Below are 233,814 nucleotides of genomic sequence, written 5' to 3' on the forward strand. Positions count from 1 at the left end.
GCCAGGCTGAGCGGCAAAGAGGATCTCATGACTGGGCGCGGGACTTTCGACGGGTCAGGTAAGTAAAACGGGGGCTCGGGGGCGGCATCATCAGATGTTTTTTCACCTTAATGCATAAATTCCTTTACAACTCCTTTAAGTAATTTTTATTATTGTTTTATTTTTATTTATGTAGTAAAGTCCCAGGCCTCTTTTAGTCTAATGAAAACCTCCAGAGCCAAGGACAGCTGGCATCCTTCTGTATAGAGTAGGTGTAGTTTAAAGCGGAGCTCCCCCTTAAAGTGGAACTCACGCTGATCGGAACCCTCCCCCCCTCCGGTGTCACATTTGACACCTTTCAGGGGGGAGGGGGGTGCAGATACCTGTCTAAAGACAGGTATTTGCACCCATTTCCGGGCCACACAGTTTTGGGCGTGACGTCACCTCCCATCCTCCCCCCTTTGTGCTCTGGGAACACTCTGCTCCCAGAGCACAGCGGGAGCCAATCAGCGGTGCAGCGCAACTCGCGAATGAGCCGTAGGGAACCGGGTAGTGAAGCCGGAGCGTTTCACTTCCTGGTTCCCTCACCGAGGATGGCGGGGGGAGGGGGGAAGCAGAGTGACGAGCGATTGAGTGTTGCACATAAAAAGTCGGTTGATGTGATGGGGAGTCATCCCCTCAGACAAAGCCAGGAAGTGACGAAACGCGTAAGGGCGGGGCTCCTCATCGACTAAACCGGAAGTGACACATGCACTCCACGGACCTACAACCAGGAAGACGTTGGAGGAACTAAGAAACAGCCGTCTTTAGGGTAAAGTTAGTTTGAGCGATCACACTCATATTTATTGCCTGAGATTTTACAATTTTGGGTACACATATATGTAAAGGGGGTACTATGGGGTTTCATTAAACTTTTTAAATGGTACTGCTCTATGTAGATATTCATTTCCCTCACATGTGATTGCGGAACCTTACATCAAGTAAAACCTATGGTGGAGAGTACAAACGCTGGAAGTGGATGGTGATTGAATGCTCATTTGGATCTTACATTTGGTGAGTGCATCCCCATAAGGGGAATAAAATCCCCCCACGTGGTGAACATCCCTTGGTGAAAGGAGCACTTGTGCTAGGACTATTGACCAATCACAGCCATCCTCTCCTGCTTCACTAACTGTTATCTATATGAACTTTACATAGAAGTCTTTCAAACGAGGGTTTGATTGTAGTGCTGCTACAGTGTTATTGTGGACTTTTTTATTCTGAGTTTTAAAGGAGTTGTAAATAATAAAAAAAAAAATTGCTGAAAAGAGAGACATAATAGTTAACTGATTCCTTTTAAAAACGATTACAAATAGATAAAAATGTACCTGTAGTTTCTAGTTTCATTTTTGCATGTTGTTTCCTGCCTCTCTGCTGTACAGAGCCAATACAGGGCAGTGATGGTTTGGAAAACGAAACTGATTGGTGCTGAGGGGTTTTAGACACACAGTAATCACACCTCCATGATTAGTGACCACAGAGAGAAGGCTCCCAGTTCTGTGGTTATCAGGAAACAGACAACCAGGAAGTGTGGAGATCAGAGAAGAATTACAGCAACTTGAGAGCAACAACGAACAATGAGGACATGAAAACAGCACTGCATTAAGGTAAAGGAAGCTATTAAGATAAAGAAAAAAAATCCTTTACAAACCCTTTAAGCATTGGGGAAGATGTCCTGTTATATAATGCAAGATGACATGTTATTACCACTTTAAACAATCAAGGAAGCCATGATGGTCCCTGAAAACCTGAATATTTCTGTCTATCCAATTCTAATGCCGCGTACACACGACCGTTTTTCGGGTTCTAAAAAGGAAGCTATTAGGATAAAAAAAAAAATCCTTTACAAAACCTTTAATATTTCTGTTTATGCAAGTATAATAGATAAGTTGAGTGTAAATACAAGAATAAGAAGGTTCAATAAAGATTTATTGAGGTTTTTAGACAGTGTAAAAGAAATAGAACATGGTGCGGTCGAGGGCCCGACACAGGGCGGCCCAGGTCCGAAAACATAAAACGTGTAACATATTTAATCCTTATTACATAAGGCATGAAACAAAACCGGCAGTCATTGCAGTAGAATACATGCATCGCAAATTTCACTACGTAAAGGGTGTGGCCCCAGTCTATGTAAGACCTCCCTCCGGCCTGGGCGCCCCCATGGGATCCATCTGCGTCCAGGCCCAGGGGGGGTGGGAAGGTTCAAATCGACCAACGTAGTGAAGTGGCCAGAACTGCCAAATACAATGATACAAAACTCGAGCAATGCGAGAATGCTAGAGTACAAGTAAATGACCGTGTGCATCAGTAGGATTGTGCTAAGGTGTCACCATGAGGTAGCTGAAGAGTCAGCCAGAAAAAGAAACAAAAGAAAGGAAAGAAGTAAAAAGAAAAGGAAGGGGAGATGGGGAAGGGGTGTGGGAAGCGATGTGCTCGGCCTCCAGCAGGAGTACGACAATATGTCCCTGACCGACTCTCCTGGTAGATGTCCAGGGAAGAGTGTAAAGCCTATTACCTAAGTTGGAAGGGAGCCCCCCGTGTTGTTTCCATAGCTAGCCCTTGGTCCTCAGGTGGACCCTACAGGGGCGACCCTGTCTTTGAGTTTATTCGAGGTGGAGTATTGTCTCCAGACACTCCAAGTAAAAGAAAATTTAGCATATCTATCCAGAGACCTAGCCTGCATTTCCTCCATAAGCATGATACCGTTCATTTCGTTTATCCATTCTATGATGGAGGGGGAGGAGGACGACCTCCAGTGCCTGGAAATCAGCTGTCTCCCAGCGCTCAAACAAAACCTCAGGAGGGAGTTTTTCTGGAACTTGATGGTACCCGGTAGAATGGAGAGAAGGGCTATGAACGGGGAGGGAGCAAGCGGTTTTCCATAAAGGTCCGAGTAGATTGAGAAAATTTGGGCCCAAAACGGGCGTATCTTATCGCATTCCCACCAAATGTGGCTGTACGTACCTTTGGCTGCAGTGCATCTCCAGCACGAGTCCGGGGTTGAGGGAAACATGATCCTGAGGGTGGTCGGGACCCGGTACCATCGTGAAAGTACTTTGTAATTTTTTTCCTGCGCATAACTCGATATGGATGACTTATGCGTGAAAAAGAAGGCCTTACGCCACTCTGCCTCACTAATGACTCTCCCCAGCTCCTCCGACCAAGCCAACGTGAATGAAGGGGGGGCACTGTGTGTGTGACCTAGCACCAATTTGTAGATCAAAGAGAGGGTATGTCTCTGTGGGGAGGAACAGGAGCAAAGTTGTTCAAATTCTGTCAGTGGTCTGTGGGCTTGTCTCGACCTGTGAAGTGTCTTGCAATAGGCCGTCAGGTGTAGTTGGGTGAGCCAAGTCGTTCTCGGGGAAGCTGACGTCGGGGTCGACACAAGGGAACCTGTGGCAGGGTTAACGAAGCTTCGTGCCGTGGGCCAGTCTTGCCTGCGGTGGCCAGCGAGGGAGTGGAGGCCTCCGGTAGGTCTGGATTATCAAAAATAGGGGTCAATGGGCTAGGGTCCGTAGAAAGGGCATATGTTTCCCTCCTGCGGTACCATAAAGCCAGGGCATCCCTAGTTAGGGGGGATATCCCCGCCAAGGCTCGGTGGGACGAGGCATGGCCCCAAAGAAGGGCTCTCAGGTCCGACGAGGACATATCCTGTTCCACACGCACTGCCACCTTACCCAGCGGGTGAGGGAACCACTCAAGAATCCGGGAGAGTACCGCTGAAGCGTGATAGAGTTCAAAATCTGGAAGACCTGCTCCCCCGTTCAACATTGGGCAGCACAGGAGTTTATGTTTCAGCCTAGGTCGGCTACGTCTCCATGCAAACTGAATGGCCATGGATCGTACCGTACGAAAAAAAGTTGAAGGGAGGGCTATTGGAAGGGCCTGGAACAGATACAGAAGTTTGGGCAATATATCCATCTTAAGCGTACTCATACGTCCAAACCACGACACCGGCAGATCCATACGGGCCTCCATGAGGCGTCGAAGTTTGGCGAGGAGCGGGCTGTAGTTTAGGGCAAAGATGTCTGATAATTGGTGCGGGACTGCCGTCCCGAGATAAGAAATTGATTTCTCCTTCCAATGGAAGGAGAAATTGGGTTTGAGGGTGGCTAAAGTGGAAGGCGGGAGGGAGAGGTTCAGTGCCTCTGTTTTGGACAGGTTCAATTTGTAGTTACTCAGCGCGCCAAACCTTTCAATTTCAGCCAAAATTGAGGGGATGCTGGTGTGGGGTTGGGTGACATACAGGAGTAAATCATCTGCATATAGAGAGAGCTTACAGTGGGAAGAGGGCGTTTGGATCCCTTGGATTTTCGGGTTTGCTCTAATTGCCTGAGCTAAATGCTCAATCACAAGGGCAAAGAGAAGGGGGGAAAGGGGGCAACCTTGCCTGGTGCCGTTTTTGATGGATAGCGTATTGGATTGTATTCCATTGACCAAGACGGTGGCAGTGGGGGAGGAGTACAAGGATTTGATGCGGGCCAGCATCTTAGGGCCTAGACCTATTTGAGCCAGGGTGGAATACAAGAACTGCCAACTGACCCGATCGAATGCCTTCTCGGCATCACAGGAAAGGAGGCACGCAGGGATTTTATGGTTTTGGGCATAAGCTATGAGGTGTATCGTTTTGGTGGTGTTGTCCCTGGCCTCGCGGCCAGGGACAAACCCCACTTGGTCTCCATGGATGATATCTGGGAGCAACGGAGATATTCGGTCGGCCAATAGTTTAGCGAAAAGTTTCAGGTCTACGTTTAGGAGGGATATGGGCCTGTAATTTGCGCAAGAGGATGGGTCTTTACCGGGTTTGGGCAGGACTGCTATTTGGGCCAGAAGGAGGGCAGGAGAAGGGGAAGCGCCATCATCTATGGCGTTGAAGGCTTTCGTCATGAGGGGGGCCAGTTGAGGTGCAAACGTTTTGTAGAAACGTGGGGTGAACCCATCGGGGCCAGGGCTTTTACCGTTTTTGAGCTTTTTAATTGCTGAAAGGAAGTCCTCCACCAAAATAGGGGATTCCAGTTCCTCAGCGGAAGAGTCGGGGACCGTCGGGAGGGCCGTTTCTGTAATATATGTGAGCAAGTCGCTCGGGGCGTCAGGGGGGTGCGCAGAAGGCATGGGCGTTGAAGAGGGAAGGTCATAAAGGGCTGCGTAGAACTGTCGAAATTCTTCGGCAATAGCTGTGTTAGTCTGCAGTTTGCCTTTGTCGGGAGAAACAATCAGGGGGATATGTTTTCTGCTTAGGCGTGGTTGCAGGGTGTTCGCTAGCAGCCGTCCACATTTGTTTGCCTGGGAGTAATGGGTAAAGCGCCCCTTATCCCTGGCCACCAAAGAGCGTTCAGCAAAAATCTGCAACAGATCTCGCCTGGCGTTAGCCAGATCAACCAACATGGTCGGATCCGGGGAGCGCTTGTGTGAGTCCTCGAGGGACGTGATAGTAGTGAGGAGACGGGTAATGTCCGCCGACCTAGCTTTTTTTAGCCTAGACCCGTGTTGTATGAACTTGCCCCGGAGGACACATTTAAGGGCCTCCCATTTCGTCAGTTGGTTCGTATCGTCCCGGGCATGGTCAGAAACAAAATGCGAGATGGTCTGAATAATGTCCTCAGTGCACGCCAGGTCCGAAAGTAGGTTGTCGTTAAGCCGCCAGGAGGATCTAGGTTTTAGCGTGGGGGTCTTACCTAGTGCGACATGCACAGGTGCATGATCTGACCAAAGAGTGAGACCTATAGACGCACTAGGGGAGAGGTCCAGTAGGGATTGAGAAATGAGGATATAGTCCAGTCTGCTATAGGAGGAGTGTGCAGGGGAGTAGTATGTGTAGTCCCTATCTGTGGGATGCAAGACCCTCCATACATCAACAAGGGAGAGATCTGTAAAGATAGAACGTAGCTTGGTCAGACTAGCTAAGGAGTGTGAGGACTTACCGGTTGACGAGTCCAAACGAGGCAGCAGGGCAACGTTGAAGTCACCGCCCAGGATCATGTTAGTCGTGCCGAACCTTCTGAGACGGGAGGTCATGGAGGAGAAGAACTGCAGTTGGTCCTGATTAGGAGAATAAACGTTAGCAACTGTGTAAATCACATTCTTATAAGACAGTTTGAGAAAAATAAATCTCCCGGCTGGGTCCACATAGGAGTCCACAACATTTGGTGTAAAGGAGGCATGGAATGCAATAGAGACCCCCCTCGATTTTGCCGATGGGTTAGTACTATGGTACCATATAGGGTAATGTTTATGGGAAAGCTGTGGGATAGAATCAGACCTAAAATGGGTCTCCTGAAGGAGGAGGATTTGGGTACGGAGCTTATGGAAATGAAATACAATCTGTCTCCTCTTTTCAGGTGTATTAAACCCCCTACAGTTCAGGGACGAAACCGTCAAGCAATCAGAGTTAGCCATTAGGGTAGCGCAGCAAAAGGGGACAAGTACCTACCAGTGGGGAGCACACCGCTTCCGGAGGAGGGGGGTGGGAGAGAGAGGGTTGTGGGAAGGGGGGGACAGGGGAAAGAGGAGAGAGAAAGAGAGCAGAAGAAAAGACGGGCCAAACTGGCCACACTAATAGCGTTGCAAGCAACGGTTCAGCCATCGCCGTAAAGGCAGCTGAAAGGCCTAGGTTAGGGGTCGTGGGTAGTTCACGGGGAGAGCCCCGCGCACAACACACCAATACAATACACATCAAGAAAATAACGGCAAAATAAACAATCATTACATGTCGTGGTGGGACCCCATGGGACTATGAAGTCATACATTCGTTCGTGCAAAGCGGGGAAGTAGTCCACCACCGAGCACTACATAGGTCAGCATCCCACAGCGTCCCAGCCACGACGGGTGGACACACCAGAACATAACAGTCGGCGATTTAAACAAAAAAGAGAAAATAAAACAGTTGAATAACTTGGTCAACCATCATAGGGAGAACAAACCCAAAGAAAGATGTGCAGAACGGGGAGGCCTGGACGGGACGCCCGTCGGGTGGGTGGGTGTATGTTGGATCTACGCACCACCTGTGGGTGCTGAACAAACAGAAAAAAAAAGAAAATGGCCACCTTGATGAGGGGAGCCCCAGGCGGCAACCAGGGGAAAAAAAAAGTGCACATGTAGAAATAATAGAATTGAGATGTACGGGGAATCCCAGATCCCTGGAACATAGGGTGTCCAGACCTCCCCAATGCACCCTCCCCATTAATAGTTCACAGCATAGCGTCCCCTCATACCCGAATCTCCCAACATGGGAGAACGTCCACGGGCCCAGACCCATAAACAAGAGAAAAAAGAAAGGGCAATTTGGTAGTGGTCAGGCCTGGTCCCATCAGCCCGCTGAGGTGGTCGCAGAGGCCTCCGATCTGGAGCGTTTAGGTTTAGGTTTCTTGCTCTGCCTCTTCCAACCGGCGGAGGGTTGGAATCCAGGGGTAGCCGCCTGTAATGGCCAGTCGGGTAGAGATGTCATCGGGAGTTCGAAAGTCCCCAGAAATTTTGGGAGGTCACCCAGGGTGCGAAATACTGCGGATTTACCATCATGTGAGGCCGACAGCTGGAAAGGGAAGCCCCAGTGGTATTTGATCTGTTTGGCCTGGAGTGCCCCCGTGAGGGGCTTCAGGGCCCGGCGGAGATCTAGCGTGAGCTTGGAGACATCAGGCAACAGTTGTATGCGGGTCTCCTCAAAAAGGATGGGGTCCTGGGTGCGTGCTGCTTGCATTATAGCGTCCTTGACGGCGTAAAAATGGACCCTGCATATCACATCTCTGGGGTAGTTCGCGTTGGGGTTTCTGGGGCCCAGGGCTCTGTGGACCCGATCCAGTTCTATTGCCTCCTCTTTGTCTTTCTGGAGGAGACCATTAAAGATGGCAATGACCACCGAGGCCAGGTCTTTCGTTTCCACCGCTTCAGGTAGGCCGCGGACACGAATATTATTTCGTCTGGCCCTATTCTCCTGTTCGTCCTGGGATAGCATGAGTTTTTGGATTTGTATAGTGTGGTCATTCAGTATGGCATCATGGGCTTGTAAAGTGGAAACATTTTCCTCCACGCTGCGTTCCACCTCCTCCAGCCTGGTTGTGACATCCCTGCGCAGCTCTGAGATCTCCTGTTTGTATGAGCGTTCCATTCGCTGAACGCAGGCCTCAAAATCATGCCTGGTGGGCAAGGCCTTGATGTAGGCCTCTAAGTCCCAGCTAACGTAGGAGCGGCGGGAGTCAGGTGAGCGGCTGCCAGAGTGGACCGAGCCTGCATCCGATTCCGGGGGAGAGACTGCCCTTTGTCTGGTCCTCATGGCAGAGGAAGAGCGCTGGGATGGGGTTCCCATCGGGGCCTCGTGTGTCCCCGCTGAGCGGGCCGCCGCCATCTTGGAGGAAGGGGTGCCGCGCTGTCCCGGGAGCAACTTGGGGAAGAAGCGGTCGATTTCCCCGTCCCTGCTCGGGTCGGTGTGGTGGTGGCTGTCTCCCCCTCCCTTGCGACCCATCACCGACCTGTCTGGTGTGTCCGTGCGGTGATTCTAGCCGTTAGTTAGGCAGAGTGTGCGGGAGCTCTCTGCACACACGTCCTACTCCTCCATGCGCTAGGCCACGCCCCCCACAAGAATAAGAAGGATGACATACTTGATACACGTTGTATTTGACACTCAGCACTGGTTTGGATGATAACTTTTTTTTTTATAATTTTTTTTTGGAATGATAGTTATATCAATAATATTATTTATAATAACAAGAAAATAAATACAGGCATACCCCACTTTAAGTACACTCACTTTACGTACACTCATGAGTAAGGACATACCCCTGAGTGTATGTAAAGTGCCTTACAAGTACTGTACAGACATTTTGCAGCCGCCGTAGAAGGAGCTTAAGTTCCGAGAGCCTAGCCCGCCCTGTTCTAGTGTGCCCCTGACACCTCCACTACAGCCCCTGAGACCCCCACTACAGTCCCCGACCCCCCATTACACCCTAGAAGTGAAAAAAGGTATTGTTTCACTTTAAGTACATTTTCGTTTTACATACATGCTCTGGTCCCATTGTGTACTTAAAAGTGGGGTATGCCTGTACTCTCAATGAAAATAAAATTGTTTGCCCACACTTTAACTTGTCAGTGGAGAAGTTCCTTTTTTTTTTGGTTGTCATTGGGAAAAAGGCTACTTTATAGTGGTGGCTAGAGAGAGAAGGGCCCCATTACATTGATGGCAAGAAGAATGTTCCCTGGAAAAAAGAAATGTTCCTGGACTGCCGCACTCTGAGGCCCCGTACACACGACCAAACATGTATGCTGAAACTGGTCCGCGGGCCAGTTTCAGCATACATGTTCGGTCGTGTGTGGGCGCGAGCGGGCCGAATTCCAGCAAACATTTGCCCGCCGGGCCTTTTCCCAGCGGGCAAATATTCCTGGACGTGTTTTAAAACCGTCCGCTGGAATCCTGCCCGCTCGGACATGTACGGTCGTCAGTACAGACCTACCGTACATGTCCAGGCGCCCGCCGTCCCTCGCATGCGTCGAATGACTTTGACGCATGCGTGGAAGCCTTTAAATGGCAGGCCCGCCCACGTCTCCGCGTCATCGCCGCGTCATCGTCGCGGCGACGACGCGGACACGCCCCGCGTATTGTTTACGCGCGGACTTCTGTACAACCATCGTACAGAAGCCCTCTGGCAGACATGTACGGTGAAAACGGTCCGACGGACCGCTTTCACCATACATGTTTGTTCGTGTGTACCCGGCCTGATAGGCGATTTATTGAAACAAAATGAACAAAGGATGAACAAAGGATAAAATCCAAAGCTGTATAACATCCAAAGAATCATGCAACACTGCAATCAATAGTAAAAAGTGGACATAGGGGACAAAAAAGCTAACATGTTTCACATCATGGATAGATGCTTAGTCATAAAAGAATGTTCCCCTCGCAGATAGGTAAAAAGATTGTTGGTGTCATTGGTTACTTATCGGAAAGTCAGAACTTGCTCAAGAAACCCCTAGCATCCTCTGGAACAACCTAGTGGTCCGAAGATTCTTTTTTAAGATTGGCTGGTCTAACAGATATAGTGCCAGATCCACAAATATCGGGCGTAACTTAACTTTTCCCATTTAAGTTACACTGCCGCAAATTGGCCAAGTTAGTGCCCGATCCACAAAGCACTTACCTTGAAATTTGCGGCGGTGTAACTTAAATGTGTCCGGCGCAAGGCGTGCCGAATCTAATGGGGCGAGTCCCATTTAAATTAGGCGCGCTCCCGCGCCGGACGTTCTGCGCATGCTCCGTCGGGTAACTTACCGGACGTGCATTGCGCTAACAGACGTCGCTCCGACGTCATTTTCTTAGACGGTAACGTAAATGGCGTCCAGCGCCATTCACGGACGTCTTACGTAAACGACGTAGAGTTTGAATTTTCGACGCGGGAACGACGGCCATACTTAATAGGGCTTAGTCAAATAGGACGGCGTAACTCGACGTAAACTACGTAGATTTAGAGCGACGGGCCCGTCGGAGCGTTCGTGGATCGCCGTAAGTGTTCATTTGCATATTCTACGCCGGCCGCAATGGCCTCGCCATCTAGTGGCCGGCCTAGAATTGCATCCTTAAGATCCGACAGTGTAATTCAATTACACATGTCGGATCTTCTGTCTATCTCTTGGAAACTGATTCTGTGGATCAGTTCCAAAGATAGAAACAGGGATACGACGGCGTATCAGTAGATACGCCGTCGTATCTCTTTTGTGAATCTGGCCCATAATTTCCAGACAGAAGGGGAATACAAGATGAGCAGAATGATGACCTCATCAATGTGGTGATGGTCCTTCAACTTGTAAGCAGGTTGGGGTTCGACCGATGACCAAATTATGTTTCTTGAGATCAAAAAGAGAGGGCAGTAACCTGGCATGGTGTTTGGCAGGAGTACCTCGATAACTCCATCTGGATCTCTGCTCAAATAGCAATTTTTGTTGGCAGGTAAAATAGTTTGTACATACGTAAGAAATAGTAAACCTATAATTTATTTACTAAAAATATTTCTTAAGCAGCTGTGCAGCATATCAGGGCAGCATTAATGTAAAGTTCAGGAATGCTCATTAACAGTCATATGCAATGTTCTGGCACATAATTAATTGCTAGCTATCTCCCCAGTGATCCTGTTACCTTGAGCTACCTAACGTGTAAAGTAATATGTGCCTGTAGAATGGATTCACTAGGGTTCACTTGTCAAAGCGGTGCTCCGCTCTCAGTCTGCAGTGCTCTTAGAGCCAGTAGGTGCAGTGAAAGCACCATACACAAATCCATCACATATCACCATTCCGAGCTGTCAGGCTGATCAGCTAGGTTGCAGATATTCCTTAGGTGTTGCAAACTCCAGCAACTGTGGATCTGAATATAGAAACGTTATTAAGATGCATGTAATTGAACTTCATGAAATATGTATGGATGTCTAATATATTTCTTTCCCTAGATATTCCTAAATATGGCTTGATGTTATTTGTACTGGCTGATGAAAAACAAAGAGAATATAAAAAAAACCATCAAAATCGGATACCTAATGCTGAGAAGGAAAGAAAGAAAGATAGATATATATAAATATAGATCTATAAATAGATAGATAGATTATATATTTATATACATACATATATATATATATATATATATATATATATATATATATATATATATATATATATATATATATATATATATATATATATATATATGTGTGTATATATATATATCTATATATATGTACACATGTATATATATATATATATATATATATATATATATATATATATATAAATATATATATATATATATATATATATATATATATATATATATATATACACACATATATATATATATATATATATATATATATATATATATATATATATATATATATATATCTATCTATATATATATATATACATACACACATATATATATAAAGATATATAGATATCTATATATATATAGATATATATATTGTATAAATATATACATATACAGCGCTCAACATAAATGAGTACACCCCTTTTGAAAAGTACGATTTTAATCAACATCTCAATGAACACAAGATCAATTTTTGGTTTGCTTAGCTCATTACATGAAAGTAAGGTTAATAATATTATTTAGATTACAAATTCTTCAGTTTTACTCAAATTAGTAGATGTAAAAATAAATACAACCCACAACAAAAACGACCCCATCTAGTATTTTGTATGACCTCAATGCAGTGCCGATCCCGACCTCCCTGGGGCCCTAAGCAAAATGACATGGCACATTAAAAATGAGAATCGGAGGGCGCTGACGACAGTGACATGTCACATTAACCACTTAAGCCCCGGACCTTTAGGCAGCTAAATGCCCAGGCCAGGTTTTGCGATTCGGCACTGCGTCGCTTTAACAGACAATTGCGCGGTCGTGCGACGTGGCTCCCAAACAAAATTGGCGTCTTTTTTTCCCCACAACTAGAGCTTTCTTTTTAGCGCCAATTTTTTAAAAGATGCAATATTTTTTACTTTTTGCTATAATAAATATCCCCCATTTAAATTGCATTGTTTATTGTGAAAATGACAGTTGCAGTTTGAGAGTTAACCACAGGGGGCGCTGAAGGAGTTATGCTTCACCTAGTGTGTGTTTACAACTGTAGGGGGGTGTGGCTGTAGGTCTGACGTCATCGATCGTGTCTCCCTATAAAAGGGATGACACGATCGATGCAGCCGCCACAGTGAAGCACAGGGAAGCCGTGTTTACATACGGCTCTCCCCGTTCTTCAGCTCAGGGGAGCGTTCGCGAGGGGGTGGCTAGAAACGAATAGCCGCGCCCTCGTCCAGGATTGCTCCCTGAGACTTACCGACCGCCGCATATACCAGGGGGGTCCCGATCGGACCCCCGACCTGCGGAAAGGCAGCGACGTGCGGGCACGTCGTTCTGCCTGCCTGTGCCATTTTGCCGACGTACATGCGGCGGTCGTTAAGCGGTTAAAGAAAGATGAGAAGCGGGGGGAGGGGGTGTTCTGCTGTCGGAAATGACATCTTACATTAAATTGAGAAGCAGGGGGTGCTGACTTCTTACCTCTTCTCCCATGCAGCCAGCGAGTTGAGAAGCGGGGTGAGGGGGCGAAAATGACTTCTCACCAGGCGGGGCCCCTAGTAATTTGGGGGGCCCTTCGCAGCTTTGCGGGGCCCTAAGTGGCTTGCATAGTGAGCTTATAGGGCGGATCGGCCCTGCCTCCATGATTTGTAAGGACAGCAGCAAGTCTTCTAGGCATGGAATGAGCAAGTTGGTGACATATTTCAACATCTATCCTTTTCCATTATTTTACGCGACCTCTTTTAGAGCCTGGATGCTGGATGGAGAGTGATGCTTGTCTCTTCAGTATTCCCCATAGGTGTTGGATTGGGTTCAGATCAGGAGACATACTTGGCCACCAAATCACTTTCACCCTGTTCTTCTTCAGAAATGCAACAGTGGCCTGAGACGTGTGTTTTGGATTATTGTCATGCTGGAAAAGTGCACGATGACCAAGGGTACGGAGTGATGGTAGCGTCTTCTCTTTCAATATATGGCAAAATACATCTGTGAATTCATAATACCGTCAATGAAACGCAGCTCCCCGACACCAGCAGCACTCATGCAGCCCCACAGAAGGACACGGCCACCACCATGTTCCAGTGTAGGCACCATGCTTTTTTCTTTGTACTCCTCACCTTTTCTACGCCATACAGTTTTGAAGCCATCAGTTCCAAAAAACATTTATCTTAGAGTACTAGAGTACAGAGGGGCTCTAGGATGCTTGTTTTTCTTAGTTTTCATCTGTGGTTGCTAAAAATTTCGGTTTGGGACCCAGAGCCTGGAGATTTCGTAGTGATCTGTATGGGATGAAATCTCCAATACTGGGACCAGGGTTTGGGAACCGCCAGCACCCTGAATTAGTAGGTGTGCATGGGTCTTTTTGTAGAGACAGGACCAGGGTTCTGGGCTCCACCCTCCCAAAGAGTCCAGATATGTGCAAGGGAGAAGCCAGAGTAGAGCACTTGTGCACTGCAATAGACAGAGACCCAAGCTTGGGGAAAAGCAGAAAGTGGCTGCTAGCTACCGCGTTTCCCCAAAAATAAGATCTACCCCGAAAATAAGACCTAGCGTTATTTTCCAGAAGGGCTGCAATATAAGCCCTACCCCGAAAATAAGCCCTAGTTTAAAATGTTTGTAACATCCTATAATCCACTCTATTACAGTAGTATATAACGTACAATGTGTGTGTTTATGTAATATAATTGCAGGGAAGAGAGCTCCGGCGGGTCACAGAAACGCCGAATGGCGCTATAACGAAGGTATTTGGCACAATTATATTACAGAAACACACACATTGTACTTTATATACTACTGTAATAGATTGGATTATAGGATTTTACAAGCATTTTAACTCAGTTTACACTGGGGATTTCTGTCAGGCAGGGAGAGAGAGGGGGAGAGAAGACAGCACATTACGTGGTAAGACGAGGGCCGATCCGCCCTATATGCTCACTTTGCAAGCCGCTTAGGGCCCCGCAAAGCTGCGAAGGGCCCCCCAAATTACTAGAGGCCCCGCCTGGTGAGAAGTCATTTTCGCCCCCTTACCCCGCTTCTCAACTTGCTGGCTGCATGGGAGAAGAGGTAAGAAGTCAGCGCCCCCCGCTTCTCATTTTTAATGTGCCATGTCATTTTGCTTAGGGCCCCAGGGAGGTCAGGATCGGCACTGGGTAAGACCTACCCCGAAAATAAGCCCTACTGTGTCTTTTGTTGCCAAAAAGAATATAAGACCCAGTCTTATTTTCGTGGGAAACACGGTAGGTAAACGGTGTCAGTAGAAAAGGATCTGTGGGAGGCAGACGAGGGCTTGAAATGGAAGGCCTGAGCAGAACTGCTGTATGTGTAAGCCAGGAGGCTAAATACAGATTTCTGTGCTGAAGTGAGCCAGGAGGCTGGATATTTAAGTTCTGTGTTAATGGTGGAAACCCCCTGCCCAGGAAACCTACATTGTATGGACTTTTTCTTTCTCTGTAAGAAAAGTTGGCCAACAAGCTTTTAAACGGCAGAACTGGCGTGGACTCTACCCACTGGTGAGCTCTACAATAAAATTAATGACCCCCAAACATTACAATATACAGTGCCTTGAAAAAGTTTTCATACCCTTTGAAATGTTCTACATTTTGTCATGTTACAAACATCAATGTATTTTTATGTGATAGACCAACACAGAGTGGTACATAATTGTGAAGTGGAAGGTTAATGATAGATGGTTTTCAATAAAAAAAAAAAAAGTGTGGCGTGAATTTGTATTTAGCCCCTTTTACGCTGATAGCCATACCTAAAATCTAGAGGAACCAATTTCCTAATTAGTAAATAGAGTCTACCTGTGTGTAATTTAATATCAATATAAATACATCTGTTCTTTGAAGCCCTCAGAGGTTTGTTAGAGAACCTTAGTGAACAAACAGGATAATGAAGGCCAAGGAACACACCAGACAGGTCAGGGATAAAGTTGTGGAGAAGTTTAAAGCAGGGCTAGGTTTTTTTTAAATATCCCAAGCTTTGAACATCTCACAAACTCATCATCCGAAAATGGAAACTACAAACCTACCAAGACATGGCCGTCCACCTAAACTGACACCCTGGGCAAGAAGAGTAGACATGTGCACAGAATTTTTTTTCGTTTTTTTTTTGTTCTGTTTCGTATTGTTCCGTAGGTTCGTTCCCGTTCGTTTTTCGTAAAACGCCCGTTTTCCTGTTCGTTCCCGTTCGTTTTTCGTACGACGCGATTTTTTCGTATTCCGATCGTTTCTTATTTTGGTTACCGTTTTATTTTCGTACATGCGGGATGGTTTGTTATTCTGTTTAATTCATGTTCGTTACTTGTTAGACAATAATTTTCGTGAATTATCATCATTTTGTACTTTCGTAAATATATTGCGGGATTCGCGGCACTTTCAACACGCGGCTCATCCATATTAACTATTGTTAAGCCCCATACACTTGGTCAGACTTTTTTAACAACAAACATAAAAACAATCGTTTTACCGAACGTTCGTTCGTTTTTAAACTCCATCAGAAAACCATTTTTGGGTTCCAGGTTCAAATGTCTAGCCAACTGATCTCCCTTCAGACGAAAATCCACAGAAAAGTTTATTTGGCTTTACAGCACAAAAGAGAAGCTGCTTCACTAACTAACTACACTCACTGTCCATTCAAAAAAACGAAAATGACATCTTATAACAAAAGATTTGCATTCTGTATTTTGAAACCAAATTATGAACCGAAAGAAGGAATTCAGAATACAGAATACAAATCTTTTGTTATAAGATGTCATATGAACATACAAACAGAAAAAGGATTCAAACAAAATACAGAATGAAAATCTTTTGTTAGATGTCATATGAACATACGACTGAAAATCAAAATACGAACAGAACAAGGATTCAAACAAAATAAAGAATGCAAGTCTTTTGTTATAGATGTCATATTCGTTCTTTTGCCGTTTTCGTTTTGTCGTATTTTCGTCGGATCGTTCGTTCGTATTTGTGGTTGTTCGTTATGCGGCTCATTCGTAATCCTGTTGTTTTCGTATTTTGGTGCTTCAATTTTTTCGTATGTACACATTATTCTGCGGGTACGAAAATGAACATTTTCGTACGAAAATAACATTCGTACGAACGGGAATGCACATATCTAAAGAAGAGCATTATACAGAAAAGCAGCCAAGAGGCCCATGGTAACTCTGGAGGAGCTGTAGAGATCCACAGCTCAGGTGGTAGAATCTGTCCACAGGACAACTATTAAGCCCTGTACACACGATCGGTTCGTCTGATGAAAACGAACCGATGGATTTTTTCATCAGATATCCAATGAAGCTGACTTTCATCAGTCTTGCCTACACACCATCGGTTAAAAATCCGACCGTGTCCAACGCGGTGACGTAAAACACAACAACGTGCAGAGAAAAATGAAGTTCAATGCTTCTGAGCATGCGTCGACTTGATTCTGAGCATGCGTTGATTTTTGACCGATGAATTTTCCCACAGATGATCGTTTTTTTCTATCGGTTTTTTAACTATACGAAAATTTTAAAACAGGTTCTATTTTTTTTCACCGATGGGAAAAAAACTGATGGGGCCCACACACGTTCGGTTCATCCGAAGGAAACGGTCCATCGGTCCGTTTTCATCAGACGAACCGATCGCGTGTACAGAAGAAAGCCATTGTTAAAAGAAAGCCATAAGAAGTCCCATTTTCAGTTTGCGAAAAACCATGTCGGGGACACAGCAAACATGTGGACGTTGCTCTGGTCAGATGAGACCAAAACTTTGCTTTTTGGCCTAAAAGCAAAACGCTATGTGTGACGGAAAACTAATGCCGTGTACACACGGTTAGTTAACCATCGGTTAAAAAAAAGGCAACTTGTTTTAAAATTAACCAATGGATTCCTAACCGATATGACAAAACTGATCGTTAGTAGGCACGACCATCGGTTAAAAATCCACGCATGCTCAGAATCAAGTCGACGCATGCTTGGAAGCATTGAACTTAATTTTTTTCAGCACGTCGTTGTGTTTTACGTCACCGCGTTCTGACTCGATCGTTTTTTTTACCGATGGTGTGTAGGCGCGACGGACCATCAGTCAGCTTCATCGGTTAACCGATGAAAACGGTCCATTCTCATCGGATGGACTGATCGTGTGTATGCGGCATAACACTGCACATCACCCGAACACACCATCCCCACCGTGAAAAAAGGTGGTAGCAGCATCATGTTGTGGGGTATTTTTGTTTATAGCGCAAAAAATAAAAACCGCAGAGGTGATCAAATACCACCAAAAGAAAGCTCTATTTGTGGGGAAAAAAGGACGCCAATTTTGTTTGGGAGCCACGTCGCACGACCGTGCAATTGTCAGTTAAAGCGACGCAGTGCCGAAACGCAAAAAGGGGCCTGGTCTTTTACCTGCATTTTGGTCCGGGCCTTAAGTGGTTAAGAGGGAAATTTCAGGAAAAATATAACATTTTAATTAGAGAACTGTGAAGTAAAATAAGGGTCAGTGCATATCAATGCAGTCTAATCTGTGCTTATCTGCATCCAAACCATTGCCATGAATGCAGCCTTACCATTGCCATGAATGCAGCCTCACCATTGGCATCAGTGCAGCCTGATCCATGCCCATTTGCAGCCTCGGAGGGGACAGGGAGGGGGACGAGATGAGCGCCAAAAGATTACATACAGGAGAATCTCCTGTTTACACGGCGTCCTTTTTAATACAAAGTCCCACCTCCTATGATGGACTGAACAGTCGTCCAAGGCCAGCCCAGGAGACGGGACTTCCTATTACAGAGGCCGCCGAGTAAACAGAAGATTCTCCTGTATGTAATCTAATGGCCCCCTCCCTGTCTCCGAGGCTGCAAGAATGATAACTATGGTATATATCTTTTGTGGCCCCCCAACGATTCGTTGAGGGGCACAAAAGCTATATATATCCAAATTACCAGTGGGGCCGCATTAAAACGAAACGTGGGCCGCAATTGGCCCCCGGGCCGGACTTTGGACATGCCTGATGTATGCAATAAGCAAATATGACTGCCTCCATGTATATATTTAATTTCAAGTTATAGTTAGAAAAAGTATTTTTTTTTTTAAAACATCAGCACTATAATTAATTTTACATTAATTTTTGGAAAAAAAATGTAAAATCCGATGCATTCCCTTTAAGCCAGCTTGATTTTTTTTTAACTTTTTAAGCAGTTACTGAATCACCAATAAATAGGGTAGTTTATACTGAGAAGAGTGATGGTAGGCGAGCTGTCACTCTCTATTAGAACGCTCATTTAAGAAGGCCATATTTCTTCTTTGGGAGCTGCGAAGGGACATTAAAGGTTATAGCTGGACAGTTATTAAGGAAACCTCAGCAAGTTTAAGGTACTTGTGTGTCGGAGGGCTTCGTTAGAACTGGAAGTGTGAGATCGCAGCGCCGAGCTGGAGTTATAGACTCATTTTATGGCGGCCTACATTTAGAAGAGAACTATTTTCAGCCAGTTGCATGCTGTGTGCTTCAGAAAGCGACTGCGGGAAATGCAGCACTGCTGCTACAAGATGTAAAAGTAACACTTAAACAGATTGAACAAACTTACTGCAATATACATATAAAAGGCCAACATCTTGAAAATCTGACGAGCCTTAAAGTATTACCCCCCACCCCACCCGATAATGGAAAAAAAAAAAAATCCCCCCCCCCCCTTTATGACCAGGCCATTTTTAGTGATACGGCACTGCGTTATTTTACCCACTTTTGCCCCGGAAGAATTGGCTGCCTATTGAACGGGCCATTTTTTGCAATACGGCACTGCATCGCTTTAACTGAAAATTGCGCGGTTGTGCGACGCTGTACCCAAACAAAATTGACATCCTTTTTTTTCTCACAAATAGAGATTTCTTTTGGTGGTATTTTATCATCTCTGCGATTTTTATTTTTTGCCATATAAACAAAAAAAGAGCGTCAATTTTGAAAAAAAAAACACAGGACCAGATTCACAGACGAAGTACGGCGGCGTATCTACTGATACGCCGGTGTACTTTCAAATTTCCCGCGTCGTATCTTTGTTTTGAATCCTCAAAACAAGATACGACGGCTTCTGGGTTAGATCCGACAGGTGTACGTGTTCGTACGCCTTCGGATCTAAGATGCAATACTTCGGCGTCCGCTGGGTGGCGTTTTCCGTGTCGGGTATGCAAATTAGCGATTTACGACGATCCACGAACGTACGCGCGGCCGTCACATTTTCTAACGTCGTCTGTAGTCGGCTTTTTCCGGCGTATAGTTAAAGCTGGTATTTTGGGGCGTATAGAAAGAATTGCCATGTTAAGTATGGCAGTCGTTCCCGACTTTTTTTTTTTTTTTGCGTAAGTCGTCTGTGAATAGGGATAGACGTAACTCACGTCTAAGTTAAAAAAATGACGTCCTAGCAACGTCATTTAGCGCAATGCACGGCGGGAAATTTTGGGACAACGCATGCGCAGTTCATTCGGCACGGGGACGTGCTTCATTTAAATGAAACCCGCCCCCAACCCGCCCAATTTCAAATCCGCCGCCAGAAATACACTACGCCGCCGTAACTTAAGGCGCGAACTCGCTGAGGATTCGAATATACGCCAGGTAAGGTACAGCGGCGTAGTGTATCTCTGATGCTCTACGCCGATGCAATTGTATGTGGATCTGGCCCACAATATTTTGTACTTTTTGCTATAATAAATATCACCATTTTTTTTTTTAAAAGCAATTTTTTTCTCAGTTTAGGCTGATATGTATTCTTCTACATTATTTTGATAATAAAAATTGCAATAAGCGTATATTGAATACGCTGAATACGAAAATAGGGGATAGATTTATAGCATTTTTATTATTATTTCTTTTTTTTTACTAGTAATGGTGTCAATCTGCAATTTTCATCGGGACTGCGACACTTTTGATAGGTTAATTTCCCTAATGTGTGTTCTAACTGTAGGGGGATGGGACCGACCTTGAGGAAATTACAGATCGTGGCTCCTAGCTATTAGGAACTCACGATCATTCTTTCCTCAGCTCACAGAACAGGGATCGCTCGAGGCAGGCGGTCATCGGCACTCCCCCCCCCCCTGATGCAGCAGGCGCCTGCTAGCCCGCTTAAAACGGACGAACTACAGCTACGACGGTTCGCGCAGCGGAGCCAACCTGCCGCAGTTTAACTGCGGTGGCTAGTCCGTAAGTGGTTAACTGACAATTGAGCGGTAGTGTGGCGCTGTCCTTTTTTTCCCCCCACAAATAGATCTTTCTTTTGATGGTATTTGATCACCTGTTTTTTATTTTTTTTTGCGCTATAAACAAAAAACGAGCAACAATTAAAAACAAAAACAATTTTTTTTATTTTCTGCTGTAAAACATATGCAATAACAAAATGTAAAACAATCAAATTTCTTCATCAGTTTAGGCCAATATGTATTCTGCTACTTATTTTTTTGTCAACAAAAATCACAATAAGCGTCTATTGATTGGTTTGCACAAAAGTTATAGGGCCAGATTCAGGAATAATTACGGCGGCGTAACGTATCCCCTTTACTTTACGCCGCCGCAAGTTTTCGGCGTAAGTGCCTGATTCGCAAAGCACTTGCCTGTAAACTTGCGGCGGTGTAACGTAAATCTGTCCGGCGCAAGCCCGCCTAATTCAAATGGGGCGTGTGTCATTTAAATTAGGCGCGCTCCCGCGCCGAACGTTCTGCGCATGCTCCGTGTGAAAATTTCCCGCCGTGCTTTGCACGAAATTACGGCGCCCCGACGAGTGTTTTGAATGGCGATGTGCGTAACGTACTTTCGTATTCCCGGACGTCTTACGCAAAAAAATAAAAAAATTTAATTCAACGCGGGAACGACGGCCATACTTTAACATGGATGGTGTAATTTTACATCATCTAAATAGCACTCTTAACTTTACGACGCAAAAAAAACGACGTAAGAGATTGCGACGAACGCGCGTACCTTCGTGGTTTGCCGTAAACAGCTAATTTGCATACCCGACGCTGGAAAACGACGCAAACTCCACCCAGCGGCCGCCGGAAAATTACACCTAAGATCCGAAGCCAAAAGCCGTCGTATCTTTGTTTGTGAATTACAAATAAAGATACGACGCGGCAAATTTGAAAGTACGCCGGAGTATCAGCAGATACTCCGGCGTACTTTTTCTGTGAATCTGGCCCATAGCGTCTACAAACTATGGGATATATTTATGGAATTTTTATTTTTTTACTAGTAATGGCGGCGTTCAGCGATATTGAGGCGGACAAGGTGGACACTAACTGACACTTTTTTGGGGACCATTGATACTAATACAGTGATCAGTGCTAAAATTATGCACTGTACTAATGACACTGGCTGGGAAGGAGTTAACATCAGGGGCCTTGTTTACATAGGCAGATCGCCATTCAGCCTGTGTACTGGACAACCAACGGGTGTGGGCTGGCATCAGCTCCCGCTCGCCGGATACCCGGAAGTGCAGGATCACGTATATCATCATATTTGATCCTGCGCAGCACGGCCGCCATCATCAGCCATTGTATTTCCTTGTTGCCCTGTTTATAGATGTGATCCCATCAGTCTCATATAATGAATATCCAGTCTATGATTCTCTTGAAGCATGTCCCTAGTCTCCAACAAATCCTATTTCACGTTTGTCATCTATTGCATAATGCCCCTTGCCTCTGACCATTTTTGTATCACGCCCACAGCCTGTGACCATCTCTTGTATTGTGCCCACAGTGTGTGGCCATCTATTGTATCATGCCCACAGTCTGTGGCCATCTCTTGTATCATGCCCATAGTCTGTGACCATCTCTTGTATCATGCCCATAGTCTGTGACCATCTCTTGTATTGTGCCCACAGTCTGTGACCATCTCTTGTATTGTGCCCACAGTCTGTGACCATCTCTTGTATTGTGCCCACAGTCTGTGACCATCTCTTGTATTGTGCTCACAGTCTGTGACCATCTCTTGTATTGTGCCCACAGTCTGTGACCATCTCTTGTATCGTGCCCACAGTCTGTGACCATCTCTTGTATAGTGCCCGCAGTCTGTGACCATCTCTTGTAATGTCTCAACATTCTGTGTCCATCTCTTGTATCGTACCAACAGTCTGTGACCATCTCTTGTATCGTGCCCACAGTCTGTGACTATCTCTTGTATCGTGCCCACTGTCTGTGACCATCTCTTGTTTTGTCTCCACATTCTGTCTCCATCTCTTGTATCATGCCCACAGTCTGTGACCATCTCTTGTATTGTCTCCACATTCTGTGTCCATCTCTTGTATCGTGCCCACAGTCTGTGACCATCTCTTGTATCGTGCCCACAGTCTGTGACCATCTATTGTATCGTGCCCACAGCCTGTGATTATCATTTGCATCGTGCCCACAGTCCGTGACCATCTCTTGTATCGTGGCCACAGTCTGTGACCATCTCCTGTATTGTGCCCACAGTCTGTAACCATCTCTTGTATCTTGCCCACAGTCTGTGACCATCTCTTGTATTGTGCCCACAGTCTGTAACCATCTCTTGTATTGTGCCCACAGTCTGTAACCATCTCTTGTATCTTGCCCACAGTCTCTGATCATCTCTTGTATCATTCCCATAGTCTCTACCCATATTCTGTTTCGGTTCTGCCATCTAAACCGAATGTTCACGTAAGTTTATATGTGGCCCCCATATCAATAAAGTTGACCACAACTACTCTACATCATTGAGGACCTTCTAACAGAAGGAAGAGCAGGACCACCCCACATGTCATGTAACTGGACCAAAATAAAAAAGAGGAATGCATACAAAATTAAAGATTACGGTAAGTGAGAGGAATGGGGGTCTTCTAAAGTGGGGAGGGGGGTATATGATAAGAGGAGTATAGACAACTATAAAAACAACCTTTATAAAGGGGCCAAATACAGATATGAACAGAACACACTAGAAAAAGTGGCAAATCACAACAAAACAACCTTACTCAACCCTTTACAAATAGGTCCCTTTATCTTAGATATTCTTAGCATGCAATTTCTATTTTCCTCCCACTCCATACATTCTCAACAATATGGAAATGATCGGAGCCAAAGAAGCAATGATATTGCTTTTATCAGTGTCCAGGGACATTTCTCCTTTGTAAGTCGCTCTTTGATGGTTGCATTTCTCCAGTAAATGCTGAAGCAAAAGACCAGCGTCTCTTTTCATCTCAGCTATTATTCACATTCACTAGGTTAAACAGTTTCATATCTTGCAGCTTATGTGCAAAGATAAAAATCCCAAAGAAACTGCAAATATACAATATGTGTAACTGAAATGTATTTTTTAAATATTCACAGACAAGGGCATAAACAAAGGTACCCAACAGTACACTGCTGATTTCAGGATGAGATCAGACCTCAGTAAACACCTCGGAGGACAGATCTCGCAGATATTTTGCCCAACGGTACTGTTGCTATCCCAAAGACAAAAAGGGGTTATAGCAGTGTTGCCAACCTACCAGATTGAAATTTACTGACACAACACCCAAAACTTACTGGCACAGCTAAATTTTTACTGGCATTTCCAAAAGTTACAAAATTACAGTTTTAAGAGTAAATTAGAGTATTTAAGCTACAAACAAATACAATATACAATTAGCAATATGATTTAAAGTGGAGTTCCACCCATAAATATAACATTACATCAGTAGTTTTAAAAAAATGTCATTAGTTCTTTACGAAAAAAAATATTTTTTTTAGATGCCTTCAAAGTGTTGTTGCTAGGCAGAATAGTTAATCTTCCCACTTCCTGCACCTAGGTGCTTAATGCTTCCTAACCTACACCGCACAGACTCCTGGGAATGTAGTGGGTGTAACTTTCCAGGAGTCTGTGCACCCCCCAGTCTCAAAGAATCATGTGACTTGGACAGCACAGGTGCTGAAACCTGATCTGATACTGCTTGTGCAGCACTGAGCATGTGCGAGATTTGCAAGGCTGAAATCCAGGAAGTCATACAGTCTGGCTTCATGATACCCACACTTAAGATGGCCCCAGTCAATTTCTATTTTATAAAGTGTCTAAATGCTGTAACAACCTAACAAAACAGACCTTAGTTTACAGACTAACTTTACTAGAATACATTAAGCTTGTGTATTACAGGGGTATTTATATTTAAAAAGTGAAATTGTGGCCGGAACTCTGCTTTAAGGTAGATAATAAGGCAAAAAACATATTTCTTATTTTATTTTTGATATAGTAAGTAAGTAGATCAGGGACTGGCCTCAGGAGGATAAGAAATTAGAATGGGCGGTACACACACATAAAATTGACTCGCACAGTGACATGACAACAGTGCACAGCAGCACAGATTATGATGAGACCCCACCGACACGACATGTCCCCTCCTGAGTCACAGTGACAGTCTCTCTTCAAGCCAAGTGGTCCCTCCAGTCTAAACAGCACTGACGGTCCTGGTCCCAGCCTGCCTTGCTCCCATACCGCCGACCTGCACACAAGGCTCTGGCCACTCTGCTTGGCTCCATTGCACCATGACATCACACGACATGCTCAGGCACCGACTCCGCCAGAGCCTCCCGATCACACTGTAGCAAGCACTCGGATGGTCTGGACCAAGCCGAGCGTCACAGCCATATTTTTTACTGGCAAGCTTTTACTGACATTTACTGGCAGGAGAAAATTGCCTGTTTTTTAATGGCTGCCAGTAAAAATACTGACGCTTGGCAACACTGGCTGATAGCTTATAAGCTGAATTCTGGGAAAATTAAAAGTAATTTCTTGCAGTGAGGCTGCAAAGGGTGTCTGCTTATTTATGTCTAGGAAGTCTGGGTACAGAAGTTTTTCACACCTGATCTTCTGGCAATGTAGGCTCCACCATGCTGCTAGACCCGCCCCTGCAGCCCCTTCTCCCCTATTTTTAATGGCTGAAGGTCTTGTAGCACAAGGAGCCGCTGGATGTGTTGGGTCCACTGTTCCTGTGCCCACAACTTAAAAAACAATAGCATCACACACCTGGCTGGGTCGGGGATATTTATTGCTGATGTACTGTATATGCAGTGCCCTGATAGGTAAAAAACAAAAGCAATGACACTGCAAACATTTAAACTATTCAAGAAATATATATTGCAAATAGGATGAAATGTAGAAAGGAATATACAGAAAATAACAATCAACGGGTGCAGAAATCTCTTCCCAAACCCTACACTGGGCAATCTGAACTAAAGAGAGCTATACCATCCTAACAGTTCAACAGTCTGTAGTATACTCTCTTCTGCTGGCCAGCTTATTGGGGCCCAACTGTTATGTTGGAGCACCTAGAATGATCTCCCTTTAAGCACTGATGATGGTACTGACTCTGTGATATTCACAGGCAACACTGTTCCTCTTTTGTGAAAGTGTAATGTGGATTTGGCCAGTGTCCTCTCATGAACTTTTTGTGTTAGCAGATATACTCTCTCTGTATACTGGTTGAAAATCCAGTCATTGTCTGTAGTGTCCTTCTTCTGGATCAGGCAGCAGGCTCTATCTGCATCCATGGTGCTCTACTACTGTATGTCCCCGAAAGCCTGTTGCTGTGCCTCTCCCCCTCTCAGATGCAGTGGTGTGCTAGCAGTCTTATATAGGCAGGTGCAGTTAGCTACTTTACCACTAGGTGGCTGTGTACCAGAATAGTGTCTGGTTACAGTAAGTAAGGTCATCAGGTGCTAGGCCCTTTTTAGGTAAAACCCCCCTGCGGTGATGTCATGGGTGAGTCAGCGCCCTGTTATAAGTCAGGTTGGGAGGAGCCAAACACTACACACCAGCACAGATATAATCACTACATGTAGGCCCTGGACAAGGCAGGAGGCTGGGAGAAGTGGGCCTGTAATTAGGGGGAGCAGGCTGCAGTCTTTCTTTCCCTTATGGAGGTCGGGTTAGGGCAGATTGCAAAAGGCCCTTTAAAACAAGCCATGAGATCCCTGTGTAAGGCTGCTTCTCTGGAGGGTCCTGGGAAAAGTGTATCTAGTGAGATGGTGACTACAGAGAGCACAGTTCTGTGAGTAATGGGTACCCCAGGTGAAAGAGAGACTGTTAGAGAGTTATGGCTGCTGAAGTGCTGTATATGCTTTCACATGTGACTACTGTGGACCATCCCCTAAATGTGGATGACTGTGAAATGTCAGTGACCCCAGAATGTATTTGATTGTTGCCTTGCTCCTCTGCAGCCTTCCGGAGACATATACTGCTCTTAGTGACACTTTAGAAACCAGACCCGAGCAGGAGCTGACACTGGAATATGTCAAAAGCAAATTAATTGATGAATATTACAGAAGGAAAGAAAATATGCATTGTGATGACAAAGCTCTTAAGATGTACACAGTCATAAAGCACAACAAAGAAAGCAGAGTCTGTTTTCACTGTAAAAGGACTGGTCATTTAAAAAAGGACTGTTCTATCTGGAAAGCCGAAAAGCAAAAGCGAAAGCTATCCACAAAAGAAAGAGTCAAACCAATCACATCATCAGAGTTTAGTGACATGTTTAAGACCTCTTTTATGACTACACACCACCAGCATCCTCTACAACCGCAGTGGCACCCCTCAATATCCCACAATGGGCCCATCTGTGCCTCTTATTTGCTCGCAGGACTATTATGTCCCACTGGATTTTACCAACACCACCCATGCTAGAGGCAGTGAAAAGAACTATGCTATCGCTCTTCTATTTGGAGAGGCTGGACACGATTACGCTGAACTTTTGCTCTACCTCACGTTTTTTCACGAGATGGCATACTTATATTGAGGCCACATTAACCAAGAAAGTCTTGCAAGAAGTCATGCAACCATTTTGTTATACCGACTGGTATTTGAAAAGGGATCTCACCAACTCGCTGGGCCACCTCAAGGTCTCTGATCTATCCGACCCCTCTACCCTTCAGCCACCGTAGAACGACCATAGGTCCCTGGAGCTCTTTAACTTCCGTGACTCTACTATACTTACAGCTAATGAACCCCGTTGCTATACTGGTTATGGCTACGGCTAGGCCACTGTATGAGACAACCAATCTTTACTTTTTGTACCATGTTTCTGCTCCTGGGGGTATTACTATTTTTGTTACTAGAGTACAAGTCATTACTTTCGATCTGTTAAATCCAATTGTTTTGTTATAATGCATTTTTACAACTGCTCTGGGGTTGTTTTTACCCTATTTGATTGTACTGTGAAAATCCAAATAAAAATATAAAAAAAAAAAAAGACCTCTGTTATTTCCTCCAGAGACCGGGTTATTCAGGGTCTTCTACCAATCTCGCATCCTTGACTGAAAATGAAAGGGGGGTTTAGTTCCGCTTTAAGTCAATTTTATAATAAATTTCCTTGGAGTCATTGCAGGTGAACTTTAAGATGAACAGTGCCATGCAATTGGAGATCTTGCCAGTATATAATTATTGAATAAGAAGTCTAAATTTCATACATTCGTACAAAAGTTTTTTCATCAGTACATTTGATGACAAAATGAAGGTCATCAAATTTCAAAAACATTTGCTTTCAACAATATATTATGGAGTGAATGGTCTTTCCCGAACGAAAACTATAATCACTGTTAGAATTGTATTTTTTTTTTCTTGTTACTGCGAGCAAAAGTGAACATCGATCTGAAAAATTAGAAAATCAAACTAAGTTCCTAAAATGAAAAATTGTGAATGAAATTCTACTGGTGTATGGCCAACTTAGGCACCAAGCACTACAATTAAGACAAACACTACCCAGGTACATCTAGGTCTCTGCATGCCCTACTTGCAGCAGATGGCCTTGGTTCTTCTCATGCCTAGTACACATGATTGGTTTTCCAGTCGAGAAAACTGCCGTGTTTTCCTTTGGCCGGGAAAACCATCCGTGTGTATGCTCCTTAGCAGTTTTCCTGACAGGAAAAAAACATGTTCTCTTTTTTCTCGCTGCGAATCGCTGCATTTTTTTTGCCGCAGTTTTCCTATGGTAAACACTGCGAGGGAGCATACACACGGCCGGTTTTCCCAACCAAAGCTCTCCTGGCAGTTTTCCTCTCGGGAAAACCGGCCGTGTGTACAGGGACCGAGCTGGTTCTTGGTTTTGCCCTCGGTTTTCCTGGCGGTCTTTTGAAACCGATCGTGCGTACTAGGCATCAGTGTCCGAATCTCTTCATCAATGCAAACAACAGCAGTTAGGTGGAATTGAGAAATCTGGTAGGGATATCCTGGCAAATAAATCCTAATAGATATAAGAAGCCAGCATGATATCTAACTTTGCTTACACACAAATAGTTTGGTTTTCTAAAGTTATCTAAAAAATGTATTACTAAAGTATTCTCAATGTCAAGTGTCCACTTTAGCTACAAATACTGATGCTTAGTGGAGCTTATCTTGAACGTTCTATGGCAAGTTTCTCGGAATCTTGCTTCCCTGAATATACCAGTTATTTTTTCCCAGACAGTATGTCCTTGACTTAATCACAAGACATCTCACACTGCAGGCTGCTGAGTTTCGATGGTCATCATGGCAGTTATATGCTTGCATGTAGATAAATTGCATTTTAATATTAAAATACCCCTTCAAAAATTAAACATTTCTCTATAACCTTTTTAGTATTGCCCTTGTCTTTCCTGGCCCAGCTCCCCATCCACCTACAAAACAAAATCCCTACAAGGCAACATGCTAAGAAGAAAGTATATTTATTTTTCAGTGACAGAATCTACGATCTACAAATACTTCTGCATCTCAAGTGGGTTTTGTCGATATTTAATTTGTAAATCTTGGCAGTATGACCTTAGCAAAGCTACCAACGTCTAAAAGTTCTTATAAAGGACATTTTAAATGACAGGACTTAAAGATCAACTACAGTGTTGTTTCTGAAATGTCATGTGTTAACCAATTTCTGTAGCCTAGACCTTATACAACAGCATACTTCATCCCGACCGCCTTGTGTTTTGGTGATTTATCCTGCAGCGTTGAGATGCCAGCTCTCTCACTTGTTTTTGCAATGTTTCTTGTACTACGAAAGCTGTGCATTCAATTCTGCTAAACTAATCACCTTTCAGCAGGAGAAGACAAGTCCACCGAAGAAAATTTAGATGGGAACATTGGTTTTCTTTTCTTTATGTTAGAACGGTGGAAATTCTGAATTCAACCGACTCATTTTCATACGTTCAAAATTTTACCGATGGTTTATTCCATTCAGATTGGAAATGAATCCTTGAAATGAATACAGACAGGGGTGTTGCTAGGTCTGCAAAAGATCTGGGGCTAGAGCCCATAGCAGCGGTCACCAACCTTTTTGCAGGCCAGGGGGGGGGGGGGGAACCATTTTTTTGCAGGCAATGGCTGGTGTTGGTGCTTCAATCATCACGGCCGCACCTTCGACATTGAAGAGGCCCAGCTGTGAGGGCGGTAGAGCGGTGATGCAGGGCGGGCGGAGAGAGATAATGCCATCTCTGCTCATCTGCCCGTTTGCTTCTCTTATCCGCCCGCCTGGCTCTCTCATGCATGCACTCGCCGCCCAGCTGCAGAGAGGCCACGGACCCCTGCTGTAAGACCCTCGGGGCTCTGGCCCTAATAGCCACCCCCTAGCGGCGCCACTCAATAAAAGGAACACAGTTTCTCTGAGCAGGGCTTCAGTTTTGAATTTCTCCTTTTTGCTGGTGATCTGAAATATAACCAAAGGCAAAACTTTTTGGATAGAGTGGTGAGGGATTAGTGGCCAGCAGTGTATAGGAATAATCCCTTCATAATCCCTTCAGTACTCCCATATAGAGGAGTTTATCTCCCAAGGTTGAGACACTAGTTTCTTTCATTCTATTAACAGGTTAGGACCCACTAATTCGGGGTACTTTGTCGCAGTAAGTGGGCTTAGCACTATATGACCATATAGTGTGACCAAACCCCGGTATTTTTAAATATGTTCAGGTGTTTTTAATTAGCCTTGCAGGATAAATGTCATTTTTGCACGTGTGCACAATAATCTGTTTTGTACTGTCTTTGGTCTTATAGCAGCACCATCTTAGATGTATAGCATTTTTAGGGTGTGCCCCCCAAGTATGTGTAGCGCTACCCCCGGAGGAACCGCTGAATGATTTGGGCCCGGCCTAACAAGCCACCCTGGCAGTGTGGGGCCCTGTACACACGAGAGGATATCCGTTGGAAACGGTCCGCCGGACCGGTTCCAGCGAACATTTCTGCTCCCGATTTTGATCTGATGGGCTGTACACACCATTAGATCAAAATCCCCGTGGAAAACATACGCGGTGACGTGGCCGCGCCGTCGCCGCGACGATGACGCGGCGACGTGCGCGACCCTGGAAGGTAAATACTTCCACGCATGCGTCGAATCACTTCGACGCATGCGAGGGATGGGGATCGCTTGGACTTATCCGGTGAGTCTGTACAGATGACCGGATCAGTCCGACGGACAGGTTTCCAGCGGATAGATTTCTTAGCATGCTAAGAAATTTTTATCCGCTTGAAAACCGTCGGCTGGAGAAATGTCCGCTTAAAAATGTCCGCTAGGCTGTACACACGACCGGATTTGTCTGCTGGAACTGATCCGCGGATAAATCCCAACGGACAGATCCGGTCGTGTGTATGAGGCCTAAGGGTGCAACTGTGAGAATAGTAACAGTGAGTGGAGGTCCAGACATCAAATAAAGAGTTTCCAATGCTTTAGGCTGCTTTCACATTGAGGCGTGCAGCCGCGGTGACGGTATAGCCGCAATATTTGTAGCGCGGCTATACCGTCGTATTTACCGCGATATTCGGGCTCTAGCGGTGAGGTTTTAACCCCCGCTAGCGGCCGAAAAAGGGTTAATACGGCGGTATTACCGCGCTTTCCCATTGATTTCAATGGGAAGGCGCGGTATAGGAGCGGTGAACACACCTATACCGCGGTAAAGATGCGGCTAGCAGGACTTTTGGAGCGCTCATGCTAGCTCACCGCTTCAATGTGAAAGCCTTCGGGCTTTCACATTGAACACTACAGGGCAGGTTTTTTCATGTGGTATAGCAGCGCTATTTTTAGCGCTGTACCGCATGAAAAACGCCTCAATGTGAAAGGGGCCTTATTGTCCAGGCCAAACACGGCCAACATCAACATACATTAGGAAGGTCAAGGTTGATGAAGGAAGAAATAGAACCATGCGGTATCAGGCCTGGATATAGAACTGAGCAATACACTGCTCTGCATTAAACCAAATGTATACACATCGCCACTCTGCTCGGAGTGGGCAAGGTGCCCCCGGACAGACCCCTACAACAGGCCCGGCAGCCGGAGTATCACCCCGAATAATACTGGGAGGAACAGGTCTCTCACACAGACCTGTCTCTAGGGCCCCCCTGCCACAGGCCAATTTCAATAGAGGACTTAAGTAAATAAGGACAGAGAATCCTCCCAGTAAACTTCTTTTGCAAATGGTCCCCGGATGACAGCAAGCATACCTGTCAGTGGTCCGGACACCCGATCCCAAACTAGGATCTATTCAGTAAGCCTGGGGTCACTGGGAGCACTGGGGTCCCTTCTCTCATCAGGAAGAGGTTTGCTGCAAAGTTCAGCTCTGGCCAGGTGGGCCACGCCGGCGGGGTCCATGGATGCACGTACGCTGAAGGTGGGTACCACACCTGGAACGGGGACCCCACGGAAAAGTTTTCGATGCATGACCTCTCTCACAGATATACCCTCCCCCAGAATGCCCCGCGAGGGAAAACATCCTCTAATTGGCTGCTGGGAGAAGATCTGTTCTGCCAGAACCCCTCTAGCGCCAGCTGCCGGCCAGGGGTGGCACTGCACTCCCTGACCACAGTCTGACCCAGTGGAATTTCCAGAATGACAGAGATCATCCAAATTTAGACAAACACTGAATGGGAGCAAGGTAACTCTCCCGTTCCCCACTAAATTAAAGTGTAGTGCCAATGCTGAAAGCAAGGGGGCGCTACATATGTTTTTGTAATTTGTGGTGAGGGATTAGAACACCTGTCAAAAAGTGAAAGTGAAAAGAAAGTCCCAAATTTTGAGATGTCCCCAGAATAATAATAATAGAGGGGAAATTTTCCCACTGGGAGATTAGTTCTGGTGACCCTGGTGAAAACCAGAGATTCCCTTGGTTTTGAGGAATTTCCCCTCACTTTCTGTTTTGGCTATGGGACAGGAAGTAAAGGGAAATCTCCCTAATAAGACACATATTTTGTTCTACTTGTAGCGAGGTCCCAGACCTCTTCAGGCCTAATGAGGACCTCCAGAGTCAAGGAGAGCTGACATCCTTCTTGGTAGAGTGGGTTACAAGGCATGGTGGGTGTAATACAAGCAGATGTGATGGGCGCCAGACACTTTTTGAATGCAAAGAGATTTATCGTCTCTTGAACAAGAACTGTGGCAGAGAGAGTTTGGGCCAGGACACCCTTAAGTAGATGCAATGATAATTCTGATTTTCGGAAATACGAAATTTTTTTTTTTTTTTTTTAATTTTCGATTTTTTTAATTTTAGAAATTCTGAATTTTCGAAATTTCGAATTTTTCATTTTTTTTATTTTTCGAATATTCAAATTTTCGATTTTTCAAATTTTGAATATTCAAATTTTTTATTTTTCGAATTTTCAATTTTTTCATTTTCGATTTTTCAAATTTAGATTTTTTTCTATTCTTTAGAAATTTGGAATTTTAGATTTTTTCAATTTTCGAATTTTTCGATTTTTTTCTTTTTTTCTTTTTCGAATTTTTCTTTTTCAAATTTTTTATTTTTAGAATTTACGAATTTTTAATTTTCGAAATTTCAAATTTTTGAAATTGTGGAATTTTCGAAATTGTGGAATTTTAGATTTTTTAAATTTTCTAATTTTAGAAATTCCGAAATCCCGAATTTTCGAATTAAATTTTCTAATTTTTTTAATTTCCGAATTTTCCAAAATTTCGGAATTTCGGATTTATGGATTTTTCTTATAAAAAAAAATCGAAAATTCGAAAATTCCTAATTTTGAAAATTCGAAATTCGAAAATTTGAAATTCGAAAATTTGAAATTCGAAAATGACAAATTCGAAAATGACAAATTCGAAAATGACAAATTCGAAAATTCAAAACATAAAATATTCGAAATTAGGTCCTTGGCGAGATTGAACAACTTAGAGCGGATGTTGTCTTTATCCAGGAATCCCATTTAACCAGAGACGCGAATATCAAGCTTTTTTCCCCTGCATACCCCACTTGGTTTTATGGGGATTCCATCTCAAAACGCGCTAGGGGCGTGGCAATAGGGTTCACAAGGGGGTTCGGGTTCACCCTTGAGGCAAGGCTGACAGACCCAGAAGGGAGATTTATATTTCTTAGGGTAAGGATCGATAACATAGTCTATACCTTAGCAAATATATATGCCCCAAATGTACACCAAACCCAATACTTAGGGAAAATCCTGGGAAAATTGAATGATTTCGCCGAGGGGTACATAATCTTGATGGGTGATTTGAATTTCGTCTTTGATCCGAAAGTAGATAGCACGTTCCGTGGGAAGGAGACAAGAAATGTGCACTTACAAAGAATTAAACGAAAGATTCATGATTGCCAACTAGTCGATGTCTGGCGGATTTTCCATCCAAATGAACATGATTACACGTTTTACTCTCCTCCCCACGGAACATACTCCAGAATTGACTACATCCTGGCGGATCATAGGCTGCTGGACTCTATAACGGAGACGGACATTGGTATAATGACTGTGTCAGATCATGCACCAATCTCCATGAAAATTAAATTATCGATACAAAAGAGACAGCGGCCTTTGTGGCGCCTAGATGATAGCCTGATACGCGATGTAGGAGGGGCAAGTAGGGTGGAGGCGGAACTAAAACAATTTTTTCTTATCAATGAAACGGAAGGAATCACCAGCGCAACCCTTTGGGAGACGCACAAAGCTTATATTAGAGGAATTCTAATTGCGGAGGGCGTTAAAAAAAAAAAAAGAGAGGAAAAGTAAAGCAAACACCCTGATCAAAGATATAGAGTCCCTAGAATCTAAACACAAAGCGCAGGGATCAAAAGAGATTTATCATAGTCTAATAATAAAAAGAGACGCTCTCAAGGAGATCATGGAACAGGAAGCGAGAAATAAATTAAACTGTATTTCCAAAGAGAGATACCTTTGGGGTAACAAACCAAGCAAGCTCTTAGCTAAAATGGCTCAAAAAAAGAAAGCTAGAAATTATATTGAAAAAATTAAAAATAAAGACGGGACCATGGTCAACGCAACCAGAGAAATTGCGGAAACATTCAAAAAATATTATGAGGAACTATACACATTAAAACATCCAGGGCGGCAGGCAGGGGAGAGGGAGGGAAAGACCCGTGATTTCCTTGACAGGGCAGGACTTCCTAGATTAGAGGAGATGGAAAGTTCCAACATGGACCGCCCCATAACTGAAGAAGAAATAAAAATTGCTCTAAATACCACCACTGGTGGAAAAAGCCCAGGTCCGGATGGGTTTTCCTCCCTGTACTATAAGAGATATAGCAACATTTTGATACCGAGGATGTGCAAATATTTTAATGGGCTAGGGTCCGAATTTGTAACCAGCAGCGAAGCTACTGCGGCAGTGGTCGCTATAATTTTGAAAGAAGGAAAAGATAGCTCTCTCTGTTCGGGATACAGACCTATCTCTCTGTTAAATACAGATATTAAGCTTTTTGCCAAAATTCTTGCGGGGCGCCTGAAAGGGGTTATGCACTCATTGGTACACCCCGACCAGGTAGGCTTTGTGCCCAACAGAGAGGGCAAAGACAACAGTCTAAGGGCAATTCTCCTGATGCAGACCATAAGGCAGAATGAGCCCCCAGGACTATTCCTGTCAGTGGATGCTGAAAAAGCTTTTGACAGGGTAGACTGGGGGCTCATGATGGAGACTCTTAATGTTATGGGATTAGGAAATAGGATGTCCCGGTGGATAAAAGCACTCTATCACCATCCCACTGCAAAAATAAAAATTAATGGTACACTATCTGACCCATTCGAGATGAAAAATGGGACAAGACAAGGGTGTCCCCTCTCCCCTCTCCTTTTCATTCTATCTTTAGAACCGCTGTTGTCTACCATACGTAACGACCCTGACATAAACGGAGTTAGAGTAGAAGGGGAGGAACATAAATTATCGGCTTTTGCCGACGATATTTTGTTTTTCTTAACCAACCCGGCCCACTCTATTCCAAAGCTCTTTAAAGTTTTGCAACAATATGGTGCGATCTCAAACTTTAAAATCAATGTAACTAAATCTGAAATTTTGAATATTAATTTAAACAAACAGGAGGTGTGTCGTGTCAAGGAAATCTGCGCATTCCCCTGGACCAAAGAACTAAAGTACCTAGGTATCAAACTGGCCAACACAGAGCAGAAGATGTATAAAATAAATTATGTTCCCTTACTAAATGAGATCAAGAGCGAATTAAAAAGAACGATTAATAAACCCATATCATGGATCGGACGCATCAATATGCTGAAGATGGTCGTAGTCCCAAAAATTCTTTATAAATTCCTATTAGTTCCCATAGCCCTCCCTCAGCAATTTTTGAGAATCCTTAACACCTTGCTACTAAACTATGTCTGGAAAAATAAGAAGCACAGAATATCCCTCTCCACCCTAAAACAGGGTAAGCCACTCGGCGGTCTGGCAGTCCCGGACATTAAAAGTTACTATAAGGCGGCGGTTTTAGCTCGCGCGGTAGAATGGGCACGGGATAGGACTGATAAAAGGTGGGTGCAAATTGAGAAAGCACTAACAAGTAAATATTTGAAAAATATTATCTGGATCCCTGCACAACACAGAGCACTAGATCACAAAATACATGATTTAACACGGGACACTTTAAGAATGTGGGACAGGACTTTGACACAATTAGAAGGGAAATTTAATTCCCCATTAATGAATTTAAAAGAAAACCCGTACTTTGCCCCAGGCGAAAATAAAATTGGAGGGAATTGGATTAAGGTAGACACCGTTCACTTAGGGGATATTATTAAAGATGGAGAGATAATGTCCTATGAAGATTTGAGATCCAAAACGGATTTATGGAATCTGGATAGGTGGCATTATTCCCAGTTGCATCACTTCGTGCGGCACCTCCCCCGCCCATTACGGACGGAGGCGGAGCTAACCCCATTGGAGAAGATTTGCAAATCTAAAAATTCAAAGGGCACTATCACTAAATTATACGGGATATTGGTAAAGATAGGTTCACGGAGCGAAGCACCTTTCATAGATAAATGGGAAAGAGAGTTAGGAATCACAAGAGGGACAAATAGTTATAATAGGATTATGCACTTAACCCATTCTTCAGCAATCGATATACGAACTGCCGAAACAAATTACAAGTGTATCTCCGGGTGGTATATCACCCCGGAGAAAGCAAACAAATTTAAAGCGGGTCAGACCGCAGAGTGCTGGCGGGGTTGCTCAGAGAGAGGCACAATGGCCCACCTTTGGTGGTTATGCCCAAAAATACAAACTTATTGGGACAAAATTCTGAGTCAAATTAAAACTATCACGGGCGAAGAATTAAAGAAAGACCCCTGGGTGGTGCTCTTTCAATTGCAGCCAAGAGGGGGTAAAAAAATACAAGCAGTCCTTACTTCCTCACCTTTTAAACGCTGCTAAGAAACTAATACCCAAAAAGTGGCAGGAGATGGAATGCCCTCACGTCTGGAATTGGATAGACGAAGTGGAGGAAACGTATAGGTTGGAAGAGTTAAAGGATAGTCACCTAGAGACGATCGGGGATCACAGGGCGAAATGGGAAAAATGGAGGGAATATAAAAAAACATGGAGTTATGCCGAGAGAGTCAGGGTAGGTTACTAACGAGTTGTATGTAAGTAGTTTTATAGTAGAAACTATATCATTCTCTTCTATGGTCATTTCATAAAGCGATTCATATATTTTTTCTTGTTTCCTTTTTTCTCTTACTCTCGGATGAATTCTTGAGACTGTTCTTGTACTCGAGTGAAAAGCTATGAGATTCCTGGGTGCCATGAGGGGGAGGGGGGGGGGTGCAAATAATTTATAAAGTTGGCTATATGGTAACGTGTCCCGTTCAGTCCAGCTGGGACGTGGAGGGTTAAGGAAGTGGGGCCAGGATTTCACAGCCCCATCGGGTGGCTGATACATATATTGCCAAGTACACTAATAATTTAAAGGTGGGAAAAAAAAAAAAAAAAAAAAAAAAATTTTTTATACGCAATGAATATATACCACACATGATGCAAACCACAAACTGAGACGTAAGAAGCATCCAATCATGAGCTGGTCTCTAGAATTTGGTAAAAGCTGAGGTGGAAAAAAAAAAAAAAAAAAAAAAAAAGAACTTTTAACTTTGCACCAAAAAAAAAAAAAAAAAAAAAAAAAAAAAATATTCGAAATTTCGAAAATTGAAAAATTCGAAAATGATAAAAACCTAAATTTTTGGAATTCGGAATTTAAGAAATACGAAAATTAAAAAATTCGAAATTTCGAAATTGTAACATTCAAAAATCTAAAGTTTGAAAATCTAAAATTCGAAAATGGTAAATTTACGAATTTTTTGAATTTCCGAAAATTTGTTTTTTTCATTTTTGTTTCATTCGTTTTTTTCGGAGATTTCGTTTTTTACTTTTTCGGAAATCCGAAAATTCGGAATTTCGAATTTATGATTTCCGAATTTTCGAATTTCCCGAATTTACGAAAAAAGCAAAAAAAAAGAATAATTTTTTTTTCGATTTTCCCGAATTTCCAAAAAAAAAACGAATGAAACAAAAACGAAAACATTTTTTTTTTTAAATTTCCCGAATTTACAAAAAAGTAAAAAAAAAAACGAAAATAACATAAATGAAAAAAACTATTTTTTTGGCAGTGCACATGTCTATATGTCCACCAATGAAGGGGGTAATTCAACAACACTGTCCACCAATGAAGGGGGTATTTCAATAGCACTACCCCACCCCCAATCAAAAAATAAAATTGTAAAAAAAATAAAAAAACTACCGACACCATCCACTGTCCCCCAAACAGCAAAAGATGACAAAAAAAAATACTAAAAAAATGTAATTGTAAAATAATAAAAATAAAGAGTTACTGACACAGTCCGCTGCCCTACTGACACCATCCTACACATAGTACCCACCGCTGTACACTTCGCACTCCTCATGTGCACATTATACCCACCTCCATACACTCTGCATTGTACATTCCCTATTTAATAACATTACTGTACTGCATTATGTCATTTGAACAATGCAGCTTTATGTAACACTTTGTCTTTTATCATTCAAAACCAATGAGAATCATTCCCCCCTCACACACTCACACACGCACTATAGACATCCCAGTGTGAGGAGGAGGCAGGAAGTGACACACAATTCTGTATCATGGCAACCACACCGCTCTGCTTCCTCCCAGCACGCGGGGACCGCAGAAGACGTTACGTCTGGGGGACGAGCTTACAGGACTCATCCAATCACAGCGCGGGATGTCTGTTATACGCCCTATGAACTTCTCCAGAGGCCGCCCAGTCGCCGCACCCGGGTAACTTCACCGAGAGACCGACAATTGTTATCACTAACACCGGGGGAGGAGGGGCGCCAGCAGAGCAGCGTGAGGGGAGCAGGGCATGCTGGGACTTGTAGTTCCTCTGCAGGCTGACCCCCTCCAGTGTACTAATGATGATGTTTCTGTTATAAGAAGGGGACTGAGAGAGATATGAGGGGGCAGCCATTGCTGAGTGTGTGGAAATGCTCATCGCCTGGCATTCTCTGGCTGAGATAAGAACTATGCAGAAAGTAGCATTCATGTCACCGAGCGCTCAGCTCCTCGCAATTGGGCCTCATTCACACCGTGACAGGTGACAGCCGGCGTCGTGGTTATGTGTGTTCTGTATATAGAGGACGCCGTTCATCTCACCACTTCAGCCCCAGAACGATTTACCCCCCCCCCCCCCCTTCCTGACCAGGAAATTTTTTGCGTCGCTTTAATTGTAAACTTTTAATCGGGGTCATTTGGGTCGTTTCTGACGTTTAACCACCTAAGACCCGGACCTTTAGGCAGCTAAATGCCCAAGCCAGGTTTTGCGATTCGGCACTGCGTCGCTTTAACAGACAATTGCGCGGTCGTGCGACGTGGCTCCCAAACAAAATTTGCGTCCTTTTTTTCCCCACAAATAGAGCTTTCTTTTGGTGGTATTTGATCACCTCTGCGGTTTTTATTTTTTGCGCTATAAACAAAAATAGAGCGACAATTTTGAAAAAAATGCAATATTTTTTACTTTTTGCTGTAATAAATATCCCCCAAAAATATATATAACATTTATTTTTTTCCTCAGTTTAGGCCGATACGTATTCTTCTACCTATTTTTGGTAAAAAAAATCACAATAAGCGTTTATCGATTGGTTTGCGCAAAATTTATAGCGTTTACAAAATAGGGGATAGTTTTATTGCATTTTTATTATTTTTTTTTTTTTTTTTACTACTAATGGCGGCAATCAGCGATTTTTTTTTTGTGACTGCGACATTATGGAGGACACTTCGGACAATTTTGACACATTTTTGGGACCATTGTCATTTTCACAGCAAAAAATGCATTTAAATTGCATTGTTTATTGTGAAAATGACAGTTGCAGTTTGGGAGTTAACCACAGGGGGCGCTGTAGGAGTTAGGGTTCACCTAGTGTGTGTTTACAACTGTAGGGGGGTGTGGCTGTAGGACTGACGTCATCGATTGTGTCTCCCTATAAAAGGGAACACACGATCGCTGCGCCGCCATAGTGAAGCACGGGGAACCCGTGTTTACATACGCCTCTCCCCGTTCTTCAGCTCCGGGGAGCGATCGCGAGGGGGCGGCTAGAAACGAATAGCTGCGCCGTCATCCCGGATCGCTCCCAGCGGGTATCTGACCGCTGCATCGGGAAGGCAGGGACGTACCTGTACGCCCATTCTGTGGACGTACATATACATGCGGCGGTCGTTAAGTGGTTCATTTGATTTAAAAAGAGTAAACACGGTTGATTGATAATAAATGTCTTCAGCCAAACACTAACCCTGAGTGAGAGAAACGTTTTTGTGTTCTCATTCATATTCTCTGAAAAAGAAACTGTACGTTCTTCCGGGGTATGAAAACTTATGAGCACACCTGTATATAACGGCACCATGTCCAGATCAGAAAAACTTCTGACTGTTTGTTTTTCATTGACCAATCACCAGCAAGCTGCGGCTTTCGCCTCCCTGGTAACGGCTTCACCAACAGGAGTCCTCACCCTGGTGACCATTATAAACGCGCTGGATCTTCTCTCGTAGTGTGGATGGTGAATACCGCAATTCATAGAACACCTCCGTCCCCGGGGAACGCGCTTCTCACGTGCCTGTAAGTACCGCCGTTTAGTACCTTCTTCCGAATGCACTGTGTTCATGTTGCTTGTGCCTCCAATGTGGATTGTAATTTGCTCACAGCCTATTAAATGTAGATCCTTTTCAATGGTGGACATAAAACTCTGAAATGAAATAGAGAAGCTAATAGTTTTTGCAGCACTTTGAGAATTCAGGTCCGGTATTCGCAGTCCCACCTACTGTACAGTCTGTGCGCTTTCCCACGTTCAGAGGAGTTTGCGCACCGCAGAATCATGCGCTATAGACATGTACAATCCAGCTCTGCCCATCTACATGAGCTTTGCCCTCTATAGAACGATCTGTGAGGGTGTTTGACAGGGGAGAAGGCAGCATAATGCCTCTTCACCACCTTTTTCAGCCCTTAACCCCTTACCCCCCCCCCCCCTCCTGCCCAAGCCAATTTTCAGCTTTCAGTGCTGTTGCACTTTGACAATTGCGCGGTCATGCTACACTGTACCCAAACTGACTTTTTATCATTTTGTTCCCACAAATAGAGCTTTCTTTTGGTGGTATTCGATCACCTCTGTGGTTTTTATTTTTTGTAATTTATTTTTTAAAAAGACAGTTTTTTTTTTTTTTTTTTTATTATATATTTTGTTCTAAAATTTTGTAAACTGGTAATTTTTCTCCTTCATTGATGTATGCTAATGTGGCTGTACTGATGGGCTGCACTGATGGGCACCGATAAGGCAGCACTCATAGGCGGCACTGGTGGGCACTGATAGGCGGCACTGATGGGTGGCACTGAAGGGCATTGATAGGTGGCAGTGATGGGCACTGATAGGCGGCACAGAGAGGTGGCACTGAAGGGCATTGATAGGTGGCACTGGTGGGCACTGAGAAATGGCACTAATAGGTGGCACTGATAGGTGGCAGTGATGGGCACTGAAAGGTGGCAGTGATGGGCACTGATAGGTGGCAGTGATGGGCGGCACTGAGAGGTAGCACTGATGGGTGGCACTGAAGGGCATTGATAGGTGGCACTGGTGGGCACTGAGAAGTTGCACTAATAGGTGGCACTGATAGGTGGCAGTGATGGGGCACTGATAGGTGGCAGTGATGGGCACTGATCGATTACACTGATAGGCAGCATTACTAGGTGGCACTGATTGGCATCACAGGTGGGCATTGATAGGTGGCACTGCGGACATTGATAGGTGGCACTGCGGGCATTGATAGGTGGCACTGTGGGCACTGGCAGGCGGTATTTTTGGGCACAGAGGAGGCAGATGTGCCTCCTTCCTCTTCGGGACCTATGTCCCTTGTAAACATGCTAATAATCGGCTTTTTTTTCTTCTTACGCTGTCAGTGAGGAGAAAAAAAAACGATTACCGATCCTTTGTTTACATCATGTGATCAGCTGTCATTGGCTGACAGCTGATCACATGGTAAGGGGCCAGGACAGGCCCCTTACACGGATCTGTGATCCACAAGTCTCAGTGACTCGATCACATCGCGCGCCCTGCAAGGGGCGCGTGCAAAGGGGAGGATTTCCCGGATTTTCAGGCCCGCGCTGTAGCCATCATTTGACTATAGCGGACGCCTCTAGTGGTTAAAACCCGGAACCTTGAACCATAAACCATAACGCACGCAGTTGCCAGGGAAACACTTTTGCCACGCCACATTTCAAAGCATTGCGGCCAAGGCATGTGTACACCCTGGTCCGCAACATTAAGTAGAAGTCCACCCTAAAACTAAAAGCCCTGCATCTTTAGACACCCACATTCCAGGGTGGATATAAATTAATGATTTTTTTTAACCACTTCAGCCCCGAACGATTTTACCCCCTTCCTGAGCAGAGCACTTTTTACAATTTCGCCACTGCGTCGCTTTAACTGACAATTGTGCAGTCCTACAATGCTGTACCCAAACGGAAGTTTCTTTTGGTGGTATTTGATCACTCTGCATTTTTATTTTTTGCGCTATAAACAAAAAATAAGCGTACATTTTGAAAAAAATATAAACATTTTTTACTTTTTGCTATTATACATATCCCCAAATTTCTTTTTAAAAAACGCATTTCTTCATCAGTTTAGGCCAATGTATATTCTTCTTTTTTTTTTTTTTTTTTTTTTTTTTAAATTTTTATTTATACTTGGCAGGAAACTGGTCCACATGAACCACAACACATACATTACAGTAATTGCATCTTCAATATAAAGGACAAGGGTTACATATATACGTACATAGGAGGACGGTATATCGGGGGCATTATCTGGTATCAAAAAAGATGTAGGCCACGCCGTATAGTTACCAAACCCCCTTATCATCCCTGCGGCCTCTGGAGTATGTGCCTCACTCGCCCTCTTTCAAGGGGTCAAGTCTGGTAAGGAGTCGACCGTATGTAAGGAACAGTGGGCTCAGTTCCCCCTTTTTCCGTTTTCTAAGCGTTAGTCAGTAGAGAAAGGAGCGTTAAATAGAGAGTAAGTGTCGCCATATTGGCGACTAAAGAGGAATTGAGAGAGGTTGTGTGGGAGGGGGGTATTGGGATAAAGGAGAAGTAAGATAAGGGTGGGGTGGGGGGAGTAAGGGGGAAAAAAAAAAAAAAAAAAAAAAGGGGGGGGGGGGGGAGAGTCGCGAGTACGGAGTTCACCCGTTCCGGGGATCACCGGGTCTCCGTGGTCCCATCCAGGAGTTCCGCCTGTCCGTTAGTCTCCCGGTCAAGTGAGCAGCGTTCACTTTCCGTCACTAGCTCGGACTCCACTCTAAGGGCTTGTCCTTCCTCCGAGTATCTAAAAGCGTTCCATAGCCTCCACGTCTGGGTGTATCGTTCGGTCCTGTCTTGTTTCGTCAGTGTCAGATCCTCCATTGTATTAATGTCGTCCACTTTCCGCAGCCACATGGCTACTGTCGGTGGGTTTGGAGACCGCCAGCATAGCGGTATACATGCTTTTGCCGCGTCTAGGAGGTGTCTGACAACTGATTTCTTGTATATTCGCGTTGGAGTTTCGTTTACGTGGAGGAGAAAGTATGCTGGGTCATTTGGGACTGTACGGTCCGAAAACATTTGCGTTATCCGCCGAATTTCCCCCCAGTACGTCTGCAGTCGTGGACAAGACCAGAAGACATGGAGCATTGTGCCCTCACCTGTCTGACACCTCCAGCAGAGGTCTGGTAATGATGGGAACAGTCTATGTAGCAGGTCCGGTGTTCGGTACCATCTCGTCAGTATCTTAAAATTTGTTTCCTGTATCTTTGCACAGATCGATGATTTGTGTGTAAATCTAAGTATGTGACTGACCTGAGTGGGCGTAAATTGGCAGTCTAGATCCCTCTCCCATTTACCTAGGCTCGGAATCCGGTGTTCTGCCGGCGGTGTGATCAAAATTTCGTGCATTAGTGACAGGGCATGTGGGAGCGGATCCGAATGTGTATATTCTTCTACATATGTTTGGTAAAAAAATCGCAATACGCATATATTGATTGGTTTGCAGAAAAGTTACAAACTATGGGAAAGATTATTAATTTTTTTACAATTTTTTTTCTTTTTACTAGTAATGGCGGCGATCTGCGATTTTTAGCGGTATTGCAACATTGCAGCAGACAGATTGGACACTTTTGACACATTTTTGTGACCATTGTCATTTAAAGAGCAATCAGTGCTATAAAAATGCACTGATTATTGTATAAATGTCACAAATCGGGTCCCCCGTATGATGCCACATTTGGCCTGAGACCGAGGCTTGGAACGCACGCTGATCACTGAAATTGGTACAGCGGGCTACATTGCATGTTATAGTGGCATTGTAAAATGGGAGTTTTATTCCTATTTTCTTGTAATTGCTTATCCTTTTATTTAGGGTTGTCCCGATACCACTTTTTTAGATCTGAGTACAAGTACCGATACTTTTTTTTTCAAGTACTCACCAATACCGAATACCGATACTTTTTTTTAAATGTGTCCCCAAATGCAGCCATGTCCCCCCCCATATATGCAGCCATGTCCCCCCCCCCCATATATGCAGACATGTCCCCCCCCCATATATGCAGCCATGTCCCCCCCCCCCATATATGCAGCCATGTCCCCCCACATATGCAGCCATGTCCCCCCACATATGCAGCCATGTCCCCCCACATATGCAGCCATGTCCCCCCACATATGCAGCCATGTCCCCCCCCCCATATGCAGCCATGTCCCCCCCCATATGCAGCCATGTCCCCCCCCCCCATATGCAGCCATGTCCCCCCCCCCCATATGCAGCCATGTCCCCCCCCCATATGCAGCCATGTCCCCCCCCCCATATGCAGCCATGTCCCCCCCCCCCATATGCAGCCATGTCCCCCCCCCCCCCATATGCAGCCATGTCCCCCCCCCCCATATGCAGCCATGTCCCCCCCCCATATGCAGCCATGTCCCCCCCCATATGCAGCCATGTCCCCCCCCCCCCCATATGCAGCCATGTCCCCCCCCCCCAATATGCAGCCACGCCCCCCCCATATGCAGCCATGCCCCCCCCCATATGCAGCCATGTCCCCCCCCCCATATCCAGCCATGTCCCCCCCCCCATATATGCAGCCATGTCCCCCTTACCGTACATGCTGCCACGTCGTGCCGTGCCGGCGCTTGGTTAATACAGGCGGGGAACATTACAGCTTTCATTTGAATAGCTGTAGTCTTTCGCGCTGCGTATAGACATTCCCCCTTGCTCGGGATTGGACAGTTCACCCGAGCAAGGGGAAGTGTCTATACGCAGCGCGGCGGGAAACACTACAGCTATTGAAATGAAAGCTGTAATGTTCCCCGCCCGTATTAACCAAGCGGGGATGCGGCATAGCGACGGGATGCGTCAGCGGCGGCGGGGGAAGTATTCTATTTTGGTATCGGGGGTATTTGCGGGAGTGCGAGTACTCCCGCAAATACTCGGAATCGGTCCCGATACCGATACTAGTATCGGTATCGGGACAACCCTACTTTTAATAAATACTTCACTATGACACTTTTATATGGTATTTCCCACTTTATTATCTTATGAGTGATTGGCAACCATAAGAGAGGAGGATCAGGGAAAACCTTAAAGTGGATGTAAACCCCATTCATGAAATCTGACCTGGGCACATCTATCTGTAGTGTCTACTTATCTCTCTCCAAAGCTCTAAGTGTTGTGTCTTTCTGCTGCTCCGTTCCTCTGTTATCAGCATGATAATTTCTGACAAGTTCTTTGACACGGGAGATAAAAGCAGCTGTAAATTTGTGTCGGGAGGTATCTTAGAGATAGATAAGCAGAGAGCTTGTCTATTCACAGCAGCTCTGCATGTTTATTTGTTCCTCTGCCCAAAGGGGGGGGGGGGTTGCCTTTCCTCCAATCAGCTCACACGGTGTATGCCCAGACTCTCCTCCTACTGCCGAAACAGGAAGAAGGTATTTGCAGAGAGGGGCAGCAGTCACAGTGTATACGTCTAGCCGCAGCATTCATAGACTGAAGGGGGGATAGCCAGTGTAAGGAGAGAGTTGCAGTAATCAAGGCGGGATATAACCAAGGCGTGGATAAGTTGTTTTATGGTGTCGTTGGTCAGAAAGGGGGGGATTCTGTAAATATTGCGGAGGTTGAGGTGGAAGGATGTAGCCAGTGATTGGATGTGGGGGCTGAAGGAGAGGTCAGAGTCTAGGATTACACCCAGCACGCTGGCATGTGAGGAGGAACCAATGGTTGCTCTATTCATCTCTATGGTAAAGTTATGAGTGGGGGAACGAGGAGGAGGAAATACTACAAGCTCAAGTTGTGTGACATCCATACTGAAGTTGCTCAGTAAATTGGTGATGTGTGAGGAGATCGAGGGGGTGAGTTGGGGGGTAGAGAGATGGATCTGGGTGTTGTCGGTGTAGAGGGGGTACTGGAAGCCATGGGAGGTTGTCAATTGTTCCAGGTAAGAAGTGTAAAGAGAGAATAGGAGGGGTCCGAGGATGGATCCTTGGAGTGCCCCAACAGAAAGAGGAAGAGGAGTGTGGGGGATGGTATTGTATTGATGGTGACGCTGAAAGTGCGATGGGATAAGTAAGAGGAGAACCAGGAAAGAGCAATGTTGTGGAGGCCAAGGGAGTGGAGTTTAGGTTGGCCCTGTTTGCATGCAAACCACTTAAAGTGGAGTTCTACCCAAAAATGTAACTTTCGCTTTTTGGAATCTCCCCCCTCCAGTGTCACATTTTCACCTTTCAGGGCGGAGGGGGGAGCAGATACCTTTGTAACACAGGTATTTGTTCGCACTTCCGGGCATAGATCACTGCGGTGACCTAAGCCACGCCCGGTGCCTACTCGCCCCCCCCCACATGTCCCAGAAGACAGCAGGGACCAGTGGGATCGCGCAGCATGACTCGCGCATGCGCCGTAGGGAACCAGGAAGCCTCAAGGCTTCACTTCCTGATTCTCTTACCGAAGATGGCGGCAGCAGCACCCGAGAGCCGAGGGACAGATCGGCTTTGTGACCCAACATCGCGGACGCCCTGGGAAAAGGGAGTAGCCGCTCCAGGTGGGAACCCAGATGAACATCCTCCGTTGCAACTCGGGTGCAGGCAATGCACTTAGCAAAGCAGGAACAAAAATTGTTTCTGGACAGCCGCACTCCCGACCTCTGACGCGTTTCGCACTAAAACTAGTGCTTAGTCATAGCCAATGCTATGCTATGACTAATCACTAGTTTCAGTGCAAAACGTGTCAGCAGTCGGGTTTTATTTTATGTTGCTGTGACTTGTAGTGCTGTCCTTTTTTTTAAAATAAAGGCTACAATTTTTTTGCGGCTGTCCAGAAACAATTTTTGTTCCTGCATCGCGGACGCCCTGGACAGGTAAGTGTCCATATTTTAAAAGTGCAGTAGTTATAGCTGCTGACTTTAAATTTTTTTTTTTTCCGGGCCAAATCTGCTTTAAAACGTTTGTTGCCCCAAACACTTCATATTCCTGATATGTGGCTGCTGTACCATGTACTTGTATGAAAAATTCTCCTCTTCTCTTTGTATTGCTTCCTTTGTGTGAAATCCTTGGTGTTCCTGCCAGTCCCTCCACTTTCCTATTAAAAACTGACCACTCTAAGCACAGCATGGTCAGTTCTCTGGCTGTGCTGGGAGCTCAGCCTGCTCTCCTCCAATGATCAGACTTGTCCTGACATGCCCCTCCTGCGCAGCCATTCACTGGGAAGCTCAGTGTGCTCCTGCTTCTCCTCCTCCCCCCCAGTTTTTATGCAGCTAAGAACAGAGGGAATGGGATCATTTATAAAAAAGGAAAAAAATATATTTATAATGTATTTTTATATCTATACAAAAATGTTTTGCCTTTCATTTCTGTTTTAAAGTGGGATTCCACCCGCGATTATTATTATTTTTTTTTTTAAGTCAGCAGCTACTAACACTGTAGCTGCTGACTTTTAATAAGGACACTTACCTGTCCTAGGCGCCCGTGATGTCGGTCCCCCGACAGCGATCGCTCGGTCCTGGCGCCTCCATCCTCACTAAGGGAAACCATAAGGCTTCACTGCCCGTTTCCTAATGCACATGCGCAACTTGCACGGCGCTTTGTGAATGGGCGGCTGCCTCTTGGGATACACACAGTTCCCAGAAGGCAGCGTGCCCCATTCACCAGAAGACACAGTGACGGAGGATGAGGAAGAAGACCACCACGGTGGAGGAAGAGGCAGAAGAGCTAGTTCCACATAGCAACCGCCCGTTCTGGTGAGTATAAAAAAAATGCATTTTTTTTTTTGGAATAAAAAAAGAAAAAAATGGGCGGAACTCCACTTTAAACTGAATGGGTGGTTTTCCAAGGTGATCATTTACAATCGCTTTAACCAGAGCCATTGAACACTCCAAATGACTGTGGGCCATATTCTCAGAAGAGTTACGACGGAGTATCTCAGGAAACTCCGTCGTATCTCTCCCGCGTATCTATGCGAGTGATTCTTAGAATCATTTTCGCATAGATACGCTTAAGATCCGACATGTGTAAGTCCCTTACACTGTCGGATCTTAAATGTAATTCCCTGCCGGCCGCTAGGTGGCGTTTACGTTCAGGTCTCATTTGTTTATGCAAATGAGCCTGATACGCCGATTCCCGAACGAAATCGCGTTGCGTAACCGTCGCTTACGTCGTTTGCGTAAGCGTAAGGTTACCCCTGCTATATGAGGGGTAACCTTACGCCAGTCCCACGTATGCAATGTTAAGTATGGCGTCGGGTCCGCGTCGTCTTTTCCCGTCGGGTACGTCGTTTTCCTAAGTCGTTCTTGAATACGACTTTACGTCAATGACGCACACGTCGGCGTCATTGACATTTTCCGCCGAGAACTGGAGCATGCACACTGGGCTATTTTTAGCCCGGCGCATGCGCAGTTCGATCGAAACAGGGGCGCGCTTAATTTAAATATAAGCCGCCCCCTTTGAAATACGCGGGGATACGCCGGGCCTTTTACACTACGCCTCCGCAAACTACGGAGCAAGTGCTTGAGGAATACGGCACTTGCTCCAGTAAGTTGCGGCGGCGTAGTGTAAATAGCTTACGCGAGGCCGCCGCAGATTATTGGAGAATCTGGCCCTGTCTTTTTTTCCATGTACTACTCTGTATGAATAAGCAATGCAATCCCAGCACCCCTTGTCTATACGGTGGAAAGGGAGATCCTTTGGGGGCCATGCTTAACATTAACGTACAGGCTTCCCGCGACTTGTTGCAATAATTAAATAAAACATTTAACTGGAGAACCACTTTAAGACGCTTCCAGTCGCTCTGTCTCAGCAGTTATTACTTTTTAGACTTGGCGTCATGGAAGCAAATTGCTCGGCATTGTAAGATCGGCTGCAGACATGATTTGTCCTAAGCAGAAAGTCCTTGAAGAGGTTTTTGGAATGCGTCCCATGGCTTCAAGTGCTCATAAATACAATTTCTACTGAATAATATGGCACTTCACCTAAGTGCTGTTATATATGTGTCATTATCAGTAAATGCAAGATTTATGACTAGCCGGTCCTATTACTGGATTCTACTGAATGCTCCACTGTGTATGCACTGACACCAGACACAGTACAGTGATAGAATGCTTCCCTACTATGTATTAATATTAATAGAACTTTATTTGTCTTTAATATTTGAATGATAAAGCAGATCACCAGAAAGGCTGTAATTTGTCACCGCAAAACGGAATTGTTGCCCGATAGCGATTCAGCACATTCGTATTTGTTGGGCAGCCGGAATGCAAAGTATGAGCCTATATTAAAATAAAATGGAAGATTTATGATGTGCACTAGGCCAGCTGTCATTTGGTGATCTTCCAGCTGATGTGGAACAGAAGGCCCGGCTTTTCTGATGTGCGGGGCAAGCTGAAACCGACAATTTCATAACGGCCTGAGAAACACAGGCGGCGGATCCGTGGTCTGCGCTCATCAGGGTTACTATCTGCATGGAGTCTGTAGGCTGGTAATTGGCTTCCACCCAAATAGTCACTAGAGTTGGTGACAGTGTGGTAATGACTTTGGACTGCTCTGCGGCGGTAATTGATTCACTGTTGCCTGCATTGGTCAGAAGGACTATTGTATGTCAATTCATGTAAATCAGGGGTCTCCAAACTTTTCAAACAAAGGGCCACTTTATTGCCCCCTCAGACTTTACAAGGGCCGGATTTTGGCCAGCAGGGGAAGAAAATGTCACAGGCCCGGCACCAATGAGAAAAAATATGGCCATGGTTGGTGGTCAATGGGAGGAGTATTTACCCTATTAGTAGGAGGAATAGTGTCCCATTATTGGTATCGGTGGATGATATAGTGCCCCATTGTTTGTGTCAGTGGGAGGAATTGTGCCCCAAGGGCCGGACAAAGGCTAGCAAAGGGCCACATCTGGCCCTCGGGCCGCAGTTTAGAGACCCCTGATGTAAATTATAAAAATATTTATGTGTTAAAGTATAACTAAAGGCAGAACTTTTTTTTTTTTTCATTTTGGATAGCGTGGCAATGGATTAGAACATCTGTCAGTTTTTATTGCTGTCTGTGCCCTCATTAAAGGAGAAGTCCAGCCTGAGCTCGTTTGGACTCCTCCTGAAGGGCACTTTCACACGTTTTTTTAGGCGGACTTGAATGGACGCTCCATACATCTCTATGACGGATGTCAGCGCTGACATCTGACCCGCTCCGATCTGCTAAAGTCTGACGGATGGAAACCCTATTTTCCATCCGTCTGGCGGATCAGATGAAAACTGACTCTACGGTCCTTCTTCATCCGATCCCCTATAGAGGAGAGCGGCGCTCTGACAGGTAGGTCCCTGCACAGTGTGCAGAGACATGTGGCACCGGAGCTGATGCGCGTGGCCGGCAGCCTCGATCGGTCCACAGAGAGCCAAAACGGGGATCTGTCAATGTAAACAAACAAACAGATCCCCATACTGTCAGGGGAGTAGAGAGAGATTGTCTGTTCCTAGTGATCAAGAACAGAAATCTCTCTCTTCCTCCAGTCAGTACACTCCCCCCAAAGTTAGAAACACCTCCCAGAGAACACATTTAACCCCTTGATCGCCCCCTAGTGTTAACCCCTTCCCTGCCAGGGTCATTTACACAATATTCGTTGGATTTTTATAGCACTGATTGTTTTAATAAATGTAAGTGGTCCCAAAAAAGTGTCCGATCTGTCGCAGTCCCGCTATTAATCACTGATTACTAGTAAAAAAAAATAATAATAACAATTTCATAAATCTATCCCCTGTTTTGTAGATGCTATAACTTTTGTGCAAACCAATCAATATACGCTTATTGTGATTATTAATATTTTTTTTTACCAAAAATATGTAGAAGAATACATTTTGGCCTAAACTGATGAAGAGTTTTTTTTGTTTTTTTTTTAGGATATTTATTATAGCACAAAGTAAAAAATATATAGTTTTTTTCCCCTAAATTGTCGCTCTTTTTTTGTATTATAGCGCAAAAAAAATAAAAACAGCAAAGGTGAACAAATACCACCAAAAGAAAGGTCTATTTGTGGGGAAAAATTGTGTTTGGGTACAACGTCGCACGACCGCGCAATTGTCAGTTAAAGCGATCGCAAAAAAAATGGCCTGGTCCTTAAGGGGGTAAATCCTTCTGGTCCTTAAAGCGGGGGTTCACCCTAAAACATCTATATACCGTTACATCCAGCATACTGCTGACATCAACAGTATGCTGGATTTTTTTTTTCTTTTGTACTTACGTTTTTTTTTTGGTTCTATTCACCCGGCTTCCGGGTTCTCGCTCCCCCGGGGAGTAGGCGTTCCTAAGAGGAGGCATAGATGATTGACGTGCGGGTAAAGCGTGTCAACGCCTTCCGAAAATATCCGAGGGCGACTCGGCCCTTTACGGCGCCGTATAGCGCCGTAAAGAGCCGAGTCCCCGTCGGATATTTTCGGAAGGCGATGACGCGCTTTACCCGCACGTCAATCATCGGGGAAAGGTAGCGACACGCCCACTCCCCGCAAGGAAGAAGACCCGGAAGTAAGGCTGAAGACAGGTAAGTGTACAGACTAAAAAAAAATTACAACGCTACAAGCCTTGTGTGTATATATGTGTGTGTGTGTATGTGTATGTGTATATATATATATATATATATATATATATATATATATATATATATATATATATATCTCCGTATTTATCGCGGTATAACGCGCTCCCGCGTATACCGCGCACCCCTAAAGTGGCCCCGAATCCTGTGGACAAAAAGTTTTTTTTGTACTTACAGTTTTGGTGTCTTGCGCGGCGGCCTCGTCGGGTCCATCTGCGGCTTCGGGTGTCCTCTTCGTCGGGTCCGGCGTCCTTCTGCGGCTTCGGGTGTCCTCTTCGTCGGGTCCGGGGTCCGTCTGTGGGCTTCGGGTGTCCTCTTCGTCGGGTCCGGCGTCCTTCTGCGGCGTCCTCCCCGCTCGTTTCCCGCGCCGAGTTTTGAATACTGTGCCGACATATACAGAGCGCAGTACACTCGTGTATTGTCGGGCAGGCTCGGCAACACTCGCGCTCACGTCCTGTACATCCAGGCCGTGAGCACAGAAGGAGCCGAGACTGGCCGACTATACCCGAGTGTACTGCGCTCGGTATATGTCGGCGCAGTATTCAAAACTCGGCGCGGGGAAGCGGGTATCGGCGTATACCGCGCACCCACCCAGGGCAAAAAAGTGCGCGGTATACGCCGATAAATACGGTATATATAATATAAAATGTTTGAGGGTTCTAAGTAATTTTCTAGCCTAAAATACAGATTGTAAACATAAAGTGCCATAAAAGGTCTGGTCTGGAAATGGATATACGTAGCTATTTGGTTCAGTTTGTGGCCTTAAACTGAGTTTCTGTTTTTTTTTTTCCCTTCATTTTGAACTCTTGAGTGAGCAACGCCAATGTATTATTTAGATTGCAAATCCCATTCAAACTTGTTTTTTGCTCTTCCATTTGAAATGCGTTTTAAACGGTTATCAGGAACGCCACTTAAAACCGTCAATCCTAAGCAAACAATCCAATGGAATAAAAGTCAGCTCCTAATTGTTGTACAAAGCAATGTAATCATTTGTAATTGAATCGTCAGAAATGCAAATGTTATCTGCTTGACATTTCCTAGCAGTCCCGTGTCTTTTTTAATTATCTTTATTAAAGTCAGGAGCTTACAAAGGGAATGCTTCACAATTAAACCCCGGTTTGTTACACCGCCTGACATTTACCTGCGATAGCCTTTTCTTTTAGACCTTGATGTTTAATTATTGTTTTTTTGTGGCCCCTCCAGGGATTTGTTGGGGGAAAAAAAAGAAACGTACGCTTGAACGGTGACCCGACGACGAAAGGAAAATGCAAAAACAGGTTAGAGATCTTGTTCTTGTTTGTCTAATGACAGAAGACATTATGTAAAAGGCAGCCATATCCGCGGCTCTTTTTCTATTAAATAAGAAATGATCCTGATTATTATTTTTTTGTTGTTGTTGTTGTTTCCGCCAACAAGTTACTGCCACAAATCCCTCTGCTCTAAAGAAAGCAGACAGCTCAATTAGACTTCAATTAACAGTAAGTGTTTTTATTGCAAAGACACTGAAACTCAGTTGATATAATAGAAGTGGTCAGCTGTATGCACTCTAGTGATCCCCTTGTTTAATTTCACGCTGCTCCTAAATATTTCGAATTCATATTGATAAATATGTGACTTGGTGAAGCAGTTAGGGGTAATAAAAATATCCACTAAGCAGTCTTTATGCTAACATAACTAAACCTTTTTATAATTGGAGTGGACCTGTTCTCCAATGTTAATATAAATCTATGTTAAGAGTCTCACCGGGATAGATAATTAAAGCTGAGCTCCAAGAATTATCTATATTGCATACTTATATTGATCCAGCTTTGCACAATGTAAGTATGCCTATCTCATACCTCAACCCTCAAAATTTCCACTCGCCTGCTCCCATAAAGCCCCGTACACACGGGACGAATGTCAGGAGACAACGGCCAGTACAAAAAAAAATGTCTGATATTCGGCCTGTGTGTATAATGCTCTGTTCAACGCATGCAACTGACTCCCATTTAGCCAATGGCAGAGAACGCTGATCAGAGTGTTCTGGGTCCGTCCCCGTCAGAATACAACTCAGTGGGGGAGATCGATGGACTAACCCAGTGGTCTCCAAACTGCGGCCCGAGGGCCGGATTCGGCCCTTTGCTTGCCTTTGGGGGTACTATGCCTCCCACTGATACGAGACACTATTCTGCCATCTGACACCAACAATGGAGCACCATTTCTCCCACTGACACAACTATTGGAGCACTATTCCGCCCTATGATACCAGCAATGGGGCACTATTCCTCTCCCCTAATACCCAATGTTTACTAACAATGATGCCAGGAAAATTTCCACTCCCACTGGCCAAAGTCCGGCCCTCCAAGAGTCTGAAGGACAATAAACCGTCCCTTTGTTTAGAATGTTTGGAGACCCCTGGACTAACCTCTCGTGGTAAGTACAGCGGCTCCAACCGGATCTGTCCGTTTTTTGTATTTTTTGTGCAAGCCACTGGGTTGCATGAAAAAAACCTGTAGTGTGTGCCTGGCTTTAGGCGAGTGGAAATAAGCTGAGGGCAAGTGTGGAGCCACATGAGGGGGGGGGGCAGGCGCCTCCGGCAGGGTGGGTTAAAGGGGAGCCGATTCTCCTCCCAGCCTCCGCCCCTTGTAATTTTCTAAGCAGGGCCTGGCATACAGCGGGAGTTGGCAAAGAACTAGATGAAAGGGGGCAGGGCCAGGAGGGGGTTGGGTGGGAGCTGCCAATGTTCTTTTTTTTTTTTTTACTTTTCCTATTGACAGACTGGTGATTGGTTGCTCAGACTGCCTAGCAACCAATCACCAGCTTGGTAATAGGAAAATGTAACTTTGGCAGCTCCCGCTCCCGTGTCCAGTGCTGTGCTCCACTGTAAGGCCGCGTACACACGATGGGATCGCCAGAGGAGAACGATCTGAAGGACCGTTTTCATCAGTCCAAATCGATCGTGTGTGGGCCCCATAGGTTCTTCAACCTTCGGTCAAAAAAATTAGAACTTGCTTTAAAATTGAACCGATAGACGCCTAACCGATAGGTCAAAACCGATCGTTGGTATGCAAAAGCATCGGTTAAAAACCCGCGCATGCTCAGAATCAAGTCGACGCATGCTTGGAAGCATTGAACTTCGTTTTTTTCAGCACGTCGTTGTGTTTTATGTCACCGCGTTCTGACACGATCGTTTTTTTAACCGATGGTGTGTAGGCGCGACGGACCATCAGTCAGGTTCATCGGTTAACCGATGACAGCGGTCCGATCGTGTGTACGCGGCCTAAGTCTCTCAGCATCCTAAATCAGTGAAAGTGTCATTCATTGGTTTTAATTTTTTTTCAATGCTATATTGATTATATCATTAAAATATTTACTTAACAAGGCAGTAATGATGTGTACAGTGCCTATAGTAGCTAATCATATTATATACTTTTTTTTATTTATCACAGATCAATAAAGTATGCTTTATGTTAATATTGTTAAAGTTTTTGTTAATATTTATTTTTGTAACTTAATTCTGCATAAAACATTTTAACAGTGTTATTTTCATGAGATAATTTACGGAGGGCGTGTTTAGAGGTGGAATTAGGGGCAGGGCAGTGTAGGGCAACTGGTGGCGAGTAACTCTTAAGACCTGGCTAGTACCTCGGGACTTGAAATGTTGAGCCCTGTCATACCTGACGGGCCGCTAAAAGATGGAAAAAAAAAAGCTGAAGCACAGTGGCCAAAACCATACAGCGATTTTAACAGGACAGGTTCCACTCAGAACAGGCCTCACCATGGTCACCAAAGAAGTTGAGTGCACATGCTCAGAGTAATATCCAGTGGTTGTCTTTGGGAAATAGATGTGTGAGTGCTGCCAGCATTGCTGCAGAGGTTGAAGTGGTGGGAGGGTCAGCCTGTCAGTGCTCAGACCATACGCCGCACACTGCATCAAATTTGTCTGCATGGCTGTCATCCCAGAAGGAAGCCTCTTCTAAAGATAATGCACAAGAGAGCCCACAAACAGTTTGCTGAAGCCAAGCAGACTAAGGACATGGATTAATGGAACCATGTCCTGTGGTCTGATGAGACCAAGATAAACTTATTTGGTTCAGATGGTGTCAAGCGTGTGTGGGGGCAACCAGGGGAAGAAGTACAAAGACAAGTGTGTTTTGCCTACAGTCAAGCATGGTGGTGGGAGTGTCATGGTCTGGGGCTGCATGAGTGCTGCCGACACTGGGGAGCTACAGTTCATTGAGGGAACCATGAATGCCAACATGTACTGTGACATACTGAAGTAGAGCATAATCCCCTCCCTTCAGAGACTGGTCCGCAGGGCAGTATTCCAACATAACGACCCCAAACACACCTCCAAGATGACCACTGCCTTGCTAAAGAACCTGAGGGTAAAGGTGATGGACTGGCCAAGCATGTCTCCAGACCTAAACCCTATTGAGCATCTGTGGGGTATCCTCAAACGGAAGGTGGAGGAGAACAAAGTCTCTAACATCCACCAGCTCTGTGATGTTGTCATGGAGGAGTGAAAGAGGACTCCAGTGACCACACAAAATATTACTGTACAGTGGAACCTTGGTTTACGAGTAACGAGCATTTTGAAAGACGAGCATCTCTATCTCGATATTAAACTCAGTGCTGCTCCTGTAAACAAAACACTAATGTAGTATCTAATACTAAAATGCCTATATGAACATGTTCAATGGCATAACATAAAGCGGACTTCTACCCAAAAGTGGAACTTCCGCTTAATCCAATCCAAAAAATCGCTTACATTAAAACGTGCAGAAAAACGCAGCCTTGGCATGCAAACAACCATCACAAGGTCTCCTCAGCTTGACACCTTTCGCCTCTCCCCCTGGTTGTCATCAGAAGCTAGTGGTGCCCGTGACTGGCTGTCTTTTATACATTTTAAGTCCCGCTTACTACACCCAGTACCTCCTACTACTCTCACTACTTGCGCAGTAATAATTTCCCTCACTTCCGTTTTCCGCCAAAACTGGAAGTGTTGGAACCGCCATTTTGGTACTCCCTATCACCATAAGATATTCTCTCTCTCTCTCCTACCCCCCCCCCCCCCACCCATCTTCTTTACGCTACGCCGACGCAGCGCAGAGAGGCAATCACTGGATTCACAAGCCAGTGCTGCCAAATCTGCGCTGGGTTTCCAAGTCGTAAGTCGGTGGAAGTGGGCGTGAGCCATGCTAATGAGGCGTGACCCCATGCAAATGATGGGCCGACAGACAGATACGAATTGCCAACTGCGCATGCGCCGGGATGTGGACGCATCCTTCTGCGCATGCTCAGAATCACGTCGGATCAACTGCCTAAGATACGACGGATCACTGCCTACGGTGTGAACGTAACCTACGCCCAGCCATATTCACGTCCAACATAAACAACGTAAAATACGACGGCTTGTGTTCCCTGGTCCATACCTTTTTATGGGTTGCGCCTCATATATGGGGAATAACTTTACGCCGGACGCACGACTTACGGAAACCGCGTATATTATGCGCCGGGCGCAAGTACGTTCGTGAATCGGCGTATCTCCCTCATTTGCATATGTGCATAGAAAATCAATGGGAGCGGCAAATGCGCCCAGCGTAAATATGCGCCCACGATACGACGGCGTAGGCAAGTTACGTCGGTCGTAGGAAGCCTATTTTTAGGCGTATCTTAGTATGTGGGTCGGCGCATAGATACGACGGAGCACATTTGTACTTACGTCGGCGTATCTTGAGATAAGTGCTTTGTGAATCCGGGCCAAAGTGAATCACAAGTTTAGCGGAAGAGAACTACAAATCCCTTTGAAGGCAAAAAAAGGAACACATACATGTATTTAACTCTTTAGCTAGTTGTATGCCTTGATTCCTTGTGACCTCAGAACTTTGCAGCAGTAAGATGTATGATGATTCTTGTATTTTTCAATTCCAGTTTTCTACACCTGTCCGTAAAAGTGCCTCGTTCAGGACATCCAGAAGATACGAGCAACCTACTATTGCATCTAAATCCCGCTCACCATCACCCTACACAAACCGGCGCATGTGTGAGTTATCTGAGGACTCCAAACAAAGGCTGACCCAGTTCAACCTAGGACCTCATACATTCAAGAGAGAGACAGAGGACAAGCCCCCCTTTGTAGTCAGACATGTACGTGCAAATTATTCTGTTCATGGTTTTTTCATTTTCATGCCCTTGTCATATTAAAATTATAGGTACAGTATGTGTTACGTTTCCACTGTAGTATATACTGTACAGTGGAACCTTGGTTTACGAGTAATGTGGTTAACGAGCATTTTGAAAGAAAAAAAAAAAATTCTGACTCGGTTTGCGAGTGTTGTCTCGCAAAACAAGCAGAATTCAAGCTAATGGGGTGTGCAGTACCGCATTAGGCCAAAGGTGTGGGGGCACCGGAGCCGTTCGGAAATACTCAGTTCCGAGGTCAGCCGAGCTGTCCCCGATCATTTCCGAGGCTCTCCGGCGCCCCCCCCCCCCCCCACCTCTGGCCACATGCCATTGAAGTCAATGTGGAACTAATTATTTTAGTTTCTATCGATTTCTATGGGGAAACTTGCTTTGCTATGCGAGTGCTTTGGATTACGAGAATTCTCCTGGAACGAATTATGCTCGTAATCCGAGGTTCCACTGTATATTGCAAGAGTAAGATATCAGTAAAACAGAACTGCTTTGTGTAAACCAGAAAAAACTGTGTTGTCTATAGCAAATACCCCTTCCTCTAAGGCAGGGGTGCCCGACCTTTTGAAGAGCGAGGGCCACTTAACCACTTAACGCCCGCCGCACGCCTATATACGTCCGCACAATGGCACGGACAGGCATAAGGGCGTATATATACGCCCTTGCCTTCTAGCGGGTGGGGGGTCCGATCGGGACCCCCTCCGCTGCGTGCGGCGGGCGGGATCCCTCGGGGAGCGATCTGGGACGACGGCGCGGCTATTCGTTTATAGCCGCTCCGTCGCGATCGCTCCCCGGAGCTGAAGAACGGGGAGAGCCGTGTGTAAACACGGCTTCCCCGTGCTTCACTGTGGCGGCGCATCGATCGCGTCATTCCCTTTATAGGGAAGACACGATCGATGACGTCATTCCTACAGCCACACCCCCCTACAGTTGTAAACACACACACAGTGATCCTTAACTCCTACAGCGCCCCCTGTGTTTAACTCCCAAACTGCAACTGTCATTTTCACAACAAACAATGCAATTTAAATGCATTTTTTGCTGTGAAAATGACAATGGTCCCAAAAATGTGTCAAAATTGTCCGAAGTGTCCGCCATAATGTCGCAGTCACGAAAAAAAAATCACTGATCGCCGCCAATAGTTGTAAAAAAAAAAAAATTAATAAAAATGCAATAAAACTATCCCCTATTTTGTAAACACTATAAATCTTGCGCAAACCAATCGATAAACGCTTATTGCGATTTTTTTTACTAAAAATAGGTAGAAGAATACGTATCGGCCTAAACTGAGGAAAAAAAAAAATGTTATATATGTTTTTGGGGGATTTTTATTATAGCAAAAAGTAAAAAATATTGAATTTTTTTCAAAATTGTCGCTCTATTTTTGTTTATAGCGCAAAAAATAAAAACCGCAGAGGTGATCAAATACCACCAAAAGAAAGCTCTATTTGTGGGGAAAAAAGGACGCCAATTTTGTTTGGGAGCCACGTCGCACGACTGCGCAATTGTCTGTTAAAGCGACGCAGTCCCGAATCGCAAAACCTGGCCTGGGCATTTAGCTGCAAAATGGTCCGGGGCTTAAGCGGTTAAGCAACTTGGTAACCAGTCGGGGCCACAATGAGCGGAGCGGGTGGATGACAGGTCATGGCTACTCTATGGGCCCTCCGATCCACCCAGATGAAAGGGGACGAATTCCCTTCTGTTTTTCGGATTGGAGGTAGGCAGGCGTAAACAGACATCTGTCGCTCTATAGAGGTGGATTAAAGGTCCAGTTTTGGTCCGACTGACCGTGTGAAAAGGACCTAAGACTGCTTTCACACTGATTTTCTGTGGTTTACCCACACCGTGGGTGCAGTGTAGTGCACCTGTGTCTATCCTGCGGGTTAGCTGAAACTTTGCCATCTGTGCAAAAGCCGGCACTGTAGAGGAAGCATCGGCTTATGGGGCTCTGCTTCACAGATGCTTTCTTCCTCTACCACCAGTCAAAACACTGACGCTATGGTATGGCCAGTCGGCAACCTGCGATCTGGGCTTGCCAACCCACCACTCCTGAGCAGGAGGTCGTGGGCCACATCAGAGGGCTCCACGGGCCACATGTGGCCCCCGGGCCACTGGTTGACCACCCTGCTCTAAGGGCTTGCTCAGAGTTTCAGTCTGGGGGAATAAAATGAAAAGTCAGCAGCTACAAATACTGTAGCTGCTAACTTTTAATATAAGGACATCCTCCTGTCTAGGAATCCCGCTATGCCGGCACCCTAAGATGATTCGTCCATCGGCCTTGTGTGCAGGTGCCGGCATTGCAAGTAAGGGAAACCAGCAGTTTTCTTACTGAGCATGCGTGAGTTGCGCTGCGCTTTCAGAATGGTCCCACCGTCTTCTGGGACACACATGTCCCAGAAGGCAGAGGATGGAAGGAGGAGGGGCCAGACATGATGTAGATCGCTGTGCGGCGATCTTACCAGGAAGTGGGAGTGGTCAAAATAGAGAGAAAATAACTTGTTCTAGGTCAGGGGCTCAGAAAGCGCTGAAACCATTGGGTTTGCCATCACAGACATGCAACTGCTATTTTCAGTTGCAGATCAGCAATGATGGCTTTCATATTTCTCTTGCAGGTTCTGTTTCAGCGGTACAGCTAGTCTGCATATGTGCTGTACCCCCAGGTTCAGAAAATACTAAGAGATTACATTTCAAAAGTAGCTTTTACTGCTAACTCTACAGAAAATGAGTTCTCTTGACCAGAATTCTTTTATGTTGTGTCTTTGTTGCAGATGGAGACAAGTCAATCCCCTGACACATCTATGATGGTATGTTCCACCAGAGAATGCTCCAGGGGTCACAATGGTAAGTAACAGCATTCTGCCACCTGGAAATGTTTTTGCAGTGTAATACGTGTAACACAAACTGCCTTGTAGGCAATGTAGTGTTTTGAAATGTCCCTTAAAATGAATTGTCCAAAAACTCCAAGCACAAAACCATCTTTTATATATAATTCTCAATATCAACAAAGGATACAAGTCAACTTTGTGTGCATCAAATGCCTTTGCAAATGAAAAATGAATCTGTTAAAGTAATGCTGACATCACTGGGTTGCACAAAGTCTTTACAGGGAGCAGAGCTTTAGGAGGGACCCAGCAGCTCCACCCACTACAGGCTGTCTGCAGAAAACTATGGGAGGGGGCGGAGACGAGACCAGTCACCCTGCATCATAAGAGAGAGAGCAGCAGTGACCTGTCTTTTTTACAGGGAAAAATAAAGACAGGTCACTGCTGCCAGCTTTCCGATAAAAGTCATCCCAGCGGCAGATTCCTGGTAATTTCCAGGCTTACCGGAGCTGTCGGTAAGCTCGGAAGCAATCTAATGCTGCTGATGCCTAAGGGCAAGAGGGCCCATACTCTTCTCTATGCCCATGAAGGACCAGAGTGACATCTGAGGCCTCGTACACACGACAGAGTTTCTCGGCAGAATTCGGCGAGAAACTCGGTCAGAGCCGGATTCTGCCGAGAAACTCTGTCGTGTGTACACTTTCGGCCCGATGGAGCCACCGAGGAACTCGTCGAGAAAATAGAGAACATGTTCTCTATTTTCTCATGGTTCTATGGGAGCTCTCGGCCCGCCAAGCTCCTCGGCGGCTTCAGGGCTGAACTGGCCGAGGAACTCGATGTGTTTGGCACGTCGAGTTCCTCGGCCGTGTGTACGAGGCCTGAGGTCACTTTCTGTTCTCGGGCATAAACAAATGATCTTTTTTTGTCTTGAAGTCAAAATGTAGAAGAAAGCGTTTTGTTTTGTTTTTGTTTTTGCTTTTAAAGGTAAATGAGAGATGTGATGTCTTTTTGACTCCAGATCTTTCTACAAAGAGGACCTGACATACTTATTTGTATTACAAGGGATGTTTACATTCCTTGTAATGAGAATAAAAGTGATAAAAACAAAAAAAATTAAAGGGAAGGAGTAAAAAAGAAGTAAGATAAAAGGGGTTGTAAAGGTACAATTTTTTTTCTCCTAAATAGCTTCCTTTACCTTAGTGCAGTCCTCCTTCACTTACCTCATCCTTCCATTTTGCTTTTAAATGTCCTTATTTCCTCTGAGAAATCCTCACTTCCTGTTCTTCTGTCTGTAACTCCACACAGTAATGTGAGGCTTTCTCCCTGGTGTGGAGTGTTGTGCTCGCCCCCTCCCTTGGACTACAGGAGAGTCAGGACCCTCTCTACATTGCAGATAGAGAAAGGAGCTGTGTATTAGTGGGTGTCCTGACTCTCCTGTAGTCCAAGGGAGGGGGTGAGCACGACACTCCATATATATATATATATATATATATATATATATATATAGCCGGATTCAGAAAGACTTACAACGGCGTATCAGTAGATACGCCGTTGTAAGTCCGAATGCGCGCCGTCGTATATTTAAGCGTATTCTGGAAACCAGATACGCTTAAATTTGGCTAAGATACGACTGACGTAAGTCTCCTACGTCGTCGTATCTTATGTGCATATTTACGCTGGCCGATAGGGGCGTGTACGTGGATTTACGTGTCGAATATGTAAATGAGCAAGATACGCCGATTCACGAACCTACGTACGCCCGTCGCAGTAAAAGATGGCGCAGCCCATGCAAGGTATGGACGACGGAGCAGCCGTCGTATTTTACGTCGTTTGCGTAAGCGTACGTGAATGGTGGCTGGGCGTAGGTTACGTTCACGTCGAAAACATTGAGCCGACGTTACGTAGGGAGTATTTGCGACGTGATTCTGAGCATGCGCCGTACGAACGGCCCTCAATTACATGGGGTCACGGTTAATTTAAATGTAGCCCGCCCACTACATGCCTACTTTGAATTAGGCGGGGTTACACCGGCCCATTTGCGCTACGTCGACGTAACTTGCTTTGTGAATACTGGCCTTGCCTCACTATTTTACGTTGGCTTAGTGCAAATAGGATGCGCTACGCCAAACTAAAGATGCGCCCTCCTACGTGAATCTGGCTAATAATGTTTGGGGGTTGGTTCCAAGTTATTTTCTAGCAAACAAAATACTAATTTTAACTTGTAATCACAAAATGTCAGAAAAGGCTTGGTCAGCAAGTGTCTAATAAGCGTATAGGTTGGTACATATCTTCTAATGTAATGCCTTTGCATGGAAAGTCAGTAAACACGACACCCCCACCACAGCTGATCATCAGCCAATTTTGCAAACTTTGGTATCAGGACACATGTCTGTCACATCAAGAAATAATTTAGTGTCAACCAGGTGTGTCCCAAGGGCAGCACTTTGATGCGGTTCCACATGAATCTGAGTCATTTCATTTCCACCGAGCCTGGCGTACGGGTGCGAGCCGGTAAATTAGAAAAGTGGGCGTTGGAAATATCTTGTCAGGCTGTTGCTCACACACAATGCTAGCTGATAAGGAATGAAACAAGCCGGATGATTCATTTCCCAAGTCTTTTGAGCATTTCCAGGCTGCAGTTGGTCCCTCCATGAAATGGTATAGCACTTGCAATATAGCGGTATATACTTCAGTTATGATGGAACTTGGCACATATTATAGCTTTACATTCTGATGCTGTCATATCATTGCTCTCCCTCTGATGAGACAGTGGGAGTCAGAGCCGCACATAGACACATGCATTACAGAGATTTCCCCTGTGATTTGGATTATTCAGCACAACACGCCATGAGTCATATGGTACTTTCTGTGTTGTTTTTTTCTATACCTACATTTAAGAGAGTTAGATTTAGTTTAAAGGGAAAAATATAGATAAAACATTCTTTCTCAACCCCAGCCAAAGCTTTTTTTTTTTTTGTGTAGTTGATGCATGAAAGGATTGAAACCTCAGTCAACTTGTTTTTGCTCTCTGTAACCTCATTTGGGAGATTTATTCTCATTTTATTTATTATAGGTATAGTAAAACCTTGGTTTGAGAGTAACTTGGTTTGAGAGTGTTTTGCAAGACAAGCAAAAATGTAAAATCAGTGTCTTGATATACAAGTGATGTCTTGATATAAGAGTAGCGTCAAGTCACAACTGAGTATAAAAGAGAAGAGAGGCGCCTCCATCGTCTGAAATTCCCTCAACATGAGTCCCACGCACAAGAGGGACACCCCTCCATCAAAGCCCCCAATGGACCCCCCTTTTACCCTATCCAAAATGAAAAAAAAAAAAAAAAGTCTTACCTATAGTTCTACTTTAAATACTCAGCTGGGTGTGGTTAGCACTAGTGCTGTGGAGTCGGAGTCGAGGAGTCGGAGGAGATTTTGGGTACCTGGAGTCGGAGTCTGAGTCGGCAAACAATGCTCCGACTCCTACTAAATTTAGATTGGAATTAAAAAAGCAAGTTTAAATGTCCCAATTTACAAAAAGTTATAATGAATGACTTCTCTACTGTAAGAATAAAGACCAATGCATGCAGTGCCTCACATAACCGCAAAACGAACACGTTAAGTGACCGTGAAGTAGCATGCTTTTCATGTGCTTCACTATATGGCACGCAACGCACAATTAGGAGCGGCAATACTTATACTTTCCATAGTGTTGTGTTCTGCTGTTACAGGGAACGCAGCGCCCATGGGTAACCTAGCCTCTCACTGATAAGGAATTAAGTAAATATGTTTTTTGCAGGACTAGAGACACTTGTATACACTTGTAAACCATTGGAAAAACTGCTGTCATTCAGCTAAGGCAATAAAAACTCCTGTGGTAATGACATGTATGTTGCCTTTCTTTCCTTCAAGGAATGTATAAAATACATTTGCATATTAATACAGAGGAGTCGGAGTCCGGGAGTCGCAGTCGGAAGTACAAAAAACTGAGGAGTCGGAACATTTATCTACCGACTCCACAGCCCTGGTTAGCACCAAGCCACAGAACACCACCCTGACATTGCCAGTAAACATTCCTCTGCTGTGCAGTCAATGGTCCAGCATTCCACCACCTCACTTCTGCAGGAAGTTAGAGAAGATCAAATCTTTGACAGCTGTCACAGTAACAGATGTTCACATTGAGAGATTTCCTTTCTGCTTATACTCTGGTCTAACTCTTTATTTTCATTTTAGAAAAGCTACACAGAAGTAATATAAATGCATTTTTTTTTCCAGATCTGTCAGCACTGGACAGTCACAGACCCTCCCATCCCCAAGTAAGTACGGTATATGTGCAAATAAAATCAATGAGTGAACCTGTCTATTAAATGTAAATTACAGTCCCTAAAGCATTATCATGCTCATAGGGAAAAACATTTACATTCTGTGAGCATATCTGAAATGATCTCAAGGGGGTCTTGTTCTCCCTGTTGGATATTTATGAAAAATAGAACTTTAGGCGCACAGCTAATAACACAGTTAAATTACAGTCACGGTTTCATCTACAGAATTCTGAGTACTACCGTTACGTTCAGCTTTCACAACTATTTAAAAAGGGAAAGATTTCTACATTGCTTGACCTAGATGAAGACCTACCATATTTTTCGCTCCATAAGATGCGCCTGACCATAATGACGCACCTAGGTATTAGAGGAGGAAAACAAGAAAAATAATATTCTGAACCAAATTGTGTACTAAATTTTTTACCAGTGCCCATGACATGCAACCTGACCGATGCCAATTAAATGCAGCCTTACCGGTGCCCATGAAGTGCAGCCTGACCGGTGCCCATGAAGTGCAGCCTGACCGGTGCCCATGAAGTGCAGCCTGACCGGTGCCCATGAAGTGCAGCCAGACCTGTGCCCATTAAATGCAGTCTGACCTGTGCCTGGCAATTGGTGAGGACATCATCACATCCGCCAGTCACTCAGAAGACAGTAGCCCGAGCGGCTGATGTGGCTGTACTTCATTTGGCCGCTGGTCTGTCTTCTGTCTTCTGTGAGTGACAGGCTCAGCCAGGAGATCGCCCGGTGCTCGAGGGAGAAGGCCGTCCAATATCATAACATGGCGGTGATGGGTGAGGGGTAGGCCTGGTCAGTATTCGCTCCATAAGATGCACAGACATTTCCCCCCATTTGTGGGGGGGGGGGGTGCGTCTTGTGGAGCGAAAAATACAGTATGTCACTGCTATGATCCAGACAAATCTAACCAAAGACATATTTTTTTTCCATTTTGGATAGATAGAGAAAGGGAAGGTTAGAATTCCTCTCAGTTTCTTTTTCCTGTTTACCTTCGGGGAGATTTTACTTCACTTCCTGTCCCAAAGCCAAAACAGGGAGTGAGAGGAAAGCCCTCCAAAGTGAGGGAGTCTCAGTATGTCACCAGATTTATCCTCATTGTAAGATTTCCCCTCTATTATGCTGCGTACACACGGTCGGAATTTCCGACAACAAATGTTCGATGTGAGCTTGTTGTCGGAAAATCCGACCGTGTGTAGGCTCCATCGGACATTTGCTGTCGGAATTTCCGACAACAAATGTTTGAGAGCTGGTTGTCAAATTTTCCGTCAGCAAAAGTTGTTCTCCGGAATTCCGATCGTGTGCAGCCAATTCCAACGCACAAAAATCCACGCATGCTCTGAATCAAGCAGAAGAGCTGCATTGGCTACTGAACTTAATTTTTCTCGGCTCGTCATACGTCACCGCGGTCTTGACTTTCGGAATTTCAGACAACATTTGTGTGACCGTTGTGTATGCAACACAAGTTCGAGCCAAAATTCCGTTGGAAAAAAATCCACGATTTTGTTATCGGAATTTCCTATCGTGTGTACGCGGCATTACTGTTCTGGTGTCAACCCAAAATGTGGGATCTTCTTTTCTTTCATTTTCAATTATAAAAGTAAACAGGACAAATAGAGAGGATGAATCTCACTAACCGGGTCACAGACAGCAATACAAAACTGTCAGGTGTTATAATCCCTCTCCACTCTATCCAAAACTAAAAACAAAAAAAGATTTGCTTTTAGCTACACTTTAATAGAGAAGTGTGGGAAACCAAAAAAGTTTTTATATTCCCCTATATGGCATCAGTATCAATCCGATGTTGCACCTGTCCTCAGCTGGCTCTACCTCAAGAACTGAGCAATCAAAGACTATTAATCGCTCAGTTATTGGTCCGCTCTGAGCATAAAATGGTGATTGTCAGTCACTGGCTCTCTGCTCTGCCCATTCAGCGCTCACTAGAGCACCAGACTGTGGAGGGAGCGGGAACAGCTGGCTCAGGATCTCAGCGGTGCACTGAGAGAGTGAGACAGCTGCCAGTCAGGCATCTGGGCAGATCCAGACATTATTGTCGGGATCTCTACAAAGCCTGAAATGGCTCTGTAATGACAGTGGGCTTTAGCCTGCTGTCAGCTGAAACTGGGTCACAAAAGTGCAGAACTAAGTGCACTCCTGTGATCCACAGGAAAACTATGGCCATAATTCTCCTCTAAATATAATTTTTTGGCGTTGCATCGTTAATGCGTGTTTTTTCTTTTTTTTTTTTTTTTTTCAGTTTTTACTTTTTGAGTTGGATGTTACATTTTAGCTCAGGAAACACGGTGACACTTTCACAGTGTCTCTATGTAGTCAGTATTCAGCCACATCTTTTGGGTGATTTGTGATACCATTGCAGTACAAGCTACGTTCCTGTTAACTCCGCTCATTAACAAAAAGAGAATTTAGGATGCTGCCAATCTGCTGGACGTGCATTATTTCTCAGAGGAACTCATTCCATTTTCCACTGGCATCATCCATTATTTTGTAAAGTACCTAGTTATTGATTTTTGACCAGTCTCATACTTCACTGTGATGTTAGTTTAGTAGAAACGGTATTGGGCCACTTCTCACTTCTCTCTTCGACAACCCCCTATTCCTGCGTACTCTAAAATTTCAGCAGGAGAATAAAAGATAAATGGAAGATTATTAATAGTGTTATTATTTTTGTAATAATGAAGCGGGATTTGCAGGAAAAAGTAAGGTCTACTTCTTTTGTAGTGAATTCTCCCCCTACAATAAGCAGTTTAAGAAATAAAAATGCTCACTGTACATCATGGCTTCCAGTCAGTTTGCCTATAAGGCCGCGTACACACGGTCGTTCCAAACCGATGAGAATGGTCTGATGGGCCATTTCCATCGGTTCACCGCTGAAGTGGCCTGATGGTCTGATGTGCGTACACACCATCGTTCCAAAAACCGATCGGGTCAGAACGCGGTGACGTCAAACACACGACGTGCTGAATAAAACGAAGTTCAACGATTCCAAGAATGCGTCGACTTGATTCTGAGCATGTGCGGGTTTTGAACCAATGCTTTCTGTACTAACCATCGGTTTGGACCGATCGGGCAGCGGGCCATCGGTTCGATTTTAAAGCATGTTTTAAAATTTTGGACCGAAGGACAACAGACCGATGGGCTATACACGCGGTCGGTTTGGACCGATGAAACTGAACCTTGATCCATTCTCATCGGTTTTGTCTGACCATGTGTACGGGGCCTAAGAGGGTGATGTTGTCACTGTCCTTTCTCCAGGATCCTGGAAAGCTGAGGATGCCGAATCTTACAGGAAGTCTCCCCCGCACGGGACTGGAGATGCAACTCATGAGATTTAGGATCTATAGCTTTCCTAGTATCCCAGTGATGTCACTCTTGCCTACAGGAAGATAAGGTGTATGGCGATTAATCTCTACTTTTTTCCTTGTTTAAATATGGACTTTGTATTTTTATGCAGGTTCTGCTGTATACCGTATATACTCGAATATAAGCCGAGGCACCTAATTTTACTACAAAAAAAATGGGACAACGTATTGACTCGAGTATAAGCCTAGGGTGTCCATCTGCATGCCTCACTGTGCCCATGCCTCACTGTGCCCACATTTGGCATGTAATTTTTTTGAGTGGGGGCTTCGGTAGGAGTGGGGCTTCCTGTCCCATTTCCTCCTTCTGCCCAGGGACCGCTTAGGCGGCTCGTCATATCGCCTTAGGTGGCCCCTCCCTGTAGGCGATCACCTGGGACACGTGAAAGGTCCCAGGAGATTGCCTGTCCACTCCTAGGGGGAGAGGAGCGACGCTCCGGGCGGCCGCGACGCTGGACAGTGGAGCAGGTGAGTGTCTGTTTATTAAAAGCCAGCAGCTACACTTTTTGTAGCTGCTAACTTTTAATAAACATAAAAAAAAGGCTGGAACTCCCCTTTAAATTCCAGCTCAGCAACTCCCAACCCCTTACTTTAAAAAGTAGTTTACCCGAACTTAAGGTGTTTTTTTTATTTTTTATTATTCAAGACAATCACAATGAAAATGTTTTGCAAGAGTCCTTAGCTTTTACCCTGTTAACCTGACAACTTTACCTTTTTAGCAATGAAAGTTTCCAGTGCCACAACAAGCATATGCCATAATAGGTCCTTGGGTTTGATTTACTAAAGGCAAATAGACTGTGCACTTTGCAAGTGCAGTTGCACACATTTTCTCCAGAGTTTAGTAAATGTGGTGAAGGTTTACTTTGTAAAGAATACCCAATCAGGATCAAGCAAAAAAAAAAAACAGCATGTGTGCTTGCACATGTTTGGATGATGGAAATCTGCAGAACTTCAACACATTCCCTAAGCTCCCATTCATACATACACGTAGTAGGGAAATTTGGACAGAAGCCAACCAACCTACCAGCATGTCTTTGGAGTGTGGGAGGAAACCAGGAATCCAAGGCAGGCACAGGGAGAACATGCAACATCTATACAGGTCTGTTATTGGGATAACTAATTATCAAGGGTTGGTCACAAATGCTCCCATTGTGACTAATAAGTAGTTCTTATATGGGTATAATTATCACCTTGTTTACACTGTTGTACCACTGTGTTGGCATATCAGGCATTGGACAGCAGCATGTTGTTAATTAGGCTATATCTGATATATCTGAAGGTGGTGGTTAGTGCTGAAAAGATATATAAAAAAAAATGTTTTTAGTCTTGGATAGAGCTTTGAGGCTTGAGAACCACGGTCATGTTTGTATTGCAGTCAGTGTCCCCTACACGTTCTGTTCTGATTGGTCTGTTACTAGGACTAAAAGTGAGGGGAAATCATAATTTACCGTATATACCCGAGTATAAGCCGCGTTTTTCCAGCACATTCTTTTTGTGCTGAAAATGCCCCCCTCGGCTTATACTCAAGTCACCCTTTTTCGCCTGATCTACTGGACTTTAGGTCCCCTGGACTTGGCACACATGTAGACCCACTCTTCCTCTACAGGTGTGCAAAGTTTGTTGTCTGGGGGACCTACGGCCGGGGAGCACCGATTTTTCAAACCCGGGCACCCAGTCCATAGACTCCCAGTCTAGTCATGGACACATTGAGGCATGGACACAGTGAGGCAAAGTGAGGCATGGACACAGTGAGGCATGCAGATGGATACCCTAGGCTTATACTAGTTTTCCCATTTTTTTGTGGTAAAATTTGGTGCCTCGGCTTATATTCGGGTCGGCTTATACTCGAGTATATACGGTATTTCTTTTTTTTTATTGAGATTGTAGAGAACAGACAGGAGCCAAAAATTTAAAAAACGAATACAAAGAACAAATAGAACTATACAAAACCGTATGTGTGTGTGTGTGTGTGTGTGTGTGTCTCATGCTATACCCATGGCATGCACTTTTACAACATTTTGCTGCAAAACACTAGGGACACTTTAGTATTTTTTTTTATCAGGGCACATGGATTCTGGGGAGTGAGCTCAGTGTGCTGGAACTCTGATCTCATTGATGAGATGAATATTGGGGAGTAATCTGTATTTTCTGGAGGGCAGTTCTCAATGGTAACATGAATGTTGGGGAGTGATCTGTATATTCTGTTTTGCTGATCGGAGGTGTGAATACTGGTGGTGAGAAGTGTGTGTATTGCCGCAGTTCTTACTGGAGGCATGAATATTGGGGAGTAAACTCTGTGTGGGGGGGGGGGGGGAATCTCTCTTGTCTCTCCTCCTTGCATTCCCTGTATGTGCAGAAAAGCAGTGACTTCATGATTTAAAAGTGGTTCTAAACCCCATGTTTTTCCTGTCATGCAAAAAAAAAACGATGTTTTTCTCAACGTGATTCGTCGCGATTCCTCTCAAGCCTGCCTTGCATACACACGTTCATGAAAAAAAGTGCTCGAGCAAAGCATGGTGTCGTACAACACGTACGACGGCACTATAAAGGGGAAGTTCCTTTCAAATGGCGCCACCCTTTGGGCTGCATACTTGATTCTGAACATGTGCATTTTTTCCCCCTCGGAAAACCATACACACAACCGCTTTTCGCAATGAGAAAAAGACTGACGTGAAACACGATGAGAAAAAAGAGAGCAAGTTTTAAAAAAAATTGCGGGCAGTTTTCTCGCCGCAAAAACTGCTATGGAGCATACACACGACCAGTTTTCACGACCAATCTAAAAAATGGCAGTTTTCTTGTCATGAAAAACGGCCGTGTGTACGCGGCATAAGGCTCCATTCAGCATTTAATTTGAATTGTGTGTGGAATCGCTGTGATTCCAGAATCGTGGCAAAACATGGGAACCCATTTGCAATGCTATTATTTTTCAATGGTACCCCAAACACTGTGATTTTTCCACGATTGTCGCACTGCAGAATTGCTCAAACAAAATTGCAGAACTCATGTCGCCCAAAAGAAGTCCTGGTAATGATATAATAAAATATATTTAGGGCTGTTACTGATTAAAATTTTCATGTTCGATTTTTTTTTTTTTTTTAATTGACTAATTTTGATTAAATATAACGCACATACATTTTTCGGATCACCACCATATATAGTCCCCACTGTAATATCCACAGACATCTCCCCCCACTGTAATATCCACAGACATCTCCCCCACTGTAATATCCACAGACATCTCCCCCACTGTAATATCCACAGACATCTCCCCCCACTGTAATCCACAGACATCTCCCCCCACTGTAATATCCACAGACATCTCCCCCACTGTAATATCCACAGACATCTCCCCCCACTGCAATATCCACAGACATCTCCCCCCACTGCAATATCCACAGACATCTCCCCCACTGTAATATCCACAGACATCTCCTCACTGTAATATCCACAGACATCTCCCCCACTGTAATATCCACAGACATCTCCCCCACTGTAATATCCACAGACATCTCTCCCCACTGCAATATCCACAGACATCTCCCCCACTGTAATATCCACAGACATCTCCCCCACTGTAATATCCACAGACATCTCCCCACTGCAATATCCACAGACATCTCCCCCACTGTAATATCCACAGACATCTCCCCCACTGTAATATCCACAGACATCTCCCCCCACTGTAATATCCACAGACATCTCCCCCCACTGTAATATCCACAGACATCTCCCCCCACTGTAATATCCACAGACATCTCCCCCCACTGTAATATCCACAGACATCTCCCCCCACTGTAATATCCACAGACCTCTCCCCCCACTGTAATATCCACAGACTTCTCCCCCACTGTAATATCCACAGACGTCTCCCCCACTGTAATATCCACAGACATCTCCCCCCACTGTAATATCCACAGACCTCTCCCCCCACTGTAATATCCACAGACTTCTCCCCCACTGTAATATCCACAGACGTCTCCCCCACTGTAATATCCACAGACGTCTCCCCCACTGTAATATCCACGAGCAGTTGAGGCCGGGTGATGACGTCAGTGCACCGCTCTAGGCTCACCTAGGCTGACGCTGGGTGGACCAAGATGGTCGCCGCTTCAGGAGCCAGGCCGAAGCCACTGCCTTTCCTATGGCTGTGGCAGCAGCGGAGCTCCGCGGATCACTTTGCACCACTAGTACCGATCCAAAAAAATGTGATCGATCAAAAAAATTAATGATTAATCTTTAATTTCCACAGCCCTAAAAATATTTACAAAAAATGTTTAAAGGGTGTACTCACTCTTGTGAGATACTGTAAGTATACATGTGCCATTCCTGTGGGACCCACCTACTACAGTGCCTAGTACAGTGATTTTCATCTTCCACAGGGATCCCCCACACACACACACATACACATACACATACATACACATACATGGATAGAGCGGATACGTGGATAGAGCGGAATGGGCTAAAATTGATCAGTAGGCCACGAATCTTCAATGGCTGTAGTAGTACAGAAAAGCGGTACCCTTATCACATTAGTACACAGTGCCGATCCTGACCTCACTGGGGCCCCTAAGCAAAATGACATGGCACATTAAAGAAAGTTGAGAAGCGGGGGGGGTGTTCTGCTGTCGGAAATGTGACATCTTACATTAAATTGAGAAGCAAGGGGTACTGACTTCTTACCTCTTCTCCCATGCCGCCAGCGAGTTGAGAAGGGGTGAGGGGACGAAAATTACTTCTCACCAGGAGGGGCCTCTAGTAATTTGGGGGGCCCTTCGCAGCTTTGCAGGGCCCTAAGCGGCTTGCTTAGTGAGCCTATAGGGCGGATCGGCCCTGTTAGTACATGCGCACCCTACAGTACATGTGCTCACTAATATCCGTTTGGTTAGGTGTTGATTAACTTACCTTTTGAGTTGTAAGAGGAATCCAGAGCATACAAACAGAAAGGATCCCCGGTGGAATGTGATCCCAGGAACTCCAATCTTGGAAAGCAAGAGCAATAACAAAAAAGAAGCCAAAATAATCAAGCAAAAGAATAAATGGGTTCCTACATAGTTGCCATGGGAGACCGTGCATCTGGCATTCGCACTGTATTTTTAATAGGCACTTGAAGGTGCCAGAGAATGATTTACTGTCTGGAGAGATGAAATGAGAATATGCAATCATCTCACGACAGATCGAGTATATTAAATGATTTACTTCATTACAGAATATTGACATGTAATGCTGCAAGACTTGACAGACTTTTCCCCAGAGACCGAACAATTCCCGCTACAAGCTGATTGCACATGCTTGTTTTTTGTATGTTCTCCTCTTCAAGCTCATTCCTTCCTTGGGATTCTCGCATGATCCATTTCATGGTGTGATTCATAGGCATTCATTGTTCCCTAAATAGCCAATATGAAGGAAAATTCGAATGTATAATTACTAAGTGCACGTTTTAACCACTTCAGCCCCGGACCATTTTGCTGGTCAATGACCGGGCCACTTTTTGCGATTCGGCCCTGCGTCGCTTTAACTGACAATTGCGCGGTCGTGCGACGCGGCTCCCTAACAAAATTTACGTCTTTTTTTCCCCACAAATAGAGCTTTCTTTTGGTAGTATTTGATCACCTCTGCGTTTTTTATTTTTTGTGCTATAAACAAAAATAGAGCAACAATTTTGAACAAAATTAATATTTTTTACTTTTTGCTATAATAAATATCCCCCAAAAATATATAAAAAAAAAATATTTTTGTTCCTCAGTTTAGGCCGATACGTATTCTTCTACATATTTTTCGTAAAAAAAAATCGCAATAAGCATTTATTGATTGGTTTGCGCAAAAGCTATAGCATCTACAAAATAAGGGATAGATTTATGGCATTTTTATTAATATTTATTTTTTACTAGTAATGGCGGCGATCTGCGATTTTTATCGGTACTGCGACCTTATGGCGGACACTTTTGACACATTTTTGGAATCATTGGCATTTTTATAGCGATCGGTGCTATAAAAATGCATTGATGACTGCATGGGTGCTCAACCTGTGGCCCTCCAGCTGTTGCATAACTACAAGTCCCATGAGGCATTGCAAGGCTGACATTTCAAGCATGACTCCCAAAAGCAGAGGCATGATGGGACTTGTAGTTTTGAAACAACTGGAGGGCCACAGGTTGAGCACCCATGGATTACTGTAAAAATGTCACTGGCAGGGAAGGGGTTAACACTAGGGGGCGATCAAGGGGTTAATTATGTTCCCTATAGTGTGTTCTAACTGAAGGCGGGGTGGGACTGACAAGGGGAAATGACAGATCGCTGTTCATACATTGTATGAGCATATGATCAGTAATTTCTCCCCCTTAAAAGAGCTGTGTTCTCGCTCTGTAACGAGCGATCGCGGGTGCCCGGCGGTGATCGCCCCCCCGCCGGGCACTCGCATCGGCACCAGGGGCCGCAATGCGAAATCATGGTATATTACGTGATTTTGCACAGCCGAGCCGACCTGCCATCGTAAAACTACGGTGGGCGGTCGGCAAGCGATTAAGTTATCGCTTTTCAACCACCACACGAGTTTTTCTTTGACAGAATGGCACGGCTGCGCAAATGGGCGTGTGTGTGTGTGTGTGTGTATATATATATATATATATGCCCTTTAATTTGCCGCTGTGTGTTGTGAGCTCCATGACCGTGCCCGCGGTACCCATGGACTCGATATCCGCCGGTGTCCCGTGATCGGGTCACAGAGCTGAAGAACGGGGAGATGTCATCGTAAACACAACATCTCCCCGTTCTTCCTAGTGACGTCTGTTTCCTCTCATCATGAAACAGTTAGAATCACTCCCTAGGGCACACTTAAAGGGGTTGTAAAGGAAAACAAATGCTTCCCTAAATAGCTTCCTTTACCTTAGTGCAGTCCTCCTTCACTTACCTCATCCTTCCATTTTGCTTTTAAATGTCCTTATTTCTTCTGAGAAATCCTCACTTCCTGTTCTTCTGTCTGTAACTCTGTCCGTAATGCGAGGCTTTCTCCCTGGTGTGGAGTGTCGTGCTCGCCCCCTCCCTTGGACTACAGGAGAGTCAGGACGCCCACTAACACACAGCTCCTTTCTCTATCTGCAAGGTAGTTTGTGTCCTGACTTGCCTGCTCGCCCCCTCCCCCCTCAAGAGGCTTTCTCCACACCAGGGAGAAAATCTTGCTTTACTGTGTGGAGTTACAGACAGAAGAACAGGAAGTGAGGTTACCCATGACCAAGTCACTTGTCGAGTGACGTAACGTGTGGGGGAGGAGCCTAAGTGACGGGATCTACGGATTTGTATCCGTATGAGGAGATCATCACACTGAGCGGCAGTAACAGCTTCTATCTGTCCGTGGATTCGTGAGTGCATACACAGATGGTGTAGTCCCTGTCCCCCCTCCTTATTATACAATATTGCACCATGAGTTTTTTCCTTCTTTCCCCTTTTGTCTCCTTATGAGCTGTGGTATTTTTTTTTGAGTCTTTTCAAGTGTCCGCCTGAATCAGTGAGAGGAAGCGCTGTGGATCATCCAGCTCAATACAGGACTTCCTTTCTCAAGTCAAACACTGTGATACTGTGGTATTGGTTTGCTTTTGTGTTATTTGCTTGCATTTATTTTCACTGGCACTGATTATTTTGGCACTTGCTATCAGTGTGCATGCCTGGTATTGGCCATCCATGCACACCCTGTACTTTGTATGCAACATTACTTAATATTAGCACATATCTATATATATATATATATATATATATATATATATATATATATATATATATATATATATATATATATATATATATATATATATATATATATATATATATATATATATATATATATATATATATATATATATATATATATATATATATATATAATCATACACACAGCCCTCAAAATTTTCACTCGCCTACTAGCATTTGGCGAGTGGATTTAAGCTGGGGGCGAGTGATGACAGGGCTGCATGACCAATCTCCCTCCAATCTGTGCCTACACTTAGAGTGCTGATGAGATTGGCGGCCGAAGAGGAAAGGTGCATGCTCGGGAAAAGTAGTCTGTTGAGCCGCGCACAGGCAGAGCAGTACACAGGTGGTCTCCTTACAATTCTCATTAAGCCATGGGACCTAACAGTATGACCTCTCTGAGCCTGCCCCCCCTCCCCCGACCAATGTAGCTGGAGAGCAGAAAGTAATGAGTGAGGTGGAGGATTGCAAAAATTACCACTCCGGTGCAGCGCTCACTGAAAGTTGCCCTGGCATGAGAGTGGCAGCCTTCCAGTTTGTACAGTTTTCTTCTCCTTGTGCTCTATGTAAGTGTCCAGCAGTTTAGCCTGAGCACTGTGCTCTATGCAAGTGCCCAACAGTTTAGCCTGAGCACTGTGAGCAGACTGGTCTCAATGTGTGCTGTGCGCTGTCAGTGTGCGCTGTGCTATGGTGTCAATGGCTGTGCAGTTGTGTGGATCTCAGTGCTGGATTGTACTCCCTCCCGCTGTGCTGCAGCTCCTCTCCTCTCTGCCAGCCTGAATAAAAGGGGGAAGTGGGGACATGCAAGCGTGGAGCCGCACACACAGGCTCCTGATGATGAGATGAATGGGAGAGAGAGAGAGAGGATGGATGGGAGTTGCAGAGGAGACAGCAAGAGAATGGGGAAGAGACCCAGTTCTAGTGCCTTGTCCCTCTGGTCTGCCCCCAGTGCCCTGTCCCTCTGGTCTGCCCCCAGTGCCCTGTCCCTCTGGTCTGCCCCCAGTGCCCTGTCCCTCTGGTCTGACCCCAGTGCCCTGTCCCTCTGGTCTGCCCCCAGTGCCCTGTCCCATTTTGTTAAAGTTGTTGTTGATAATATTTAATTTTGTAACTTGATTCTGCATAAAACATTGTCATTCCATGAGATAATCTACGAGGGCGTGTTTACGGGTGAAATTAGGCGCAGGGCAGTGTATGAATTAGGTGGGGCAACTGGTGGCGAGTAACTCTTAAAGCCTGGCTAGTAGCTCAGGACTTGAAATTTTGAGCCCTGTGTGTGTATGTATGTATGTATGTATGTATGTATGTATGTATGTATGTATGTATATATATATATATATATATATATGTATGTATGTATGTATGTGTGTGTGTGTGTGTGTGTGTGTGTGTGTGTGTGTGTGTGTGTGTATATATATATATATATATATATATATATATATATATATATATATATATATATATATATATATATATATATATAATTTCAAGTAAAAAATATTGCTTTTTTTTAAAAATTATCGCTATTTTTGTTTATAGCGCAAACATTTTTTAAATTGCAGTGGTGATCAATTACCACCAAAAGAAAGCTCTATTTGTGGGGAAAAAGAGAGTCAATTTTGTTTGGGTGCAACATTGCACGACAGCGCAATTGTCAGTTAAAGTGATGCAGTGCTGAAAAAATGCTCTGGTCAGGAAGGGGGTAAATCCTTCCGGGGTGAAGTGGTTAATAAATAGAGTTTCCGCTTCCATTTTGTATGCATGTATACTGTATGTGTTTTGCGTGTGTAGGGTGTGTGCGTGATTGTTTGGCCTGTTGGCGTCTATTACTTTCAATGGACCAACTAATGAAAGACCAAAGTTAAGTTTGTGTCCATTGTGTTGTTTCAGCATTCAGACCCCATTACTTTAAATTCCAATTTTCTTGTCACGCTGCCTCCAGCCTCGCGCCGCTAATGATAACCTCATCGGGGCTTCAGTATATTTTTTCCGTTCGCTGAGAACGCTTTCTATAATTTACTTTGCTTGGACTGTCCTGATGATTCACGACCGGTTTATCATAGAGATTTTAATTAAAATTGATTTGTTTGAAGGGGAAAAATAAAGCGATATTAACAATGGGAACTTTTGGGCCCTGCCAGATAGCCACGGTCGGTCTTCAATTCATCACTCCCCGTATGGCCCAAAGCCGCCGAGCGTCGCTGCAAAACCGACAAGAGATTGAAATCAACCTTTATTAGCAGCTGAAAACAACGGCACGGCTTTGAAATTAAACGGAAAACGTGTTTGGAATGAACTGACCGGCATCAAAACTGTGAGAATAAACAAATAAACCTCATCCCTGGCAACTTCCTGATGCAGATTGGATTCTTTTCAAGTAGAAAAACGCCAGATATCGATACGCTGATGCTGGTTTGATTAATAGCTTTTTTTTTTTTCCTCCCCCTCTTTTTCATCAGCGCTCAGAAATCTAAATGACTTCCTTCATAATTTCCATTCCTCTTGCTCAGGCACAGCCTAGAGCCAATGATTTTCTTGCCTTTGATTTTTTTTTCCCCTTCCCGTGTAGGTATTTGAAGAGGTGTATTGGACAACGCTGTGCCAAAATATCCTGCAGACTTATTTTTCAAATTCATTTACAAGTTGTGTTTGCTGGCTCAAGCTTTGTATTTCATTTATATGCAAGGGGCAAAGTGTGCAGACTTGTTTCAGTCATTTCTGTCAAATAGAACAACAGATTTCTTTATTAAAGGGCCACTTTGCCCATAATGCGATTACCGTATATACTAGAGTATAGTGGTGCAACGGATCGTCATTGATCCGTGATCCGAACCGAAAAACATTGATCCGAACCGCACACACGTGATCCGAGGATTGATTTCTGAAAAAAAAAGTTGTTGCGCATGTTCAGTCCACACACAGCGTGGTCATGGCGTCATTTAAATCCCCTGTATGGGAGCATTTTGGCTTCCCTGTCAAATAGTGGTGCAACGGATCACAGTTGATCCGTGATCCGAACGGGTCACCCCCTTCGGATCGGCACACACTGTGATCCGCGGATTGCCGCGGCTCCAGAGCTAGGCCAAAGCCGCGGCCTTTCCTAATGTTATGGCCCAACTCCAGAGCCGTGGCCATCTTGGTACACCCGGCGGCGACCCTCCTCTCTGTTTACACCCACAGAGGAGGAGGAGCCAGCACTCATGGGACACACCGCTGGGGGGGGGGTCTGTCTGTACTACCTGTGGGGGTCTGTACTACCTGGGGGGTGCCTGTACTGAGAGGAGGGGGGTGTCTGCACTGATATGGGTGTCTGCACCGAGGGGGTTCTTTACTGAGGGGGGACTATAGTTGGTGGGAGGGGGGGTGACACCATTTTTTTTTTCTGCACTGGGTGATGCCACTGCAGTGGGGGAGATGTGGATATTACAGTGGGGGAATGTGAATATTACAGTGGGGGAGAATTTTTTTTTTTTTTTGCCGATCCGAAAAATGATCCGATCCGTGACTCCTGATCCGAGGAACGATCCGAACTGTGAGTTTTTTGATCCGTTGCACCCCTACTCGAGTATAAACCAACCCGAATATAAGCCGAGGCACCTAATTTTACCACAAAAAAACTGGGAAAATGTATTGACTCGAGTATAAGCCTAGGGCAGGGGTCTGAAACTGGCGGCCCTTCAGCTGTTGCGAAACTACTAGTCCCATAATGCCTCTACCTGCGGGAGTCATGCTTGTAACCGCCAGCCTTGCAATGCCTCATGGGACTTGTAGTTTCGCTACAGCTGGAGGGCCACAAGTCCCATGAGGCATTGCAAGGCTGGCGGTTACAAGCATGACTCCCGCAGGCAGAGGCATGATGGGACTTGTAGTTTCGCAACAGCTGGAGGGCCGCCAGTTTGAGACCCCTGGCCTAGGGTGTCCATCTGCGTGCCTCACTGTGCCTCTCTTTGCCTCACTGTGTCCATGCCTCACTGTACCCATGACTAGACTGATGTTTAACATGGCAGTCTATGGAAGGGGTTCCCGGCTTTGAAAAATCTGTGCTCCCCAGCCATAGGTCCCCCAAACAACAAACTTTGCACACGTGTATAGGAGAAATGGGGCTACATGTGTGCTAAGTTCTGGGTCCAGGAGACCTACGACCAGCCGGTACCAGGTCCACAAAATCACCAGAGAAATCACAGTTTAGCATCGGAGTCTATGGAAGGGGTGCCCGGCTTTAAAAAATCAGTGCTACCCGGCCGTAGGTCACACGGACAACAAACTTTTCACACTTATAGAGGAAGGGGCTACATGTGTGCCAAGTTTGGGGTCCAGGGGACCTACAACCGGCCGGTACCGTGTCCCCAAAGTCTGGGAGATCAGGCGCAAAAAGGTGATTTGAGTATAAGCAGAGGGGGGCAATTTCAGCACAAAAAAATGTGCTGAAAAACTTGGCTTATACTCAAGTATATATGTATGTAGAGTGTGGTGGGCAGAGTTAACTTCTGGGTTTTTATTTTTCTTGAGGACTCTCATAGCTATGACTAAGCACTAGTGTTAGTGCGAAACGCATCAGCAGTTGGGTTTTATTTTATTTCACTTTGCTGTGACTTGTAGTGCTGTCCTTTTTTAAATAAAGGCTACAAATTGTTCAGTGTGCGACTGTCCAGAGACAATCGGTGTTCCTGCTTTGCTAAGTGCATTGCCTGCACCTGAGTTGTCTGCAACGGATGATATGAATCTGGCTTCCCACCTGGAGCCGCTATTCCCCTTTCCCGATGTCTACATGCACTCGTGAATTTATGTATACCTGTGTAATCTCTAACGTGAGGACTGATATAATCAGGATCGGCACTGTAAATGGTTTTGATGGTTTGCCGACTCCATCATTCCAATGACAGCATCCACCCAATCATAGGAATGTTCATATGTACCTGTGGATTCATGTTATTATCCCTCTTCTCTATCTTCATTTTCAATTCCCAATCTCCACATTCTATTCTTAATGTTAGTATAGTCTATATACAGGAGATGTGTGTGTGTGTGTGTATATGTGTGTGTATATATATATATATATATATATATAATCTATGGGCCAGATCCTCAAAAGGGATACGCCGGCGTATCTACTGTTCCGCCGTCGTATCCCTGTTTCTATCTTTGGAACTGATCCACAGAATCAGTTTCCAAAAGATAGGCAGAAGATCCGACATGTGTAAGGGACTTACACTGCCGGATCTTAGGATGCAGTACCGCATCCGCCGCTGGGGGCATTTCTCGTTGAAATGCCGCTTTGGGTATGCAAATTAGCATTTACGGAGATCCACAAAGCTTTTACGCTTCGTTTTTTCTCCGTAAGTATTAAGTTGCATGTGTAAAATTAGGGCTGCTTTTACAAAGTGTAAACTGTTTACACCTTGTAAAAGTAGACCCTTTTTACCCGCGACACTGTTATTTTTTTTTTTTTTTTTTTTTCGCCGTATCTTTTTTTTTTTCCCGATGCAACTTTTTTGACCCGGCGCGATTCACGAAGCTCGGCGTAACGTAATTTCGCGCTATGCACGTCGGGAAAATGACGTCACGAGCATGCGCAGTACGTCCGGCGCGGGAGCGTGCCTAATTTAAATGGGACTCACCCCCATTTGAATAGGAACGCCTTGCGCCGGCGGAATTTAAGTTACACACCCGAACATTTCTAGGTAAGTGCTTTGTGGATCAGGCACTTAGGTAGAAATTTTACGGCAGTGTAACTTAAATGGGAATTTTTACGTTACGGCGGCTCTTTGTGGATCTGGCCCTATATCTTCTGAGTGATCTTTAAATTTTTTCCCTCCAGAATCAAAGTCCCTTTGTCTCTTTAGATATGCAGTAAGGGTCCACTCTACATCCATACACTAACCGATCGGGAGCCATTCTTTTCTCCTTTTTTTTTTAGCTCTCAGCATTTCATGCAGAGAACATGGAAGCATAATATGTGCACTCACATACATCTAATAGTAGAATGCATGGACTCAACGACTGCACAATGTGTTTTTTATGGATGTGTCACTGGAATAAATACAAGATTCCAAATAGAGCTGCACGAATCGTGAAGAATTGAAATTGCGATCTTTTTCCCTTCCCGATCTTCAAAACGTGTCACGATCTTTCTAACAGGTGCAGAGTTCTCTCATCCAGACAGCTTGCCAAGTTTTAGTACAACACACAAATAAGTATAAACAAAGTATCTTTTCGTTCTTTTATCAAAGGAAAGAACTCCGGAGTGTAGATGAAGGAAGTTTAACCATTTAAAGACCAAGCCTTTTCTGACATTTGTTGTTTTCAAGTAAATAATCATTATTTTCAGCTAGAAAATTACTCAAAATCACCCAAACATTATTTATATATATATATATATATATATATATATATATATATATATATATATATATATATATATATATATATATATATATATATATATATATATATATATATATATATATATATATAGTTTTAGCAGAGACCCTAGAGAATAAAATGGTGGTTATTGCAATATTTTATGTCACACCGTATTTGCGTAGCGGTTTTTCAAACACAATTTTTTGGGGGAAAAAATACTTTTTAATGAATAAAAAAAAAAATTAAACAGCAAAGTTAGCCCAATTTTTTTGTATAATGTGAAAGAAGATGTTACACCGCGAGAATCGTGATTCTCATTTTAGCCAGAATCGTGCAGCTTTAATTCCAAACAACAATTATTTTAATCATAGTTTTTTAAAAGTCTATGATCCATATATGTATTAAGTGAAGATTTGTATATCAATTGTGTTAAGAACATGTGTACAGTATAAACAAGCTAGATTTTGCCTATTATAATGTGATGGGCCATCAATGTCTAGTTTTTTTTTTTGTTTTGTTTTTTTACACAATGCCATTTGTTCTTCTAAAATTGATTATTCTATCAGTATGAAAATATCTTGGAGAGGGGATTCTTTTGAGAGGGGCACGAAAACAACATATAAAGATTAATGTGGTTGATAGAATTTTGTGTGTTGGTTCATCCCATGTTCTCTCCTCTTAGATGTTTCTCGTTCATGGTCTGATTGTGTAGGGCGGGTGTTTCCGACATATTTCTTTATTGATTGGTCACCAATTCCTATATATATATATATATATATATATATATATATATATATATATATATATATATATATATTACACATACACAGTCAGATCATGATACTTTAGCTATGACTAAGGATGAGCTCCGGCGTGTTCGCATAGAACACGTGCAGAGCCCGCCAGGAAGTCGGCACCTGCACTGCGCTAATCACAGCCAGGCAGACATTTCCCGATCTCTGCAGCCGAGCATCGGACAATGTCTCCCTGGCTGTGATTAGCGCAGCGCAGGTGCCGACTTCCTGGCGGGCTCTGCACGTGTTCTATGCGAACACGCCGGAGCTCATCCTTAGCTATGACTAAGCACCAACACATGGTGTGAAACGTGTCAGCAATTTATCCCTGCCTTTGCTAATATGGACTGACTGTATTGGATTTTATCTACAATAAAGGTGTCCAGGACTTGTTTTTTTGCTCTCCGATCTTCAGCTTCCAGTTCTTCTCATCTCGCTGCCACACAGATCTGGCTTGGTCTGCCAACCACGCCACTCTGTGCTCTCACACTTGGTCACCACCTTCAGGAGTGCAAAAGGGGCCCCCTCATCTACTTAGTTTCCACCAGTTAAATAATAGACAGGTGCTTGATCTCTCTACCATCTAAAAAATACTAAAAAATCCATATAAAAGAGACCGGTCAGGTTACAAATTACAAGTAGTTGTGAACTCACACTTGACTCATTGGGGGAGATGTACTAAAACTGGAGTGTGCAAAAACCAATCAGCTTCCAGGTTTCATTGCCAAAGCTTAATTGAACAAACTGAAGTTAGAAGCTGATTGGCTACCATGCACAGCTGCACCAGATTCTGGGTACACCAGTTTTAGTAAATCTATAGCGACTGAAGGACTTGTAAATAAAGGATTGTTGTTGTCCTAAAATTATATAACGGTGATATTATGTTATTGGTGAAATATGTGCAGTTTTTTTTTTAATGAGTATATTTTTTAATTGATCTGTTTACAGGGTTCGCACAGGATGCACATTGATGACCTTCAAATGTCCTTGGACAGTTTAAATGACCCGATGCCCCTAGAGACAGAAAGTGGTGCTGCGTCTCCTTACAGGTCTCACTTTTCTCGATCGGCTCCATCATCCGTACTAAGACACCCCCCTAGCCCTGTGCTAAACCGATCTTCTCTCAGAGAGAGGTAATACTTTTCCCTAGCCACTTTTTATTATTATTTGTAAAGTGCAATTTTATGTGATTCCTGGACATGCATTATAACGCTGCAAACAAATCAATTTCAAGGTGTTGTTTTGATTTAATTTCTCAGTTTCAGGGAAGTCATCTGATTTTACGCTGGAGGTAGTCAGCAGAATTGTCGCCTAATTGTTCAATAGACAAAGTTGCTGAGATTGTAGATTTTATAAAAGTACAGTTTTCTATCGGATGCTTTTCATTTTGGATGTTGCTGCCTGTCAGTCAGTTCTAAGATCTGTCTGAAGCTGTCTGAAGGAAATTTTTCTTAAAGGACCAATCTACCCAAAATTGACATTTTAGCCTCTGAAAGATAAAGAGTCCATGTAAAAAATTATAAGCGGGCTATTATCGAAGACTGATGGGCTAAGCTATCTGGAGTTTTTTTTTTCTTGTTTACAGCTAAACTCTAGGTCAATGGTCTCCAAACTGCAGCCCTGGGGCCCTTTGCTTGCTTTTATCCAGCCCTTGGGGCATTATTCCCCCACTGTCAAAAACAGTGGGCCACAGTCCTGCCACTGACCTTGACAATTCCTTCCATTAACACCAACCATTGGGCACTATTCCTCCCACTAACACCAACTATTGAGCACTATTTCTCCCATTGTACATCAATGAGGGGACACTATTATGTAGGTTCCTAAATTTGTCTTAAGCCCCATACAGACTAATAGATTTTCTGCAGATTTTTGTCTTCAGATTTACCAAAACCATGTAGTGCAAAGGCCTGCCTGATTGCATACAAAATGAAACTCTTAAGCCTTGTACACACGGCCGGTTTTCTCGGCAAGAAAACTGCTGGCAGAGATTTTTGCCGAGAAAACCGGTCGTGTATATGTTTTCCTATCGAGAAAACTGCCGGGAATCTCGACGAGAAAAATGGAGAACCTGCTCTCTATTTTCTCGTCGGGATTCTCGTCGGCCTGTTTCCCGACAATAAAACTGTGTGTGTGTGTGTATGTGTGCGGCTACAAGCTTACCTGTCCTCCTGTAAGCTCACGCATGCTCGATGAGACTTCGACGCATGCGTGGTACAAGGGTAGTGTAGGGTGAAGCAAGATGGCGGCGACGGCATCGAATGTGACAAGCGCAAGCTCGTAGTGACGATGACGTCACTGCGTTCTTGCCATTCAAAAGAATGGCAGTTCTTTTGAATGTGCCATGTACACTCAGCTTTGCAAGAAAAGCTTGCCAGGAATCTCGTTGGGAAAAACAACGTTTTTTTTCCCGATGAGATTCCCGGCCGTGTGTACGAGGCTTAAAGATTTGACCTCATATTATATGGTTTTGGTAAATCTGAAGACAATAATCTGCAGAAAATCTAATAGTGTGTATGGGGCTTTAGATGGCATCGGTCTGTGCAGAGGTAGTAGGGTTAGACAGGGTCAGTAATGGAAGCAAGCCAGGCTCTACTGTATGTGCCAGCTAGTAGCATATTGACTGGAGGAGAGAGCTGACCTAATTCTTCTGCACCTTTACTGTCCTATTACATGCTGGTTGGGCAGGTGGGTGATCTAGCAGGATTGGTTAATTTTATTAGAAGAAATTAGGTCACTGGCCTGGTTTTTCTTCCCAGATGAACTGTGTAAATCTTAGGACTGGCAAATCTGACAGTTAGCAATCCTGGGATTCCAGGAATGTTGGCTGTAGTTTGAAACTGTTGAATCAAAGGTTTTACTTCTGGGCTACGTTTCCATGGACGTTTTTACAGACACTTTTTTTAGCCTTTTTTACAGCTTAAAAACGCCTGTCCATATTTTGAGCTGGAGCTCAAAAACGCAGCGGTAGCGTTTTTGCGCGTTTTTGAGCGTTTTTTAACGTCTGGCGTTTTTACAGCTCTAATGCTGGAGCTTCAGAACGCACTGGTCCTGGGCTTTTTTTGCAGCTTAAAAACGGCTCAGCCATCTACAGCTCAAAAACGTCATGGTGGGCATGAGGCCATAGACTAACATGGAGAGCCGTTTTTAAGCTGCAAAAAATGCTCAGAAAAGTGGCTGTAAAAACGTCCATGGAAATGAAGCCTTATGGTTTACTGCTCTTCAGGGGCTCTGGACTTCAGCAAAATGGGACCCGCCAGTGAAAAAAAAAATAGAACAATGCTACAGGCAATATACAGCACATGCTAATTTTGTAGTGTAATTAATAATATGGAATGTTCTCTAACATCCACCAGCTCTGTGATCTCATCATGGAGGAGTGGAAGAGGACTCCAGTGGCAGCCTGTGAAGCTCTGGTGAACTCCATGCCCAAGAGAGTTAACACAGTGCTGGAAAATAATGGTGGACAGCAAATTTACACTGTTATACAAGCTGTACGCTCTCTACTTTACATTGTGTCCAAGTGTAATTTCTTTAGTGTTATCACATGAAAAGATATATCAAAATATTTACAAAAATTTGAGGGGTGTACTCACTTTTGTGAGATACTGTGTGTGTGTGTATATATATAATATATATGTATTGCAAAATTCAAATTCAAAATGCAATAGGGTTACACCGATACCACTTTTTTAAGCGTTTACCGTGACTTTTTTTTATGTCATGTGACAGTAGCACTGATGGGCACAATGTATGTACTTGTGCAAATGCTCGGTATCGCCATCGATACCAATACTAGTATCGGTGCAACCCTACCATGCAAGATCGGATAAGAGTTTGATCACATTACCTTAACAATACAAACTGTAAACAGGAATATAATAACCATTGCTAAGGAACAGCCAACATACATATACAGTGGAACCTTGGATTACGAGCACAATCCGTTCCAGGAGAATGCTTGTAATCCAAAGCATTCGCCTATTAAAGCGAGTTTTCCCACAGAAGTCCATGGAAACGAAGGTAATTAGTTCCGCATTGACTTCTATTGCATGCAATATCGCATGTGGTCAGAGGTGGGGGGGTACTGTAGAGCCTCGGAAATACTCGGGGACAGCTCAGCTGAACTTGGAAACCCTTGGAAAGGCTCGGGAACGGAGTGTTACTGAGTGATTCCAAGTATTTCCAAACTCGGACTGTCCGGCACCGGTATTTAAGAAGACCCAGGGATGTCCAAATCTTATTAAGCAGCTTTCTTTTCACATACATCTGCTCACTGAGTTTCAAGTTGGCAGCGACCTTCAGGACTTCCTTGATTGTTAAATGTAATAATGTCCATCTTGCATTATATAACAGGACATTTTCCTAAATGCTTGTAGCTCCTTTAAATGCCAGGGTCCATAATCATAATCCTACCCTGCAGTCCCTTCCAAATGCCCCTGTTCCGGTTGGGTCTGTCTCCCCATCATTACAGGTGTAATTCCCATACATGTTTTTTCTTTCTTTTTACCAGAATACCATATTTTTTCAATATAGTGGGCTATTAAGTTTTTTTTTCGTCAGGTATCACACTTTGACTGTATGGTTGGCTACATTTTAAATGGTGTAAGGCAAGGCTCGCCGTACTTTTGATGCAGAAAAAGCTTGAATGCAAAAGGAGCACCAGCAAGTGTTTAGCAGTAATACTGAAGAGTGAATATGAACCTGATAGAGATCAGAGAGGCATCTACTGACAGACGGCACAGCATGGGCTTATTAGGAGCCCCTCTCAACTTATTGACTTAACAACAACACACACACAAGCTTAGTCAGTAATGATGATCTGTAAAGTGTATTTATTAACCAGCAGCTGCCATTATTTTAGTGTCGGGTAGTCGGCTTAAGATTTTTGATTGGTTGCTGTGAGTAACTACTCTTCACACTAGCCTTTTAAAGAAAATGTTATCTCTAACCAAATGACATTTAGTTTGCTATTAGTTTACTAAAGCACTGTAACCATTTTTACACACAGTCCCCCCATTTTCAGGGGCTCAAATGTAATTGGACAAATTAATATAATCATAAATAATGTTCATTTTTTATATTTTGTTGAGAATCCTTTACTGGCAATGACTGCCTGAATTTTGGAACCCATGGACATGCAGTTGTCCTCAATTGTTCTTTGTGGGTCTTTCTGCCTTTAGTTTTGCCTTCAGCAAGTGAAATGCATGCTCAATTGGGTTGAGATCAGGTGATTGACTTGGCCATTGTAGAATATTCCACTTCTTCTTCTTATTCTTCTTCTTCTTCAAAAGCTCCTGGGTTGCTTTTGCGGTGTGTTTTGGATCATTGTTCTCTGTACTCTGAAGCGCCATCTAATCAACTTTGCTGCATTTGGCTGAGTCTGGGCTGACAGTATATCTCTAAACACTGCAGAATTCATCCGGCTGCTTCTGTCTTCTGTCACAGCCTTAATAAACATCAATGACCCAGTGCCACTGGAAGCAATGCATGCCCATGCCATCACACTGCCTAAACCATGTTTTACAAATTAAATTGTGTGCTTTGGATCATGAGCTGTTCCAAGCCTTCTCCACACTTTTTTTTCTTCCCGTCATTCTGGTACAGATTAAAGCAGAGTTCCACTCAAAAATGTAACTTCCACTTTTTGGAAGCCTCCCTCCTCCGGTGTCACATTTGGCACCTTTCAGGGGGGAGGGGGGTGCAGATACCTGTATAATACAGGTATTTGCACCCACTTCCAGTGAGACTCTCACAGGAGTCGCTCCACTTTCCGTCCCCCCGCTGCCTTCTGGGAAACGCGCTGGTCCCAGGAGACAACGGAGACCACTGGGAAAGTGTTGCGCATATGCAGTAGGGAACCAGGCAGTGAAGCCGCAACGCTTTACTTCCTGATTCCCCCACCGAGGATGGTGGTGGGGGTAGCAGAGAGACGATTGCTCGTCTTCTGCTGCCGACATCCCGGGCGCGCTGGACAGGTAAGTGTCTATTTATTAAAAGTCAGCAGTATTTGTAGCTGCTGGCTTTTAAAAAAAAATTCTCGGCACCTCCGCTTTAATCTTGGTTTCATCTGTCCAAATAATGCTTTTCCAGAACTGGTCTGTTTTTTTTAGATGTTTTTGGCTTTTCTATTCAGGCTTATGAATGGTTTGCACCTTGTGGTGAACCCTCTGTATTTGTTCTCATGAAGTCTTCTCTTGATTGTAGACTTAGACAATGATACGCCCACCTCCTGGAGAGTGTCCTTCACTTGTCTGGATGTTGTGAATGTTTTTTTCTTTACCACAGAGAATATCCTGCGATCATCCACCACTGTTGTCTTCTGTGGACGTCCAGGCAGTTTTTATGTTGCTGAGCTCACCAGTGCATTCTTCTTTGCTCGGAATGTACCAAATGGTTGATTTGGCCACTCCTAATGTTGCGGATATCTCTCTGATGGATTTGTTTAGTTTTTGAAACCTTACAATGGCCTGTTTCACTTGCATGGACAGTTCCTTTGAACGCATGATGTAGGTTTACAGCCATAGATTCCAAATGCAAATACCACACTTAGAATCAACTCCAGTAGCCCACACCTGTCCATGAAACAGCTTTTGATTCAATTGTCAAATTACTTTTGGGCCCTTGAAAAAGGGGGGGGTGGCTATTCTTAAGACCTGTAATTCCTAAACCCTTCCTCCGATTTGTTTTGGTAAATGCATGAAAAACATTTTTTTTGCCTGTGTGTGTGTGTGTGTGTGTGTGTGTATATATATATATATATATATATATATATATATATATATATATATATATATATATATATATATATATATATATATATATATATATATATATATATATATATGGCTTTTTTTCAGGGGGAACTTGGGGGAACTCAGTTCCACCACCTCTGGCTCAGACCCTTTGATGCCTGCTCACCACAATCACTTGTAAACACAGAAGTCTGTCTGCACTCTGTGTGTAACCCCCCTGAACTCTACACTATGTATGTAATGCAATCCTGGTATTTAATGCCCCTTTAAGACCCTTCTACTGTTTATGAAATTTAAATGGGGTCGTCGTTGAGTTCCTGCACCTATTTTTTGAGAAAAAAAGCTATATATATATATATATATATAATGTGTAAATGTATATGTTAGTCCACCCGAAAGCATGTAGTCACCCTCATTGGGTCTGGTTCATGGGGAAAAAATTGTTTGTTAAAAAATACTTATAAAAGTCAAAAATAGTGTCCTGGCACTAGGAATGATCTGCCAACTAGTTGGGTTCTGGGATCGCCGCTGCTCCGCAGTTACCTGGAGCCAGAGTGCTTTACACTCGGCGGCGGAAGTGACGTTGCACGTGACCAGTATCATCATCAAAATGCCATCAGGAGGTGTGGCCATGCCTGCCACATCTGCCGTTTTATACCCTATCCTCAGTTTATGAACAGCATCTACTTTTTACACCCTTAAAGGGTCACTAAGGGAAAACATTTTTTAGCTAAATAGCTTCCTTTACCCTAATGCAGTCCTGGTTTCATGTCCTCATTGTTCGTTTTTGCTGTAATCCTTCTCTGTTCTGCACATTTCCTGGTTGTCTGTTTCCTTATGAAAAAAGTACTGCGAGCTTCTCTCTGTGGTCTCTAATCAAGAAGGTGTGATTACTGTGTGTCTAAAACCCCTCAGAACCAATCAGTTTCATTTTAAAAACAAACACTGCCCTGTATTGGCTCTGTGTCTCTGTCCTTCACAGAAGCATAAAACTAGATGAAAAGCTAAACTGAAACTGCAGGCACATTATATGATTGATTTTTATCTATTTTTAATCATTTTTAAAAGGAATGAGTTAACTATTATGTCTCTATACCCTGTAAACGGTCATTTCAGCAACAAAAAAAATGTTCCTTTACAACTCCTTTAATATTTTCAATTTTCTTTAACCACTTGCCGACCTCCTCATGTAGATATACGTCAGCAGAATGGCACGGACAGGCACATGCACGTACGTCCTCTGCTTGACGTGGGTGGGGGGTCCGCTACATGCGGCGGTCGGTAAGCCTCGGGGAGCGATCCGGGACGACGGCGCAGCTATTCGTTTATAGCCGCCCCGTCGCGATCGCTCCCCGGATCTGAAGAACGGGGAGAGCCGTGTGTAAACACGGCTTCCCCGTGCTTCACTATGGCGGCGCATCGATCGAGTGATCCCTTTTATAGGGAGACTCGATCGATGATGTCATTCCTACAGCCACACCCCCCTACAGTAGTAAACACACACTAAGTGAACACTAAATGTTACAGCGCCCCCTGTGTTTAACTCCCAAACTGCAACTGTCATTTTCACAATAAAGAATGCAATTTAAATGCATTTTTTGCTGTGAAAATGACAATGGTCCCAAAAATGGGTCAAAATTGTCCGAAGTGTCCGCTATAATGTCGCAGTCACGAAAAAAATCGCTGATCGCCGCCATTAGTAGTAAAAAAAATAAATAAAATAAAAATGCAATAAAACTATCCCCTATTTTTTAAACGCTATAAATGTTGCGCAAACCAACCGATAAACGATTATTGCGATTTTTTTGCCAAAAATAGGTAGAAGAATACGTATCGGCCTAAACTGAGGGAAATTTTTTTATATATATTTTTGGGGGATATTTATTATAGCAAAAAGTAAAAAATATTGCATTTTTTTCAAAATTGTCGCTCTATTTTTGTTTATAGCGCAAAAAATAAAAACCGCAGAGGCGATCAAAAGAAAGCTCTATTTATGGGGAAAAAAGAAAGCTCTATTTATGGGGAAAAAAGGACTCCAATTTTGTTTGGGAGCCACGTCGCACGGCCGCGCAATTGTCTGTTAAAGCGACGCAGTCCCGAACTGTAAAAACCCCTTGGGTCTTTAGGCAGCATATTGGTCCGGGGCTTAAGTGGTTAATTGAATGTATCATATGCACTTATTGCATTGGCACTTTTTTTAACGCACGGTACACAAATAGTAATTTTGCCTGCATCAACCTGATCGCTTTCATTGTCAAAAATGTACAAAAAAAATGTTTTATTATCAACCGATTATTCCATATACCACCCGATCGGCTTGCAATTCAATTCACCTGTTAACTTTCTTTTGATTCAGTTTCCCAAATTAGCATGAAGGCTGAAAAGATAGAGGAAAACAATTTGCAAATGTAAGATCCACTCAGAATATTGAAAAGATAATTTTATCATATAATTAGATTGATATGTACAGAATGTGGCCAACATTCAATTCAGCGTCCGCTCCTCCTGCAAACAATATGGCTTTATTTTCTCTAGTATTGACTTATCTGTTCTCTAACGAATGCTCTGACCACACATCCAGCCTCGGTATGGGTCAAGAACCCTTAATTTACCAGTGTGTGTCTTCTACAGCACGTCGACAATCAATATACAGACCATGTGATTTTTTTTTTTCTGTGTTTTTACCATCGACAGGAACATGGATGACATAGTATACTTCTTCTGCTAAATCTGCCAAGACCTAGCTGCGTGTCAGAAAATGACTTTCGGCTCATTCAGCCGAAAAGCACTATAAAAATTCAAATTATCATGAGTTTGAACTCAAATCTTTTTTTTTTAGATGTGTGGGATGCAGTTAAACAAACAATGTTCCCAGCGTGCCAAGCTTTCCTGCTGGAATTATACATCCTGACAAGAATGTAGAATACAGTCTTATTTCTTTCCCTAAGAAATGATCTAGTAAGAGATTTTAAAATAAACATATGATATATTTTTTTTCTTCTTCGAGACACTACATTCTTTCTACTGCTTAAAATCATGATTTCAAAGATGTTCTTTTTCTTGAATGTGCAGTCAGTTCTAAAAGCCTCCTTCATACAGGCATACCTAATGCCTGCATTGTAGCTCTGGCTGTATGTTTAGGGTCATTGTCCTGCTGGAAGGTGAACCTCCGCCACAGTCTCAAGTCTTTTGCAGACTCTTCACAGGTTTTCTTGTAAGATTGCCCTGTATTTGGCTCCATCCATCTTCTTATCAACTCTAACCAGCTTCCCTGTCCCTGAAGAAAAGCATCCCCACAACCTGATGCTGCCACCACCATGTTTCATGGTGGGGATGGTGTGTTCAGGGTGGTGTGCATTGTTAGTTTTCTGCCACACATAGTATTTTGTTTTTAGGCCAAAAAGTTCCATTTTGGTCTCCTCTGACCAGAACACCTTCTTCCACATGTTTGCTGTGTCCCCCACATGGCTTCTTGCAAACTGCAACTGGAACTTCTTATGGCTTTCTTTAAACAATGGCTTTCTTCTTGCCACTCTTCCATAAAGACAAGATTTGTGGAGTGCCTGACTAATAGTTGTCTTTTGGACAGATTCTTCCACCTGAGCTGTGGATCTCTGCAGCTCCTCCAGAGTTACCATGGGCCTCTTGGCTGCTTCTCTGATTAATGCTCTCCTTGCCCAGTCTGTCAGTTTAGGTAGATGGCCATGTCTTGGCAGGTTCGCAGTTGTGCCATACTCCTTCTTTTCTTTATCGTACACAAAGCAGCCATAATAATTTACTGTAGGTTATATGCCACCTAAAGGTGACTGGACAATGGGAGATAAATAAAACGGGAAGTCCTCCCCTATATAACCCCTCCTACACAGGAAGTACCTCCAGTTTTTTTCACCCGTGTCTGTAAGGTGGTGGTCACTGATGTGATACATGTGCTCTTGAATCATACTTGGAGGTCTGGACAGTTCTATTAAGGCTTCATTGGACGCTAAAATAATGTTATGGGGGCGTGGCTTGCAGCCGATGGAGTAGGACGCTCTGAGCTCTAGCTCCGCCGGGTATCCTGAAATTGATCCTGAACCACTTATCCTACACTGCCGCAGACCCTGCTACTCGACTTCCCGGCTCTCAGACAGGCTTACTGCCCTACAGGGAACCGGTGACAGCGTGCAATCATGTCCCGGAGGGGGAAAGACTCCTCGTCTGCGGCGGACCATGCCGCGCAAGATGGCGCCCGCTCCACGCGCTCAGCAAAGGAGGCAGCCATTCGGCTTTTCACCAAGCCAGGAGCCAAGGATATCCCTCCCAGATCGGACCTCCAGCTCACAGACCGCTCGGAGCATGAGATGGAAGCCTCTGGACTAGTCTGGTCCGACGATGCAGCGGACACTACAGCCTGGGACGCAGTGAGTACACAGGCCCCCCTTCCCACAACTGTGGAGGAGCCGGGTCCCTCGGGGCCTACAGCGGAACCCACTCTAAGGGATGTACTAACGGCTGTTACATCCTGCAAAGTCGCCATCACTGCCCTGACCACTGAGATTAAGGGGGTGAAAATTGAGGTTAACCTCCTCAGGCATGATATGCAAAAGCTCCGCGACCGCACCGCTGACTTGGAGGGGAGGATGAGCAATGTGGAGGATGATGTGGCGCCATTACTGAGGGAGGTTCAGCATTTACAGTCTCACTCCTCTGGCCACACTGCCCGTTTAGAGGACATGGAAAACAGACTGAGGAGGAATAATATAAGGGCTGTGGGGATCCCCGAAAGAGCGGAAGGGAAGAACCCAGTAGCCTTCATAGAAGGCTGGCTGATTGATACATTTGGGGTCCAGGCCTTCTCAAAAATGTTCGCGGTGGAAAGGGCTCACAGAGTCCCGGCTAGACCTTCTAGGCCTGGGGCACCCCCGCGCCCATTTCTCTTTAAACTCCTGAACTTTAAAGACCGAGATGCTATTTTACAGTGTGCCAGAACCAAGGGCGACCTCATGAAAATTGATAATACCAGGATATCCTTTTATCCAGATTTTTCTGCGGAGGTGCAGCGTCGCCGGGCCCAGTTCACTGATGTCAAGAGGCGCCTCAGAAAATACGAGGTGATATACGCTATGCTCTATCCTGCTAAACTGCGTGTTGTTGCTAATAATGAAACCCACTTTTTTGAAAATCCCGCCGCTGCGTCTGCCTGGCTAGACAGAATGGAACACTCGCTGAGAGGGGCGCCCCCTCCTGTTCGTTGAAGCTTCTTCTACATCAGCACGACTGTCAAGAGTTTATCCCTGTTTGAGGTTGAGTTTTGAGGGAGAGTTTTGAATCTGCACACAGCTTTTTGTTATATGTTCCTGTACAGGCGGATAGATGGAACTCTGGAAGACACCATTTTGTTGCGTCCTGATGTGAAGAGCAAAGATGCAAGCTCCTTCGATCGTTGGGCTATATCGAGACGTTGGGGCCCCCCAGGTTTCTCACTTGTCCTGCGAGGACCAGCCCGTGCAGCAAGGCTGTGCTCCGCTTTTGCTGCTTTATTTTGCTCACCCGTTTTTTATTTGTTTTCTTGTCCCCTTTTTCTTTTTGATTTTGTTTTTTTTTTCAGCCTGTTGCCGGTACTTTCCTGCGGACTCAAGACATGGTGTATCTAATACCTGTCATCTACATAGACTTCTACGAGTGTTAACGGGGGGTGGTATGTACTTAATTACTTGTGCTGGTATATATGATACGTACTGGTCTGTATATAAGACCTTATGGCGAGTATGGAGGCTACCTTTGCACCTTAGGCCTTATATAGTACTGTTGTTATGCCTGCAAATGCAGTACCTCAAGCTTATTATTACTGTCCTTTTAGAATATGGCGGTTGAATTGAATATTGTGTCCTGGAATGTGCGGGGGCTGAGTGACGGGGTGAAGAGAGTTGCCCTGTTCACTGCTTTGAAAAAACATGCGGCAGCGGTTGTTTGCCTGCAGGAAACACACCTGCAGCCTGATACTCTGACGGCCCTTAAAAGAAGCTCCTACCAAATTCAGTTTCACTCTACCCATACTGCATATTCCAGAGGCGTTAGCATTCTCATAGCCAACACCACTCCCTTTGCGCTGATTCAATCAGTTATTGATGACCAGGGTCGATACGTGTTTCTGCTCTGTAAAGTGATGGGAGTATGTTGTATCATTGCCAATTTGTATATACCCCCCCCATACGCGCCCGAGTGCTTAATTAGGCTAGCTCAATTTATGTCCCTGCACTCTAACGTTCCAATATGGGTGATGGGCGATTTTAATAATGTAATCAACAGATGTCTGGACAGATTTTCGCCACGGGCGGGGCCCGGGGCAAGTGTGGGGGGCATGACTCCATTTGCTAAACTGATCAATGAGTTGGGCTTACGGGACATTTGGAGGGAAAAAAACCCCGGGGTACGGATGTACTCCTGTTACTCAGCCACTTACCATTGCTTGTCACGTATTGACCTTTGCTTGGGGAATGAAAGGGCACAAGATAGGACAGCGTCAGCTTTCTATGCCCCTAGGAATATCTCAGACCATTCCCCCCTTGTGATAGGTGTTGGGTTTGCCCAACGACCACAGCCTAGACTATGGAAGGTAAATCCGTTCTGGTATGAACTGTTCCCCGTACCTGACCCGATCTCCAAGGAAATCTCCGAGTTTCTAGCAGTTAATAAAGGCACAGCCGACCTCACAGTGGTATGGGACACTTTGAAGGCCCGCTTAAGGGGGCTTATCATTAAACAGATATCCAACATTAAGTCTAAAACCAAGGAATGGGAAAATACAGTTATGACTATGGCAGGGGAGGCAGAGATACAGTACGTTCGGGATCCCACGGATATTACAGAAAGGAAATGGTTAGAGGCCCAAAATCTATATCAACAAGTCACATTGAATGCAGCCGAAAACAAACGCTTTTTTATCCAACAATCCTATTTTAATGAAGGGGAAAATACTGGGCACCTTCTGGCGGTGATCGCAAGATCGCAGCAGAGTAAGGCGCACATAGATACCATCCAGACACCGCTTGGGGACACGGTCCAAGACCAGGCCCATGTTGCCTCGGTCTTTACAGAATTCTTTAAGGACGTATACACATCCAAGGTGGATCCCACCGAGGAAGCGATCTCTGGCTACCTGGACCAGTGTGCCTTACCCAAGGCCACGGCCCAGGAAGTGCAGTTACTAAATGCCCCGCTTACAGTAGAGGAGCTGTCACTGGCTGTGTCACAAATGGCGAATGGCAAGGCGCCGGGCACAGATGGGTTACCCATAGAAACGTACAAGAGATATGGAGGAACACTTTTGCCAGAGCTGCTGGGAGTACTCAATGCATCCTTTGAGACAGGTCGACTGCCGGCCTCTATGGGTGAAGCTGTGGTAGTGGTACTTCCTAAACCAGGCAAGGACCCCTTGCAGCCCGACTCTTACAGGCCTATATCGTTACTAAACACAGATGTTAAAATTCTGGCACGGGTGTTAGCAACTAGACTTTCCACGGTGATAGCCAGGCTGGTTCATGTGGACCAGTCGGGCTTCATCCCTGCTCGCTCCACGGCACTGAACATCAGGAGACTTTTCCTGAATCTCCAGCTGCCGGTGGAGAACCCGGGTCATAGAGCAATTCTCTCGCTCGACGCTGCCAAAGCTTTTGACAGCGTCGAGTGGAGATACCTCTGGTCGGTGTTGAATAAATTTGGTCTGGGGGAGAATTTTATCAAATGGATAAAACTTTTGTACGTGGCCCCAACGGCAAGAATTAGAATAAATGACGAATTGTCGGGGGCCTTTCCTTTGTTCCGGGGCACTAGACAGGGGTGCCCTTTGTCGCCCCTGCTCTTTGCCCTGGCGTTGGAACCCCTGGCCGCTAGGATACGTACGTCTCCGGATATAGTGGGGTTTCGACGCAGGCATGGAGAGACCAGACTGTCCTTGTATGCGGATGACGCACTACTGTATCTGGGGGACACGGAGGGGTCCCTGTTGGCTGCGATGCAACTCATCGAGAGTTTTGGTGAACTGTCTGGCTTTGCCATTAATTGGCATAAGTCAGTGCTCCTTCCTCTTGATGATAGGCCCTCGGAACTACCGGGGATAGCGACTAGAATACAAATGGTGGAATCTTTCAAATACCTGGGAATAATGGTGACTAAAGACCCAACGGAATATGTGTCCCTAAATCTTAAACCTCTACTGCACAAATTTAGAACTAAATGTTCTGCCTGGTGTAAGCTGCCTCTGTCGGTGACGGGACGAGTAAACCTGATCAAGATGATCTGGGCCCCACAGTTGCTATATATTTTGCACAATGCCCCAGTGTGGATCCCGAAGTGCTGGTTCCAGCGCATTGATTCCCAATTCAGGTCCCTTATTTGGAACAATCGGATTGCCAGAATAAAACTACATACCTTACAGTACCCTAAAGACCAGGGGGGAATGGCTGTTCCCCATGCACAGACCTACTTCTATGCAGCCCAACTACAACATTTTGTAGGTTGGGACCAGACAGAAATAACGGACCCCTCTAGGGCCCTGCTCATAGATCCAGCCACTTCATACACTGCAATGTCTCACATGGAAATGGGTTTCCCTGGGGTCCCGGCCACGTGCCCTACGGCTTGCCTTCTTAAGAAACTGTGGAACGCTGTCAGGAGGAGGATGGGGATCACGGGTTTCCTGCCTAGTACGCCTATTTGGCGGAATAGATTCTACACCGAGTTAGTTAAACTACGGGACTGCTCTAGATGGGAGGATGCGGGCATTCTATACTTAAACCAAATCTTTGATGGGGGGACCCTAAAATCATTCGAAAGGTTGAAGGAGGAATTCCCCTTATGGGGAGGAACACATTTTCAATACATCAGACTAGCCCACGCGATTAGAGCACAGGGTTATTGTTCCGCGCTGCGCCGGGAAGAGTCTCGTTTCTTGGGTTCAGTTTTTGCAGATACAGAGAAAAAGGGCTTTATTTCCAGGTCATATCAACAGCTACTCGCACCCATACAAGCACCCGATGTTCTTCCCTGTAGAGAGAAATGGGAGAATGACATAGGACCCATAGATGGGGACCAATGGGAGCAAATACTGAGTACTGGCCCCTTGGTTTCAGTCTCGGCGGCCCAAAGACTGTCACATCTATTTATTCTCCACAGAGTCTATAGAACTCCAGTACAATTACACCGGTGGGGTAGACGGGATACACCCATATGTCCCAAATGCCAGGCACATCCGGGAGACCTCATCCACATGCTTTGGAGGTGCCCCAAGTTAGTAAGGTACTGGAGTGCGGTGCTCAAAATTATTAACTCTACCTACCAGGTCCAGTTGCCGGTAAGCCCACTGGTGTGCTTGCTGGGGGGTATAGATGAGGACCTGTACCTGCCTCCTGTCTACACGGCCTTGCTTAGACTGCTATATTTGGCACGGAAACTTATAGCAAGATACTGGTTGTCTGCTCGGGTTCCGTCGAGCCGACAGTGGGCACAGGAGGTCAATAGGATCCTTATAAGGGAGAAGAACACATACCTGCATAGAAAGGCACCACAGAAGTTTGCCAACATATGGCAGGGATGGCTGGGATCTCCGGAGGTTGCCCCTCCACAACTGGTACTTGATAGGCTGTTAATTGGTTAAAACCTTGGTTAAGTGGAAGAGTGCGATGGGGTCATCTCTATAAATTACCAGGTGAGAGGTAATTGGGCTAAGTGATCTAGTGAAGGCTGTACCTATGGCATCAGGCCGGCTGGTTTTTCCCCCTACTGTGTTTTTTTTTAATTTTTTTTTTTTTTTTTTTTTTTTCTTCCCCCCTTTTTTGTTTGTATAATATGTTTAAAGTGCCTACAGTTGGAGCACCAGATGTACGGAAAGATCGCATAAGAACTACTGCAGTGTTAATGTATTGCTCCTAGGCTTTATGCTTAAATAGCTTTGCCCCAGGTGTGGCACAGCTTTCTTTAGGTCATTTAAATGCGATGTACATGTATGTTACTTTGTACTGCTACTGTTTTTCTTTTTTTCAAAATAAAAACTTTACTGATTTAAAAAAAAAAAAAAAAATAATGTTATAAAAACCGCAGTAGATTTGCAGTCTTTCAAAGTTTTTTTAACGCTTTGCAATAGCTTTTATTCGTGTTTTTCAGCGTTAGCGTTTTCTTTTTCCTTTTTCTTTCAATGCATCAAAAACGGTAAAAACCGCTGGTGAGACACATTTTTGAGCATTTATTAGCGTTTATCAGCATTTGGTGTTTTTTTTGGGCGTTTTTTGAGGTGAAAAACAACACTTTGGATGCGATTTTTGGGCGTTCAGAAAAAAGCCCATAAACCCCACTGCTCATTAAAGCTGAAAAACTTCCATGTGTGCATGGACACATAGGCTAACATAAAGTGGAGTTTATGGGCTTTTAAAAAAAAAAAAAAAAACACACAAACTCCAATTAACTGCAGTTTATCAGCTCCAGTGTGCATGGAGCCTAATGCTGCATACACACGATCATTTTTCGGCATGATGTCATTTAAAATGATCGTGTGTGGGCTTCACATAATTTTTCGTGTTCTGAAAAAGACACATTTTTTTTCCGAGCATGCTGCATTTTTTAACAACGTTTTAACCGGTTAACGCCCGCCCACTGTGTATATATACGTCCTGTTTTTAAAGATGAATGTCTCTGTAACGGCAGCAGCTGCTGCCACAACCGAGATATCCATCTCTTCAGTGGGCGGGCGTGTAAACGATAATGGCAGTCTCTGTGGCGGATTCGCCGTGAGATCGCCGTTAACGGTGGCGGGAAAGGGGCCCCCCTCCCGGCGCTCTCCCGCGCCCTGCGCCGCTTACCGCAGCTGTCGCTAGCGTCGGAGGCGATCGGGTGCTGCTGCCTGTTCAGTGAGGACGCGAGTGAGGGCAAGATGGCCCCCACCCGTCCTCATAGCTTTGCTGGGCGGAAGTGACGTCAAAACGTCAGTCCTGAATTTTTTCAAAAAAAAGTGCGCTTGTAAGACCGCTGCGCAAATACGGTGTGACAAAGTATTGCGATGACTGTCATTTTATTCTCTAGGGTGTTAGAAAAAATATATATATATATATATATATAATGTTTGGGGGTTTTAAGCAATTTTCTAGCAAAAAAAAAAGTTTTAGTCTTGTAAACGCCGAATCTGAAAAACAGGCTCGGGGCTTAAGTGGTTAAACAATGTTGTTTTTCGGGTTGTAAAAAATGATCGTGTGTGGGCTAAAACGACGTTAAAAAAACGCGCATGCTCAGAAGCAATTAATGAGACGGGAGCGCTCGTTCTGGTAAAACTACCGTTCACAATGGAGTAAGCACATTCATCACGTTGTAACAGACAGAAAAGCGCGAATCGTCTTTTACTAACACGCCCAAGGGTGGCATCCATCCGCATGGAACTTCCCCTTTATAGTGCTGTCGTACGTGTTGTACGTCACCGCGCTTTGCTAGATCATTTTTTAAAAATGATGGTGTGTGGGCAACGTCGTTTTAATGATGACGTTTTTTCATGCTGAAAAATGATCGTGTGTACGCGGCATCAGAATCATGGACTTCAATCGGATCCATTCGAAAAAGCTATCAGCCAAAATGTATGGTACCTGAGCCTCATTGGCTAGGATCTAAGATTCCTTGAGGTTTGTAATGCAGCCTTGCGGCGCTGGACCCTGCATAATGGAAACCTGTGCATTGTTTGTTCTGACTAAGGTGCTTTCCTGCAGGGTGCTATAAAGGTCCAGGGGAGTTTCCTTAGTATTGCTGAGCTCAAATTGGTGGTTGATGGTTCGGAATCTGGATAAGGTGAAATTCTTCCTTTCAGGAATTTGGAAGATAATAACCACTAGTGCAAGTCTCTCCAGTTGGTTTAAAGGTGACTACAGTTCAGTGGACTTGGTCTCTACAGAAGAGAATACTGCCCTACAATATCTTAAAACTTTTTTGGCCAGTACACCTGGCTCTGGATTATTGAACAAATCGGTTGTAGATTCAATCCAACAATGTCTCTACATTGGCACATATTAACCACCAGGGCGGCACCAGGAGTTGTGCGGCTCAGGAAGATGAACCACATTCTGTCTGGGGCAGAACAGGTGCTGTCTCTTTCACCAGTACATATTTCAGGTATAGAGAAATGACAGGGGTTTCCAGTCATCAGCAACTAATGCCGGGACCACACGGTCCCTGTTTCCTGAGACATTTTTTGGCAATCTGCCAATTTTGGGGAACTCTGCAGGTGGATCTACTGGATTCCAAGTTCTACAACTAGTTGAACCGATTGTGTTCGGGATGAGAGTCCCACTGGCAGTAGGGGTATATGCATTGGTAACACCTTAGGACCCAGTTATCCCTAATTGACTAATTGAATACGGGAGGTGGTAACACAAGTAATAGTGTTGGCCAAATAAGCCCAGGAGGGCTTGGTAAAATAACATAGCTTTGGACACTTCTAGTCCAGCTGAACCTAATGTTCTTGGGTCCTGTTATCTCTGCACTGTTGAGCGCCTGGAATCTGGCTTCATGGAGCAGGACTTGGAAATATTTTATGCCTGGGGTGAAACCAGGTAGAGGCATCTGCAGATATATATGAGTTGGAGTTTTTTTTCCTTTTTCCAATCAGTAGGGGAAAGGAGATTGGCCTTAAGTACCATTTGGGGTCAGATTTGCCCCTATCCATTTTTTTCCAGAGGCCGTTGTTTCTCACTCCTTGATTCATACTTCATACAGGCTGTAATGCAGACAGTTCCGCCTCTTGTGTTCTTGGGACTTGATTTTGCTCTTGACTGTCCTTGCAGAGGCCACCTTTTGTTGCCTTTTGGCACCTTTTGAACCAATTGTTAGTGCTTGACTCGGAAGGTGGCTTCTTTGGTTACTATCACCTCAGCAAGTGGAGTGTCAGAGCTGACGGCTCTCTCATGCAAGGAGCCGTTCTTGGTCTTACATCATGATAAGGTGATGTTGGGTCCTCATCCATCTTTATTGCCTATTATGGGCGGCAGAATAAGTGCTTCTTAGGTGGCAGTTTCTGTGATTGTGTCTCCCTCCCCTCAGGGGCATTGCTTTAGGACATCCTACCTAGTAATTATTATGGCTGCTCTGTGTCCCGTGATGTCTGAAAAAGAAAGTTGGATTTTTCCTACAGCTTACCTGTAAAAAATAATTTTCTTGGAGTACATCACGGAACACAGAGGTCCCTCCCCTCTTTTTTGGGATATTCATTGCTTTGCTACAAAACGGAGGTACTTCCTGTGTAGGAGAGAGGACTTCCTGTTTGACTGATCGGCCAGTGTCCATTCACCTATAGTTGACGTATAACCTGCATAGTAATTATTATGGCTGCTCTGTGTCCCATGATGTATTCCAAGAAAAGGATTTTTACAGGTTAGCTGTAGGAAAGATTTTTTTTTGGATGATGGATTGAACAGTGCTTCGTGAGATGTTCAAAACTTGGAATATTTTTTTATAACCTAACCCTGTTTCAAACTTCTCCACAACAACAAGGAAAGAGCCGAGTGGTTAAAGAGATAACCTCATCCGATTGCTACTGCTCTTTTACTGTCCAGTCCCTACTGTAAAGCCTCGTACACACGATCAGTCCATCCGATGAGAACGGTCCGAAGGACAGTTGTCATAGGTTAACCGATGATGCTGACTGATGGTCCGTCGCGCCTACACACCATCAGTTAAAAAACCGATCGTGTCAGAACGCGGTGACGTAAAACACGAAGTGCTGAAAAAAACGAAGTTCAATGCTTCCAAGCATGCGTCGACTTGATTCTGAGCATGCGTGTATTTTTAACCGATGGTTGTGCCTACTAACGATCGGTTTTGACCTATCGGTTAGCAATCCATCGGTTAAATTTTAAAGCAAGTTGGCTTTTTTTTGACTGAAGGTTAAATAACCTATGGGGCCTACAGACGATCGGTTTGGACTGGTGAAAACGGTCCTTCAGACTGTTGTCCTCTGGCGATCCTATCGTGTGTACGAGGCCTAAGTGGTGTCATTCACCTTTCTGTGCTGTGTGACATGCCTGTGTAAATTGCAGGGCTGGATGGACAGAAATATAAATGATTTGGTTAGTAAAACATCTCCATAATATGTATTTCATCTGTTTATTTAGCTGTTTGCTTGGGGTTTACATTTAACACCTAGCGATGCTATTCTGAATAGCGATGATCTAATCTCCAGAACACTTAAAAAGAAAATCCCATCCTGATCATGAATGAGTTAACTGATTGTCCGCCCCACCGCCTTTCCCTTCCCGGAATTAAAACCTCTTTTGTGGCTCACAATAAAACATTCTAACTGTATATATCACAACTACCTCCTTCCATTTCATTTTTGCAGCTCCCTCCATTTCTCTCTCACAAATAATAAAAGCAGAATAGGAATAAGAGATTTTATTAGTCTTTACTGCTGACATTTGTTCAGTGCTTTATCGTCATACTTAGCCGAATTTACTGGCCCTTTCCGCTAGAATTTCCTTTTATTTTACTTTAACACAAGTTGCTCAGAGTTCACTTTAAGCTTTGTGGGACATGAACCTGTTCTTGGCTTTTTGAGTGCATACATTTCGTTTTTTTAGCCTGTATTGCTGCTAAACATAATACTTAATTGGCTAAACATAAAGCGACAAACATGTCCCTCTTTCTCTAGGGCAGGGATGGATCCCTTGCTGGGACTACAATGCAGTTCTGGCAGGGAAATCTTCATCTGCCCCAATGTGCTGTGGGACAGTAAGCTTGCTTTTACAGCTGAGCCATTGTTGTCACTAGTCTGCAAGTTTTACATATTCCTATGGAGAATACATTAAAGATCATTTGATACAGATTTATTTCAGTTGTAAATTTCAAACTGAATTTGAGGCAAGCATACACTATATTAACAAAAGTATTGGGACACCTGCCTTTACACGCACATGAACTTTAATGACATCCCAGTCTTAGTCTGTAGGATTCAATATTGAGTTGGCCCACCCTTTGCAGCTATAACAGCTTCAACTCTTCTTGGAAGTCTGTCCACAAGGTTTAGAATTGTGTCTATGGGAATGTTTAACCAGAGGTCAGGACTCTGTCAAGTTCCTCCAGCCCAAACTTGCTCATCCATGTCTTTATGGACCTTGCTTTGTGCAGTGGTGTGCAGTCATGTTGGAACAGGAACAGGCCATCCCCAAACTGTTCCCACAAAGTTGGGAGCATTAAATTGTCAAAATTGTCTTGGTATGCTGACACCTTAAGCGTTCTTTTCACTGGAACTAAGGGGCCAAGCCCAACCCTTGAAATACAACCCCACACCTTAATCCACCAAATGATTTGGACCAGTGCATAAAGCAAGGTCCATAAATTAATGGATGAGCGAGTTTGGGGTGGAGGAACTTGACTGGCCAACACAGAGTCCTGACCTCAACCCAATAGAACATGTTTGGGATAATTTAGAGTAAAGACTGTGAGCAAGGCCTTCTTGTCCAAAATCAGTGCCTGACCTCACAAATGTGCTTCCGAAAGAATGGTCAAACATTCCCGTAGACAGAATTCTAAACCTTAGTGGTCTGCAGAGGATCTGTCTGCAGTGTTGCCACCACTTGTGCATATGCTCCAGAGAAGACCTGTCCACAGCTTACTCTGCCTTGCTCTTTTTGGATCTGCCCCTGACAGTAGGCGGGCCAGTTTGCCCTGCCAAGAATGGCAATGACAAAAGAAGTCACGGTCAATCAGATACTCTTACCTGCCCTGTAAAAAACCTAGTTAATCTGGCTGCTCTGAATTTCTACCTTCTGTGCATGTCCCCAATTCAGCTAGGGGTTTTGCAGCTGTGGTAGCAACTCTGCACATGCTCAGTTTTCAGTGAGTTTCTACCCTTAGCATTTCCTCCCTATCACATCTGAGCAGCCCATGTGACTATAGTCACACATGTGGACGTATACATAGTGGTAAATGGCCTCTCCCTTTCTCCTCCATGCCCACTAACCAGCTCAACACAATGGGGTGGAATATTGCATTAGGTTAATGGAGGCTTCACCTCCCACTTATTCTAAGACACAGGCTGAAAGGGCATGACACAGCCTGTGGCTGGCAGAAATCTGCCCACACCATGTTATTTCCAGAAAATAATAAATATTTGATTTCAAATATATGTTTGTATGCCAATTTGGAAAATGTTATTAATATTATTTATTTATTTTTACTCTGTATTCCAAAGGCTGTTTTTTTTGTTTGAACATCAGCAGCAGTGACCAGCAGCAGAGGACTACTAGAAGCTCCTCCTACAGACAGGCTGGGAAAGAGCTGCGTCATGTGACAGCTGTATATCGATTAGGAAAATGGGTACTTTTTAATTATAAATCATTACCGTGCCACAGACAGCAGGTTATTTGAGAAGTATACTCAGCTTTATAGTTTGATTTAGGAGTCTCTTCCCAACATAGGTTTGTAAAAAAAAAAAAAAAAAAGGCACTTTGAGTTTACAACCACTTTAAAGGGTCAGTCCACCCTAAAGTTTTATTTTACTTTATAGGTGAAGCTTGGCGTACTGAGGCAGCATCAGTTTTTTATGTCTTGAATAATCCAGCCGTAAGGCCAGCCATAGAGCAGTTTTTCTTTAATGCAACCCGCTTGATTTGCTTGAAAAAATTACTGAAAGTCTGCTTTAAAACGTTTGTAAAGGAATTTTTTTTTTCCTTTTAAAATAACAAACATGTCATACTTGCCTCCACTGTGCAGTTTGTTTTGCACAGACTGGCCCCAATCCACATCTTCTGGGGTCCCTCGGCGGCTGTCTCTGGTCCTCCCCGCAATTACTCACCACAGTAATGCGAGAGCTCGCATGGTGGTCAGTAATTGCGGGCGCGCTCCCGTGATACACTGTATCACTCGGCCCCGCCCCTCGGCGCGCCGCGTCACTGGATGTGATTGACAGCAGCGCCAGCCAGTGGCTGCACTGCTCTCAATCCATCAGCCAATCAGCGGCCAGGCTGAGCGGCAAAGAGGATATTGGGAGCGCGCAGGACTTTCTTTTTCATTCACAACTCCTTTAAAGCGTAACTTCACTTTTGTTGGGCAAAAAACATTCAGCTCAAGGGTGATCTATGTACATTACAAGGATTATAACAACCTTTGTTGCAGATTCCTACATTTTGTTATTCTGAAGAAATCCCTGTGTGTTTCTCTGTGCCTCCCTTCTTAGTGGGTCTAATGATAGTGTGTCACGTACCTGGTGGAGATCGAGCTGTAGAGAAGGCTTCTCTTGCACCTCCTGTCCAATGCCCCTGGTAGATGACAGGGAGTGAAGTACACAGAGTGGCCCTCCTCCACATCCCCAAATCTCGCTACAAAATGAAAGGAGAACTTAAATTCGCTGTCCAAGGACCACGGTTATGGAACGCTCTACCCACGGACATTCGGATGGAGGAAAATCATCGGGCCTTCAGAAAAAAAATTAAGACTCATCTATTCTGAAGCATGGCTGGACGACCACATTGGCTACAGCGCCTTGAGGCGATTTAGTTCGCATTTGTAGCGCTATATACGTTTCTCACTCACTCACGAGGGCCGATGTAGTAGATGGCATCGGCTGGGCCTTGACAGGAACCTGATGGCTGGAGATCACTGGGCAGGTGCTGAAGACAGGAACTCTATGTTGCTGGAACAGCAGGTGGAGGCACATCTGGAACAGAAGCCAGGAGGTCATCAACAGCCAGGCAGAGCAGGCACCGAGATTTGAGGCAGGATACAGGCCGGGTTCGGTACACAGTCGGGCAGCAAGGTACAGGAACATAAGGCAGGAGCAGAGTTGACACAAGCCGAGGTCACAGGTAGGCAGGCGGAGATCCAAAGACAGGTACAGGTGAGACCGGGTCAGACACAAGAAACTGGATCAGATCTGGTAACGGGTAACATGCTGAAAGACCACTCCGCAAAGTGTGCATGTTATTTCCTGGTTTAAATGGGCAGACTGGCGCCAATGCGTGCATGTGGGCGAGCCGGCACGAACGCGCTCACGCATGAGCCAGTACATGCCCTTTCTTGTGCACACCCTGATATGCCCATGCCTGCACGCCAATGCACACTTGTTACCCAGCTTTCTCTTACAGAGTGGTTTCATAATTAACTGTCGGGTGTGGAGCTGAAGGGCACTAATGAAGAAATCTGCTGGGTCTGCATCCCGTTAGACGTGTTCCTATTGAAAGTATCTCTCAAAAAATGACATTTTTGTTGCAAGTGATGCCTGAAATCTGACTTGTATCTCAGGCAGACTTCTGGGAAAATTGGTGAGCCAATCACACAAGCAGGAAATTATGTTTTTGGGGAGTGGTCAGTACACACTCTGTATAAAGAACAACTCCATACTCTGTATAAAGAACAACTCCAACTCTATATACATATAGCAATGTATTCTCAGAAAATTACATTGACTGCAGATTAAAAAGGAAAGGTAATTTTTAATAACATTCCATTACAATATGCCTTGTGTCGTAATTATATGAGCTATATTATTTTTTCTTTATTTGCCATTCCCCCCCCCCCCCCCCCCGAAAGTGGAGTTACCCTTTAATCATTTGCAGATTTCCATATGAGAATGTGTTTGTTTACTATACTAACAAATATGCATTGTTGGATTTAAAATCTGTCTGCAGTCCTTTCACTACAATATCATTATATAGCTTGATTATGTATTAGTTGATTATCAGCTATCTGTCCATCACCTCCGTTCATTTTTCCACCAGGGAGCCGAGCACCTCTCCAGGCTGCGCCTATGCAGCTATCGATTTCTCTTCTCTGATACTTTGTCCTTGTAAGTCATTTTGCGAGCAGCACGCCGGCTAAGCCTTTGAAGTCAGCACAATCCATGATCTCTAACATCCTTCACAAATATGCATGCCCACGGGGGAGAGCGGAAAGAAAAAAAGTTTAGCGATATATATTTGCAAAAGATTATGTGTTTATTCTGCGTGTTCGCCCCTATCCCCCGTAGCCATCCCCGTAGATGTTACCAGCACATCTTTGTCTTAAACAGATAATTGTTTGACATTTGAGACAAGCCTTTTGTATCGAGTGATAAACCATCAGCGCATGAACCACCAATGATTTTTTTTTGTGTGTGTGTCTGCGCCTTTGCTTGTAGTTACCGGCCTTTAATCCCATCGAGAGCCACACCATTGTCACTTTGGCTAATCAAGAAATCTTCCCCCTAAAGAGAAGATTATTTGCTTTCTTTATGTTGTCTCTTTCATTCCTTGTCTTTATGGCTGCGCAAACAGAGGGCAAAGCGTACTTTTTTTACCGCCGCGTCAGAGCGAGGGAGAAGAGAGAGGAGGGCGGGCGATCACACTTGACGGAGCATCTTTGAAATGAATTATGAGAAGGGCTGCTATTGATCTGGCTTTTTTCAGGTCGCTGAGCAATAATTCCTAAGTGTTTATACAATCTATTGAAATCAATAAACAATTTAAACTGGTGTAGCCGCAGAATGTTTGCAGTGGCCGGGGAAAATTGAAAGTATGACAGTGAATACCGCTAAAGAAGTGTATTTTTATCATCAGAGCAAACGGGTCCCTTAATGAAATGTTTTTTTTTTTTTTTTTATCCTTTCTTTTCTCCTTTTGACATGACGGCAAAATCCCAACTACAGGGACACGAAAAAAAAGAGAGATTTTTCTTTCTGTATTGTAAGGCTGTCAGGCTGTGACAATGGTGATTCAGTTTGTTTCTGGGCTGTAAAGCTGTGTTGTTGCTATTTCTGGTCTAATGTATGCAAATAAGGGATTATTCCATTAAGGCAGATGTATCTGTGCGCTAATGCTTGCCGTCATGCTCGCTATATAGCTTTGTAGTTATCGTGCTGCATGTTTAAAGGGATACAGGTAGGAGATCTGCAAGCCAAATATACAGGAAACGGTAGATCAGAAAATAATTGCCGATTTGCTGTAAACATCTTATAAACAGAGATCAGATCACCAAGCATTTTTCACGTACCGCTATTGTTTGGAACACATCTAATAAACTTAATGAGAAGATGAGAAGACAGTTTGTCTTTAAAGCTGGCCTAATTTCAGATGCTTGCTCAAAGCTGAAGTTTTATCTCCCCCACCACATCAATATGCTAATGTGATTTTAGAATAAAACCTGTTCATTTTTTTTTTACATGCCTTTTTGTTTTGTTTTTAGACCTAGTGGTGTCATCCCTTGGCCTCCTGAGCTTCTCTATGCAATGCAGCCAGATTGTGTCTGGTGGGAGGAGTCAGCCGGGTGTTGTACATAGCGTCCTAAAAACATCACCCTGCTTCAGTTACTGTACTCAGGAGCCCTGATGTAAGAAATGGGCTGGCTCTTGGGAGGAATAATGCAAACATCAAAATGTCTTTATTAGGCCCTTTCCAGACGGAGTGGACTCTGTCCAGCGGATCTGCCTGCTCAGTGAGGGATTTCTCCACTCATCCTCCCTGAGGAGGTGGATGACAGGTCCGGGCCCGCTCTCCTGTATGGGGCTGTCTAATGAAAATGACTGCCTGTTCATTTCCATCCGACTGTCATCCGACCTGCCAGACAGATGAGGAACGAATCGGTTTGGATTAGGGAGCTATGGATGGTCCAATCGGGTCCACCGACGAGCAGACGGACCTGATCTGAATGTTTTTGTTAAAGGGGCCTAAGTGGATATCAAACTGCAGGAGTGGGACACCTAGGCAGACTGTATTTGCATGCAGACCAGCCCAAGTAATGCCTCTGATGGGGACACCTGCTGTGGGGGGGGGGGGGGTGGACTCTGATGGGGACACCTGCTGTGGGGGGGGGGGGGGGGGTATGGACTCTGATGGGGACACCTGCTGTGGGGGGGGTGGACTCTGATGGGGACAACTGCTGTGGGGGGGGGGCCCCTGATGGGGACACCTTCTGTGGGGGGGGACCCTGATGAGGACACCTGCTGTGGAGGGTGGACTCTGATGGGGACACCTGCTATGGGTGGGAATTCTGATTGGGACACCTGCTGTGGGTGGGGATTCTGATTGGGACACCTGCTGTAGGGGGGAGGGGGTGGACTCTGATGGGGACACCTGCTGTGGGGGGGGTGGACTCTGATGGGGACACCTGCTGTGGGGGGGGGACCCTGATGGGGACACCTGCTGTAGGGGGGGCTCTGATGGGGACACCTGCTGTAGGGGGGGGACTCTGATGGGGACACCTGCTGTGGGGGGCTCTGATGGGGACACCTGCTGTGGGGTGGGAGGGGGAGTAAGAAGTATGTTGGATTTAGTTATGCACTTTTTTTTATGTATAGTAATTGATTTTATGGTACAGTGGTGTTTTTTTGCAAATGTTCAAATTTTATGCACGTTATATGCAACTGTAAACATTTTTTATTTCTATAAAATGTGGGTGAACTTAAACGGTATCGCTATGCTGTGGTTCCTGTAGGCTTTGTGTGTGTGTGTGTTTGCGGGGGGGGGGGGTGTGCTTGGGGGGGCCTCCATGTCCATTTTGCCTGGGGGCCCCCAAATTCCTTTAAACTGCCCTGGTGTGAATAGTAAGCATTTGCAGAGCTCTTTTAAAGTACCATTTAGCTCCAGTTTGTAAATGTTGAATGGGAATGATGATTGTCATATTAAACAAGCTGCTAGCAGGCTTCAGCACTTCTTGAAGCTTGTTAAAAGCCTGCTGAAATCTTGCCTAAAGTGGCAATCAACACTCCCATTAGGATCTGTGCGCAACCTGTACAAACTGGAGCTAAACTGTACTTTAAAAGGTTCAACAAAGCTTGCTGAAAGCTCTGCAAATGCTTTATCAAAGCTTGCTGTTCACACTGCTCTTGTACAAGCTGAACTCCGTGGGAAACAGGCCTAACAATGGCACTTTATATTGTTTAAATAGAGAGCGGATAGAGGTGTTCACAAAGCTACGTTAGCATGACCTCTCATTGTGGTGAGGCTAAAATAATGCCGCCTGGAGGGGTTGAAGCTTTGCAACTGCCTCCATTCACTTCTATTGAAACGTACCACAAACGCACTGTAAACACACCTATGGCTAAACATCAAAAGTGATAATTTCCCATGTTAGCCTTGTAAAAGAAAAAAAAATAACACATCTCACAGGGTGTATGAGGAGTGTTACTTGGTGCAACATTAAGGCTCTGTTCACATCTAGGTGTTGCTATATCACAGGCGTTTTTCGGGAGTTCTTGCAGAGTTTTGCAGCGTTTTTGTACAGGCATTTTCAAGGTTAAAAGGTCACTAATGTAAAAGCAGTAAAACCCCTGTAATCTGCCAAAAAAAAAAGGTCCTGAACTTTTTTAAACAATGGGCGTTTTTCTTCAGGTGACAGAACGCTTGAGATGTGAACGGGCCATTGAAATGAATGGGATTTGTCTTATTGGGCATTTTTAGAGCTGAGGCTTACAGCAGAAAAACACTCAAAAACGCCTAGGTGTGAACGAAACCAATGTCGCGGTTCACACTATCAGCCATACAGATGGTATGGCTGGTATCGCATAGCATTCGGACCAAACTCGCACAGGACCTTTTTTTGGTTCACGCCATCTCTATTCGCAGTGCGATGTGCGAGCTGGAATAGGGGTGTCATTAACAATGTATTAACACTCCCAGCAGTTCACATATAGCGGTGTGAACTGCCATGCGAATGGGGTGCGATGAGGGAGCCCGCAGTGAATTTGGAATGTTCCTGCTTTGCACAAGTGTGAACCGAGCCTAATACCTGTATAACACATCTAAAATGTTATAGGTGCGTTAATACATTTTAAGGATGCTGTAAAATGCAGTGCCTGTGTGAAAGAGTCCTTATACTGGCTTCACTGTGTTTATACTGCAGTTTGACTTTGTGCGAATACTGATAATGATCGTTTCATTGAAAGGAATATCTTTGTTCTACGAACAATGTGCGATCCTTCCAAGAAGAAAATCCAATCAAATTTAAGTAAGCCAATCGTGTCGACTGATCGTTTCTGAGCAAATAATTTAAAACAAATCTGTGACACTGTTTGTCCACAGCAACCAATCAGAATTCTTGTTTCATTTTCAACTATGTGACGCATAAATGACAGTTGGAAGCCACACCAACAAATCAGTCATGTTTCACCTTATATTTTTATTAAAAACATGAAGTGATACAGATTTGTTTCTGTTTTGTATATTTGTATTTTTTTATTTCAGTTTTCATGATTAAACCCCATTGTCTTAAGGCTCCATTCACATCTAGGCGGACGAAATCGCGGCGTTTTGTCGCCGCAAATCGCGGTAAAAATAGCTGCGTTTTGTACCGCGATTTGCGGAGACAAAGCGCCGGTATTGTCCGCCTAGATGTGCCCCAAGATGACCCCCTCTATGGAGATGATTCCCATCTCCTAGCCGAACGCTCGAAGACGCCTGGAAAAAAGGTCCGGGACCTTTTTTCACGCGGCAGGCGACAGGCGTCCGGCGTTCGGCGTGGAGATGTGAACCATCTCCATAGAGGGACATCTGTTTTCAGCCCTCTGGCGGCAGCGGCGTAGCGCTACAGGCGTAAAAACGCCTAGGTGTGAATGCGGGCTTACTGTTTAGGAGAGAAGGTTGTACTTGGAGGACTCTATCCAAAGCTCCTTAAATTATATTTACTAGGGCTGTTACTGATTAAAAATTTCGTGTTCGACTAATCTTCTTTTTTTTTTTTTATCTATCGATTAATCGACTAATTTTGATTAATTATAACGCGCATACATTTTTTGGATCAACACCATACTGTATATAGTCCCCACTGTAATATCCACAGACATCTCCCCCACTGTTATATCCACAGACTTCTCCCCCACTGTTATATCCACAGACTTCTCCCCCACTGTTATATCCACAGACTTCTCCCCCACTGTTATATCCACAGACATCTCCCCCACTGTAATATCCACAGACATCTCCCCCACTGTAATATCCACAGACATCTCCCCCCACTGTAATATCCACAGACAACTCCCCCCACTGTAATATCCACAGACATCTCCCCCCACTGTAATATCCACAGACATCTCCCCCCACTGTAATATCCACAGACCTCTCCCCCACTGTAATATCCACAGACCTCTCCCCCACTGTAATATCCACAGACCTCTCCCCCACTGTAATATCCACAGACCTCTCCCCCACTGTAATATCCACAGACCTCTCCCCCACTGTAATATCCACAGACATCTCCCCCACTGTAATCCACAGACATCTCCCCCACTGTAATATGGTCCACATCTCCCCCACTGTATAGGAAGATTAGTGCTTGCTTAGTCTTACCAGAGAAGCCGGCCGAACACGAGCAGTTGAGGCGTACCGCTCTAGGCTCACCTAGGCCGCCGTCGGGTGGACCAAGATGGCCGCTGCTCCGGGAGCTAGGCCGAAGCCTTTCCCATGGCCGAGGCAGCAGCGGAGCTCCACTGATAACGTGGTGTGCCGATCCGCATATGGTGACCCGTTCGGATCACAGATTATTTACGATCCGTTGCACCACTAGTACCGATCAAAAGAATTTTGATCGATCAAAATTTTTTACGATTAATCGAGGAATTAATCTTTAATTTCCACAGCCCTAATATTTACTAGTTTATAATATCTCTTAATTTCGATCCAGTCAGACTTACAATTGTACCGGCGGATAAAACCTTTTTTATATTATGTTGCATCCATTAAAGTGGTAGTAAACACACTTAATCTTTTACCTACAGGTAAGCCTGTAATAAGTCTTACCTGTAGGTACTGTAAATATCTCCTAAACTTGCACTGTTTACGAAATATTCATAGTGCATGTGCTTAGAAGGTCCAGCATACCATGCTGGACCTTCAGGGCCCGTGCTGTAAACGGCAGCTCCTGTGCATACACGCGGGAGTGACATCATCGCCCCCCAGTCACACATGTAGCCGATGCACGTGGCCGCAATTTTCACCGTCCACCCGCAATCACTGGCATGAGAGCCAGAACGAGGGATCTGTGTATGTAAACGCACAAATACCCATTCTGACAGGAGAGGAGAGACAGATCTGCTGTTCCTAGTAATTAGGAACAGCAATCTGTCTCCTCCTCCTCCGGTCAGTCCCATCTCCCCACAGTTAGAACACACTGAGGGAAAACATTTAACTCCTTGATCGCCCCCTGGTGTTAACCCCTTCCCTGCCAGTGACATTTACACAGTAATCACTGCATTTTTATATCACTGATCGCTGTATAAATGTCACTGGTCGCAAAAAAGTGTTCGATCTGCCGCCATCACTAGTGAAAAATAAATAAAATGCCATAAATCTATCCCCTATCTTGTAGATGCTATAACTTTTGTGCAAATCAATCACTATACGCTTATTGCGATTTATTAACATTTTTGAACCAATATGTAGAAGAATACATATTGGCCTAAACTGATGAAGCCATCTTTTTTTTCGGGGGGGGGGGGGGGGTATTTATTATAGCAAAGGGTACAAAATATTATTAAATTTTTTTCCAAAATTGACGCTTTTTTTTTTGTTTATAGTGCAAAAAATAAAAACCGCAGAGGTGATCAAATACCACCAAAAGAAAGCGCTATTTGTGGGGGAAAAAAACACAAATTTTGTTTAGGTACAACATCGCACAACCGCAAAATTGTCAGTTAAAGCGACGCAGTGCCGTGTCGCAAAAAATTGCCTGGTCATTAAAGGGGAAAATCTTCCAATGCTGAAGTGGTTAACTGCAGTTTACTACCGCTTTAAGGCCCAGATTCACAGAGAGCAGGGCGCACATTACGCCGCCGTAGAGCAAACACTGTACGCCACGCCAACGTAGCGAGGAGAGGCAAGCATTGCATTCAGCAAGCCAGTGCTCCCAACGATGCGCCAGCGTGGCGTGGGTTTTCGAAGGCCCACGCCGGCGTAGGTGGAAGTGGGCGTGACCCCATGCAAATGATGGCCTGAGCGCCAGACAGGTACGTATCATGAACTGCGCATGCGCCGTGACGTGGACGCATACACAGCTGCCCCCTGCGTATGCTCACAACCACGCCGGCACAACGGCCTAAGATACCGGATCACCGCGTACACCATGAACATAACGTATGACCAGCCAGACACACGTCCAATGCACAAAACGCCGGCTTGTGTTCCCTGGTGCAGACCTGTGCATGTCTGTTGCCGGGTTGCACCTCATTTATGGGGAATAACTTTACGCCGGATGTACAACTTGCGCGCATCTCGCGTAGCATGCGCCGGGCACACGCACGTTCGTGAATCAGCGTATTTCCTTCATTTGCATGTTTGAATGGCTAATCAATGGGAGCAGCACCATGCGCCCAGCCCATATGTGCGCCCACCCTACGCCGGCGTGTACAAGCTACGTAGGCGGGGTGTAGCCTGTTTTTAGGCGCATGTTGGTTCGTGGGTCTGTCGCACACTTACGACGGCGCACATTGGCACTTACGTTGGCGTAACGTGTTATACGTTGGCGTAAGTGCTTTGTGAATCTGGGCCTAAGTCTTTAATGGCCAAGTGTTATGCAGTCAAGAGGCCACAGTAGTGTAAGCAACAAAAAAACAGCCTAATTTACATGACCTACCCCGACCTGGCATATAAGCTAGGACAACCTGATTGTTGAGCACGCCTCAATGCAAAGAGAGGGAGAGTGCACTGCGCATGAGCATGTCTTGAAAGAGGTAAAGCGCTCATTTGGGTGGGGGAGTGCCCAGCATACAATGCACCCCAGATCCTGGGCAGTACAAAGCAGGTTGCTTCCAATGCTAGTTTTTGTTTTCAATCTGAATTTTATTACATTTTGGTAGTTCCCAGGTATACATATATTACTATTATGTTCATAGCATCCAAACCTATAAATATGTGATACAAATTATCTTTGTATAAACGTCTAACAAACATACATACATACATAGAGAAAAAAAAAAAAAAAAAAAAAGAGAAGAAGGGGGAAGAAGAAAAAAAAATAAAAAAATAAAAAATAAAAAATAAAAATAAAGAAAAAAAAGTAATAACGAAAAGCATAATAGAGTCTTCTAGTAATAATCCCCCCAGCTTGGCTACTCGTCTATATGGTTCCCTTTAACCCAGTTTAGGAATTCATTGGACTTTCGAAAATCAGACCATGCGGTCCATGTATGGAAAAACTGCTCTTCCCTTCCCGTTTCCCTGGCCAATAAGCTTTCCAAGTCCCTAGAGCGTTCCAATTCCTTCACCCATTCCCCCAGGGAAGGCACTAACCTTGTCTTCCAATATCGTGGAATAACTACTTTAGCTGCTGAAATAAAGTGTCCAAGCACCTCTTCTCTTGCCTTTTTTAAAGAACTTGGGGTCATATTTAGGAGGGCCACTTTGGGTGATGCGCAGATTACTGTACCCTCCAATTTTCCATATAAATCAAAAATTTGTTTCCAAAACTTTTTCACCGGTGGGCATTCCCACCAAACATGTAGCATACTACCTTTTGCCTCCTGACAACGCCAACAGATGTCAGGTATATCTTGATTAATTTGATGCATTATAGAAGGGCACCTATACCATCTACTCACTAGCTTATATGCCTTTTCTTGTGATCTTGTGTCTCTTAAGGTTTTATGGGTTATAATAAAACTTTTTTGCCAGTCTGATAAAGCTATATTCTCTTGGAGTTCTTTCTCCCACTTCCGTGTAAACGGGGGGAGATCTGGATGGATTGAAAGCAAAAGGATAGAATAAATTATAGAAATTGGGTGCGCTAGTGGTTCTTTTTGTAGCAACAAAGATTCAAATGCTGTTGGTTCGACATAAAAATGCTAGTTTTTGGGCCACCCCTTGACTGCATACTTCATTTTATTATAAAGGTTATTATAGCCTTAAAATTTGTGCAGCGGTTACATGCAATTCCTAAATCAGAATACTCAATAGCAGAATATCAAATTTTCTCCATATTATATAAACACTTTTGCCTTGATGTGATCACTGAGCAATATTATATCAGTTATATCAATATATGTGTTTTATATCCATTTATATCTTCTTTTTTTTTTTCTTCGCATTTTTATTTACCCTCTTCCTAAAATTAACAAAATTAATTTAACAAGCATTAAAGTTCTTCTAATAAGGGGGAAGACTTTTTTAATTTATCATTTATGGTTTTAAATGTCTTTCTGCTAATTTCTCTACAGTGAGCTGATAAGTTGGCACACAGCACACCCTAGTGACGCATTTAGGAATTTTCAAAAAAGCGTTGCCGATGATCATAGTACAAGATGACAAAACCCCCAAAAAATAGATTTCCTGGTGCCTCCATGGCAGCATACCAATGGTCATGGCTCCGCCCCCGACCGACCCACAGGACCTATTAACTCTCTAATAAAAGGAGTAATTCCCCCCCAGTTAGGCATTCTTTTTTCTGTCCTCATCCCCGCAGGATCACGCGTCAGCCCTACCTCACCGTCTTATGGTGTACCGTTGCAGGTTCATGCTCTCCTGCAGGATGGAGTCCTATCGCTTGGGTTGCTAAAGGCACCAGATAAGTATAGGAGCCCTTTTTTCTGTGGATCTTTTTTTGGCAATACACACACTTGTAACCTCCAGGAGCTTCTCCTCTCCTCGTTAGGTGCACAGGCTGACTGTCCTAAACATACATTTCCCCAGTACAAGCCACATACAGGAGCACAGCCTCATCTGAGGTACTTTACCTGACCCCCGCCTCCCCAGCCTCCGCTCGTCGCTCGGTACGGCAGGGAGAGGGGGAGCGGATCAGCTGTTTCCCCTGCTTGCGGCTCCACATGCTGTCGGCGCTTCGCGCGCGTCACGGAGCTCAGCATCGTCATCTTGGTGGGCGGGGCCTCAGCGGCGCGGCGGCGCATGCGCGGTACGTCGCGGGCGGCCATCTTGGTGCTCTCATCTACTTAAGGCCGCCTGTTGCCTCATTTGAGGGCAGGCTGTCTTGAGGGAAGCATCTCTCCACCTCTCCTGCTCTGATCATGGACCCCTGTCAGGGTAAGGCTAATTTTCTTATCAGAGGAATATTACTTTTAAAAAAAAAGAAAAAGGAAAAAGTGAGAACCATCCTTTCTTTTAATGGATTGATGTGCTTGTGTATATATATGTATATGTAGGTGCGTGTATGTATGTATGTGTATATATATATATATATATATATATATATATATATGTATATGTATATGTTATCCAGCTGATCTTGTGTATAAAATGTATAGCTTCATTTTTAGTTTAAAAAAAAAAAAAAAAAGATAGTAATTTCTGAAATAAATCTACCCCTAGCTGCCCTGGACATAGTCATGCCGCTACAAAAAGATCCTCAACATTCCACTAGGTAAGGGCTGCAACAGCAGGTAAGCTTTTTTAAAAAGAGCACTACAACAGGTGGGAGTCAAATTAGCATCCTATATTTTTTTTGTCTTCCCAGCCCACAACGAGACTCTTCTCGCAGATCTTCCCAAGACAGAGGCTCAAGGAGCCATAGAAGCTCGGGACACTCAGCCCACAATTCCAGTAGTCACCAGAGTTCCTCCCACCACGCGTCCTCCAGACCTAAGAGGGACGATTGTTGGGTGTGTGGCAGAAAGGCCCTTCCTGGGAAGTTAGCCTGTGGCCAGTGCTTTCTGGAGGCCACAGCAGAAAGACAAGGTTCCTCTAGTTCCATTAAAGATCTAATCAAGGAGTCTATCAGGGAATTGGCCACAGTACAGAGCACTCCCGCCTCCCCTCCCGCTGATCAGGAGGTCGCAGGGACATCCGTCTCTCGCCCTGAGGGAAGCATCTCAGAGGATGAGTCAATCCTGAATGAAGAAGAGCCTTCAACCTTTGACTTTGGCCTGGTTGAGCCCTTTGTGGTAACGGTCAAGGACGCTATTCAATGGGAGGAAGACCCGGAACCTCCTTCCAAAACAAAAAAGTACTTCCCGCATTTAACTAAAAAAGTTTCCAACTTTCCCCTAATGGAAGAGATTAAGGGGGTTATCGTAGGAGAATGGCAAAAGGTAGACAAGAGGCCGGTCGCCTTTAACCGTCTTCAGAAATTATACCCATTAGCCGAATCGGATGCAAAACTTTTTGACTCTATCCCTTCTGTAGACGCTTCAGTTATGAGGCTAGCAAAAAATACGACCTTGCCATTAGAAGACGCAGTCTCTTTCAAGGATACCTTGGATCGAAGGATCGACACGGACCTCAAGAAGATTTACCAGGCGACCGGAGGGGCTTGCAAACCGGCAGTAGCCTTATCTTCTATTTCTAGAGCGACCAAAGTATGGGCGGATAACATTGAGACAGCCCTCAGGGCTGGCATAGATTCCGAAGAAATTATAAAGGCCTTGGATGAGCTGAAACTGGCCTCAGATTTTATGGCAGAGGCGGCCATAGACGTCCTGAGGTGTTCATCTAGAGCCATGCTGTATTCTATTACCGCCAGAAGGGCCCTGTGGCTGAAACCATGGGCGGCAGACGCATCATCTAAACAATCATGGTGCCGCATCCCGTACGACGGGAACGCGCTGTTCGGAGAGAAGATGGACTCCGCAATCACCAGAGTCACAGGGGGGAAAGAGTGGTCTGATCCCTCAAGACAGAAGCAGAAGAAAGAGGTTTGCTCCTAGGCCAGCGGCTCAACAGAGGGGAAGGGACTCAAGATTTTACCGCCCAGGTAGAGAATACAGAAGGGGCTGGAAGGGCTCACAAGCTTCCTTCCTCAAGCTGGGAAAGCCAAAACCCGCTACCTCAGTTGGGGATAACCAGAAGTCTTTTTGACTCCCCTACCGCCCAGACCAGCGTAGTGGGAGCAAGGCTAAGATCCTATGCGCAGATCTGGGTGGAGGGCTGCACAGACCAGTGGGTAGTGTCCACTATTCTCCAAGGTCATTTTTGGAGATTCAAGACACGTCCTCCACCATTTTCTTTTCAAAACACCAAAATCCCGGCCTCCAAGGAGAAAAGGGAAATATTATTTCAGTACGTTCAGATGCTCCTGCAGCAAAAGGCAGTTCTGCCAGTTCCGGAGTCAGAGATAGACTCGGGATTTTACTCTCCAGTCTTTCTAGTGCCCAAAAAGACGGGAGGGTGGAGACCTGTGTTGGATCTAAAGAGACTGAACAGGTACATTCGTTTAGAACACTTCAAGATGGAGTCCCTAAACACAGTGATTCTATTAGTCCAGCCGGGGGACTGGATGGCCTCCATAGATCTTCAGGATGCGTACTTCCACATCCCCATCCACAGCCAGTTCCAACATTTCTTACGTTTCAAAGTGGGCAATCTACATCTACAATTCCAGTGCCTCCCCTTTGGAATCTCGTCAGCACCCAGAACCTTTTCAAAAGTCTTGGGAGCCATCCTGGCCCCCCTCCGAGAAAGGGGGATAAGAGTATTGCACTAGATCTAGACGATATACTGGTTCTGTCGCAACACAAGAGTACCCTGGAAGAACACACTCAAACAGTGTTAAACACCTTAACCAGGTTCGGTTGGTTGATCAACTTCACAAAAAGCCAGCTAGCGCCAACACAAAGAATGGTGTACTTGGGAGCCTTATTCAGCACCCCGGAGAGAGCAGTCTCTCTTCCTCCAGAGAAAATACCAGCATTAATCCAGAAGGTGAAGAGGGCGTTAGAATCCCACAGCATGTCAGCATCAGATTGCTTGAGCCTCACAGGCTCCCTCGCGTCGTGCATCCCAATGATAAAGTGGGCCAGATGGCACCTACGGGACTTCCAATTGGGTTTCCTGGCACAATGGGGGAAAGTACATCTCAGGCAGAGGATAATTATTACCTCTTCTATGAAGTCCGGCCTCTGGTGGTGGACAAGGCCATCCAATCTATTAGTACCTCGGTCCCTAGGGCCGATTGCCTGGACTGTTCTTACCTCAGATGCCAGTCAGCTCGGTTGGGGGGCTCACTCCCAAGGCAAATTAGTTCAAGGGAAGTGGCCGTTCAGTGCGGAGGGCGTGATCTCCAACGTCCTGGAGCTCAGGGCCGCTTGGATGGCGCTCCTACATTTAGCTCCTCTACTCAGGGGGAAATCAATCCTCCTCCAAATGGACAACAGAGCAGCAGTGGCCTACGTCCAGAACCAGGGTGGGACACACAGCAGATCACTATTCAGCGAGGTGACCCCAATAATTTCCTGGGCAGAGAAGAACCTATGCAACCTGAGGGCATCCTATATTCCGGGTCCCGAAAACCAACTAGCCGACCACCTATCGAGGTCGTTTGTGAGCAACAACGAGTGGTCGCTAGACCAAGAAGTCTTCAATACAGTATGCCGGCAGTGGGGGACTCCCCAAATAGATCTTTTTGCCTCACCCCTCAACGCGAAAACCCCACGATTCTTCTCGAGGGGCCCCTGTCCGACCTCGGCAGGGGTGGACGCCCTGATACAGCCATGGTCTTTCCGGTTGGGGTACGCCTTTCCCCCAACACCCTTAATACTACGCTTTCTCCAACGGCTGACAAAGGAGGATGTCACCATCTTAGCGATAATTCCATACTGGCCGAAGAGACCCTGGTTCCCACTCTTGGTCAGTCTGGCACTGGGCAATCCGCTTCCTCTACCTCACAAGAGCGGACTACTGTCACAAGGAACTTTTCTTCACCCACGCCCAGAAATCCTGAGTTTGAGGGCCTGGAGATTGAACGGAGGAGGCTGGGCAGCTTAGGGTGTTCTCAGGAGGTGATTCAAACTCTCCTACAGGCAAGGAAGTCTTCCACAAACGCCACTTATTACAGGATATGGAAGAGGTTTATAGCTCTGGCGGATTCCAACCAATTCAACCCTCTAGTTCCCGGGATCCATAATGTACTGCTGTTTCTTCAATCAGGTCTGGACCTGGGTCTTGGCCACAGCACACTAAAAGTCCAGGTATCTGCCATCTCAGCCTTAACGGATACCAGATGGGCCCATGACCCTCTAGTCGATCGTTTCCTTAAGGCTGTCCTAAGATTACGCCCCCCTAGGAAAACGCTATATCCCAAGTGGGATCTTACTGTAGTCTTAGAGGCGTTGGCACGTCCACCCTTCGCCCCTACAGAGGAATGCTCGCTGGAGGACATCACTTGGAAGACGGCCTTTCTAATTGCTGTCACGTCGGGTCGCAGAATATCAGAGATCCAAGCTCTCGGTGCTCAGGAACCCTATGTCACATTCTTCCCAGACAGGGTGGTTTTGCAGCCTATTCATCAATTCATTCCCTAGGTCCCCTCGGCCTTTCATCTTAATCAGGAATGGGTCCTTCCAGCATTTGGAGAAGATCAAAACTCCTCGAACTTACACGAGCTAGATGTGGCCAGGTCCTTAAAACATTACCTAAAACTCACACAGGGATTCCGGAAGGGCCAACGACTCTTTATCATCCCCAGAGGGGCAAGGAAAGGAGAAGCGGCCTCCAAGACAACAGTAGCTAACTGGATTGTGAAACTTATTCAAAACACCTATCGGGCTAGTGGTCTCCCTATTCCCAAAGCGGTGAACGCCCACTCGACGAGAGGAATCGCATCATCTTGGGCAGCCTTGGCTCGGGTCTCTCCGGAAACGATCTGCAAGGCGGCAAGCTGGTCATCCTTCAGCACATTTATGGCTCACTATAGCCTAGATCCAGCAGCTCTCACCTCCCGCGATTTTGGGAGAAAAGTGCTACAGCAATCTGTTCTGTAATTCATTAAAATATATTTTTTGAGCAGTACCCTCCCTGTAAAGCGAGTTATTGGACCATTGGTATGCTGCCATGGAGGCACCAGGAAAACGGAAAATTGAATACTTACCTTTCCGTAATTTTCCTTTCCTGGTGCCTACCCATGGCAGCATACACCCTCCCTTGTTGACTTGCTCTTTGGGTCTGAGGTCTAGTTACTAAGAATGCCTAACTGGGGGGGAATTACTCCTTTTATTAGAGAGTTAATGGGTCCTGTGGGTCGGTCGGGGGCGGAGCCATGACCATTGGTATGCTGCCATGGGTAGGCACCAGGAAAGGAAAATTACGGAAAGGTAAGTATTCAATTTTCCGTTTTCTACATATACAGTACAGTGCAAAAGTTTTAGGCAGGTGTGAAAAAATGCTGTAAATGAAAAATGCTTTCAGAAATAGTGTTAACAGTTTATTTGTATCAGTTAAAGTGGTAGTAAACCCCGGTTGGTCATTTTTACCTACAGGTAACATGAATATGTCCTAAACGTGCAGTTTAGGTGATATTCACCCTGCATGCAACTAGTGACATCACTGGCACATACGCTGGCACTGGCTCATGCGCTCTGAAGGTCCGGCATACTTTGCCAGAACTTTAGAGTTTTGTGTTGGAACCGAGGGCTCCGCACATCTGCGTAGGAGTGATGTCATCAGGGCTCCGGCCAATCACAAAGCCGGAGCGTGGAAACCTGGAAGAAAAACAGGGAGCATGTCAGCCTTCTTAGGCCCCGTACACACGGTTGTTCCAAATCGATGAGAATGGTCCGACGGACCGTTTTCATCGGTTCACGCTGAAGTGGCCTGATGGTCTGATGTGTGTACACACCATCGTTCCAAAAACCGATCGGGTCAAAACGCGGTGACGTCAAACACACGACGTGCTGAATAAAAGTTCAATGCTTCCAAGCATGCGTCGACTTGATTCTGAGCATGCGCGGGTTTTGAACCGATGCTTTTCTGTACTAACCATTGGTTTGGACCGATCGGGCAGCGGTCCATCGGTTCGGTTTTGAAGCATGTTTTAAAATTTTGGACCGAAGGAAAACAGACCGATGGGCTATACACACGGTCGGTTTGGACCGATGAAACTGAACTCGGTCTATTCTCATCGGTTTTGTCCGACCGTGTGTACGCGGCCTCAGTGGTGACAGTACAAAGCTGGAGGGCTTAGTTCCAAGGTGAGTATTTCATATTGTGCTAGTATGCAATGCATACTAGCACATTGTTCCATTGCCTTGCAGTTTTTTTTACAACATTCATGGTTTACAACCATTTATGCATGAGCGGCGTAGGTGAACAGACACTTGAAGAGTGACCAGGCCATCACCCAAAAGACTGTTTAATTTGACTGGAGCTTATGCAACCCATGTTGAGCAGTTCAATCACGAGGCAGAATGAGATAAAACGGTGAGGCTGTGCAGAGACCGGCTCAGGGACTACACAGGCTGGATAGCCAGGAGGCTAGAAAATTTATATTTTTGATCAGGGCTGTGGAGTCGGTAGATAAATGTTTCGACTCCTCAGTTTTTTTGTACTTCCGACTCCTCTGTATTAATATGCAAATGTATTTTCTACATTCCTTGAAGGAAAGAAAGGCAACATACATGTCATTACCACAGGAGTTTTTATAGCCTTAGCTGAATGACAGCAGTTTTTCCAATGGTTTACAGCTTCAGTTTTGAACTATTGACCCTCCATTCCCTTCACTTATACAAGTGTCTCTAGTCCTGCAAAAAACATATTTACTTAATCCCTTATCGGTGAGAGGCTAGGTTACCCATGGGCGCTGCGTTCCCTGTAACAGCAGAACACAACACTATGGAAAGTATAAGTATTGCCGCTCCTAATTGTGCGTTGCGTGCCATATAGTGAAGCACATGAAAAGCATGCTTCTTCACGGTCACTTAACGTGTTCGTTTTACGGTTACGTGAGGCACTGCATGCATTGGTCTTTATTCTTACAGTAGAGAAGTCATTAATTATAACTTTTTGTGAATTGGGACATTTAATTTTAATTCCAATCTAAATTTAGTAGGAGTCGGTGCATTGTTTGCCGACTCCGACTCCAGGTACCCAAAATCTCCTCCGACTCCACAGCACTGTTTTTGATGCTGAGAACCCCTGTGAAGGTAACCTTTTCTTTTTTTTTTTTACTTTTGAATAAAAGGGGGCAAAAAGCCCTGAAGGGTAAGTTCATGGAAGGTGCTACTCTCGGGCTAAAAACCCACAGGACTCTAAAACACTCCTAAGCAGACTGATCTGAAGGCAGAGGATGTTATGAGCAACGGCCATTGCTGGTGTTCACAGTAGATATGTCAGTGACTGATCTGCCTGCAAATCAGTCTGCTTGGGGATATTTTTGAGTCCAATTACCATCCAGCCATTTCCCCCAGCCCTAATGAATGGAGACTGTGTGGCCCCTGAAACACGTTCACTGTATTTTTTATTTTCTTTTGTTGCATGTTGTAGCCAGCTGAACAATAAAGATTATGGACTCTTAAAGCGAAGTTCAATCCAAAAATGTTACTTCTGCTTATCTGGTCCCCCCCCCCCCCCCCTCTCCGGTGTCACATTTGGTAATTTCAGGGGGGAGCAGCTACCTATCTAATACAAGTATTTTCTCCCACTTCCGGCAATAGATCGCCGCAACATTTCTTTGTAACTTGAACCACAAATTCCGATTGGTTGGGTAATAGACATGCAATATTGCATTTTTGATTAACAGGTCTCTAGATTAAGCCAGGAAGGCAAAATACAGAAACCCATAGTAAGCAGTCAGATGTCATTTTGTGGATGCCTCAAGTTGCTTTGCCAGTGAATTAGGCACCGGTTGACTGAAGTCTGAAAAAGTTTAACCGGTACATAGAAAACCTTTTTATGGCTGATCCAAACCTAATAAGTGCAGGCCATCTTTTGGCAGCCTTTTCTTTGTGCTGAAGGGCTAGGTTTACTCTGTGTATGCATGTTAGGGTTCCATAAAAAATGGACAGTTACCGTATGTACATTAATGCACCAGTTGCCGAGCGTCTGATGGGGAAAATATGTCATTATTTGTACATTTAATACGAGTAATGGCTGCAGCTACATGCCTTAACTACTAGCCGACCTGCCGCCGTCGTTTTACGGCGGCAGGTTGGCTTCCCTGCGCGAGAGCCTGTAGCTCTACGTCGGCTCTCTGGCAGGATACTAGGGGCTCGCGCGCTCGCCCCCGAGTCCCGTGCGCGTGCCCGGCGTGCGCGATCGCCGCCGTGCACCCGCGATTGCTCGCTACAGAGCGGGGACCGGGAGCTGTGTGTGTAAACACACAGCTCCCGGTCCTGTCAGGGGGGGAAATGCTGATCCTCTGTTCATACAACGTATGAACAGAAGATCAGTGATTTCCCCTAGTGTGGCCACCCCCCCCCCCCCTCACAGTTAGAACACACCCAGGGAACATACTTAACCCCTTCTCCACCCCCTAGTGCATTTTTTTAGCACTGATTGCTATAAAAATGCCAATGGTCCCAAAAATGTGTCTGAAGTGTTCGCCATAATGTCGCAGTATCGAAAAAAAATCGCTGATCGCCGCCGTTACTAGTAAAAAAAATCTATTAATAAAAATGCCATAAAAATACCCCCTATTTTGTAAACACTATAACTTTTGCGCAAACCAATCAATAAACGCTTATTGCGATTTTTTTTTTTTACGAAAAATATGTAGAAGAATAGGTATCGGCCTAAACTGAGGAAAAAATATGTTTTTTGATATATTTTTGGGGGATATTTATTATAGCAAAAAGTAACAAATATTCATTTTTTTTTTAAATTGTCGCTCTATTTTTGTTTATAGCGCAAAAAATAAAAACCGCAGAGGTGATCAAATACCACCAAAAGAAAGCTCTATTTATGGGAAAAAAAGGACACCAATTTTGTTTGGGAGCCACGTCGCACGACCGCGCAATTGTCGGTCAAAGCGACGCAGTCCCGAATCGCAAAAAGTGCTCTGGTCTTTGGGCAGCAATATGGTCCGGGGGTTAAGTGGTTAAAGGAGTTGTAAAGGAAACATTTTTTTTTGCTCAAATGACTGTTTACAGGGTATAGAGACATAATAGTTAACTGATTCCTTTTAAAAACGATTAAAAATAGATAAAAATCAATCATATAATGTACCTGTAGTTTCAGTTTCGTTTTTGCATGTTATCCTGCCTCTGTGCTGTATAGAGCCATGGAGAAGTGATGGTTTGGAAAACGAAACTAGAAGCTCCCAGTACTGTGGTCCTCGGGAAACCGACAACCAGGAAAGTGTCCAGAACAGAGCAGAATTACAGCAACATCAGAGCAAAAACAAACAATGAGGACATGAAATCAGAACTGCAGTAAGGTAAAGGAAGCTATTTAGCTAAAAAAAATATTTCCTTTAGTGACCCTTTAACCCCAATATATATTTTTCCTTCAGGCTCCAGACTTTCTAATAAAAGTGGTCAGAGCAGCAGATTCACCCCCTGCGCCACTTTCCAGTGGTTTCCAGGGCTTACCTGGGCGATCGGTAGCACTGTCGGTGGCTGGGCACAGAGATAAGGAAAGGAAAAGAAAGGTGACCTCCGCTCATCTATGGCCTAGGAGGACCAGAGTGACATTACGATGTCATGTCCGGTTCTGGCCTCCATGTAAACAATGATTATTTTTTATTTTAAAGCAAAAGATTATTTTTTTTAGCTTTTGCTTTTAAAGGTAGAGGAGATATTTGGGGTCTAATAGACCCCAGATCTCTCCATAAAAATTACCCGTCATGCTGTATTGTTATTGCATTTAAAGAGACGGTGGGAAAAAAAAAGGTAATAAATAATAATAAAAAAATTAAAGCAGCCCTGTCCCCCTGTGCTCGCGTGCAGTGATGAATGCATACGTATGTCAAATGTTAAAAGGTAACCTGTGCCGAGAGAAATAGGCTGCCTGCCATTGCTCAAATTCTAAAAAGACTAGGTACTCGACTGCCATTTGATTCAGTTGATTCAAACCAAGTCTAGCCAAACTGTTTGTTGTGCTCATTACATGCCTGTATGTGTTTCTGTATATCTCTCTCTCTCTATCTATCTATCTATCTATCTATCTATCTATCTATCTATCTATCTATCTATCTATATATATATATATAATCTTTTTTTAGTCGGGTAATATGAAATTTTAGACACTTTTTCATGTTTTTCCCTTTCTCTCTGCTTACAGAGCTCAATAGGTGAAGTTGAAATGTACACACATGAGGTAGAGCAGTGGCTCTTCCTTCATCATCCCTCGGCTTCATCAAAGTTTCAATCAGACAAAGCCAGGCTCCAGGCAGGCAGCTACTGCTGTTTCACCCTGTTATATAACCCATAGTACTGTAGGAATCACTTTGTATTAAATGTTTTCTTTAATATCATTGACCCAAATCATTACAGTTTACCTTTATTTCTCATCAGTCCTCCACATCAGCCTTTTTTAACCAGGGTGCCTTGATGTTTCTTCAGGGGTGCCTTTCATAAAATGCCTAAAAAATTGCCAAAAATTGTATACAAGCCAGAAGGTGGATCAAGCCTGCGTTTTAGTTACACAAAGCCACAGATTTTTATTATGCACCCTTATGACGTTCTAGCCACCATCATCCTAACAACCAATGACATCATCAGTTAATAAGGAGGATGTCAGTCGCCTGCACGGTATCCTTGTTTGACCCTCCTTTGCCACTCTCCCTTTGCACTGGGGTCACCCTAGCTGACTAAAGGAGAAAAATTGAGGCAGAAGAGAAACATTGGAATACTAGTCAGTACTTGTTTGCAAATGTGTATTTGCTTTGGAAGAATAAATCATCTCAAAATGTGGGTGTCCTATGTGTGTAAAACTATTAGGCTCACACCTGAGCGTATCGATTCACTGGCGTTTTTTGGGCATTTTTTTTTTTTTCGCTTTTATAAAGCGTTTCAGAAGTGTATTACAAGAGTTTTACAGCTTCAGGCATTTTTTTTTTAGCCAATAGAAAGCACTAGGGGGAGGACAGGGAGAGGAAATTAGGGGTGGAGAGCTGCTATTTAAGCAGAAAATGCTCGTAAACCGCTCAAGTCAGGCGTTTCTATTGAATTCTATGGGGCCAAAAAACACTTGCAGCCAGATTCACGTAGAGCGGCGTATGTTTAAGCAGGCGTAGCGCATCTCATATGCGCTACGCCGACGTAACATAGAGAGGCAAGTACGGTATTCACAAAGCACTTGCTCCCTAAGTTACGGCGGCGTAGCGTAAATGGGCCGGCGTATGCCCGCGTAATTCAAAGTAGGCTGGTAGTGGGCGTGTTGTATTGAAATGAATCGTGACCCCATGTGAATGCATGGCCAAACGAACGGCGCATGCGCGCGCGCGCATACTCAAAATCACGTCGCAAATACTTCCTACGATACGACGTCTTAATGCGTACGACGTCAACCTAACTTACGCCCAGCCCCATTCACGTACGACTTACGTAAACAGCGTAAAATCCAACGGCACTTCCGACGTCTATACCCTAAACGACTTAGACCAGCTTTTTGGTGGTTTAACTTTACGCCGGAAAAACGTCTTACGTAAACGACGTAGATTACAGCGATGGGCGCAAGTACGTTCGTGAATCGGCGTATCTAGCTCATTTACATATTCGACGCGTAAATCAACGGAAGCGCCCCTTGCGGCCAGCGTAAATATGCACCCAAGATACGACGGCGTAGGAGACTTGCGTCTTGGCAAAATTCAGGCGTAGCTCATTTTAAGAATGAGCGCATAGATACGACGGCGCACATTCGGACTTACGACGGCGTATCTACTGATACGTCGCGTAAGTCTCTGTGAATCCGGGCCTAGTAATCTACCAAAAAGAAGCTCATGTACTTTTCTGAGCTTCCGGTGCTTGCTTAAGGTGACCGAATGCTCACATGTGAAGAGGGGTCATTGAAATAAATTGAATTTGGCTTGTTGAGTGTTTTTAGAGCTATCAGCTTCAAGCTGAAAATCGCTCAGGTGTGAATGGGGCAAAAGAATCGTTTTTTACATTTTAGAATGTGGTGCCTCAAGACTGTCCAGAATTTTAAAGGGTGCCTTGACTGAAAAAAGGTTGAGAAACACTACTCTAGATAATGTATTCTTACTCCTGCCAGAGGTCTGCTGGTAAGATATATCTTCAGTTCATGGTTTTCCAGGCGCCAAACAGGCTGGGAGTAGGAAATATCACAAATGGGGACACAGACAGCAGTTCACAGAGGTTCAAACCCTTCAGATACCGTCTGAAAAAAAGTGTGTTTCACCACCTCAATGGCCAATAGGAATGTGCAGGAAGACTCGACTAGAAATTGGGGGCCAGATTCTCAGTGGAGATACGACGGCGTATCTCCAGATACGCCGTCGTATCTATGCGTCTGATTCATAGAATCAGTTACGCATAGATTTCCATTAGATCCGACAGGCGTAAGTCTCTTACGTCGTCGGATCATAACTGCATATTTACGCTGGCCGCTAGGGGCGTGTACGCTGATTTACGCGTCTAAATATGCAAATCAGCTAGATACGCGAATTCACGAACGTACGCCCAGCCGACGCAGTAAAGTTACGCTGTTTACGTTAGGCTTTTCCCGGCGTATAGTTACCCCTGCTATATGGTGGCGTAAGTGCGGCGTACCAATGTTAAGTATGGCCGTCGTTCCCGCGTCGAATTTTGAATTTTTTACGTTGTTTGCGTAACTCGTCCGTGAATGGGGCTGGACGTAATTTACGTTCACGTCAAAACCAATACGTCCTTGCGGCGTATTAGGAGAAATGCACACTGGGAGATTTCCACGGACGTACGCTACGCCGCCGCAACTTACGGAGCAAGTGCTTTGAGAATGCAGCACTTGCCCGTCTAAGTTGCGGAGGCGTAACGTAAATCGGATACGTTACGCCGCCGCAAAGATACGCCGCTGGACGAGAATCTGACCCTAGGTTTTAGGGGCTCTTGCAGGTTAGTACAGCAGTAGGTGCCTGCACATTATACCTGACAACATTTTTTATTTTTTAGCCATAGATTGGATTTAAAATCCATTAGTAAAAAAATATCTAACACCATTTGTATTTGCATTCAAAGAAGTTTAACATCGTACGTTACTTTTATTTATACTTTGCATTTTTATTTGTTTTTATGTGGATATTAATCCAATCCAAGTTCTGTTATTTGTCTTAGTATAAAGTAATATATTTCATGTAAAAAATGTGAGTCTAATATGATTATACTTTGGTCATATTTCCCTAGAATGTTATATTTGCTCTTATTAGTATGTACTTTCATATCTCCCCAAAGTAAGTTGTTTGGAAGCAGATGTCTTCATTTATCAACCAAAACATGTATGTCTGCAAGCCACAGGAGAAGAGGATTTGTCAATGTCGAGCAGTAAACATGAGCAAAACCAGATTTACCAGAGAATAAATCCCTATCGGTCTAGGGAGACCTTTTACTTAAATAATTCACTGCCTCTTGTTTTACGGTTATATTACTATTGTAAGTAAGCCGCTCAGCATGTCTTCCAATTACAGCTTTGCCTGTTCACATTGTACCAAAGAACTACAAAGCTAGAAGAGTATAAAGATTATATATCACAATATAGAATTCCAGAATATCATGCAATCCTAAATCCCTGCAACATCCTTGGACAGTATTGAATCCATTATATTACAAAAATAAACTACACACAAACAGCATGCACCATAAAAATATATTAAGAAAATTATTGTGAAAACCTAATTTAGAACTGTATATAAAAAATCTGTAACATTATTAAAAAGAAAAACAATCACATAAATGAAACCGCAGAAAACAAGATTATTGTACATAGACAATACTGGACAACAAAGATTTTGCCTTCTGAACACAAAATTTGGTGTAGATGTTAGATTGCTAAGAATGAAAATAACCTGTAATATAATCTATTACATACTGTTCTATAGAAATTTTGGGCCAGATTCTCAGAGCAAGTACGCCGGCGTATCTACTGATACGCCGGCGTACTTTCAAATTTGCCACGTCGTATCTTTAGTTTGAATCCTCAAACCAAGATACGACGGCTTCTGGCTTCGATCCGACAGGCGTACGGCTTCGTACGTCTTCGGATCGTAGGTGCAATACTTCGGTGCCCGCTGGGTGGAGTTTGCGTCGTTTTCCGCGTCGGGTACGCTAATTAGCTTTTTCTGTTGATCCACGAAGGTACGCGCGGCCGTCGCATTCTCTTACGTCGTCGCTAGTCGGCTTTTCCCGGCGTATAATTAAAGCTGCTATTTTGTGGCGTATAGATAGACTTGCCATGTTAAAGTATGGCCGTCGTTCCCGCGTCAAATAAAATTTTTTTTTTTTCGTAAGTCGTCCGTGAATAGGAAAGGATGTAACTCACGTCGAAGTTCAAAAAATGACGTCTGTGCGACGTCATTTCGCGCAAAGCACGACGGGAAATTCCAAAATGGAGCATGCGCAGTTCAATCGGCGCGGGGACGCGCTTCATTTAAATGAATCACGCCCCTACCCGCCCAATTTGAAATACGTGCCGAGAAATACACTACGCCGCCGTAACTTACAGCGCGAAATCTTCCTGTATTCGAAAATGCGCCAGGTAAGATACGGCGGCGTAGCGTATCTCTGATACGCTGCGCCAGGGCAATTCTATGTGAATCTGGCCCTTTATGTTTTCTGCAATTTGCAATAACCAGCTGGCACTGCTGCACACATGAAAGAAACATACAACATCATGGAACTGTTGTTGAGGCACATCCAGTACACCAAGTACAACTGGAACGCAGCTCAGGTATACCAAGTACTGTTGTTGCATATATGAATGGGACAGTCGTGCAAGAGAGATTGCGTTACAATTAGCCCTCGGACTTTCACACTGAGACGATGCTCTGGCATGTTAAAAAAACCTCCTGCAAGCAGCATCTTTGGAGCGGTGTATACACCGCTCCTGCCCATTGAAATGAATAGGCAGTGCGACCGAACCACCGGCAAAGCACCCCTGCTGCAATGCCGCTTTGCGGGTTTTTTTAACCCTTTTTCGGCCGTTGGCGGGGTGGTTAAAAACGCCCCGCTAGCGGCCGAATACCTCCGCAAAAATTACATCTAAAGCCCCGCTAAAAATAGCGGCGCTTTACCGCTGACCCCGCCCCAGTGAAAGCAGCCTAAGAAGAAATGGCCATTCTGAAAGAATTTGGTTTCAGGATAGGGAAATGTGACACATGAAAGACTTGTTGACCCAACAAATATATTTTTGCCTCCTGCTTAATGTAAAACTCACTGATGAAAAAGTTTTTAAAACAATGAACAAGGAAGGTGAAGGTTTTAATTATTTGAGACCGATGTTTCCAAGAATAACTGATGCCAAGATTAAGGAAGACATTTGTGTTGGTCCACAGATCGGGTACATCCTCAATGACAAGTGGCGCAAAGATCTGTTAGTGGTACCAGGGCATATCGCCTGGAAAACATTCAAGGGTGTTAAGAAGTTTCTTGGCAACTGTAGAGCACCAAACAACATTGAGCTGGTTGAAAAACGTATTACAACATACAAAACCATGAACTGCAACACATCACGGAAAATACAGTTTCTGCATTCACACTTGTACGGCTTTCCTCAAAACCTAGGTGCAATCGGAGACTAACATGGTGAAAGCTTTGACTAAAGCCCCGTACACACGATCGGAATTTCCGATGGAAAAAGTCCGATTGACTTTTTCCATCGGAAATTCCGACCTTGTGTATGCCCCATCTGACTTTTTTCCGGGGAATTCCATCAGAGTTTAGATAGAGAACATGTTCTCTTTCACTCCGATGGAATTCCGATGTGAGTTTGGCCGGGCTAAAGCCCGATCGTGAGTATGGGGCATAAGACATTGCCACAATGGAAAAATGGTATTGGGGCAACTGGGATCCATCAATGCTGGCTGACAATTGTTGGACATTGGAGCAAGATGCATCAGACACTGAGTACAAACACAAATTAGTAGCAGAACACTTTTAGGGCCAGTTCACAGCACAATTTCTGGATGTGTTTCTGCGTGTGCGTTTTTGATGTATTCCAGTACATTGTTTTACTCTATTTCTTCATCTCAATGAAGAACATTACAGTGCTTTCCGATGCATTTTTATGTGTTTTGCCTTACAGAAAAAATGCAGTATGTTCTACTTTCACTTCTACTGCACTGGAACATACTGCAAAGGTGTAAACTAGGGCCATTGAAATCCATATTAAACACTGTTCATGTGTTTTTGATGCAAAATAAAAATGTACTGGACTGCATCTGGTGCGAACCAGCCCTTAGCCTTGTTGAACTCATGCATCATGTCAGAAACATTATTTAATTGACCAGATGCGGACCGCCCCACTTACTGTACATTTACTGTGGCAGGATGGCCACTCTGTGCAGAGTCACGTACCTGTACGTGATTCTGCACTTCCTGCTCCCTCTGTGAGGCACAGGTAGAATGGAAATCTGCCTATGTAAACAAGGCAGATCACCCATCTGTCAGTAGAGAAGGTATTGATCCTGTGTTTATGCTAAGCACCTCCCACACAGTTGGCAAGCACTCCCAAGGAACACAATTAACCCTTTGATCGCCCCTGATGTTAACACCTTCCCTGCCAGTGTCATTAGTACAGTGACAGTGCAAATTGTATGCACTGATCACTGTATTAGTGTCACTGGTCCCCAAATATGTCAGTTATGTCTCCAGTTTGTCTGCCGCAATATTTCAGTCCTGCTATAAGTCACTGATCACCATTACTAGTAAAATAAATAAATATAAATTCCAAAAATATATCCCTACAGTTGCAGACGCTATAACGTTTGCGCAAACCAGCTGGCTCTGCTGCACACATGAAAGAAACCTACAACATCATGGAACTGTTGTTGAGGCACATCCAGTACACCAAGTACAACTGGAATATATGTGGAGATCAATATAGAATCAATATACGCTTATTCGGATTTTGTTTACCAAAAATATGTAGCAGAATACATTTTGGCCTAAATTATTGAAGAAACGCAATTTTTTAAAAAAAATTATTGCATATGTTTTATAGCAGAAAGTAAAAAAATATTGTTTATTTTTTTAATTGTTGGTCTTTTTTTTGTTTTATAGCACAAAAAAAAATAAAAACTGCAGAGGTGATCAAATACCACCAAAAGAAAGCTCTATTTGTGGGATAAAAAGGACATCAATTTTATTTGGGTACAGTGTTACACACCCGCGCAATTGTCAGTTAACCACTTAAGACCCGGACCTTTAGGCAGCTAAAGGACTCGGCCAGGTTTTGCGATTCAGCACTGCGTCGCTTTAACAGACAATTGCGCGGTCGTGCAACGTGGCTCCCAAACAAAATTGGCGTCCTTTTTTCCCCCACATATAGAGCTTTCTTTTGGTGGTATTTGATCACCTCTGCGGTTTTTATTTTTTGCGTTATAAACAAAAATAGAGCGACAATTTTGAAAAAAATTATATAATTTTTTCTTTTTGCTATAATAAATATCTCCCAAAAATCTATAAAAAAACATTTATTTTTCCTCAGTTTAGGCCGATGCATATTCTTCTACCTATTTTTAGTAAAAATAATCGCAATAAGCGTTTATCGGTTGGTTTGCGCAAAATGTATAGCGTTCACAAAATAGGGGATAGTTTTATTGCATTTTTATAATTTTTTTTTTTTTACTACTAATGGTGACGATCAGCGATTTTTTTTTTTTTTTTTTTTTTTTTTGTGACCGCGACATTATGGCGGACACTTTTGACACATTTTTGGGACCATTGTAATTTTTCACAGCAAAAAATACATTGTTTACTGTGAAAATTACAGTTGCAGTTTGGGAGTTAACCACAGGGGGCGCTGGAGGGGTTATGTATGACCTAATATGTGTTTCTAACTGTAGGAGGGTGTGGCTGTAGGTGTGATATTATCGATTGTGTATCCCTATAAAAGGGATCACACGATTGATGACGGAGCCACAGTGAAGAACGGGGAAGCTGTGTTTACACAGCTCTGGGGACCAATCGCAGGACTCCAGTGGCGATCAGGTCCGCGAGTCCGGCGGTCACGGAGCTTCGGACCGGGTCGCGGCCGCGCATTATACAATCACGTACAGGTACATTCTGCCGACGTATATCGGCGTTAGGCGGTCCTTAAGTGGTTAAAGTAATGCAGTGCCGTATCACAAAAAATGGCCTGGTCATGAAGGGGGGTGAATCTTCCAGTAGTCAAGTGGTTAAATACAGAGCATATCTGAAAAGATTCTTCAAAACTTCATCCAGCAAGGGAGCAGTGCGGTTAAATGGCGATCCTATTGCTTGCAAAAGAGAAGAGAATATTGAACTAGATCCGACAAACTAGTAGCAGTTGGTCACATTCAACTGGACTTTTCTATTATGTTGAAGATGTTTTCTAGCTTATCTAAGCCACTTCTTCAGTTTTAATGAGAAAGAAGACGTGTATTTCCCCAACTCATTAGAACTTAAGAAGTTGCTGGGGTAAGCTTCAAAACATCTTCAACATCACAGAACATGTCCAGTTGAATGTGACTAACTACTACTAGCTATAGCATGACCTGGATAAATGAAAAGCTTCACAGACAGGCATGCAGTCTTTTGTAAACACCCAGCATGTGAAACAAGTTGGGGTTTATCTTTTGATGTTGGAATGTTGGCGTCTCTTACTCGTTTAATTGAACCTCTGACCATACAAGCAAGTACCATGGACCCGTTATGTGATGTGATTGCAATGCTGTACACATGTAAACAAGACTAATGCCGCGTACACACGATCTGGATTTTGCCCGGCCAAATCACATCGGAAAAAAATAGAACAAGTTCTATATCTAAACGCCGATGGAATTCATCAGAATTTCCGATGAAAAAACTCAGATAAAAAAATCCGATGGAAAAAGTCAGATCGTGTGTACGTGGCATTGGGAGTATGCACTGGCTTATAATATTTTTACATTTTGAGCTTGTGATTTCATTTTTTTTCCTAGATTCCAATCTGACCACCGAGCTTCAGCCAATTGGGAAGAGATCCATTCTCGCGTAAAAAATATATTAAGGACGCACAGTGCTCGACAAAGGCTTGTTTTTGTGAGTATTGGCAATGTACGATGTTTTTGTATATAAGGGATAGAAAATAGGTATAGTTGCAAAAATGGCATAATATTGAAGCCCCTTCACGTCTTTTTTGACACTGCACACATTGCACATGTTGCAGGATTAGTAACCAAGAAGTGTTTAATGCGGAAGTAAAGGTAAAAAAATATATATAAATCTTCTCCCTGCAAGGTAAAGTCATACCTTGAAACTAAAGCCTCGTACACACAATTGGATTTTCCGACGGGAATTGTGTGTTGGCAGATTGTTGGCCGAAAATGTACGCTCCATTGGACAATTGTTGTCGGATTTTCCGCGGACAAATACTGGATGGTAGGCTTTAAAATTTTCCGCGGTCAGATTTTCCGATCGTGTGTACACAAGTCCTTCAGACAAAAGTCCAATGTACAAACACGCATGCTCGAAATAAATGCTCTTAATCTTCTGTCTGATGACTGAATGGATGCAGATAACTTCAAACAAAATTCCCACGAACAAAGGAAATAAGTGGCCGCTTACCAGATCCGTTGGATCCCTGCAGGGATCAGACAGGCTCAGAGACACAGATGTCCGCGGTTAGTTCAAAGCGGTTACTCCTGGTTCACTCCTCTGTTTTGAATCCAAAGGGAAACTTCCTTGGTCTCTTATCACTTATTCCAGGGATAGACCAGCCTCACACAATGTTGTGGGAACGTGTAGGTAAGAAGGAGAAAAAGCGCTTCATAGTGCAGTATTGATTAAAAAATGTTCTCTTTATTCCATTCAAAGGAAAAGAACTGACATCTAAAAGCTTCACAAGTGATAAAGTATCAAAAACATAGGAAGCGTATACAAACAAACCAGCCTCGGCTCTGGCCGATCAGCTGGAGGCGTGGTGACGTCAGCAACTCTCGCTCTACCCGACGCTGCGTTTCTCCCTAACGGGCATCGACTGGGAAAGATTTAGGGACTTTTCATTTTTTTCATTGTTTTTACTGGTAATGCCGGCAGTCAGTGATTTTTAGCGAGATTGCGGACAAATTTGACCATAAGTGACACTTTTTGAGGACCAGTGACCAATACAGTGATCAGTGCAAAAAAATGCACTGATCACTGTATAAATAACCCTGGCAGGGAAGGGGTTAACATCAGGGGGGATCAAAGAGTTAACTGTGTTCCCTGCCAGTGATTTCTTACTGTGTGGGAGACGGACTGACAGGAAGAACACGGAGATCGCTGTTCCTGATTACTAGGAACAGAAGATCTGTGTCCTTCCCTGTCAGAACGGGGATCTGCCTTGTTTACACCTCTGTGGAGCGATCGTGCGTGGCCAGATTGACTCAACCTCTGTGCAGCGAACATGCACCTCCGGCAGCGAGCGCCCGCAGTATCTAGTGCAGGAAACAACGTAGAGGTATGTTGTTTCACGCAATAGACCCACCCTGTCGCAGTATACGTGCATTGGGCGATCTTTAAGTGGGTAATAATATCCAATTACAATATGGCTAGTGTAGCAATTGTACATGTTTATCTATCTATCTATCTATAATATATATATATCTTTTTTTTATTTATTATTATTATTATTATTTACTATTTATTTTTTCCTTTTTTTTTTTTTTATTTACCCTTTAAGTATAAAAATATTTTAAAAGCTTTTTTTTTTTTTTCTCACATCTAACATCCTGTCCAAAACTCCTAATAGAGAATTACGCCAACTCCTATTTATAAGCCTGCTGCCTAAAATAGAAGGAAAGGTTGAGCAGAGAGGTGAAGGGTCCATTCGCACTTTTGCAGTTCTCTGCAATAATCTCACAGCAGGAGGTCTGCAGCTCATGTCCAATATCCATCTTAGTCAACTGCTGCTGCTCACATTGCTGCATAGAAATGCAATTATTTTATAGAAAATCCTTCCTGCTACATTTTGATGCATTTATCTGCAAGTCACTTATCCTAAGACTCAATTAAAATGCATGTGAAGTGTGTTTTAGCCTTTTTTGTAGGGTTGTTCACACCAGCCCCCTTTTGCAGTGTTGTGCAACGCAGTCCAAACCCATAGTCAAGGCAACATAGAGAGTACAATAGGGTTTAAGGATAACTACAGTTGAAGTTAAAATTTAAAAAAGCACGCCATATACTAATTTGTGAACTGTTCTGCCTACGGGTACTACTAAGTTCCAAGTATCCCTGTATTTTAGGTGCCACACAACACTTAGGCTCCATGCACACTGGACGCTAAAATAATGTTATAAAAATGCCAGTAGCTTTGCAGTCTTTCAACATTTTTTTAACGTTTTTGCAATAGCGTTTTTTATTAAATTTTTCTTTTCAATAGATCAAAAACGTTAAACGCTGGTGAGGCACGTTTTTGAGCGTTTGGCTTTTTTTGTGGTCAGAAAAACGACTCCTGAATGCGATTTTAGGGCATTCAGAAAACGGCCCATAATCTCCACTGCTGATAAATGTCCATATGTGCATGGACACATAGGATAACATAGAGTGGAGAAAACTCCAAAAAACTTCTGTTTATGAGCTCCAGTGTGCATGGAGCCTTATGGTTGTATCACGTACCTGGTGGACACTGGAATGTGATGGAGGCCTCCCTTGTTCCTCCCGCCTACACTCCTGAAGGTGGGGACAGAAAGTGTAAAGGCAAGGAGTTTCACGGGTGCCGAGTAGCTGGTTGGTGATTTCCACTCTGTAGGTGGGTAGAGCTGGTAGTCAGTCCTCGGAGCAGGAAGTACAAGCAGCTTGGCACCAGAGCATGGGACTGGAGCAGAACCAGGAGAAGAGCAGCAGTCAGCGACAACCAGGTAGCAGGGTACCGAATTAGCAGGCAAAGCAAGTCCAGAAGGCAGGCCAGGGTCGGGAACAGCCGGGCAATGCGGTACCAAGTCATCAGGCAGATCAAGCCAAGTTCAGGATACCAGGAAACAGAGTTGGGGAACAAGCAGAGACGAAGTCCAAAAGTGAGCCGGGTCATGCACGAACAAACAGGAGCAGCAGGAATAAGTTGAAGATCATCCAGCAACTGTTTACAAAGACAGAGCAGTTTAAATAGGCCACTGGCCGCCAAGTGCTAACTGGTGTGTGCGTACGCACACATATCCGTGCGCGATTAACTGGCATTGCAGAAATTATGTTGGTCCTTTGCTTACGAATATTAGCATGAGTGCAATGTGCACAAGTATTCGCACTGGCCTCTGAGATCTGGTTTACCTTACAGCTTTATAGTCTAGTTACGTGGGCTTTGCTATATTATTTTGTGCTTATCCCCACAATTCTGTGATTAGGTCTCTCATTTAATTTTTTATCAGCAATTTGCTAACTTGCCAGCTAACTTCTTTGCATGCTTTATTGCAGAGACCTTGTCTTATCTATTGCTTTGCCTGCATGTATACACCATAGGTGCATGTCTGTGTTACCATTGATGTACTTTTCCCATTTCAATACAAATAAAAACACCTTTGGATTAAAAAAAAAAAAACAAAAGGGAGAGGCCGAAGGGTTGAAGTAAGGGAGGATCCGTCCGTCTCCGGCGAGGTAGGGGAGGGAGAGGAGGGGAGGGGGTTGGCGGGGTTTTCTCTTTTTTTTTTTTTTTTGGTTGTTGTTTTGTTGAGGATTATGTTGATTCTAGGTTTAAGGGGGGGTTAGGTGGGGTATAGGAATGGACAAGGGAACAGAGGGGAGGAAGAAGTGTGAGGTCAATACAGTGGTACTAGGAAACGGGAAAAGAAGTTACTGATAAAAGGCAGGCGGGCTTGGGAATAGAGCAAGAGGACCGGGGAGGTACTGCTTTTGGTTTATTCTTCTTAAGTTTCTGAATCCCCACCTGTTTATTTGCTAGCCCATCATAAGTGTGTAGTGATAAGAACTATATGATTATGTATCCATTGTATAAGATATGTTAACCTTCTGTGAACCTTACCATAAAAGAAAAATAAAATAAAAGATTTAAATATGAAAAAAAAAAAAAAAAAAAAAAAAAACAAGCACTACCATGCATTTAAACAGGTAACCCATACCACCCAACTAGATACTTAAAATTTGGAAAAGAACAGCTGACAGACTTTAGCGGTACCAGAGGAGGACAATGAAAATCCAATAAATAAAATATTGTCTTTATTACAAAAGTTTAAATTGTTTAACGTCCCTTTTCTAAAAGAAAACCATTAGCTCAATACATATATAATATACCAATTAATACTCTTAGGCCCCGTACCCACGGTCGGTTTGGTCCGATGAGAATGGACCGAAGTTCATTTTCATCAGACCAAACCGACCGTGTGTATAGGCTATCGGTCGGTTTTCCTTCGGTCCAAAATGTTAAAACATGCTTCAAAACCGAACCGATGGACCGCTGCCCCATCGGACCAAACCGATGGTTAGTACAGAAAAGCATCGGTTCAAAACCCGCGCATGCTCAGAATCAAGTCGGCGCATGCTTGGAAGCATTGAACTTTCGTTTTATTCAGCACGTCGTGTGTTTTACGTCACCGCGATCTGACCCGATCGGATTTTGAACTGATGGTGTGTACACACATCAGGCTGTACGGCCACTTCAGAGGTGAACCGATGAAAACGGTCCGTCGGACCATTCTCATCGGTTTTGTCTGACTGTGTGTACAGGGCCTTATGTGACTCTATTACTGCTATGTCAAGAGGTCCTCTTGGCACAGGAGTAATTGAGTCTCATAAGGCCTCGTACACACGATAGGTTAACCAGAGGACAACAGTCTGAAGGACCGTTTTCAGTCAAAACCGATCGTGTGTGGGCCCCATAGGTTATTTAACCTTAGGTTAAAAAAAAGCCAACTTGCTTTAAAATTAACCAATGGATTCCTAACCGATAGGTCAAAACCGATCGTTAGTAGGCACGACCATCGGTTAAAAACCCACGCATGCTCAGAATCAAGTCGACGCATGCTTGGAAGCATTGAACTTCGTTTTTTTCAGCACGTCGTTGTGTTTTACGTCACCGAGTTCTGACACGATCGGTTATTTAACCTATGGTGTGTATGCTTGACGGACCATCAGTCAGCTTCATCGGTTAACCTATGACAACGGTCCTTCAGACCGTTGTCCTCTGGTTAACCTATCGTGTGTACGAGGCTTTAGAGTATTAATTGACATGTTGTATATGTATTGAGCTAATGGTTTTCTTTTTTTTTAAAAGGTATGTTAAACAATTTTAACTTTTGTAATAAAGACAATATTTTATTTATTGGATTATCTTCTTCTGGTACCACTAAAGTCTGTCGGCTGTTCTCAAATTTCAAAGTATCTTATTGGATGAGGTACCCATGTAGCCCATGATTCTCTAAGCACCCAACTAAATAAGAAACAGGGACATCTTTTACCCCCAATTATTAGGATGGTGAAGAATTTATGTGCAAAAAAAAAAGACTAAAAATAAATACTAATATATCATTTTTAAAATATGCCCCTTTATGCCTTATGTCAGAGCACCGCTCAACTCCCATGTAACCGCCGGCTGCTCTCCTCTCTCCATCTGAGAACTACAGCAGGAGGGGCTGAAAATCTCCCACTGACTTCAGCCGGGAGGAGAGCGGCAGGCAGTCACGTGAGCGCCGCTCTAACATAAGGTATAAATCTGCATATTTTTTTTCTATAAAGCACATAACTCTAAATCTAGCACTGGAGATTCTAGTAAGAAAACAGTTATTTTAGCAGTGGGAGGGACGGGGAGCAGAGGGGAAGAGACAGCGGGATGACGGACGCACGTAAACTGACCACGGAAATAGTGGATCAGCAGCCTCGATAAACGTGGTCAGTTTACAGAGGGTAGGGCAGGATCAGCCAGGTATTTTAGATGATAGAAAGAGACAAATTACACTGCACAAGCTAAATTATAATTAAAAAAAACAGAATCTTTTTTTTTTTTTTTTTTTTTTTTTTTTTAGGGTTGCAACCACTTTAAATAGTATTTTTAGAGGCATCAGACCAAGAAAAGGGACAACTGGTATGGGAAAGAGAAATTTGCTTCCTAAAAAGGGACAGTCGCTTCAAATGAGGGACAGTCTGGAGCTATGGGGAACCACATGTAATAATAGGAAAAGTTAATATTTTGTTCATTATTAGCAATATATGTTTCGTTTTATTCCTTTATTAATATTGTCCATTTCTACGCGTATGTAAACGTGTCTTTTGCTCATGAATCTATGACGATCTTTCTGTCTTGTTCTGATATAATGGAAGCCTGATCAAAGTAGTGCAAAGAATGTATTCATTTTTAAAAAGTTGTTGTCAAACGGCTTCCCTCTGCATCATCTCGAAAAAGTTTTTCCACTTTGATGGCTGCTGACTTTCTTTGTTCTACTTTTACCTTATGCATTTTGAATTGTTGTATGTTTAATTTTTCTGAAAAAAAAAAAAAAAAGAACAAATCCAAATAGAGAGTGTCAGATATTTGACGCAGGGGCGTCAGAGATTCCTGCAGAAAGAAGAAAAGTGAAGGAATGGAGTGGAACAGAGAGAGCCTGGTAATTACAGCTAACCAGTACAAATGATCAGATGTCTAACAAGAACATATTAGCATGAGAGCTCGCTGAGCTTTGAAATTTGATTCTGATGTTCCGTTTTACAAATGTTCTACTGCCACGGGAGTTTAAAGGCATGAGCGCTGAATGGCAAGCGCCAGTGATTTCCAAGGCCTCTGTAGAGTCTCTGAAATTTATAACCCACAGGAATTTTCCTTCCTTCTCTCCATTCGGCAGCGTTTAATTAAAAATATTCATCAATTTGTGGCTCATTACTCCACATTGCTCTTTATTCTCTCGCTATTTTTTTTTCTATAAAATTCACTGTAAATGCTCGGTGTTTGTGTGAAGGACAGAGAACATTTTTCACTGTGGTATAAATGATAGAAAATGTAACATTAGTGTTGAGTTGCTTTGAAAATGCAACGTTTTACCCACAGTCGTTGTCGCAACCATTTTGTTCCCAGGTGCCACAAGTTTATGAACATAAATTCTAGCATAAATTGATATATATCAAAAGGCTTTAAGATCTTGTCATAACTGTTTTTGTTTAGATTTACTGGCTGTTTAAAATAAATGGCAGCCATTTTAAAGATGAGATCTAGCCAAAAACTATTTTTGGGCATTGCACTGTAAAAATCAATTACCATTAATTTTGCATGCGTCATTTATGTATGAAAGGGAGGAGGTAAGTGGCGCTTACTAATAAATAACTAAGTGAATAAATATGGTGAACAATTAAAAATGTATGAAATAAAACTGATCAAATGATTAAATACCCAAACAAGTCCAAATCATGCAATAATTCAGTGTAAAATAAATCCAATTGAACAAGTGAAAAAAAAGGCGGATGAACAATCAAGAAATAACCTGTATAAAACAGGTGGGCAATAATCCAATAAATACATATAAATAAATGTGCAAACATAGCAATCAATGTGCAAAGTGGAAAAGTCTTAATAATAAATTCTTCAAAAAGTTCGTAATTCATAATGATGTGCAATAAACTCCAAAAAGTGCAGGCAGGCAATCAGTTTCCCCCAGCCTCTCACCTTAATAGGCCAAAAATATAGCCTTGCTGCAATATCTCTTTAAGACCGATAAATGCTCTTTTCTTATTGCCATCCCAGCTCCTGATCCACATACATAGTAGGCTTATAGACACAAGTTCCTGATGTACTCCAATACCCCACAGATCAAATGTCAGCTGCCCCAACATCAGTCAAAGTTAACAATTGCCCATCATTAGTTTTAGTGGAAGGAATAGTGCCCCAATGTTGGTCTAAGTGGGCTAAATGGTGCCGCACATAAGTGTCTGGAAGGAATATTGCCCCAAGGGTCAGATAAAGGCAGGCAAGGGGCCACGTCCAGCCCCGGGCCGCAGTTTGGAGTCCGTTGCTTCAGTCCATTTTAATCAAGGTTTAAAGTGTTTTGCAGTAACAGAATCTTCTGCACACCACTATTGTAAAGGGCAGTTATGAACTTCTTGTCAACTTAAATACATCTGGCTACTGTCTTCTGACTCCTCACATTAATTGAAAGAACAGGGGAATTTATCAAAACTGGACCAGACAGTATCTGTCACATCTGTGTATGGCAACCAATCACCTCCTGTATTCAGGTTGTTCAATTAAGCTTTAAATATGAAAGATAAACGCTGATTGGATGCCATGCACACCTGCTCCAGCTTATTTATTTTTTCATATTTGCACCATTCCCTAAGGCCCCTTTTTACACTGGGGCGGGAGGTGCGGTGGCGGTAAAGTGCCGCTATTTTTAGCAGCGCTTTACCGTCGGAATTGCAGAGGTATTCGGCCGCTAGTGGTGCGGTTTTACCCCCGCTAGCGGGCAAAAAAGGGTTCGTGCCGCCGGCAATGCGCCTCGGTATAGCCACGGTTTTCCATTGCTTTCAATGGGAATAAGCAGTGGAGGAGCGGTAAACACACCGATCCTTCACCGCTCCAAAGATGCGGCCAGCAGGACTTTTGGAGCGGTCCTACTAGTGCACCGCTCCAGTGTGAAAGCCCCAAGGGCTTTCACACTGGAAAAACAGCAGCCGCTGTTTCGGGGCGGTTTGCATGCGCTATTTTTAGCGCAATAGCGCCTGCAAACCGCCTCAGTGTGAAAGGGGCCTAACACGCTAGAGACTGTAAATCCTAAGTCATCAGTTCCTTAACCACCATATCTGGCTGCCCTAGTTCTCACATCTTACCCATTTTGATAGTTAGTAGAAATTGGTTGACCTGCATGCTTTTATTTCAAGCTGAATCCACTTAATTTGATGTTTAGATTATGGCACAGCTAATAAAACGGCTACAGAATATGTAGATTCACCAGTGGTTTTGAATGCGCTTCTACGATCTAATTATACCAGCTACCTGCTTATTTTCCTTTAAATTAATCGCATACATTAATTCAAAGTCACCAAAATAATTTCATATTTTGCAGGCTCCAGTTGTTTGTAAGACTAATCATTACCCAGCCCTATTTAAAATGGTTAATTTACCCAACACCACTGACAGGCATTCATTATTTCCTAATTAGAATTTAATGACACGTATATTATCCTTCATATTAGTTAGAGAGCTAATTAATGTTAATCCTTGGACAGAGACACAAAGGACTTTTAAAGCCTCTATCTAGCAAGGGATCTGTATGTAACCTAAAGAACGTTTCTGGTTAACACTTGTATTCTTTAAATGAAACATCATCTTAAAGGGCAACTATAATCCTTTATATTTCACGATATGCACGTTCAAGATATCAACCTAACATAGGTGGTTTACTTATCTTATAGGCCCCTACCCTCCATGTAAAGTGGAAGTGGTAGAGTTGTATTAAAAAGAATAAATAAATAAAGGTGCCATTAACCTTGAATTTTTCCTGCAATGCCTAGGCAAGTGTGTCATCACTGGGCTTTCAGGCAAAATCCTATAAAAGTTGGGGGTCTCGGTTCTCCCAAGAAGACACTCCAGCGCTGTACTGCCTATTATTCCCACACTTGAAAGTTCAGACATTCTGGGATGTTCCAGCAGAGCTCTGGAGAAAGAGGTGGTTTTAATGGGTAAGCTGCTATGCTAAGGGTATGCTACCTTATAGGGCCTGCTATGCAATGTCACCCTAAAATTATATTGCTTGAGGGCAAAACAAGTGTACTGGTAAATCTTAAGAGGGAAAGGTAACTTAGGTGGGCTTACATGAGGAAGACATCTAGGGTTGGCCATTACCAAGTAAATCAGCCCCAGTAACTTTAGTAACCTCATAGCATTATGCTAAAGTAGGTCTTTGAGTTATGAGTAGCTCTTTCAGAGTAAACCTTTCAGAGATAAATCATCTTTAACCCCCTGGATTGTCCCTAGACATGCAGAACATTTGATTATGTGTTTTACCACTGATGAGCCTTATTTCCCTGTTTTAGGACAAGACTGACACTTGGAAGGAGCCCCATAGTAATAGTGTAGGAAACAGGACATCACTTTCCACAAAAGAGTTGCACGACGGGTAAGATTGTAGTATTGTATTGATATTGCTATATTGAGTGTATTTAACCACTTAAGGACCGCCTCCTGCACATATACGTCGGCAGAATGGCACGGCTTGGCACAGGCACGTACCTGTACGTTGCCTTTAAGAGCCCAGCCGTGGGACGCACGTGCGACCCGGTCCGAAGCTCTGCAAAGGACGCCAATTTTGTTTGGGAGCCACGTCGCGCAATTGTCAGTTAAAGCGACACAGTGCTGAATCGCAAAAAGTGGCCCGGTCTTTGACCAGCAATATGGTCCGGGTGTTAAGTGGTTAAAGAGCATTAATTGTTATCACACCCTTTCACACTAAGGCATTTACAGGCGTTTTTGCGCTAAAAATTGCGCCTGTAAACTGCTTCTTCTGCAGCCCCAGTGTGAAAGCCTGAGTGCTTTCACACTGGGGAGGTGCGCTTGCAGGACAGGAAAAAAAGTCCTGCAAGCAGCATCTTTGGGCCGGTATACACCGCTTCTCCACCGCCCCCTGCCCATTGAAATTAATGGGAATCGTCTGCAAAGCCCCTCGGCAGCGGCGCTTTTCAGCTTTTAACTGAGCAAGCTGAAGTCAGAAGCTGATTGTTTACTATGTATCGCTACACCAGATTCTGTTTTCTCCAGTTTGAGCAAATCCCCCAGTGCCTGATCTTGCATATGCACAGACAAAGATCCGGCGCCATGTCTGTTTACATGTTGCCATGGATTTTAAGAATGGTGGATATGGAGGAATAATACATTCTGGGATATGTGACGATGGTATCCCAGGAGGCTGCATCATCATTTTCGTCTAGGAGAGCATCATAGCAATGGGGCTGTTTAAAGGGGTTTTCCTCCTTTTTTTTAAGTTTATTAAAAGTCAGCAGCTACAAAAAGTGTAGCTGCTGGCTTTTAATAAACTGACACTTACCTGCTTCACGGCTCCAGCGACGCGCCGGCCGAGGCTCCGCTCCTCGCCCCCCCTCGCCAGCCGGCGTCTTCATTCTTAGTGTGGGCACCCGGCAGTGACAGCTTTCGGCTTCACGGCCGGGCACCCACTGCGCATGCGCGAGCGACAGTGCGCATGCGCGAGCGGCTCGGCGCCGTTCGATTGGACAGGCACTCGCCTACAGGGAGGAGCTGTGAAAAGGCGATTAAGCTTATCGCCTTTTCAGCCCCTCGGTGGAAGGAGGAAGTGGGACAGGAAGTCCCCTTCTCCTGAAGCCCCCACTCCCCCCCCCCCCAAAAAAAATTACATGTAAGGGGGCGAGGAGTGGTTAAGAGGAAGTTCAATTTTTAGGTGGAACTCCTCTTTAACGTGAAAAATAAAGTAAATAATTAAAGAAAGATTGATGCAAACGGTAATCTTTGTGTAAAGGTTGGCTTTAAGGCTTCACCACAGAAATGTATATTCTTTATATAGTTGTCCCATGATGCAGCATTTATAATACTAATACATGCTTTTGGTGTAGTGCCCCTCCTGCATCAGCCTTTTATTCAAGTCTGTAAATTTCAGTCTAGAGAGTCTAATCCCTTTACCTGGCCGCTGCCTGTCACACGCTGGAACAGCTGAGACGGAGACTGGTGCTGTGCTCCGCTTTATCTAGTCGTTCTGCCTCTGGGCACACTTTTTGTGTAATGGGACTGTACATTTACAGTCCTCGGAGAGCCGTTCCCGCTTGTACAGTCTATTTAGGTAACAACTTCTTTTAATTAAATCTACTGGTTATAAAATCGTATTTTATTGCTTGAAGTTTGGAGGCCGCTTGGCTTTGTTCTGCAGGATCTGCGAGGGATCCTTTGCATGCAGGGCTGTCTGGGAGGGAATCTATTCAAAGTACACAATCTAAGCGGCCTCCCTAAAACATTTAAAGAACACTCGTTTTCTTGACTTTTATTGCCAATATCGCTGAATTTTGCAATTGCTGTAGTAACCCATCATTGTATGTTGTAAGGCCGTTTCAAGTCACATAAATAGATATTCAGACAGATAGATGTTGCAATAACAACCTCCATTTTCATAGCCTTTGCATCCAATTTTCACCAGTTACGCAGGGAATCTTAATATGAGCGTGCAGTATAATAGGTACCCAGTGCGCTCAATAATGTTACAGAGCTGCTCAGGCACACTGCTTCTCCTTCTCTGTGGTATATATTCTATAAGGCTGGATTCACACTTGTGCGGTGCGAATTCCAGCTCTGTTATCTCTGCAAAAAGATAAGAGAGCTGTTCAGCAGATTATCTTTGTTTTAGCTGCGAATTTGGAGACCAGGGAGAGGGGAGGGGAGGAGTTATACTTACCTCTACTTTGCAGCTCGTTTTGCACAGAGTGGCCTCGAACCTGGTCTTCTGGGGTCCCTCGGCATCTGTCTCGGCTCTCCCTTGCAAGAACTCATCACCTTCATGCGAGCGAGCTTCCATGGTGATGAGTTCTTGCGGGCACGCTCCTGTGATGCAGCCGGCAGCCATAGCCACTCACTGTATCACTCTGCCCACGGCACGCCGCGCCGTTGAATGTGATTGACAGCAGCACGAGCCAATGGCTGCACTGCTTTCAATCAACCAATGAATTCGCCGAGAAGCCTGGCCGAGAAGCAAGCGCGTTCACAGCGCGGGACTTTCGAGGGGTCAGGTAAGTAAACAGGGGGGCTGGGGGCGCTAATCCGCAGATGTTTTTTCACCTTAATGCATAGAATGCATTAGGGTGAAAAAACTTTTACCTTTACAACAACCCCTTTAACTCTGCAAATACCTCCCCTGCAACGATCTGATGCCCACGAGGCGCCTCTTCTCCCCGGCTTCTTCTGGGTGTTGGATCTTTGGCAATCTCAATTGGTCATCATGGGATGATGTCACTCCACACAGGCATCTTGCTGAGAATCTACACAGAGATGCGCATGAGCAGTGCACGTTTACAGAGGACTGCAAACAGGCAGGTATATTTATTTTATTGCAGAAAAAAACAAAGCATGTCTCTTCTACAATAAAGGCGAAAAGGTTTATTTTGTAGGTTTGTAGGTACTGCATGTCCAATCGAAGGCTACCTTGTGCCAGGCACTTTACATGTGCCTTGCAGGGTCTAATTCATACACATACCATAAAGGCTTAAAAAAAATAAACAAATCTTTAATTTCCATATACAAATGGTTAGATTTAATAAAAGTTGGATACAATTGGTTAAAACCAAAGTTACTGTAAGGCCGCGTACACACGGTCGGTCCATCCGATGAGAACGGATGAGAACGGTCCGATGAAGCAGACTGATGGTCCGTCACGCCTACACACCATCAGTTCAAAAACCGATCGAGTCCAACACGGTGACGTAAAACACGACGTGCAGAGAAAAATGAAGTTCAATGCTTCCAAGCATGCGTTGACTTGATTCCGTGCATGCGCGGGTTTTGAACCGATGCTTTTGCGTACTAACCATCGGTTTTGACTGATCGGTTAGGCGTCCATCGGTTCAATTTTAAAGCAAGTTCTACGTTTTTGGACCGAAGGATAACTGACCGATGGGGCCCACACACGGTCGGTTTGGACCGATGAAACTGAACTTCAGTCGGTTTTCATCGTTTTTGTCCGATCGTGTGTACAGGGCCTTAGTCTATCCAGGATGCGCTGGTCCTGACTGAAGAATAAAGAAAACTGGCCAGAGAGAGAGAGAGAGATATCATTTTGCCCCTATACAAATCATCAGTAAGACCTCATCTGGAATACGCAAGTTCAGTTTTGGACACCAGTTCTCAAAAAAAGGATATCTGAGAACTGGAGAAAGAGAAACCAAACTGATAAGAGGAGGCATGGAGGAGCTCAGATATGGGGGGAGATTAGAGTAACTGAAATTATCCTATCTTGAGAAGAGGAGATTAAGGGGGGGATATGATCAACATGTACAGATATATAAGGGGTCCATATAGTGAACTTGGTGTTGAGTTATTCACGTTATGATCATCACACAGGACTAGAGATTTCATCTCCAATTACAAAAGGTTTCTTCACAGTTAGAGCTGTGAAAATGTGGAATAGACTCCTTCCAGGGCTGGTTCTGTCCCGCTTAATAGATTTCTTTAAAAAAGACCTGGATTCTCTCCTATGTACATAATATAACTTAATACTAATATTTATAGGTAAAGTTGATCCAGGGAAGATTTGCCTCTTGGGGGATCAGGATGGAATTGTTTTCTCCTGCTGGAGCAAATTGGTCATGCTTTGTTTTTTTTGCCTTCCTCTGGATCAACTAAGTAAAGGATTGTGTATATAGGTTTGTACATCCCCCCCCCCCCACCTTCTTTTTTAATTGGTTTACCTAGATGGTCTTTTTTTCAACCAGGCTGTGTTATTTTTTACTTTTTACCATAGCTACAATTTAAGCTCATCCTCTAGATTCAGTACAAACTAAATAATTCCCCTAAAGCATGTATGCATATAAGGAAAGTCGTAGAGAATTCCTTACAGTACCTGACCGTGATATTGTACAATATCGCAGGTCGGCAGCGTGGATATTGACCCTCCGCGACCCCTGTCGCGGGAGCCAGCGCCGAGCTCTTTCGCTCCTCCAGCTCACCCCCCCCCAATAGATTCCCATGCGCGAGAAGCACAGCCTTGCAGCGCCGATTTCCAGCGTGATCCCATCGCGCTGGAAATACAAAATCGGCGGCACCCACTGTAACTGTATACTTGTTCCAAGTCAGTAAATCAAGTATTAAAGTATGAAGGCCATTAAAGCTGAAGTAGGCTTTTTTTTGCTTAGTTACAATTGTTCAATTGAATCATGTCTAAGTATGTATGTACCATACCTGGATAATCCCTGTGGAAGTCCCATGGCTGCCTTGCTGATCAGTGAACATAGGAGGCTGCTTGCTTGGCATTGGTGCCATTCAAAAAATGCCTTGTATTTTTCTAAATGAATACAAGGTGTTCCCTTGAACAAGGTGGAGATTGTGATGTCACTGCCTTGCCAAATAGTCAGATCATAATCAATCAGAATATTATACTGTATATATTTGGCCCTCTGTGTAGTAGTTTGTTCCCATGTTCCCATGTTCTATTATTTTTTCTATAAAATTCACTGTAAATGCTCGGTGTTTGTGTGAAGTGTGTGTGTGTGTGTATATGTATGTATGTATATATATATATATATCACAATATTATACTGTATATATTTGGCCCTCTGTGTAGTAGTTTGTTCCCATGTTGTTGTTAAGTGAAATAACAAAATGATCTATTCTTTTTCCTCCACAGCCTTCCGAACACACGTGATACCTCTGTCCATTTAGACAATGGGGAGTTCTGGTGCAATAAAGCTTCGGCCTACAAGGGGAAGAGTCACCGGGTTATCTTCCAAGAGAGTATGGAAAAGATCTACAAGGACATGTACAGGAATTCCTTGAGTCCACATACTTATAGAAGATCACACAATTCCTAGGGTAAAATGGGAACTTTAGTTTTGTTAAAAAATGCATCTCTTTTGCAATACCAATATAGTATTATTATGAACCACTAAACAAGTGTTGATGTCTGTAAAATGAACAATAAACTGAGTGGATATTTAACGGTTGTCTTGTTGACTCCTCGATGGTATTGTTGGAATATATTGAAATGCTTGTTTATAATATGCAGACAATGTGGTTTATAGGTTGCTGTCATAATCTGTTGTAAAGCCTGGACCTGACTTTTAGAGGATATTTATTGGACTGTAAATGTACAACACACAGGCCACTTTAGGCTATTTATGGCGGGGATACATGTATCAACTTGCAATTGATCTAGGTATAAGTGATGACCAACTATATGTTGACCAATCATTACATTTTTGAAGTTTACAACACACTGTATTATTCTGCACTTTGTGATCAAAAATACTATCTGGTATTAATCAAAACAATTATTTGATTGGTTTGTTTTACGATCAGTTCTCTGACATGCTTGAAAATGTCTTTAAGTAAGATCCTTTGGCGCTTTCCCTATCACCTACCCCCTTACTCTTTTATAGCTGCCATTACTAGAACTATAATCGGTGGCACACTTTTCACTTGTTTTGAGTTCTTGAATACGCATAATTATGTTTTTTTCAATCAGAAGCTTTCAGAAATGTTAAAAAAAAGCCTGGGTAACCACCTTAGTTCAACTATATGAGAATGACCTTCTTAAAACCTACGAGCAACTGAGGACAGAGTACCCCCTACAGTCAAGGTGGCTCTATCAGTCCCTTCAGTTTTGTCATGCACTACGTGCCCAACTTTCCTCGGTTGAAGTGTCTTTTTCTCCCACACCTGCTTTGAATAGAATAGTACAAGTGAGGTCAACTAAGGGAATAATTTCTGTAACATATACGGTCTTATTGGATACGTTTTTATTGAGGTTTCCTATCTGTTCCAAGGCAGGGTGGGAACAGGATATCAGCCCTATCTCTGAGGAGGTTTGGGAAGAGATCCTCCGGTCCCTCCCTCTTGCCTCTCTCTCTTCATCACATAGATTGACCCAGATCTTTATTCTCCACAAATTTTCGCATTCTATAAGTCTGAGATCTGACACAGCCTGTGCCAGATGTGGTAATCTAGGTACTCTAAGGCAGGGGTGTCCAAACTTTTTTTAAAGAGGGCCAGATTTGATGAAGTGAAAATGTGTGAGGGCCGACTATTTTTTTCAGCACGTCGTTGTGTTTTACGTCACCGCGTTCTGACACGATCGGTTATTTAACCTATGGTGTGTAGGCGTGACGGACCATCAGTCAGCTTCATCGGTTAACCTATGACAACTGTCCTTCAGACCGTTGTCCTCTGGTTAACCTATCGTGTGTACGAGGCTTTATACATCTTCTGGGTTGGTGCCCAAACTCCAGAGATATTGGAAGGAAGTGGTTGGCACACTTAATGGGCTCTTGGATGAAAATATTTCTGAACCACTTACATGCCTATTGGGCTACCTTAATTATTTTTATACTCCCTCCTCCCCCCCCTATGTTGACTACTATCTTGCATGCTCTTTTTGTGGCCCGCAGACATATACACATTTTGCTCTTAAGTGCACCTCTCCTACCCTCCTAATTTATCTGATTTGGATTTTTACCTCAATAGGCTTATGTATTTTGAAAAGCACACATATTATTTAAGAAACTCAGTGAGAAAATGTGATGCTATGTGGTCACAATGGATTGAGTCTGTGTCCCTGATTTTGGAGTAGGCCAATTTGAAATATAAATATTCTCGTCTGTATACATTATCTTCTTCGTTTTTTTTTTTTCTTTCTTTCTTTACCATCTCTTTTTTTTTTTTTTTTCTCATTGGATTAGATGGTCATATATAGTTGATCTTATTTAGTATCTATAATTATCCACTAATATGTATTTTTTTGTTGTTTTTGTTTTGTATTTTTGAAGTTCTGTGTGATGTGTTTTGTATACTATGCCTGTATTTTTCAAAATTGAACATTCAATTAAATAAAATCTGAAAAAAAACTATCAACTTGGCAGATTTGAAATCAATAGAGAGCTCACTAAATTGATTGAATGGAGAGTCTTTAGTTTACAAAAACCAATGCAAAATCTGGTGCAGCTGTGCATGGTAGCCAATCTGCTTCTAACTTCAGCTTGTTCAGGTAAGCATTGACAAAAAATCTAAAAGCTGATTGGTTTCTATGTAGAGCAGATTTTACACTCCCTGGTTCAAGAAAGTCAACCCCACTGTAGTTACATTGAATAATCAAATCTATGAACATATCTGTGCACATGGCCACCATTAGACTTAAAGCGGAGTTCCAGGCTTTTTATAATTATTAAAAGTCAGCAGCTACAAAAAGTGTAGCTGCTGACTTTTAATAAACAGACACTTACCTGTTCCACAGTTCAGCCCCACTCCTCTCCCCCTCCTCTCCGCCGTCTCCTCCATAGACACTGTGGGCACCCGGCCATGACCGCTTTCGTTTTCATGGACGGGCACGCGTGAGTGACGCTGCGCTCTCCCAGTGGAAGGCAATCTTCCCAGAAGGTGAAAGGACGCAGTGGGACAGGAAGTCCCCTTCAAAACAAAGCCCCCCCCCCCCCCCCCCCCAAAAATGACATGCCAAATGTGGCATGTAAGGGTACAAGGAGTGCTTAAAGCGCAAGTTCCACTTTTGGGTGGAACTCCGCTTTAATTTGGCCAATCCCCCCGTTCCCTCATTACAATCCGACTGTATAATCTCCTTTCAAATTTCCAAAATGATGTAATATATGATGACCTACCTAAACAATCCAATCAATTTGTATCCAATCAAGAAGGCTCTTGCCTTAAATATTTGCTTGATCTAACGGAAATTGGACAGTCAGATTGTAACATGTGATGAGATAACTCTTCATAGAATGGTTAATTCTGTAAGGGTGCCATGGGAATAAATTGTCCCTATCTACAGAAAATGGCTGAATATATAAAAAGTCAAATGTGCAAAAGGCTGGGCTTATTCCTACCAGAAAGCAAAAGACATATTGGAGGATCACTTTTTCATAACATGGGTAGATTTAGGATACAGAAATATTTGTGCCATGCTGTATTTACCATGTAAGCTGAGACAGTGGGAGCTTGTGTTATCTGCTTCTAAAATCTGCATTATAGTTAGGAAAGGTTAATGCAGAGGAAGTCCAAATACCAATATTATATTAAAAGTACAGCTGCCCTTTAAAAGCCTTTGCTGTAACGAGTGTTGAATCGCATTTGCCATTAATAGCAGAGAAAATGTTTTACTGAACAATATAGAGACTGTCTATCAGCTGTAATATTGCATGTCAGATATGAGAAGACAATACTAAGGGCCAGATTCAGGTAGAAGTGCGGCGGCGTAACGTATCGTAGATACGTCACACCGCCGCAAGTTTTCATCGCAAGTGCCTGATTCACAAAGCACTTGCGATGAAAACTACTGCCATTTAAATTAGGCGCGCTCCCGCGACGGACCTACTGCGCATACTCCGTTTCGTAACTCCCACCGTGCTTTGCGCGGAATGACGTCATTTTTTCGAACGGCGACGCACGTAGCGTAATTCCGTATTCCCGGACGGCTTACGCAAACGACGTGAATTTTTAAATTTCGACGCAGGAACGACGCCCATACTTTATACAGCAATACGATTGCTGTGTAAAGTTAAGGCACCAAAAACGACGACTAACTTTGCGACGGGGAAACTAGACCTAGCAGCGACGTAGCGAACGCGAAAAATCCGTCGTAACTCCTAATTTGCATACCCGACGCTGGTTTATGACGCAAACTCCCCCCAGCGGCGGCCGAGGTACTGCATCCTAAGATCCGAGAGTGTAAAACAATTACACCTGTCGGATCTTAGGGATATCTATGCGTAACTGATTCTATGAATCAGTCGCATAGATACTCTGAGAGATACGACGGAGTATCTGAGATACTCCGTCGTATCTCCTTTGTGAATCTGGCCCTAAGTGTCAAATCAGAAGTTATAAGATCTGTGATCAGAAGTTCTAAAATACTGTATTACCTGCCTTTATGTTATAATTGTATTTCTATACCTTCTTGTAAAGGGTTAGATCCCCTTTAAAAAAAAAAAAAAATGAAAAGGTGAGATAAAATGGGCCAGCGAAAGAAGAGGAAGAACATCGTCGTTTTCAAACCCCAGGACTGCTACACCTTGCTTGGATAGGGAAGTTGTTGTATGACTCAGAACTAATTGAAGTTGAGATAGGGGCGGAGGGGGTTGTAGGGCGTTCACATTTAAAAAGATGTAAATACATTTTAAATAAAAATAAATACTTAAAGCAGAACCACTGTAAAAAAACAGCAAGCAAGTGGGCTCTTTATTGCATGTAGTGTCTTTTCTGCAATAAAATACACCTACCAACCTGCTCACTGTCTTTTCTGGCATGCAAGCTGAGCCGCATATCTGAAGCAAAGCTTACAGCGCTGGCATAGTCCCAGGATGACCGACTCCTGCGCCAGCCAATGAAGATGGCCGAAGACCAGCACCCGGAAGATACCGACAAGGGATGGGTGAAGAAGGGGTAAGTTGAGCTTTGTTTTATTACTGAACTGTCAAATATAAAATCAACAATGAAGTAATGACAGTGCCAATTAGGTTACAGTGCCTTGAAAAAGTATTCATACCCCTTGAAATTTTTTCAACGTTTGTCATGTTACAACCAAAGAGGTAAATGTATTTTATTGGGATTTTATGTGATTGGCCAACACAAAGTGGCAAATTATTGTGAAGTGGAAGGAAAATGATAAATGGTTTTCAACATGATTTTCAAATAAATATGTGAAAAGTGTGACATGCATTTGTATTTAGCCCCCCTGAGTCATTACTTTGTAGAACCTCCTTTCACTGCAAGTACAGCGGCAAGTCTTTTGGGATGTCTCTACCAGCTTTGCACATCTAGAGAGTGACATTTTTGCCCATTTTTTTTTGCAAAATAGCTCAAGCTCTGTCAGATTTGATGGAGAGCGTCTGTGAGCAGCAATTTTCAAGTTTTACCGCAGATTCTCAATTGGATTTAGGTCTGGACTTTGACTGGGCCATTCTAAGGCCCCATACACACCATAGAATCCATCCGCAGATAAATCCCAGCAAATCGGTTTCAGCGGATAGATCCTATGGTGTGTACACGCCAGCGGATCTTTATCCGCGGATATATCTCCCCTGGGATGGATTCCAGCAGATCGGATATTCGCTGACATGCAGAACAAATCCATCTGCTGGAATCCATCCCAACGGATGGATCCGCTGGTCTGTACAGACTCACCGAATCCATCCGTCCGAAGGGATCCCCCGCATGCGTCGCAATGATTCAACGCATGCGTGGAATTCCTTATATGACAGCGTCGCGCACGTCGCCGCGTCATAATCGCGGCGACGGCGCGACACGTCATCGCCAGAGGATTTCGGCGCGGATTTCAATGCGATGGTGAGTACACTCCATCGCATTAAAATCTGCTGAAATCCTCGAGAGGATTTATCCGCGGAAACGGTCCGCTGGACCGTATCCGCGGATAAATACTCCCGTGTGTATGGGGCCTAACACATAAATATGCTTTGATCTAAAGTTCTAAACCATTCCATTGTAGCTCTGGCTGTATATTTAGGCTTGTTGTCCTGCTAGAAGGTGAACCTCTGCCCGTCTCAAGTCTTTTGCAGACTTTAACAGGTTTTCTTGTAAGATTGCTCTGCATTTGGCTTCATTCATCTTTCCATCAACTCTGATCAGCTTCCCTGTTCCTGCTGAAGAAAAGAAACCCCACAACATGATGTTGCCACCATCATGTTTCACAGTGGGGGATGGTGTGTTCAGGGTGATGCACAGTGTTAGTTTTCCACCACACATAGTGTTTTGCTTTTGGAACAGAACGTAACATTTTGATCTCATTTGACCAAAGCACCTTTTTCCACATGTTTGTCTTGGCTTCTCACAAACTGCAAATGGGACTTCTTATGGCTTTCTTTCAACAATGGCTTTCTTCCTGCCACTCTTCCATAAAGGGCAGATTTGTGGAGCGCACGACTAATAGTTGTCCTGTGGACAGATTCTCCCACCTGAGCTGTGGATCTCTGCAGCTCCTCCAGAGTTACCATGGGCCTCTTGGCTGCTTCTCTGATTAATGTTCTCCTTGCCCGGCCTGTCAGTTTAGGTGGATGGACATGTCTTGGTAGGCTTGTAGTTGTGCCATACTCTTTCCATTTTTGAATGATGGATTAAACAGTGCTATGTGAGATGTTCAAAGCTTGGGATATTTTTTTATAACCTAACTCTGCTTTAAACTTCTCCACAACGTTATCCTTGACCTGCCTGGTGTGTTCCTTGGTCTCCATGATGCTGTTTGTTCACTATGGTTCTCTAATAATTATAATAATAATAATTCATACCTCTTTGGTTGTAACATGAGAACATGTGGAAACGTTAAAGAGGTATGGATACTTTTTCAAGGTACTGTAAATGTAATCGGTTACTTTGTTTATGATCTATTTACAATGAATATTGTTTTTCATAGGTAACAGATATATTGATGTCTTTTTTCATTTATACAGTGTTTTCCCCTTTGTGTGTCCTGAGGAAGCGGATCAGCGAAATGCGTTGACGCAAAAGAGCTTAATTGATATCATGTAACAAATACCTTCAAAGTATCCGGCTGTTTTTGGCTGCACTTTGCACATAATGAAATGCATGTTTTTAACTGAATTTCTGTCTTTCGTCAATGTTAATCTTTTTTTGTATTTAGGTACAAATAAAATAAAGATTTTTTATACAAATGGTTTGGTCCAATCTGCCTTGAAAGTTCAACCTCAATGGATCCTTTTTTGTTTTCATGCTTCTGAGATCATTGAGAATTAATTGACTAAGCCGTTGACCTGCTTCTGACTTGCATTTTACCTGCTTTAGAGAGGAATTAAACTTCCTTCTAATGTTTGTACATATAGGTAAACCTATAAAAAGGCTTACCTATAGGTACTGTAAATATCTTCTAAACTTTTATCGTTTAGGAAATACTTATTGTATATTGTGCCAATGATGTAATCGGCGCATGCACTCCGTGCCCTGACCGGCAGCTCCCACTCACATGCGCAGGAGTGTAGTCACGGGTTTCCAGGCAGTCACACAGCCTGGAAGGAAGACAGGACCCGGAAGGAAGACAGGCGAAAATGGATGCTCCGTCCTCCGGGGACGACGAGGGCTTAGTTTGTAGTTAAGTGTCACATATTGTGCTCGTATGCGATGCACGCCAGCACATTATGCCTTTACTTTGCAGGTAAGGAAAAAAAGAAAAACAGTTTCCTTAAGTGGTTTTATGCATTCCCATAGACCTGTATGAGAATACAAAACCCACTTGATGCTAACAAACGCCAATTGCCAACTGACTTCCCATTTCTTCCTGTCCCAGCGATGGTGGTCATCAAGACAGGAGGTGATGGGAAATCTCTCAGTTGATGACACCACAAAGGAATTTTTTTTTTTCAAATAAAAGGTCGGAAGGCTTAGAAACTGTTTAAAGCTTGTAGTGCTGGTAGCCAGTAGCCAGATTGAAGAGTTATGTTAGAAAATATTCTTTAGCAGAAAAAGTAGTAGATGTTTGAAACAAATTTCCAGCAGAGGTATTTGCTAGGGATAAACTTCCGTACTATATACTGCTGAAAATAAATAAAAAATAAAATGGTGGACTTGATGGACAACTTGGTCTCTTTCTGAGGTCAGTCTTCTATGTTTTTATTCTTTTAGTCCACACACTCTTTCGCCTCTTTCACATAGCATTGCGACAAGATGACAGAAGTGGGGTAACTTGGTGATGGCATTACCGTGCATTCAAGGCACGTGGTGCCTTAATAAATTCTACCAAAATGCCACCTCTGGTATTCAGTTTTTTTCAGGGGAAGTGAATGCTGTGAACACTTCATAAATATATGCCGAATGCATCAGAAAACACTATAGACACTTTTTTGGCAGGTTGCAATGATCTTCAAAAGAGGCAGAAGCTTGCGGCAAAATCTAGAGAATATAACCTGCCCTAAAATTCTTGGCACTACGTAAAGCGAATCTTACGTGCTTGTGTTTACTGTCCCATTCGCCTGCTATTGTTTTAATTACATAGTGCAGCCTTTCTCAAACTTTCAACATAGAGGAATCCTTGAAATTATTTTACGGTCACAGGGAACCCCTAATACAAATTTCTATATCTTAACTCATGATATATTAGTGTGATGGTCAGTGGGAAAAATGCTCCTTTCACTTGTGGTCATTGGGAAGAATTACCCCCTTACAGATCACTAAATACATCAATGGTGTCAATGGGAATTTTTTTTAGAGGAAGAAATTACTCATTGCTCTAGCAAACTCAGGTGGAAGTTTGTAAGAAAAGAAATGGCTGCACATCCAGGAATTCCGTTTTGCCTTTTATTGTTCAAAGTGATAACACCAAAGACAACAACATGAGGTCACGTAGACGCATTTAAGGCCCCGTACTCACGACCAAACATGTCTGCTGAAACTGGTCGGCAGACCAATTTCAGCAGACATGTTCCGTCGTGTGTACAGCCGCGCGGACAGGATTCCAGCAAACAATTGTCTGACAGACCGTTTCTGAGCAGACAACTGTTTCCCGGACTTGCTTTAAAACAGTCCGCTGGAAACCTGTCCGCCCGGACATGTACGGTCGTCTGTACAGACCTACCGTACATGTCCTGCCGCCCGCATCCTTCGCATGCGTCGAATGACTTCGACGCATGCGTGGAAGCATTTTCAAGGCAGGCCGCCCACGCCGGCGCGTCATTGTCGCGGCGACACCGCGTCATCGACGCGTCGACACCGCGGACACGCCCCGCGTATTGTTTACGCGCGGTCTTCTGTTCGATGGTGTGTATAGCCATCGAACAGAAGTCCCCGGGCAGTCCCCGGCCAGACATGTCCGATGGAAACGGTCTGCAGACCGTTTTCATCGGACATGTCCTGCCGTGAGTACTCGGCCTCATACAAACATCTTGTGCGTAATCATTATGATTAGGGTTGTCCCGATACCACTTTTTTAGGACCGAGTACAAGTACCGATACTTTTTTTCAAGTACTCGCCGATACCGAATACCGATACTTTTTTTAAATGTGTCCCCAAATGCAGCCATGTCCCCCCACAAATGCAGCCATGTCCCCCCACATATGCAGCCATGTCCCCCCACATATGCAGCCATGTCCCCCCACATATGCAGCCATGTCCCCCACATATGCAGCCATGTCGCCCCACATATGCAGCCATGTCCCCTCACAAATGCAGCAATGTCCCCCCACATATGCAGCAATGTCCCCCGTATATGCAGCCATGTCCCCCCACATATGCAGCCATGTCCCCCCACATATGCAGCCATGTCCCCCCACATATGCAGCCATGTCCCCCCACATATGCAGCCATGTCCCCCCTACATGCAGCCATGTCCCCCCTATATGCAGCCATGTCCCCCATAAATCCAGCCATGTCCCCCCTATATGCAGCCATGTCCCCCCCTATATGCAGCCATGTCCCCCCTATATCCAGCCATGTCCCCCCCTATATCCAGCCATGTGCCCCCATACCTTGATGCCGCCGCCTCATGGGTTAAACAGCGTGCGGGGAACATCACAGCTTTCATTTGAATAGCTGTAGTATTCCCGCTGCGCCCCATATAGACACTCCCCCTTGCTTGGGATTGGACAGATCCTGAGCAAGGGGGAGTGTCTATACGCGGCGCAGCGGGAATACTACAGCTATTCAAATGAAAGCTGTGATATTCCCCACACGCTGTTTAACCCATGCGGCGGCGGCGTTGTTGCGGCATTCGCGGCGGCGGGGGGGGGTGGGTGGCCGTATCAAGTATTCTATTTAGGTATCGGGGGTATTTGCGGGAGTACAAGTACTCCCGCAAATACTCGGTATCGGTCCCGATACTGGTATCGGTATCGGGACAACCCTAATTATGATTACCTAATGATTAAGCACAAGATGTTTGTGTGAAACGCGTCTACGTGACCTCGTGTTGGTGTCTTTGGTGTTATCACTTTGAACAATAAAAGGCAAATCGGAATTCCTGGATGTGCAGCCATTTCTTTTCTTACAAGTTTTCCACGGAGGCGGGCCGGGGATGGCACTCTACAAGGTATTCCACCTCAGGTTATCAGCATACACCTGGAGTAGCGGCTCTTTTTCTTTGTATATTAACCTCAGGAGGAAATTTAGGGTTCCATGGAACCCTGGTTGAGAAACCCTGACCTTGTGTGTTAGTAGGCAGTACAGAGGAACATGGCTTAAACCTTTTTTTACACCGCATCTGTAGGCCCAGAAAAAAAGCATTTGCAGTACCATTCCATGGACTAAATGCCACCGCCCCTCCATGTACCTGATACTGCAAATGGTGCGCTACTGAACATCACTGCACTGATAACACACACCCAAAACGCTTTCTAATGTACACTGGGGAAACCCACATTTGCACGTGTGTGGGGTGCCTCCTGTTTCATATTGCAAAGTTAGCAATTGTTCTTTGCTGCTCATGCTGATCATTCTATAGACTTTCCTTGATAACAACCATAACTATGGGTCGATCACCTAAAGGCCCATACACACGATCAGACTTTTTGACAACAAATGTCCGACGGACCTGTTTTATCGGACAATCCGACCATGTGTACGCTCCATCTGACAATTGTTTTTTTTTTTTTTATCGGTCAAATGTTCGCTGTGAATGCTCTCAAACTTTTCGGCAACAATTTCGGCTAATCCAATCATGTGTACACAAGTCCATCTGACTAAAGTCCAAAGTACAAACACGCATGCTCAGAACCAATGCTAAAGATCAGACAACAATAGCAAAAGTTGCCCAAAGGGTGGCGGTAAAGGGCTGAAAAAAACACGTGATGTGGTGAAAGTTGGCTGAAAATTTCCCGTCGTGTGTATGCAGACCAAGTTCACGGACAACGTCCGATTGTGTGTACGAGGCTTTACACTGAACTAATATCTTGAAGCCAGCAACCATGGGAAAAGCAAATCAATAAAATGTATGTCTGGATAATCTTATCTGGATTAATAATTAAACATTTTCACTCGCTACCCATACACTAAAGTTTTCCTTTACAAGTAATTCATCCACCTTCTAATAATTCCTTGCCAAGAGGGGCCGGCTAAAGTTCCGCATTAACTAGTCTAAACAGCCGGTTACCATTCCGCATATGTAGCCAGGTTTAGAGAAATTCTTTCTGCTGGGAGCTGCTGGGATAATTATACTTTCACGAAGAACAAATCAGCACAGTAATAAGCTGTAATTGTTTGTTTCATCTCACTTTCCACCAACAAAACTGAAATTTCGAATGCAAATGTCTGGGTTACTTGGGGATAACACGCATTTTCTTCTCCCTTTGCAAACATCGCTGCTTGTTTTTGTTACCTAAATCATAAAACATATTAGAATTGAATGCTATTATTTTATTTATGTTTAGTTTTGTGTTTATTAAAAACAATTTCGGAAGTCACAGTTTCATTAAACGATTTGTAGGGAAACAATGCGCACTCTGTAACATGCAGATGTAAAGACAAGTGATACATGCAAATGTAAACTATCCTATAAAAAAATATGTTTTTGTTTTAAGCTTATGCCGCGTACACACAATCGTTTTTCGGCATAAAAAAAAAAAACGTTGTTTTTCAGCATGTCCAAACTTCCAACTTCATAATTTTTCCAACTTCATCATTAAAAACGATGTTGCCCACACACCATCGTTTTTGCAAAATGATGAACAAAGCGCGGTGATGTAAAACACGTACGACGGCACTCTAAAGGGGAAGTTCTATTCGCCTTTGGGCTGCTTTTAGCTGATTCCGTGTTAGTAAAAGACGATTTGCGCATTTTTGTCTCTTACAGCGCGATGAATGTGCTTACTCCATTATGAATGATAGTTTTACCTGAACGAGCGCTCCCGTCTCATAACTTGTTTCTGGGCATGCGCAGGTTTAAAACTTTGTTTTTGCCCACACCCGATAATTTTTTACAACCCGAAAAACAATTTTTTTTAAAACAACGTTAAAAAATGCAGCATGTTCGAATTTTTTTTTTTGTCATATTTCAGAAGCCGAAAAACGATGTGAAGCCCACACTCGATCATTTTAAATGACGTTTTTAAAAACGTTGTTTTTTTCATGCCGAAAAACGATTGTGTGTACGCGGCATTACCCTTTTAAATGTTTGTTCCTGTTTCCTTTACTTATTATTGCTTTTAGGCATAGCTCCACTTGCCACTGTTTGCATCTAAATTGACTACATAGCATAACCCAAAACATTAATGGCCTTCCCCATGTATCTACTAGTCAGGTACAAGAGAGAATTTGGGTAATTCATGTCAAAAGGTAATTTTGGTCAGGCACTAGCCACTGCCTCTATGTGATAGAGGTTGACCAACTGTATATAGGGATCATGGGTGCCTACTGGATATTTTGACTAGTTTGCATTCCTTATGATCTTGTAGTTTATTTCTAACTTGATTAGGCTTGTGACTTTGGATTTTGCATTGATATTTCTACCACTGGCTCCAATAAAAGTCTTTAGGGAACCACAGAGGTGAGATGGTTCCTCATTGTTTTATATTATGTGGGTATGCTGAAGGAGATGAGGACAAATGGAGATATGTGGCTGCAGAAACAGTTTCAGGGTTTGTTGAAGTTTGGTATTGACCCTGACTTGACTTTTGGATTTCCTTCTTTTTGGGTATGGCTTTGGCTATGCTGTTTGTTGCCTAATTTTATGACTCCTGGATCATTCTGACCTTGACTCTGCTTCCTAACCTTGTGTTTTACCACACCATCCTGGTATTGTTACTACATATCATCTGTGGTCTTTAGAGGGACAGATCTGGGGGTAGCAAACTTGAAGTCACCTTGGAGGGAATACCTTCCATGCCACTCCTTGGGGAAGCCACTGATAACTTTCAATGATTGCCTCCTCTTTGCCCCATTTACTTGACCATCTTGTTTGTCACTATAGTCCATTTCCTCCACCTTCTCCTGTTACTGCTTAGAACTGTCCCATGGCCAGACTTCTTGGACCAACTTCTGAATTCCAAGGTATATACCAGATACTCCTCTAATGCCGCGTACACACGATCGGTTGAACCGATGAGAATGGTCTGATGGACCGTTTTCATCGGTCCAAACCGATCGTGTGTGGGCGCCATTGGTTATTTAACCATCGGTTAAAAAAAAGCCAACTTGTTTTAAATTTAAAAATCCATGCATGCTCAGAATCAAGTTGACGCATTGAACTTCGTTTTTTAAGCATATCGTTGTGTTTTACGTCACCGCGTTCTGACACGATCGTTTTTTTTTAACCAATGGTGTGTAGGCGCGACGGACCATCCGATGAAAGCGGTCCATCGGTCCGTTCTCATCGGATGGACTGATCGTGTGTACGCGGCATTACTGGGACTCTCTACACCACAAATGAATCCAGGTAATATTAGTAGTCTCTACAAATTAAAAGCTATTTATCCTTAGTAGGTCAGGCTGACAGTGGTAGGGGTAGACAAGTTTCCCACTGACCCCCAGAGTGATTTTACACTGGGATTTTCCCTAAAAGTAGAAAACATAGGGGTTATTTACAAAAGGCAAATCCACTTTGCACTACAAGTGCACTTTCAAGTGCAGTCGCTGTAGATCTAAGGGGGACATGCAAAGAAAATAAAAAACAGCATTTTAGCTTGCACATGATTGGATGATAAAATCAGCAGAGCTTCCCCTCATTTCAGATCTTCCCCTCAGATCTACAGCGACTGCACTTACAAGTGCACTTGTAGTGCAAAGTGGATTTGCCTTTTGTAAATAACTACCATAGTCCTAAACCTAGCCCTAAAGCTAAGCCTAAGCTAAGTACTAACCCAACTTGAGATCAGCATTTGCAGCCTCCATATTTCTGTCATAGTAACTGTCGCCATATTTTTTTTAATAGGAATATTTTTGATACCTTTGTTTGATAACTAGATAATATTTGAGTCATGTGCTTGAAGAAGAATTCCAGGCATGGTATATTTTACATAGTTACATTGGTCTAGTTTAGATCAATTAAGCTATGTTTATACTATACCTGGCCAATTCTGCTGAAAGCTAGAAATCGTAGAAGTAGACACTGTTACTTCAGTGATCTCCACTTGCTTCTGGGTCCCATTCTGAGCAGATGGCCTGATACATTGTGAACACAGGAGGTCAGCTGCTCAGCACAATGCAAAGTGTTCTCTGATTGGATGAGGTGAAGACACAAGGTGGTGACATGCCGAAGGGCCGACCTTCTGTATTTACAATGTATCAGGCCGGCCACTCAGCATGGGACTCGGGAGCAAATGGAGATCACTGAAGTTGCAGTTAGTGATTTCCAGCTTCCAGGAGCATCAGCCAGGTATGGTATATACAGAGATACATTGGTCCAGCTATGTAAAACCATATCTGGAATTCTTCTTTAAAGCAGAACTCCAGGCTAGATAAATACAGTAGCTATACTACAGTACATACATAGTTATTGTTTTAGTTACTAAAATATGTAAAGTTTTGTGCAGCCAGTCCTGTGAATTACACACCTCTGCCACACTTTATAGCCAGGTCACACTCCTATTTCTTATATAATCTTCTACGACTGGCAGAGGTGATTGAATCTCTGACATGGTTGGGTCCACCAGTCAGTTTTTTAGGCGGACCCTATCAGACCATCCATAGCTCTCTATGGAGTGGCGAATGTCAGCAGCTGTCTGTTGACATCCCCCACTCCATAGAGAGCTATGGATGGTCTGATAGGGTCCGCCTAAAAAACTGACTGGTGGATCTGACCCGATCCTGTCTGCTAAAATCGCCTGGCAGATCGGATGACGGTTGGATGGAAACTGACATTTCCATCCGACTGCCCCATAGGCACAGTAGTTAGTCTCTTGAAACAGATCTTGGTGGAGTTTCACCACTTATATAGATGACTATAGATACCATGCTGGACCTTCAGAACCCTGTCGTAAACAGCAGCTACCGTGCCCACGCACTGGAGGGACGTCATCGCGCCCCCGGCCACTCATTCGTGTACCCGGAAAGGAAGACCAGGTGAAGATGGAAGCCCTCTCATCGGTGACAGCGCGCTGCTGGAGGGCTTTGTTTAACTGCTTGCCGACCAGCCGCCGCAGTTATACGGCGGCAGGTCGGCTCCCCTGCGCAAGAGCCCGTAGCTATACGTCGAGTCTCGCTCTCCCCCGACTCCCGTGCGCGTGCCCGGTGGGCGCGATCACCGCCGGGCACACGCAATCGCTCGTTACAGAGCGAGGACCAGGAGCTGTGTGTGTGTAAACACACAGCTCCCGGTCCTGTCAGGGAGAGAAATGCTGATCTTCTGTTCATACAATGTATGAACAGCGATCAGTCATTTCCCCATGTCAGTCCCCCCCCCTTACAGTTAGAACACACCCAGGGAACATACTTAACCCCTTCCCCGCCCCCTAGTGTTAACCCCTTCCCTGCCAGTGGCATTTTTATAGTAATCCAATGCATTTTTATAGCACTGATCGCTATAAAAATGCCAATGGTCCCAAAAATTTGTCAAAAGTGTCAGAAGTGTCCACCATAATGTCGCAGTACCGGAAAAAAATCGATGATCTCCGCCATTACTAGTAAAAAAAAAATATTAATAAAAATGCCATAAAAATACCCCCTATTTTGTAAACGCTATAACTTTTGCGCAAACCAATCAATAAACGCTTATTGTGATTTTTTTTTTACGAAAAATATGTAGAAGAATGCGTATCGGCCTAAATTGAGGGAAAAAAAACGTTTTTTTATATATTTTTGGGGGATATTTATTATAGCAAAAAGTAAAAAATATTTTTTTTTCAAAATTATCGCTCTATTCTTGTTTATAGCGCAAAAACTAAAAACCGCAGAGGTGATCAAATACCACCAAAAGAAAGCTCTATTTGTGGGGAAAAAAGGACGCCAATTTTGTTTGGGAGCCACGTCGTGCGATCGTGCAATTGTTAAAGCGACGCAGTACCGAATTGCAAAAAGTGCTCTGGTCTTTGACCAGCAATATGGTCCGGGGGTTAAGTGGTTAAGGGAAGTCTCTCATAATGTGCTAGTATGCACAATATGACATTGCCTTGCAGGTGAATCCTTTTTTTTTTTTTCAACTGCGATTTACTACCGCTTTTAGGATGATACATTTTTTACAATTTACTAGAAAACGTACAAACTGGTTGCTATAGAAAATATTACAAATTGTGAGAGCCGCTATATCTGGCTGAACTTCATAACATAGATGTCCAGTTAGTGGGGGCAGTTTACTTCTGCTAGACTTCTCAACCCAAGGTTGCCAGCCATTTCCCGGTATGCAAAAATCTACATGCTGAGCATAAAAGTTTAATTATTACGTCTTATAAATTCCAGGCTCCTGCGTCTCCCTTGTAGACGGCATTATATTATCTCACTGCCAACACATATTAATATTTCAGAGATGCCGCATGTATATTCAAAGGGCAGCTGGCCTGTAAAACAGTTTCACGTTTCAGAGAAGCTTTATTTATGGGAAAGAACTGGTCGTCCATATTTCTTGCCGTTCAGCCGGAAAACAGGCTAAAGCCACTTTTTACTGGTGTCAGAGGTGTTCTCCGTTTTAAACTCCATTTTGCCAGGGGAGGTGATTTGTTGTTGAAATATGAAAATAGCCCTTGCTGCCGGTTTAATACAAGTAACCTTTCCAGTTCTGAAAACTTGCCGCCCACGGGGGAGCGCCACAAATTAGAACTGTAATCTCACTTAAGGTTAGAAGTCCTGCAAGACGGAGGTTTCGGGTTAATGGAAAAGTGACACAGGCGCCCCGCTGCTGCTTGCAGCATCCTTTTTAAAAAGAAAACTTATACAGACCTTAAACAGGGAAACATTACATTACATTAGAATTTTGCTTCGCCATCATTTTTGAAAATGTTAGTTACGTTTTTGAATCTAAGGTCAAACATGTTTTGTAATCTGCTTAGCTAAAGTGGGGTAGGTTTTGGAAGATTATCTTAAGGCTTATTCACACCAGCATAGCTAAACCCATAAACCCAAAAATATAAGTACCGTATATACTCGAGTATAAGCCAAGTTTTTCAGCAAATTTTTGCTGAAAATGCCCCCCTCGGCTTATACTCGAGTCACCTTTTTGCCTGATCTCCCGGACTTTGGGGACCCGGTACTGGCTGGCCATAGTTTCCCTGGTCCCTGAACTTTGCTGTTTTTAACCATTTTTTCTGTAAGAGTCCAATTTTATTAAAACGATCATCACCACCCTTATCATACGGTCTTCACTATTGTGCCATCATTTCTCTCGCCCCACGTTTTGGCTCCCATCCATGAGGGATACAGATCCCAGGATTACCTGTATCAACATATGACAGCGGAAGGATATATTACTGAGGAGCAGCGCGGATATAGCAGGAGAAGGAACCATTTGCCCTATATGCATATATACCACCATTTGAAGGTAAGGGCAATATGAGACCGATTACTGGATATGCTCATCATGTTTAGAAGATTCATCTGTTCCACCTCGCCATCCCATCTATAGACTCTTTTAAGTTGTACAGTGTTGCACATTCATTTGTCTCTTGTGGGGAATCTTTCTCCATTTACAGCTTGCAAGCCTGTTTATATCACTGATATGTGCACAGAGTTTTGGCTAATTTCGCTTTTATGTCGATTTCACCCATTTACTTTAGCGCTTATCACCTTTTTAGTTTATATAATTGTTTAGTGGTTGTGTGTACCCTTTTAGATATAGCCGCTTTAGTACAAACATTTTTTTGATTTTGTCAATATTCCGTTACTCGCAGTAGCGCAATAGACTCATACCACTGATTCTTTATTTGGCACACATGTAGCCCCACTCTTCCTCTACAAGTGTGCAAAGGTTGTTGTCTAGGGGACCTACAGCCGGGGAGCACCGATTTTTCAAATCTGGGCACCCCTTCCATAGACTCCCATGTTAAACGGTCATTTCTCCAGTGATTTTGGGGACCCGTTAACTTTGCTCATGTAGCCCTATTTCTCCTCTATAAGTGTGCAAAGTTTGCTGTCTAAGGGACCTACGGCTGGGGAGCACTGATTTTTCAAACCTGGGCACCCCTTTCATAGACTCCTATGTTAAACGTCACTCTAGTCATTGACACAATGAGGCATGGGCACAGTGAGGCATGCACATGGACACAGTGAGACAAAGTGAGGCACAGTGAGGCATGCACATGGACACCCTAGGCTTATACTCGAGTCAATACGCTTTCCCATTTTTTGTGGTAAAATTAGGTGCCTCGCCTTATATTCGGGTCGGCTTATACTCGAGTATATACAGTAATATATTGTAGTGGACCAGGCCTGCATTAGTTTTCATTTTTCCATACTTTTTCCTTTAATTTCATGTACCAGTTATGCCCTGTACACACGAGCGGAATTTCCGTCAGAAAAAAGTTGGATGGTTTTTCTGACGGAATTCCGCTCAAGCTTGGTTTGCATACACACGGTCACACAAAAGTTCTCTCTACTTTCCACCATCAAGAACATGGTGACGTACAACACTACGAGCATGCGTCAAATTGTTTCCGAGCATGCGTGTTTTTTTCCCAATCGAAATTGCATACAGACAAACGGATTTTCCAATAGGTATTTCTTCCGTTGGAAAAATTGAGAACCTGCTCTCAAATTTTTGCTGGCGGAAATTCCAGTTACTAAAGTTACTGGGGTTGATTTACTAAAGGTAAATAGACTGTGCAGTTTGAAAGTTCAGTTGCTCCAGAGCTTAGTAAATGAGGGGAAGCACCATTGACTTCCACCACCCAATCATGTGCAAGCAAAAATGCTGTTTTCTTTATTTTCCTTGCACGTGATTAGATATCCTTTGCAAAAATGAAGCTTCACCTGTATTAAGCTCTGGAGCAACTGTCTTTGCAAAGTGTACAGTCTACAGTATTGGCCTTTTGTAAATCCACTCAATAAAAACATTGATATAATGTTATAAAAAAACATTGGTGACTGTTTTGGTCTGAGTTACTAATAAGTATCCAAATCAAGACATCTCCTTGCATTTTTATTCACAATCAAATCACTGAAGGTATTAAAGTGACCTTTTCTTTTTCCCATAGCAGGGCAAAGGAAAGTGTTATGCCGCATACACACGACCACTATTCATGTCATGAAAAAAAGAGAAGTTTTTCTCGACGTGATTTGTCGTGATTGCTCTCAAGCCTGCCTTGCACACACACATTTGTGGAAAAAAAAAACGGTTGAGCAAAGTGCGGTGACATGTGCGTACGACGGCACTATAAAGGGGAAGTTGCATTCAAATGGGGGCACCCTTTGGGCTGCTTTTGCTAATTTCCCCGTCCCATAACTTGCTTCTGAGCATGCACATTTTTTTCCCCCTCGTTAAAGCATACACACGACCGTTTTTCACGACGTGAAAAAGAACGACTTGAAAAACGACAAGAAAAAATAGAGCAGGTTCTAAAAAAAAATCGGGCATTTTTCTCATTGAGAAAAATGCTCTGGAGCATATACACGACCGTTTTTCACGACCAATTTAAAAAAATTGCATTTTTCTCGTCAGGAAAACCGGTTGTGTGTACGCAGCATTACTAAAAGAGTAAATCCACTTTCATTTTGTCTTATCAACCAATTCAGGCCAATGCAAGACCACAATTAGACTTCTGGACAGAGTCATCACCTCCCACCCGTCACAGATTTACATAAAATATCTTATTCTGACCCCTCAAATCTGTTTAAATGATATATAATGCATTCAAGCTAGCATCTCTAGGCAGCTTATTTTTAGGTTTATTGACACATTATATTCTTTTGTTTATGTAGCTGCTGCTCTTTTTACAGCTTACCCATCGTTAGGGTAATTAAACATCCAGGATATTTGTCTCCCCATATGTAGACCTTGGCTCTTCTGTATTAACATTTATAGAATTTCACATTTCTTATCTTATTGTGCCACCTGGTGGCCATTTTGTATACTGGTAATAAATGTGGACTTCAGGCAGAGATCAAAGACAAATTAATGCAGTTTGTATTCATTAATAAATCAATAAAGCAATCCTGAATAAAAAATCAATAAAAAGAACTGTGTGCTACCAAATAATTAACTAAAAAACATAAAATTCAGGAGCTGCGGCATACACCTATAATATGTTCCCACCAGAGCTTTTTTTCTCAGAAAATAGGTGCAGGAACTCAACCACGACCCGTTCAGATTTCACAAACAGAAGAAGGGTCTTAAAGGGGCATTAAATACCAGAATTGCATTACATACAGAGTGTAGAGTTCAGGGGGTTACAAAGCTGTCACTTGTAAACACAGAAACCAGACTTGGTGGTGAAGCACCTTAAAGGGAGTCAAGAAAACTCACCAACCTACCCGCACCTCCCTTCCTGTCCTTTCACTGCACGGTTTCTTTTCAGCACTGGGTGTCCCATCATGATATCAATCAAAATCGACTATCATTATTAAAAAATAACTTTTACTCTATTAGAGCCCGTCTTTATTATCCCCCTTGTGCGCCACGGGGGGACTGCCAGACCCTGGACCTGATCGCCTTGACCAGCATAGGTGAGCAAGTTTTCTTGACTCCCTTTAAGAATGCACTGTTGATCTTTTTTCCTTTGTATAAATTATTGTATATATTGCTTGTTTATTATTATATGTTCTGCCCATATTTCCTAGAATCCTCCTGAAGAAGCGGTACACACCGCGAAACAGGTCAAGGTCAATGGCTCCACCGATTAGACATTGATGGTCTTGTTACCTATCTGATTTGTGGGGTTTGTCCCAAATGTTTTTTATATTGTACTTTGTCAAATAAATTTTATTTTATTTTTATCTTATAGTCTCCTATCAGTGCCTTGAAAGTCCCAACTCCCCTTCTCCCCTTGTTGACCTGTGATGTTAGATACCCGATACCTGGACAGTCAGCGGTGATCGGTGCTCGGGGGAGTTACAAGCTTCTCCCCCATGGCTTTCAGCTGTTTTAGTGAAATCTATACAGCGGTGATCGGTGCTTGTAACTCCCCCACACACGATCACCGCTGACTGTCCCCACATCCTCCTCCAGTCCCCCTCCGTTCTGCTGCTGTCCCACTCTGTTCTGCTGCTGTCCCACTCCGTTCTGCTGCTGTCCCACTCCGTTCTGCTGCTGTCCCACTCCATCCTGCTGCTGTCCCACTTCATTCTGCTGTCCAACTCTGTTCTGCTTCTGTCCCCCTCCGTTCTGCTGTCCCTCTCCATGTCCTCCTCCTTTCTTTTCTGTATGGACAGAGTCAGTGATCACTGACTCTGTCCATTCACATAACTGAAACATTGTAACTTCCTGTGATTACGATGTCTCAGTTTATGAATGGAGAGGAGCCGCTGCCTCCTCTCCATTCATTTTAGGGACTGGGGAATCTCTATCCTCTGTCTCTTTCTCTGTCTCAAGGGGGATATCTCACCAAAGCCCCCGAACAGGGCTACAATTTTTTTTTAAATAAATTGTAAAAAAATAAATAAAAACAATGTCACGTGACATTAAAAAAAAAATATCGGTAATCGGTATCATTGAGTACTTGAAAAATAGAATCGGTGCTTGTACTTGGTCTTAAAAAAGTGGTATCGGGACAACCCTATTTTTTTTATCTACTGTATACTAAAATGTTTTGCCTTTTTTTTTTCTATTTCAAACTGAATGGGTTGTTTTACAAGGTGATCGTTTGCAATCACTTTAAATTTTGATCATAGATATGCTTTAAATAATGTCCTAGCTTTATGTTCTATATTAGAAGTTGTACACAGACTTCCATCTGTTAGTCTCTTGGCAAGCTTCTTAATCTTTTTCAATTTTCATGCAAAATGTTTTTAGGAAACGACAACTCAGTGTCATGGCGGGCAGTCACAATGATGAATTGAGCCGTTCACAGGGGTGAACATTGCTTTGCAGAGCAAGTTTTCCAGACTGGACATAATGTTCACGAACAATGACAGGGCCAGTAATTATTGACATCATCAAACGGTTCCTCCAAACTTCCCGGATCGTGAAAGAGTAAGAGGGGTTAAAGGCATAAAAGGGGCAGGGAAAAGAAAACAACAACATATGCATTCCCTGTCCCCTCTGTCCATCACAGTGTGCTTCTCCCTGGTCCAAGAAAGAGGATTAGATTTGTTGATGCAAGGTGCAGGATTTCCAAGTTTTGGGCCCGATGTGTGTACGACAGCGCTGGACGTAAGTCCGAATCCGCGCCGTCGCAACTTTACGCGTATGCTCAAACTGAGATACGCTTAAATGTTGCTAAGATACGACCGGCGTATCTTAACTGCATATTTACGCTGGCCGTTAGGGGCGTGTACGCTGATTTACGCCTAGAATCTGTAAATCAGCTAGATACGCCTATTCACGAACGTACGCCCAGCCGTCGCAGTACAGATACGCCGTTTACGTAAGGCTTTTTCCGGCGTAAAGTTACCCCTGCTATATGAGGCGCAGCCAATGTTAAGTATGGACGTCAGGCCAGCGTCAAATTATCTTAACTGCATATTTACGCTGGCCGTTAGGGGCGTGTACGCTGATTTACGCCTAGAATATGTAAATCAGCTAGATACGCCTATTCACGAACGTACGCCCGGCCGTCGCAGTACAGATACGCCGTTTACGTAAGGCTTTTTCCGGCGTAAAGTTACCCCTGCAATATGAGGCGCAGCCAATGTTAAGTATGGACGTCGGGCCACGTCAAATTTTCCGATGATTACGTCGTTTGCGTAAGTCATTCACGAATAGGGCTGTGCATAATTTACGTTCACGTCAAAAGCATTGGCTTTTTGCGGGTTAATTTGGAGCATGTGCACTGGGATACTTTCACGGACGGCACATGCGCCGTTCGTAAAAAGCGTCATTTACGTGGGGTCACAATAAATTTACATAAAACACAACCACATCTTCCAAATTTGAATTAGGCGGGCTTACCCTGGCCTATTTACGTTACGCCGCCGCAACTTTGCTTTGTGAATACTGCACTTGCCTGTCAAAGTTGCGGAGGCGTAGCGTAAATAGGATACGTTACTCCCGCACACAAATACGCGCTCCCTACTTGAATCTACCCCACTATTGTTAAAAGTTTAAAAAAATGCCTGACTTTACACACACATGAACTTTAATGGCACCCAAGTCTTAGTCCGTAGGGTTCAATATTGAGTTGGCCAACCCTTTGCAGCTATAACAGCTTCAACTCTTCTGGGAAGGCTGTACACAGGGTTTAGGAGTGTGTCTATGGGAATGTTTGATCATTCTTCCAGAAGTGCATTTGGGAGGTTAGGCACTGATGTGGATGAGAGGGCTTGGCTCACAGTCTCAACTCTAATTCATCCCAATGGTGTTCTATCGGGTTGAGGTCAGGGCTCTGTACAGGCCAGTCAAGTTCCTCCACTCCAAATTCACTCATCCATGTCTTTGTACACTGGTCCAAATTATTTGGAGGAAGGGGGATTATGGTGTGGGGTTGTTTTTCAGGGGTTGGACTTGGCCCCTTAGTTCCAGTGAAGGGAAGGCATCAGCATACCAAGACATTTTATACAATTTTATGCTCCCAACTTTGTGGGAACAGTTTGTGGATGGCCCCTTCCTGTTCCAACATGACTGCGCACCAGTGCACAAAGCTAGGTACATAAAGACATGAATGAGCGAATTTGTGGTGGAGGAACTTGACTGGCCTGCACAGAGTCCTAACCTCAACCAAATAGAACACCTTTGGGATGAATTAGAGTGGAGACTGCGAGCCAGGCCTTCTCATCCACAACAGTGCCTGACCTCACAAATACGCTTCTGGAAGAATGATCAAATATTCCCATAAATAACACTTACAGGTCTTGTGCCTCCCCAGCCCCTACATTAATCTGGCCCTGGTGGACTGGTGCAATGCAGCTACACCTAGATAAAAAAAATGGAGGCACTGGGCTTGTAGGATGAGCTTCCTGCATGCAATTCATCACTTCGTTTTTAATGCTAAGCTCTGAATTGCAGTGTAGCTTTAATTCTACTTTAGCGAAAAACCGTGAAGCCTCGTACACACAGCCGGCAATCTCGTCGGGAAAAAGCCGTCGATTTTCCCGACGAGATTCCTGGCAAGCTTTTCTTGCAAAGCCGAGTGTATACACGGTATATTCAAAAGAACCGCTGTTCTTTTGAATTGCAAGAACGCAGTGACGTCATCGACACGACGAGCATGCGCTGGTCACATTCGATGCCGTCACTGCCATCTTGCTTCACCCTACACTACCCTCGAAGTCTCTTTGAGCATGCGCGGGCTTCCCGGAGGACAGGTAAGCTTGTAGCCGCATACACACACTGGCCCGGATTCAAGAAGCAATTGCGCCTGTGTAACCATAGGTTACACAGCGCAATTGCTTACTTGCCCCGGCGTTACGACTGCTCCTGATTCAGGAACATCGTAACGCCAACTGCAGCCTAAAATCTGCGTGGCATAAGGCTCTTATGCCACGCATATTTTAGGCTGCATTCTTGCGATGGCCGCTAGGGGGCGCTCCCATTGTGCTCAGTGTATAGTATGCAAATTGCATACTAACACCGATTCACAATGTTGTGCGAGCCCTGCGTACGCAATTTACGTCGTTTCCGTATGGCGTGTTTAGCGTAAGGCTGCCCCTTCTAATAGCAGGGGCAGCCAATGCTAAAGTATACCCGTCGTTCCCGCGTCACGACGTTCGAATTTTACGTAATTTGCGTAAGTGATTCGTGAATGGCGCTGGACGCCATTCACGTTCACTTTGAAGCAAATGACGTCCTTGCGACGTCATTTGCCGCAATGCACGTCGGGAAAGTTTCCAGACGGAGCATGCGCTCTACGCGGGAGCGCGCCTAATTTAAATGATTCCCTACGGGATCATTTACATTAGGCGCCCTTACGCAGGGCAAGTTTACACAGCGTACACGCAATTTACGGAGCTACTGCTCCGTGAATCGCGGGTAGCGCAGTAAATTTGCGGGGGCGCAGAGCAAAAACGCTGCCCTGCGCCTCCGCACATAAGGGGCAAATCTACCTGAATCCGGGCCACAGTTTTCTCGTCGGGAAACAGGCTGACAAGAATCCCGACGAGAAAATAGAGAGCAGGTTCTCTATTTTTCTTGTCGAGATTCCGGCAGTTTTCTCGACGAGAAAACATACACACAACCGTTTTTCTCGGCAAAAAGCTCTGCCAGACAATTCTTGCTGAGAAAATCGTCCGTGTGTACGAGGCTTAATACAAAAAAAAAATTCAGATAGAAGAATTTTTGGATGCATTTTCTTAACGTCATGAATAGTCCTTTGATAAGGATTTATTCTCCAATTTTAAGTTTAATGGTCCGTTATTTCTAAAGGCTCTTTTGTGAGATTGTTCTATTCTAGGCACTCCAATATGTAACAACTTAAATGTACCTGGTGTTTGAAGGTCACATAAAACGTATGCAGATTGTGCTGAAGCTCAGAGACTGGATGGAGAACGCAGGAGTTCCTCTACTGCCGCAGGGGTCACCAATGCAATCAGCCTTGAGCCCCAGAACGCCTACTAACACAATCATATACTATATGCAATTACCTGTGCATACCCACAATGCCTTGCCGATTATCACTGGAGATATGTTGTGTATACCATTACCTGTCAGTAGTTGTACCTTTTCCAAGGTTATCTAAACTTCTACTTATCTGAATACTATAAAATGTAAAATGTGTATTTGATCTTAAAGGAGAACGCTACCCAAAACCATTTTTTTTGTCACTCCCCCACTGAGTGGGGTAGGGACTAGTGTGTTTACAACTCTCAAATGCTTTGGTACCTGGATGTACCCTTCATTTTATAGCTGCTACAGTATGGTCTTCATACAGTAGGTGAACCCGATTTTGTGTCAATCTCGCTCTCTTTCTCGGCGAGATTGAGCACCTACGAGCCCCATCGCGGGAGCCAGCGCCGAGCTGGCTTGCCGCGATGGAGACAGAGCCGTCATAGAAGCGACGGGAGATCCGACTTGGATTCCCGCCAATTCTACACGTGTGCGGCGTTTGTTATGAATCCTGAGGGGGAAGTCCCCGCCGGATTTTAAATAAAAATCCGGCATGGGTCCCCCCCTCAGGAGCATACCGGGCCCTTAGGTCTGTTATGGGTTGTAAGGAGAGCCCCCCTACGCCGAAAAAAACGGCGTAGGGGGTCCCCCTACGATCCATACCAGACCCGTATCCAAAGCACGCTACCCGGCCAGCCAGGAAGGGAGTGGGGACGAGCGAGCGCCCCCCCCCCCCTCCTGCGCCGTACCAGGCTGCATGCCCTCAACATGGGGGGGTTGGGTGCTCTGGGGCAGGGGGGCGCACTGCGGCCCCCCCACCTCAGAGCACCCTGTCCCCATGTTGATGAGGACAGGGCCCCTTCCCGACAACCCTGGCCGTTGGTTGTCGGGGTATGCGGGCGGGAGGCTTATCGGAATCTGGGAGCCCCCTTTAATAATGCTCTGTACCTACCCATGTGCTCTGTACCTACGTGGGTAGGTATCACATGGGTAGGTACAGAGCATGATGGGACTGTGAGGCCTATATAGGTCCGATGCAAGGCGCGCATCCGTCATTTCAGCGAGGAGGACCGGCGTGTCAACATCGGGAGAAGAAGAGAAGTGAAGAACATGACGTCACAGCGCGGAAGAAGAACTCATAGCACGGAAGAAGACGTACAGCACGGAAGAAGGGACCGGACTGCGAGACGAAGAACCGGGGTGCGACGAGTCAACAGCGGAGAGCAGCGAGACCCCCGGATAGCGGAGAAGACCCGTCGGGATAGCGGAAGAAGAAGAGCCCCGCCGAAGACGCCGGAGGAAACCCGCCGGGGGGGTGGGGGCTTTTTTAAAAGCCACCCCCCCCCGGCGGTGGAAGAGAACCAGACGGCGGCCCCCACCCACCCGAAGACGTCAAAGAAGAAGCCCCCCCTGGTAAAAGAGCTAATAAAGAAGACAGGGGGCGGCCTCCGGAGCAGACTAATAAAATATTTTAATACACTGTGTGGTTTATTTGTGTTTTTACCACTTTTCTTGCAGGTGAATGGGTAGGGGTACGATGTACCCCATACTCATTCACTTAGGGTGGGGGGCCGGTATCTGGGGGCCCCCTTATTAAAGGGGGCTCCCAGATTCCGATAAGCCTCCCGCCCGCATACCCCGACAACCAACGGCCAGGGTTGTCGGGAAGGGGCCCTGTCCTCATCAACATGGGGACAGGGTGCTCTGAGGTGGGGGGGCCGCAGTGCGCCCCCCTGCCCCAGAGCACCCAACCCCCCCATGTTGAGGGCATGCAGCCTGGTACGGCGCAGGAGGGGGGGGGGGGGCGCTCGCTCGTCCCCACTCCCTTCCTGGCTGGCCGGGTAGCGTGCTTTGGATACGGGTCTGGTATGGATCGTAGGGGGACCCCCTACGCCGTTTTTTTCGGCGTAGGGGGGCTCTCCTTACAACCCATAACAGACCTAAGGGCCCGGTATGCTCCTGAGGGGGGGACCCATGCCGGATTTTTATTTAAAATCCGGCGGGGACTTCCCCCTCAGGATTCATAACAAACGCCGCACACGTGTAGAATTGGCGGGAATCCAAGTCGGATCTCCCGTCGCTTCTATGACGCGCTTGCTGGGATGTGCTGTCACTATTCCAGTGAGTGCAAGATGTCGGCGAGATCTCGGCACCATGTCGCCGAGTATCAGCGCGACGCTGTCGTGCTAAAAGCACAATATCACAAACACCTACTGTATATCCTTATAATGGATTGTGCGCCCTTGAGTGGATGCTCCATCTCTGGGTTCTGCCACTTCTTGTACAGCCATTCTCTAACCAGGGTTCCTAAAGAGGTTGCTAGGGGTTTGTGACGGTATCGGTATGATATCCCCGTCAACGTTCCCTTCTTCCCATAACGAAAATCACCCCAATATTCCACGAGGAGGGATATCCCTGGAATCGCCCAGAAAGCCACACATGAGACAAGCTTACTGCTTGAACAACACAGACTTTAATGTTATAACACACAGCTTATATGTCATTTCCAAAACTGTTACAATGACAAATCTCCGCCCCCCTCACACTGGGGCTTCCATACAGATGAGTAGGTAGACACGACGGGGCCGATGCTGAAACACATTTTCTTTAGACAATGACATCAATGACGCTGAGCACTAGCTGTACTGAATACATCAACCAGACCGCTCGACCCTGCATATAGAGAGATAATTACCACAATGAAGCAATCAGAATAATTAACACAAGCCACTTAAACCCAGCTCTCCTTCACACAACACAATAGATCAATTAACCTTTAGAAATAGTGAGGGGACATTAGCACATCAATAACCTGGCTAGCAGGGAGCAGTAAACTGAGACATATAGGCAAATGTATCACAATGGCCCCCCTTTTGCTCCCTGCTCCGGCAAACCCGGTTGGACCTTCCCTGGTCCAGTAGGGTTGACGGGTTCAGAGCTATTAGTCAAAGGTTAACTCCGTTTGGCATGACTGACCTCCCTTGGCAACTGCTTCAGACTCAGGTATGTCACCGGGTCGTCAGATCACACGCCGGTCAGTCCCCAAGTCTTTGTGCGATCTGCAAAGTCACCAGAAGTCAGTGTGAAGACAGCGAATGGGTCTGTGCGCCGCCGTCTAGGTGTCCCGCTATGGGAGGGGGCAGGTTATGGCTCTGAAGTGACAATCCCAGGAGATTCATAAAAAGAAAAAGTTATATTTGTTGAAATGCTGTAGCACTGGTGCTCAGAGTCCGGGGGGGGGGGGGAGGGGAATCAGAGCCCCATAAGGTCAGCCACCCCCTGCTCCCTCCGCAGCCGCCGGTTCTCCTCTTGGAGCTTCTCCAGCTCCATCTCCAGTTCATGCTGCTGTGACCTCAGGTGGTTGTTCTCCTCCTCCATGCGGCTTATGCACTCTTCCAGCTCTATGTACTCACGGATCAGCTCCTGCTTGCTCATGTCCTGCAGGCTCTCCACGTGGTCCTTCATCATCAGGAACTGGGTGGTGGTGTAAGGGGCCACCGGTGGGCCCATGGCGAACATCTCGGCACGCATCTGGGACGCCCGCTGCGACTCCCTCTCCTCCAGTCGCTTCTTCTCCTTCCAGGTCAGCTTGTTATACGGCTTCCAGGACCTCTTCTTCTTGAAGGGTGGCCGGCGGTGCCTCTTTCTGCCCAGCTCCCTCCAGGGCCCCTCCGGCTCAGGGCTGTCGCCCATGACCAGCTGACAATGGTGTTCCCTGTTGTCCGTAATAACAGATTGTACCATGAGGGCTTCGTAAGGGGTGCCCAATGGTTCTTCCTGACCCAGCTCCTTTGGATCCCAAGCCGAGTCTACACAATGGGCTGCTGCTGGTGGGCGGTACCCAGGTTGAGACCAATTTGACCTGGTGTTGTCATTCATGGGGCAATTCTGCTTGAAGTGACCCAGCTGTTTGCACCGGAAGCAGCGTTGTTCGTTGCCCTCCTGGCGATGATAGCGAGGGCTAGATGTCACCGGTCTGTTAGGAGGTTGGTATCTAGCGGTTGGTGGGTGTGAGGGCACCGTTTGTGGTGGAGGTTGTTCCTGTGGTGTGACCTGGTTCGTCTTGCGAGTATCTGCATATTCATCCGCCAACTTCGCGGCCTCTGGTAGAGTCATGGGCCTGCGATCTCTCACCCAATCTTTGACGTCCGTCTGGATGTGATTGTAAAATTGCTCCAGGAGCATTAGTTGCAAAATGTCCTCTGCGGTGGTGGCCTGGCTGCTGTTAGCCCAGTTAGAGGCCGACCGGGACAATTGGCATGCCCATTCCGCATAAGAGTCTTTCGTGGTTTTGCGTGAGTCCCTGAACTTCTGTCGGTGGGACTCTGGGGTTACTGCATAACGAGCCAGGAGCACTTCTTTAACCCGGGCGTAGCTATGAATATCCTGATCTGGCACGGTCCGGAAAGCATCAGAAGCTTTGCCTGACAGTTTGCCTGACAATATTGCAACCCAGTCTCCTCTAGCTATTCGGTGCAGGTTACATTGTCGCTCAAAATCCGCCAGGAAGTTATCAACCTCACAGTCCTTTTCATCAAAAGCTTTAAAAGCGCTAAACGGAATCTTCCTTGCGTCTGCTGTGCTGTACTCACTGTTTGGAGAATGTGCGGCTGCTTGTTGGACTGCTGCCAGTTTTAACGGTAGTTCTGCGTCTCTTATTTGTTTATCCTTCTGTAGTTCTGCGTCCCTTATTTGTTTATCCTCCTGTAGCTCTGCGTCTCTTATTTGTTTATCCTTCTGTAGTTCTGCGTCCCTTATTTGTTTAGCCTTCTGTAGCTCCGCGTCTCTTATTTCTTTAGCCTCCTTCGCTAACAGGTCCATCACTTTCAGTACCACATCTGGCGTTGGGTTCGGGCCGAACCACGCTAGCTTCTCTCTCATTAGCTTGTTGGCTGGCGATTCCTCCTCCTGAATCACTGGTGTCTCCATCTCTTGTACTGCTGGCGTTGCTGCAATCCCGTCCTCCTGGTCTAGCTCCATTGATTCTGCTATGATGACCCGCTTGGTTTTGTTGCTAGCAATCCTTCCACGAACTTCCAGTAGTTCTTCCAGTGTCTGCTTGGAATCCGGGTGTGAAGGGGAATAGAAGGGAAAAATCCCACTGCTGCCACCAATTGTGACGGTATCGGTATGATATCCCCGTCAACGTTCCCTTCTTCCCATAACGAAAATCACCCCAATATTCCACGAGGAGGGATATCCCTGGAATCGCCCAGAAAGCCACACATGAGACAAGCTTACTGCTTGAACAACACAGACTTTAATGTTATAACACACAGCTTATATGTCATTTCCAAAACTGTTACAATGACAAATCTCCGCCCCCCTCACACTGGGGCTTCCATACAGATGAGTAGGTAGACACGACGGGCCGATGCTGAAACACATTTTCTTTAGACAATGACATCAATGACGCTGAGCACTAGCTGTACTGAATACATCAACCAGACCGCTCGACCCCGCATATAGAGAGATAATTACCACAATGAAGCAATCAGAATAATTAACACAAGCCACTTAAACCCAGCTCTCCTTCACACAACACAATAGATCAATTAACCTTTAGAAATAGTGAGGGGACATTAGCACATCAATAACCTGGCTAGCAGGGAGCAGTAAACTGAGACATATAGGCAAATGTATCACAGGGTTCATTGAGCTGTGGCTGGTTGACTTCCCATCTGATGGTGCCTGGATAACTTTGGGCCCAACACTATTTGACAGAGCCATTGGCATGACACCAACGATTTTTTTTAGCTCTCTAATGCCGCGTACACACAGCATTTCCAACAACAAATGTTCGATGTGAGCTTTTTGTCGGAAAATCCGACCGTGTGTAGGCCTCATCGGACATTTGCTGTCAGAATTTCCGACAGCAAATGTTTAAGAGCTGGTTCTAAATTTTTCTGACAAAATTTCTTGTCGGAAATTCCGATCGTCTGTAGCCAAAAATCGTACGCATGCTCGAAATCATTGAACTTCATTTTTCTCGGCTCGTTGTAGTGTTGTACATCACCACGTTCTTGACATTCGGAATTTCCGATGACATTTGTGTGTTTGCAACACAAGTTTGAGCCAAGATTCCGTCTGAAAAAAAAACATTGTTTGCGGTATTAGGGTGGCATTTTCCCCACCACTGTAAGGGTTGCTTTCTTACTGACCACTAATGTAAGGGGCATTTTTACCTTTGACCCCCAGCTATTGGTTTCAGGTAAGAATTCCCGGAGACCTGAAAATTTTAGGGGTTTCTATGGGGTAAAAATTTAAAATGTAAAAAACAAAAGCTGTTCTAGATAACACATCTTAAAAATTAATGAACAATGAGCAGAAAAGTTGAGTGCTTCGCCTATTGCACAAAAGCTTCAACCATCCCTTAATGCCCGTAGCCAGTTTGGTTTATCCCTGGCATTGTCTGTGTGACATGGTTGATGGAGTTTGAAGCATGCATTAAATAATGCCATTTATTCTTCATTTTATGCAAAATATCCCCAAAGAAAAACATTGATTGCAAGCACTATGACAGCGTTTATATTGCACACATTCTTCCATAAAGGGTCTTCTTCAATGCTAGTCAATTTTTTCTGCAATGTTTGCTCTTCTTCTTTGGTCAGTTGGACCTTAGGCTGCATCGAGGTACCACATAACCAGTAGTAGAGCTTCTTCCACCAGGGGTATGAAGGGGCTGTAATTATAAAGACTTATGATATTCAAGGCTTGTACAAAGGATTCAATTAGCGGTTCACCGAAATGAAAATTTTAGTGTCTAAACCGAAAATTCAGGATACATTTGGCTGAAACCCGAAATTTATGGGTTTTTTTTAAGAAATATATATATTTTTATAAATAAGTGTGTTATATTTTACTTTTTAATTATTATCATGAATATGAATTTATTGTCGAACATTATCTGCACCTTTTGAAGCAGTGTTACAAATTCTGCTTGCTGCATACTTGGTCAGTTAAAAAACTGCACCAAAAACACACCTCTCTATTGGAATGCATTGAAAACGCAGCAGGAACGCATCACAAATGCACCCGTGTTGCATTTTCTGGTGCATTTTTTAGTCATATGACCTAAGAAAAACATACCATAAGCAAAGTAAAATTTAGAGGGCATTTTTGGCAGCCATTATTTTTGGCGGCCGAAATATCAGTGCATTACTAGATTTAATTGTTGTGTTTTTCACAAATTATGCATAAGGCCGTGTACACACGGTCGAACATGTCCGCTGAAACTGGTCCGTGGACCAGTTTCCGCGGACATGTCCGACCGTGTGTACGGCCTAGCGGACAGGTTTCCAGCGGACAAAAGTTTCTTAGAAAGCTAAGAAACTTGTCCGCTGGAAACATGTCCGTCGGACATGTCCTATGGTTAGTACACCTAATCGGACATGTCCGCTGGTTATGACGTGTAACCAGCGCCCCGAAATCCCGCGCATGCGTCAAATTTATTCGACGCATGCTTGGAAGCATTGCACTTCCATGTTTGAGAACGTCGGTGTCTTCTACGTCACCGCGTTCTCTGTCCACAGGGATTTTGGTCTGATGGTGTGTACACACATCAGACCAAAAGCTCCCAGGAGACATGTCCGATGAAAACGGTCCGCAGACCGTTTTCATCGGACATGTCTCCTCGTGTGTACGGCGCCTTAGAAGTGGCCTAGGCTGGTGATAAGGAATAACTATTAGGCCTCGTACACACCAGCGGACAGTCCGATGAAAACGGTCCGCCGGAAACTGGTCCACTGGCCACAGGTGACCTGACACTGTCGAATGTTCTAAGAAGATTCGACGAAGCAGCTAAACTGTACTACGCCGTAATCGTACATTTCCGGTTGAATGCTCCGCCTACAAGCTATAGTAGAATTCTAATGTTGTATGACTAGTAATAATTATATTTATTATTATTATTACTAGTCAACCAACATTCGAATTATTCTATAACCTATAGGCCGAGCATTTGAACATAAATGTTCATTTGTGGCGATCGTATGTTTTTAGCTGCTTTGTTGAATCTTCATGTCTATATAATGTTGAATAATCTTGGACTAATAGAGTTAGGTTAGGCACATTCGACCGCAGGTTCGATAGACACAGATCGCTATTGTCACCGTCATGTTGAATCTCCTATCTATATTGAACTGTTGTCGAAACAAAAAGAAAGCATTTTTTATGTCAGATCTTTCCGATTTCGGATTCTGCACGTTCGTTATCATTTCTTAAAATTTGAGACATAAACAAGCCTCCTGGAATATTAAAGGATGGTGAGATTCAGGCAATCTAAGCAAACTCTTATAACTCGCATTGTATGTAACATCATAAATAAGGTTTCCATCAGACCATGGAGAACTCCGACGAACAGAATTTGCTCATGTTCCCCATAGATCTGTAAATATGTCCCAAAATAGGAGAAACAAATGGCTATATCTTAGTTTAAGCACTCACCTACATGACCCCCGTTCTGTTCCTGAGTAGAGGAGACAGCATCTTCTGTCTGTGGTATATCATCAGCTGTGTAGCACAAACAGTCAAAATTCTTATACAATAATATGGATACATAAAATAGACAATTCATACTTATCCTTGATGGCAACACACATTACATACATTATTGTGTTGTAATGCCATCGATTTTCAATGACACCCCAGTAGATTATTGCTGTATAACTGTTACTCTAGCACAGGGGTCTTCAAACTGCGGCCTGCTGGCCAGATGTGCTTGCCTTTATCCGGCCCTTGGGGCACTATTCCCTCCAATGACACCAAAGACAGAGCACAATTCCTCCCACTAACACCAAAGATAGGGAACCAATTCTCCCACTGACACCAATGATGGGGCACTATTCCTCCTACTGACATGACTGATGGGGCACTTTTTCTCCTACTGACATCACTGATGGGGTACTTTTTCTTCTACTGACATCACTGATGGGGTACTTTTCCTTCTACTGACATCACTGATGGGACACTATTCCTCCTACTGACACCAGAGATGTGGCACTTTTCCTCCTTCTGACATCACTGATGGGACACTATTCCTCCTACTGACACCAATGATGTGGCACTTTTCCTCCTACTGACATCACTGATGGGGCACTTTTCCTCCCACTGACATCACTGATGGGGCACTTTTCCTCCTACTGACATCCCTGATGGGGCACTTTTCCTCCTACTGACATCACTGATGGGACACTATTCCTCCTACTGACACCAATGATGTGGCACTTTTCCTCCTACTGACATCACTGATGGGGCACTTTTCCTCCCACTGACATCACTGATGGGGCACTTTTCCTCCTACTGACATCACTGATGGGGCACTTTTCCTCCTACTGACATCACTGATGGGGCACTTTTCCTCCTACTGACATCACTGATGGGGCACTTTTCCTCCTACTGACATCACTGATGGGGCACTTTTCTTTTACTTTTTTTTTACTCCCACTGAACACCAAGCCTATGGTATTGTTTACTCCCACCGATGCCAAGGCATTTTCTACGCCCACTGACCACAGTCTGGCCCCCCCAAAAGTTTGAATGGCAGCAAACTGGTTCTTTGTTTCAAAAGGTTGAAGACCCCTGCTCTAGCGCAGTGCTGTGCATTGTGGTGCACTGCATCAAAAAACATAATGCAGGTCCTTTTTTGGTATTGGCAACTCATTCAAATAAACACATGAATGAGCTGCACCAATGCAACGCATGTTAATATGCAACATGTTCATGCAGGGGAGGGCTGGCAGCCTTAGGCCTGGGGGGCAAGTCCAGTCAAGTGGTCCATAGAGCGTGGAAAAGTGATGGATCGAGGAAAACAGTCTAAGATTTTTCATGATCACAAGAGTCCGCACAGAGGCCCCCCTTACATCAGAGTCCGCACAGAGGCCCCCCTTACATCAGATTCCGCACAGAGGCCCCCCTTACCTCAGAGTCCGCACAGAGGCCCTCCTTACATCGAAGTCCGCACAGAGGCCCCCCTTACATTAGAGTCCGCACAGAGGCCCCCCTTACATCAGAGTCCGCACAGAGGCCCCCCTTACATCAGAGTCCGCACAGACCCCATATACGTCAGATCTGATGTAAGGGGTGTTCTGGGAAACTTGATTTATGGGTGCATGCTGTGGACTATTGTGTAAAGAGGGTCTCTGCTCACCAAAGCATGCCCCTTTCCCCTTTAACAAAGTCTACAGAGCACCCCTTTTTATACACTGGGAGGCAGGAGAGACTAGAGAGGGTGAGCTTACCAGGATGGAGGCGCAGGCAGGCTGTCTGATGCTTTTTTGGGTTCAAACTTCCTGTTCAGTGCCCACACATGCCCAGGGAGTGTGGGCAGGGCAGACTCAGAAGGAGGAGGAGCAGATGAGCTCTATCTCTCCTTGTGTCTGTGCAGAGAGAGAAGGGGATGTCAGCGCTGGTGTGCGCTGAGGCTGAGCTATGTGTGAGACGAGACATAGCTCTGCTCTGCAGCCATCTACCTTGGAGCTGACACAGGCACGGCTGCACAGTGGAAGGTGAGCAGCGGCTGTGACCTGTGTTAACAGAGCTCCAGCAGGCATATTCCTGCTCTGCAAAAACAGCATTTGGCGGTGGCGGCCGGTGGCTGTGCATAGTGTCACCAGCCCGGGGGGAGATTTCCACCCTGCCCCCCCTGCCAGCACTCCCCTGTGTTCATGTGCATTACCATGTGTTCATTTTTGCACCACAACAGTTTGAATGGGTACTAAAAGAAAAGCATGTGTCCTGCACAGAGCCCTGAGCTCAACACTTCCGGACAACTTTTTGATAATTTGGAATGCTATTGCGAGCCAGGTCTTCTCATCCAACATCAGAACCTGACTTTGCATGTTGGGGAGAGCCTTCCCGAAAGGGTGGAGGCTGTTCTAACCACTAGGACCGCAGATCCATATTAATGCCTATCGTTTTGGAATGGTATGTCCAAGAAGCTCATGTGTGATAGTCAGGTGGCCAAAAACCTTTGAATAAATTGTATACCGGTAATTGTTTTGATGAAGTTACCTAGCTTCTGCTCCACCTGGGGGCTGTTGATGGTGAGCTCACAAGCATCTTGGGATGAAGACATCTGACTATTAACATTCTGATTTGGGTCTTCTCTTGTCCACCAAGTTAAACGAGCAAGCTGAACAAAATATAAACGGAGCACAGTCAATGACCAACTCTTCAATTCACAGATATTAGAATTTTATTATTATTATTATTATTATTATTATTAAATAAACAAAGAGTGATGCTCTGTACTAGTTTTTTCATTCACAAATAAACATATGAGACATATTAGTTATGAAAAAAGGTTGCAAGCACTTAAGACGCTTGAGATAGGGAGATATGATTTCAATTTACAAATATTGTACTGGTGACCCCACAAAAGGGATAAAACTTTTTTTTCAGAAGGGAGTTTAACCAGACACGTGGCTGCTCATTAAAATGAGAAGAAAAGAGGTTTAACCTTAAACTGCTTAGTTACTTCCCACTGAAAGCTGAATGTAAAAAATAAATAAATAATATATCGCCCCCCCCAAAAAATGACTCAGGTTGCTAAGGATGCGGCGGCCGGCTCCCTGGCCCCCTGCTTAGCAACCAGCTATATACTCTGGCCTAGATTCAAGAAGCAATTGCGTCTGCGTAACCATAGTTACGCAGCGCAATTGCTTACTTGCGCCGGCGTTACGAATGCTCCCGATTCAGGAACCTTGTTACGCCGACGGCAGCCTAAGATATGACTAGCATAAGGCTCTTATGCCAGTCATATCGTAGGCTGCATTCTTACGTTGGCCGCTAGGGGGCGTTCCCATTGTGGTCAGCATATAGTATGCAAATTGAATACCAACGCCGATTCACAACGTTACGCGAGCCCTGTGTACGCAGTTTACGTTGTTTCCGTCCGTCGGGTTTCGCGTAAGGCTGCCCCTTCTAATAGCAGGGGCAGCCAATGTTACGTATACCCGTCGTTCCCGCGTCGCAAAGTTTAAATTTTACGTCGTTTGCGTAAGTGAATCGTGAATGGCGCTGGACGCCATTCACGTTCACTTTGAAGCAAATGACGTCCTTGCGACGTCATTTGCCGCAATGCAAAAGTTTCCCGACGGAGCATGCGCCCTACGCTCGGCGCGGGAACGCACCTAATTTAAATGATTCCCGCCCCCTACGGGATCATTTAAATTGCGCGCGCTTACGCCGGGCATTTTGCTGGAGCGCCCACGCAATTTACGGAGCTATTGCTCCGTGAATCGAGGGTAGCGCAGATAATTTGCTGGGGGCGCAGGGCAAAAACGGTGCCCTGCGCCTACGTAAAAACTGTGCAAATCTTATACCCCAGTGTGTTTTACAGTGCGTTTAACAAGAAAAAAAATATATGTAAAATGCATGAAAACTGCATGCAAAAACGCATAGAAAACGCTGGTTTAAAAATGGAAAATGCGCTGAAAAATGTGCCTGAAAAATGCATCAAGTGCAGCAGCAAGTCAGGGACGGTAAAACATTTTTTGGATTACTGAGGCCTCGTACACACGACAGAGAAACTCGACGTGCTTGGCACGTCGAGTTCCTCGTCTCGTTTTGGGATGAAGCCGCCGAAGAGCTCGGCGGGCCGCCTTCTCCTATAGAACAACGCGGCCAACGAGAAAATAGAGAACATGTTCTCTATTTTCTCGTCGAGCTCCTCGGCGGCTCCATCGAGCCAAAACTGTACAGACGACAGAGATTCTCGGCAGAATCCGGGTTTTGACCGAGTTTCTCGGCGAATTCTGCCGAGAATCTCTGTCGTGTGTACGAGGCCTATGAGGTTTGTGCATCACAGTCTTACGTATGCAAGTGGTTAAGAGGGGAGGATATGGGGGTTCTAATCCCTTGCCCCCCCCCCCACCATAGATTCTGTCCACAGTGCAGGCTGGTGGTGACTTTAAGGGGTGAGAGCTGCACAGCCCAGGCATCCTTTCAACAGCTTACCGCTCAACCCTTGGTGCCATAGATGGATAGCCTGGCGCAGAGAAAGAAGAGTAAAAACTGGATTGTGTGCCCACTGGACATACAGAGCAGAGTGCATAGTGCAGAGAGCCAGAGAAGGCCAGAGGGATGCAGGAGTGTGTGCAGTACAGAAGAGAGAGCCACCAGATTACATGGGCTGTGCAGGGAAGAGAGAATCCTGAAGGGGCAATAGAACTTCAGGGTGATAAAAGGTTGGGCTGTATATGACATACTTCTGACCACTGAACTTTTTATAGTCATGGACTATGTCACGGACTATGTTATTCTATGTCTATGTCTTCTGCAAGGTAGGCTGTGTGCAGAAATTCATACATTTTGGAAGAGCGGTGGGGCGGCTGCATACAGAGGAACCGATCTCTCCATTTTCCTACTGCAGCCGCTGAATGCCTGCTGGAGGGAGAGAAGAAAAGCGGGCATTCAGAGAGAAACACTGACCTGCTCTTCTGGAATGGCCGGGGTGCACAAACTAATCACAATGCAGACAATGGTTGTCAACCCAAATAGAATTATTGTAAAGTACAAGTAATGCACATCCTTGAGGATCGACGGTCGACTGTCCAACTGTCCGCACTTTGGTTCACCATACACAAAATCCATGACCATCCGGATGAATCCAATTAGCATCCCAATTATCAGGGCCCAAAACGCACCCTTTAAACACAGGAAAATTAAAGGCTTTTAACTTGTAAAGTATGCATTGACAGTTCAAAGAGGAACAACATTTAATTTAAATAGACACATAGAAAAACAATTCAGGCCAGATGAAAATCTAAATATATGTAAAAATTGTAAAAAAGAAGCAAAAATAAATACTGCATATAAAATACACACACTTGTACTAAGAATCCTAATGGATAGTAATGAGACTTTCAAGGTGCTATTAATAGATCAAAATACAGGTATTGTAAAAAACATTTTATTATACATACAAAAGAAAAAAAATATACAAAATAACAGTGTCTCCATACAAATGTTCCACACTTATCGTTCTACATGTTTCGCGATACGGCTTCGTCAGGAACTAATCCATATGACGAAACATGTAGAACGATGAGGCCCCGTACACATGACCGAACATGTCTGCTGAAACTGGTCCGCGGACCAGTTTCAGCAGACATGTTCAGTCGTGTGTACGGCCGACCGGACAGGTTTCCAGCGGACATTTGTCCACCCGACCGTTTTCGAGCGGACAAATGTTTCTTAGCATGCTAAAAAAACATGCCTGCTGGAAGCCTGTCCGTCGACATGTCCGGTCGTCTGTACAGACTCACCGTACATGTCCGATCGGCCGCCATCCCTCGCATGCGTCGAAGTGATTCGACGCATGCGTGGAAGCTTTGAACTTCCAGGGCCGCGCACGTCGCCGCGACATCGTCGCGGGCGGACATGTCTGCTGAAAGCGGTCCGGGGGACCATTTTCAGCGGACAGTCCGTCCGTCTGTACGAGGCCTAAGTGTGGTATACCTGTATTTTGATCCCTTAATAGCACCTTGAAAGTCCCATTAGTATCCAATAGGACTTTTTGTAATATCTTTGTTCATAAAGGGATGATGGTGCCAAGTAATTAAAATCATAATTGACCATTCTAAGTTACATACACCTATACTAAGGCTTAAATCCTGTCAGTTCTTTTTTCTCAAAAGTTATATCCCAATTGGAGGGATTTTCCTTTCACTTCCTGTCCAACATAAAATACATTTGGACTAGGATTACCACCTTTTCTTCAAGCCAAACCCGAATACTTTAGAGGCACAGGGCATATTTTATTTTTTTAAAGTATACACTATAGGATTATAAAAGACCTGTAACATCATTGGGTGCCCCAGGGAGAGTGGTAATGCAGCACACTGTGGCAAACAATGGATGTGACCAAACTGCTCTTGCTGACATCATCACCTAGTGTCCCATTGATGCCAAACCTGCCCTTAGACAGCGGCCCAAAACTCCCGGATGGCAACAAATTTTTGTGTGACTATCTCAGTTACTTGGGGAGCCACAGTCCAGTCTGAATAATGTGTCTGGGTTTCAGGCAGACTGAAACCTGGACACATAATTCCAAACCTGGACTGAGGTAAATACCGGACAGATGGCAACCCTACTTTGGACGCAAAATGTGGCAAAGGTTGTGTTTGACACGCTTTGCCTGCGATGCACGCACATCTCAGTAGCACTTCAGTAGAACACAGCCTCAGAATTCTCATCCACAAATGGGCTTGTGTTTAATGTGTATTTCAGTCTGAGGAAAACACTAGAAACTTCAATAAGATATGTCAATGTGTTCTGGAGAAATACAATTCTAGGCCAAATTTTTAAATCACCTGCTCATTGACCCTCTTGAAGAAGATAGCAAGAATAAATATGGCAGTCAGTGGTGGGGTCAAGTAGCTGTTGATAGATTGCACATAGTCAACTATTCCACTGCTCACGTGTTGGATGACGGGGATCCACAGAATGCTGATAACTACAAGGATTGCGGTACAAACTCTGAAAAAAAAAATTCATGATCAGATGCCTTTAAGGTTTTGAAAGGTCCTGGACCAGGCTGCAGTACTGAAAGCTAAACTTTAAACTATATGTGAGGGAAAAAAATAAAATAAACCTGACCCCCATCAGGGAAATTTCCACCTCATTTCCTGTCCCTGCAACACCCCAGTACAATTATTGGGACAGCAATAAAAACACTGTCATACGTTTAAACTAGGGTTGTCCCGATACCGATACTAGTATCGGTATCGGGACCGATACCAAGCATTTGTGCGAGTACTTGTACTCGCACAAAATTGTCCCGATGCCTGTCCCGATACTTGGTCGGCGGCGAGCGGACTCAGTGGGTGGAGAGGGCGAGCAGCATCAGTAGGCGAATCAGGGCCGCCTCAGTGGTATGGCAAGCAATGGGGCATTTTTTAATCAATCAATCTGCTCAATAACAATACAGATGTAAAAACAAATCTGAAATAAGCTCCAACAAAAAAGCAAAATGCATTTTGGTTGGATCTATGCTTTAGCTGCCATTCATTCTTCATAGAAATCAATGGTGTTACGGAGTTGTCTGGTGGGGTTGTGAATAACAGAAAAAGTGTCTGAACTGAAGTACAGTATGCATCAATTATGTATATTCTTGTCCATCATCAAAAATGTTGTACTGCACTAAACATTAAACTTGACTGGTAACATATTGAGAGGAGTTTTTTGGGACTTTTTAGGTGCAGAAAATACACAGAAATATAAAAAAATATATAAATAAAATAGGTTAAAATATGAATACTAAGAATATGCATGCATCATACATACTAGGGGGAGTACAACTGGGGGGATCTGTAGTGGAGAAGGATCTGGGGGTTTTAGTTGATCATAAGCTCAATAATGGCATGCAATGCCAAGCTGCGGTTTCCAAAGCGAGCAAAGTCCTTTCTTGTATTAAGAGAGGTATGGACTCCAGAGACAGAGATATCATTTTGCCCCTGTACAAATCATTAGTAAGACCTCATCTGGAATATGCAGTTCAGTTTTGGGCACCAGTTCTCAAAAAGGACATCGGAGAACTGGAGAAAGTGCAGAGAAGGGCAACCAAACTGATAAGAGGCATGGAGGAGCTCAGCTATGAGGAAAGATTAGAGGAACTGAATTTATTCACTCTTGAGAAGAGGAGAATAAGGGGGGATATGATCAACATGTACAAATATATAAGAGGTCCTTACAGTGAACTTGGTGTTGAGTTATTCACTTTACGGTCAACACTGAGGACAAGGGGGCACTCTTTACGTCTAGAGGAAAAGAGATTTCACCTCCAAATACGGAAAGGTTTTTTCACAGTAAGAGCTGTGAAAATGTGGAACAGACTCCCTCCAGAGGTGGTTCTGGCCAGCTCAGGAGATTGCTTTAAGAATGGCCTGGATTCTTTCCTAAATGTACAGAATATAACTGAGTACTAAGATTTGTAGGTAAAGTTGATCCAGGGTAAATCCGATTGCCTCTCGGGGGATCAGGAAGGAATTTTTTCCCCTGCTGTAGCAAATTGGATCATGCTCTGCTGGGGTTTTTTGCCTTCCTCTGGATCAACTGTGGGAATGGAGTTGGGTGTATAGGATTTTACTGTGTTTTTTAATTTTTGTTTTTTTATTTTTTGTGGTTGAACTGGATGGACTTGTGTCTTTTTTCAACCTGACTAACTATGTAACTATGTAACTATGTAATACAAAATTACATAAAAGTACATTCAAAAGATGATCTTATAATACAAGCAAAAGGTGCAAACTGATTAGATCTCTACATGTTTCGACATTTCAATGGCTTCTTCAGGAGATTTTAATACCAGGCACTGCATATATGAGCACTATAATGAGAAATAGAGAATTTTAGAAAACCAGACACACAAGAAAATATTTTTGAACAAATTGTGTGTATGGTTTTCTAAAATTCTCTATTTCTCATTGTGATCACATATGCAGTGCCTGCACCTAAAAAGTCTCAAAAACTCCTCTCTATATGCTACTACCCTGTTTCCCCGAAAATAAAACAGTGTCTTAAATAAATTTTTGCTCCCAAAGATGCGCTAGGTCTTATTTTCAGGGGATGTCTTATTTTTTCCATGAAAAAGAATACGGTACACATTTATTGTTGAACAAATGTCATTTTAAGTGAACCACCTCCCTGTGCCAGTGGACACCTTCACCAGACATCCCCCCCACCCCTTTATCAGACATTTCCCCCCTACCTCAGTCACCCCTGTGTGTCCACACAATGTGCCCGACTCCTGCTCCGCGCTACTCACTGTCTAATTGTGAGTAGGCCAGACTCCGTCAGGGCAGAGCGAGCAGCAGGCGGCAGCTTGTCCTGGTGGCGGCGCAGGCTCTCTGATGAAAAGAGACCGCACACTTCCTGTCTGCTCCGTCTGTGCTGCCGCCAATAGTGAGCTGCTCGACGGCGCCCGCTGCTATGGTCCAGGGTACAGAGTTATGGTAGCTTTGGGGGGCCTTATTATCGGGATGCCTTATGTTCGTGGGAGGCCCTATTATCGGGGAGGTCTTATTTTCGGGGGATGCCTTATATTTCAGCGAGAGGCAAAACTGTAAGTAGGTCTTTTTTTCGGGGGATGTCTTACATTCGGGGGAAACACAGTATTTAAATAGGGATGTGGTGCTAATTTGATTCTCAGTTGCCCAGCTAAAATCTTTTCTCCTTATTAAATTTGACTTCTAGATTACTGCATTATTTATATTTGTGTCTTTGACGTTCTGGGTTAAAAAAAAAGCATGCTGAATGGTGCTGGCTGTCATTTATCGTGGAGGAGGGCCAACATTGGTAAAGGTTTTTGTGTGTGTGTGTGTGTGTGTGTGTGTGTGTGTGTGTTCCAGGCATCGTTTTAACCAATAAGGAGCCATACTTACCTACCCACAATTACAAGCTCCCGATCCTTTGCATTCTTGCGGAAATATAACCAGATGTCCAGAGTGAAAATGGTGCTGGCACTATTGAAGATGGATGTGAGTGAGCTCATCAGGGCAGCCATGATTACTGCTATCATTAACCCCTTCAGTCCTAAATACAGAAGAGAACAACAAAATCAGACAGGCAGCTGGAAAATGATATGTTGCCTCCTCAATGCCCGTTTTAACCCCAAAAAGGCTGAACCACTGCACTGCAACTGCCTGCATCCAATGTCATTTTTAGTCGCTAGTTTATTCAATAAATGTTCCCCACTGGTGTATGTAAAACACGCACATAACTGTGATTGTAAAATTCTCACAATTATTAAATGAACATCACAGTACAGATCCAGACTGAAAAAAAGCATTGTACAGATCTATACATCCCCTTATATATTTGTTTATTATATATTATATATACACACAGTATCTCACAAAAGTGAGTACACCCCTCACATTTTTGTAAATATTTTATTATATCTTTTCATGTGACAACACTGGATAAATTATACTTTGCTACAATGTAAAGTAATGAGTGTACGGCTTGTATAACAGTGTCAATTTGCTGTCCCCTCAAAATAACTCATCACACAGCCATTAATGTCTAAATCACTGGCAACAATAGTGAGTACACCCCTAAGTGAAAGTGTCCAAATTGGGAACAATTCGTTATTTTCCCTCCCCGGTGTCATGTAAATCGTTAGTGTTACAAGGTCTCAGGTGTGAATGGGGAGCAGGTGTGGTAAATTTGGTATTATCGCTCTCACTCTCTCACTCTGGAAGTTCAACATGGCACCTCATGGCAAAGGACTCTCTGAGGATCTGAAAAAAAAAAATTGTTGCTCTACATGAAGATGGCCTAGGCCAGTGATGGCGAAACTTGGCACCCCAGATGTTTTGGAACTAAATTTCACATGATGCTCAACTACACTGCAGAATGCATGAGCATCATGGGAAATGTAGTTCCAAAACATCTGGGGTGCCAAGGTTTGCCATCACTGGCCTAGGCTATAAGAGGATTGCCAAGACCCCGACACTGAGCTGTAGTACGGTGATCAAGACTATACAGCAGTTTAACAGGACAGGTTCCACTCAGAACAGGCCTCGCCATGGTCGACCAAAGAAGTTGAGTGCACGTGATCAGCGTCATATCCATTGAGCAAATGAAAGTAAGAAAACTGATCATTTCTATACTTGTTCCAGGTCAAGCATCAGAGTGGAGGCCAGGGAGCTAGCATGGGCAGTAGAAGGAAAGGTTGGCAATAACTCCCTGCTAGGGTAGAAAATGATAAGGTATGTACATGGTGTATGTTTCTCTGGTATAGCCCCCTAGACTTAAAGCGGTTGTAAACCCGCATATACTTTTTTTTTTTTTACACACCTGCAAGGCAAAAGCCATAATGAGCTAGTATGCACCGCATATTAGCTCATTATGAAATACTTACCTCGGAACGAGGTAGGGAACTTACCTGGTCCACGTCAAGCCGAGCGTGTCTTCTGGGTATCACCGCTCCAGTGCTGTGATTGGCTGGAGTGGCGATGACGTCACTCCCGATTTCAATCCGGCATTGGTCGGCGGGGCCAGCCCTTCATCCGAGGATCCCCCCTGCGCATGCGCCGCTGCAATCAGCGGCGCATTGCGAGGGGAATATCTCCTAAACCGTACAGGTTTAGGAGATATTCTTTATACCTACAGGTAAGCCTTATTATAGGCTTACCTGTATGCAAACGTAAAAAAAAGTGGGTTTACAACCACTTTAACGAAGATCCTGAAAATCGTATGCCGCGTACATAAGAACGACCGTGTGTAGGCTCCAGAGCATTTTTCTCGACGTAACGGAGATAGCTCATTCATAATGCTGTAACAAACTGAAAAGCATGAAGACTGAAAAGCGAGAAAATCGTCTCCCACCAAACTTTTACTAACACGAAATCAGCAAAAGCAGCCCAAAGGGTGGCGCCATCTGAATGGAACTTCACATTTATAGTGCTGTTGTACGTGTTGTACGTCACCGCGCTTTGCTCCAGCATTTTTTTTTTTCACGATCGTGTGTATGCAAGGCAGGCTTGACAAGAATCCCGTCGAGAAAAACTTTGTTTTTTCTAGGACATTAAAAACAATCGTGTGTACGCAGCATAACTATACAAGTGTGTAGCTACCAAAGGGCAATTTTACAAGCTGACTAGAGGTCTGTTTTAAAGTTGTGGCGAATGAGGTACTTCATTCCAAAACAGGCATCATGAGAATTCCGCAACCAACAACAATCTAGCTATTTATCTAGCTTCAGATAATATTTTAAACCCTTGACCTCAAAAGATAAAATGAGTGAAAGATTAAACAGTAATGCAAAGGAATTTGATTGACTTTTACAATGATTAATCAAAGTTTAATTTCATTACTAATCATAAAAACATGAGTAATATGAAATAACACATTTTGTAACTTTTACAGTGATCTGCCTGCAAGTATGTGCTTCCAAAGAGTTAAAGTGGAGTTCCACCCATAAATATAACATTACATCAGTAGTTTTAAAAAAATGTCATTAGTCCTTTATGAAAAAATGTTGTTTTTTAGATGCCTTCAAAGTGTTGTTGCTAGGCAGAATAGTTAATCTTCCCACTTCCTGCACCTAGGTGCTTAATGCTTCCTAACCTACACCGCACAGACTCCTGGGAATGTAGTGGGTGTAACTTTCCAGGAGTCTGTGCACTCCCCAGTCTCAAAGAATCATGTGACTTGGACAGAACAGGTGCTGAAACCTGATCTGACACTGCTTTTGCAGCACTGAGCATGTGCTAGATCTGCAAGGCTGAAATCCAGGAAGTCATACAGTCTGGCTTCATGATGCCCACACTTAAGATGGCCCCAGTCAATTTCTATTTTATAAAGTGTCTAAATGCTGTAACAACCTAACAAAACGGACCTTCGTTTACAGACTAACTTTACTAGAATACATTAAGCTTGTGTATTACAGGGGTATTTATATTTAGAAAGTGAAATTGTGGCCGGAACTCCGCTTTAAACGTTTTCCTTCTGCTGTGTGAATGCACTGGGGTTATGTGTGCAGACTAAACATTACAATGTATCTTGTTGCAACTGTTGTCCTTAGTTGACCGACTTGCTGAGTTTGTGGATCAGAGAAGAAAGGTTAGTTTTCATTTTCGTTTCATTCGTTTTTTTTTTTTTTGGGAAATTCTAAAATTTGTAAATTTGTAGATTCTGAAATTTGGAAATCCGAAAATTCTAAAAGAAAGAACACAAATCCCCAAATTTGAGCTAATAACTAACTCATAATACACATAAGAAAGAGTAAACTATTATATTATAAATATTGTAATTTCCTTTCAAATGTGTCTGTTAGTGAACGTAACAAATACGAATTTATCTGAAGTTACGAATTATCTGAAATAAAAGAACGATGCATCTAAACAAATGTAACGGAACGAAATAATAATAATAATAATAATATGTTTTCATTATTATTACTGGTATTTATTAATAATAATTTGTTATAATCCATTTGTTTAGATACAGCATTTGTTATTACGGATAATTCATAACTTCGGATAAATTCGTATTCGTTACGTTCACTAACAGCCAAATTTGAATGGAAATTCCAATACCTATAATTTTAATAGTTCGTAATAGTTCTTATTTCAGATTTTCAAATTTTCAGGTTTTTGAATATTCTAATTTTCTTTCTTATTTTCAGAATTTCCAAATATTCATAAAAATATTTGCAAATTTGCAAATTCAGATATTTCCAAATTAACGAATTTGTCTAAATTTGTTAAAAAAACGAATTCGGAACTAAACGAATTGCACATGTCTAGTTACTGATGCTGGACAGGTTTTCCCAAAAAAAGGTTACCCCCCCTCCCTGCCAGATATACCATATAAATAGGGAATCATTAGCCCCAAATAGGGTCTTTGGTTGGGGAAAGACTGCCAAGATGTAGCAGTTATGCTATGGATCAGAGCACTCCTTTTGGCGGAGCCCAGTCCAGGTCCCCAGTGGGGTCTGAAGACTATTCCTGAACTCAGCCTTCCTTTACCTGGAATGTCATAGAACCACGCTACCTATCTGCTAATCGCAAGTACCTGTTTGCTTTGCTCAGTTCGCTCCTGCCCTGGCGTGGTGGCCAGGCACTATAGCATTGTGCATAAGACCTGAGGGCAACCGAGTACTGGTAGGCCTGCTTGCAAGATGTCTAAAATGATGACTGCCGAAAGCATCCTCGGAAAAGGTCAGCAATAACATTGCCCATATCCTGACAGCTTCCTTTGATGGTTTTATGTTTTACTAAATTGTAACGACTCAGTCTTCGGACTCCAAGCAACATCTACTGCACCCCTGCCCCCTACAATTTTCTTGTGAATTTAAGACACAAATGTCCAGAGGAAGGTAGAGTTAGGCAAAAAGGACGTTTGATTCTGCCTTCTCGGATTCTTCCCTTCTTTTACTGTCCTTAATCCATCTCCTGATGAGACATAGCTTTTGGAGTCACTCTGCACATGCTCAGTTTGCTGTTTATTGCTATAGAGTTTGTCTTGGGGGGGTGCATGTGATCGACACAGGTCCAATCAGCATTGTCCAGACAGAGGGTCAGGGGTAATGCCGACTCATAGGACAGTTAGAGTAAAATGAAAACTCCTCCAAGCTTTCACTACATTTACGAAAACTATTGCATTTCCATGTTCTGGGTACTGAGGGAGACCAGATATAGTGAACGCAGGGTCCTGCGTTTAGTAGCACTTTAAGACTTGGTGCTTTCCCCCTATAACCGTCTGCATTAAGCCCTGTCCCATGAGTGCCAATAAAATACAGTCCTTTCAAGAGATTACTTATAGAACCACCAGACTCTGCTCCAATTGGAGCCATCTTACCTACAGGCAGAAGTGTAATCACCAGCTTGGGATAGGCAGTGTTTGCACAGCCCGTTGCAGAACGGCAGTACTTCATACATTCATCGGGGTCCACACAACCAATTTCATCTGGAAAAAAGATTCATAATTTTAAGAGGTTTCTAGTTCCTCTGTAGGTTTATCCAGTCAATTGACAATGAAAAGACCAAAATGTTTACAATAATGGATGGAAAAGGTTTAATACAGACTAAAGCCTAAAGCCTGAGCTTTTAGTCTTGTTATATTAAGCTACATTACAGGTGATCTCCGTTTAAACAGCTATATTCTCAAACAAAATACCCATATGGGAGCCATTTTATAGTATTTTTGTCCAACCAGTCCTGAGATTTACAAATCCTCTAAATCATTTTTTTTAAAACACTCTGCTGTAATTGCGTACACATACTGCAACATTTAGATCATGTCAAATATTTTGTTCCTTTTAGCTTATGTTTAAATAGTTGAAACTTGATCAGATCTCGGAAGCATGCAGGTTCCAGGACACAGGACGGGAGAATACAGAGTAGTATATTTATCAATTTGGTGATAATCCCTCATTGTCAAATCAACCAGTTGTGGGCAGTCTAGAAATTAACTTTACTGTTCAGCTGCAGAGTATAGAATTGAAGTCTGTGTATCGCTACCCTCGTAGGAATTGCTAATGACCGGGTTCCCCAATGCTGCACAGCCAGTCACGCAGCATTTCCTTCATCCACTCAAATGCAGAAGACAGTCCTTGGCTTGTTTTTGTTGTTTTATTAGGGGATGATAACATGGATGGGGTAAGCAATTATGGGATGCCCAACTTGAAAAACGTCCAAACACAAAACCAGGGACAACTTCCTCCCCATGTAGTATACAAACCACTCCTCTTCCTTCCTCCTGCACAAACTTGCTTAATTTATGTACAGCACCTGCTGGTTACTCCTGGAAAAACTAACAGTCACTTGTTAATTCAGCAACAGCCCATCGCAGGCTAGGAATTTACCATCCTTTTTTGGTAAAGTAGCACATGTGGAGTGAACAGCATCTCTCATCACCTTCTGCTTCCATGTAGACACCGATCCCATCTCTACTGTTGCACAAATTCTAGCCCGCCCAGCTGCTCCCAGCCCACCTGGCTGCTTTCTTCTCCCAGTCCTCCTGACTGACACACACAGAGATCCCCATGGCAAGGTTGGATGAAGGCTTGGCACAACGCTGTCTTCAAGAGAGATCTGCTACAGCTGGCAGTCTCTCCCCTTGCTGATCTACTCACTGTCTCTCTGTGGTGGGATCCTTCAAAGCCAGCCTCCTGAGCTTTAGTCCAAGGTGTCCCCTCCCTCCGGTGGGGGTCCTTTAAGGGCCGCCGACAGCCTCTTCCCAGCACTGCTTCTCCATCTTCCACCCAACTCCCCTGCTGGCATGGCTCATTCCTATTTATGAGCTTTTTAGTCCCCTGCCAGGCCCACTACTGGGGACTGGTTGAGAGCCCATAAATATTGAAGGCAACCCTCCTACCTTCTGCCCACTATTTTCTAGAATATTCTCCAACATTCTAGAAACAGAGGGAGGCGCCAGAGAGACGCCAGGATGAGTCATCCAAGTATGTAAGTAAGGGTCATACAAGTATGTAATGCTAGATAGTACAAGATATTTACCGAAAATGTTATATTTAAATTGTACAGACAGGAAGAGAAAAATAAGGAGTACCTACAAAACCTGCTCATTTTGGGACATTGATATGTGTGTTCCTTGGCAATGCTACTGCTAGAACTTATAAAATGTCCCTTATATAGAAGACATGAAATCTGGTTAAGAATTGCAGTGGCTTTAGTGGGAACCAGTGTGGTTTGACAAGTCAGAGTTGGGCTTAAAACTTTTTCTCCAGGCATATATGTTCATTAAACATGTACCTGGATATAGAGCTCTGCTAATCATGCCTGGCATTATAACGAAGAACATAGGCAACAGCTTTAAGTACCCAGCAAGAATGGATCCTCCTTTGGCATGAGACAGATTCTTAGCTGACAGAGATCTCTGCACCATAATCTAAGAGAAAAAAATAAATAAAAATGCTGAACTCAGGGGTCTAAAACAGGATTACTTAACCAGGGTTCCATGGAACACTAAGGTTTCTCTAGAGGTTGCTAGAGGTTCCCTGAGCAAGTTTGGCCTCTCAGATAAGTTCCCACTGACACCACCGATCTTTTTAGCTTTCTGTAAGAGGGCAATTTTTCCCAATGACCACAAATGTAAAGTAATGTATCATGAGTTATAGATATAGTATATATTTTAGAGGGGTTCCCTGAGACCCTGAACGTTATCTCAGGGGTTCCTCTTTGTAGGGGTAAAGGTTGAGAAAGGCTGATCTAAAGCATCATTCCATCAAAAACCCAAATCCAAAAGAGACACCTTCATACTGATCATTGCAGGTAGGAATCAGTGGGTGATCTCTTCCTAAAAATCTAAATATTATTTTTGGAAAGAATGTTTTAGCTGAAAGATTATCTTCACATTGTAAATCATATCTGTGTATTGTATTACATTTCTTTCCCTGATTTCAAACATCTTCTATGTAATTTTCTTCTTGCCCCTCCTATTTTTCAGAATTTATTGGTGGACAGTACACAAAAGAAGCACTTAACCTGCAGCCACCATACATTCCCCTAACCTGACTGCATGTATGTTCACAGTGAAGGTCACAAAAGCTTAAAGGGGTTAGCAGATAAAAGAAAAAGGCGCCTCTAAGTGCAGAATTAAAAACTTTTAATATCCCCAAAAAGGATTACAAACACTTAGGCCTCGTACACACGACAGAGTTTCTCGGCAGAATTCACAGAGAAACTCGTCAAAACCCGGATTCTGCCGAGAAACTCTGTCGTCTGTACAGTTTTGGCTCGATGGAGCCGCCGAGGAACTCGACGAGAAAATAGAGAACATGTTCTCTATTTTCTCGTTGTCCGCGTTGTTCTATGGGAGAAGGCGGCCCGCCGAGCTCCTCGGCGGCTTCATCCCAAAACTCGACGAGGAACTCGACGTGCCAAGCACGTCGAGTTCCTCTGTCGTGTGTACGGGGCCTCACAGGATCGAAGATAAGGAAGGGCATATCATACGTGTGTACAATGGGTGATCCAGCATCAGGAGGGTCCCAGTATATACAACTTCCAGCAAAAAATCCAGGGAGACCAGCAGATGTGCGCTCCAGGCTCTGGAACACTGGTGAAGCAGTCTAGGTCAGCATGAAACAAGGATCCCGGAAATGACGTCAGCAGAAGGGGACAACCAGCGTGGACCGCAAACAGGAAATTGGTCATCAACATGGGACGTGTTTCGGAACTACTGATTGGTTCTTTCTTCAGCCAATGACCTGCATTATGCATTAAAGCGGGGGTTCACCCCAAAAAAATGTTTTAACATTACATTCAGCCGAGTTGTCCTAATGACAATCGGCTGTTTTTTTTTATTTTATCCCCGTACATACCGTATTTTCACCGCCGCTTCCGGGCATGTCTTCTGCGGGACTGGGCATTCCTAATTAATTGACATGCTTCCGACCGTCGCATACTGCACGGTACGAGTTGCCGAAAGAAGCCGAACGTCAGTGCGCAGGCGCCGTATAGAGCCGACTCGCAGTCCGGCTTCTTTCGGCAACTCGTGACACGCTGTATGCGTTGGTCGGAAGCCTGTCAATCAATTAGGAACGCCCAGTCCCGCAGAAGACATACCCGGAAGCGGCGGTGAAAATACGGTATGTACGGGGATAGAATAAAAAAAAACTGCCGATTGTCATTAGGATAACTCGGCTGAATGTAAATTTTTGGGTGAACCCCCGCTTTTAGGTGAAAAAACACCTTACTGTCACGGGTCACGGACAGAACTGGCGATTAATGAATGTTTGTTTTTTGCACCACTCTGAGTAAACGCTAGAGCAATCTTAAATCAAACTTTTTAACGTGGGGCAACCCTTAAATTGCCTAACTTTCTGGTCTGATGGAACCCCTGCTAATATTTACTAGATCTACAGCGCACAGTATAGTAGTGAGATGGTCAATGGGAAGAACGCTCCTATATTTATATTCCGTAGGAAGAATCCCCCCGTTACAGATAGATCAAAAGATGATAATTGTCAGTGGTAACTTATCTAAGAGGTGGAATTGTTTGTTGCTCAAGGAATCTCTATCAACCTCTCTGGAGGAACACTAGGGTTTTAGGGAACCCCGGTTGAAAAAGGCTGCACTGGAGATTCTTGTGCATGAAAATCACCCAAAATTAGCATTTACAGAAATATTCAATACAAACCCAGCAATGACATTGGTCAATTTTCAAGATCACATTTATCACATTTTGTCCCCATTCTGGTATTTGATATGAACATTAACTTAAACTCCTTTCCTGTATTTGTAAGATTTTATCCCTGTACTGCTGCCACATGGTTGTCTAATTAGATAATTGCATAAATGTGCAGCTGTATGTGTGTTCCTAATATATAGCCTGATCAAGGTATTTGACACTGAATCATACACACAGTGGGTAATGCCTCGTACACACGACCAGTTTTCCCGATGAGAAAACTGCCATTTTTTAGATTGGTCGGGAAAACCGATCGTGTGTATGCTCCATAGCAGTTTTCCCGACGAGAAAACTGCTCGCAAAAAAAAAAAATCGAACCTGCTCTATTTTCTCCCATCGTGTTTCCTGTCAGTCTTTTTCTCATCGCGAAAACCGCTCGTGTGTATGCTTTTCCGAGGGGAAAAAAACACGCATGCTCAGAATCAAGTATGAGATAGCAGCCCTTGTTCTGGTTAAACTAGCGTTCGTAATGGAGATAGCACATTCGTCACGCTGTATTGGACTGAAAAGCACGAAGACTGAAAAGCATGAATCGTCTCTCACCAAACTTTTACTAACACGAAGATCAGCAAAAGCAGCCCAAAGGGTGGCACCATTTTAATGGAACTTCCCCTTTATAGTGCCGTCGTACGTGTTGGACATCACCGCTCTTTGGTCAAGCGTTTTTTTTTTGACTGAAAGTGTGTATGCAAGGCAGGCTTGAGAGGAATCACGTCAGGAAAAAATTTGGGTTTTGGCATGTCAGGAAAACCGGTCGTTGTACAGGGCATTAGTGGTTAGCATTTCCGCCTGGCAGCACTGGGGTCATTGGTTTGAATCCCAGCCACAGCACTACCTACCTAGAGTTTGCATGTTCTCCCTGTGCCTGCGTGGGTTTCCTCCCACACTCCAAAGACATGCTGGTAGTTTAAATGGCTTCTGTCTAAATTGGCCCCAATATGTGTATGTATCAATGTGAGTTAGGGACCTTAGATTGTAAACTCCTCAAGGGCAGGGACTGACACAAATGTACAATATATATGTAAAGTGCTGTGTAAATTGTTGGCACTATATAAATACCTATATAGATGCCAATTTTACATTGCAAGACTATGCCAAAACTGCAAGCCAAGTGCTTGGCTTGTGGTTGCAGTGTAAACCCATTGATCTCAATGAGCGAGTTTGACAGGTGGAGTTAAAATTTCCAGGCTACAATGTTAGAATTCTAGCGGCTGGCATTAAAGAGCCCTTCGGGAGAGTCTTGTCGGTTTTTGTTTTGTGTACATTGATAGGCTGCTGTACCAACTTCTCAAGGTAGCCATGCAATTTTCGTTTTCTTTCCAGATGTAATGGTGCCTGCAAATGTAACCTCAAACACTTATAAAATAATTCAGCTAATCACAAGCAAGAATTGTCATTTCTGTGGATATTCTATAAACATTTTTGGTAGTTTTATGAACAACTTAGATAGCTGAAGACTGAAATGAAAAAGCATTTTTTTTTTAAAATTACATTACAAAAAACTTTAGTAAAAAAAAAAAAAGATTATATATATATATATATATATATATATATATATATATATATATATATATATATCTTTTTTTTTTTACTAAAGTTTTTTTTAAGAATTCTAATTACAGTACAATATTGGTGGAGTAAGAAGGATTTACCTGATCATTACACCAAGAAAATAAGGACAAAATGGTCAAACCAAATATGAGGCCAGGCCAGGGCAGGTCCCCAGTGATTGGGTCACGTAACATGTGGAAGGCATCACTACGGGGCAAATGACACGTTGTGTTTGGGACAATCACTTGAGGTATGGCTTCCATATACTTTTTCTCCAGGCCTGGGTACCAGCCAACCTCGTGAAAAGCTAAAATAAAAAAAATAAAAAATAATAATAATAAAAAGGTATGGTTCCTAGGAACAGGGATCAGAGTAAAATTAGACACTATTATAAAGGCATGGGTGACAAAGTGATACTGAAGTATTTTTTTTATTATTATTTAAAACAAATAAACATGTTATACTTACCTGCAGTGGTTTTTGCACAGAGTAGCCCAGATCCTCCTCTTCTCAGGTCCCACAATAGAGCTCCTGGCCCCTCCCTCCTGCCCAGGGCCCCCACTGCAAGCAACCCCACCCCCTCTATCCTCTGATTCGCTCACTGACTTTGACAGCAGCGAAAACCAATGGCCCCCACTGTGTGTTTCAGGAAGGAGAGTGCCGGACAGCTGAGTCTCTCGTGCAACATTGATAGATCGAGATGGGGCGCAGGTAAGTATTAGAGGGTCTAAGGGAGGCTGCTGCACATAATGCATTCTGTACATCAAGATAAAAAACCTAAGATGAAAAAAAACTCTCTGCCTTTAGAACCACTTTAATTGCCAGTATCAATGGACAAATTGCAGGTTTGTCCTAAAGTGATACTAAACACACACTGTTAAATTTACAGTATCCCTTCAACTTCTGTATATGAATGATGGCACTGTAATTATTTTCATAAAGAAAAAATCAAACTGCCTTTTTTTCCTAATCAATATACAGCTGTCACATGACCCAGCTATTTTCCAGCCTATCTGCAGGGAAACAGCGGCAGGAGGAGCTTCTAGTCCTCTGCTGCTGGTCACATGTTCAAAATAAAAAATAAGAGCCTTTGGAATACAGAGGAAAAAATAATTCATTTCAATAAACGGTTTTAAATCATCATACAAATATGATTTTTTTTGCCAATCACAGGCCGTGACACGCCACTACAGCCTGTGTCCACACGATCCGAATATCGTACGACGGATCGTACGACTTTTTTTCGCTTAACCACTTGCCGACCGCGCACCGTCGATATACGTCCACAAGGTGGCTCTGCTGGGTGAGAGCACGTAATATGACGTCCTCTCTCCCAGCCGCCACTAGGGGCGCGCGCGCGCGCCCCCCGCTCGCCCCCGACTCCCGTGCGTGTGCCCGGCGGGCGCGATCGCCGCCGGGCACACGCGATCGCTCGTTACAGAGCGGGGACCGGGAGCTGTGTGTGTAAACACACAGCTCCCGGTCCTGTCAGCAGGGGAAATGTTGATCTTCGGTTCATACAATGTATGAACAGAAGATCAGTGTTTCCCCTAGTGAGGCCACCCCCCCCCCCACAGTAAGAACACACCCAGGCATACTTAACCCCTTCCCCACCCCCTAGTGTTAACCCCTTCACTGCCAGTGGCATTTTTATAGTAATCCAATGCATTTTTATAGCACTGATCGCTATAAAAATGCCAATGGTCCCAAAAATGTGTCAAAAGTGTCCGAAGTGTCCGCCATAATGTCGCAATACCGAAAAAAAAATCGCTGATCGCCGCCATTACTAGTAAAAAAAATATAATAAAAATGACATAAAAATACCCCCTATATTGTAAACGCTATAACTTTTGCGCAAACCAATCAATAAACGCTTATTGCGATTTTTTTTACGAAAAATATGTAGAAGAAAACGTATCGGCCTAAACTGAGGAAAAAAAATTTTTTTTTATATATTTTTGGGGGATATTTATTATAGCAAAATGTAAAAAATATTCATTTTTTTAAAAATTGGCTCTCTATTTTTGTTTATAGCGCAAAAACTAAAAACCGCAGAGGTGATCAAATACCACCAAAAGTAAGCTCTATTTGTGGGAAAAAAAGGACGCCAATTTTGTTTGGGAGCCACGTCGCACGACCGCGCAATTGTCAGTTAAAGCGACGCAGTCCCGAATCGCAAAAAGTACTCTGGTCTTTGGGCAGCAATATGGTCCGGGGGGTAAGTGGTTAATAGACGCAAGTAAAATGAAATAGGTTATTAAAGTCACGAAAATTCTCGTACGACCGAAAAAAATAATCGTAAGTGATGTCATGTGTTGAATAAACGAAAATCGTACGATCTAACATCAAACGAGGAAAATTTTCGTGCATGTCCGACAAATAATATCGGATGAACTGTCGTGATCGGCTCTCAAAAGTAGTGTACACACGATCCGAAAATCGTACGATCGTTTTCGTCCGATATTCGGATCGTGTGTACGGGCCATTAGAATAAGAGGGAGGTGATGCCTCCACCAATTAATATGTAAAATCCCACCCCCATTGTGTTTAGCTGTTTTTGTGCATGGAGGAGGGAAGGAGTGGTCTGTCATTTACCACTGTGTATATGCCTACATGTGTGACTTTATAGTCATATGGGATAGGGAGGAATTGCTCAGGATAGAAATAACTAAAAACTGAGCATGTGCACGAGCTGCCAACACTGCTCTGCTCTGCAAAATCCCCAACTGTGGTGGGGAAATGAACAGGAGGGTGGAGAAAGAACAGCAGGGTCAAACAGTGTATGAACTGCTCGGATAAGGGTCTAGTATAGATTTTGAGGGGAACCCCACGCCATTTAAAAAAAAAATTGTCTTGGGGTTGCCCTCTTAGGCCCCGTACACACGACCGGATCGATCCGCTGGGATTGATCCGCGGATCAGTTCCAGCAGATAGATCCGGTCGTGTGTACGGCCTAGCGGACATTTCCCGGCGGATAAAAATCCAGCCGACGGATTCCCAGCGGATTAAAATTTCTTAGCATGCTAAGAAATCTATCCGCTGGAATCCTGTCCAGCGGACTGATCCGGTCGTCTGTACAGACTCACCGGATCAGTCCGTCCGCTCCCATCCCTCGCATGCGTCATAATGATTCGACGCATGCGTGGAAGTATTTACCTTCCAGGGTCGCGCACGTCGCCGCGTCATTTTGCGGCGACGGCGCGGCGACGTCACCGCGGATGTATTCCGCGGGGATTTTGATCTGATGGTGTGTACAGCCATCAGATCAAAATCCGCCAAGTATTTGAAGTAGTCCGTTTCCAGCGGATATCCTCTCGTGTGTACAAGGCCTTAAAGTCCATACCAGACCCGAAGGGCCTGGTATGCATTGGGAGGGGGGGGGGGGCTCGCCACACCGGTTTTTCATTTATTTCTCATTTATTTTGCATTGCCGGCATTCTTTTTTTTTTTACATTCAGCTGTCAGTGGGGAAACCCGCTGACAGCTGATGAGTCATCGTTTGGTACAACCAGCACAGAATTTAAATGTGAAAATTTTGGACTGATTTGAATCGTTCTAAAAATTTGGAATTTGGTAGAAAAATAAAAATAAAGAAACCAAATGAAACGAAACAAATGTTTGCGTTTTGGATATGTCTAGTGACTTTGTGCAGCACAAACATAATGATCACATTGGTCAAAGCCAAAGTCGTGACAAGATCGAAACCTAAGTCGCAGGGTAACGTCGCAATGAAAATCACACAATTCTTTAGTCACATGAATGTGAATAGACTCTAAAGCAAAACAACTTAACAATAAAACACACACACAGCTAGATGGCACGGGGCTTCCAAGGGTCCAGTTCTGCCCTACGTATGGGTAGTATAGGCAAAGTTAAACAATATAACTGGTATGGGGATTTAGGCTCCATCTTGAAGTAGACATACTTACATATGAAGGTGAGTGTAAGGGCACCGATCACAATGATGATAGCTTGCAAAGTGTCTGTGTAGATTACAGCAGTCAGCCCACCTGTATAAATGGAGGACAGGAACAAATAGCAAATTCTAAAAATATATAAAAAAAAAAAAACAAACACAAAAAAACCCTCCAAATATTACAGGGAATGTGTGGTTTAAGTCCTTGTAACTGTAACTGTTGGAAACATTGGCACCGTTGTTCTTTAGGTTCCGTTATTTTACAGGACTAGGACCGTTCATAATAGTTCATAATAGACTGATAAGTGGAACTATAGGGCAACGGGCACCTGCACTGACTAACCAATGGTGACAGTGCATTGGAAGAAGATGGGGACAGATGTCATATCTTTGGAGGGGTATACATCTCTGTTTGGATGTGTGATAAACATAACCAGTACTCTGTATTAACCTGCGATGGTGAAAATTGCTGTAACAACGACCAGTAGAATTGTAGACAAGTAAATGTCCCAGCCTAGAGCGACCTGAATAAAGAGCGCTCCTGCGTAGATATCCGTCTGAAACACAAGCACTACGTGAGCCAACAATATACTCTTTTTTTTTTTTAGCATTTAGTTTAAACAGAGCCGTCCCAAACATGTCTGTGCCATTGGTTACACTCACCGATATTTTAGTAAGTATATAGAGAAGGAGGGAAAGCACCGACATATACATTTGGATGCGGCGACCACCAAAACGTTTTTTCAAATACTCCGGCATGGTGATCACACCAGAAGCGATGTAGACAGGCATAAATATCCAGCCTAGGGCGATCAACACCCAGGTAGCCTAATGGAAAAGCACAAGGATGATAGTAGAAAAAGGGACAATTTTTCACAAGCAGCCACAACTGGAAAACATACAGGGCCAGATTCTCAAAAGAGATACAACAGCGTATCTCCAGATACGCCGTCGTATCTCTGAGTTGTGCCGTCGTATCTATGCGCCTGATTCTTAGTTACGCATAGATTTCTAGTAGATCCGACAGGCGTAAGTCTATTATGCCGTCGGACCGTAACTGCATATTTACGCTGGCCGCTAGGGTCGTGCACGCTGATTTAAGCGTCAAAATATGTAAATCAGCGAATTCACGAACATACGCCCAGCCGACGCAGTACAGTTACGCCGTTTACGTTAGGCTTTTCTCGGCCTCCTTACCTTTGAACGAGGGCCTTTAGTGAGCTGTCACTCACTTTTCCCCACGGGAGTGGTTTTCAAAATCCCCAATCAGCGCTATGTCTCCTGGGAGTTAGTCCTGAGAATCCCAAGAGACGCGCTGTGTTCGAAATCCCGCGATATCTCGCGGGTCACGTGACTAGTAACTTGTCTGCTAGTCACAGCGGGGCGTGTCCTTTTCAGGACGCTGCCGGCCATTGTCCTAGCAACGGCGCAGTGTTGACGGCGCTGCTCGCCGCCACACTGCGCAAGCGTGGGATAGAGCGGTGAATGCTGGGACAGCATTCACCGCATCCCGGAAGGGCTTCAGGAGGGCTTCAGAGTGCCCGCAGTTAAGATGGCAATGTCCATCATCAATTTTTATAAAATATTATTTTGGGGGAAATCGTCTTGGTAGCGGCTGCGAGTAGGAGACTGGTGAGTACAATTTTCGTTGTACCATCATTGTTACAAAAACGTCTTAAAAAAAAAAAAAAGTTTTTCCGCGGAACTCCCGCTTTAAGTATGGCCGTCGTTCCCACTAAGGCCCCATACTCACGACCAAACATGTCTGCTGAAACTGGTCCGCGGGCCAGTTTCAGCAGACATGTTCGGTCGTGTGTGGGCGCGAGCGGGCCGAATTCCAGCAAACATTTGCCTGCCGGGCCTTTTCCCAGCAGACAAATATTCCTGGACGTGTTTTAAAACCGTCCGCTGGAATCCTGCCCGCTCGGACATGTACGGTCGTCAGTACAGACCTACCGTACATGTCCAGGCGCCCGCTGTCCCTCGCATGCGTCGAATGACTTTGACGCATGCGTGGAAGCATTTTAAAGGCGGGCCGCCCACGTCGCTGCGTCATTGTCGCGGCGACACCGCGTCATCGACGCGGCGACACCGCGGACACGCCCCGCGTATTGTTTACGCGCGGACTTCTGTACGATGGTGTGTACAACCATCGTACAGAAGCCCTCTGGCAGACATGTATGGTGAAAACGGTCCGACGGACCGCTTTCACCATACATGTTTGTTCGTGTGTACCCGGCCTTACGGAGCAAGTGCTTTGAGAATACAGCACTTGCCCTTCTAAGTTGCGGAGGCGTAACGTAAATCGGATACGTTACGCCCGCGCAAAGATACGCAGATGTACGAGAATCTGGCCCACAGTGCCTTAAAAAAGTATTCATACACATACATACATTTTGTCATGTTACAACCAAAAATGTAAATGTATTTTATTGGGATTTTATGTGATAGACCAAGACAATGTGGCACATAATTGTGAAGTGGAAGGAAAATGATAAATGCTTTTCCAAATTTTTAATAAATATCTGAAAAGTGTGGCGTGCATTTGTATTCAGCCCCCTTTACTCTAATACCCCTAACTAAAATCTAGTGGAACCAATTGCATTCAGAAGTCACCTAATTAGTAAATAAATAGAGTCCACCTGTGTGTAATTTAATCTCAGTATAAATACAGCTGTTCTGTGAAGTCCTCAGAGGTTTGTTAGAGAACCTCAGTGAACAAACAGCACCATGAAGGCCAAGGAACACACCAGACAGGTCAGGGATAAAGTTGTGGAGAAGTTTAAAGCAGGGTTAGGTTTTAAAAAAATATCCAAAGCTTTGAACATCTCACAGAGCTCTGTTCAATCCATCATCCAAAAATGGAAAGGGTATGGCACAACTGCAGCAGGGACAGGGAAGCTGGTAATAGTTGATGAGAAGATGGATGGAGCCAAATTCAGTGCAATCTTAGAAGAAAACCTGTTAAGCCCTGTACACACGATCGATTTGTCTGATGAAAACGGACCATTTTCATCTGACAAACTGATCGTGTGTGGGCCCCATCGGTTTGTTTTCCCATCGGTGAAAAAAAATAGAACATGTTTTAAAATTTGGGAATTCATCCAGCATTGCGACTTCCTCATCTTCCTGCTCCTGCTCCTCGACGGCTTGATCAATGACACAACGCAATGCATGCTCCAGAAAGAAGGCGTAAGGTACGATGTCACTTATGGTGCCCTGGCTGCGACTGACCAGTTTGGTGATCTCATCAAATGGCCGCAGAAGTGTGCATGAGTCGAGCATGAGCAGCCACTGGTGCGGTGCAAAAAAACCAAGCTCCCCAGAACCTGTCCTGCCGCAAAGTTCGTAAAGGTAGTCGTTAACTGCACGTTTCTGCTGGAGCAGCCTGTCAAGCATATACAAAGTTGAGTTCCATCGCGTCGGGCAGTCACAAATAAGACGTCTGATGGGCAGGTTGTGTCGCCGCTGAATGTCAGCAAGGCGAGCCATGGCCGTCTAAGATCTTCTGAAATGGGCCGAGATTTTACAGGCCTGCCGCAAAAAGACATCCTGGAGCCCAGGGTATTTGGCAACGAATCGCTGCACGACCAAGTTCAAGACCTGTGCCATGCATGGCACGTGTGTAATTTTTCCCTGTTTCATCGTGCTCAGCAGATTGTCACCGTTGTCGCACACCACTTTACCAACTGTCAAATTGAGCGGTGTTAGCCACTGATCTCCCTGTGAACGCAAAGCTGAAAGGACTGCAGGACCAGTGTGGGTCTTGTCTTCCAGGCACAACAGACGCAGCACAGCATGGCAACGTCTCACCTGGCATGTCGAATACGTTCTGGGGATCTTGGGGGCGGCGCAGCGGAAGAGACGGTAGCTTCGGAAAATGAGGAGTCAGCCGAGGAGGAGAGGGAGGATAGAGTAGGAGGAGGAGAATAAGAGGCAGGCCTGCATGCAATCCGTGGCGGTAAAACCAAATCTACATGGGTGCCACGGGTTACATGCTTGACGGCCGTCAGAACGTTCACCCAGTGGGCAGTGAAAGTTATATACCTTCCCTGCCCGTGTTTGCTAGACCACTTGTCTGTAGTCAGATTTAGACACCTATATACTAGAGCAAGTAGCACACCTATACCAGTCCTTAAAAGGACTTTTGTGGACATTTTAGATAGCTATTTGAATGAATACAGCCTGACTGTCCCTGCTCCAAACAGCACCCTTTCCCTACACTGACAAAAATCAGAATGTAAGATGGCCGCCAGATCAGGTCTATTTATAAGGTAGGGGGTATGTCCATGTGCTGAAATGTCTCAATTGGCTGTCCTGCACCAACTGATGGATGTGTGATAGGTCAAAGTTCTTACCCATGTAACATTGTGGACCGCCGCGAACATCACCAGATGTCCGACGGTTTGGCGGACTGTGGACTGCGAACGACGGCAGGCCATCTCTAGACAGAAGTGGCCTTGTCTGGGCAGTACAGGAGGAGGGGGGGGATTTTATCATAAATAAATACAAGCAGACATTGTAAGCACCCTGTCAGTATAAAATGCTTTGTCTGGATAGCTTGGTCTGTAAAGAAAATTGAACAAAAAACAACCTGTTGGTATCATCATGTGAAAATAAAGGGAAATAAGCATACACCACATCTAAAAGTTGGTAAGCTGCAATTAATAAATTGTTGTTTTTTGGGTTTATACTGCTTTAATGAGGTGTAGAATCCCATGTCTGTGAAGGAAGATGAGAGGTTGTCAATGGCTGCAGGGGTCTATAGAAATATTCTTTAGCTTTACTGGGGGAATATTACAGATCAGTATTATAAACAGAACACAAGACCCTTTCTTACATTCCATTCAAAGCCTCCAAACGCCAAGCCTCCAGATGCTCCAGAGCTTGCCATTCCAACAAACAAAGTGCTGCCGACATTGCTGGACATTAGTGAGGCTCCAATCTGCAAAAACCAAGGACAAGGAAAATCAGCCAGGGTATAGCTAATGTTATTTAAAACACTGCATCTGTGCCAAATATCGCTCATTTTACCTTATTCAGCAAGCTTTTCCCAGGGTGTTTTGGTATCATTGCATGATTCTGTACAACACAATGCCATTTTTCTTAAAACTACTTATCAGTTGCTTGAGACCTGCCAAATCAGATTGGGGGCTACTGAAGAATTTAGCTTGCCAGCTGTACAAGATGAACGCCAGGCTGGAAATTTAGTAGGCTTAATTTCAAAAATATTTTAAGTAATAGTAATATTTTGACTGGATGGACAGGATTAGACTAAAAAAGTCTTCAAACAGTATAATGTATTAGACCATAGCACCAACTTCAGGCAAAATAAACAGTGTGGAGTTATCAGGGACTAAACACCATGCCCAATCTTGTTCTATGTAACCTCAGCGTCTGTGCTTTTATAGTCAATAAGATAAAACGTTCAATACATTTTTAATCAAGCTTTAGTTTGTAAGCAGGTGGTAGCACCCTTTTAGACCCCATTCACACCTGGGCGTTTTGTAGCTTGAAGCCTGAAGCTACAAAACGGAAAAAATCTATTATTCTCTATGGAGATGGTTCACATCTCCACTACAAAACGCCTGAAGCCAGAAGTTCAAAAACGCCTGAAGCTCAAACAAGTTCTGGGACTTTTTTTAAGGCAGATTTGGGCGTTTTTCAGTTTTTAACATTGGTGACCCTAGACCTGTCCAAATTCGCGACAAAACGTGGTAAAAAACGCCGCAAAAATCGCGGTAAAAAATGCTGCAAATATTGCGTCAAATTGCGGTAAAAAACGCTGCAAAATCGCGGCAAAACGCTACGCTCAGGTGTGAATGCAGCCTTAGAGAGACCACTCTCCCGAAGATGTTAGTTGGTGGAGTATTCCATACAGACAGTCATTTCCCTGCATTGTTCCATCTGCATATATATACCCCCAAGCAGGATAGCTGAAATTACCTGAGCCTTTAGCACAAGCCCCTAGCTGGGGCAAGGTCGAAGAGAAAAAAAAACTTCTGGAATGCTTGCAACAAACAGTACACCACTGTAAAAAACATGTTGACTGGCTAGGATGGTTAACTTTTCATAATGCATACATTGTTACACCCCCCCCCCATTGTTACCAGCTTCTGGAAACAACTCAACAGCAGCAGGCAGAAATATTCAATGTCCTAAGCTTAGGAGAAACATACTGAGCGCAGGAAGTGTTGAAAAGCTCAGGCTAATTACAGTCTAAGCTGAAGTGTTCCTAGCTAAATTTAGTGTCATTTGTCAAAATTAAGTCCTGTTAGATCATTTCATGCTGTACCCTGTCACAGGCATAGCTATGTAAGGCCTCGTACACACCAGCGGATCTGCCCGGAAATGTCCGCTGCGTCCGCTGCCGGATTTCTGTCTGATGGTTGTACACACCATCAGACAGAAATCCGCGCGGACACGATACGCGGTGACGTGGCCACGCCGTCGCCGCGACGATGACACGGCGACGTGCGCGGCCCTGGAAGGTCAATGCTTCCACGCATGCGTCGAATCACTTTGACGCATGCGAGGGCTTTCGGCCGATCGGACATGTCTGGTGAGTCTGTACAGACGACCGAACATGTCCGACGGACAGGCTTCCAGCGGACATGTTTCTTAGCATGCTAAGAAACATTTGTCCACTGGAAACTGTCCGATCCGCCCGGCAATTGTCCGGTCGGCCGTACACACGAATGAACATGTCTGCTGAAACTGGTCCGTCGGACCAGTTTCAGCGGACATGTTCAGTCGTGTGTACGGGGCCTAAAACATTAAAAATAAGTGTCTATACTGTTTAAAATACAGCAACTGTCTCATCCTACTCTGTACATGTTCAGTTGCTCTCCATTTTTCAGCACTGTGCTCAGGGGCTCTGGGCTTCAGCAAAATGGCAGCCTCTAGCAAGAAGAGACAGGAACAATGCTGGGGGCATTTCACAGCACACCCTCATTGTGGTAGCATAATTATTAATGTGGACTGTATATTTCTTGCTAAAGAACGTTTTTTTTCATCAAATTGTTATGGTTAAAAGTTCCGCTTTAAAGGGGTTTTAAAGGTTCGATTTTTTTTTTAAATAACAAACATATCATACTTACCTCCACTGTGCAGTTCGTTTTGCACAGAGTGGCCCCGATCCTCCTGTTCTGGGGTCCCTCGGCGGCTCTCTCAGCTCCTTCCCACTTCAGATAACCCCCTTTGGGAAGCGCTCTCACAAGGGGGTTACTTTACGGGCGTGCTCCCGAGTCCTGAATTCGGCGTCCATAGACGCTAATTGCAAGACTCGGCCCTGCCCCCTGCCGCCCGCGTCATTGGATTTGATTGACAGAAGCGCGAGCAGATTGCTATCAATCTACCCAATGCAGAGCCGAGAAGCCAGCGATCAAGGGCGTTCGCGACGCGGGACTTTCCAGGGCTCAGGGATGCATTAAGGTGAAAAAACCTGAACCTTTACAAACCCTTTAAGGCCAAATTTCTACATAAACTAAACTCAAAACTGATAAATACATCTTTATACCCAGAACTGCTAAAAAAGCAAAACTCTGGCCAACGCAATTATTCTGAAGAGAGGTGGGATGGATTAGAACTGGTTTCCTAGATTCCCATTTCCTGTCCTGGTAATCGCCATCTCTAAACAGAAAATCTGAAAAAGCCTTCCCAACTGGTGGGACACAGATTAAAATAACTTATAGGTGATAAGCCTTTACGACCACATTTAATATAAAATAATGGATTTCAACTTTACATAATAATAACAACAATAATAATAATAATAATAATATATAATAGGTTCAGACTTCTTTTACCCCCCTAGTCACTCCCGAGTCCCGACCTACCTTACTCTTCTCTATTTCCAGACCTTTCTTATTCTTCGGATGAATCTACCTCTAGTTTAGCTATGTCTACACAGATACTACAGCTACTCAGCTGTAGTGCAGCAAAGGCTACCCCCCCGGGACACACAAGGATTCTTCTCCATTGAGGCTTCCAACTTTTTGGATTGTCCTTTAATGGACATTGCAGTGTGGCTGCCTTTTGTGTGGATCTAATTTCCCTCTTGGCTTTCTCCACCTGCTCCCTGCTTCACTGGTCCCGGTCTGCATTGGTTCTTACTTTATGTCAGAATCTATCCATATTTATTTATGTATTTTGATACATTACGGCTTGCTGCTAATCATAGGAGACTTTCTTCTCTCCTCTTAGTGGGCTTTTTCACCAACTTTAGATCATCTGTACATCCTTGACTCCATTTGGTCCTCGATGCACGTAGATGGCTAACAATTCAATTGATTTATGAAATTAGCAATACTCTATTGTCAAAAACTCTCTCTCAAACTCGTCCTGAAGAAGCCGCTAGGCGAAACGCGTAGGCGAGACAAAAGAAAATATTGCTTGTGACTGTATATTTTGTACTTTTTCATCGTATTTTATTGAAATTTATTATATATATCTTGTAATTAAATTTATATTTTTCTTAAACTCTATGTCCTTGTGATTGCCTGAAAAAGTCCGCCCTGTCACTACCCTGTGTAGTACTTTTCTCTTGAATCAGCTTGTTGGTCATCATAGATATTTTGTCTAGAATTATTTTTAATATTTTTTGACATCTATATACATCTTTCTGTACCTAGTTTAGAATTAAAATACACAATAGAAACATTGAAAAGGAAAAAAATTATTTTTGGGAATATCAAGATGCTCCATGAGTGCGGATTCAGATAGTCTTATTATTCAGATAAGTCTTTTTGTGTCAGGCCGCGAAGGCAATAAATAATAACACAAGTTTCATCCACCATATACTATATCTGCTATAGAAACCATTAAAACAAAGTCCAAGTACATAACAAGCATGTATGTAGCCTGCCAGTGAGGTACAACACCAAGTCCAAAGGTATAAGGACTTGCACATGTAATCATCTCACAGAACTTGCCAATGCAGTGTTTTAAACTGTTACTTATTATACAATAAAGCAAGCTGTAAAATAGGAAAGTGTATTGTTCATGCTGAAAACTACTTCCGAATCAATTTACAGACGATCTTTCTATAGATCACCAAACATGTTCCCTGAGCACTGCTGTTGATTCAATTGAAGAACATTGAAGGGTGGGAGAGTCTATCTGCTGGAGACCAAGACGGCTGTGCTCGGTGTTGAGCAAGGTCCAGCTCTCTAGCCAGAGGCTACCACTGGGTATTTTAACTCTTGTTGTAGTAAATAGTAGTGTTAAAAAATATATAAAAGCCTGCAGTTATGCTGCCCAATTTACAGTGATCATTTTTCAAGTCACTCACGCACTTAAAAAATCTGTTCTTTACTGTTATTAGTGGCCAGCCATTTTAGAATGTGGTGGGTTCTTACCTCAAAGACTTGAAGAACAGCTCTTGCTGAAACTGATTTATGTATTTATTTGTTTTTTGGATTAAATGGAGTTTTTTTTCACTGGTAGGATGAGAGGAAGTCAAAAACCCTTTGGTGAACCGAATGGCAGAGGCACCTGGTGTGGCGTGTTTGGAATGGGTCCAACCGATCCCCACCAGGTGCCTTTACCATTCAATTTACAGATGGGTTTTAGACCTCCTCAGTCAGCCTACCAGTACAATACCTACCTGAAAACCCATAAGAGGATCCAGAATTGAAATGGCATCAAGGGTGACCAATCTCACCCAAATGAAGACGGGGGTCTTTTCTCCACCTGCATTTATGGAAGGTTGCGTGTTTCTACCCGTCTGGGTCCTCGCAACCTCACCAGTTTTTATTTTTTCTCTAATATTAAAATGATTTGATGCAACAACATTACTTTAGATACATGCTAAATACAAACTACACTTGGACACAACAGAAACCAAAGGGAATTCCTCACTTTCCCTCACACATTTGTAATTGGAACAAGTGCCCACTATTGAAGATTGCTACTTATCTCCTGTTCTGGTGACAATCGTAAAATGTTGGATTTCCCCATCAGTCTGACCCAGTAAAAATTGTTTCCAGAATAATTAGAGAGGGTGAATCTCCTCAGTTGGCAGCCAAACAGCTATAAAACCCGATAGGGGTTTTTCTACTCAAACTAAAAGCAAAACACACACACACGCAATATATCATCCTTAAAGTGGATGTAAACCCACTCTCATCCTTTCTAAACTACTGCCATAGTGCTGATCTATAAGGATATAGATGCCGCCTGCATGTATCCTTACCTGTCAAATATCTCTCCTCTGTCTGTTAAGAGACCCGAAAAACTGCAGATTCTGTGGGTGGGTCTGTTGTCTGGAGCTCGGTGGGTGGAGTCGTGATGTCAGTAGACTCCCCGCCCACTTCTACACTCCCCTTGTCAACATGCATTTTCTCTTGTGTATTCCTTACACTAAACATCCAGTAAAAATCCAGAAAAGCAACCACATGACTTCAGAAAAGGAGTGGGGGTGGGAATTAAAAAATAATGCCAGTCTCCAGGCTAGTGCATTAGATATGTAAATAACCTGATGTTGCAACTGTGATCAGGTGACCTCAGACACACACACTGCAATTCTGCCCAGCTCTCACTAGATACATCTAACCTAAATCAGATCACTTGTCTGTATATATTCTGCTTTCTATTCTGTGTTTTCACTGGACTATACATACATTTCCTTGTCACACTGAACTGTGGATCACACCCCATGATGAGAAACATCCAGTCAAAACACAGTAAATGCATCCAATCCTAGGAGAGCTGGAAGGGAGAGGAGGGGAGAGGGATGTGAATTGTGAACTTTTTACACAGGATGTGCCTCTGTCTCAGGCTAGTGCATGAGCTATGTAAATAACCTGTCACTCACAGCAAGGGGGCGGAACAGACTAAGGTTTTTCTCTCTAAGTCTGTTTTATTTCACTGAACAATAAAAGAGGATTGCTCAGAGCTGGATTAACTCTGTGTGGCAAGACTGGGCACAGATTATAGGAAATCTTATACCCTACATTGTGACATCACTTTAATATAACTAGGCGAATAATCCTTATATCTTTACACTTTCTCTGCCTAGCCTATGATGCTGATGGTTCAAGTGTTACCATAAAGCGGTAGTTCCCCCTCAAAAAAATTGTTACCCTTAGATTGATGCTCATTTTGTCTAGGGGAATCGGCTAGTTGTTTTAAAATCGAAGCTGTACTTACCGTTGTAGAGAGCGATCTTCTCTGCCGCTTCCATGTATGGTCTTCGGGTCTGGGCGTTCCTTCTTGATTGACAGGCTTTCGACAGGCTTCCGGCGGTCGCATCTATCGCATCACGATTTTCCGAAAGTAGCCGAACGTCGGTGTGCAGGCGACGTATAGAGCCGCGCCGACGTTCGGCTTCTTTGGCTACTCGTGACGCGATGGATGCGACCGTCGGAAGACTGTCAATCAAAATAGGAACGCCCAGTCCCGAATACCATACCCGGAAGCGGCGGAGAAGATCGCTCTCTACAACGGTAAGTACAGCTTCGATTTTAAAACAACTAGCCGATTCCCCTAGACAAAATGAGCATCAATCTAAGGGTAACAATTTTTTTGAGGGGGAACTACCGCTTTAATATCCTTCACAAAACACTTGTGTTCGTCTGGTTGGTCTTTTAGTGGTAACATAAAGGAGCAATTTTAGCTTGCTTAACCAAGAAAAGAAAAAAGGTTAACATTAAAGCCAACAGTGAAAGGAACAGACTACATATGGATAGACATACCACAAATACTTACGGGCCACCATGTCATAGTCTTTCCAGCAAGGAAATATCCTCCTACAGTTCCACGACTGGCCCGAAGTGAAGACTGGAAAAAACAGATTCATTGATAAACATCTATCTTGTGGCATTGTTGGAAATGTATGGCTATTAAAATAGACCTTTTGTGAATTAACCAACATTTATGTGATCATCATTGGAAAGCTGGGGATGGTCATATTCCATTAACAGGCCATGGGCAGTATGTGGCCCTCAAGGATCTGCCTTTTCGGTTTACCACACAAGCAAAGCTTGTATTGAAGAAAACGACTGTATTATTTTTGGTACTAATATTATCCTGATAATGTGTTACCATAACATGTTATTAAAGCCCAAATTAAAGCGGAGTTCCGGCCACAATTTCACTTTTTAAATATAAATACCCCTGTAATACACAAGCTTAATGTATTCTAGTAAAGTTAGTCCGTAAACTAAGGTCCGTTTTGTTAGGTTGTTACAGCATTTAGACACTTTATAAAATAGAAATTGACTGGGGCCATCTTAAGTGTGGGCATCATGAAGCCAGACTGTATGACTTCCTGGATTTCAGCCTTGCAAATCTCGCACATGCTCAGTGCTGCACAAGCAGTGTCAGATCAGGATTCAGCACCTGTGCTGTCCAAGTCACATGATTCTTTGAGACTGGGGAGTGCACAGACTCCTGGAAAGTTACACCCACTACATTCCCAGGAGTCTGTGCGGTGTAGGTTAGGAAGCATTAAGCACCTGGGTGCAGGAAGTGGGAAGATTAACTATTCTGCCTAGCAACAACACTTTGAAGGCATCTAAAAAATAAAAAAAAAATTGTAAAGGACTAATGACATTTTTTTAAAACTACTGATGTAATGTTATATTTATGGGTGGAACTCCACTTTAAGTGACAGAAATAGTTATGCAGTCAGATAGACATTGTATCTCCATTTTAGTTTTACTAACATGTGGGACTTTAGGACTATAAAGAGATAAAAAGGAGCAGGACTTCAATTTGGCATTTAATATTACTACCACCGATGTATGGTAAAGCCTAGTTGAAGTCCTGCTCTTTGTTAATGTCCCAAACCCCTGAATGCAATGATTTGTAACTGGTTTTTACTTGAAAATACTGAAAATTATCCTTTTTACTCAATGAAAAGCTGCTTCCAGCCCTCAGTCTGCAGTGTCTTGTACTAGCATAGCTAAGTAACAACCACACCCCTCAGAACAAGCTTCCTCTCACAGAAATGTAGGGGCTTGTCTGACTGGGACTGTGTTAACCACTTTAACCACTTAAGCCCCGGACCTTTAGGCAGCTAAATGCCCAGTGCAGGTTTTGCAATTCGGCACTGCGTCGCTTTAACAGACAATTGCGCGGTCGTGCGACGTGGCTCCCAAAACAAAATTGGCGTCCTTTTTCCCCCACAAATAGAGCTTTCTTTTGGTGGTATTTGATCACCTCTGCGGTTTTTATTGTTTGCGCTATAAACAAAAATAGAGCGACAATTTTAAAAAAAATGCAATATTTTTTACTTTTTGCTATAATAAATGTCCCCCAAAAACATATATAACATTTTTTTTCCCTCAGTTTAGGCCGATACGTATTCTTCTACCTATTTTTGGTAAAAAAAAATCGCAATAAGCGTTTATCGATTGATTTGCGCAAAATTTATAGCGTTTACAAAATAGGGGATAGTTTTATTGCATTTTTATCAATTATTTTTTTTGGCGACGATCAGCGATTTTTTCGTGACTGCGACATTATGGCGGACACTTCGGACAATTTTGACACATTTTTGGGACCATTGTCATTTTCACAGCAAAAAATGCACAGTTGCAGTTTGGGAGTTAACCACAGGGGGGCGCTGAAGGAGTTATGTTTCACCTAGTGTGTGTTTACAACTGTAGGGGGGTGTGGCTGTAGGTCTGATGTCATCGATCGAGTCTCCCTATAAAAGGGATGACACGATCGATACGCCGCCACAGTGAAGCACGGGGAAGCCGTGTTTACATACGGCTCTCCCCGTTCTTCAGCTCCGGGGAGCGATCGCGAGGGGGCGGCTAGAAACGTCCCAGATCGCTCCCCGCGGGTTTCCAAGGGGGGTCCCGATGTACCGAGGGGGGGTCCCGATCGGACCCCCGACCCGCGGAAAGGTGGGGACGTACATGTACGCCCATATGCCTGTACGTGCCATTCTGTGGACGTACATATACATGCGGCGGGCGTTAACCGGTTAAGACCAGGTCTTTTCTGTCACTTTTTGTTTACAAGTAAACATTTATATTTTTCAATAGAAAATTACTTAGAACCCTCAAACATTACACATTATTTAATTTAATTTTTTTTTAGCATTTTTTTAATACTTAAAATTCTGCATATGCGACACATTTTTTTATTTTTTTTACAGGTTTAGCATCAAAAAAGGTCTAGAGCTAGAATTATTGCTCTCGCTATCATTTTCGAGGCAATACCTCACATGTGTAGTATGAACACCATTTACATATCCATGTGCAACCTACATATGCATTTGCCTTTGAGCGCGAGCACAGGGATATTATATATTAATTAATTATTATTATTATTATTTAATAAAATAAACATTTATACTGTCGCTTAATTTTATTTTGCATTTTTAATGCTATCACAAGAAACGTAAACATCCCTTGTGATAACAATGCAGCATGATAGGTCCTCTTTATGGAGACATTTGTGGTCTATATGACGCAGATATCTTTTACCCTTGAAAGCATCAGATTAAAAAAAAAAAAAAACACAACATTAATCAGATTATTGGTTCTCAGATACCAAAAGGTCTGGTTCTCACAGTCCATGGCAGCCTTCTGAAGAAACACATCATTGGGAATTTGTTGTTATTGGGACAACCTGGAGATGAAGTTTTGATTTCTGTAATTCAGGATCAATTCCTTTTGGTAAGCGCCAAAGGAGCATGTTTGAGCACTAAAGCAATTTTAAAAACGGTATTATAAAATTTGTATTATATCAAGAGAATTTTGTTTTAGACTTTATACCATTAAAGGGGTTGTAAAGGTAAATGTTTTTTCACCTTAATGCATCCTATGCATTAAGGTGAAAAAACATCCGACTATTTTTCTTAATATTGGCTTTTCAAAATAAAAAAAATAGTAATATAGAGGTTGGATAAAACGTTTAGTGCACAAAAGCACTTTTGCTAGTCAACTAGTACATTATGCATAGAGATGTACACAATAGTCCAAAAAGAGGGACAACCAAGGATGCATGAGGAACAGAGAGACTTGGTCTGAAAAAAGAGACAGTCCCTCCAAATGAGGGGCAATTGGGAGCTATGCCTACAGTTACAGGATAAATGATGACTTACCCATATCCCAACCAACAGGACAAAAACAAAGTAAACAACAAGCACCACAATGTCCGCGGTCCCAAACTTCGCCTTCTGGGGCTCCAGCGATGGTGCCTCTGTACTGTTCTCCATCCTGCTCAGAGAAGTGTCTATGGAACAGTGAAGAAAAATCAATTTGACTTTTGTTTTCCAATAAAGTGTTAATGACTAACAAGGTTTATCAATGTGCAAATGGGCAGATTTCATAAGATTGTCATGTGTCCCGGCTGGCATCTACAGACTAGCAGACTACAGAGTTCTGAACCGGTCACTTAAAGGGGTTGTAAACCTTCATATTTTTTCACCTTCAAGCATCCTATGCATGAAGGTGAAAAAACACCTTGCAGTGTCCGGCCCCCCCAGCCCCCCACCCCATTTTACTTACCTGAGCCCCGGTACCTTACCTGAGCCCTCTCCGCGGCTTTATGGCTCTTCATTGGATAGATTGATAGCAGCGCAGCCATTGGCTTCCACTTTTGTCAATCAAATCCAATGACGTGGGCGCCGGGAGCGGGGCCGAGTCATACGCACTATGGATGGCGAGTGTATGACACGGGAGTGCGCCCGCAAGTTAACCCCTCGGGAGAGATCTTCCCAGAGAGGTTTATCCATTGCGGGGAGAAGTCATGAGAGCCGCCCGAGGGACCCCAGAACAGGAGGATCGGGGGCCACTCTGTGCAAAACAAACTGCACGTTTTTCAGCATGTCCAAAAAACGAAGTTTTTCCAACTTCATCATTAAAAACGATGTTGCCCACACACCATCGTTTTAAAAAAATGATGAAAAAAAGCGTGGTGACGTACAACACGTACGACGGCACTCTAAAGGGGACGTTCTATTCGCCTTTGGGCTGCTTTAGCTGATTCCGTGTTAGTAAAAGACGATTCGCGCTTTTTTGTCTGTTACAGCGTGATGAATGTGCTTACTCCATTATGAACGGTAGTTTTACCTGAACGAGCGCTCCCGTCTCAATATTTTTTTGTCGTTTTTCAGAAGCCGAAAAACGATGTGAAGCCCACACACGATCATTTTAAATGACGTTTTTTGGTGGTATTTGATCACTTCTGAGGTTTTTATTTTTTGCACTATAAACGAAAAAAAAATAGCATATTTTTTACTTTCTGCTATAAAACACATCCAATAAAACATTATTTTTTTTTAAAAATCCAATTTCTTCATCAATGTAGGCCAAAATGCATTCTGCTACATATACATACTCTGGGATAAATTTATGGAATTTTTTTTTTTTTTTACTAGTAATAGCGGCAATCAGCGACTTATAGCGGGACTGCAATATTGTGGCGGACAAATAGTACACTAACTGACACTCTTGACACAGGACCGGTGACAATAATGCCCTGTACACACGATCGTATGTGGGTCCCATCGTTTTTTTCCCCCCATCGGTGAAAAAAAATAGAACCTGTGGCAGTGGCTTTGGCCTTGGAACTCTCCCATGGATGTTGAATCATGAACACTGATCTTACCTGAGGCAAGTGAGGCCTGCAGTTCTTTAGATGTTGTTCTGGGTTCTTTCATGACCTCATGCTCCCAACTTTGTGGGAACAGTTTGGGGATGGTCCCTTCGTGTTCCAACATGACTGTGCACCAGTGCACAAAGCATACCTCCCAACCCGCATGGATTCTGTGGGACTTTCCTGCACAGACACCTCTTTCACGCAGTCCCACGATAGCGGTAATCTTCACGCACTGGAAGAGGAGCCAGTGGTCTCAGCACGGGAGGAGAAAGTAGGACAGCACCCACCTTCCCTACCAAGTGTGATGTCTGACGATCAGCAATTTCACACGACAGACAGCCCCCCCACCCGTCCCACGGTAGTACACACCACCCCCTCCCCCTCGCAGCAACTGTAATTGTAATGTCACAAAAGGAAAAACCCCAACCCGCCCCCCCCCCCCTCCCCCGCTCAACAACTTTAATGGCATGGGAAAAAAAATTGAATGAATGTCCCGTGGTTGAAAAGTTGGGAGGTATGCAAAAAGCAAGGTCCATAAAGACACGGATGAGCGAGTTTGGGGCGGAGGAACTTGACTGGCCTGCACAGAGTCCTGACCTGAACCCAACAGAACATCTTTGGGATGAATTAGAGTGGAGACTGTGAGCCAGGCCTTCTCGTCCAACATCAGTGCCTGACCTCACAAATGCACTTTTGGAAAAATGGTCAAACATTCCCATAGACACACTCCTAAACCTTGTGGATAGTTTTCCCAGAAGAACTGAAGCTGTTATATCAAATTGTGGGCCAACTCAATATTGAACTCTACATACTAAAGCCCCATACACACGATCTGACTTTTTGACAACAAACTTCAAAATGAGCAGGCTTTCAAAAAATACGACCGTGTGTACGCTCCATCGGACAAACTTTTTCGGTTTTCTACTCGTGTCTGTCAGACGCGAGTGAGGAAGAGCCGATCAACGGCTCTTCCTCTTTACATCGTGATCAGCCGTGATTGGACACAGCTGATCACGTGGTAAAGAGCCTCCGCCGGAGGCTCTTTACCGAGATCGGAGATGAAGGGTGTCAGACTGACACCCCGCATCACCGATCGCCGTGCTGTGCGCCAGCATGTAATCCTGCAGGACGTCAATGGACGTCCAGTCAGGATTTCACAACCACTTCCCGGACGGCTAAACGTACATTAATGCCAATGCAAAACACTTCTAAAAGCGTGTTTTTTTACAGCCGGTATCGGTACTGGCTTTGCAGCTTTATTTTTAACATCCCGTGTGCATGAGCAGGGCAGCCATCACAAATTTTGGGGCCCCTTACACAGCTTTAGGCAGAGAACTGCCACGAGATGATAAGTGGGGGGGGGGGGTTGTGTTAACGATGAAAGTGTCATCTCTTCTCTTCTCTCTTCTGCCGCGAGATGAGATAAGCGGGACGGGGGGCTTGGTGTTGACGAACAAAACAAAGTCAAGTCAAGTTTTCTCTCTCCTGCCGCGAGTTGCTAAAGTCTGACGAAAAAAAACAATGAAAGATAAAATAAAGAAAAAACGGCGTTCCCCTGCCGCAAGTTGCTAAAGGTGGGGAGGGGGGGTCAGACGAAAAAAAAATACATAAAAAAGAGGGGTGGCCTGCTGCAGGTTTCTAAAGGTGGGGGGGTCAGATGAAAAAAAAATGTAGGTGTAATGCCTGTATCCCCCTGATGGCGGCCCTGTGCATGAGGCCTAAAGCTTGGATGGAAAACTGGGACTTCATTAAATCTGTATCAGAAAATGAACCAAAGTTTGTGCCATGGTTATAAAGAAAAGGGTAAAACCTAGCCGAATTGTAAAGATTAACTACATTATAACCAGTACTGAACTCTCCCCATGGAGCGATACATTGAGTTGCTGAGCAGCAATGGAGTATGGCAGTGCTGCTTCTTCGTGATCAAATAGAAAAAAGGTGTCGGAGAGGAGGAGTCTGGGATGACTGACACTGATCGAGTGACAGGAGGAGGATAAAGAGAGGTCATGTCTGGCTGCATTTTGGGTGGGCAGCTAGGGAGTGGTAAAACCGCAACTCAGCTGCCCGTTTTTACCTCCCCTTAACCACCCATCTAAAAGAGACCAAAATGTTTTTCACAGGTTCACTTTAAAGCTACAATATCAATTCAAAAGACGTGGTGTGCAAAGTACCAGAGCACAGAGATAAAGGGAAGGAAAGAGGGCCAAGAACATTGCGTGTGAAAGGTTTAAATCTTGATGACCGCACAGTTAACTATTAAATCAACTATAATTGTGTTGCTGCTTTCACAGTACAGCCAGGAGCACAGGGGCAGTTTTTAGTAATGCCTTCGCTCTGCTATAACCTCTAGAAGTAGCGATCGATCACTATGCATTTGTAATAAATGACACCCTATGGAGTGGGGCACACATGTAACATGTAATCACTAATGATTGCACAAAGTTTGAGGCCGGGTTCACACTGGTTCGACAAACACTCCGACATTGGGAGCTCATGTCGCATGACGTGTGAAAATCAATGTTTCCCTATGGGAGCCATCTTAACTGGTCCGACACAAGTTGGTCCGACTTTGAAAATGCTCCCTACTTTGGTCCAACTTTGATCCTTCTTCAGCCCATTGAATATCACTGAAGTCGGATCAAAGTCGTGCATGATCCGACTTTGGCATGCAACTTGTGCTCTGATGTTCTTGAGGGGGAACTCCAAACCAAATTGAAAAAAAAAATGCATGGGTTCCCCTTCTAAGAGCATACCAGGCCCTTCAGCCTGAAATGGATTTTGAGGGGAACCCCCTACGTCAAAAAAACAGTGTGGGGTCCCCCCAAAGTCCATACCAGACCCTTGTCCAAGCACGCAGCCCAGCCGATCAGGAGAGGGGGTGGGGATGATCGAGCACCCCCCCTTCTGAACCATACCAGGCCGCATGCCATCAACATGGGGTGTGGGTTCTTTGGGGCAAGGGGCACACTGCACCCCCCACCCCAAAGCACCTTGCCCCCATGTTGATGAGGACAAGGGCCTCTTCCCGACAACCCTGGCCATTGGTTGTTGGAGTCTGCGGGCAGGGGGCTTATTGGAATATGGGAGCCCCTTTTAATAAAAGGGCCCCCAGATCCTGACCCCCCACCCTATGTGAATGTGTATGGGGGTACCCATTCACCTGGGAAAAAAAGTGTCAAAAATAAAACATGCTACACATTTTTTTTAAAGTAATTTATTAGGCAGCTCCGGGGGTCTCTTCCGATTTCTTCTCCAGGTCTTCTCCGCTCTCTCTTCGGTTATTCTCCCTCTGTCCAGTGTCTTCTGCCGGGTCTCCTCCGCTATCTTCTGCTCTTTTGCCCGCTCTTGCCCATGCCTATATAAGTAGTGGCACACACCGCACCGGGAATTAGAGCGGGAGAGAGCATCGTGTCAATATCGGAAGAAAAGAAGAGGGAAGAAGACCGGGCAAGAGCGGGTAAAAGAGCAGAAGATAGAGGAGGAGACCTGGCAGAAGACACTGGACAGAGGGAGAAGAACTGAAGAGAGAGCAGAGAAGGGAGAAGAAATTGGAAGAGACCCCCGGAGATGCCTAATAAATTACTTTTTTTCCAGGTGAATGGGTAGGGGTACAATGTACCCCATACCCATTCACATGGGGTGGAGGTCCAGGATCTGGGGCCACCCTTTTTAAAGGGGGCTCCCAGATTCCGATAAGCCCCCCCGCCTGCAGACCCCGACAACCAACGGCCAGGGTTTTCGGGAAGAAGACCTTGTCCTCATCAACATGGGGGCGAGGTGCTTTGGGGTGGGGGGCGTAGGGAGTTCCCCTGCAAATCCATACCAGATCGAAAGCCCTGGAATGCTCTTAGAGGGGGAACACATGCCGTTTTTTTTTTTTATTTGGTGATATTTCGGTATTTCAGTGTGAACCTGGCCTTAGTAGCATTTTTCTACACTGCAAATCCTGGCTGCAGAAATCTACTGATTTCTGCTGCTGGAATTTAAAGCTGCATACAGATAATTGCAGCCTCAGAGCACATACACTGTAAGGACAGGTAGTTGGCAGCCGCAAATATTCCTGACTGTTTGCACAGCGAGCGTTACCCTGTGGTCATTGTAGCAGGACCCTGGGTGATCACTGGCTGTGCAGACAGGCGCAGATAGCCACCGACAGCCTGTCATTGCAGTGTACAGACTTGGTGGCAGCAGCTATCAGCTGTCAATCTCAGCAGCAGAAATCACTAGATTCCTGCCGCTGGAATTCTTAGCATAGCAAAGCATCCAAGCAAAGCAGCCCCTAGTAAGGCGTTGGTGTCAGTGGAAGGAATAGTGCTCCATTTTTGGTGTCAGTGGTATATCCTACTACTTTAAATCCAAGTATAGTGTGAATGGGTATAAATTAGCACTGCGTCCCAAATAACAAATAGCAAAAAATAAATACAAGCAAAATATGGGACTTTAATGGTGCCAAACCATCTCAGAAATAAACAGACCAAAATAGTAAGGTAAAAAAGTTTTCATTTTATTAAACCATAGTTGACTTGCTGCAAGGTATCTGTTTCC

At 44.2% G+C, this 233,814-nt stretch overlaps 2 protein-coding genes across 5 annotated transcripts; one reads left to right on the forward strand and one right to left on the reverse strand.

Annotated features, from left to right (window-relative positions):
- Positions 1-38,969: 38,969 nt before the first annotated feature.
- SPATA6 (spermatogenesis associated 6) lies at positions 38,970-154,065 on the forward strand. 4 transcript variants are annotated; one of them, XM_040360528.1, is made up of 10 exons: positions 38,970-39,068; positions 40,740-40,899; positions 53,624-53,697; positions 58,334-58,549; positions 61,363-61,435; positions 65,685-65,725; positions 84,972-85,156; positions 138,434-138,533; positions 148,437-148,519; positions 153,755-154,065. In XM_040360528.1, exons 3-10 carry the CDS (start codon positions 53,686-53,688, stop codon positions 153,936-153,938), a joined length of 894 nt encoding a protein of 297 aa, XP_040216462.1. In that variant the 5' UTR covers positions 38,970-39,068; positions 40,740-40,899; positions 53,624-53,685; the 3' UTR covers positions 153,939-154,065. The 4 variants fall into 4 exon arrangements, with proteins under 4 accessions (XP_040216462.1, XP_040216463.1, XP_040216464.1 ...); XM_040360529.1 differs by lacking the exon at positions 38,970-39,068 and adding an exon at positions 39,080-39,094; XM_040360530.1 differs by lacking the exons at positions 38,970-39,068; positions 53,624-53,697 and having other exon boundaries at positions 40,553-40,899.
- Positions 154,066-185,986: 31,921 nt separating this feature from the next.
- On the reverse strand, positions 185,987-227,884 carry LOC120946230 (sodium/glucose cotransporter 4-like). Its single transcript, XM_040361054.1, has 13 exons — positions 227,771-227,884; positions 217,547-217,651; positions 213,370-213,534; positions 212,720-212,876; positions 208,892-209,097; positions 204,803-204,938; positions 202,890-202,997; positions 197,963-198,113; positions 194,894-195,059; positions 193,011-193,226; positions 190,590-190,710; positions 188,025-188,090; positions 185,987-186,261 (listed from the first exon to the last, which is right to left on the reverse strand). Exons 1-13 carry the CDS (start codon positions 227,882-227,884, stop codon positions 186,053-186,055), a joined length of 1,920 nt encoding a protein of 639 aa, XP_040216988.1. The 3' UTR covers positions 185,987-186,052.
- Positions 227,885-233,814: the final 5,930 nt, after the last annotated feature.

Source organism: Rana temporaria, chromosome 7 (assembly GCF_905171775.1).
Source record: "Rana temporaria chromosome 7, aRanTem1.1, whole genome shotgun sequence".
NCBI lineage: Eukaryota > Metazoa > Chordata > Amphibia > Anura > Ranidae > Rana > Rana temporaria.

What these genes read in the sequence shown, in the direction of transcription:
- LOC120946230 (XM_040361054.1), bottom strand. Translation starts at nt 227,884, where the DNA reads ATGGAGAACAGTACAGAGGCACCATCGCTGGAGCCCCAGAAGGCGAAG. An exon ending in CCTTACACTCACCTTCATAT is followed by an intron (nt 209,098 to 212,719) that starts GTAAGTATGTCT and finishes TTTTTATTTTAG; the next exon opens with CTTTTCACGAGGTTGGCTGG. An exon ending in TCAAGAGGGTCAATGAGCAG is followed by an intron (nt 193,227 to 194,893) that starts GTGATTTAAAAA and finishes CTGTGTTTAAAG; the next exon opens with GGTGCGTTTTGGGCCCTGAT.
- SPATA6 (XM_040360528.1), top strand. An exon ending in CGATCTTCTCTCAGAGAGAG is followed by an intron (nt 85,157 to 138,433) that starts GTAATACTTTTC and finishes TTTTTTTCCTAG; the next exon opens with ATTCCAATCTGACCACCGAG. An exon ending in CTCGACAAAGGCTTGTTTTT is followed by an intron (nt 138,534 to 148,436) that starts GTGAGTATTGGC and finishes TCCCTGTTTTAG; the next exon opens with GACAAGACTGACACTTGGAA.